Genomic DNA, 232,429 nt, shown 5'->3' with positions numbered 1-232,429 from the left:
AAACATGTTTCATTATCGAAATAATAATTACACCACGTTATTTAGCATCCATTTTTACATATATCATGACACTTTCATCAAGCCATCTTAGTTTCAACTAGAGTTATATGGAAAAGTGTAAAAATGGCCAAAAATCGCGATTTTTCCTGAGTATATATATGGAAAAAAAGCCAAAATATTTCAGATCTCCAAATTAGCTGAAACTATCATATGTCGCTAATTAAAGGGTGAAAAAAACGTAGGAATCATCAATTTTGCTCTATGCCTAACAGTTTTCAGGATATGGCTAAAAATCAATTTTAAAGAATTTTTATTCAAATTCTCATTACGTCTATATCTTTAAAACATGTTTCATTATCGAAATAATAATTACACCACGTTATTTAGCATCCATTTTTACATATATCATGACACTTTCATCAAGCCATCTTAGTTTCAACTAGAGTTATATGGAAAAGTGTAAAAATGGCCAAAAATCGCGATTTTTCCTGAGTTATATGGAAAAATGGTTTCCATATATATGGAAAAAAAGCCAAAATATTTCAGATCTCCAAATTAGCTGAAACTATCATATGTCGCTAATTGAAGGGTGAAAAAAACGTAGGAATCATCAATTTTGCTCTATGCTTAACAGTTTTCAGGATATGGCTAAAAATCAATTTTAAAGAATTTTTATTCAAATTCTCATTACGTCTATATCTTTAAAACATGTTTCATTATCGAAATAATAATTACACCACGTTATTTAGCATCCATTTTTACATATATCATGACACTTTCATCAAGCCATCTTAGTTTCAACTAGAGTTATATGGAAAAGTGTAAAAATGGCCAAAAATCGCGATTTTTCCTGAGTATATATATGGAAAAAAAGCCAAAATATTTCAGATCTCCAAATTAGCTGAAACTATCATATGTCGCTAATTAAAGGGTGAAAAAAACGTAGGAATCATCAATTTTGCTCTATGCTTAACAGTTTTCAGGATATGGCTAAAAATCAATTTTAAAGAATTTTTATTCAAATTCTCATTACGTCTATATCTTTAAAACATGTTTCATTATCGAAATAATAATTACACCACGTTATTTAGCATACATTTTTACATATATCATGACACTTTCATCAAGCCATCTTAGTTTCAACTAAAGTTATATGGAAAAGTGTAAAATTGGCCAAAAATCGCGATTTTTCCTGAGTATATATATGGAAAAAAAGCCAAAATATTTCAGATCTCCAAATTAGCTGAAACTATCATATGTCGCTAATTAAAGGGTGAAAAAAACGTAGGAATCATCAATTTTGCTCTATGCTTAACAGTTTTCAGGATATGGCTAAAAATCAATTTTAAAGAATTTTTATTCAAATTCTCATTACGTCTATATCTTTAAAACATGTTTCATTATCGAAATAATAATTACACCACGTTATTTAGCATACATTTTTACATATATCATGACACTTTCATCAAGCCATCTTAGTTTCAACTAGAGTTATATGGAAAAGTGTAAAAATGGCCAAAAATCGCGATTTTTCCTGAGTATATATATGGAAAAAAAGCCAAAATATTTCAGATCTCCAAATTAGCTGAAACTATCATATGTCGCTAATTAAAGGGTGAAAAAAACGTAGGAATCATCAATTTTGCTCTATGCTTAACAGTTTTCAGGATATGGCTAAAAATCAATTTTAAAGAATTTTTATTCAAATTCTCATTACGTCTATATCTTTAAAACATGTTTCATTATCGAAATAATAATTACACCACGTTATTTAGCATCCATTTTTACATATATCATGACACTTTCATCAAGCCATCTTAGTTTCAACTAGAGTTATATGGAAAAGTGTAAAAATGGCCAAAAATCGCGATTTTTCCTGAGTATATATATGGAAAAAAAGCCAAAATATTTCAGATCTCCAAATTAGCTGAAACTATCATATGTCGCTAATTAAAGGGTGAAAAAAACGTAGGAATCATCAATTTTGCTCTATGCTTAACAGTTTTCAGGATATGGCTAAAAATCAATTTTAAAGAATTTTTATTCAAATTCTCATTACGTCTATATCTTTAAAACATGTTTCATTATCGAAATAATAATTACACCACGTTATTTAGCATACATTTTTACATATATCATGACACTTTCATCAAGCCATCTTAGTTTCAACTAGAGTTATATGGAAAAGTGTAAAAATGGCCAAAAATCGCGATTTTTCCTGAGTATATATATGGAAAAAAAGCCAAAATATTTCAGATCTCCAAATTAGCTGAAACTATCATATGTCGCTAATTAAAGGGTGAAAAAAACGTAGGAATCATCAATTTTGCTCTATGCTTAACAGTTTTCAGGATATGGCTAAAAATCAATTTTAAAGAATTTTTATTCAAATTCTCATTACGTCCATACCTTTAAAAAATCTTTCATTATCGAAATAATAATTACACCACGTTATTTAGCATCCAATTTTACATATACCCTAGCACTTTCATTAAGCCATCTTGGCTTGAACTAGAGTTATAAGGAAAAGTCTAGAAATGGTCAAAAATCAAAAAATGCGAATTTTGTTGTGAGTATATGTATGGAAAAAAGGCGACAAAATTTCAGGCCTTAGAATGAACTTCATGGAACTTATTTGGTCAGTTAAAAAAACAACGAATCTATAATTATTGTCATAAGATCAAAAGTTTTCAGTAAATCCTTGATGGTTGATTTTCCTGGGTCAGTGTCTTGCTTCAGCTGTATTTTTTCCCTTCAAAAAGCAATATTTTATCAACACGCAAAATATCTTTTTCTCCATTTTTTTCACAATAACAAAAGTTGCTTCACTCAAAATGCTACAATTCACAAACTAATGATCCGACAGCTGTCAAATTTATACATCCATATGTTGAGGGTTAGAGCTAACTAAAAAACATATGGATAGTTTTTTCTAGCAGCATCATCTATGTGTCAGGCCGGGGACTTTTTATTTGATCTATTACATGTAGTATTAGAACTAAGGAGAAATAAAGTTATTTTTATTATTTAATTAATATATTTGTTTTTATAATAACTGAAATCTAGGTATATAACTAGGAGGACCCATCGGCCCATCTCAGTCTCTGGTGAAATAATGTTTATACATGTCACTGCTGAATTTTTTAATATATGCACCACACTACACAACACTACACAAGATCAGATGGTTTTATTCTTTTAACTCTGTGTCCTCTTCTGGTTGGATATCACCAGAACAGGACACAGTTGTAATATTTCAATATTCGTGTGAGAATGGAGTCTTTCCTCATGCCCCCTTGCAATTCTCTTGATTTCTTGACCGACTGAAGGTTTCGATGTACGTAGTCAGTCCTGTAGTACTTGGGTGCACCCACAATACTTCTCAGGACTTTGTTCTGAAAAATGTGTATTTGATTTTTGTTACTCTTTGCAGAACATCCCCATAACTGAACTCCGTATGTCCATAAAGGTTTCAGTATTTGCTTATGTAATAGCAATTTATTATGTACTGTTAATTGTGATTTTCTTTCAATTAGCCAGTACATTTTCCATTACTTCAATTCCAGTTCTTTGCTTTTCTTCTTTATATGTTCCTTCCAGCGAAGTTTTGTATCGAGATTCATTCCAAGATATTTAGAGTTGTTGCGGTATGGAAAGATAGTGTTTTTAATGTTATTGGTGCTTGCACGGTCTGTTTATAGGTGAACTGCACATGCACAGATTTACTTTCATTAATTCTTATTTTTCAAGCTTGTGTCCAATTATTTATATTGTCACTTGCCTGTTGTAATTTTCGTGAGGCTTCTTCACTATTGTTTCCGATAGCTATAATCGCAGTATCATCAGCAAATGTAGCCATCGTAATATTCTCCCTTTATGGTATATCACAAGTGTAGAGTAGATAAAGCATTTGCTACAGTACACTTCCTTGTGGTACACCTGCTTTAGCTTCTTTTATCATAGAGTTGGTCATTCTGATTGTAATGTACGACTTTAATAGTTCGGTGTGTTGTTTTGGTAGCATTTTCTGTAGTTTATGAACAAGACCTTCATGCCAAACCTTATCGAAGGCTTGTGCTACATCAAAAAATATAGCTGAGCATACTTTTTACTTTCGTAGGCTTATTCAATAACATCTGTTATTCCGGGGACCTGGTCAATTGTTGAGTGCTTGTTAGTAAACCCAAACTGGTGTGTTGGTATTAGGTTATTGGTATTAAGTGATATCAAAGTGACTTTACAAGGAAACACTGTATCGAAGGAAACAAGAACTAAGCGTAAAAGCTAAAGGGTATACACTACCTCATAGGTAGTGTGGAAAAAAGTTCGCAAAAGAGAGGAATAAGTTTTAATGATATATTATATATCACGTATCATTGTGAAGTTATTCTTTTTAGACTGCTGTGAGAGAAATATGATGAACGATAAGGTGATCAATATTTATCAAGCGGTTCAAGGCGATCCCCCGTATAGTTGAGCACTTTTCAACCCGACCTGGTACCATCCGCTACCTTTACATAGTTGCCTAATTATATAACGACAGAAGTACGAGCCGGTACAGTTAGGTCGCGTTCCAGCCAGCCGGCCCGCCATTGGTCGCCTTCACCAGGTAACCGGTCGACTTCAGTCGTCGTCGAGTCGTCACGTCAGTCGCGTCGTTACCTGCGCGGTACCCCACACCTGAGGACTGTACCCTCCCCGCAACCCGCACGCGCGCCTACCCGTCCAGCCCCCGTGTCAACCACCCCCCGCCCCGAACGACCGGACGGCGGAAGGCCGCTTCATCCACGTGCCCCCCGATCGCCGGGAGTCCCCCCAGGAGCGCCAGGACCGGCGTCGTCTCCGTCGAGGCTCCGGGTCTCACCTGGAGCGACAGGTTGTTGTTGTAGTGGTGTCTCACGTGGCAAGATGGCCGCCGTTGTTGTTGCTGCTGTCGTCGTCGCCGTCGTCGCGACCGAGATCGGCGTTCCGTGTTGTTGTTGTTAACCGTGTGTTGTTCGGGTGACCCATGAGCATCAAAGGGTTGAATATGGCGGGGCCGCAGCACGTGTGCGTGCTCTACCTGACTACAGCGGGCCTGCAGGGCCCCATGATGGGCTCGGACGAGCAGGAAATCGTGCTGCTGATATATGTGATCGTGGACGTTATCCAGAATAAGGTAAGCGGGTCCCCGTACGGCCGTGCGTTCACACCTGAGATATTCGCGTTTTGGAGGTTAGGTTACCTGAGATGCTTCTTTTTCGCTTGTAAATAACGGAAATCGCGGTTTTTGGGTGGATTTTCGCACCAATTGTATTGGAGATATCATTCTAGGCATTATAACTAATTACATATGTAATAAAACTTTGTTTTTTTTGATTATATACTTGATTATTTACTCTTAATTTAGTGTAAAGCCCAATTAGAACACGTCCTTCGCCAAAAATAATACTCTTAAAACATATAGTGATATATTTTGCTTCTATTTTACATTTATAAACGATTTCTATAAGAGCAAACTTTATATTTCACCTGTTGAATTCGATATAAATAGGTTATGTTACCTGAGATGCTTCTTTTTCGCTTGTAAATAACGGAAATCGCGGTTTTTGGGTGGATTTTCGCACCAATTTTATTGGAGATATCATTCTATTCATTATAACTAATTACATATGTACTAAAACTTTTTTTTTGTTGATCATATACCTGATTATTTACTCTTAATTTAGTGTAAAGCTCAATTAGAACATGTCCTTCGCCAAAAATAATACTCTTAAAACATATAGTGATATATATTGCATCTGTTTTACGTTTATAAACGATTTCTGTAAGAGCAAACTTTATATTTCACCTGTTGAATTCGATATAAATAGGTTATATTACCTGAGATGCTTCTTTTTCGCTTGTAAATAACGGAAATCGCGGTTTTTGGGTGGATTTTCGCACCAATTGTATTGGAGATATCATTCTAGGCATTATAACTAATTACATATGTAATAAAACTTTGTTTTTTTGATTATATACTTGATTATTTACTCTTAATTTAGTGTAAAGCCCAATTAGAACACGTCCTTCGCCAAAAATAATACTCTTAAAACATATAGTGATATATTTTGCTTCTATTTTACATTTATAAACGATTTCTATAAGAGCAAACTTTATATTTCACCTGTTGAATTCGATATAAATAGGTTATGTTACCTGAGATGCTTCTTTTTCGCTTGTAAATAACGGAAATCGCGGTTTTTGGGTGGATTTTCGCACCAATTTTATTGGAGATATCATTCTAGGCATTATAACTAATTACATATGTAATAAAACTTTGTTTTTTTGATTATATACTTGATTATTTACTCTTAATTTAGTGTAAAGCCCAGTTAGAACACGTCCTTCGCCAAAAATAATACTCTTAAAACATATAGTGATATATTTTGCATCTGGTTTACGTTTATAAACGATTTCTATAACAGCAAACTTTATTTCTCACCTGTTGAGTTCGATAAAAATAGGTTATGTTACCTGAGAACGTTATATGTTACTGCAGCGATGGATTTTCGCTTTTGAATTCTAATTTTATTTTACTTAAAATGTCAATTTACTTGAAAACACCACTTTCAAATTCAATAATTTCGTGGTAAATATTGCTTTTTCGTCATATAAACTCGACAAAGTACACTCCAAGGTATAATGGTTAATTAAAAACATTTTCCTGTCAAAAATAATGAACGTATATTTTAATGAATCTATATTTTAATCTGTCTTACGTATAATTAATACTATTATATCCAAATTTGATGATTTTCACGACTATATTAAGGGTAAACGTTATTTCTCGCCTGTTGAATTCGAGATAAATAGGTTATGTTATCTCAGTACGTTGTATCTTGATGTAGCAAGGGATTCTCGCATTTATAAGCAAATTTTCTCATTGATATTACTTAAAATGTAAATGTACGTGAAAAAGGTACTAGTAAATTCAACAATTCCATGTTAAATATTGTTTTTTCATCATATGAGCTCGTCAAAGTCCACTCCAATGTATAAAGGTCAATTAAAACAATTTTCCCTTGAAAAATAACGATGTGTGTATATATTTTAATCTATTTTACATATATTTAACATCTTTACGTCCGAGTTTGATGATTTTTACGAATATACTAACAGTAAACACTATTTGTCACCTGTTGAATTCAAAATAAATAGGTTATGTTACCTGGGGACGTTGTTTCTTGCTCTGCTAACGGGTTCTTGCTTTTATCGAATGTTTTGGAGGATTTTATTTTAAAAACCAACTAACCGTTATGTATTAATAGGAAAATACATTTTATTATATAGATATTTATTTTTTTATAATTTAAATTCGATAAAAATCATTATCTTCGCTAAATATTCATTAGAACGATTTTTATAACAAAAATATTTAGTCTTATGATATTTTCACAGAATGTACGTATAAGTAGTTAAACTTGATGATTTTTCAGTACTTTCATAACAGTTAATCACATTTTTAACTTCGTAAAATAATAATAAACAGGTTATATCAAGGGAAGTTTTTATGTCCTTACGAAGTAAATGTTTTTTTAAAAATCTATTTACAGGAAAATATCAATAAAATTCATACTATTATGTCCGAATTTGATCATTTCTGACTACCTCGATAGTAAACAAGATTTATCTCTTGTCGAGTTCAGAATAAATAGGTTTCTTACCTGAGGATACGTTTTTTCTTGTTAAACTGAAATAATTCGCATTTATTATTACCTAAATTTGCTTTTAAAGCGAAACGTCTATAGTATTTTTACCGAAAACTCCAATTTACGCATATAGATCGAAAATAAAACCAAAACTTTCGAAATAATTTCTTTGTCATAGGTTAGTTAGGATATTTCTTCAATCAAAAGTAATAATCTCCAAGAATATTGTGAGTAAATAACATTATCTTGTATGACACTGAGTATATTCAGCAATGAAATTCCTTTTTAACCTGTTGTATTTAGAATAAATAGGTTATGCGGTCTGAGATTGTCATCCCTATTTGTAAAAACCTAAAGTAATTAATAATATTACTCTGGAAACTGATTCAGATCAAAGTCTCACTAGTAAAATCCGATTTATCACGATTAAGTTCGCTTTTTCATTATTTCGACGCAATAGAAATCATTCCGATGATAAATAATGGGTTAAAAATCACCTTAAATAGAAATAATACTTTATTTTACATAAAATTATATCAACATAACAACTTTTACAACTAGTCTAACAGTAAACAACTTCTTACATCTGCTGTATTCAAAATAATTAGGTTATAACGCTTCTTTCTAAATATATTCTGCTGTTTACTATATTTTTTTGGTGTAAAATACGTTTTTTATGTAAATATTACCAACAAATATTAAAGTTAAATATTGTTATTTCTTCATTATTTTTATTTGAACGGGACGATTATCTAAATAACACATTTTGTTAAAAGCAAATCTAATTAAACGAATATTATGTCTTATTTTACCTACCATTAACAGTAGACTTCACGAGATTGGACCGTTTACAACAGTCCCAACCATTAAAAATACAGTTCCACGTAGATAGTTTCCTTACAGTACAAAATCGTTTAATTTACACTAAATATAAAATAACATTTCGAAGTGTCATCTTGATACAAAAATAAGTTTTTCTTTACTTTTATTTCGTTTAAAATAAATAGGTTATGTTAATCAATGTTGGTTTGTTCTAGTTTTATTAAGAATTTGTACAAGTTTGTATAGTAATGTCATTGAAAAACTATTTCGAATGTCAGTGTTGCTAATTTCATGTAATAAAAGTTGCATAATGTCTGTCCGAGGTTAAAATCTGACAATTTTTGTGTAATTTCAAATATTTTTAAAATAATGTCGATTTGTACAAATATACACAAATTTATCCAATAATTTCATTGAAATAACTGTTTTAACATTAATTCTATATCATAAATAATATGCAAAGGGTGTTTATTTTGTTATAAGAACTATGATAGCTTATTTTAAACAAATTGATAATGTCAAAAATTGACAGGTCTCAGTGTCACTGTGACAGATAAGTTTTTATTGAATTTTATTTAAGTATTTCATCAATGAAAAGCTATCAGTGGCTAATATTTAACGAAAAAAACTAATGTTGATAACATTATAACTTGATATATGAACGTATCGATATAAAATCGGCATTTCTATGTTTATACGCATGATTCTATTGTTTTTTTTGTTGTAACGAATCGCAGCTTTCACAAAATAGACAATTATGGAAAGTTCTGACTATCCCCAGCAGAGGGATCGACGACCTAATACAAACGACCTCATCCAAAATGTATTCGCCGAAGTTTGGGATTTTCGAGTTTAGACTTTAAGACAGTTGTGTCTCTGTTTCGGCTGGGGACCGTTAGATTCAAGTTCATATCTAGTATAACCAGTTCTAAAACGTCTATGGTTTTGCGTTTAATACTGTAAGTTTTACGGGTTGAATGTTGAATTTAGTAAAAATCCGCACGATAAAAAATTGAAAAAAATGCGCCTGTGAATGACAACTAAGATTAGCAAAATGAAATTTGTTGTAGAATGATTTCTGAATATTGTTTTTAGCTCTTATAACCAGAAAACCAACAATAAAATAGTCGTAAAACATATTTTAATCTATTTCGGATGTATTTTACGTTTATTGATGCGTTTTATTACAGTAAATATTATTTCTCACCTGTTGGATTCGTCAAAAATAGGTTATGTTACCTGAGGACGTTGTATATTGCTGTAATAACGGAATTTCGCTTGACCGATCAAATTTTCTCAATGATTTTACTTAAAATGTCACTTTACATGAAAAATGTACTAGTATATTCGATAATATCGCGTTAAATATGTTTTTTTCATCATATAAACTCGACAAAGTACACTCCAATGTATAAAGGTTAATTAGAACCATTTTTTTCAGTAAAAAATAATGAACTCTATGTATATTTTAATTAACTTAACATATAATTAACATATTTGATGAATTTTGATGATTATACTAGCGGTAAACGTTATTTTTGAGCTGTTGAATTCGAGATTAAGTAGGTTATGTCACTTGAGGGCGTTATATCTTGCTGTAGCAACGAATTTTCGCTTGACCAATCAAATTTTCTTTGTGATTTTAATTAAAATATCACTTTACATGAAAAATGTACTAGTAAATTGGATAATATCGCGTTAAATATGTTTTTTCGTCATATAAACTCGACAAAGTACACTCCAATGTATAAAGGTTCATTAGAACCATTTTTTCAGTAAAAAATAATGAACTCTATGTATATTTTAATCAATTTAACATATAATTAACATATTTGATGGATTTTCACGATCATACTAGGGGTAAACGTTATTTTTCACCTGTTGAATTGGAGATTAAGTAGGTTATGTCCCTTGAGGGCATTATATCTTGCTGTAGCAACGAATTTTCGCTTGACCAATCAAATTTTCTTTGTGATTTTAATTAAAATATAATTTTACATGAAAAATGTACTAGTAAATTGGATAATATCGCGTTTTTTTCGTCATATAAACTCGACAAAGTACACTGCAATGTATAAAGGTTAATTAGAACTATTTTTTCCGTAAAAAATAATGAACTCTATGTATAATTTAATCAATTTAACATATAATTAACATATTTGATGAATTTTCATGATTATACTAGCGGTAAACGTTATTTTTGAGCTGTTGAATTCGAGATTAAGTAGGTTATGTCACTTGAGGGCGTTATATCTTGCTGTAGCAACGAATTTTCCCTTGACCAATAAAATTTTCTCAGTGATTTTAATTAAAATGTCACTTTACATGAAAAATGTACTAGTAAATTGGATAATATCGCGTTAAATATGTTTTTTCGTCATATAAACTCGTCAAAGTACACTCCAATTTATAAAGGTTCATTAGAACCATTTTTTCCGTAAAAAATAATGAACTCTATGTATATTTTAATTAATTTAACACATAATTAACATATTTGATCAATTTTCGCGATTATACTAGCGGTGAACATTATTTTTGACCTGTCGAATTCGAGATTGAATGAGTTATGTTACTTGAGGTCATTATATCCTGCTATAGCAACGAATTTTCGCTTGACCAATCCAATTTCGTCAGTGATTTTACTTAAAATATCAATTTGCATAAAAACTATACCAGAAAAATCGACAATCTCGTGTTGAATATTGATTCTTGTCATATAAACTCGACAAAGTACACTGCAATGTATGAAGGTTAATAAGAACCATTTTTCCGTAAAAAATAATGAAGTTTATGTATATTTTAATCAATTTAACGTATAATTAATACTATTATGTCCAAACTCGATGAATTTTTACCACTGTACTAACTACTATATTGTTGAATTCGAAATAAATAGGTTATGTTATCTGAGTATGCTTCTTTTTGTACTTCTAGAGGAATATTCGCACTAATTCGAATTCGAATTTACTGGAAATATTATATTAAGTGGCGTAAATAATAAAATATGTAAACATTGTTTTTTTCTACAGATCAACTATAAAAATCACTTAGAGATCTCCTGTCAATAGCATGTCTATTGGCAGGAGATGGACAATAGACATAATATGTCTATTGGCAGTTTTTGTAAGCACTAACAATATTTCCGATCGGTTGCATTCGAAATAAATAGATTACCCTATATTTTCTAACTTTTTGATGTTATTTGCAATTTCTTCTTCTTAATTATATCCAGGCTTACTTCTCGTTTTACCGATATTTTGATATAAAGTAACTTAATTCGCCGACGTTGATTAAAACAAACGAAACTCGTATATTTTCATTTCTTTGGAATTTCGAAAAATCAACTAGCAGTTCTGATTTTAAACCCACGTCATCCATTCAGAACTCCGTGAAAAGTTCGGCTCGCTATATTCCTCAATGTCAATGGTTCGTAATTGAGCATCTCGTGACTAGAGGGCGTGTTATCAGCTCGCAACGCCTACTTGTTCATTGGCCATTCGAGATCATTAATTTTACGGCCTGGTCTCTACGGTTTTTTGTGTGTTTTTTAACAAATTATGAATGTTAGACCTCGTGGGAGTCTTGCACTGTGATTTTGGCCCAGTAAAACAGAGCGATCATAGGAATTAATCCATCGAGCTGGCTGCAAAATGACTTTTCCGGACTCTGACTGGTTGCCGGAAGTGTTTTTTTGTTCCCCACCAGTTGTCCACCTGTGGCGTAACACAGAAAAGCCCTCGAAGCTTGACCGTATTGTTAATTAAGCTTTTAAGGTGGTTCGTTCGACAGTGTGGAACAATTTACTTCAATAAAAAAATGTACAATTGTTGCAGGGTATCATGGTATGTTACTGGTGTTGTTGTATGTTGTTTGAACCGTCTTTCAGTGGTAAATATCAGAGGAAACCTCAGCATCATTGGAAATATCGCCATACTGATTTTTAGTTGTTGTTCAGTGGTGAAGACTTTGAATTAAATTATCTCCAAATACCAAATTTGGGACGTTACGTAAACATATTTAAACTGTATTTTTAATGTATTTATTACATTGTTACTAGTCGTTGCTGATTTAAATTCTTTTCAAATGTTCAAAGTTCTTGAATTAATTTAATAAGATTTAAAACTTAACCGAGGTATATATCTAGGAGGACCTATTGGCCCTATCTTAGTCTTAGAAGATCTCAGTGTAAGTAATGAGACCTATAGTGCTGCTCTCTTGCTGCTCTTACAAAGCCAATATGAACATACGTCATTAAAAAATGAGATACAGCAAGCAACAGCAATATAGAAATATTGAAAAAAGATCTAAAGGCATATGGTCTCAACACTCTTCAAAGTATCAGCAACAGGATCTCTCTGAAGAGTATATAATGTAGGAAGGTTCGTCGGGTCGGTCAGTCGGTCGAAATGTGTGGCTGCCGCTGCGATTATTTGTCATAACACTCACTACTATTTTTGGAAGGAATTTGCACGGGAACTAAAAACACTGATTGAATCAAAGTTGTTTATTTTAACTTACGATTGATACATGTGGTCGATGGAAGAATTGACGGGATATTAGGTTAAGTCGAGGAAGTACGGTAGCGCTGTGGAAGTGGTACTGTTACAGGGGGACGGTGATAAGACAAAGAGAGCGAGACGTCGTCCTGATGGTCTTTTATACCCTGGAACTGCATGGTACCAATCCACCGGCGTTGCCAACCTTTGTAGTTGTTGATGGTGAATTGGTGGTGGCCTAAAGGGTCGTGGCGGTCGCCACAATAATAAGAGGACAATAGCACGTCAGGCTCAAAAGGTGCGATATTCCCAGTCCCAGCATCAGCTTCCTGTAGAAGGATGGGATCTCCACCCACAGATCGAAACTATCTCATTAAAAAAATAAAATGAACAAACATTTTAGAAGATTGAGAGAGATTTCCATGGGGCAGAACAGACAAAGGAAAAAAAGCGAGTAAACAACTTGGTTTTAAACATCCAACAACTTACGATCACCTAAAACCAACATTACCGTAAGAATTTGCAACTATCCAACAATGAGCGACTATTAATAGACCAAAGAGTGATATATAGCGGCTAGATGAGTCAGATTAAACCACAACATCCTTGCTGTTTTAATGATCGTATATAAATTAATAAATACTGTCGCGGTTTCTCTCTTGTGTCTTGTGTATTTCCGGTTAAGGTTCGGATCTTCCGGGACGATATTTCCTGCGGTGGCGTTTAATTCGAATCGACTCACTAATGGGTAACTCAGAGGCGTCCTGATGTTTCTTGGTACGGCGTATAACGTACATAGTCTGCGGTTATTGTACAGGTTATTGATAAGCATTTAAAATGCAGTTTCAAATCTTTAGAAGTACGGAATATATCAGTTTTAGTGATATAAATAAATATAATGCGTCATTGTGAATTCAAAACCAACTTATAGGGGATATACCAGTCATTGTACTATATCACTTTATTAACACGTTCACTACCGATCTGGGATCAAGTACAAATACTCAAAATACATACCAAAATATATATAAAGCTCAAATACTTACCCGACTACGTTTTTTCTGATTACAACAATAAAATATTCCTGTTTATTTATTGTGTATTTTTGTTGTTGTTGTTGTATTTATTTGTTTATTTAAATTTTATTGCCGATGTGCGCAGAACGCGCCAGCGCGTGGCAGTTGAAAATGTACAGAATAGGAAAATACGTTGTTGATTAGAAGATATAATTTAATATACCATAACAAAATCACTACATAGTATAAAACAAAGTCGCCTTTTCTGCCCCTATATCCCTATGTGCGCTTAAATCTTTAAAACTACGCAACGGATTTTGATGCGGTTTTTTTCAATAGATAGAGTGATTCAAGAGGAAGGTTTATATGTATAATACACGCATAATATACTAAGGCAACATTGCTAATTTTAGAGGTTTCTAACGTGATGTCGTAAATTAACCTATTTTTTTAGGCTTATTTAGCAATTAGCAAAAACGCTGCCTAACCCTACGAGTTAGATCAAATTAATGTACTACAGTATTGTACACCATAAAAAGGTCTACAAAAAAGTCCGCGATGGTATATGTTTATCTTTTAGGGATAACCCACATTAACCATTTTTATTGTTTACTTTTTACGTGAGAAAATGGCTTATTTGCGAAGCTATTTTAAGCAATACGGCATTAATCCTTATCGAATTAAGTACCTTAAATACAGTGTGCAATTAATATAGATCAACATGGTTCCTTACAGCATGTAAATTAAAACAAATATTTTCGGATATATTACAAATTTAAAATTTGCGTTTAAACATGTGTAATGTAATAAAAATTGTATGAATTTAGATATTCCAAAGATAGCAGGAAATCTTCATAGTAAGTATAGGGGAAGAGGAATTGTTTTACTCCAAATTTAATGCGTGCAGGCCAAGGGCAGTAATGAATGAACCAAAAATACTGGATCGATTTTAATCATGTTTTCATTGAGTGACATAGGCATATATATTTTATGCCCGTGCAAAGTCGGAGCGGGCCGCTATGTTTTTATATACAACGTTCATATTTTTTCTGTAGTGTATTTAATTTAGTATCAGCATTGCACCCGTGCGAAGCCGGGGCGGGTCGCTAGTTTTATATATATAATGGGAATGAATCAACTACTAAAATAAGATAAAAACATATTCAGCAGAACAATGAGAAAAAAAAACTAAGTAAATGTCACTACGAACAAACAAAATATCTACACAAGTAAACTGAGAAGTCAATAGAAATAAATGAACGGTCATAAGATAATAAAAATTTTCATTAAAACTCACAAAATAAATAAAAACCATATTCAGATAAATCATAAGAGGTCACTCATGACTAATTTTTGCGCAGTCTAAACACTAGCCAGGATATCCAGGACATGCACTGCATACATAAATAGTGCCTTTTCTTTTTTTTGTAAATAACAATTTTTACATTGCTTTCTTATTATCTTTCCTGCTTTCTTCTCCTCTCGTATTTTCAAAACATGTTCGCTGATAACCGCTCTGGAAGTAGGTTTGGATAGAGGTTTTAGTAACCTTTTTATGACGGACTAACGAAAGTCGTAAATTGGAATACAATTGTCTGAATATTTCTTGTAAAGTTAGGGCACGTTTTATATCTATTTTTCTACTTTTGGACGAGAGGGCCCTGATATATCGATATTTTTACCGCCATATGCAATTCTGTAATAACAGGTCAATTGAGAAGTTCCCGGCCGGACGCACAGGTGGCGCTATTAGAATTAAGTGCATATGTTTTTAGTTAGCCCTAACTCTCGAAAGATGTGTGTATAAATTTGACAGCCGTCGGATCATTAGTTTGTGAATTATAGCAATTTGAGTGAAGCAACTTTTGTTGTTGTGAAAAAATGAACAAAAGGAATTTCGCGTGTTGATAAAATATTAGTAAATAATATTATAAGTATAGAAAAAATACTGTTGAAGCGAACACTTGGTTTGATGCCAAGTTTCCGGACACTACCCCAGGAAAATCAACCATCAAGGATTGGTATGCTAAGTAGGCGTGGTGAAATGAGTACCGAAGACGGTGAACGCAGTGGACGCCCAAAAGAAAACATTTAAAATAATCCACAAAATGTTTTTGAATAACTACATTCTAAAGATATCAACTGAACGTGTACATAATATCATTCACGAATATTTGGGTATGAGAAAGCTCTATGCAAAGCGGGTGCCGCGCGAGCTCACTTTTGACCAAAAACAACGACGGTTGTTGATGATTCGGAGCAGTGTTTGAAAATGATCAAGTGTAATAAACCCGCGTTTTGCGTTGATATGTGACAACGGATGAAACAGTCATCAGAGTGGACTGCACACGATGAACCCGCTCCAAAACGTGGGAAATCGCAACAGTCGGCTGGCAAAGTTATGGCGTCTGTATTTTGGGATGCGCATGGAATAATTTTCATTGACTACCTTGAAAAAGGAACGGCGACTATTACATAGCGTTATTGAGCGGTTTTAGGGACGAAGTCGGCGAAAAACGGCCGCATTTTAAGAAAAATAAAGTGCTGTTTATTCAAGACAATGCACCGTGTAAGAACTCCATGAATTGGGCTTCGAATTGCTTCCTCATCCACCGTATTCTCCAGATCTGGCCCCCTGCGACTATTTCCTGTTCTCAGATCTCAAAAGAATGCTCGCTGGGAAAACATTTTCGTCGAGTGAAGAGGTGATCACCGCAAATGAGGCCTATTTTGAAGCAAAGGACAAATCGTACTACAAAAATGGTATTGAAAAGCTGGAGGGTCGGTGTAATCAGTGTATCACCCTTGAAGAGAATTATGTTGAATAAAGAAAACCAAATTTTGCCAAAAAAATGTGTTTTACTATGGTAGGCCGGGGACTTTTCAATTGACCCGTTACATATGAATCAAACTGTACGGTCACACTGACAATGCTGAACTAAATACAGGGCCTAGAAAGACTACTGCACAAATAACACGCTGAAGAGTACTTGGCGTCTAATACAGAGGACTTGGCTTCACATTACGGGCTAGCGCGTTATTGGCAGCGAACGTGCTAAGCATTTAATTAACATAAATATTGTCTTTTTCGTCAGTATAACTTTGTTCAATTTAACCTTATAGGGAAAAAACTTGAAAATAGTAACTAAAAAATGCTGTGCCAGCTCATTAAGCATTAAATTTTACTAAAATGACGTATCTTTTGTGACTGCAATCTCTGTTGATTTAGATTAAATTAGGAAAAAGTGTACAAAGTAGATAACTTCAATAAAAGTGTCTAAAAATGAAGTTGACATTTCGACACTATATTACCACCTCTTTCAACGTCCAATTTTAAATATATCCTGATATGTTTAACAGAGTATTTTAGCTTAAACCAAAGATAGAAGAAAGAGTTTATTAAATGACCGAGAATCACCATTTTTTGTGAATAGAAACCGAAACATTTTCTTTAAAAAAAATATTGAGATATAGAGAGATAATAAGAGAGATCACACCATGTCAATATTGTTCAAGTCCAACATTGTAATCCTGTAATTATTGAAATTGTTTTTCAGATATTAGTGACAATTTAACCTATAGTTTTGAATAAGAGTTTAATTATATTCATAACATCTAAAATTCTGCAAATTATTCAATAATTCTATCACTACATCATTAAGAATATAGTTTTGTATAAAGACTAAAAATATTTTCAGATAATCTTAGGTTAATCCACCTTTATAAAGAAAAAGATATATAATAGGATGCTGTAAAGCACTGATGGTATATTTATAACGTCAATATTTTCTAAATAACTCGAAATTTCAAAAAAATTACTATGCCAGTTTATTAAGCGTTCAATCTGACATAAATGCTGACTTCACCACCTCATTTAGCATCGAATTTTAAATATTTCCATATAGAAATAAATTCGAAAATATCTAAAAAGCTGAAGAAATTATATTTTCACAATATTATGATGAAAAAAGTAAAAATAACTCCTTTTTATGAGAGTTATCAAAGACACAACACATCTAAATCTTCTAAAATAACAGATATTACATGAAAACAATGTTGTCACCATACAAAGCATTTAATTTCCTATAAATTCTGCTAGTTTCAGAAGTTATTTCTAAAATATAGTTAAATTATATAGTGAGTTTTAGTAAATTTTAGTTACCTGATTCAATTTTCCATGTTCTATCACTAATTAACCGATAAAAATAGCAAATAAATACATAAAAGTCAAAAGCTTTGCCTATAATCAACCATACAACTGATATTTACCCAATAAAATCGTTCATAATTCGATTTTCGCCCTTATGTCCACCGGAACAAGGAAAAATCTTGCGAAAAACGAAATAGAACGCCTCTGAGGACACTTGACGCTGCTCAGTTCCCACGCACGCTGCACCTAACAGTTCGCGCTGCAGCTACCGCGTGTCGATTGGTGGTCTAATTTTAAAACAAAACATCCGATTGGTGGAAGTTACCAATGACAATTAAGCAAAATTTAACCATGGGCATATGAGGTCGCTCGCGATTGGATCAATTTCATAAATAAAGAAAAGGAATGGTTTCCTACGGACGTAGAAAAACCTTTACAGCTTTTTTTTGTACTTTTACTTATAAAAATATATTTAAAAGTCAATAGGTTATTAAAAACTGGTTTGATGTCATTATATTTAATAAACGTCAGATGGGTTAATTTTTGAAACTCATAGAGGGCGGCAGTGACACACGTCAAACTTTTATTTTTCTATTAAAATAAAATTTTTTAAGGATTACTTTTCAGAATAGGTACCTTATCTATTAGTCACAGCAGAATTTTAAGAAATAATAAAAATCAGTTTTCCTTGTATAAAACCGTGATAACCTATCTGGATAAGGGGGAGACGGTAATTTGACAGGCTGGTTTAATTGTAAACTCATAGATGGAGGAAATGTGACACGACAAACCTTTTTTTTATAGAAATAAATAATTTTCCTTTAAATAGTCTTGTAGAATTTGTTCCTTTTCTATTATTTACAGTAAACTCTCAATAAGTCAGTTTTGATTATATACAATCGTTTTAATCTATCTCGATATGGGGAAGATGGGTATTTGACAGTCGATGAATAAACGTCAAATTGGTTTAATTGCAAATTCATAGATGGCGGTGATATGATACGTTAAACTGCATTTCCAGAATAGTCCTCTAGAGTTTGTTCCTTATTTACTGACTACGGCAACATCAAGAAATAATGAAAATAGTTTTTTATTATATAAAATCGTGATAACTCATAATTTTGTTGTGATTTTCATCAGCTTTTCGAGTGAAAGCGTAATTTTTTTTATAACTCTAAATATTCCATTTTTTATTTTCAAACTTAAATAATTTGACATTAATTGTACGTATTAGTTTGAATATAAATACCCTGAAGGTTAGGCAACGCAATATTGTTTTTCCAACGAGTATCTTGTGATGTAATCGACGTAACAGTTGACAACTGTCAATCGACTGACATTGTGTTATAGAAAATTGTTTGACAAACTACATTAAATTAATTTAAGATATTTATTATTAAATGTATCTATTACTTTATGGTATATAAAGAAAAATCAAGTTTTATCACTAAAAAGGCAGTAGCTATTCATTGCATAGACTTCAAACGTCATCTACTGTCAAGATAATGTACTCAAACAATAATGAATGACGTTTCCACGACAAACAAAGTACAATCCGAGACTTCTCGTGTTTTTCGCCGATGATATTTAGGAACTGACAGTTTATCTACCGCGATATTTCGATTTTTTTAACGCTAGAACGGCCAGCGACATGCAACTCGGCGGTTTCAAGGTTTTCGACGCATTCGAATGCACCGACAAAGGTTTTTTTCGTAAGTTTTAGAAAGTGTGGCGCGGCTCGGGCCAGTTCGGGTCCGGTCGCGGCCACTTTTCGTCGGCTTTTCCCCATAAAAATTGTCGTCGTCGTTGTCGGGACGAACCGAAAAGGCCCGAATTAGATTTCGACATTGCATCGATGGTAAAAAAGCGGTTTTTTTTTCTATAATGACGGTGTGAAGCAAAACAAGGTGAAGCCGCAGGTCGGATAGAGATAGGGAACAAAAAAAATGAAACGGGCTTAGAAAGGAGCCATGGGCGTACGGTATAATAATAAACCGCTTTAATTAATTAAAAAAAATACATGTGGTTTGTCAAATATAATTCTCTATAATACAACGTCAATCGATTCACAATGGTCAACCGTTACATAGATTACAGCGACACTACTATAGTTCATTCAATGAAACAGTGAACTCACGTCATTTGAATTGATGACGTCAAAACGTGACAATGTTGCCGTATCAAACACGAATTTTAGTTCATTTTGGATACGACATACAACAAAATTCTGAATCTGAATAAAAACCTTAAGATATAATTTATTTTAACATTATAGAACATCTAATAAATATATTATCGAATGACTTAATTAACTATAATTAATTACACAATTAACCATCAAGATAGAAATCAGAATATGAGGTAAATTACCTTCTTGAAATTGAGGAATTGAAAGACGAAAAGTTAGAAGACTATGACATAGAACCAGAAATGTTGTAGACAAAACTAATTTAATAGAATTAACTATAACTGCAACTGTAACTTTGATTCTCCAATGGTAGTAGGCATAGAAATTGACAATAACCTCAGTCCTAAAAAGCCTTCTGGAATTGATGATATTTCATCTGGGTTATTAAAAGAGCTGCCACGAAAAGCAATAATCATGTTGATATATATATATTCAATGCCTGTTTGAGACTAAAGCATGTTCCGGAATGTCTTAAGGTTGCTCGAATAATTACGCTTAAAACCGACAGAACAAGCTGGTTACAGGTCTAGTTCACGACTAATTGCCTATCAAAATTATTTGAGAAACTACTGTTACAACGTATAGAATCAGATTTAAAGTTTGGATTTCGTAAATTACCATTCGACAATCGACCAATTGCACAGAGTAACCGCGGTTGTGTTGAAAAGGCATTCGAATAAAAGAAATACTGCCCTGCAATATTCCTGGACGTATCACAAGCTTTTAACCGGGTATGGCATTTGGGATTAATATACAAAATGAGCAAATTGTTACCGCAGAATTACTGTCGACTACTGGGATCAAATATTTTTGAAAGAAAATTGACGGTCTCGCATGGAGGGGCATCCTCAACACTTTTACAGCCATTTCGGCTGGAGTGCCTTGGGACCACTTCTATATCTGCTCTATACTGCTGATATCCCAACAACAAAAGAAACAGTGCTTGGAACACTTGCCTATGACACAGTTATCATGGCAAAACATGTATATCTCTCTAATGCTACATAACAAGTACAAGTAGCGGCCAACAAGATCTATATGGATACTGGATACTGGAAAATACAGCTTAATATCTCCAAATCTGTCCATATTAATTTTGCGTTGCGATGAAATGACAAAAACCTATTTATATCACTTGACGGATGGCCGATTCCCTAAGCAGCATCAGATAAATACTTCGGAATATATCTCGATGGTAGGTTAAACTGGAAACATCATGTTAGACAAAAAGCAGAGCAGATTAGACTCAAAGTCGAGAAATTGTACTGGTTAGTCGGAAGATACTCTTAACTTGACGGAAAATTAAAGAGATTGGTTTATCAGTCAATGTTCTAGGCAAGAGTGAAGAAAAATGATCCCAGTCACGCCGGTAACCAGACTGGGTAAGACCGGATGTCTTCTGGGATGATTTCTAAAGTTGGTCACTCGCCAGTCGGTAGGCTTAATGCCGAGGACCGTGGTTCGGAGCCCACGTTAAACTTTAGGCTCAGTCCAGATAAACCCATAATTGGCAAATTCATATACTGATGTATTAATCCCGTAGTCGCCGTTCTTGTGTACTAACACAAGTACAATAGAACAGTAGTAAAAAATTGAATAGTATTAATTTTCAACATTATTTTTTTATTCAAAAATTAACTAAAATTTTTACTCTAATTAAACCCTCGATAAATATTATTTTATCGAAAAAAAAAACATGGAATTATAACCATTAAGCAAATACATAAAATGTTTGTGGTAATGACAACGGTATTGCCCAATTTTAACAACCCATAAAAAACATGTTATGGTCGTTGGTGGTGGGGGGCGAGAAAAAGAGAGAGACGGATACAACAAGGAGAGAGAGAGAGAGAGAGCACTGAAAATTTAGCAATGTTAATTCTACGGACACGTGTTTACGGTTAAATCGTACTAGTCCGTGGCTTTTTCGTTGTTCTTGCACAATATTTTGTTTTCGTAGCCACCTAGGCCTATTTTAAGGCAATATATATATAAATAAAATATTTTTAAACTAAATATTCATGACGTTTCAAAATTGTTTTACGTCTATTTTTATGTATTTTTCAAACAGGTTTAATGTGAATGTATGTGCGTAAATACTAGTTGGAAATACTGGGTTGTTAAATAAGTTTGTTGAGCATCATGAGTTTAACGCCATTTTTATAATGGATTCAATTCCTATCCAACCACACTAAATATGTTTTTTCTCAACGATTAGCCGGTCAAGAGAAGACTCCTTTCTGGTAAAGTTTTGATTGTGTAAATAAAGGACTCTACTGTGGACTTGAACTGTGAACAATGAACTACTGACAGACAATGCGATCAATATGATGCTAGAAACTCCTTGATCTATGTGACGCTCGCTGATACAGATATTGAGGCTTCTAGTATTCTTTATGATATATTTAGAATTATTACTGAACTATATTGTGAGCTTGATAATTAATGAAGAAACGACCAAGTATGTATTAACAACTGAAACAAGTGCAGAAGTACTTCTGTGATGCAAGAATAAAACTGACATCTAATGTTAAAGTAACAAGCCGAGTGACTAAATAATGCTTGTATAAGAGAGGAAATATCAATCATGGCCAAAAAGGCCACTCCTTTCGAACTGTTATCCGTATGACTCCAAAACGACGGTTGCGACACACCAAAATGTTATAATATTAATATACAATGTATTGTTATTTACAAGCAAACTACCAAAAAATCATAAAACTATATATAATACAAATAAATCTATGTAAGCATAAATTGGGTACATTTTTGTCAAGGTCGCGACTAGGACGACAGAGCCAGAACGTTACAAATCAGTCGAATGAAACAAATAGACCCAAAAATAGTAACTAAAAGTACGACTGAAATAGTCGATAGTAAATAGTGACAAAATCAGTTAATGTTTAGAATAAAAACTTTATTTAACATATCTACTACACCTATTTTATATTCTACTATATACACACAATTTAGCTTAATACCTACCTAAACCTGTCTATCTATTTACAATGTTAATTACTACCAAGTGATTTACTACCATTTTGAAGTCGATGCCGAGCCCAAACTAAAATAATAATATAATTTTGTTACATATACACAAAATTAAATTACGAACAATATAAATCAAAATTAATATAACTGTTTGGGTTCAGCACCGACTCGACCGTTGTTTGGTTTTGACGCCACCATCGATTGCCCAAGACTCGTCTCCAGGTAACACCGCTGTCATCCGTTTTATCATTTGTATTTTTATATTTTTATACTACTTCAATAAATAACGGTCACATAATGTAAACACCAATGTTTCATTTCGTTTTACCTCCATTCACCGAGCCATATAAAATTTTACCCTAAATGATAAATAGATTTGGATAGGTATTAAGCTAAATTGTGTGTATATAGTAGAATATAATATACGCGTAGTAAATAGGTTAAATAAGGTTTTTGTTTATTTTTATTTAGTTATTACAACGATTATTATGTATATATTTTATTTTAAAACGTTTTTTTTTTGTATTTTTTAATAATAAGTTTGATTATTTTTTAATTTTTGGTTCCTTATTTATTTCTTGAAGTAATAGTTATCCAACTGTTACTTTTTGTGTTTTTAGGGCATTGTTCAAGGACACTATTGCCATATTTGTATCGATTCAAACGCTTTTCGGAAGCAATGAGCTTACATTTTTATTCTGCCCTCAGTAATAGATCATCTTATACAGCAGTAGAAGTACGTACTTGTGCAAATACTTTATATATTTAACTTCGTCAGCTCTTGTAATGTACAAAAACACATCCACCAGTTGCATAAATTTGGTTTATTAATAAATTTTCCCATTTCTGCTTTCATTTATGCTCTAAGTTGCAGAAGTTTTATTTTCCTTTGGACTTGAATGTTGTTTAAAATATGCCATGAACATAAGGGCCTTTGTGGCTTGATTCCCATAACTTTTAACTAAAACATATCATTTTACTAATACCTTATACATTTATTTCGCGTTGTTTGCTGATAATATTTAGTATTAAATATTACCTTAACACATTTTTCAAAAAATTAAACTACTTCCTAACTACAACTATTGTAAACAGCTGTGAAATCTGTCAAGTTTTAATGCTGTTTAGAATAAACGCGTATGGGCAGTCCTGACCAATCAATACGCACGATGGGGTCCTTTTACTGTCCTTATTTAACTTCATTGTGAATTATAACTGTGTCCCGCCGACAGCCAGATCCTCCATTGCGAAACCGTTGCTGATAAAGACTAGATAACCGACAACTCGGAATGGGAACACCAAAGACTGACGGAAAAAGTCTCAAAGCCAAAGTACTGTTAGCAGCACGGTCGCAGGATAAACGTGCGCCCGAGACTGTAACTGTTAACCTGTCATTGGCGTGGCGAGAAATCTCCGCTCGACGTTATTATTGTCGAGTTGTCTTCATTTGACGCGATTTTTTCTCTATCTAAACGGCGCAGCGGCAATAAAACGAGACTGGAAATCAACAAGCGATTTCCTGTTAGGCTCCGAACCAGTTTTTCAGTGATGAAACCGCCGCGGTATCGGGGCCAGCGCTGGTATCCTTGGAGGACAGTCGATAAATGTTGAAATTTATACCACGAAATAACCAGCGGTGATCATAAAGAGCGTTTTTGATGATATGTGGTCAATGCCGAGTGTTTACGTGGCGATTTGGTCGCGAGTTTTATGACAATGGCCGTTAACTCTCGGGGGTTCCCAATCTTTCTACCAACTTGTTTTTCATTCATGTTAACACCAAAGAGTCCTTCCAATTTGATCTACAATCAAACAGATTGGTTTATCAGGCTATTTTTTTATTTATTAAAGCATTCTGGTAATATATATCCTGAATTATAAAGTACTTATTCCACAATAGACAATTTGGGTTTAACATCTATGCCACTTTTTATTATTATTTTCTTACTTGACTGAACTGGATCAAATCATAGTCTTTTGACTAAGCCATCATTATCTAAGACCCGGGGAAGTTCAACCATTGATGTGTCGATGGAGTTCTTCACTTTTATTCTTAACCTAGGCCACATGTATCCACCTGGGCTTATCATCAATCATTTCCAAACTGGATAGGTCGAAAATTTATATGTTCTGGTTCGTACTTGATTCTTTGTTGGTGATATCATTTACTTTTATTCATATCGATACGCTATCTTCATGTCCAGTATTGTATTTCGGCTATAACTATTTTTAATTCTTCGTTTGATTTTCATTGTTTCGATTTATGGTGTGCATATTTGCAGTCAGGGGTCTTAAGGAGCTAAATCAGGTGAATAGAGTGGACGGGAAATGATGCGAGCTAAATTATTATATAAGAAACTGGCGAAAAATCAACGCTGAACCTAAACAGGGTTGTCATTTCAGTATAAATAATGTTAGGTTAATGAGAATTACAGAATTCATAAAAAATTTTACGCTAAATCGAATGCTGTTATAATTATTTTAATAAAACATAAAGTCGTGAAAATTTGTGATTTTTGCCCATTCTCTATATTTTTGCTGCCATTGCCGTTCAAATAGTCGCAAATTAATGTAAATTGCAGGCATTATAAAGAATTTTACGCTGAATCGAACGGTAGTATAGCCATTTTGATCCAACCTATATTTTTTAAGTTATACAGTTAATAGTGTATTTTCGAAAAATCACTGAATTTCTGTTTATGTCATATATCTTAAAAACTATACATTCTAGAGTATTTTAACGCGGATTTTCGTTTCTTTCATGCCAAAATACATATATTTTGAGGGTTTCATCTTGATCCAAGATGTAAAAAATTTTGGCACATTTTCCATATAGTCGTGAAAATTTGCGATTTTTGCCCATTTTTAGTATTTTTACCGCCATTTCCGTTCAAATAGTTGCAGATTAATGAAAATGACAGGCATTATAAAGAATTTTACGCTGAATCGAATGGTAGTATAGTCATTTTGATCCAACCTTTATTTTTTAAGTTACACAGTGAAAAGTGTATTTTCGAAAAATCACTGAATTTCTGTTTGTCATGTATCTTAAAAACTATACATTCTAGAGTATTTTAACGCAGATTTTCGTTTCTTTCATGTTCAAAATACATATATTTTGAGGGTTTCATCTTGATCCAAGATGTAAAAAATTTTGGCACATTTTCCATATATATAGTCGTGAAAATTTGCGATTTTTGCCCATTTTTAGTATTTTTGCCGCCATATCCGTTCAAATAGTCGCAGATTAATGAAAATGACAGGCATTATAAAGAATTTTACGCTGAATCGAATGGTAGTATAGTCATTTTGATCCAACCTTTATTTTTTAAGTTACACAGTGAAAAGTGTATTTTCGAAAAATCACTGAATTTCAGTTTATGTCATATATCTTAAAAACTATACATTCTAGAGTATTTTAACGCGGATTTTCGTTTCATTTATGCCAAAATACATATATTTTGAGGGTCTCATCTTAATCCAAGATGTAAAAAATTTTGGCACTTTTTCCATATATATAGTCGTGAAAATTTGCGATTTTTGCCCATTTTTAGTATTTTTGCCGCCATTTCCGTTCAAATAGTCGCAGATTAATGAAAATTGCAGGGATTATAAAGAATTTTACGCTGAATCGAATGGTAGTATAGTCACTTTGATCCAACCTTTATTTTTTAAGTTATACAGTGAATAGTGTATTTTCGAAAAATCACTGAATTTCTGTTTATGTCATACATCTTGAAAACAGTACATTCTAGAGTATTTTAACGCAGATTTTCGTTTCTTTCATGCCAAAATACATATATTTTGAGGGTTTCATCTTGATCCAAGATGTAAAAAATTTTGGCACATTTTCCATATATATAGTCGTGAAAATTTGCGATTTTTGCCCATTTTTAGTATTTTTGCCGCCATTTCCGTTCAAATAGTCGCAGATTAATGAAAATGACAGGCATTATAAAGAATTTTACGCTGAATCGAATGGTAGTATAGTCATTTTGATCCAACCTTTATTTTTTAAGTTACACAGTGAAAAGTGTATTTTCGAAAAATCACTGAATTTCTGTTTATGTCATATATCTTAAAAACTATACATTCTAGAGTATTTTAACGCGGATTTTCGTTTCATTCATGCCTAAATACATATATTTTGAGGGTCTCATCTTGATCCAAGATGTAAAAAATTTTGGCACTTTTTCCATATATATAGTCGTGAAAATTTGCGATTTTTGCCCATTTTTAGTATTTTTGCCGCCATTTCCGTTCAAATAGTCGCAGATTAATGAAAATGACAGGCATTATAAAGAATTTTACGCTGAATCGAATGATAGTATACTAATTTTTATACAACCTTTATTTTTTAAGTTACACAATGAAAAGTGTATTTTCGAAAAATCACTGAATTTCAGTTTATGTCATATATCTTAAAAACTATACATTCTAGAGTATTTTAAAGCGGATTTTCGTTTCATTCATGCCAAAATACATATATTTTGAGGGTTTCATCTTGATCCAAGATGTAAAAAATTTTGCCATTTTTAGTATTTTTGCCGCCATTTCCGTTCAAATAGTCGCAGATTAATGAAAATGACAGGCATTATAAAGAATTTTACGCTGAATCGAATGGTAGTATAGTCATTTTGATCCAACCTTTATTTTTTAAGTTACACAGTGAAAAGTGTATTTTCGAAAAATCACTGAATTTCAGTTTATGTCATATATCTTAAAAACTATACATTCTAGAGTATTTTAACGCAGATTTTCGTTTCTTTCATGCCAAAATACATATATTTTGAGGGTCTCATCTTGATCCAAGATGTAAAAAATTTTGGCACTTTTTCCATATATATAGTCGTGAAAATTTGCGATTTTTGCCCATTTTTAGTATTTTTGCCGCCATTTCCGTTCAAATAGTCGCAGATTAATGAAAATTGCAGGGATTATAAAGAATTTTACGCTGAATCGAATGGTAGTATAGTCACTTTGATCCAACCTTTATTTTTTAAGTTATACAGTGAATAGTGTATTTTCGAAAAATCACTGAATTTCTGTTTATGTCATACATCTTGAAAACAATACATTCTAGAGTATTTTAACGCGGATTTTCGTTTCTTTCATGCCAAAATAAATATATTTTGACGATTTCATCTTGATCCAAGATGTAAAAAATTTTGGCACATTTTCCATATATATAGTCGTGAAAATTTGCGATTTTTGCCCATTTTTAGTATTTTTGCCGCCATTTCCGTTCAAATAGTCGCAGATTAATGAAAATGACAGGCATTATAAAGAATTTTACGTTGAATCGAATGGTAGTATAGTCATTTTGATCCAACCTTTATTTTTTAAGTTACACAGTGAAAAGTGTATTTTCGAAAAATCACTGAATTTCAGTTTATGTCATATATCTTAAAAACTATACATTCTAGAGTATTTTAACGCGGATTTTCGTTTCATTCATGCCAAAATACATATATTTTGAGGGTCTCATCTTGATCCAAGATGTAAAAAATTTTGGCACTTTTTCCATGTATATAGTCGTGAAAATTTGCGATTTTTGCCCATTTTTAGTATTTTTGCCGCCATTTCCGTTCAAATAGTCGCAGATTAATGAAAATGACAGGCATTATAAAGAATTTTACGCTGAATCGAATGGTAGTATAGTCACTTTGATCCAACCTTTATTTTTTAAGTTATACAGTGAATAGTGTATTTTCGAAAAATCACTGAATTTCTGTTTATGTCATACATCTTGAAAACAATACATTCTAGAGTATTTTAACGCGGATTTTCGTTTCTTTCATGCCAAAATACATATATTTTGAGGGTTTCATCTTGATCCAAGATGTAAAAAATTTTGGCACTTTTTCCATATATATAGTCGTGAAAATTTGCGATTTTTGTCCATTTTTAATATTTTTGCCGCCATTTCCGATCAAATAGTCGCAGATTAATGAAAATTGCAGGGATTATAAAGAATTTTACGCTGAATCGAATGGTAGTATAGTCATTTTGATCCAACCTTTATTTTTTAAGTTATACAGTGAATAGTGTATTTTCGAAAAATCACTGAATTTCTGTTTATGTCATACATCTTGAAAACAATACATTCTAGAGTATTTTAACGCGGATTTTTGTTTCTTTCATGCCAAAATACATATATTTTGAGGGTTTCATCTTGATCCAAGATGTAAAAAATTTTGGCACTTTTTCCATATATATAGTCGTGAAAATTTGCGATTTTTGCCCATTTTTAGTATTTTTGCCGCCATTTCCGTTCAAATAGTCGCAGATTAATGAAAATTGCAGGGATTATAAAGAATTTTACGCTGAATCGAATGGTAGTATAGTCATTTTGATCCAACCTTTATTTTTTAAGTTACACAGTGAATAGTGTATTTTCGAAAAATCACTGAATTTCTGTTTATGGCATATATCTTAAAAACTATACATTCTAGAGTATTTTAACGCGGATTTTCGTATCTTTCATGCCAAAATACATATATTTTGAGGGTTTCATCTTGATCCAAGATGTAAAAAATTTTGGCACTTTTTCCATATATATAGTCGTGAAAATTTGCGATTTTTGCCCATTTTTAGTATTTTTGCCGCCATTTCCGTTCAAATAGTCGCAGATTAATGAAAATTGCAGGGATTATAAAGAATTTTACGCTGAATCGAATGGTAGTATAGTCATTTTGATCCAACCTTTATTTTTTAAGTTATACAGTGAATAGTGTATTTTCGAAAAATCACTGAATTTCTGTTTATGTCATATATCTTAAAAACTATACATTCTAGAGTATTTTAACGCGGATTTTCGTTTCTTTCATGCCAAAATACATATATTTTGAGGGTTTCATCTTGATCCAAGATGTAAAAAATTTTGGCACTTTTTCCATATATATAGTCGTGAAAATTTGCGATTTTTGCCCATTTTTAGTATTTTTGCCGCCATTTCCGTTCAAATAGTCGCAGATTAATGAAAATTGCAGGGATTATAAAGAATTTTACGCTGAATCGAATGGTAGTATAGTCATTTTGATCCAACCTTTATTTTTTAAGTTATACAGTGAATAGTGTATTTTCGAAAAATCACTGAATTTCTGTTTATGTCATATATCTTAAAAACTATACATTCTAGAGTATTTTAACGCGGATTTTCGTTTCTTTCATGCCAAAATACATATATTTTGAGGGTTTCATCTTGATCCAAGATGTAAAAAATTTTGGCACTTTTTCCATATATATAGTCGTGAAAATTTGCGATTTTTGCCCATTTTTAGTATTTTTGCCGCCATTTCCGTTCAAATAGTCGCAGATTAATGAAAATTGCAGGGATTATAAAGAATTTTACGCTGAATCGAATGGTAGTATAGTTTTGATTCAACATTTATTTTTTAAGTTATACAGTGAACAGTGTATTTTCGAAAAATCACTGAATTTCTGTTTATGTCATATATCTTAAAAACTATACATTCTAGAGTATTTTAACGCGGATATTAATTGTTCCTAATAGAGCAATACATGTTCAAGTTGGCAACATAAAACAATTTTTAACCATTGACATAAAACTGGACACCAAAAGAAGTTAGATCCCAATTATATTCTACACTTGGGTTACTTCGTATTTAAAATAAATATGTTTTTTCAATAACGTAAAGTATATTTTTAAGTTATCTCGTAGACATTTGATCGCAGTTGTACATATATATAACAAACTTATCTAAGCCCGTCGATTAACTGATTTCTTGACAAATGAGAGGAGATAAGATATAAAAACATATATCTCTATTTGATTTGTTTCTCACCAAATCATAGTCCGCGTTTTCAGTTAAGAAATTATTGAGTTTTTAAGAGTTTTTTTTTGCTCTATGAATTATATACAAGGTCATTTTCGATATCCCTAATTCGAAATATGCTACTACGACGACCCTTATGATTTTCACCGTTAAAAATAACAGGTCGATTGAAAATTAGTTTTTTTATTCAACATAATTCCCTGCAAGAGTGATACACTGATTATAGCGACCCTCCAACTTTTCGATACCATTTTTGTAGTACGATTTGTCCGTTGCTTCAAAATAGACCTCTGTTTCGTCGATCACCTCTTCATTTGACGAAAATTTCTTCCCAGCGACCATTCTTTCGAGATTTGAGAACTGCGGGCCAGATCTGGAGAATACGGTGGATGAGGAAGCAATTCGAAGCCCAATTCATGGATTTGTGATGCGGGGCATTGTCTCGGTGAAGCAGCGCTTTCTTTTTCTTCAAATGCGGTCGGTTTTCGACGATTTTGTCCTTCAAACTGTCCAATAACGCTATGTAATAGTCGCTGTTGATGGTCCTTCCTTATTCAAGGTAGTTAATTAAAATTCTTCCATGCGCATCATAAAATACAGACGCCATAACCTTGCCAGCTGACTATTGCTTTCTCCCACGTCTTGGAGTGGGTTCATCATGGGTTCAATTACTATTTATCAATTTTTTTCGCAATATCAAAAGTTGCTTCTCTCAAAATGCTATATTTCACAAAGTAATGATCCGACAGCTGTCAAATTTATACACGCATCTTTTGAGAGTTAGGGCTAACTAAAAAACATATGGATTTAATTCTAGTAGCGCCATCTATGTGTCATGCCGGGAACTTTTAAATAGACCTGTTATATTGGTATTTTGCATAATTGTCGCTTTTACGTATGTAAGTTAAAAACCTTGTTAAAAAAAGATATCGATAAGACTATAAATAGTTTTTGCTTGATAATTTGTAGTTCCTAGTAGTTGCAACCATTTAAAATTGTTATATATTAGTTTCTTTCTAACAAATAAGGCATATGGCATATAACGAGTTTTTTTTTGCTGAGAACCAAATGTTACCGTATACATCTTTACGTCCATTTGGTCCAAAAAGCTACAAGTAATAGTTTGAGTTTACTGTTTTACCAGTTTGGAGGGAATCAATGAACAAAATACTATTTATATAATAAAAAACAGACACTAATAACTTTTAAACAATAAAATCCAACTTTATTCATCAATATACTACAAGGATGATGCATTATATTCAGCTCTTTATTTGAGTGAAATATCTTTCATTGGAACACTTTGTTTACATCTGTACTAACAATTAGTAGCTAGGGGGGCCAGATCTGGTCTGTACGGTGGGTGATCACAACTTTTTCTTGCATCCGATGACGTTTTTTATCGATCTCTTCTCTCAGTTAACCTATTAACACCACCTTTGGTGATTAATATATGATACTGTCTAAAACTTCCATCAAATCCCATAGTTAATCAATAAATAAAGCTGGGAACCTCTTTATTAAACAGGAAACTTAATAAATTACCTATTTTCACGGTTATTAGACACTGTCAAAGCTGTCAACCATGAATCAAGCATTGTTTGACGTTTTGGAAGCAGATCACAGTGAATATCTAAGTCATCCGATAAAACATCACACAAATCCAATCGTCTTATCGTTATCGAAGTGCGAATCATTGTTAGAACACATTTATCGTATCTGTGGCGTTATTCCAAAACCCGCGCCCCATGAAGTCATCGAAAGGGCGGCCAGAGTGGTGAAGAACGCCCTAAAATCGTTCACAAACAAAATGATATTCAGAAAACTGAAGCGAACCTTGAAATCGTTGAGGTTCGGGGATCATGGAGTGTTTCTAAAGTTGGTTGACGATCCCCTATGGAATATTTATGAAAAATCAATCTGGAACATCGATTTTCGATTCGCAGGGCAGCGTTTTCCCCCCAAAATCGTGTACAAAGTGCTGTTTAAAAGGACCACGGTTAATCTATCGGGATTATATGGACGTGAACGATGGAAACCGGTAGAAATTTATAGGTTAAGTTGTGTTACTCCAACGAGTTATGAACAGAACTGTGACTGTCACTTTTTCAGGTGCTCGGTCTGTAAACAGAGGTCGTCTCAGGCACGTGGCAAAAGAAACAGTAAAAAAGCCACTCGGTCAGGTCGTTTAAACGTATAATGATAAGTCCGCTGAGTTATCGTTATTTTTTTTATGTCTAATGGTTGAAGGTTGTCCATAGGTCAGTTGCAATATAATTAAATTGGTTAATAACATGTCGTTTTATTGTTTTTTGCCTGTTTGACATTGACGTCAAGTCGTACGCAAAACCGGCCAAAGTTGAATTTGTTCGGACGATGATGGCCGTGTTTTTTATTGCCTTTGACATGTTTTAAATGCGTCGTTACGTCGATTCGGCCAATACGTTGGTCAGGACTGTCGTAAATTTTGGCTAGATCTTATCTGTGCCGAGATAATGGTACCTTCAATGGGCGATTGCGAGAATATAACGATTTGTTTGTTAATATTTTCGTGTATGTTCGGACATAAATGGACATAATTGAGTCTTATACTCGATATATTTGAATTTGTAAATATATAATGTTGCAAACCCATTTTTTTAGGCGCCTGCATGAGTTCTGGTCATTTTTTCGCCTTAGAAATGTATTTATTGAGAAAAATTGGTAGAATATATAGTAATAGAAATATGTTCCATGATTTTTTACAATTTCTTCTCATATTTCTAAGAATTATCGACACATCCTCGCATTTCTTCAGCATTTCGAAACTATATACCAGTCAAACCAAGCTGCATCGATCTAAACAATTGTTAATTAATAGGTGCTAGGTCTGGTGAGTATAATGTGTGGCTGAGCGTGGTCATGCAAGAGCGTTGTCTTTCAAGGATGTCATTTAATTTAATCAAATAACGTCAGGAGATATCTGCAGTAACAGCGTCCTTGGGCTTGTATCAGGTGGTACTACACTACACCTGGTTGAAGCCACCATATGCACAGCAAGACTACGACTATACATATTTCCCTTCTTTGTAGATGTCCTGGACTAGTCTATAATTTCTGATGGTTGATGTCGTAGTAGTTGCAATACGTTACAGAAAACTTTTATTTTTTGTCTGACAAACGACGAAACCGCTAAAATAAAGCTTTTCGGTTTCAGTTCCCCCTCCTTTGGCTCTTCATCCACATAATCTTCTGAAAACATTTAGTCATCAACTGTTAAGCTGTCTGAAAGTTCTATGGAAGCTTCAGTTCGATTTTTATCCAATAATTCACGATCTTCGAACAACTTTAGTCCTCCAGGCCGTTTACTGTCATTGGCATCAAGATCTACACCTTTAAATAGTTTGTAGCGAACTTGAGGAATGTCGAATTTTACATAGTGGAATAACGGTCTACAAAATACCCAGAAATATAATCAATGCAGCGCCAACTAGAAGCCGATAACGAATAGCTGGCAACCCCGAGACGTTTATCTGGGATGTTATTGAAGGGTATTTCCAATCATTCAGTATTCGACCATCGTTTGGTTTAGCCGTGCCACTATCGACTGCCCAGATCTCGTTACCAGGTAACACCGCTGCCATCAGTTTTATCTATTTTGTATCTTCCACAATTTTATATTACTTCAATAAATAACGGTCGCATAATGTAAACACCGCTGTTTCATTTCGTTTTACCTCCATTCACCGAGCCATCTAATTTACCCTAAAAGTTGAAACCAAAACCGACGATTGTTAGTTATCCCCATTTTTAAGGTCGTTAAGGTATTGATAATCGGTATTTTCACCAATAGATGTTTAAAATACACGCAAGCACCTAATATTATAAATATATATAACGAAACGTTGAATGACGTAGCTATACATATAAATGATAATGTTTTGTCATTAAAAATGGACTTTATATACCCTTATTAATATTTCATGACCATTTAATATAATTTCGACCATCTAGAATAACATCTCATTATACGTAACGCAGAGAAACTGGAAATGTAACAATAATTATTAATATAATGACATCAAACATAGATGGTATTGTAGCAAATACGTTTTATTCCACTATATATATATTTGGTGTTTCTATCTTTTCATTTCACATTTATTTAGTATCTTAATTAATAGAATCTATTAGAATTCTATCTTTTTGTTTTATTGTATTGAAAATATCATCAATCCAATAACATTTCTAAATAAAAAATATGTCATACGCTTGACATTTATATTCTTAACATAATAATTCTGACATTTTATCATGAAAATCATTAGTTATTATTCAACGAAAATGTTTAAAATCTATATCAAGAAAAATATGTGGCAACTCTATATCATCTCAATTTACATATTTAGCAATATCACATTATAAACAAAAAATTCATATTACTGTAGCAAATATGTTTTATTATACTATATATCTTTGGCGTTTCTTATTTTTGGTATTTCAGTGAACAGTGAACGTTCAATAAAACAGTGAACTTACGTCACCTAAATCTATGACGTCAAAACGTTTCAATGTTGCCGCATCAGCTTGATACTACTTGATTAAAATAAATAAAACAATGTTTGCCGGTTTATAACCTGAAATTGTTATTGTTTGCAAGAATTTTACAGACGTTTGATGACCTGGAGAACAAACGTTGTAGGATAATTCGATAGACAACACCTTCGACAGCCTGATGACGTCAGTTCACTATTATTTTGAATAAACTATAGAATATCTTTCAATTAAGAAATAAGGGTTTTATGAATCAAATAAATAAAAATAAAAACGGTTTATATTAAAAATCAAGAGATGTAGGTACACGCGACGGGAAAAAAAAGACAAACGAAATCCGACATAGTCTACTTCGACTATTTTTTAGGCGCAGCGGCTGGTCTTGGTAAAGTTTGGTCGCTTTTTTTCTTCGCTAGACGTTCGTTTTGCATGCGAACTTTTAGCGGGCGAACCATAACCCAGTTTTTTCCTCGCCGTTACGTTAGATAACTAAGTAAACAGCCTTCGTGCGCCTGTGGCCATTTTATGTTGAATGATCGAAGGTTGTTGGGTTTGTTAGTCGGTTAGGTGCAGTATAATTGTTTTTATTACTATACAATTCACGTAAGACGTTGAATATACTGTCTGAAAAAAACTGTCTAAACAGGAGTCCTGTTTGATAATCTGAGAAAAACCATTACTTACCATCTAGTCAGGGTTGTACTCAGGTTTGAAAACAGGAAATAGTCGCGTGAGGCTAAATCTGGATAATATGCGGGATGGCAAAGCAGTTCTTACCTTCATAGATAGATTCTTGCTATGGTGACTCCACCGTGTACTATCTCGATGGAGTAACACGTTTTCTTCGCCAAATGCAGTTGTTTTTTTAGTTTAAATCGATATCATATCTGTCCAAAAGTTCGGAATAATATTCGCCGGGCGGAACGATATTTATAACTTGTCTTTCTTTGGTGCACGTTCACCTGGTGAAACCGACAGTTTTGATTGTTTCTTGGTCTCTGGTGTTTTGTGATGTATTCTTCGAAACTATTTAAGATTGCGGCTGAACAGTGTTAAGAACTTCTTTTAAGATGTCACGTGGTTGCGTCTGTGGTAGAGTATTGGCAATTATGTATTTTATGGATCATTTCTGGCGTGACGACCTTTTTTGGGTGACTTGCATGTTCAGCGTCACTTGTGCTGGTGCTACTGTGGTATTTATAAAGCCTTTCCATTTTTCTTTCGGCGTTTTTGTAAGAATTCGAGAGGCTGATTGCCAAACATAAATTAAATGACGCAACTTGCTCAGAATCAGTACACTATTAATAGATGATAGTTGACGGCAGCAGTGATGAGGTGATTCTTCAAGAATAAACTGAACGATTCCTTCCTTCCAGGTTATCGGCGTGCAGCAGTACCCAGTACGACCCACGGGAATGTCCGCGCAAAATGGTGTCGGAGATGCCAACGGAAACGTGATCATCGGCGAGCAATTGCTGGCCGAGTCGACATTGACGGACGACGTGGTGAGGACCAGCGGACGAAGACTAGAAGAGGCTCTCGTCGAATTCGAGAACTATTGCACCTCCCTAAGTCTCAATCCCCATAACCCATCTTTCAGGTGAGTTCAGGTGTTTGTGTCAGAGTTCACTCTTTGTATAGTCCGTGCAATGAAACAGTGAACTCACGTCATCTGAAGTGATGTGTGAAGTTTTAATCGGTTTGGCTTTCACTTCAACAAAGTTCTAATCTAAATAAAAGAATGGAACAAAAATATTATCAAATATAATTTATTTTAACATTATAGTGCATCTAATTCCAATATTATCGAAGGACTTGAAACTATAATTAATTATACAATTATAATGGTTTGTAGGTTAGGGTTGTGACTTGTTACATTTACATCGAATTTTTTTCCACACATTTTTCAATTACACAGATATCTGTGAACATAAATCTTTCGCACTCTACAATAATCCGTCCAATAAAGGATCCAATACACGGTATAGATGACGTCAAACGTATTACCAGTTTGTAAAGATGTAAAATTACTTTTATACCGGAGCTTTCTCCTTTTCATTTTATTCTAGTTAAAGAGAGATAGAAAGCTGTCTGATGCATAGGAACATTTAGGCGAATCACTCTATACAACTCGATTTCGATTGGTACTGATGGGACATGTTGCCAAATGGCTTCAAAATTCTTCAAAACATTAATATTACAATAGGAGATTATAAATCCGCAAACGTTGTAAACCGAAAGTCAAATTTGGTTCGGCCACATTGCGATGGTTGTTTTATTGGACGGACTATACGAGCCAAAGTAGTTACCGGAATAACTTGTGATTCTAAAAAATCAACTGGTTGTTGTTCTTCTAATAAATGATCTTACCTTATTCATGAAACAGTCCTAACCTCATTTTTCTTTTATAGTTTTAGTAGTTATATCGCGATTTGAATAATAGTAGAATGTTCATCGATTATGGAGACTTTGTTTAAAACCAAATTCCTCTGGAACGATGGTAAGACGTTAAAGGAACTCATCCAGAAACGTTTTACGGCTTTATCTTGTGGATATCATATTCTAGATCGTCAAATAGGTTTACCGCCCAATAACAGCTAATAGAAAATCGATCTTTCTTTTCAGGATGATGACCGACGGCCAACTTCCCATCCGACAATGTCTCCATCCGGAAGCCTGGCGAAAGCAACTCGACCTACCCAATTACTACAACGCCTTTCACGATCTTCGGAAGGAAGTGGCTGCGTTACTGGACAGGGACGAAATTCCCGGCAGCGTATCGGAGATGATAGAATGTATCCTTTTCGCCAATCATATTCTTCAAACCAAAATAAAATAGAAACAGTCTCTGGCCGACGTTGACTTTCAACCGGTGCCGTCTGACGGCCGATAACGGTACTGGCGAGCGGTCGCGACAGCTGAACGGCGTGGGACCTCGCCTAATAGCTAACAGATGGCGCGTGGAACGCGGTTTAGTACTGTTAGGTCGGTTTAATTGGTCATCTAGCCGTTTCAAACTGTTTTATAGTCAATTATACAAGTCACGAGGAAAATAATGCCTGATTTGATTTTTATAACTCCGAAAGTACTAATGATGCTTGTGTACCTTAATTTCAATCAGAAAGAGGTAATGAGCTTAGAAATATTTCTAAACTTGTTTCAACATTGTTATGTCCATTGATTTTATGGTGAAAATACCTATACAACTTTAAATATCTTGACGCAACGCTCTTAAGAACAGAACAAGTGTGCCTTCAAGTAACCACACGTCGTGTGAATACAAATCTGGGCCATTCCTAAAACGAGAATAGCTAGAACTCTTACATAAACAAGAACACTACAAGAAATTATATAATTCAATGATTTAGAACATTTTAATATCTTTATATATCATATCTACAACGTCCACAAATTCGTTAATGTTACTATTTCTATATCTTTACAACTAAACTGTATCTGAAACTATAACAAAACCAATAAAATAAATTGTAACAATATGGCGAAGGAATATTTTAAAAAATGAGTATTAAATCTTAAAATGGTACCGTTATATTTATAATTCAACTATACCTGCAAGTATCATATGTATGTGATTTTAAAAATATTAATTATGTGAAAAATGATTTTAAATTGTATTTTGTTCAAGTCGTCTTTTTTTATCACTTTTTTCAATATTCTATATATTGCTCAAAAGCTAATTCTGTCTTCTTTTTATTCATATAAATATTTTTGATTTTAAATCGTGGATTATTCTTTGAGTGACATAAAAATAATAATGTAAAATATGACAATATTGCGAAGGAATTTTTAGAGCTTCTCTATGTTATTTAAGAAATGTATGTTATCAAGTACTTACCGCCATACTTGTAACTAATGAATTATGAAAAATATACAGACTATCAAAAGAAAAAACTATATAATATAATTAATATTAATATATAAACTATCTATTAAAGAAAAAATCTTGAAAAAAATTGTTCAACAGAAGTTTTGGAAGTAGTAATAGAGTTAGAAGGGAGTGAATCTATAAAAAATCGTCTGGATGAAAAGTCCTAGAGCCACCGCCAGTTTTATACACCATATATTATTCCTCTCGATAGTAATCAGATCAGATCATTAGATATAATCAAAAGACTGCAAGAATAAGGGGCTAGAAAAGCAATATTTTAAAAATTCTTTAGATATATTTAGTAACAGAACTAATGACTGAAAAAACATTATTGCCACTAGTATTTAATCATCAACATAATAATTAACCCTTTATTTAAACCTTCTATATTTGTGAAAATGTTTCCTTAACAATAATCCTACAGTATTACAAATAAAGCCAGAATGTGATAATGAGTTTTACAAAAAAGAAGCGAAAGACATGGTGAACATTATTCAAAGACTGATAGTGGAAGGTGAGTAGTACTTTTAGGTATTTAAACGCGATTATCGGTATTGCACAACGCTCTAGTCAGCAATAATATTAACAATACGCCATATATTTTTAATATTTTTATTTTATTTCCGATAAAACAATCTTTAGTTTACTGTTGAGTAACATGTTTGTTATCAAGGTTGTACTTTTTTATGTGTTTATGTTCACCGGAAATTTTTGACGGGGATTTTGAGAAAACCACGTAGATATGACAACGTTGCCGTTACCTGGTTCATTTATAGTTAATATGTTTGTCAGTTTTCTATCAACTATTGGGTTGAACATTTTTTTTTGAAAATATGTGATTACTAATTCTATTTATGCCTGAGTGAAATATAAATTCGTTATTTGCCCTCTCGGTGTGTGTTTGCTTTAGCCGGGTTGTGTGTACAAGCCCAATGTTTGTCCACTATGTAAACTATTTAGAGTCAAATGTTGCTGTATATATCGGATTTGATAAAGCGTGGACCTTTTTATCCTAAAGTATCGTCGTTTATATCTAATTAGTTGTTCGTGGGTATCTACTAATGAACAATGAGTACAGAGATGATGTTAGGGATATTTGCGGAAGTGCGGCAACGTCTAGTTAGTCGTTTACGGGTACTCACTAGTCAATAATAAGTCGAGGAAAAATCACCGGAGGTTTTAGGGAAAATTGAGGAGGCGCGACAACGTCGCCTGAGCCGTACGACCAAACCGAGTCATATTTTTCCTGCGATTCTTGCCCGGTCTGATTTTTTAGCAAAACTCAGCAAGTTTAATGAACCAGGTACGCATTCGGTCTCCGTTTTTTATGTCTATTGTACAGTTTTCCTCGTCCGAATCGAAAAGGTGTCGCCACCTATCAAGAGCGGCGGATCGCGTTGTTTTGAGTGGCGTTTTTCCATAGTCTGAAACCCCCCCGAAAAAAAGGTAAATACCGATGTGGAACATAAACACAGTCCGGTCCGTTTGGTACCCGATAAGGTACCGTTCCGCCGATAAGACACGACATTTCTTATTTGTTTTTCTTCCATTTTTTTTCTAGGTCATAGATTCGAACTGTTGGAGAGAGTGAACCTTGTATTGGAACCGGGTATACTGTAAGTACCGTCTTTTATTTATCTAGATTCGTAATATCGGTCGTAGGTTGCTCGATTTAGTTCGATTCGATTTTTTTATGACGAAATTCTATCGCACAAGTAACAAATTCGAAGAATGCATACGTCAGTTGACGAATATCAATCGCCAACAGTGTTATTATTGGTTCAAAGTTAGATAATTTTACAAAATATACAAATACTTATACCGATTTTCCGAATATATTTTTAAATTATAATACGAACACGTTGCACCTTCGCCATTTTTCTCTTTAAACAATACAACTCAAGAAATATCCCGAATAGGGACGCACTGTTCTGGAAAAATGGTGACAAACATAGTACTTAAATAATGCTTACGTTGGTTACTGAATATCAAGCCTGATGATAGTTTTATCAACCCTGCTAAAGTTAAACCTGTTTTAAATAGAATAAATAGGGTTTAAATCGCGCTCATTTTGATACCGTAACATATATGACATCTACAATTGTTTCAGCAATTTTTTTTTTTTTAAAACATATTGACAATCCAGTAAAAGTACCTTCACTGTATTTTCTGCAACTTTAAAATTTTACAACTCCATAGTTTAGTAGCCGAAGTAGATATATTTTTCAAAATAATAATAATAGAAACAATGATTTAATAAATTTTTATTTTTATTTACTAACAGAATAGACGTTTTATCGCTAATTTTCTGCGTTTTTTTTTTGGTCATAGACTGATAGCACCTCTACTATTTTTTATATTTTTATAATTTCACCATTTATTATTACATTATTATATGTTTATGATCCACTGGATCGGACTTACCAATGATACACCCAAATAGGCGGCCGAATTATTAGTGTACTAATGGCTTTACTGTTAATTTAATTAAAATTAATTTAAAAAAAAACATAACGGTTACCGATTATTGCGAGAATATACATACGTGTCATGAGGTGATAAAACAAAATCACATTACGAAACACACACACTCGACAAGTACATAAACGTTTTGTCGAGATTTATATTTATTATTTTGGGTAACACGGTGATAACGCCTTCGCCATATCTTGTTATTTTAATTATTTTCCTGTTAAACGTTGTTAAGTGGCGTAATGATACAGTATTTTATAATATATTTATGGTTTTAATAAAAATTAAAACGAAATCCGGGTAACACTGTGTCGGTTCCGTTTTATTTTCGGAGTAATACAGTAAAAGCTCCTTCGCCATTTTTTAAATTATGTTAAAACCCTGCGAATATAAAGGATGGCTGGTAAATACGTTCGCGTATGATAATTAGGGGTCTGTGCATTATTCAACTGAATAAATCATGAACGATAAAGTATCAAAAAAGTATCTGTGGTTGATAATAGTCCTTGTGCTTTACGTCTGACTGGATAATGGTCGTTGTCGATCAATGGGGTGACGCTGGAACTGCCGCTGGAGGGACGGAGACAATTTTCGTCGTTTCGTTATCAATAAATAGTTTATTTTTAAATTCTCAAGTGTTCTTATCCCAATATCATTATAATACGACATTAATGTATATATTTCGAGTGGTTAACAAACAAAATCCAGTTCGGGTTGGTTACAGGGTGATCACACAGTGGTTCCGCCCGACTTGTTCGTCTCCGAGCGGCCGGCGCTGGTTCCTGATGATGGTCTAACGCCAAGATAACCGCGCGAATAGGTCACGCGATCAGTGGTATCGAAAAAAAAAACTCGGCGGAATTCTTCGTGGAGAATCAAAGCGGGACAATGGTAAGGCGTTATCGCCTTGTAAACAGAAGTAGAACCGTTGTTATCGGCAATATTCGAACCAAAATCCAATCGAAATAATTGACATTACTTGCCCCCACTATAAACGATAACAAGACGTGATATATCGACTACACTGAGGTTGTCTCTCTTGCTTCACCGCGGGGAAATCGAAACGGCGATAGTTGAGTTCTCTTTTTTCCCCTTATCTTCTTTCGTGTTTCTTCTACTTCAGTTCTCGATCCAGCTGTGTGCCGTTGGGTAGTGTTGAGCTCTCTCTTCATTCCCTTCGTATCGCTAGTGCCAGTACTGTAGTGCAAGATACAGTTTTCCATGGTGATATCGGTGAGTGGTCATCTTTCGTGACTGACGACGTCCTCGTCACTTAACCTGCGACCGATATAGTGATGAAAGACACCGGAGACTGTCGCGTGAAGAATCCGATGATGTAACGTAGGTTTATCATCGTAAAATGACAAACATATTGGCCAATAAGAACAAGTGCGCTTCGAACTAGACCCAACTCGCACAGAGGCAAATCTGGTTTGTACTTCAGCGTGTGATCGTTAGAAAACCGCTAGGACTGTTCGATTAATATAAACAGTACAATACCAAGAATTACAAAAAAACTCTATAATTTTCTAAAAAAATTGTGATGATATGGCGAAGGAATTATCACTAGTGTCTGTTATTATATTACTCAAGAAACTAAAAAAAAAATAAACCATAATATTATCATAAAACAAAAAAACATCACTATGTTTATACACCACGTATCCAACATATTTATAAGAATATATAATTATTATTTTTTAATATAATTTATAATATTATATAATTATTATTTTTTAAATTATTAACTGCGTATCGTTTCAAATCAAAATTTATTTTATAAAAACTTATCACGCGTCCTTTCTTGTCGCGTATTTATTTAAAAACGCGGAACATCTTTAATATAACGAGACAGTAGTGAAATTTAAAAAAATACGATGATATGGTGAAGGATTTATCACTATAGTTTTCTAGTTGTGTTACACCAAAAATAAATTATTACCAAACATATCGCCGACGGACATCTCCGAAGGAAAGAGAAACATTTCGTTTCGTCCCGGTATCAATAGACATCACCATAATAAATAAAATAATGATGGCTTCTTGGACAGATAAAGTAGAGTATTTACACTCGCTACGATAACCTAATCATTGATAATTAAGCAGAGATTAGCTGTTACGAAGATCGTGCATCAAGAGACGATATGATTTTATATAAACTTTGGAAATTCGAACGTGTACATGTTGTATATAGTGCGCCTGCGTGTCCACACGACTGACGGTTGTTTCTCTATGATTTCAGATCGAAAGACGATGAGATAGATAACAATTGCGTGGTTAGAGCTAGGGGCCTTCCCTGGCAGAGCAGTGATCAGGACATTGCCAAATTTTTTAGGGGACTAAACGTTGCCAAGTAAGTTGATTTTTCTGGTTTTTATATTCTTTTCAGGTACCAATTAGCTGTTTAGGTTCGGTAACGTCATATTTATGCCTTGGGTTGGCTGAATCCTAATATAACTTCAGTAGCACACGCTGAAACCTTTTCTTTTTCCCAGTGAGTACATTTTCGCTTGTGAGGAGACTCTGGAAGGTCTCTTTGAAGCGTCTAACACTAGTCTGATATCACTAAGGCATTTTCCTTGTTTTTTTTCTTCTTTTGAAATTTGTTCCATATTATTTTTCGTTATTTTATAGATCTGTTTTGTTATATTAATATAGTTATTGGGACTTTTTTTGGAAAACAATTATAGCGTTTTTGTTATTTAAACATTTAAACCATATATGCTTCATTATTATCGAAAATGTTTCCTCGTTTTTTTTTTGACTAGCGACCCGCCCCGGCTTCGCACGGGTGCAATGCTGATACTAAATTAAATACACTACAGAAAAAATATGAACGTTGTATATAAAAACATAGCGGCCCGCCCCGACTTTGCACGGGCATAAAATATATATGCCTATGTCACTCAATGAAAACATGATTAAAATCGATCCAGTATTTTTGGTTCATTCATTACTGCCCTTGGCCTGCACGCATTAAATTTGGAGTAAAACAATTCCTATTCCCCTATACTTACTATGAAGATTTCCTGCTATCTTTGGAATATCTAGATTCATACAATTTTTATTATATTACACATTTTTAAACGCAAATTTTAAATTTGTAATATCTCCGAAAATATTTGTTTAATTTACATGCGGAACCATATTGATCTATATTAATTGCACACTGTATTTAAGGTACTTAATTCGATAAGGATTAATGCCGTATTGCTTAAAATAGCTTCGTAAATAAGCCATTTTCTCACGTAAAAAGTAAACAATAAAAATGGTTAATGTGGGTTATCCCTAAAAGATAAACATATACCATCACGGACTTTTTTGTAGACCTTTTTATGGTGTACAATACTGTAGTATATTAATTTGATCTAACTCGTAGGGTTAGGCAGCGTTTTTGCTAATTGCTAAATAAGCCTAAAAAAATAGGTTAATTTACGACATCACGTTAGAAACCTCTAAAATTAGCAATGTTGCCTTAGTATATTATGCATGTATTATACATATAAACCTTCCTCTTGAATCACTCTATCTATTGAAAAAAACCGCATCAAAATCCGTTGCGTAGTTTTAAAGATTTAAGCGCACATAGGGATATAGGGACAGAAAAGGCGACTTTGTTTTATACTATGTAGTGATAAAACCATGGTACCATTGCTAAAAAACTTCTCTGATTTCTGATTGAACAATTGAATCAAATGACTTTTACAGGGTTCTTTTAAAATCGTCTTAATTTTTGCGACAGGCTTTTGCCAAGGTCGAAGTAAGTGACGCTCTCAGGGTTCTATGTCTGGACTATACTGTCGCAGTTTTTAACGAGACTTTGAAGAAGTTTGTGGTCGTAGTGGATGAGACGACAGCTTTTTATTATACACTTCGAGATGTTGCTCGTTTAAGCTATTGGAAGTAGCTGTTGGTGAACAATTCCTTCCAGTTTGGGACAATTTTTGACGGTTGATGATCGCTTTTTGAACCTGTTGAACGTCAATGTATCAAGTATCAATTTTTGTAGTCAGTATATATATATATATATATATATATATATATATATATATATATATATATATATATATATATATATATATATATAGTTCAGTTCAGTTCAGGGAACAGTAAGTTGCTTTGGTAACATTTTGAACAGCCTATCGTTGGTCACGTAGCGATAAGCATTAACCGTAGAACTTTGTCTTCGGTGCGTTGGATTACTAGTTGGTTTGATGTATTAGTGCAACCCCATATTCGCACCCCATAGGTCCAAATAGTCTTTAGGATTGACTGATAAACCAATCTCTTTGATTTTAGATCAAGTTGAGAGTATCTCCCGACTAATCGGTACAGTTGCTTAACTTTGAGTCTAATCTGCTCTGCTTGTTGTCTCACATGATATTTCCAGTTTAACCTATTATCGAGATATATTTCGAGGTATTTAGCTGATTCTGCTTGAGGAATCGCGCATGCATCAATGCAAAATTAACATGGATGGATTTGTAGCTATTAAGCTGTATTTTCCAGTCGCTAGTCCACTTGTAGATCTTGTTGACCGCGACTTATACTTGTTCTATAGCCTAGATACATCTTTTGCCATTATAACTATGTCGTTAGCGAATGTTCCAAGTACTGTTTCTTTTGTTGTTGGGATATCAGCAGTATAGAGCAGATATAGAAATGGTCCCAAGGCACTACCTTGTGGAACTCCAACCGAAATAGGTTTAAGTGTTTGTAGATAGTCACCAAACCTTGTTGAAGGAGGTATGCTTCTTACAAACTAGTCTGAATAAAGCGTGCAGATGTAAAAATTACATTTACGTGTGTTTGTGTTTCAGAGGAGGCGTCGCATTGTGTTTATCGAATATGGGCCGTCGTAATGGCGAGGCACTAGTACGTTTCGAATCCCAAGAGCACCGAGACATGGCCCTGCGCAGACACAAGCACCACATCGACCAGCGCTACATCGAAGTGTACCTGGGCAGCGGCAGGGACTTCCTGGCCGTGGCGGGAGGGAGCAGCGGCGAGGCGCTGACCTTCCTCAGTCGCGGCGCCGCCGTCATAGTGCGCATGCGCGGCCTCCCCTACGACTGCACCGCCCAGCAGGTGCTGGACTTCTTCGCGTCCGGCGACAACTCCTGCACGGTCCTGGACGGTTCCGAGGGAGTGCTCTTCGTCCGTAAACGCGACGGTCGCGCCACCGGCGACGCCTTCGTGCTCTTCGCCGACGAGGCCGACGCCCCCCGCGCCCTCTCCAAGCACAGGGACGTCATCGGCTCGCGATACATCGAACTGTTCCGCTCGACCACCGCGGAGGTACAGCAGGTGCTGAACCGGTCGCTGCAGGAGCCGCCCTCGACCGCCCAGGCCGCCCCACCGCCACTGCCGCCGCTGCCCGCCCCTGGCTTCCACCTGTTGCCGCAGCACGTCATCACGTCGGGCACGCGCAAGGACTGCGTCCGACTGCGGGGCCTGCCGTACGAGGCGCAGGTGGAGCACATCCTGGACTTCCTGGGGGAGCACGCGAAGAGTATCGTGTTCCAGGGAGTGCACATGGTGTACAACGCCCAGGGTCAGCCGAGCGGCGAGGCCTTCATCCAGATGGACTCGGAGGCGTCGGCCTTCGCCGCCGCGCAGCACAAGCACCACAGGTACATGGTGTTCGGCAAGAAGCAGAGGTACATCGAGGTGTTCCAGTGTTCCGGCGAGGATATGAGTCTGGTACTCACCGGAGGTAAGTGTCGAGGAACTGGTATCAGTTTTTTATTCATTTTTTTGTTCGGACGAGACCTGGTAACAGTGAAGCGTCACCACCACGAAAACCAGCGTCACCAAGACATCAACAGCTCCTTAGAGCTTTTAACACATTCTGTTGTAGTGATAGAACGTTCAGTTTAGGTTAAATCAAAATAGTTTTTTGTTTGAAAATTGTTGATGATGTTTCCGAGATATATAGGAGAATATCTCATCTCTTCACCATATCATTATTTTCGAAGATATATAGGAGAAGATTTTCTCTCTCTTTATCTATCTAGACTTGTCTGGATCTTTACCTTAGACTTTCTGTTTTTTTTTCTCATCTTATCTTAGCATATCTATCTTACCCTTTCCAACGTCTAATCCTATTTGTTTCCAACATTTTGTTTTGTAGTCATTCCACATTTCCCATCTCGTGTTTCTTTATTCCAAAAATTATTCTCTGTCATTCTGTTAATGTCCAACTTTTATTTAATTTTCTGACAGGGATTCGGACACTTCGTACCTACAAGATAATCTTTTCTCCATTTTTCTCTATCAGTATTTTCTCTCTCTCTTTTACCTGTCTGGACGTTTCTTAGTTCTTGTCATAGATTTTTTTGCTTTTTCTGATCTTATTACCGCATCTATTTCACTCTTTCAACATTTTCTTTTGTAGTGAGTGGAAGAAATCATCAATCCAAACAATTATTTACCGTCTAGCTGTTCTGTCACTCCGTTAAAACAAACACCTTATATATGTAATGCAGTTTTCAGTGAAACTAACTCGTAATTGGTGTCATATTTCACTTTTACCAGGTCTAAAAGATGTAGGAACTATTTTAATGTGTTCAAAACGGTGTTATAATAGGTTTAGCGAAAAGTGGTGCGATTTGTAGTAATCTGGGGATACATACTGTCATTTTTATCTCATTTAAATCATCATCTAGATCGGGGAAAAGCTTTTTCTTGGTGTAAACTAATTCTGAGGGATATCATCAACTTTGATAGACCGGCAATTAAATACATCCAGAGAGATCTCGGAAAGGACTGTTTTTTTCGATACAACATCACGATAAATCGCATTTCTTTTCTCGGAACCAGCACCAAGACTTACGAACAGGAAAAATAAATAGTTTTTGCATCTGATCAACGCAAAGGGGATGGCAATTTGGGAAAACCTCGGTGTAAAAAAACATAATCTAAGATAAAATACATATAGAGAGAAATATATCCAAAACTCTGTATGCACTTGGTGTATTCGAATCATTCATGACTAGGTTAAGAGATATGTGATGAACCTGGGAGTTTTGCATGCTTGATAACAATTCTCCATGAGGGATTGGTCAACGTGGAACGCGCCATCAGCGACCAGAACAGAGTTTCGTATCATTTGAAGGCGCCGCTCATCGGCATCGGCGTCAGAACGCTCGTGGCGTGTTCCTCGTTCTAATCTCCGGCGATAATTTGGTGTAGATATTCCAGATAATGGGTGGGTTTAATATTAAGGATTATGGGAAGTGCTTATTGGCTTTGTACTGTGTTAGTTTATATCTATTAGGGTCAGGAATCAATTCTTATATCGTTTTTGTGAGTGGGTATTTATTAAGAGAAAGTACCAATGTAGATTGAGTTATAATATTATTATTATTGTTTTATTTATTAATATGTTATTACTAGTTATTCTCGACTAACTTACAGTTAGACAGTGGGTTAAAATTTCCGTCTTTTTAACGCCTTCCCATACTAAAAAAACGAATTGCAATACGTCGTGCTACGGCGGTCGGCACTTGACGTTCACTCATGGTCGTAGCACGCGCGTGAAACATGCGCTCCCGACGAAAACTATGCCACACACACAGCTATCACAAACTCAAGTCACGACCTTCAAAACATACATGCGCGTCATCTACAGCGTTTGTCTCCATCATATTTGAACCACCCCCGACATATCTAGGAAGACCCATTGGTCCGTACTTACTAAATCTTAATAATAACTTCACTGTTTTCACTATTTAGCGTACTTCACTACACAAATACATAAGGTCACGCGGTTTGGTTCGGTTCGGTTTGCTCCTGACACTGCGTCGTAGTTCGGTGTCGTCTGGAGTCTTTCCTCAAGTTCTGCTGTGTATCTCCTGAATTCCTCTATGACATTCCTGTGTTATCTGGGTGCATCCACAATACTTCTCAGCACTCTGAAATACTTGTAATATGTTGATATAACTTCTAGCAGAACATCTTCAATTCCATGAGTTTCATATAAGTTTTAGTGTTTCTACAGCAACTATTTATTATGTACTGATAATTGCGATTTTCTTCCAAATAACCAATACATTTTTTGTATCTTAATTCCAGTTTTTTTTCTTTTTGATGTTTTCCTGCTAACGAAGTCTTTTGTGAAGATTATTCTCAAGATACTTAGAATTGCTACTGTATGAGATAAATAATATTATTCATATTTAATAGTATATGAACAGTTTGGTTGTTGGTGAGTTATTCTCGTGCGCTTTTATTCTCCTTGTCTGGTTCCACTTATTTATTTTATTACTTGTTGTTGCAGTTTTCTTGTTGCTTCTTCACTGTTATCTCCAATAGCAAATATCGCAGCATCTTCAGCAAATGATGTCGGTGTGTGGTATAAAGACAACCTTGATGTACACCTTCTTTGTTTCCTGTTGAGTAAGCTTCTTCTTGTTTAACTCTAAACATCCTGTCAGGGTTTAAGAGTTCAGTAATTTTTTTAAGCCAGTTTTTATCGAAGGAAGCCGAGCAAACTTTCTATTAAGTGTTTAATGGCGTTATGAAGCTATTTTCTGGGTAAATGAAACTGTGAGGAGATAATATAATAAATAAAACACTAACAATGACAGGTAAAAAGCACTCGCGCTAACTTAACCATAAAGATCATTGCTACTGATCAAATGTAACCGATAAGAATGAATTCCTGGCCCAAATAAATAAGAATATATTCGTTGGTGTTGATAAGTTGATTCTTTGAAATATTTTTTGTGGTAAATAGCCTACTAGAATCAATCAAATTGTTGGTCGATGTATTACCGTTCATCATCATCACTTTCAACAGTTACAGGTGCGTTTATTTAAGGGAAATAATTTTCTATCGCCCAAAAATCTATTGATAAAATGCCAGTAGGTTTGTCGATACGGAGAAACGTTTGTTAGTGTCGTCATACGAAGTGGTGATGATGAATGATAATTTATGTGGTGTAAAATAAGTTTCTTACGTTCAATAAAAGAAGATGGCACGGATTGAACGATGTAAAATAGTTTGTACTTAAAATATTACATCGTAAGGGCGGTTTTGGGCGCATAACTTTTATTTTAATTCTTTATTTCGAGCAAATTAGTGTGAGTGAATCAAGTTGATCACCTGACGTGTTCACCAAGGTCCTGTGTTCGAATACTCCTGTAGACTTGTGAAAGCAGTCGAAGCCTGCATAGACTGTAGCTGCCAATAAGCTTCGCTTCTGATCAATATACATTATAACGGTAATGTAGTAAATAAATTAGAGGCCAGACAGCAATAATAAAACGTGAATCGGCCATAGAGACCCAAACAAACAGTCATAAAGCTGTAAATGAATCCGTATTCTGGGTAATCTGTCTGGCATCCTGAACAAATATCCACTATTGTTGTAAGTCCGTTAAAATTAATTTATAGGCCTGATATATTTATCAATCAAGCGTCATCAAAGTGCATTGTACCAATAGGCTAGATGTCGGTAATAAAAAAACACAAAAATATAATATAAATACATTGATTTTAAAATTAAAAATAATCATCTAGCCTATACCTAACAGGTCAATTGAAAAGTCCCCAGCCCACCATACTAAAACACATTTTTTTGGCAAAATTCGTTTTTTTTTAATCCCCATAATTGCCTTCAAGGGTGATACACGACCCTCCAACTTTTCGATGCCATTTTTGTAGTGCGATTTGTCCTTTGCAATTGAAAAGTCCCCGGCCTACCATAGTAAAACACATTTTTTTGGCAAAATTTGGTTTTCTTTATTCAACATAATTCTCTTCAAGACCGATACACTGATTACACCGACCCTCCAACTTTTCAATACCATTTTTGTGGTACGATTTGTCCTTTGCTTCAAAATAGGCCTCAGTTTCGGCGATCACCTCTTCATTCGACGAAAATTTCTTCCTAGCGAGCATTCTTTTGGGATCTGAGAACAGGAACTAGTCGCTGGGGGCCAGATGTGGAGAATACGGTGGATGTATGGATTTTTGCCATCGTTTTCACTGACTTGTGACACGGTGCATTGTCTTGTTGAAGCAGCACTTTCTTTTTCTTCAAATGCGGCCGTTTTTCGGCGATTTTATTCTTCAAACGGTCCAATAACGCTATGTAATAGTCGCTGTTGAGGGTCCTTCCTTTTCAAGGTAGTCAATGAAAATTATTCCATGCGCATCTCAAAATAGAGACGCCAAAACCTTGCCAACCGTCTGTTGCGTTTTCCCACGCTTTGGAGCGGGTTCATCGTCAGTTCACTCGGATGACTGTTATACGGAATCATTTTGTGGATTTTTTAAATGTTTTCGTCGGTAACAACCTCTCTTGGGCGTCGACCGCGTTCACCGTCTTCGGTGCTCATTTCACCACGTCTAAACTTAGCATACGAATCCTTGATGGTTGATTTTGCTGGGGCAGTGTCCAGAAACTCGGCATCAAACCAAGTTTTCGCTTCAACTGTATGTTCTCTCTTAAAAAAGCAATATTTTATCGATAAGCGATATTCCTTTTTATCAATTTTTTTCACAATAACACAAGTTGCTTCACTCAAAATGCTATAATTCACAAACTAACGATCCGGCAGCTGTCAAATTTATACACGCATCTTTTGAGGGTTAGGGCTAACTAAAAAAACATATGGATTTAATTCTAGTAGCGCCATCTATGTGTCGGGCCGGGGACTTTTCAATTTACCTGTTATCTGAATGAAACTTTCAGGCAGCCAAAACAACAGCAAGACTTATTCGTGCAACAACCAACGGACAAACCGATTGATTCTAGTGGGTTCCGATACGATTTATCTAGGGGGTTATGTTTAACGAAGAGCGATACCGTAACACCGCGGGATTCGCCACAGAGCTCGAGGAATACTACGCCAATACAACGACACGCGGTTGCTCGTCGAATTGCCATCTCCGTCATAACGACAGCACGCGGCCTCCCCCCTAAACGACCCCCCTATCCTTTGCAGGTCTCCCCGCCCCACCGTCTCCAGCCAAGGCGGCCCCGCCACCGCCCGCAGCCCCGGCTCTCCTCAGCCCCGGTATGTTGCCGCTGCCCTCGACGGCAGCGGCGGCGGCAGTCGCGGCCGCGGCCGCCGCCGCCCCGCCCTCCCTCTGGGACCCGACGCTACTGCACGCGCAGCAACGCGCCCAACTGATCGCGCAGCAGAACCTGCTCGCCCGCCAGACGCAGGCCCAGGCCCACAGCGAGATGCTGCTGATGGGCCAGCTGGCCCAGCACAACCTGGCCATGTTCGGCCAGGCCGCGCCGCCACCCCTTTCCCCCGGGGGAGCCGGCGGGGCGGCCGCCAAGGCCGGCGCCGGCGGGCACCTGCTCGCGCCCCAATTGCTGTCCGCCGGACACTTCGTGATGCTGCCCCAGGCCCCCCGTCTGCCGCTGGCGATGCAGCCCCCTTCCCCCTACGCGCCGCATCTCCTGCCGGCACCACAGCTGCCACTGGTGGCGGCACCGCACGTGGCCATGAAGCGCAGCTACGGCGACGCTTTCCAGGAGCAGACGGCCTCGGCCAAACGGGCGTACGTGCCCACCACGGCGGCAGCGGGCGCCGCGGCCCCCATGTACCAACACTTTTTCCCGAATATGTAGAACGGCAATACTCTCCCCTTGTTTCCGCGTGAAATATCCGCCCTAGGTTAGAGACAAACTCGCTCGAGACAAACTCGCAACCTAATTACTTGTAAATATAAGTGCCTTAAAATGACAATAATCTTAATTCTAGTTCGTTATTCTAATTCCTTCGTCAAAGACCACTCGGTTCGTGTGACACAGACATCCGGGTGTACTTTTTTCCTTTCGCTTTTAACGCGCATTGAGCACAAACACTTCAAACTATTATCAATTGTAAAGAATTAATATCGATTATGCAAAGAAAAAAGTAGACACCCGGTGTCTACACCGCCCAGAGTCCCTAAAGACGTCTTTACACTGGCGCAACATCATGTAACTGAAAATAGTCGTCATTCAGTCCACACTGCTTATACAATTGGTATTTTTTATCACACATACTGACGATAAATATAATTTTAAATACTAAATTTAATGGTTTAACCATTTTTTAGAAAGCTCTCAGTGTTTGTGATTGCTCCAGTAATATGTAATCTGTGAAACATTTTAAACGTTTCTAATTAGATTTCCTTCTGTTAACATCAAAGTGCAGTGTTTTTTAATGTTTCGTTGCAAACTTCTTCATTGGTTTGATGTCTACGACACTTCTTAGGTCTTTTGTAGTCTTTTTTAGCTTTTAATATTTGGTAATACCATTTCAGTTTTTTCCTTTTAATATAGTCATTCCGACGGGGTAATGCATCAAGATACCTAGCGCTGTTCAACTGTCATTGCCTTTCATTCATCAATTTCAGTTTTTTCGGTTGCTTCTTCCATTTTTTATACTGTCTTGCAGTATATTGCTTAGTATAAGCTTCCTTTTCTTTAACCGTAAACGCCCTGGATGAATTGTAAGAGTTTTCAAGTTCATTGTGATGCTTTGGCAAGATTTTCTGAACGCCATACCTACATTATAAACAATATAATTTAATGTATATTGTTTGAATTATTTAATGACCAAGTCGAGATACTCATACCTGATTTTAGTAACTATAACATAGATAACAATACACAATACACGCTGCCTTGTATATAGTTTCATAGGCGTTTCTCTTAGTCACGTTGCCTCAGTGTGAACGCACGTAAAACTACCCCAAACTTTCAGTCCCGTTGGTACATTGGTAGCGAACGCCTCTATCAATCGCGTTATATTGCAGCAGCGTCTGGTCTTGGAGGGACTGTGTTTTTAGGTTAAGTGGAATAGGGAGGGGACGAGACGCCCCGGCGACACGGACAGTGATCCGAATTGTGATCGAATATACATTCCAACTTGTTATTAATTGCTTTTTATGTCAGTAACAGTTCTAATTAACGTAAACGAATACTAACGAACATTCAATGGTTTGAGGTTATGTGAGGGGTGGACTTGAGAATAGTTGGTTGAGTAGTCGAACGCCACGCGGTTCCACCTGTCGCTCACTGCGGAAGGTAAGTGCGACGGGACGACGTGCGGCGCGCGACGTACGTGGGCTATCAGATCAGACCGTAATTTATTACCCCTTGGTGTTTTCCTCTTATTTTTTGACAGTAGTTAAGCGAAAATTACACATATATAAATATATTTTTTAATACAAGACGGTTTTGTACAAAAAATACATTATTGTTATATATATATAATCAGTTGTTGCGCAAAGCAATTAATTTATATAGATATATTTTTTTTGGGATATACGACATTTAGTTTATCATAGGTTTTAGATTATGATATTTTTCCTGGATATGCGGAAAGGATTTGAGACGAACCCGGCGCCGTCGACATTCTGTTTCGACCCCCCCTCTATCGCCCGTACTATTATGATGATGATGATGATGATGATGTTGAATACTCGATGGTCGAAACGAGCGCGGAACCCCGGGTTCGTCCCAAGGCTTTTCATTAGGCGCGTCTCGCGGCCCGCCCGCCCGAGACCGCATAAGTAGTGTGTTTTTTTATTAATTAATTAATTAGTTATATATAAGCCTTTTGATTTGCTAATAATTGAATATTTCTCTTGGCTTTCGCTAGATTTTGAATGTGGGTTCTTTGGTGGATGTGGTACTAACAAAAAAAACGGATGAACAGAACGGCGCACAGTGCGAGTGGGATATCTGTCTGTCTCTTTTTTCTGTACCTAATGCATACATATATCGTTCTCTATCTCTCTCGCTCTATATTTCCTCTTCCGTGTCGTCCCGTTTCGGCCTCTCTTCTTCTTCCTTCCCCCCCGCACAACTGGAACGAGCATGGTGGATGTTCAGGGGGTGGGTGCGGACGTCCGATGCTGTTTATAGCTGGGAAGGGGTACCGGAAGCTTCCACCATCCCTCTTCACCCCCGCTCATCGTCACTTTTACTCTCGTACTAACCGCCCTCCTTCTCCCCTCTCTCACTCTCTCATCAGAGCATGCCTTTCACCGTCACCAAGGCCTCGTTCATTGTCTAGCGAATAGGTGTCACTCATCCCTGCTCACTGTATACTTCATTGACGAGTATATTTGTTCTAATTTTTTTTATTGACACTTAATAAATGTTTACGTCACTATGCTTTGGGTTTTGTTGTTTAGTATAAAAATTTTCCTACTTTGACATCGGTCCGGTAGGTGGGGACGTCCCGAGCCCAAAGAGATACGTCATGGCACTCCTCTGGATGGGGAAGAAGAGGCGTTACGGGGTTCGCGACGACCTTACCCGCCCGACGCATATGATCGTCTGTCCCAAGATGTCGCTAACCTCTTTTTTTTGGCATACGTTAAAACGCACCAGCTTAAACTCGTTTAAACTAACCGACAGGGCTGTCAGCATATGTGTAGAATTTAATGCTTAACCATAAGGTAAAATTATATTGTATGTATATCTAAAAGTTCTATAAAATAACGATGAAAATATTTGTTATAAAGTTATAAATAAATTTAGCTAATTTTTCTTCTATTCGCCATTATAAGTAAGTATTAATAATCTTGGATAGTTAATTTTGAATATCTTATTATAAATATGGAACAAAGCAGTATAGTTCTCTAAAACTGTCACTACATACAAAGAATTAAATGCTGAATAAGATGGTATCGTTACTTTTACTGTAAGTTCAATAGTTTTTAAAAAAATCTATAAAATACCTTTTTCGCTAGTTGGGTATTAAAAACAATTTTGCTTATATCTTAAAAACCATGAGTCCGACACGAAAAATAACGTTATTTTCCGTTTTCTCATCACAATATTCATAAAATACGAAAATTTCATCACATTTGGAAGCCTAAAAAATTTTGACAATTTTTCCATATATATACTCAGGAAAAATCGCGATTTTTGACCACTTTCAAACTTTTCCTTATAACTCCGGTTGAAAGTACGATACATAGTTAAAAATATCATCACTTATGTAAAATTTGATGCTTAATAAGGTGGTGACGTCATATTTTATGTAAATCTCAAAATTTTAGGAAATATGGCTTAAAATGTGTTTTTGTTAAAAAAATTTTAAATTCGATTTTTACTACTATCTCAAAAAATATTTGATATACAGCAAAATTGATAATTTCTATGTTTTTTTCATCATCATATTTAGCAGATATGAGAAATTTAGTCCATTTGGAGACCTAAAATTTTTAGTCATTTATTTCCTTAAAAAAATGTTAAAAAGTCAAGCCTAGGTAGATATTTAAAAATGATATAACAAAGAAAGCATTGACCGCAAGTTAAACTAGTTGCTTGATAAGGTACTAGTCAAATTTATTATAAATATGAAAGTTCTAGAACAAAATTACAAAAATACAGTTCAGCAATAAATAATTTTGATTACATTTATTCTCCTAAAATTCTGGAACAGTGTATTAAAAATTAGGGGTACTCTCAATATTTACTTACAATTTAATGTTCAGTAAGATGGTGGTATTGTGTTATACGTATATCTAAAAGTTTGAGCATGAGCATTTAGGTAGAATACATTGATTAATAAGATGGTTTATTTAAAAAATTGTTTACTTATCAAATAATAAATAATTTTGTTATCTTAACAAACTTATTGAAGAATAATTTAAAGTTAAATCCACCTGACGTTTTCTTGTAAACATCATCTGTCACTTGTAGACCAATGAGGACGCACAAAGAATAAACTGACAATACTGTGATGCGTTTTGATGTATGCTCAACTTTTTTAATGTCTAGCTGGCGTACTGCATGTGTTAGTTCGAATTTTTTTGGGACAGAAGGTTTATTATTACATATCTGCAACATACTCGTGTCGTTTTTTAGTATATTCTTAACATTAAGTGTTTGATGAGGTTAGTCATAGAGATAGTCACGTGGAGATGTGTCTGGACTATGTGGTACGTCCACAACTTTACTCTGATCAATCCAATATTTATGAGAGGCATTGTTTTATTATCTTGAGTTAATTAACACGGTCCAATATTATAAGATTTAAACCAACAGTTCATGAAAACAACTGAACGTCGTTATACATAGAATGATACACCAGCAACCACAACTTTGCTGGTCACATGTACTCTCAGTATAGAGATTATTCTTGACAAATATGACATTTGACGTCAAATAACTTCATAAAAAAATCAAGTAGGGTTAAATCCCATGGCCTGGGGTTATGTCGATTCTGGTCGTGCAGTAATACAAGTTAGGCAGAAAGAACCTCAACCTCCAATTTATAATTTGCACCAAAAAGTAACACCGTCGGTCTATTACCGAAAAAAATGTTCTCTCGTAGCTGTAAACCGTCATTTATTGAGTTGTCAGCACTTCGCAGTACAAATGGTGGTCCAATTCCAATCTCCACGTAAATATCGAGACTATTTTCTAACGCACTTAAAAACAGACATCTGTATTATCGACACTGTATCGAATAATCTCACACACATTCACACCAGGCATGTTGCAGGTGTCTAATAAGTATTTTCGTTGTTATTATTATTTAATTATTGATAACGGATGGAGCATGCCGCGTTGCTGGTTTTCGATCCACGGCCCACTTGACCTCTGCGCTATCGGTTACGCGACAACGAACAAAAGACGGCGCGGGATCGAAAACGGAGCGACGCCGGCGCCATCTCGCGGGTAACTAGTGGATATATTTCGGTTGGTACCCAAGGGTTACGGCGTTTGTTCTTCGTTGGTGTCTTCCGCTACAGTGGATAATGGTGTGGAATATAAATGGTGATTAGATTATACTGCTGCACTGTGGTGAGTCTTTTTTACTTACTTATTTAACAAGAAACTCTCTTCTTTACTTCCGTCCTTACACGAAACACGATCCTCAACCCGACCACCTCCCGCCCCACTCAAACACACACTGCCTCTCCACTTCCAACTTGCTATCGCTAAGGACAAGAGGCGTCGAACCTTTTTCGTTCTCGGAATATGTTCTCTTATTCTCTTGGGGATAAGTTTACGTCGAACTGTCCTTCGAGCAACAACTTTTTTTGATCCACATGTTTTTTTATCCATACGTGGTTGCCGGTTTTAAACTACATTGTAACAAGGAATAAGAAGTCATTGGTCCTTACTTAAGATCTACAGTGTTAATCGACACTATACAGCTATACAACGTTTAATTAATTAAACTATTTCAAATTGGCCAGAGTTGTCAACATTTTAGGATATAAATAGCTAGTTCGTTGTTTTCTATTAACGTCCTCGGTATTGCCGATGACCTTTGTGACTGAACCATGCTCTTCTTGGTGATTAGTTTTGGAATGATCACCAAATTATCTTTCTCTAAGTATATCTTTGGTTGAAAACAACAGACTTTGGCGAGGTTACAATTTTTGAAACTTTTTCCAGGGTTGTCAATATTTCAGGATATAAGTGGCTACTCAGATGTTCTTTGGTAACTTTCCTGATATGGCTGATGATCTTTGGGATTGGTGAATGTTATTTTTGGTGACTAGTTTTGGAATCATCACCAGAAAAGATTTATCTGGTCCTTCATAGGTATATACATTAGAAATACCGGTTTGTGATGATTATCTGTTTTTGGCGGTGAGATATTGTTGCTTAATTGACAGTTCGAAATAAGATAACGCAAAAACACTAACGTCACCCCCCCGAAAACGCTAGAGAACGAAAGGGGACCGAGTCGCGAGCGGCTTCTCGTGTCCTAATACTCCCCATCACGTCTACATGTCTTGTAATTATCATTCATGACACGCCTACGGTTTGTGGATGCGTCCGCCTCTCCGGCCACGCGGCGGGGAGGGGGAAACTGCGGCGATAGGATGAAATAACACTTACACCTAACCCGAACGCGTCAACCCGGACGGGACGTCGCGCTGATGCGTTCTTTTCCGCCGACAGGTAGTACCATGCTGCCCCCTCCGGCCAGTCTGGGCTATCCGCCCGCGGGATTCGCCCCCATGCACTTCGCTACGGCGCCCTTGCCGCCCAGACAGTACCTGCACACCCCCATCATCTACTGGCCCCTGTATCCCAGTCCGCCCGTGTCGCCGACCGGCTACTACATGCAGGGTCCCCCTGGACCGCCCCTACCGCCGCATCAGAGTCCGGGATTGCAACAACAGCCTCAGTTGGTAAGATAAACCGTGTTATGTACCTTTATTACTACACAAGCTACATGCCCCTAGAGCTTTTATAACATTAGGTGCTAACGACTGTTAAAATACTTAAACTCATTGCTAAATTTGATAATTTCCAATCCTACCAATTATAAAGAATGTGTAGTATTCTAGAAGAAAATCAAAGAACTTCAGCCAATTAAAAAGACAGCAGTACAACGATTAAGGCAATTCGAAAAGCTCAAAACTCTTCAATGCCTTCTACCATTGGAAAGAAAAAACTTGGAAGGAATAGCAATTCCAACGGTACAGATTATATGGGACAAAAAATCTAATCAAATTCAAATAAAAAACTAGGAAAATGTAACCAACTGTGAAGTTGTTCAGTGAATTTCAAACTGAATTGAACATGGAACGTAAATCGACTAAATCAGCCAGTCCGGGAACTAGAACTATCTCTGAAAACAAATAACAGATATAGCTTCCACATCGGAGATACATTTTTCTAATCAACATTAAAATACAGAGTCATGATATGTCTACTGGATACTGCATACCAGTGAACGTACCCGATGCTCTAACAGCTCTAATTCTAAAACCAAATATACAGCATTTCCAACAAGATGGAATTAAAGAAGAAGAAATACAAGTTACAATAGTTAGAACGGAAAGGAACAACGCTGAAATGAACATATGAGCTCTATATTGTGATCCAAGACACAAAATAAGACAACAATATAGAGATCCATTTTCAAAATTAGGCCCGAGTTTTATTATTGGAGGCGTCTGAATGACACCCACTTTTAGCAATCACTCACAGCAATTAATATTACAAATTGTAATTATCATTTAAGGTACGAACACACTTACTGGCCCACCGACAGTATTAAAGTTCAAGACATACTGGATTTTTACATTTCAAAAGCTATCTCATCAGCAGAAACAAAAAGGCCTAAACTTACTGACAAATTTACTAACTGGTACACTTTTAGACTTATAATGCAGGAACAAATCAGTTCAAAGGTAAGACTCGAAAGTATAAACCATTCTCAGCAGCAAACCCAAAATATAATTGAAGAAATTCTGTCAACTGCAGAGGAAACTACCCTAACATCAAGAGAGAAATCAGGATATGAGGTAAGTTACCCCCTTGAATTTAAGGAATCGATAAATGAACGACAAAAAGTTAGAAGAGTAGGGCACAGAACCAGAAATATCGTAGACAAAAGAATAATAATAGGATTCATTAATCAGACAAATCCAAAGATTAAAAATATGGATTAAGCCCGGAATACTATCAAAGACACGACAACGTTATTCTTCCTCGACCCAATGTTGACCAAAACTGGTGAAAACCTTCATATTCTTCGGACCTTGCTCCTACTGATTACTACTCGTTCCGGCATACGAGTCGTGAGCTATCTGAGCAGCGCATCGTTTCTTATGAAGTTACCAAAAAATAGATCGATTCGTGGTTAGCCTCAACAGTATATCCTCAATATTGTACCGATTTTTCTTAAGAAAGGCATTGTTAAAGAGACAGAATGATGAGTATACATGTTAGCACCTGGTATATCCTCAGTATTAAGTCACTGTCCCTAGATATAGAATATGGTACCCATAATAAAACAGTCATATAGCCCGTCCACTATATAATTGCTTACTTAACTGTTGTTATAACAATATCGTATTTTTCTCGTTGCAGATTCAGACGGAATGCCTCGGTCTGCCCACACCAATGGCCACCGCCATCCAGAACATGCCGCCAATCGACGCCAGACTCCTGGAAGCGATCCCCAGGCCCATAAGTTGTTAACTCCCCCCTTCCCCAAGCTCAGTCCCCCCACCGCGTTAGGTCTTTCTCCTGTTCGGTACGTCCGCACGCCCTGTATCTTGTTTTCGTTAAGTTTAGGCCAGTCCACGGGGGAAATACCGATCCTCCGACGCCCCTTCGTCGACTCCCCCCCACGCAAATCGACTCGCCGTCGGCACTTCCTTCGTTTACCCTCACCGTAAACAGCACCTTAGTCAATTTAATTAGTAGCAATTATCACTATGATAATAATTTTAGTTAGTTATCGACCAGCGTCGAGGAAAAAAACAACAGAATCCCAAGTCTTCCACATACGGACGAAAAATAACGGTCCCCCACGTTCAGCTGTCAATAATGGTGACAGTTACCTGACAACTCGATGAGATTCTACTTAATTCGTAGCGAAACCAAAAAAAAACGCAAAAAGACGTTCTCCTGTTTCCCAAGGCAACTGGGACTTACGCGACGATGCTTGCCTTTTCCGTGTTAGGATAACCTAGCACTTTTAGCTCAAAACTCATAAACTACTAGATTAATTAAGTAATTGTTAGTGATAACGTGCAATAAGTATAGTTCGCTAGACGTGAGAAAAGGACTAGTTCCGATTATTAAATAGATAAAGATATTTAGCGTAATTATTCCTCGTTATATAAGAGTTGAAATTATATTCCCCAGGTGGCGCGTCATCTACCCCCCCCCCCTCCAAACGCGCGCCCGCTATCTTTTACATATCGCGTCACGAGTTTTAGACATACATATATGCACTATTATATGCCGCGAAAGAAAAATCTCAATTTTAACCAAACACACTTCAATTATATCCCCCCTGTTTCCCCGCCCCCGATATCCCCCTCTTTGTTAGGTTTAGGTCTCTATTATTCCAATGACAAGTACGATTTTAAGATTCGAACGTTGATGGTTCCGACCCCCCACCTCGTCCCCCCCTATACCCCAAATCGCCGGACCAATTAAACGTTTTGATTTTGTAATAAGCCTATCGCTCGTTATGTGATCACAAATTGTAAATGAGGCTCTTAAAGAGATCCCGTCTATTTACACGTTATTATATATAAAGATATATAAATATGAATATATAAATATTATAGATACATCAGAAGAGAAGAGATATATGTATTTTTGAAATATATATATGCAGATAGCTACTTAAACAGAGTTATGGAATGTTGAGAGGTAAAAGATGAAGATTTATTATAAATCTGTCAGTTTATATATTACTGTTTTTTGTTTTTCATATTGTAGACAATAAATATCATTTGTTAATATAGTTGTGTATTTTAATGGAATCCAGTCTTTTTACAAGGTGTCTTTACAAAAAAATTTATGTTTTCTTAGCGTACTGTAATAGCCTGGCCATTGAAAATTTAGTCACTGTGCCAATTTAACCCTATACTCCGGTTTCTGTAGGGTTATATCGTATATAAAGTTTGCGCCAATAAATGAAGTTCCCTGAAACATTTGACAGAAAATATATATGCTTCCAATGATTGTAACATTGTCGATGTAATTATGTAATGCCAAAACAACATGGCTCTCCCGATTGTCAAATGACAGTTAATATTAATGAAACCCTTAGTGTTAAGTTGCTTCACAGCTTTCCAGCTTCGCTATTTGTTTTCGACTTTTACACAAAATATCTTATAAACTTGTACACAACATGGTAAGGATAACCAGTTCGAAAAGAATGCGATGATTTCAAATGCCGCTAGAAAGCTAGTAAGATTCAATCAATAATTACAAAGTTTCAAAAACAGAATACCTACAATATTAATGATCATTGAGACCTATTCCTTTTTAATAAACCGAGATATTAAAGTTACATTATTTAAATAATTTTTACTACACAACTGCCTTAATATTAACATATCTCATTTCCATATATTTGAAATATCTTCATACAGACACATTATTTTTTAAAGAATCCAGCTTCCATTATGTATAACTTAGAATATAGTTTACTGTAATAGTGGTAAATGTGTCAAGCCACGTTCTGATAAACCTGCATAGATGGCGCCGCAGGTACTATTATTAAATTTTCATTCAAAATATTGCAATGTATTCATTTTAATTATATGTTTTATCATAATAATATACTATTTTATTTCCTAAGACACATGTGAAAAATAATATCTATCTTATAGTACTTAACTACAGATAACAATAATAACAGAGTCGTCTATATTTTCATGAACCGACGGTATCTGTTGACAGATGTATCTGTACTTCATGTATCTCACATTTTCGTAAATATCGATTTTTATAGTTGTTGTATTCATATTTTAGTTGCAATAATACATATTATATTGAACCGACCCTACCACATTACTTATAAACTGTGATATTATACAATATAATAGAAAACAATTATATTATTTGAGTATAATGGGTTGCCTATGATGAACAAAAGATTCCAAAACTTTGTAATTCTCGTTAATTTTTAATTTCTAAGATATATAAATATAAACATATAATATAAACCCAAATGCACTCTAAAGGTTGTATAAAATTTATTATATAGCACCATTCTACCATTAGCACCTTGTGATTTTCATTGATCTGGTCTTATTTGAACGTTAATGGAGACAGAAAACAAACTGGAGAATGACAAAAAGAGACCCCAAAAGAGAGGAGAGAAATTTGGCTCAGATAAAAGAGAGATAGTCGTTAAGAAATTTTGTTTTGAAGGTAAACCGTTTTATTGAAGTTGAGTTATGCTAAAAGTAGTTTTATTAGTTACAGAATTGTTGGAATCTTAGTTGAAAAAAATTAGAAAAGAAAATAGCATATGATGTAGTTGTTATACGATTACTCATTGTTATAAATAGGATATACTGAAAGTGAGCCAAATCTGGAGAATATACTGGATGGGGCGGCAATGTATGATTAAATTTTGCATTTAATGATTTATGTATTGTGAATTGAGTCTCCATAGGCAGTTTAGAAAAGAGTTAAATGAAAATATAATAAAGCAAATCTAATCTACAAACGATTGTGGCTGTTTAATTAACTGTAATATTATAATACTGTAATAAATATGTACTATAGTGTTAAAATTAATTATATTTTATAACATTTTTGTTCCATTAACATAACTGTATTAAAAATTACATAGTTACATGCGGCAACATAGCGAAGTTTTGACGTCATATATTGAGATGACGAGAGTTGACTGCTATTTTGAATGGATTATATTTGTGGGGGCCACTTACTTATAAATAATGAATGACCTCCGCAAAAGGGATTAGAGCGACAGAGATAATGATACAACGTCGACGGTGTTTTGTTACCGGGACGGGGAAATTCGGATTAACAGCGCCCGGCCTCCCTAGATCTCGACGATTCCCCGATTATCACCGTACGATTGTCAGAATGAAACGTCATCGGCTGACGCGACGCGATGATTAAAAGCCGACCGGTCTTTTTAACGGTGGCTATATCTAGAAGGTCCGGGTCGTCGTTCGGTAAACCTCGGCAGTTTCCGCTTGATATTACGACGTTGCCATTTACAAGCAATCGAGAGGTAGAATTCAACGAGCCGCAACGGACATTTCGGGTTTCACCCTGGCACTGGTAGGAGCTCTGTTTTCTAAGATTAAGAATTTACTTGTTCATATTATGATTATAGTTTGATCATAGGTAGACAGTAATGCATAAATCATCAATTTGTGAATATTGTCAACAAAGCTATTACAACACTTTTTATCTGAACAGACATCCCATCTAGGTGCATATCCATTCAATTTTTTTTATTTTGCCATACCGAATTCATATGTTTTAGGTATAGTTGATACTACGAAACAGATAAATGTAACTCGATGTTCTTTATGTTAACATATCTCATCAAAATCACAGATCGTTGATCATATGGTCAATACATAGCATTAAAATTGAATAAGAAACATGGAGGTTTGGCTGGCTTGGATATTTTGAGCAAATGAGGTCAAAAAATAGAATAGAAATGAGAATTTTGACAGGGACAAGATTGAATTTTGTTCGTTTAACAATGTGATCGAAGATGCTGGGAGATCGGTTAATTCGTTCAGATTGTAAAGATAAATGGATGCTTGTAGGCTAGACCAAAGGGGGATTCCACATAAAAAATGCACCACGAACTCTACATCACACATGTATGGAAAACAGTTTATCGCTGATTTTTATAGAAGCATAATTTTTGATTTGTTATTGTAATGTTTATTACAATGTGGAAAATTGTAGGTTAATTAGCGAATTCTCCAAATATACGTACAATTTACGAGAACCGGCAACGTCGTGTGCCGGGCGTCTCGAGAATTAGACCCTTGCGCGTTTTTCGCGCCTGGATATTTTCCCGGCCGCTGACAGGCCGCCTGAGATCCATCGCGGCGTGTTTTTCCTCACCCTCCTCCACGGACGTCGTCGTCCACGTCGAAACACTTGACGGTCGGGCTCGCGTACACATGGCGACCTCTGCTCGGCAAAAACAACAACCGAAAGGTCGGCAACCGGGCCGAGCGGGCGGAAATCGCAGTCGGCGGTGTCTCGGACCTGTCAATCACCTGTCAAACGACGACGCGATGCGGGTTCCGATCCGTCGCCCCGAAAGAGAGAAAAGGAGCGTCGAGAACGCGGGTGAGGAGCGAAGGAGCGGCGAGGGGAGGGAGGGGGGCGAAGAGAAAAACAACGGCAGGGCAAGTAACTCGATAGCGTTTTCAAGCGAACGCACAAAGATTTTATTGTTTTTCCACCAAATTGTCGGGGCTGGCGGGGGATGCGTTGTTGTTCGACAGTTCGTGTGCATCCGTCTATGTACTGAAATATTATCAACTACTGGAAATCAGTGTTTTCGAAAGAATATTCTTGAAGAGTCGTATGTAAAAGGGCATTCTCAACACATAAACTTATTTCGGCTGGAGTTATCTAGGGTAGTGTTTTGGGGCCACTCCTGTATCTATTATACGCTGCTGATATCCCAACAACAGAAGAAACAGTAACATTTGCCGAGGACACAGTTATCATGGCAAAAGATGTATCTTTGCATAAGGCTGTAGAAAAAATAAAAATGGTGCTCAACAAGATCTACGAATGGACTAGAGACCGGAAAATGCAGCTTAACAGCTCCAAATCTTGTCCATGTTAATTTTGCGGCATGGCGAAATGACAAAGACTAAATTACATCACTAGACGGATGCCCGATTCCTCAAGCAGAATCGGCTAAACATCTCGGCACCCATCTCGACGATATGTTAAATTCAAACAACCGAACTGGTTAGAGTTGCACAATGCCCTCGAATTCAAATGGATATACGAAGTGATCCAAGATCTTGCCTTAAAACGTGAAAAAAATCATTAAGCACAGCAAAGTGGAAGCAATTTGAAATCATTGGAACTAGAACAATAAGAGATAGATAACTGGTATTTTCACCAAAATAATAGCCGCACTTTTCACCGCAGTTTGATGTCTGTGAGGACTTTTCAAATTTTCGAAAAATTCTTATTCCTAATATTCCCCTTTTGTCAATTTTTTTCGCGAAAATTTGAGAAATATATTGTGCCTATTAAAAATCCGTCTCGAAGTTTAGACTCATCTCTTAGTTTCCGAGATATGACGCTCTGTATAAAACAGTAAACCGATTAGTAATTAAGAAAGGTCTTCCTACTATTCCCGAGTTATCCCGTCCAGCCCTTGACACATTCTTTGGGTTTTCTACCATAGATACGATTCCAACCGATAAACTGGACGCTGTAAACCCGAATAACACCAACGACTAAATAAATAATAAAATCGTGTTCATAAAACTGAGCTATTACATGCTATTTATGTAGCGTACGCATTTTACAATAGACATTTTTTGAGAAAATTTAAAAAAGAACAATCTCTACCTGGGATCTCTGCGAGATAAGTTTAAAAAAAGAGCAAACCCCCGGGTAACTCGACACTTTTTTCACTGAATTTTGGTAAATTAGTCCCGATGAATGAACAAAAGGGGCAGCGAAACGTAAAATTGGACCTCCGGCTCCGAGGGATCGTGTGTCCCATCTAACATTCGACAGCGAAGAGAACTTGGCCCACCTGTGCCCTCCGTATAGCAAGCCCGTTGAGAGCAAACTTGACGCACACTGATATTTTTACTTGTTTTCTTTAAGAGAAAAATAAGGAAAACATTACTTACCGCTTTGATGACGCTCACTTGGTTGGCGATCATTTATAAACATAATTAAGTCGAAAGATTTCGTGTTCATTGTGTTAAACACCACTGGCTCATGTTTTTCAAATTTATCGACACTACCCGACGACAGTTCGGCGTTATACTAAGAAAAATACAGATCGCACATTTATTAAGCACTAAACTTATAATTTTCGACGTTTTATTACCGAAAATCAACCGAATTATTCAAATAGTTTAAAAACTGTTTACAAACAATTGACTTATGTCAAATGTAATGTCAAAATTATACATAATTAGAAGCAAAAAGGTCACTAGATGGCAGTGTTTGGTTTTCATTGGTTTTTTTGTCGAACATCAATCGATTAGTCGGCGGAGATGAGAATTTTTCCGACGGGGGGTCGAAGATAATCCCCGAAAACCTATCTGGGAACCCGTCTAATTAAAGAGGGACGCACCTGGACGCGTGGCGTCCGTGGGCGACGCCGATAATCACCGTCCCGACGCTCCACCCTAAATAACAAGGTCCTTTGTTACTAACTTATGGGGTGCCTCAATATAATTGTATTATTTTAATTGGTATGCGGTGGCCGGGATCGATGAACGTCTATACAGGGCGTTGAAAATGAAACGATCCCTTTATTTGCGTATTTATTATTTGACTTTGACGGAATAATCAAAATTAGTGGGAGGGGCCTGAAATAGTAACACGATATTTGGTAATTAAGTCCTAAAATTCTACGACAAAATGCGAAAACAACTAATAATTACGTGGAGAAATATTTGGACTCTATGAACGACCGACAAGTTAATAAATAAATATAGACAATATTCCAAAAAATACGAATAAAAAAACAAAATTATCCGCTCGACAACCTCCGTTGATGATCGGCTTTTCTTCGACGCATAGAGTCGGTAAAACATGACATCTACCCTGTCGGTAACTTTTTATCGGGCGTGATTTTTCCGTTTTAATTATCGGGCACGGGGGAGTCGACGCGTCACTTTACGACGTATCGGCGTTCGTAAACCGTCCCAGGCCCATAATCGTTAGCCGGACGGTTATAAAAATATCCCTGGGCCGATGAAATTTGTCAGCGAGGAGAAAAACGAAGCGGTGCTACGTCACCGCTATCGACTCATCGATCTGACAATTAATAAAGCGATCGCGTGTGTGGCCGCGGTCCGGCGGTCGACGACGAGAAAAGAAGAAACGAAAACGTCAGTTTGACAACCGTCTCATTGTAAATCGTAAAAATTCGAACGGAGCCGGCGGATTAATCGTTTTCGTGTGTCGGAAAGGACGATAATCGATGGAAATGGATACGATTCCGTGTTTTATCTGAAAAAAGGTCACAGCAGAGTTTTTTTCCAGAGCCGCCCGAGTTTTTGCACGCAATTGAAGTAAAAATGTAAGTTTTTTATCATTTATTTATATCGGGACCAAAAACATCATTATTGACTTCATTTTAATGTGTTGTATTATTATTCTCATGGTTTTCTACCTTTTTTGTACATGTTAAGTCTATTTAAAGTCAGTAATATGCAATAAGTACGGATTATTAGAACCTTGTATCACAATATTTATAGAATTTTGATGTTTACGTGGTTAATACATGTTATGGACACCTGTTGATCCGTCTGGATCAGTCTAGCACATGAAAATGGATATTCTTCCACCTTAATATAAGTTTACAAGGAAAAACAAATCAATTTAAATAGAGAACTGATATTTTTTAAGTTTGGAGGTACATATTTATAGCGGGAAAAAATAAAAAGCTATTTTATCTTGAGTTTTTTTGTTTTAGTGTATTGTGTATCGTGAGGTTTTTTTACTTGTCGCTATACAAACGTTAATGCTTATTCTATATGCTATTGGACATATGATTAACCTTTAGTTATACTACAAGAATTTGAGAAATTGGACGTATACCGGACGATATCCGATTCGTCTATGATCTCGGTAAATTCTCGGTCGTCTACTGGGCACCTGTTCACCTGTCTGGACCAATCCTGGATGCAGGGACGGTGGAAAACGTGGCTGCAGCAGTTGAGTGCGCCCACGGCGTGATCGGAGAGTTGACTGTCGCAGAGGCAGCACATTCCTTCCGTGTAGGTGTAGTGGCTGCTGTTGCAGCCTCCCCGGGAGTGGGACTGCAAGAAAGAATGATTAGATTTCGTCGGATCCGATAGCGAACGACATACGTCGCCGCAATCATCTCCGCTGTGACGTCGGTGGGAGTGATGCCGGTCCTTGGATCTGTTCCTGCGGCAGTTTTTCTTCTTCTTCTTGTGCTTTCGGCGTTTGTGGGAGCCGCTGTCGTTGGAGCCCGAACTGGAGTCCGAACCGCTGCCACTGCCGCTGCCGCTACCACTGCCACTGCCGCTTCCTGAGCCACTACCGCTGCCCGATCCGCTGCTACTGGAATCGTTGGAACCTAAGATCGAAAAAGCATTGACTGACTGTCAAAGAGGGCCAACGTAGCCTGCTGAAAGGGGTATTCTAGTCTAGGAATGTGAAAAAAATCCATTGTTTCATTATGTCGAATCTTAAGCCTTTAGGAACGTGCTCTTAAGAGGATTTTTCAATATTTAAATTATTTTCGGACGTATACTTGCTTAAGTGACGTGGAATCCAAAGACGAAACTTTAAACCCCTTTTTCGAGACGGTTGACAGTTGAAGTTGACAAATGGTCCTTCGATAAAACAGCCAATGCACATCGTAGATGACGTCGAATATACTGACAAAGGCAGTTTGTAAAAACGTAAACGTTCGTTTTAAACTCGAGCCGGATTTTTCCCCCTCATTTTACTCCGGTTAGAAAGAGATACAACGTTTTATGATGCTGCTCGATTTGTGATGGTACTGGTCGACCCTGTTGTCAAATGTCTACAAAATTCTGCAAAATATTATTGATAATAATTAGAGGTTACAGGCCGGCAAACGTTGCAAACCGAAATTCTAAGATAATGGGGCAACATTGCGACGTGCTGACGTCATACATTTTGATGACGTGCATTGGCTATTTTATTGCATAGAATATACAATCTTCTATCGTATTAAAGTAACATTAGGATTTTTATTAAATCCACTGGACTGAAAAATGGTAAAAAAAGTCTTGTTTTGTTCGAGAAGCTCTAATTTGACAAAATTAATTTAATATTTGAGAAATCCTCGTGAGGTTTAAGCTTTGATAAATATAAAAAAGTCTCCAGGCTAGAATATCTGCTTAAAATGCCAAGTCAATCAATAGAATCAGTATTTCCGTATGCAACGATGGCAGTTCACTAGATAATATGCATATTATCCTGATAACAATTCTCAACTTCCACCAAACTCCGAATAAGAACCAGCAGCATTCGCAAACATCACAAAGATATTCCGGACTGGATATTCCGGACTATAAAGGATAGGACAGATGCACCTACCAAAGGATTTTGATAATACCTTTAAGACGCTTTATAAAACAATCAATTCCCGGTATTTAGCTACGAAAAACTGTCAAAACAATGGCCAACATTTAAAAAATACTATCAGCTCTGCCCCTGAATCAAGATTTCCATTAAGAGTCTCCCTAATTTTGCAAACAACACCTAAATCTTTCGAGAAAAATTATTAACGGTCAAGTCGAAAAAAAATTAATGATCTAATAGGTCGTTATAAAAAGTGAACGTTTATTCAGAGATACCCAGGATATTTTTTTCTCGCTCCTTTGTTATTGACGGGTTTTTACCGACAATTTGCCATTGTATATTATATATTTTAGATGAATAGACCCTCATTAATATCATAAGTGGTAGGAATTGTTTGTGTTTGTATCGATAAAACGCGACGTTGCCATATCGTGCAAGATATCCCTATTTCATTATATTATATATGGTGGGTTAGATATATATTTTTTTATTAATGAATGATATCGAAATTAAATCATGCCATTTTATAAAAACTGACATACAATAGGAATGTCACAAAAATAATTGCGATAATATAAAGCGTGATATACAATTACGACAGTACGGTAAAGAATATGAAATCGTAATTTGTTTGTATTCAAATTGATAAACCGCGACGTTGTCATGTCGTGCTAAATATCCCTATTTCCTTATATTATTTATAGTGGTTTGTTTTTTTTTGTTTTTTTTCATTAGTGATATCGAAAATACACGTGTGAGTATTTTTAAATGATGCCATTTTATAAAAACTCACAGGCAATTGGTAACGCAAAAATAACCGTGATAATATAAAGTTTGTAGTGACGTCATTTTAAATCATCTGGAACTTCTACGTCACTGTGATAACTATTCAGAGCCAGTAAAGGTAGTTTCGGAGTAAGACGATGGATTTTTGACAGCCGAAGTTTGACACTGTGAAATGTCACAGTGGTTGCCGTATTGTGCACAACGTATCATTGTTTGAATCCATAATATTTGTAGTTAAGTTGATGCGACGTTGCCATGTTGTACCTAAAATCGCTGTATTACCGCGAAACGTTCTCTGCTTACCTCGTCGGCCCGCGTGCCATCCCTCCACCTCGAAATCCGACTCGCAGTCCGAATCCTCGATGCCCATTTCCACCGGACGAAGGAACGATCTGACCTGGAACAAAACTCATTAGGCGGGCCTTGAAAGACCATCCGATACGGAGGCTATTATTCAATTGCCGGGTGATTTCTCGGCTTTAACCGGCGACCTTGACTAACGGCGGAGCGTGTGTGCCCAATAGTCAAGAAGTGTCGCGAGATGGTTTGTGATTTTGCGTCGGTATGTATTGAGATCGACTGTAATTATGTTTGAAATAGATTTGATTGTGTACATTTACACATAGATATTAAAAAATATATCAGCTCTCAGTGGGAATCGATCCTAGGCAATCTATGATCGACAACGATAAACACAGCCAACTTGATTCAGTTTAAAATTAACTAGTAATAAGTAAAAATTAGATTTTTTTGTGTCAGATGTTTACTATTCGCTCTGATTTTACTTAACACTTTTGACCCGAACACTGACAGCTAACGAACGACAACTAATTAATGAAAATCCGGACATATTTTACGCGCTAACTCATCAGATGTTCAAAAGCTTTTAATCTGACATAAAATTGATTTTCTTTACAAAGCCACATAAGTTTTGAAAATACTCAAACCATTCGATAATAAGGGACTCCCAAAAGGTCAACACTCCGTTGTACGTCTCATCATCTAATAATAAAAAATGAATAAATATATGTTCGTTTTTCTATGTAAGGATCTGTTATTCAATCATCATTCCTGTTACCTCTTGAGACAAGAAAGAATACAGTCTTCAAAAAAATCAGAATCATACTTTTAGATTCTGTAAAAAGAATATATATCAAAAAAGTAGGTTACCAACTATTCAGATCCGTTCAAAACAACTATGCCCAGGAACATTTCGAAATATCTATACGACAAATATAACGGATTTATCAAAAATTCCGAGATTTTTATAAATAGAACCAAATTATTAACGAACACTAGAAATAAACAACGTAATTTCAAATAATTTCAACTTTGTTTTACGCAATTTCCTTTCTAATTGGTAGATTAGGATCGGTTTTCAAAAACTACTTATATTTCACACGATAAAAGCCGAATTACTTTATTCCGGGCGAATTTAAATATAAGTTTTAAAAAAGTTTCTAATTATTAGTGGGAATCGAACCTAGTCTATTTTAAACCAAAAATAAATCTGTATGGGGTGAATGATATTTAATTACAACATTTATATGATGATTATTAAAGCAAACAATAATGAAATTTAAAAAAAATGGGATTTTAGAACCGATATTACTTGAATAAATATAAAAAAGTTTTTGGTTTTGAGTAGGAATCGAACCCAGTCCATCCCTTGCAAACTAGAAATATCTCTATGTTGGGAGACTGATATTTATTACCAAAATTATATGATGATTATTAAGGCAAACACTAATGTACTAGAGAAAAAAAACTATTTTAAAAGGTAAATAGCTTATTACCGACCTAATTTAAACTTAAGTTTTACAAATATCAATAATTTTGTGTAAATAAATTTAAAAAAGTTTTTTGTTTTCAGTAGGGATCGAACCTAGTCCCTTTTAAGCTGAACATAGCTCAGTATTGAGTCAACGTTATTTATTTGTTGCATTTACAATGATGATTATCAAAACAAACAAGAATGGAATCGAAAAAACAGGACTACTACTTACTCTAATGCTTGGAGGCCGAAACACGACTAGACGGTGACCTTACTGACCAGAAACTAGACGCGAAACGAGCTAACCCGTTGAATAAATACCGAATCTCGCTTTTTGTTGGTCTAATCTCTCCTTGTTACTTCCGTGATTCCTCTCATCTAACCCGATGACGTAATACTAAGCTCACGTACTAAAACAGCGCATTAGTACGTGGTCATATGTTCAGATTTTGCAATATATTTCTAATATCAATAATAAAAACATTTAACCTGGCAGTAACACGATGTTACAGGTACCGCACAAGGCCAATTTGATCTATTGTTGCCATATTTTGATATACAAAAGGCTTTTCTGTATGGTGAATGTTAAATATCAATCATATTCAATACATATTTGTTTGGTTACTGTAATTTTACTATGAATTATGAATCAATATTTGAAAAAAAAATCCTCAGCGGTATTTGATCTCAGGTACTTTAGAATTGATAAATGCGAGTAAGCCAACTTGATTTGTTTATCATTATTTTCATCATGTTAATTAAGTGTGACTACATACAAAAGTGTCGTTTTAAACGTTTTTTTAGCCCCATAATTAACGACATATGGAAGTTCCAGCTCAATTAGAGATCTGAAATATTTTGGCCTTTTTTCCATATATATACTCAGGAAAAATCGCGATTTTTGGCCATTTTCAGACTTTTCCTTATAACTCTTGTTGAAACTAAGATGGCTTGATGAAAGTGTCAGGGTATATGTAAAATTGGATGCTCAATAACGTGGTGTAATTGTTATTTCGATAACAAAAGATGTTTTGAAGATAAGGGCGTAATGAGAATTTGGGTAAAAATTCTTTAAAAATGATTTTTAGCCATATCATGAAAACTGTTAAGTATAAAGCAAAAGGGATGACTTCTACGTTTTTTAGCCCCATAATTAAGGACATATGGAAGTTCCAGCTCAATTAGAGATCTGAAATATTTTGGCCTTTTTTCCATATATATACTCAGGAAAAATCGCGATTTTTGGCCCTTTTCAGACTTTTCCTTATAACTCTTGTTGAAACTAAGATGGCTTGATGAAAGTGTCATGGTATATGTAAAATTCGATGCTCAATAACGTGGTGTAATTGTTATTTCGATAACGAAAGATGTTTTGAAGATAAAGACGTAATGAGAATTTGGGTAAAAATTCTTTAAAACTGATTTTTAGCCATATCATGAAAACTGTTAAGTATAAAGCAAAAGGGATGATTTCTACGTTTTTTTAGCCCCATAATTAAGGACATATGGAAGTTCCAGCTCAATTAGAGATCTGAAATATTTTGGCCATTTTTCCATATATATACTCAGGAAAAATCGCGATTTTTGGCCATTTTCAGACTTTTCCTTATAACTCTTGTTGAAACTAAGATGGCTTGATGAAAGTGTCATGGTATATGTAAAATTCGATGCTCAATAACGTGGTGTAATTGTTATTTCGATAACGAAAGATGTTTTGAAGATAAAGACGTAATGAGAATTTGGGTAAAAATTCTTTAAAACTGATTTTTAGCCATATCATGAAAACTGTTAAGTATAAAGCAAAAGGGATGATTTCTACGTTTTTTTAGCCCCATAATTAAGGACATATGGAAGTTCCAGCTCAATTAGAGATCTGAAATATTTTGGCCATTTTTCCATATATATACTCAGGAAAAATCGCGATTTTTGGCCATTTTCAGACTTTTCCTTATAACTCTTGTTGAAACTAAGATGGCTTGATGAAAGTGTCATGGTATATGTAAAATTCGATGCTCAATAACGTGGTGTAATTGTTATTTCGATAACGAAAGATGTTTTGAAGATAAAGACGTAATGAGAATTTGGGTAAAAATTCTTTAAAACTGATTTTTAGCCATATCATGAAAACTGTTAAGTATAAAGCAAAAGGGATGATTTCTACGTTTTTTTAGCCCCATAATTAAGGACATATGGAAGTTCCAGCTCAATTAGAGATCTGAAATATTTTGGCCATTTTTCCATATATATACTCAGGAAAAATCGCGATTTTTGGCCATTTTCAGACTTTTCCTTATAACTCTTGTTGAAACTAAGATGGCTTGATGAAAGTGTCATGGTATATGTAAAATTCGATGCTCAATAACGTGGTGTAATTGTTATTTCGATAACGAAAGATGTTTTGAAGATAAAGACGTAATGAGAATTTGGGTAAAAATTCTTTAAAACTGATTTTTAGCCATATCATGAAAACTGTTAAGTATAAAGCAAAAGGGATGATTTCTACGTTTTTTTAGCCCCATAATTAAGGACATATGGAAGTTCCAGCTCAATTAGAGATCTGAAATATTTTGGCCATTTTTCCATATATATACTCAGGAAAAATCGCGATTTTTGGCCATTTTCAGACTTTTCCTTATAACTCTTGTTGAAACTAAGATGGCTTGATGAAAGTGTCATGGTATATGTAAAATTGGATGCTCAATAACGTAGTGTAATTGTTATTTCGATAACGAAAGATGTTTTGAAGATAAAGACGTAATGAGAATTTGGGTAAAAATTCTTTAAAACTGATTTTTAGCCATATCATGAAAACTGTTAAGTATAAAGCAAAAGGGATGATTTCTACGTTTTTTTAGCCCCATAATTAACGACATATGGAAGTTCCAGCTCAATTGGAGATCTGAAATATTTTGGCCTTTTTTCCATATATATACTCAGGAAAAATCGCGATTTTTGGCCATTTTCAGACTTTTCCTTATAACTCTTGTTGAAACTAAGATGGCTTGATGAAAGTGTCATGGTATATGTAAAATTGGATGCTCAATAACGTGGTGTAATTGTTATTTCGATAACGAAAGATGTTTTGAAGATAAAGACGTAATGAGAATTTGGGTAAAAATTCTTTAAAACTGATTTTTAGCCATATCATGAAAACTGTTAAGTATAAAGCAAAAGGGATGATTTCTACGTTTTTTTAGCCCCATAATTAAGGACATATGGAAGTTCCAGCTCAATTAGAGATCTGAAATATTTTGGCCATTTTTCCATATATATACTCAGGAAAAATCGCGATTTTTGGCCATTTTCAGACTTTTCCTTATAACTCTTGTTGAAACTAAGAAGGCTTGATGAAAGTGTCATGGTATATGTAAAACTGGATGCTCAATAACGTGGTGTAATTGTTATTTCGATAACGAAATATGTTTTGAAGATAAAGACGTAATGAGAATTTGGGTAAAAATTCTTTAAAACTGATTTTTAGCCATATCATGAAAACTGTTAAGTATAAAGCAAAAGGGATGATTTCTACGTTTTTTTAGCCCCATAATTAAGGACATATGGAAGTTCCAGCTCAATTAGAGATCTGAAATATTTTGGCCTTTTTTCCATATACTCAGGAAAAATCGCGATTTTTGGCCATTTTCAGACTTTTCCTTATAACTCTTGTTGAAACTAAGAAGGCTTGATGAAAGTGTCATGGTATATGTAAAACTGGATGCTCAATAACGTGGTGTAATTGTTATTTCGATAACGAAATATGTTTTGAAGATAAAGACGTAATGAGAATTTGGGTAAAAATTCTTTAAAACTGATTTTTAGCCATATCATGAAAACTGTTAAGTATAAAGCAAAAGGGATGATTTCTACGTTTTTTTAGCCCCATAATTAAGGACATATGGAAGTTCCAGCTCAATTAGAGATCTGAAATATTTTGGCCTTTTTTCCATATACTCAGGAAAAATCGCGATTTTTGGCCATTTTCAGACTTTTCCTTATAACTCTTGTTGAAAGTAAGATGACTTGATGAAAGTGTCAAGGTATATGTAAAATTGGATGCTCAATAACGTGGTGTAATTGTTATTTCGATAACGAAAGATGTTTTGAAGATAAAGACGTAATGAGAATTTGGGTAAAAATTCTTTAAAACTGATTTTTAGCCATATCATGAAAACTGTTAAGTATAAAGCAAAAAGGATGATTTCTACGTTTTTTTAGCCCCATAATTAAGGACATATGGAAGTTCCAGCTCAATTAGAGATCTGAAATATTTTGGCCATTTTTCCATATATATACTCAGGAAAAATCGCGATTTTTGGCCATTTTCAGACTTTTCCTTATAACTCTTGTTGAAACTAAGATGGCTTGATGAAAGTGTCATGGTATATGTAAAATTGGATGCTCAATAACGTGGTGTAATTGTTATTTCGATAACGAAAGATATTTTGAAGATAAAGACGTAATGAGAATTTGGGTAAAAATTCTTTAAAACTGATTTTTAGCCATATCATGAAAACTGTTAAGTATAAAGCAAAAGGGATGATTTCTACGTTTTTTTAGCCCCATAATTAAGGACATATGGAAGTTCCAGCTCAATTAGAGATCTGAAATATTTTGGCCTTTTTTCCATATATATACTCAGGAAAAATCGCGATTTTTGGCCATTTTCAGACTTTTCCTTATAACTCTTGTTGAAACTAAGATGGCTTGATGAAAGTGTCATGGTATATGTAAAATTGGATGCTCAATAACGTGGTGTAATTATTATTTCGATAACGAAAGATGTTTTGAAGATAAAGACGTAATGAGAATTTGGGTAAAAATTCTTTAAAACTGATTTTTAGCCATATCATGAAAACTGTTAAGAATAAAGCAAAAGGGATGATTTCTACGTTTTTTTTAGCCCCATAATTAACGACATATGAAAGTTCCAGCTCAATTGGAGATCTGAAATATTTTGGCCTTTTTTCCATATATATACTCAGGAAAAATCGCGATTTTTGGCCATTTTCAGACTTTTCCTTATAACTCTTGTTGAAACTAAGATGGCTTGATGAAAGTGTCATGGTATATGTAAAATTAGATGCTCAACAATGTGGTGTAATTGTTATTTCGACCATGAAAGATGTTTTGAAGGTAAGGATGTAATGAGAATTTGGGTAAAAATTCTTTAAAACTGATTTTTAGCTATATCTTGAAAACTGTTAAATATAAAGTAACGTTCTACGTTTTTTCGCCCCATAAATAACGACATAGGTTAAAATACAACGTTTAGTCTATTTGATACTTAATTGTAATGGTTTATTAAAAATATCAATATATATATACTTTGAATTTGATAGTTTTCAAGATATGTGATCGAAAAATATTCTACTAATTTTTTGAAAGCACACTTAAGGTATGTCTTAAATACTAAAGGTTATACCAAAACCAGCATACTGGCATTCGATCCAGCACAAAATTAGCTAAAAAAACCCTTGTAATTAGCTAAAAAGAGACAACAGCAAAAAAATTTAAATCTTTTTATCCACCCTAGACCCCCAAAATCAAGGGCTTTCACGCTATTCGCGGCTATTCTTAATGTAATAATGTTCTTAAATAAACATTCATCATCAACCACAACGTCGTATTATAAGTATTTTGGTGTAACACGTGTAATAAGGTTACTAAGTAGTCAGAACACACAAAAAATGATATCAGTCATAAACCACATCCTCAAATAAGACCGCGAAATAAAAAGGCAATGATTTTACTATGATAGCATAACTTAAATTATCGTTTAAGACACGTATTAGACCATTTATCAGACAAAGCCTCTTGAAAAGTTCAACCAGAAATTGATTTTCACCAATATTGCAACTACCTTATACTACCTTATACTTATACCTTATACTACCTTATACTTATACCTTATACTACCTTATACTTATACCTTATACTACCTTATACTTATACTTTATACTACCTTATACTTATACCTTATCCTACCTTATACTTATACCTTATACTACCTTATACTTATACCTTATACTACCTTATACTTATACCTTATACTACCTTATACTATTATACTGCTTTTACTCAGCAACTACCTTATCTAGCGGCTAATAAGTATAACATGCTACTTCCAGAAGTGGCCCTGGTGTTGGCAATCACTTGAAACAACGGGATTCTTGCATTCGCAAATCTTTTTGATGCCTGCACAAAAAACTAATCGCTCTTACAGACTTGTGACAGTGATCTTGGCATCGATTTATAACAAAATTCTAATCAAAATAAAATAATGAAACAAAAATAATTCATTTTAACTGTTAATTTTCAAACTATCTGACATTTGCTCACAATTCCATCATTTATCAATTTCTTCTTCAATGTGTCTCATCCAGTTCATACAAACGAAAAGTTTTTTAACCATTCCTGTTGCCAACCTGTTCCTGTTGTTATGATTGACAAAATCTAATCAATTGTAATTCCAACGCTTACCTTTTTCCATCAACTTTTGTTGTCTTAACACTATTTTTATTATCATTTTGCAATGAGTGACCATTGGGTATATTGGTTCCATCTGAAAAATCCATGTCTCATCAATCAAGTACACATATTGAAATAATAAGTCTTCCTTGATTTTATTATATGCTTTTGGAAGTTCTTCTAATATCTGGAAATTCCATTATATATGTTCGTCAGTTATGTTTACACTATTTAAATCATATTTTACCTAACAGTGTATAAAAGTACATGAGGTATAAACTCTGAAATAATTGTATTAAATTGTGTTCATGTTGAAAAAAACCACTCACATATTTCGTACATTTCGTATATAGGACGGTTTCTTTTCGGTGAGTGATATTTTTCATTTTTTGAGATATTTCAGTGACCATATCCATACTAATATTCAGTTTTTTTTACTTCTTCATTACATACGCTTAGTACAATCTTAATTTACAATTAATTTATTACTACTTTTCCTATGTACTTGGATTAATTAACAAGCAAGACGAGTGCGAGAAAATACATCAGTATGTATTCCTGAATTATAAAATCATAATTATTTATTAATTGTTAACTTATAGCTATAGTTTACACTAAATGTATACACTTTATATAAGTTCGTATGGTTTTGTTCGCTTCAATCTCCTGGCATCCTGCGCACTGTCCAGCAGTTGTATTGCTTCCACGTTAGTATGATTTAGTAATCTTCGTTCGTGTTTCAAGGCGAAATCTTGGATAACTTCGCAAAACCATTTGATTTCCAAGTCATCGTGCAGTTCTTCGTTGGTTACATAGCGATAGGTATTGGTAATCAATCGAAGGACCCTGTTTTGACAGCGTTGTATGACTAGTTGATTTGAATTTTTAGTGCAACCCCATATTTGCACCCCATAGGTCCAAATTGGCTTTATAATTGTATTATAGATCAACCTCTTTGATTTTAGATCAAGTTGAGAGTATCTTCCGACTAACCAGTATAGTTGTTTTATTTTGGTTCTAATGTGTTTTGCTTTTTGTCTAACGTGATGCTTCCAATTTAATCTACCATCAAGATGGATTCCAAGGTATTTAGCTGATTCTGCTTGAGGAATCGGGCATCCATAGAGTGATATAATTAAGTTTTTATTATTTCGTCGCAATGCAAAATTAACGTGGACAGATTTGGAGCTATTAAGTTGAATTTTCCAATCTTTCGTCCATTTGTAGATTTTGTTGACTGCCACTTGCACTTTTTCTATTGCCCTAGGCAGAGATATATCTTTTGCCATAACAATTGTGTCGTCAGCAAAGGTTCCAAGAAGTGTTTCTTTTGTTGTCGGAATGTCAGCAGTGTAGAACAGATACAGGGGAGGTCCTAAGACGCTACCTCGTGGAACTCCAGCCGAGATATTTTTAAATATCGAGAACGCCATTTCGCGTGATACTCTAAATTTTCTTCCGAATAAATATGACTCTCTCCGGTTCTCCCCGGAGGCGGTATAATGAAATTTGTCACCGGATCCGGCAGGAATTATACATTCCGGGCCAATTGGATTTCGGGATATCGAACACCGGCGACGTCAAATGAAATTTCCCGCGACGGTGAAGAGTGGGGGGCGGGTGGTGGAGGTTCGCGCAAGCCGCCAGAGCCAAACCTCCCGAAGGTGGCACTCGGAGGGGGGATCGCTGCTGGATGTCGATTTTGCGATGGTGTGATGGGTAAAAATGTTCTGGAATGCTTTATTGGAATGATGCAAGCAGAATATTCTGTTCTGTAAGTTGACAGCCCTGTACTCATCGAGTTTTCGTGACAAAAGTCTAAATCTGGAGAATTATGGTGTGCTCACGAAAGGATATAAATTTACAACGTTGCCAGTTTTCGCAAATTATACGTACATTTAAGGAATATAATATAAATAGAATAAATTATCTTGATTTCACAAGTTAAACCTAATATTTCCGTCAAGATTCAAGTTAAAAATCGTTTGGTACACATCTCATCTCCTATAATGTGAAAAAAACCTAATATGAACAACCTTTTATAAACATCTCTTATTTTAAAATAGTTTTCGAAAGAAAAAAGAGATTATAAAACAATGTGTAATTATTTATCAACACAAAACTCCCCGGCCTACCATAGTAAAACACATTTTTTTGGTAAAATTAGTTTTTTATATTCAACATAATTCCCTTCAAGGGTGATACACTGATTATAGCGACCCTCCAACTTTTCGATACCATTTTTGTAGTACGATTTGTAGACCATTCTTTTGAGATCCGAGAATAGGAAATAGTCGCTGGAGACGAGATCTGGAAATTATCTTTGTCATCGTTTTCACTGACTTGTGACACGGTGCATTGTGCATTTTTCGGCGATTTCGTCGTTCAAACAGACCACCAATAACACTATGTTATAGTCGCTGTTGATGGTCTTTCCTTTTTCAAGGTAGTCAATGAAAATTATTCCCAAAATACATACGCCACAACCTTGCCAGCCGACTGTTGCGTTTTCCCACGCTTTAGAGCGGGTTCGTCGAGTGCAGTCCACTCGGATGACTGTCGATTGGACTTCGGAGTGAAATGATGGAGCCACGTTTTATCTATTGTCAGACATGGACGCAAAAACTCGGGTTTGTCATGCTTGATCATCTTCAAGCACTGCTCCGAATCATAGAGTGTCTGCTGTTTCGTTCTATTTTCGTAATATATAATTTTAAAATTATTTTCTTTGCACTATTATGTATGTAATAAATATAATTAACTTAATAAGTCGTGGTCGTGGAATTTCGACCATTGGGCGATCACTAGCCGTTAATAAAATATTTTTAACAAAAAAATCGAACCGACTTCAAAAAATAAATAAGGAGCTCACTAAAAGGTAACAAAAATCGAGGGAGTTGTTGAGATATTACCTATTATTGCCATAAAAATAGTCAAAAGTATTTTACTATTTATCTTTTTACCCTATTACATTAACAATCTTGAAAAATACCGTACCAAGATGTTATAATATTAATATACAATATTAATTTACAAGCAAACTACTATAAATTGGGTACATTTTTGTCAGGGTCGCGGCTAGGACGACAGAGCCAGAACGTTAAACATCAGTCAAATGAAACTCGTAAAACCAAAAATAGTAACTAATTAAGTCACTGGTAAAAAGTAGTAAAATCAGTCGAACCGAAAATAGCGACAGAAACAGTCGATAGTCGTTTTCAGTCGATAGTTCCCAACGCTAATAACATAGAAAGTATAACCTTCTCCTTTTTTGAAGTCTTTTATAAATACTCATGTACACTCACTCTTAAACAGAACACCTTGATACTTATCGTCTATAATTCGAACGGATTCCCAAATATTAAATATCCGAAAACAACGTGCAAAAACATCTAGATCAGTATCTCACGCATTGACCTGTTGTTTGGCCGTCTGTCGCAGGGACTGCGACGACGACTGCCTACGAGGGTCCTCTAAAAGCTGTAAACTACCGATAAACATTGTTTCGAATCGGCCGATTCTAATCTGGTACTATTATTTCGCCGCGCCTCTAGATGGGTCCCGACGATAGACGGCCAATAGTTCCGCATGGACCCCGCTAAATGTCACCGAATAAGCTGTTGTGCTCTTTTTTTCTTTTCTATTCATTCCGTTCGATGCTCATGTCAAACGGATGGCACAATGGACACCGTATCGGCTTAATAAGAACGGTAAATCGAGTGTGAGGGCGCTTGCACAACAATGAACTGACGAAAGGGCCTCTTCAGTCGCGAAAAAGGTAGTAGAAAAATATCTATTATGTTAAAAAACTATTAGATAATATTTGCAATATATGGTATTATTCAAAGTTGTGTTTTACTGCCCCTCTAGCTTATTGGTTTATCCATATTATCAGGTCAATTGAAAAGTCCCCGGCCTACCATAGTAACACACATTTTTTGGCAAAATTACTTCTTTTTATTCAACATAATTCCCTTCAAGGGTGATTCACTGATTATAGCGACCCTCCAACATTTCGATACCATTTTTATAGTACGATTTATCCTTTGCTTCAAAATAGGCCTCAGTATCGGCGATCATCTTTTCATTCGACGAAAATTTCTTCCCAGCGAGCATTCTTTTGAGATCCGAGAATAGGAAATAGTCGCTGGAGACGAGATCTGGAGATTACGATAGATGGATGGTTCTTTGTCATCGTTTTCACTGACTTGTGACACGGTGCATTGTGCATTTTTCGGCGATTTCGTCGTTCAAACAGACCACCAATAACGCTATGTTATAGTCGCTGTTGATGGTCTTTCCTTTTTCAAGGTAGTCAATGAAAATTATTCCCAAAATACATACGCCATAACCTTGCCAGCCGACTGTAGCGTTTTCCCACGCTTTAGAGCGGGTTCATCGAGTGCAGTCCACTTGGATGACTGCCGATTGGACTTCGGAGTGAAATGATGGAGCCATGTTTAATCTGTTGTCAGACATGGACGCAAAAACTCGGGTTTGTCATGCTTGATCATCTTCAAGCACTGCTCCGAATCATCAACTCGTTGTTGTTGATATCTTTAGAGTGTCTGCTGTTTCGTTCAATTTCAATTTACGGTCATTCAAAATCTTTTTGTGGATTTTTTTAGTGTGTTCGTCGGTAACAACCTCTTTTGATCGTCCATACTGCGTTCACGGTCTTCGGTGCTTATTTCACGACTTCTAAACTTAGCATACCAATCCTTGATGGTTGATTTTCCTGGGGCAGTGTCCGGAAACTCGGCATCAAGCCAAGTTTTTGCTTTAGCTGGATTGTTCCCTTCAAAAAGTAGTATTTGATAATACGCGAAATTTCATTTTATCATTTTTTTTTTCACATTAACAAAAGTTGCTTCATTCAAAATGCTATAATTCACAAACTAATGATCCGACAGCTGGCAAATGTATACACGCATCTTTTGAGGGTTAGGCCTAACTAAACATATGTATATAAATCTAGTAGCGCCGTCTATGTGTCAGGCCGGGGACTTTCCAATGGTCCTGTTAAACACATCTTTCCATTTGCTTGAAAATCGAGTTTAAAAACGGTAATGAATTTCCAGTACACCTGATATTTGTTATAATTTGCTCGTTCTTCAACGAGTTATCAAAATGGCAAAGGCAAATCTCAACAGGGGTAGTTTCTAACATTACCTTATCTCACCAATGGTAGAATTCACGCAATTAATAATGAGATAGCCACTAAAATAACTAATTCCTGTATTCTGGGTGGTCATCAATTCGTGATTAATCGACAATCAAACCCATTTCTCGACCGTTTCCGAGAGAACCACCTGACCGTCAATCGACCCCCATTCAGGTCCGGTGGACTGTCGATCTTTCGACCGTTCCGACAAATTAAAACAAATGAACAATCCGCCGATCGGTCTGCACGAGCCCGGCCGACCGAGAGAAACCCAATTAACCCACCCGTCAACAGCCATCTCGTCACGCCAAGCCACGCGGAATAATACGGCGGGAGCCCCGCGAAGCCCTAGGCCCTCCCGAACTTCGTTTACCTGTCCAGTTGGGGGGCTTCTGGCGGATCGATGTCGGTGAGGGTAGAGGTAGAAAATCCGTATACTTCATAAATGTAGTCTTAAAATGACTGGCGATTGTTCTACTAAATGTGATCTATAGTCTTTCGAATAAAATAGCCAACGCACGTCATCAAAATCTACAATGCACACAAAAACGTTACCGCGTCAAATGTGAGTAATTTAAATTAACTCTGGCCAAAAATTCTAATGTAAATAAGATAATGAAACAAGAATAACGTTATAAAATATAATTTATAGTCTATCCAAAGTTTTTTTGTACATACGTCATCAAGATGTTTATTGTATTGCCTGACACAATTTGTAAATTCGTTTTAGAATCAGACAATATCTTGCCTTATATATATATATATATATATATATATATATATATATATATATATATATATATATATATATATATATATATATATTGATATTTTTAATAAACCATTACAATTAAGCATCAAATAGATTAAACGTTGTATTTTAACGTATGTCGTTAATTATGGGGCGAAAAAAAGTAGAACGTTGCTTTATATTTAACAGTTTTCAAGATATGGCTAAAAATCAGTTTTAAAAATTTGTTACCCAAATTCTCATTACGTCCTTATCTTCAAAACATCTTTCGTTATCGAAATAACAATTACATCACGTTGTTGAGCATCCAATTTTACATATACCGTGACACTTTCATCAAGCCATCTTAGTTTCAACTAGAGTTATATGGAAAAGTCTGAAGATGGCCAAAAATCGCGATTTTTCCTGAGTATATATATGGAAAAAAGGCCAAAATATTTCAGATCTCCAATTGAGCTGGAACTTCCATATGTCGTTAATTATGGGGCTAAAAAAACGTAAAAATCATCAATTTTTCTTTATACTTAACAGTTTTCCAGATATGGCTAAAAATCAGTTTTAAAGAAATTTTAACCAAATTTTCATTACGTCCTTATTTTCAAAACATCTTTCGTTATCGAAATAACAATTACATCACGTTGTTGAGCATCCAATTTTACATATACCGTGACACTTTCATCAAGCCATCTTACTTTCAACTATAGTTATATGGAAAAGTCTGAAATTGGCCAAAAATCGCGATTTTTCCTGAGTATATATGTATGGAAAAAAGGCCAAAATATTTCAGATCTCCAATTGAGCTGGAACTTCCATATGTCGTTAATTATGGGGCTAAAAAAACGTAGAAATCATCAATTATGCTTTATACTTAACAGTTTTCAAGATATGGCTAAAATCAGTTTTAAAGAAATTTTAACGAAATTCTCATTACGTCCTTATCTTGAAAACATCTTTCGTTATCGAAATAACAATTACACCACGTTGTTGAGCATCCAATTTTATATATACCCTGACACTTTCATCAAGCCATCTTACTTTCAACTATAGTTATATGGAAAAGTCTGAAATTGGCCAAAAATCGCGATTTTTCCTGAGTATATATGTATGGAAAAAAGGCCAAAATATTTCAGATCTCCAATTGAGCTGGAACTTCCATATGTCGTTAATTATGGGGCTAAAAAAACGTAGAAATCATCAATTTTGCTTTATACTTAACAGTTTTCCAGATATGGCTAAAAATCAGTTTTAAAGAAATTTTAACCAAATTTTCATTACGTCCTTATTTTCAAAACATCCTTCGTTATCGAAATAACAATTACACCACGTTGTTGAGCATCCAATTTTACATATACCCTGACACTTTCATCAAGCCATCTTAGTTTCATCAAGAGTTATAAGGAAAAATCTGAAAATGGCCAATCGCGATTTTTCTGAGTATATATATATATATATATATATATATCGAAAAAAGGCTAAAATATTATAAATATAAATATTTTTAATAAACCATTACAATTAAGTATCAAAATAGACTAAACCTTTAAAATCAAGTATCAAAATATACTGAATATTTAAAATTAAGTACCAATGTAAAAGTTTGTTAAAAATAATTAAATGGGTTTTTATAATGTTTATGAAATATATTTAATTTTTTTGAAAAAATATGGAAAAGTATCTGCTTCCAAAAATATCGATAAATCTGTCCAGAAAATATCGATATATATCGACATATCGATATTTTTTCGGCATCCCTAGGATAGACTATAGTAGCTATAAAAAGTATTTACTATCCACATGGCAGATTGTTGAGAGACTAACGATCACAATAATTAAAAAAAAACGCGGGTCGGCTTGGTGGCACAGTGTTAAAGGCGATGGGACGGTCCTCCTACTGTTGCGATAGCCGCGGGTTCGAATCCTGCTGGGGCATGGTCGTTAATTTATGTTTGTGATTGTTTAAAATTTGTGAATGTTCTAGGCAAGAGTGTAAAATCCGACGAGGCTGGGTAAAACCGGATGTCTTCTGGGATGATTTCTAAAGTTGGTCACTCGCCAGTCGGTAGGCTTAATGCTGAGGACCGTGGTTCGGGGCCCACGTGAAACTTTAGGCCCAGTCCAGATAAACCCATAGTTGGTAAAAGCAGACTTTATAATATATATATAAAAAATATATAGACAAAAAAATTAAGCGTTATTTTTGGCTCGTATCCCCTAGAAGCGGGAGGCAGCCGGGAAAACGAAACGCGCCACTAAATTCACCCTTATTTTGACTGGCGAGCGACAACCAGGAAGAAGGCCGCCGCCCGATGAATTTATTCCCCATAAAATTTTACGGGTTTTTTATAATTACCACGTATCCTCGCGGACGGTTTTTTCCTTCCTCCTTTTACTCGCGTCCCGCCGCGACGAAACAATATATTTTCACTTGCCACTCGCAATGATCATAACACGGTATCTAGTTACCTATGCTCGTTTTCTCGTTTTTTTTTTCTCCCTCGGCCGACACCGCCGCCGCCGCCGATCTATTTCGATAGAGTCGTAACTTCCGATTCCGAAAAAAAATGCCGCGGCGTTATTTACCTTCGTTTGTTTTTTACTACGGATCGATTATGTTTCGAAATATCTCGGGTTTTATTGGTTGGTTTTTTTCGTGGCGTTTTACGTTTGAAACTAATTTTCGATTACAACTTTTATTTGTTGATTCCGGCCAACTTCGTGTTGACTCAGGAAAAATCGCGATTTTTGGCCGTTTTCAGACTTTTCCATATAACTCTGGTTCAAACTAAGATGGCTTGATGAAAGTGTCAGGATATATGTAAAATTGGATGCTCAATAACGTGGTGTAATTGTTATTTCGATAACGAAAGATGTTTTGAAGATAAGGACGTAATGAGAATTTGGCTAAAAATTATTTAAAACTGATTTTTAACCATATCTTGAAGACTGTTAAGTATAAAGCAAAAGGGATGATTTCTACGTTTTTTTAGCCCCATAATTAACGGCATATGTAAGTTTCAGCTCAATTGGAGATCTGAAATATTTTGGCCTTTTTTCCATATATATACTCAGGAAAAATCGCGATTTTTGACCATTTTCAGACTTTTCCTTATAACTCTGGTTGAAACTAAGATGGCTTGATGAAAGTGTCAGGGTATATGTAAAATTGGATGCTCAATAACGTGATGTAATTGTTATTTCGATAACGAAAGATGTTTTGAAGATAAGGATGTAATGAGAATTTGGGTAAAAATTCTTTAAAACTGATTTTTAGCCATATCTTGAAAACTGTTAAGTATAAAGCAAAATTGATGATTTCTACGTTTTTTTAGCCCCATAATTAACGACATATGGAAGTTTCAGCTCATTTGGAGATCTGAAATATTTTGGCCTTTTTTCCATATATATACTCAGGAAAAATCGCGATTTTTGGCCATTTTCAGACTTTTCCATATAACTCTAGTTGAAACTAAGATGGCTTGATGAAAGTGTCACGGTATATGTAAAATTGGATGCTCAACAACGTGGTGTAATTGTTATTTCGATAACGAAAGATGTTTTGAAGATAAGGACGTAATGAGAATTTGGGTAAAAATTCTTTAAAACTGATTTTTAGCCATATCTTGAAAACTGTTAAGTATAAAGCAAAATTGATGATTTCTACGTTTTTTTCGCCCCATAATTAACGACATATGGAAGTTTCAGCTCATTTGGAGATCTGAAATATTTTGGCCTTTTTTCCATATATATACTCAGGAAAAATCGCGATTTTTGGCCATTTTCAGACTTTTCCTTATAACTCTTGTTCAAACTAAGATGGCTTGATGAAAGTGTCAGAGTATATGTAAAATTGGATGCTCAACAACGTGGTGTAATTGTTATTTCGATAACGAAAGATGTTTTGAAGATAAGGACGTAATGAGAATTTGGGTAAAAATTCTTTAAAACTGATTTTTAGCCATATCTTGAAAACTGTTAAGTATAAAGCAAAATTGATGATTTCTACGTTTTTTTAGCCCCATAATTAACGACATATGGAAGTTTCAGCTCAATTGGAGATCTGAAATATTTTGGCCTTTTTTCCATATATATACTCAGGAAAAATCGCGATTTTTGGCCATTTTCAGACTTTTCCTTATAACTCTTGTTCAAACTAAGATGGCTTGATGAAAGTGTCAGGGTATATGTAAAATTGGATGCTCAATAACGTGGTGTAATTGTTATTTCGATAACGAAAGATGTTTTGAAGATAAGGATGTAATGAGAATTTGGGTAAAAATTCTTTAAAACTGATTTTTAACCATATCTTGAAGACTGTTAAGTATAAAGCAAAAGGGATGATTTCTACGTTTTTTTAGCCCCATAATTAACGACATATGGAAGTTTCAGCTCAATTGGAGATCTGAAATATTTTGGCCTTTTTTCCATATATATACTCAGGAAAAATCGCGATTTTTGGCCATTTTCAGACTTTTCCTTATAACTCTAGTTGAAACTAAGATGGCTTGATGAAAGTGTCAGGATATATGTAAAATTGGATGCTCAATAACGTGGTGTAATTGTTATTTCGATAACGAAAGATGTTTTGAAGATAAGGACGTAATGAGAATTTGGGTAAAAATTCTTTAAAACTGATTTTTAACCATATCTTGAAGACTGTTAAGTATAAAGCAAAAGGGATGATTTCTACGTTTTTTTAGCCCCATAATTAACGGCATATGTAAGTTTCAGCTCAATTGGAGATCTGAAATATTTTGGCCTTTTTTCCATATATATACTCAGGAAAAATCGCGATTTTTGACCATTTTCAGACTTTTCCTTATAACTCTTGTTCAAACTAAGATGGCTTGATGAAAGTGTCAGGGTATATGTAAAATTGGATGCTCAATAACGTCGTGTAATTGTTATTTCGATAACGAAAGATGTTTTGAAGATAAGGACGTAATGAGAATTTGGGTAAAAATTATTTAAAACTGATTTTTAGCCATATCTTGAAAACTGTTAAGTATAAAGCAAAATTGATGATTTCTACCTTTTTTTAGCCCCATAATTAACGACATATGGAAGTTTCAGCTCAATTGGAGATCTGAAATATTTTGGCCTTTTTTCCATATATATACTCAGGAAAAATCGCGATTTTTGACCATTTTCAGACTTTTCCTTATAACTCTTGTTCAAACTAAGATGGCTTGATGAAAGTGTCAGGGTATATGTAAAATTGGATGCTCAATAACGTGGTGTAATTGTTATTTCGATAACGAAAGGTGTTTTGAAGATAAGGATGTAATGAGAATTTGGGTAAAAATTCTTTAAAACTGATTTTTAGCCATATCTTGAAAACTGTTAAGTATAAAGCAAAAGGGATGATTTCTACGTTTTTTAGCCCCATAATTAACGACATATGGAAGTTTCTGCTCAATTGGAGATCTGAAATATTTTGGCCTTTTTTCCATATATATACTCAGGAAAAATCGCGATTTTTGACCATTTTCAGACTTTTCCTTATAACTCTTGTTCAAACTAAGATGGCTTGATGAAAGTGTCAGGGTATATGTAAAATTGGATGCTCAATAACGTGGTGTAATTGTTATTTCGATAACGAAAGATGTTTTGAAGATAAGGACGTAATGAGAATTTGGATAAAAATTCTTTAAAACTGATTTTTAGCAATATCTTGAAAACCGTTAACTATAGAGCAAAACTGATGATTTCTACGTTTTTTTCGCCCCTTAATTAACGATATATAATAGTTTCAGCTCATTTGGAGATCTGAAATATTTTGACCTTTTTTCCATATATATACTCAGGAAAAATCGCGATTTTTGACCATTTTCAGACTTTTCCTTATAACTCTTGTTCAAACTAAGATGGCTTGATGAAAGTGTCAGGGTATATGTAAAATTGGATGCTCAATAACGTGGTGTAATTGTTATTTCGATAACGAAAGGTGTTTTGAAGATAAGGATGTAATGAGAATTTGGGTAAAAATTCTTTAAAACTGATTTTTAGCCATATCTTGAAAACTGTTAAGTATAAAGCAAAAGGGATGATTTCTACGTTTTTTAGCCCCATATTAACGACATATGGAAGTTTCTGCTCAATTGGAGATCTGAAATATTTTGGCCTTTTTTCCATATATATACTCAGGAAAAATCGCGATTTTTGACCATTTTCAGACTTTTCCTTATAACTCTTGTTCAAACTAAGATGGCTTGATGAAAGTGTCAGGGTATATGTAAAATTGGATGCTCAATAACGTGGTGTAATTGTTATTTCGATAACGAAAGATGTTTTGAAGATAAGGACGTAATGAGAATTTGGGTAAAAATTCTTTAAAACTGATTTTTAGCCATATCATGAAAACCGTTAACTATAGAGCAAAATTGATGATTTCTACGTTTTTTTCGCCCCTTAATTAACGACATATGATAGTTTCAGCTCATTTGGAGATCTGAAATATTTTGGCCTTTTTTCCATATATATACTCAGGAAAAATCGCGATTTTTGACCATTTTCAGACTTTTCCTTATAACTCTTGTTCAAACTAAGATGGCTTGATGAAAGTGTCAGGGTATATGTAAAATTGGATGCTCAATAACGTGGTGTAATTGTTATTTCGATAACGAAAGGTGTTTTGAAGATAAGGATGTAATGAGAATTTGGGTAAAAATTCTTTAAAACTGATTTTTAACCATATCTTGAAGACTGTTAAGTATAAAGCAAAAGGGATGATTTCTACGTTTTTTTAGCCTCATAATTAACGGCATATGATAGTTTCAACCCATTTGGAGATCTGAAATAATTTGGCCTTTTTTCCATATATATACTCAGGAAAAATCGCGATTTTTGACCATTTTCAGACTTTTCCTTATAACTCTTGTTCAAACTAAGATGGCTTGATGAAAGTGTCAGGGTATATGTAAAATTGGATGCTCAATAACGTGGTGTAATTGTTATTTCGATAACGAAAGGTGTTTTGAAGATAAGGATGTAATGAGAATTTGGGTAAAAATTCTTTAAAACTGATTTTTAACCATATCTTGAAGACTGTTAAGTATAAAGCAAAAGGGATGATTTCTACGTTTTTTTAGCCTCATAATTAACGGCATATGATAGTTTCAACCCATTTGGAGATCTGAAATAATTTGGCCTTTTTTCCATATATATACTCAGGAAAAATCGCGATTTTTGACCATTTTCAGACTTTTCCTTATAACTCTTGTTCAAACTAAGATGGCTTGATGAAAGTGTCAGGGTATATGTAAAATTGGATGCTCAATAACGTGGTGTAATTGTTATTTCGATAACGAAAGGTGTTTTGAAGATAAGGATGTAATGAGAATTTGGGTAAAAATTCTTTAAAACTGATTTTTAGCCATATCTTGAAAACTGTTAAGTATAAAGCAAAAGGGATGATTTCTACGTTTTTTAGCCCCATAATTAACGACATATGGAAGTTTCTGCTCAATTGGAGATCTGAAATATTTTGGCCTTTTTTCCATATATATACTCAGGAAAAATCGCGATTTTTGACCATTTTCAGACTTTTTCTTATAACTCTTGTTCAAACTAAGATGGCTTGATGAAAGTGTCAGGGTATATGTAAAATTGGATGCTCAATAACGTGGTGTAATTGTTATTTCGATAACGAAAGGTGTTTTGAAGATAAGGATGTAATGAGAATTTGGGTAAAAATTCTTTAAAACTGATTTTTAGCCATATCTTGAAAACTGTTAAGTATAGAGCAAAATTGATGATTTCTACGTTTTTTTCGCCCCTTAATTAACGACATATGATAGTTTCAGCTCATTTGGAGATCTGAAATATTTTGACCTTTTTTCCATATATATACTCAGGAAAAATCGCGATTTTTGACCATTTTCAGACTTTTCCTTATAACTCTTGTTCAAACTAAGATGGCTTGATGAAAGTGTCAGGGTATATGTAAAATTGGATGCTCAATAACGTGGTGTAATTGTTATTTCGATAACGAAAGGTGTTTTGAAGATAAGGATGTAATGAGAATTTGGGTAAAAATTCTTTAAAACTGATTTTTAGCCATATCTTGAAAACTGTTAAGTATAAAGCAAAAGGGATGATTTCTACGTTTTTTTAGCCCCATAATTAACGACATATGGAAGTTTCTGCTCAATTGGAGATCTGAAATATTTTGGCCTTTTTTCCATATATATACTCAGGAAAAATCGCGATTTTTGACCATTTTCAGACTTTTCCTTATAACTCTTGTTCAAACTAAGATGGCTTGATGAAAGTGTCAGGGTATATGTAAAATTGGATGCTCAATAACGTGGTGTAATTGTTATTTCGATAACGAAAGGTGTTTTGAAGATAAGGATGTAATGAGAATTTGGGTAAAAATTCTTTAAAACTGATTTTTAGCCATATCTTGAAAACTGTTAAGTATAAAGCAAAAGGGATGATTTCTACGTTTTTTAGCCCCATAATTAACGACATATGGAAGTTTCTGCTCAATTGGAGATCTGAAATATTTTGGCCTTTTTTCCATATATATACTCAGGAAAAATCGCGATTTTTGACCATTTTCAGACTTTTCCTTATAACTCTTGTTCAAACTAAGATGGCTTGATGAAAGTGTCAGGGTATATGTAAAATTGGATGCTCAATAACGTGGTGTAATTGTTATTTCGATAACGAAAGATGTTTTGAAGATAAGGACGTAATGAGAATTTGGGTAAAAATTCTTTAAAACTGATTTTTAGCCATATCATGAAAACCGTTAACTATAGAGCAAAATTGATGATTTCTACGTTTTTTTCGCCCCTTAATTAACGACATATGATAGTTTCAGCTCATTTGGAGATCTGAAATATTTTGGCCTTTTTTCCATATATATACTCAGGAAAAATCGCGATTTTTGACCATTTTCAGACTTTTCCTTATAACTCTTGTTCAAACTAAGATGGCTTGATGAAAGTGTCAGGGTATATGTAAAATTGGATGCTCAATAACGTGGTGTAATTGTTATTTCGATAACGAAAGGTGTTTTGAAGATAAGGATGTAATGAGAATTTGGGTAAAAATTCTTTAAAACTGATTTTTAGCCATATCTTGAAAACTGTTAAGTATAAAGCAAAAGGGATGATTTCTACGTTTTTTAGCCCCATAATTAACGACATATGGAAGTTTCTGCTCAATTGGAGATCTGAAATATTTTGGCCTTTTTTCCATATATATACTCAGGAAAAATCGCGATTTTTGACCATTTTCAGACTTTTCCTTATAACTCTTGTTCAAACTAAGATGGCTTGATGAAAGTGTCAGGGTATATGTAAAATTGGATGCTCAATAACGTGGTGTAATTGTTATTTCGATAACGAAAGATGTTTTGAAGATAAGGACGTAATGAGAATTTGGGTAAAAATTCTTTAAAACTGATTTTTAGCCATATCATGAAAACCGTTAACTATAGAGCAAAATTGATGATTTCTACGTTTTTTTCGCCCCTTAATTAACGACATATGATAGTTTCAGCTCATTTGGAGATCTGAAATATTTTGACCTTTTTTCCATATATATACTCAGGAAAAATCGCGATTTTTGACCATTTTCAGACTTTTCCTTATAACTCTTGTTCAAACTAAGATGGCTTGATGAAAGTGTCAGGGTATATGTAAAATTGGATGCTCAATAACGTGGTGTAATTGTTATTTCGATAACGAAAGGTGTTTTGAAGATAAGGATGTAATGAGAATTTGGGTAAAAATTCTTTAAAACTGATTTTTAACCATATCTTGAAGACTGTTAAGTATAAAGCAAAAGGGATGATTTCTACGTTTTTTTAGCCTCATAATTAACGGCATATGATAGTTTCAACCCATTTGGAGATCTGAAATAATTTGGCCTTTTTTCCATATATATACTCAGGAAAAATCGCGATTTTTGACCATTTTCAGACTTTTCCTTATAACTCTTGTTCAAACTAAGATGGCTTGATGAAAGTGTCAGGGTATATGTAAAATTGGATGCTCAATAACGTGGTGTAATTGTTATTTCGATAACGAAAGGTGTTTTGAAGATAAGGATGTAATGAGAATTTGGGTAAAAATTCTTTAAAACTGATTTTTAACCATATCTTGAAGACTGTTAAGTATAAAGCAAAAGGGATGATTTCTACGTTTTTTTAGCCTCATAATTAACGGCATATGATAGTTTCAACCCATTTGGAGATCTGAAATAATTTGGCCTTTTTTCCATATATATACTCAGGAAAAATCGCGATTTTTGACCATTTTCAGACTTTTCCTTATAACTCTTGTTCAAACTAAGATGGCTTGATGAAAGTGTCAGGGTATATGTAAAATTGGATGCTCAATAACGTGGTGTAATTGTTATTTCGATAACGAAAGGTGTTTTGAAGATAAGGATGTAATGAGAATTTGGGTAAAAATTCTTTAAAACTGATTTTTAGCCATATCTTGAAAACTGTTAAGTATAAAGCAAAAGGGATGATTTCTACGTTTTTTAGCCCCATAATTAACGACATATGGAAGTTTCTGCTCAATTGGAGATCTGAAATATTTTGGCCTTTTTTCCATATATATACTCAGGAAAAATCGCGATTTTTGACCATTTTCAGACTTTTCCTTATAACTCTTGTTCAAACTAAGATGGCTTGATGAAAGTGTCAGGGTATATGTAAAATTGGATGCTCAATAACGTGGTGTAATTGTTATTTCGATAACGAAAGGTGTTTTGAAGATAAGGATGTAATGAGAATTTGGGTAAAAATTCTTTAAAACTGATTTTTAGCCATATCTTGAAAACTGTTAAGTATAGAGCAAAATTGATGATTTCTACGTTTTTTTCGCCCCTTAATTAACGACATATGATAGTTTCAGCTCATTTGGAGATCTGAAATATTTTGACCTTTTTTCCATATATATACTCAGGAAAAATCGCGATTTTTGACCATTTTCAGACTTTTCCTTATAACTCTTGTTCAAACTAAGATGGCTTGATGAAAGTGTCAGGGTATATGTAAAATTGGATGCTCAATAACGTGGTGTAATTGTTATTTCGATAACGAAAGGTGTTTTGAAGATAAGGATGTAATGAGAATTTGGGTAAAAATTCTTTAAAACTGATTTTTAGCCATATCTTGAAAACTGTTAAGTATAAAGCAAAAGGGATGATTTCTACGTTTTTTTAGCCCCATAATTAACGACATATGGAAGTTTCTGCTCAATTGGAGATCTGAAATATTTTGGCCTTTTTTCCATATATATACTCAGGAAAAATCGCGATTTTTGACCATTTTCAGACTTTTCCTTATAACTCTTGTTCAAACTAAGATGGCTTGATGAAAGTGTCAGGGTATATGTAAAATTGGATGCTCAATAACGTGGTGTAATTGTTATTTCGATAACGAAAGGTGTTTTGAAGATAAGGATGTAATGAGAATTTGGGTAAAAATTCTTTAAAACTGATTTTTAGCCATATCTTGAAAACTGTTAAGTATAGAGCAAAATTGATGATTTCTACGTTTTTTTCGCCCCTTAATTAACGACATATGATAGTTTCAGCTCATTTGGAGATCTGAAATATTTTGACCTTTTTTCCATATATATACTCAGGAAAAATCGCGATTTTTGACCATTTTCAGACTTTTCTTATAACTCTTGTTCAAACTAAGATGGCTTGATGAAACTGTCAGGGTATATGTAAAATTGGATGCTCAATAACGTGGTGTAATTGTTATTTCGATAACGAAAGGTGTTTTGAAGATAAGGATGTAATGAGAATTTGGGTAAAAATTCTTTAAAACTGATTTTTAGCCATATCTTGAAAACTGTTAAGTATAAAGCAAAAGGGATGATTTCTACGTTTTTTAGCCCCATAATTAACGACATATGGAAGTTTCTGCTCAATTGGAGATCTGAAATATTTTGGCCTTTTTTCCATATATATACTCAGGAAAAATCGCGATTTTTGACCATTTTCAGACTTTTCCTTATAACTCTTGTTCAAACTAAGATGGCTTGATGAAAGTGTCAGGGTATATGTAAAATTGGATGCTCAATAACGTGGTGTAATTGTTATTTCGATAACGAAAGGTGTTTTGAAGATAAGGATGTAATGAGAATTTGGGTAAAAATTCTTTAAAACTGATTTTTAGCCATATCATGAAAACCGTTAACTATAGAGCAAAATTGATGATTTCTACGTTTTTTTCGCCCCTTAATTAACGACATATGATAGTTTCAGCTCATTTGGAGATCTGAAATATTTTGGCCTTTTTTCCATATATATACTCAGGAAAAATCGCGATTTTTGACCATTTTCAGACTTTTCCTTATAACTCTTGTTCAAACTAAGATGGCTTGATGAAAGTGTCAGGGTATATGTAAAATTGGATGCTCAATAACGTGGTGTAATTGTTATTTCGATAACGAAAGGTGTTTTGAAGATAAGGATGTAATGAGAATTTGGGTAAAAATTCTTTAAAACTGATTTTTAGCCATATCTTGAAAACTGTTAAGTATAAAGCAAAAGGGATGATTTCTACGTTTTTTTAGCCCCATAATTAACGACATATGGAAGTTTCTGCTCAATTGGAGATCTGAAATATTTTGGCCTTTTTTCCATATATATACTCAGGAAAAATCGCGATTTTTGACCATTTTCAGACTTTTCCTTATAACTCTTGTTCAAACTAAGATGGCTTGATGAAAGTGTCAGGGTATATGTAAAATTGGATGCTCAATAACGTGGTGTAATTGTTATTTCGATAACGAAAGGTGTTTTGAAGATAAGGATGTAATGAGAATTTGGGTAAAAATTCTTTAAAACTGATTTTTAGCCATATCTTGAAAACTGTTAAGTATAGAGCAAAATTGATGATTTCTACGTTTTTTTCGCCCCTTAATTAACGACATATGATAGTTTCAGCTCATTTGGAGATCTGAAATATTTTGACCTTTTTTCCATATATATACTCAGGAAAAATCGCGATTTTTGACCATTTTCAGACTTTTCTTATAACTCTTGTTCAAACTAAGATGGCTTGATGAAACTGTCAGGGTATATGTAAAATTGGATGCTCAATAACGTGGTGTAATTGTTATTTCGATAACGAAAGGTGTTTTGAAGATAAGGATGTAATGAGAATTTGGGTAAAAATTCTTTAAAACTGATTTTTAGCCATATCTTGAAAACTGTTAAGTATAAAGCAAAAGGGATGATTTCTACGTTTTTTAGCCCCATAATTAACGACATATGGAAGTTTCTGCTCAATTGGAGATCTGAAATATTTTGGCCTTTTTTCCATATATATACTCAGGAAAAATCGCGATTTTTGACCATTTTCAGACTTTTCTTATAACTCTTGTTCAAACTAAGATGGCTTGATGAAACTGTCAGGGTATATGTAAAATTGGATGCTCAATAACGTGGTGTAATTGTTATTTCGATAACGAAAGATGTTTTGAAGATAAGGATGTAATGAAAATTTGGGTAAAAATTCTTTAAAACAGATTTTTAGCCATATCTTGAAAACCGTTAACTATAGAGCAAAACTGATGATTTCTACGTTTTTTTCGCCCCTTTATTAACGACATATGATAGTTTCAACCCATTTGGAGATCTGAAATAATTTGGCCTTTTTTCCATATATATACTCAGGAAAAATCGCGATTTTTGACCATTTTCAGACTTTTCCTTATAACTCTTGTTCAAACTAAGATGACTTGACGAAAGTGTCAGGGTTTATGTAATATTGGATGCTCAATAACGTGGTGTAATTATTTTTTCGATAATGAAACATGTTTTAAAGATATGGACGTAATGAGAATTTGGGTAAAAATTCTTTAAAACTGATTTTTAGCCATATCATGAAAACCGTTAACTATAGAGCAAAATTGATGATTTCTAGGTTTTTTTAGTCCCATAATTAACTACATATGGAAGTTCCCACTCATTTGGAGATCTGAAATATTTTGGCCTTTTTTCCATATATATACTCAGGAAAAATCGCGATTTTTGGCCATTTTCTGACTTTTCCATATAACTCCAGTTGAAACTAAGATGGCTTGATGAAAGTGTCAGGGTATATGTAAAATTGGATGCTCAATAACGTGGTGTAATTGTTCTTTCGATAACGAAAGATGTTTTGAAAATAAGGACGTAATGAAAATTTGGTTAAAATTTCTTTAAAACTGATTTTTAGCCATATCTGGAAAACTGTTAAGTATAAAGCAAAATTGATGATTTTTACGTCTTTTTAGCCCCATAATTAACGACATATGGAAGTTCCAGCTCAATTGGAGATCTGAAATATTTTGGCCTTTTTTCCATATATATACTCAGGAAAAATCGCGATTTTTGGCCATTTTCTGACTTTTCCTTATAACTCTAGTTGAAACTAAGATGGCTTGATGAAAGTGTCAGGGTATATGTTGGATGTATAAATTGGATGCTCAATAACGTGGTGTAATTGTTATTTCGATAATGAAAGATGTTTTGAAGATAAGGAGATTGGGTAAAAATTATTTAAAACTGATTTTTAGTGATATCTTGAAAGCAGTTAACTATACAGCAAAATTGATAATTTCTACGTTTTTTTCGTCCCTTTATTAACAACATATGATAGTTTCAACCCATTTGGGGATCTGAATTTGTGTGGCCCTTTTTCCAAACCTCAAAACATGGACGATTTGGACGGTATAAACGCTGTGCTAGATAATCAACGGTATTTCGGCCCATTAATGGCCACATCTCATTCGGAAAAACGACAATTTTAATGGACCGGCGATGCCGTCTATTGTGCAACCGGCGTGGTGGCGCGGGGGGTAGTGCGGGGAGGGGTCCGCGCCGAAGAGGCTCCGGGAGCCACGAAAGTGAGCAACAAAAGAACGGGAGCGGTCCCCTGTCTGTGCCCCCATTGTGCCCAGGTAATGGGGTAATTCGATACCGAGGTGCATCCGCGGCCTTCAGCCGAGCTGTGCCAGCTGCTGCTGCTGCGGTCCACCATGGGAGAGGGAGGCCGACGACGACGTAGTGTATACGGGGCGGATGGCAAATATTTGCCCTGACGAGGGTGGGACAGGCTTTTTCGACGAGAGCCGAGAGCCGCAAACATCTCGTCCGTGGGCCAGCGTCGACCGACCTTTCTTCGGTCAGCTTTTGTCGATCGTATTTGACAGATATTAAAATGTACTCAATACAACATAAAAGCATATAGTTTATTCACGTACTCCCGATCGGTATAAGGACAATGAGTTGGTTTTGATATGTCTGTATGTATAAAAATGAATTTCTGTTGGTTATTTTCGTTAAAACTCGAGGATGACTGAACCGATTTAGCTAATTCCCCATTTAGCTAAAAATAATTTCGAGAAGAATAGTAAAAACATAAATTTTGTTTTCCCGTGCAATGTTCCACTCTTAATGTCATCAATACCTTCACTATCACAAGGATACGTTTGAAAGTTTATTTACTGACTAAATATTTTGATTGCTGATTGAAACAAACGGCCACCATTTCAAACTTCGACTAGAATATATACCGTATTAAACAATTTAGATAATTTCTCCGAAAGTTCCATACTGTACCACGATTTATATCTCATACAAACGTTGCTATTTTTTGATAGGTACGTCGATTCGATAGCGTGAAAATCAGCTGAGATATAATAACTTTATGTCAAACATCCCCAAGCAGAGCATGTTAAATATCTTGGTATGCATTTAGATCGACGCCTAACCTGGAAGAAGCACATACTCTCTAAACGGAAACAACTAGGACTAAAATTATATCAAATGTATTGGCTCATTGGGCGCAAATCCAAGTTGTCATTAGATAACAAGGTATTGCTGTATGAGTCTATACTCAAGCCCATTTGGACATATGGAATCCAACTATGGGGTACCGCTAGCAAATCTAATATATCCATCATTCAACGGTTCCAAAATAAGGTGTTGCGTGCCATTGTTTTGATGCTCCGTACTATATTTCAAATAAAGTGATACAACGCGATATTCCTCTAGAACCTATAACGAGTGTAATCCAACGTGTTTGTGTGAAGTACTTCGAAAGAGTGTCAGTGCATCCCAATGTACTCGCTAATCAGCTAAATATGCGACGTGATAGTGAAGTGCGTAGACTAAAACGTTTAACACCACCTGATCTGATTACTGGACATATGTAGAGTTTAGAATAAGCATTAGAATAAGACTAATTAATTAAGATAATATTTTATACAGAAGATTGCTTAATGAAGTGATTTTCTACATGCCATATAATATAAACAGAAGAAATACTTATTGCCAATAGGGCAGATTGTGGACTCACGAAGAGTAATAAAAAAAATGTCAAACATGATATAACTATGTGTTAACGCTAATTTCGTATGGTATACTAATTGCGGTCGAGTAAACATTTACCAAAAAATAGAGCCGAAATATGTAGTGACTGCTTATGGTAAACCATACTTTGTCCCAAAGAGTTGTTCTCCACTTGCATTCTGATCGTCGAAGTCAATCAAATGTGCGACGAGGTACCTCATGTACTAACTATTGATATGTCAGTATGTAACACAATAACAGCGAGTACAAAATGATAAAATTGAGTAATTCCACATATTGCACTGCCATCCGGTAGATATGATGCCAGCAAATCAGTTACAGTTGGGGAAATGACAATCGTTTGTCAATATTCTAAACCATTAAAATGCACCTAGTAAAAAGCGTCTAGTTCGAGGTGTGTGGACAGTGAAAACCGAAGGCAGAATCTCAGTTGTTCAACCGTAGATTGTTGGCAATTTAAGTTACCGAAAAAAACGGAGTATACAATAACTTTAATCTAGGTAGATATCTAGGGGGACCCATCGACCCTATCTTATTCTCTAGTGTAATAATATTTGTGTGTTAACACTGCTGCATTTCTATTAAATGTATTTCACTACACTACACTACACATGATTTGATACTTTTGAGTCTGTGTCCTGTTATAGTGGTTGAATCAACTAGTCATCCAACGCTGTCAAAACAACGTTCTTCGATTGATTACCAATGTATATCGCTACGTAACCAACGAAGAACTGCATGATGACCTGGAAATCAAATGGATTTGACAAGTTATCCAAGATTTCTCCTTGAAACACGAAAGAAGATTACTAAATCATATAAACGTACTAACGTGGAAGCAATAGAACTGCTGGACAGCGCGCATGGTGTCAGGATATTGAAGCGAACCAAAGCATACGAAGTTATACAAAGTGTATACCTTTAGTGTAAACGATAGCTATAAGTCATTATAATTTTATAATTGAGGAATACATATTAATGTATTTTCTCGCACTCGTCTTGCTTGTGAATTAATCCAAGCACAAATGAAATGTAGTAATAAATTAATTGATAATTAAGATTATACTAAGCGTATCTAATAAAGATGTTACAAAAATAGACTATAACTTTAAGGGCATATGTGATAGAAGAAAGACACCAAATTACGTAAAGTCTCTAAACCCAAAACAAAACCAAGATTGCGTAAAGGAGCCTCACAGAATTGTTCCGAACCAGCAACGAGCGTTTCGCCAACATAACGACTCATTACCAGATTACGATCTTTTTTTTTTTCTATTAACAGATTAAAATCCGTAAAGAATCCGGGTTGGCGCCCGTAGCAAAAACGTTTACCGTGTTTGCGTCTACGCAATCGGGCGCCGGATATTTCGGACTCGAAGGCCCTTTTCAGCGAATGCGACCGGGCGTAAGAAGTTGGCCCCAAATCGTTCGAGAACCATTACTTCTGTTTATATGAGCAATGTGCGCTGACTGCCCGACTCCTCTTTTGTGGCCCACCGGATTAAATCCTCTTAAATCGCTCTGGGATAACGATTCAGGTAAACTACGGGTCACCGTTAATAAATGTGCGAGATCCGGCAACGTCGCCTCCGCCAAGCATCCCCTCCAGTACCCGAACGAAATAGGTGACCGTGGCTTTTGGAAGGGCCGAGGCGCGGTGATTGGCTAACGGGCGGGGCAAGACCGTTTCTCTAGGCCCAACCCCCATATGACAATAAGAATTTGACGTGCCGTGTTGCCATTACATTCGAATTTCTTTTAATTTATCGAAAAGAAAAATTAAAAGCCAATGACAACACTTTCTTATAGTTTCTGTTTGTATAGTGATGGGTATTGATTAATATTTATTATATAAGTGAGGGCTTAGTAAAAACTTCAGGTTCTATGAACTTACCGCATTCCACAAGATTTAATTCATTGATTTTATGTTATAAATGAATTGAATTTATGTTATACTTGCTGATGTCTCTTGATTTCTTCACTGAACATTGGAAATAATTATTCCCGTAACAAGTGCATCTAAGACGATCCTTGGGTATTTGCCCTGAAAAACTTTTTATATTTTTATATTAGTTTAAGAAAAAATAAAAGCGAATTAGAACACTTTATAGTTTCTACTTATGTTAAATAGTAATGGGTGTCGATGATAATGTTTTTAAATATAAGTGAGTTAGTGAGTTCCATGAAGAATTTACGATTTTGCACGATATTAAATGGATTTATATTCTTGAATTTGTTGAATTTCATTGTTGTTATCTTACTGTACATAGTAAGGATTTTTTCGGAAATATCCAGAAATTTTATTAAAGGAAAACAGAATCCAAAGGAAGTAAGTATTTTATTCACTATATACAGGGTGCTAGAAGTGTTGTAATTATCATGAACTGCTCTTTTACAATTTGTAGCTGCTTTTGATGTCGATAATGTTGTAACTGTTAACGGCGTATAACAAATGATGATGAAATTTATTTTTATCTCGTTTTCATACAAATTATTATTAAAACAGTGATAATTGGTAATCCTACTTATGTCATGTCACATAACACAATCCAAACGTCATTTTACTGAAGTGCAGGTATTTTTTTCGTTCTCAGTTACAAAGATGTCCAAATAAAACACCGTCCTCTAACAGGTCAAAGGGTGATACATTGATTATAGCGATGCTCCAACTTTTCGATACCATTTTTGTAGTACGATTAGTTCTGCTTCAAAATAGGGGCCTCAGTTTCGGCGATCATTCGACGAGAATTTCTTCCCAGCGAGCATTCTTTTGAGATCTGGGAACAGGTAATAGTCGCTGGCGGACAGATCTGGAGAATACGGTGGATGAGGAAGCAAATCGAAGTCCAATTCATGGATTTTTGCCATCGTTTTCACTGACTTGTGACACGGTGCATTGTCTTGGTGAAGCAGCACTTTCTTTTTTTCAAATGCGGCCGTTTTTTCAGCGATTTCGCCCTTCAGACGGTCCAATAACGCTATGTAATTGTCGCTCTTAATGGTTCTTCCTTTTCAAGGTAGCTAATGAAAATTATTCCATGCGCATCCCAAAATACAGACGCCATAACCTTGCCAGCTGACTGTTGCGTTTTTCCACGCTTTGGAGCGGGTTCATCGTATGCAGTCCACTCAGATGACCGTCAATTGGACTTCGGAGTGAAACGATGGAGCCATGTTTCATCCATTGTCACATATCGACGAAAAAACTCGGGTTTATTACGCTTGATCATCTTCAAACACTGCTCCGAATCATCAACTCGTCGTTGTTTTTGGTCAAAAATGAGTTGGCGCTGCACCCACTTTACACAGAACTTTCTGATACCCAAATATTCGTGAATGATATGATGTACACATTCAGTTGGTATCTTTAGAGTGTCTCCTATTTAAAAACCTCTTTTGGGCGTCCACTGCGTTCCCCGTCTTCGGTGCTCATTTCATCAGCTCTCAACTTAGCATACCAATCCTTAATGGTTGATTTTTTTGGGGCAGTATCCGGAAACTCGGCATCAAGCTAAGTTTTTGCTTCAACTGTATTTTTTCCCTTCAAAAAACAATATTTTATCAACACGCGAAATTCCTTTTTTTTTCACACTAACAAAAGTTGCATCACTCAAAATGCTACAATTCACAAACTAATGATCCGACGGCTGTCAAATTTATACACGCATCTTTTGAGGGTTAGGGCTAACAAAAAACATATGGATTTAATTTTAGTAGCGCCATCTATGTGTCAGGCCGGGGAATCTTCAATTGACCTGGTAGGTCCTTGGTTACTTTTTCGATCGAAATCCTAGGAAAGTGTTGTCAAAAGTCACGAATTCACTTTGGAAACTCGTAGTTTATCGATATGCACGTGTGAGTTTTAGTTTCAACGTTGCATCAATTGGAAACGATGAATGGATAGGGAATGCGAAAGTCAAATAGAACTAAACCTTCATCTAAGACTGATTAAAACCTAGTATTGAGTCAAATTCAACAAATAATTCCACTACAGAGGTGATGGGAAAGACTAGTACATGTAATTTTTCTCAACAAAATCCTCAAAATTAATTCGCAGACCCTTGCAGCTCCATATACATCCCCGCGATGTCATCTTTAAATTACAGACCTGTCAGCTCGAAACCACCTGGCGTTTAGACCCCCCCCCCTTCGGTCGACGCGAAGAAAGGGCGGCTAGGGCGGTCGGAGACTACGACGGCGTCGGATCAATAACGCGTCGTCCTCCTCAAGACGCGCTTCTCCAGGTTACGACGAGGATTCGGAATTTAAGGATGCCCCGGGTCCCCCCGCCCAGGTCGCGGGGGTGCGGTGCGAGCCGCCTGGGTGAGATGTACGGCGAGTGTGTTGATTAGAATTTCTCTTTGGGTAAGCGATACGGCTTTGCGTCGAGTCAGGCGAGGTGAAGACCTCCAAAGCCGTTTTTCATGAATGAAGTCGTATAGCGCTCGCGTTCCTAACCGGGACCCGATGGACATTCGAGAAACGGAATCTATACCGACTCATCTTTTTGTACTGCTTCATCGATATTGGCTGGCGGAATAAACGGTTAACAAGAAAGCGCCACTATTTTCAACCAACGGTTTTTATATTTGAAGAACGACGTGCCGGTTAAGTTTTGTTTTTATGACAGAGAAGGAAGTAATCGAACGCATATTATGTATTTCTGATAATAACTCTGGAAATATAGACAATTATGTCCTGTTTTTTGTTGAAAAAGACTTTTCAGACTTTTCCTTATAACTCTTGTTCAAACTAAGATGGCTTAATGAAACTGTCATGGTATATGTAAAATTGGATGCTCAATAACGTGGTGTAATTATTATTTCGATAATGAAACATGTTTTAAAGATAAGGACGTAATGAGAATTTGGATAAAAATTCTTTAAAACTGATTTTTAGCCATATCATGAAAACCGTTAACTATAGAGCAAAATTGATGATTTCTACGTTTTTTTCGCCCCTTAATTAACGATATATAATAGTTTCAGCTCATTTGGAGATCTGAAATATTTTGGTCTTTTTTCCATATATATACTCAGGAAAAATCGTGATTTTTGGCCATTTTCAGACTTTTCCTTATAACTCTTGTTCAAGCTAAGATGGCTTAATGAAACTGTCATGGTATATGTAAAATTGGATGCTCAATAACGTGGTGTAATTATTATTTCGATAATGAAACACGTTTTAAAGATAAGGACGTAATGAGAATTTGAGTAAAAATTCTTTAAAACTGATTTTTAGCAATATCATGAAAACCGTTAACTATAGAGCAAAATTGATGATTTCTACGTTTTTTTCGCCTCTTAATTAACGATATATGATAGTTTCAGCTCATTTGGAATATCTGAAATATTTTGGCCTTTTTTCCATATATATACTCAGGAAAAATCGTGATTTTTGGCCATTTTCAGACTTTTCCTTATAACTCTTGTTCAAACTAAGATGGCTTAATGAAACTGTCATGGTATATGTAAAATTGGATGCTCAATAACGTGGTGTAATTATTATTTCGATAATGAAACACGTTTTAAAGATAAGGACGTAATGAGAATTTGAGTAAAAATTCTTTAAAACTGATTTTTAGCCATATCTTGAAAACCGTTAACTATAGAGCAAAACTGATGATTTCGAGGGTTTTTCCGCGCCTTACCTAACGATATATAATAGTTTCAGCTCATTTGGAGATCTGAAATATTTTGGCCTTTTTTCCATATCAAGGAAAAATCGTGATTTTTGGCCATTTTCAGACTTTTCCTTATAACTCTTGTTCAAGCTAAGATGGCTTAATGAAACTGTCATGGTATATGTAAAATTGGATGCTCAATAACGTGGTGTAATTGTTATTTCGATAACGAAAGATGTTTTGAAGATATGGACGTAATGAGAATTTGGGTAAAAATTCTTTAAAATTGATTTTTAGCCATATCTTGAAAACCGTTAACTATAGAGCAAAATTGATGATTTCTACGTTCTTTTCGCCCCTTAATTAACGACATATGATAGTTTCAGGTCATTTGGAGATCTGAAATATTTTGGCCTTTTTTCCATATGGCCATTTTCACATTTTCCATTATAACTTTAGTTCAAACGAAGATGGTGTGATATAGATGTCAGGGTATATAGAAAATTGTTATTTAAAACTAAATTTTTCGTCACATCTTGAAAATATTTAGTCCTATAGCAAAATTCATGGTTTCTAAGGGGTTTTTCTTCACCCCACAATTGATGTAATTTGAAAGTTTCAAGTCATTTGGAGATCTGACAATTTCCGTTTTTTTTCCACCCTAAAATTAATAAAACGTGAAAATTCCAACTCATTTTAAGGCAAAATTCGACGTTATCTTCCCGATACGTCTCTTTTCACGACAAATAAACGCCAAAAACCGAACGAACTATCCATCACGCGGAATCATTGTTAACAGATGGACCCACCCTCCATTCAAACGCCTGTAACGCGATACCAATTGGCAGCCGGAGTCCTTTTTTTTATCGAAAAGCCCGAATCATCCGATACTTTACTACGACCGAACGACCAATTTTTATTTTTTCGCTTTTTCCCGAAATTTGCGGCAATCTACTCGGCCGGTTTTCGTTTGGCACTTCACGGTGATGCTCGAAAGCCCCCATAGTTCAATGAAAATGCCCTATAGTTATAATTAAAAATTATAAGCACGAAAAATGTATTAAAATGATTAGTTTAAGATCCTCCGCCATTTCATCATAAAATTTGGTCTTCATAAGACAATACAACATTCATTATGAAGGTTTTTTGTTGCACTGGATATGATGAACAGTACTAATACAGATAGACGGTTATAACTAAGAGTCTCTTCCTCCAATTACTCATAAAATGTATCAACTAGTACTATATAATACATTAACAACAATGCAAGAAAGTTATTTCTTGATAATCCCAATAATCCACGATGAATGTTGCTATCGTACTGATGGATGGACCCGGAGAAATCAGTAAGTCCATCTAGACTCGACATCAAAAAATCTCAGAAATATACTTAATTTGTGTTAAAATAATATAAAAAATTAACTAAGCAAAAGACTTGCGACAAGGAAACGCCTAGATGTATTTATAATTTCTTCAAAATAAAAATAATAACAGATTGAGCAGGACAAAGCCGAAGTATATAAGTACTGGGATATTAGGGAACCTCATTCGCCATTTTTTCGTTATTATTTAACTTGAAATTGTAAACAGCCATTTTTTATAAAAATATATAGAATGAATTGTTAATTTTATTATTTTTTTTTATTACTCTTCGTGAGTCCACAATCTGCCCTATTGGCAATAAGTATTTCTTATGTCTATATTATATATACATGGCATGTAGAAAATCACTTCATTAAGCAATCTTCTGTATAAAATATTATCTTAATTAATTAGTCTTATTCTAATGCTTATTCTAAACTCTACATATGTCCAGTAATCAGATCAGGTGGTGTTAAACGTTTTAGTCTACGCACTTCACTATCACGTCGCATATTTAGCTGATTAGCGAGTACATTGGGATGCACTGACACTCTTTCGAAGTACTTCACACAAACACGTTGGATTACACTCGTTATAGGTTCTAGAGGAATATCGCGTTAATTTTATGAAATTTTGAATATTATTTGTGCGTTAACTATCAAAAATTCTATCTTGATTGAATTTATGGTAACATTTAAATTCTACAGAAGAATTAGGTATAATTTTAATTTAAACCAAGATATATTCATAAGAATATCAGGATATACGTAAAATTATATTTAATAAGTTGATATCATCAAGAAAAGATTTTTTATTTTATTATTATTTAATTATTACTTAAATCTAGGTATATAACTAGGAGGATCCATCGGCCCTATCTCATTCTCTGGTGAAATAATGTTTATACATGTCACTGCTGTATTTTTTATTATATGGACTTCACTACACAATACTACTCAAGATCAGATGGTTTGATTCTTTTGAGTCTGTGTCCTGTTATCCAAAAGCTGCAATACTTCAATATTCTCATGAGAATGGAGTGTTTCCTCATGCCCCCGTGCAATTCTCTTGATTTCTTGACTCACTGTGGGTATCTGAAGGTCTCGATGTAGGTAGTCAGCCCTGTAGTATTTGGGTGCGCCCACAATACCTCTCAGGAAATTTGTATTTTATTTATGTTACTCTTTGCAGAATAACCCCATAATTGAACTCCATATGTCCATATAGGTTTCAGAATTTGCTTATATAATAGCAATTTATTATGTACTGATAATTGTGATTTTCTTTTGCTATATTTCAATTCCAGTTCTTTTCTTTTCTTCTTTATATTCAAAAAAAAACTCTTTGTACTCAAAAAAAATGATAGAACAAAATGTTGAACAAAATATTTTATATTATAAAAAGATAATTAATTTTTACAATTATATTGGAAACAATTAGTCACCTATAAGAAACATTAGGTGTTTTTTTCTTCACTCTTATATTAATAAAATATTGAAGTTTCAGTTCATTTTAAATCTCAACTTTGATTTATATCAAAATGAGTTAATACAGATGGTACTATTAGTAGATTTTATTTAAAGCTAATTTTTCGACTAAAATACATTTTCTGGGTTGTACTTTAGACTTTTTTTTATATACTTAAATTACAAAACATGCTGATTGAAATCGCCATATATATATGTATATATATATATATATATATATATATATATATATATATATATATATATATATATATCTTAAATTAAATTTTTTGTAAAGAGGAATAATTATATTATTGGACCTTTTTGAATAATGGTTTTACACAAGTTATTAATCAATATATCTAATTGTATTACTACCTAAGTACAATGTAACTACCTAAATTCCTAAAAATTAACTCACACTGCTCTTAAATATTTCGCTCTTTCGTCTGTCGATATTCAGTTCAATAGTGCAAAATAAAAAACAGAAAACGAAAACTTGGTTAATCCCAATAGGGTATTTTTCACCACTATTTCATAGGTAGGACATAAATAACAGGCATTAGAGCTAAAAAGTATCAAGTTTCTTCAAAACCGTGAGTTTTTTCTTGTATTTACGCCCAATAATAGGAAATTCTTTTTAAAAAATCTATGATAATTCGTGATATTATTACAATACTCTTAGAACTTCAACAATCTGCCCGTGGGCAATAAGTATTATTATATGATTTCTGTGAGTGATCTGATAAGTGATCTGCTGTACAATTTTTAATCTAATCTTATTCTAGATACTGTTCTAGCTTATTTTGAAGTCTATGCTAACTTATTCTAAAGACTATTCTAACTTATTCTAGAGATTATTAAATCTCACTCTATGTGTCTATTAATCAGTTCGTATGGTAGTGTAGCGACCTTGAGGCATGTCGAATTTTACATAGTGGAGTAACGGTCTACAAAATACCCAGAAATATCATCCCAGATGTTGAACACGGGCGGGGTGCCAGCAGCGTCAACTAGACCCCGATAACGAATAGCTGGCAACCCCGAGCTGTTGGTCTGGGATGTTATTGAAGGGTATTTCCAATGATTCAGTAACGGACCATCGTTTGGTTTAGACGTGCCACCATCGACTGCCCAAGCCTCGTCACCAGGTAACACCGCTGCCAACCGTTTTATCTATTTTGTATTTTCTACATTTTTTATATTACCCAATAAATAACGGTTCGGCGAGTGCATTGGGATGCACTAATAGTCTTTCAGAGTACTTCGAATCACATTCGTTATGGGTTCTAAGGGGATATCACGCTGAATCAGTTTGTTGGAGACGTAATATGGGGCAGCGACGATGACTCGCAACGCTTTATTCTGGAACCTCTGGACGATGGCTATGTTAGATTTGCTAGTTGTACCCCGCAGTTCAGTTTTAATAAGTAAAGTTTTTGTTATTGTTTTCTAAAAAATATGTGTTCGAATTTTATATATTACTATACCAAGCCGTCATAGCTGATTTTATTTTATATTATTTAAAATCCGGTAAAACTTCAGGTACTTAACCAGTATTTCTGTGGTTAATCTTAATTGAAATATTCGCACGTTTTTTACCCAAAAATACCCTCGGAACCCTTTCTTCATTATTATTTCTCGTACCACCAAAACAACCTGAAAAAAAAACGGTCAGTTAATTCTCAACTCTTTCCGCATGAAAAGGGTTTATATCCTACAAAAATGAAGTTGAACGTTTTTATTATGCCGACCTGTCGAACTGGCGATATTGGCCACCCTTCATCAGAGGAAGGTATCAAGAAATTGTGATCGCTAGGGGTGAAAAATATCGCATTACTATTTGAATTCGAGTTTTGCCCGAATGTAGGAAATGTTTTTACCTAAATATTCTTAACATGCCACCCTTTATACGAGGATCGAGCTATAATTATTTGATATATGGAAGTTTTGTTGGCTGTGCGATAACAAATGGTTGTTTGTGAAATAGCGTAGATTTATATATGTCCTAGTCAGTTTATATTTAGAAATTCGGATAAATAATGTTTGAAGAAGTAATTAAAGGATTGAATAAGTCAGTTTCATGCGTTGGTTTTTCTCCAATGTGATGCATTTTGAAACAGTAACTGGCTTTTTCATATTTTTCTTTCCCTCGATCTTCAGTCCTATCACCTATACTGTTTTCAACAAAAAAAAATCATGATGGTTGAGAATAAAGGGGACGAAAGCTTGTTCACAACTTCTTTATATAATGTCCAAGCCTACTTTTCCTTTACCTTTAGACCTTCCTTTACCAAAATCGATTCGTCGATAAAGACTATACTCTGTAACCGTAAGTGAAATAATAATTTAAAAATAAAACTAGAGCTTGTAACCATGAAATGTTGTAGAATATTGACGAACATTAAGTAAAAATACTATCAGTATAACGCTTGGTAAGAAAATTAATAAATGCGGGTACTCTAAAGAGTAGGTAATAATAGCACTATAGACACTTGGGAACTGTAAGAATAGTATTCTTGAAATCAAGTGCTTTATGTTTGCTAATACAAATTAAAATAGTTTCGCTGGTAAACCTACCGAAACATTGTATGATGATAATTTGAAAATACAGATGCAAATGTAACAGGTCAATTGAAAAGTTCCCGGCATACCATAGTAAAACACATTTTTTTGGCGATATTAGTTTTTTTTATTCCACATAATTCCCTTCAAGGGTGATAGACTGATTATAGCGAGCCTCCAACTTTTCGATACCATCTTTGTAGTACGATTTGCCCTTTGCTTCAAAATAGGCCTCAGTTTCGGCGATCACCTCTTCATTCGACGAAAATTTCTTCCCAGCGAGCATTCTTTTGAGATCTGAGAACAGGAAATAGTCTCTGAGGGCCAGACCTGAGGAATACGGTGAATGGATGGATGTTTGCCATCGTTTTCACTGACTTGTGACATGGTGCATTGTCTTGATGAAGCAGAAGATTCTTTTTCTTCAAATGGAACCGTTTTTCGGCGATTTCGTCCTTCAAGGGATATCTTGCCGATTATATATATACATATATATATATATATATATATATATATATATATATATATATATATATATATATATATATATATATATAACAAGAAATTGTGGAACCACTAAGAGTAATAAACAAAAAGTGTCATAATCATCTAGTCTATTGTTTTCTTGTATTAAAATATATTCAAAAAACGAAATAATATTTCGAAAAATTCACACGAATTTACCCAAACAACCCTTTCCCATAAACGCAAGGGTAGAAACTCGACTCCCGAAAAAAAGGGCACAAATCAAGCGCGGTCACTTCACCCAACTCTTTATGTGGCAAAAAAGGGCGAAAACTTAAAATTTACCGAGACCAGTTTAATTGGATTGTTTCTTAAAAATGTTAAATCAACAGGCAGCCAACGTTCGCCACCTTTCCTCAGAAAAGGGAAATAAATCTTTGTTGATATGAGGGGGTACAAAATATCGTATTTCAATAATTTTCTGGTATTTTACCTTTTTGGCCGTAAATTTCTTGCACGCCATGCAGCATTCAGTCGTGTTATATGTTCATGATTTATTAAAGATTTATTATTTGTTAAAAAACTAGATTAATTAACAAATTGTCACGAACCAATAATCTTTTTATGCATATCAGTAATTATACATTTTTTACGACGTAACTGTGAAAAATATAAACTCATAGCCCTGGTATTTTTTTTTATATTTTAAAGTCTTTTAGAATTTAGCCTTGCTTTTATTGAATTAATTTTTTTTTAATATATTTTAAAGTCTCCTTTTACCAACTATCGGTTTATATGGACTAAAGTTTAACGTGGGCTCCGAACCACGATCCTCAGCATTAAGCCTACCGACTGGCGAGTGACCAACTTTAGAAACCATCCCAGAAGACATCCGGTCTTACCCGGCCTGGTTACTGGCGTGACTGGGATCATTTTCCTTGTCGGATGGGTTCCGTACTGTTTTTGCCTATCGAACACATCCCACATCATATTTTTTTTTACTCTTTGTGATTCCACAATCTGCCCTATAGGCAATAAATATTTCTTATGTCTATATTATATTTACATGACATGCAGAAAATCACTTCATTAAGCGATCTTCTGTATAAAATATTATCTTAATTAATTAGTCTTACTCTAAAGCTTATTATAAAGTTTATATATGTCCAGTAATCAGATCAGGTGGTGTTAAACGTTTTAGTCTACGCACTTCACTATCACGTCGCATATTTAGCTGATTAGCGAGTACATTGGGATGCACCGACACTCTTTCGAAGTACTTCACACAAACACGTTGAATTACACTCGTTATAGGTTCTAGAGGAATATCGCAACACTTTATTTTGGAACCGTTGAATGATGGATATATCAGATTTGCTAGCGGTACCCCATAGTTGGATTCCATATGACCAAATAGGCTTGAGTATAGACTCATACAGCAACACCTTGTTACCTAATGATAACTTGGATTTGCGCCCGATGAGCCAATACATTTGATATAATTTCAGACGAAGTTGTTTTCGTTTATAGAGTATATGCTTCTTCCAGGTTAGGCGTCCATCTAAGTACAAACCAAGATATTTAACTTGCTCTGCTTGGGGGAGTTGACGATGATTGATATTCACTGGTGGACATGTTCTTCTACGCAGGGTAAACGTTACATGGGTGGATTTTATTTCATTGACTTTAATGCGCCATGTCTTCAACCATAATTGTATTTGATCCAGGATCCCACATCGTATGGAAACTTGTTTTTTTTTATATATAGATAAATAAATTATATTTGTTACCATACATGTTGTTTTATATCCTCTTTTTCCTTTTAAAATTAAAGTAGGTTCTTCTTATTGCATTTTTATATTAGAGTAGTTTCAAGATAATTTATTCTATTCAAGATATTTATTCAATTTAGAGAATTCAAGATAATTTATTCTAATTTTATTATATTCTTCAAATGTACGTATAATTTGTACGAAATGACAACGCTGCAAATTTAAATCCTTGTGCGTATGCCACAAGACTATTCAGAATTATGCTCTTTTGTCATCCCATCGTAATTTTTTATTAACAAAAACAGCCGTGGCAAGAAAAACTGTGAATTGTATTTGATAACAGCATTTAGACTGTTCTTTGTTCATGACATTTCTGTTGTTAATTGTTATAAAGAGATTTTGCCTTTTCTCTTTTTTTATTTCTTGCTGTAACTCTAACCCTAGAAGTTCTATGTTTTTCTGTGACAAATCAAGAACTCGACATAGCTCGGAAAAGCTCAATTTGAAGTTATCCAACACTGGTGGTTTGAGTTGAGTTCTACTTCTTCCACGCTGTCTTCATTTTCTGCCTCTAACCATAAATTTGGGGTACAGTACGAAACATGTGGCCTTTGCATCTGAAACCAAGGTTGATGGATACTTTCTATGATGATTTTTAGCGAAAAACATGACGTACGTTACTCAAGGTCAGTTCTTTGTCTATGTTTTTTAACTGACATCAGCAACAGACCTCAGCAGTCCCATATAACTATCGATAATGAATCCAAAACGAATTATCTTCAGACACAAGCTCAACGAAACATGGCGTACTATAAGCAGTGCGTATCCAAAAACAATCCGCAGTATGTCAAATCATAATAAAAATAATGTTTCCCATATTCAGACAAAAATTCGACAAAAAAAATAGGCGACAATTATCGTAACCCGATATTTTTCACCCCTAGCCATCACAATTTGGTGGTTCCTTTCACCGGTGAAGGGTGGCCAATATCGCCAGTTTGACAGGTCCTCCTCGACGAAAATGTTCAACTTAATTTTTATGGGATTTAAACCCTTTTCGCAAGGAAAGAGTTAAGGAGTAACTGACCGTTTTTTTTTTGGTTATTTTATAGTATGGGAAATCAAAAAAGGTTTCTCCAGACCTACTGGGGTTGGATTATGTGAATTTCTAAGTTAAATTACACGGTTTGTAAAGGTGATAATAGTAAATTACGTGTAGGTATAGTTAGAGAAAGGTCACACCAGCTGCTTAAGTCCACTTCGAGATTTTAAAATTAAAAAGATTTTGTACTAATAATGGTATTTCGAATACTGAATCTCTGGATCGGTTTTATCCATATTTATAAACTGGGTACTGAGAAACTCACCATTTTCAGCTCTTAAAGAATTACATAGTTAAGTATAAATAATATTTTGATGTATCGTAATATATTGATGACAATATTACTTAATTAAGCAAGATTATTTTACATTCGTGAGGCACATCTTTTGTAAGTCCATTGCAGAACAGGAAGAACACCTTTGAAACCCCACATTACTGAAAAATAAATAATTAATGGCATAGCTGTTATTGTTATTGGATGTATTATGATCGTTTTTTACTTTAAGAGGCCCTTTTCCTCGTTTTCACTCCTTTTGCATCGTTCTCATCGCATGCAAGCGCCTGGAAAATGTTAATTCGTGAATTACCAGCCCCTCCGAGAGTTCTTCGGAAAAATCCATGAATTGGGCTTCAAATTGCTTCCTCATCTACCGTATCCTCCAGATCTGGCCGCCAGCAACTATTTCCTGTTCTCAGATCTCAAAAGAATGCTCGCTGGGAAGAAATTTTCATCGAATGAAGAGATGATCGCCGGAACTGAGGCCTATTTTGAAGCAAAGGACAAATCATACTACCAAAATGGTATCGAAAAGTTGGAGGGTCGTTATAATCAATGTATCACCCTTGAAGGGAATTACGTTGAATTAAAACAACTAATTTTGCCCAAAAAATGTGTTTTACTATGGTAGACCGGGGATTTTTCAATTGATCTGTTATATACGCATATATAAATGTAAAGTAACCGAACACTACACGTAGTTTTCCTGTCCTTTCTCATTCATTTCCGAAGGCGAAACACGATCAAGTCGTCTACGATTCAATTGGAATTCCGAGAGTTCTTTGGAAAAATCCATGAATTGGGCTTCAAATTGCTTCCTCATCTACCGTATCCTCCAGATCTAGCCACCAGCAACTATTTCCTGTTCTCAGATCTCAAAAGAATGCTCGCTGGGAAGAAATTTTCATCGAATGAAGAGATGATCGCCGGAACTGAGGCCTATTTTGAAGCAAAGGACAAATCGTACTACGAAAATGGTATCGAAAAGTTGGAGGGTCGCTATAATCAATGTATCACCCTTGAAGGGAATTATGTTGAATCAAAACAACTCATTTTGCCCAAAAAATGTGTTTTACTATGGTAGGCCGGGGATTTTTCAAATGATCTGTTATATACGCATATATAAATGTAAAGTAACCGAACACTACACGTAGTTTTCCTGTCCTTTCTCATTCATTTCCGAAGCCGAAACACGATCAAGTCGTCTACGTTTCAATTGGAATTAACAACTACACATCGACAGAGTGAACGAAGACAAAAAAAACAAACAGACACACAGTCTCACGCCACGCGCAAAAATAAAACGAATCTCGGTGAATGGGTGGTAACATTATATTATTGTATCACAAAATATATGCTGGCCAAACGACACCGCGCGAGTGAACGGGGCATGGACGATCGGTGGGAGGCGAGGGGACGGGACACGCGATCGCGAAGAAGGCCGCGGCAGAGTGCCGATTGTTGGTTGTTTCCACGGCAATCTAGTCGCGAGTTTTTTTGTTGCGGTTATGATTGAATATCCGTCGATGTAATTGTTTTAGTTCTCTCCATGACTGAGTTTAAAAAATGATGGGAATATTGAGAAATGTTTAGGTATAATTAGAACGTTTCCACTATATTCTAGCTTGTTTTTAAACTCAACTGTCTTCTATAATTTAAAATACAGGAAAAGCTGTTTTGAGTATTCTGTACCTGGCTTTTTTTTTAAATACATTTTAAAGTCTCCTTTTACCAACTAGGGGTTCATCTGGACTGAACCCACAATTTAACGTAGGATCCGAACCACTGTCATCGGCATTAAGCCTAGCGACTGACGAATGACCAACTTCCAGAAGACATCCGGTCTTACCCAGCCTGGTTACCGGCGTGACTGGGATCGTTTTCCTTGTCGGATTTTGCACTCTTGCTTAGGACAATCACAAACATAAATTCACGACCATACCCCAACAACATTCGAACCCGCGATTGTCGCAGCAGTAGGTGGACCGTCCTGTCGCCTTTACCCTAGCGCGATGACGTGCTATGCGTATTTTATAGGCAGTATCATTAGGTCTACATCGTTTGTAATTAATAATTAAGCATTTGTTGCGAAATAACGGAATATCTTGTTGGATTCATCGCTGGCCACTATTTTCCTGACACTACATGATCACCACCAAGATCTTAATCAAAATTACACTTGGTACTCGAACCTATATTTCATTTTTTAAACGAAACAAAACGTTTCTAATGTACCAGATCTTTCTAAATATTGGGAATAGCTTTAGAGGGATCTATCGATGATATATCTGTTATATGTATCATTTAATCACATGTTTATGCAGTATTTTACTTTATATTTCATATATTACTACAAATTGAATGGTTTCTGATATGTCAGATGTCCCTACACATTGGGATAAACTCTTTAATATACTGAATATCTATGATATATTTAATGATGTATATATTACAATTTATCATTTAATCAAAACTGCATGTGGTACTCTAATCTATGTTTCATTTTTTAAACAAAACAAAAATTTTCTGATGCATCAGCGTATTCTAAATATTGAGAATTGCTCTAGAAGTAACTATCGATGATATATTTAGTTAAATTTATCATTTAATCGCATTTTTATGTACTATTTTAATCTATATTTCATTTTTTAAACAAAAGGTTTCTGATGCATCAGCTCATTCTTTATATTGGGAATTAGTCTAAAAGCATCTATCGATGATATATTCAGAAGTATTTGTCATTTAATCACATTTTTATGCAGAATTTTAACATATACTTCATATATTAGTATAAAAAGAATGGTTTCTGTTACATATGATGTCCCTAAACATTGAGACAAACTCTTTTATATGATATATTTAGTGATATATATTATAATTTATCGTTTAATCAAAATTGCGCTTAATACTCGTATCTATATTGATTCTTTAAGCAAAAGCAAAAGTTTCTAATGCATTAACTCATTTTAAATATTGGAAACTACCCTGAAAGTATCTATCGATGATATATTTATTAGCAATTTAATCTATATTTCATATATTAGTGCAAAACGAATGGTTTCTGATATAACAGTCCCTAAATATCGGGACATACTCTTTGATAAACTGTTATCGATGATATATTTACTGAGATATATTAAGATTTATTTCAAAAGTGTTTATCATTTCCCATCTCGAAGTCTGCTATTTTGCGAGATTACAAGAAATTCTAAGACGGAAAAAGGGATAACTTCGACGATATGAAGAAGGAATAACGTTAAAACGACAAAATTCCCGGTCCGACGTATCGCTACGGTCCAAAGTCGTCCTCCTGCGAGCCGGGGACCCGAGACAAAGCGGAATTCGATTTCTGCGACGGGCAAAGTGTCCCGGGACACTCCCCCTTAATTTTTCCAGCTCGACGGTGTCGGGTTTCGCCATTTCGTCGCTCCAAAATTGAATTCCGCGGGGCCCGGAGGCGGCGGCGGCGGCTGTGGCGTCGGCGACGGCTGAGGGGGCGGCAGCGCGTAACGGGAAGAGGGGGGCGTCGTGCCGAGGGCCGTACGGGTCAATAACGGGTCTCCGGGGAGATCGAACAGGCGTCTATAGCGAACATATGCCTGCTGCGATGGCCTTTTCTCGTTTTGAACTATCGTACAGGGCTGGATTCGATCATATTTTGTTACAAAAGCTTTGTTTATTTGTTAATATAAAGAAATTACTCTATATAACATCGATATCGGCAATATATTTTTTAAAATCTATTACAAACCATAAATTAATGAAATTTATTTGCTATATTACACCACATTACACATATTATAATAAATAAAATACGCTCTGACATATTAACCGATTCTAAGCCACGAAAAGCTGTCCAATAACTATCTATCGATGATATATTTAGTGATATTTATTATAACTCGTTATTTGAATACTGCATAAACTTTATTCTGTATGATTATGTAGAAAATAGCTCTGGTACATCAGCAGTTAATATAAATTGGTTAAAATGTCCATTGAGCATTTACCGATGATATACTATGATATAGTTTAAATGTAGTAGTTTAAATTATATTTCAATATTAGTAAATAATATTTTATACATGATTTTATACAGACGTCGTTAAATATTGGCAACCTCTTTAATGAACACTTGATATATTTGCTGATACGTATCATAATGTATCATTTAATCAATCTTGCATCCAGTATTATAATGTATATATCATATTTTAAACAAAAAAAAAGTTTTAGTATATCAACTCATTCTATATATTGGGAACAGCTTTAAAAGTATCTATCGATGATATATTTAGTTATAAATATTATTTAATCACATATGTATGCATCATTTTAATCTATATTTTATACATTCGTATAAAGCCAATACTTTCTGGTGTATCAGATGCCCTTAAACATAGAGAAACTCTTTGATAAATACCTATCGATGATATATTTTGTGATATATATCATAATTTATCATTTAATCAAAATTGTGTGCAATATTGGAATATATATTTCATTTTACTACAACACAAAAATGTCCTAATGCATGAGCTCATCTTCAGTATTGGAAACTACCCTAAAAGCACCTATTGACGATATATTTAGTTATATTTATCATTTAATCGTATTTTTATGTAGTATTTTAATTCATATTTCATATGTTAGCATAACACTTATGCTTTCTGATGTATCAGATGTCCTTAAACATACGGAAACTCTTTGATAAATACCTATCGATGATATATTTTGTGATATATATCATAATTTATCATTTAATCAAAATTGTGTGTAATATTGGAATATATATTTCATTTTACTACAACACAAAAATGTCCCGATGCATCAGCTCGCCTTAAATGTTGGAAACTGCCCTAAAAGCATGTATCGATGATATATTTAGTTATATTTATCATTTAATCGTATTTTTATGTAGTATTTTAATTCATATTTCATATGTTAGCATAACACTTATGCTTTCTGATGTATCAGATGTCCTTAAACATACGGAAACTCTTTGATAAATACCTATCGATGATATATTTTGTGATATATATCATAATTTATCATTTAATCAAAATTGTGTGTAATATTGGAATATATATTTCATTTTACTACAACACAAAAATGTCCCGATGCATCAGCTCGCCTTAAATGTTGGAAACTGCCCTAAAAGCATGTATCGATGATATATTTAGTTATATTTATCATTTAATCGTATTTTTATGTAGTATTTTAATTCATATTTCATATGTTAGCATAACACTTATGCTTTCTGATGTATCAGATGTCCTTAAACATACGGAAACTCTTTGATAAATACCTATCGATGATACATTTTGTTATACATATCATAATTTATCATTTAATCAAAATTGTGTGTAATATTGGAATATATATTTCATTTTACTACAACACAAAAATGTCCCGATGCATCAGCTCGCCTTAAATGTTGGAAACTGCCCTAAAAGCAAGTATCGATGATATATTTAGTTATATTTATCATTTAATCGTATTTTTATGTAGTATTTTAATTCATATTTCATATGTTAGCATAACACTTATGCTTTCTGATGTATCAGATGTCCTTAAACATACGGAAACTGTTTGATAACTACCTATCGATGATATATTTTGTGATATATATCATAATTTATCATTTAATCAAAATTGTGTGTAATATTGGAATATATATTTCATTTCACTACAACACAAAAATGTCCCGATGCATCAGCTCGCTTAAATGTTGGAAACTGCCCTAAAAGTATGTATCGATGATATATTTAGTTACATTTATAATTTAATCACATTTGTATGCAGAATTTTAATCTATATTTCATATATTAATATAACACTAATGCTTTCTGATGTATCAGATGTCCTTAAACATGCGGAAACTCTTTGATAAATACCTATCGATGATATAGTTTGTGATATATATCATAATTTATCATTTAATCAAAATTGTGTGCAATATTGGAATATATATTTCATTTTACTACAACACAAAAATGTCCCGATGTATCAGCTCGCCTTAAATGTTGGAAACTGCCCTAAAAGCATGTAACGATGATATATTTAGTTACATTTATAATTTAATCATATTTGTATGCAGAATTTTAATCTATATTTCGTATATTAATATAACACTAATGCTTTCTGATGTATCATATATCCTTAAACATAGGGACACTCTTTGATTAATATCTATCGATGATATATTTTGTGATATATACTATAATTTATCGTTTAATAAAAATGGTATGCAATATTCAAATATATATTTCATTTTTGAAAAGAAAACAAAAATGTCGTAATGCATGAGCTCATCTTAAGTATTGGAAACTACCCTAAAAGCACCTATCGATGATATATTTAGTTATATTTATCATTTAATCGTATTTTTATGTAGTATTTTAATATATATTTCATATGTTAGCACAACACTTATGCTTTCTGATGTATCATATGTCCTTAAACATAGGGACACTCTTTGATTAATCTCTATCGATGATATATTTTGTGATATATATGTCATAATTTATCATTTAATCATAATTCTGTGTAATATTCGAATCGATGTTTCAGTTTTTTAAACAAAACAACAATTTCCTGATGCATCAACTTATCTGAAATATTGGAAATTGCTTTAGAAGCATCTATCGATGATATATTTAGTGATATTAATCTTTAAATCACATTTGTATGCACTATTTTAATCTATATATCGTATATTGGTATAAAACTATTGTTGAAATTTCATTAATTAATATAAAAGTAATGATTTCGCATATATCAGATGTCTCTACATAATGGGAAACTGTATAATAAACGTCTATCGATGATATATTTAATGATATATAATGTAATTTATCATTTAATTAAAATTTTTTAAAACAAATAATAGTTTTCTGTTGCAACAACTCATCTTAAATATTAGGAACTACACTAGAAACACCTATGAATGATATATTAAATTAAATTATTTAACTTTTTCATAAGTTTTTCATACCAAATAATAATTATACTGCTATGATATTGTTTATTATGTTTAAAATAAACTCTATTTAAAATCAAACAACACGAACACTGGCAAATTACAACAATCCTCCCATTTCTCTGATTCCAACCCGACCAGATCCGTTCAGCGACCGAAAATAATAAAGATGTTCGACGCGATCACCCGCCACCCGCTACTGGATGGGGTCCTGTGTCGAAGAGCGTCGATAGAGTCCCCGGGGAGGGGGCGGATCCCATCAATCATCTAAATGAAGTGCCGCAGCACTAACTACGTCACCAGGGGGGCTATAATAGCCCGTTACGGTCCTGATTAGTTGTTATGAGCAATTTCGGGCCCGTTGAGAGTGTGTGCGTGTGCCCGCCGTTCGAAAACGGCACGATTTACACGATCACCCCGTGGAATCCACCGCTCGCTACGCAGGGCGAGATGACAATCGTTCTGCGGGAAATGAAATTACTTGGGAGGGATATCCGATTGTGTTAATCAATTGTGGACCGAATATTATCAAAATCGGCCATATTAAGAGCGGAAAATCTCGACAATACTCGATTTTTGTCAAAATATAAAGGCTGATAATTAATTTTGAGGTTTTTGTGTTCTGGGCTTGATCTTCGTTATACATCGGGTCATTCTAAATATCGGAAACTGTCTTAGAAATATCTATCGATGATATTTTTAGTTATATTTATCATTTATTCGAATTTTTATGCAGTGTTATAATCTATATTTCATATATTAGTACAAAAAGAATGAGGAAACATAATCAGAAAAAAAATGAGAATAGAGAAACTCTATCTATAAAAAATCTATAAACTGCTATCGATGATATATTTAGTTATATGAAACATTTAATTCTATTTTAGGCATTGTTTTAAACTATGTTTAATATGTTAGTGTAAAACGAATAGTTTCTGATATATCAGATGTCACCAAACATTGGGAGAAACTCTATATTTAGTTATATTTATCATTTAATCGCATTTGTATGTAGTATTTTAATCTATATTTGATGTATTAGTAGAAAACGAATAGTCTCTGATATATCACATGCCCCTAAAATTGGGACAAATTCGTTAATAAACGAGTATCTATGATATATTTAGTGATATATATTATAATGTATAATTTAATCAAAACTGCATATGGTACTCGTATCTATCGATGATATATTTAGTTATATTTATCATTTATTCGAATTTTTATGTAGTATTATAATCTATATTTCATATATTAGTACAAGAACAGTGAGGAAACATAATCAGAAAAAAAGGGAATAGAGAAACTCTATCTATAAAAAATCTATAAACTGCTATCGATGATATATTTAGTTATATGAAATATTTAATCCCATTTTAGGCATTATTTCAAACTATGTTTAATATATTAGTGCAAAACGAATAGTCTCTGATATATCAGATGGCCCTAAAATTGCGACAAATTCGTTAATAAACGAGTATCTATGATATATTTAGTGATATATATTATAATGTATAATTTAATCAAAACTGCATATGGTACTCGTATCTATCGATGATATATTTAGTTATATTTATCATTTATTCGAATTTTTATGTAGTATTATAATCTATATTTCATATATTAGTACAAGAATAGTGAGGAAAGATAATCAGAAAAAAAGGGGAATAGAGAAACTCTATCTATAAAAAATCTATAAACTGCTATCGATGATATATTTAGTTATATGAAATATTTAATCCTATTTTAGGCATTATTTCAAACTATGTTTAATATATTAGTGCAAAACGAATAGTCTCTGATATATCAGATGGCTCTAAAATTGCGACAAATTCGTTAATAAACGAGTATCTATGATATATTTAGTGATATATATTATAATGTATAATTTAATCAAAACTGCATATGGTACTCGTATCTATCGATGATATATTTAGTTATATTTATCATTTATTCGAATTTTTATGTAGTATTATAATCTATATTTCATATATTAGTACAAGAATAGTGAGGAAACATAATCAGAAAAAAAAGGGAATAGAGAAACTCTATCTATAAAAAATCTATAAACTGCTATCGATGATATATTTAGTTATATGAAATATTTAATCCTATTTTAGGCATTATTTCAAACTATGTTTAATATATTAGTGCAAAACGAATAGTCTCTGATATATCAGATGCCCCTAAAATTGGGACAAATTCATTAATAAACGAGTATCGATGATATATTTAGTGATACAAATACTTAATCTTCCATAGTGTCTTGTAGAGCTTTTGCGTGCTCCATTATCATTCCTTTCAAAAATGTTAATTAATATTATTAATTAAAAGTTAATTTATATTATTTTTCTACCGTAATATAAATCAAAAAACTAGATTTCTGTCGAGTTTTCTATGAAATATAGACGATAACAACACCATAAATAAATAAAACATTGAAATCGTGCTGGCATCCGCCATTTTAAGGTGTCGGAACCGTATTTTTTCCTGCGGTCCGCTGTTTTTTCCGCTCCAAAGGGAACTTTTTCGCCACAACGGCAGAAAATCAATTCCCACGGCTACGCGGACCGGCATTTCGTCGAGTCGCAAACCACAAATTGCGCCATTTTCCCGCGACGCCCCCCTGTCGCCCGCGGGGGGGAGCTCGGGAGTAGGGAGTAACCCGACACCGGCCGATTTTTCCTCTAGTAGGCCTGCGGTTCGAAAGGCTTCATCGGTTTTCGAGGCTTCGTAATGGGTTTCTTTTTTCCTGCTTCTTTTTTCCTACCTCCGGACTCGGTACACCCCCCGCCTCCCGGTGCCCTAAGGAAGGAGACAGGTTCGTCCATCGATCGATGGACGAACCTAGGAGACGGTTGGGCGGAGATATTTTGCGACACAGCTCGAGTTTTTCGTCCTGTGACCGTTCAGCCGTTGGTTTTAGGCGGAAATGTCTTTAATGAAAATTGTAGACAATTTAATTCGGCTTAAAATAGCCTTATATGAAATTTTTGTGCGACTAAAAACGACAAAGATATCAAATAAAATGTTGTAACAGTCTAGTAAATAAACGTTACTTAGTAAGTTATTTGTTTTTATCTTTATTTGCTACATATACATTTAGAATTTAGTAATTTGCTTGTAAATAACAATATACTGTATATTAATATAGAGCAGCATTTGGAACGATACTTTTCAAGATTGTTAATGTAATAGGGTAAAGAAATTAAAATTGGGAATGATAAATAGTAAAATATTTTGACTATTTTTATGACAATAATACGTACTCTCGATTTTTGTTAAAAAATGTTTCTGTTCAATAATAAATAATGCATTTACTTTATTTAAAAAAGCTCTAGTAGTTATTGTGCGATCATTTTTAATTATGCCATGAATTAGCTTTTTTCTATGATTAGGTATATGTTTAATTTTTATTTAGTATTTGTGGTTATTGTACATCTTTGATTTTTAGTTTTTTTTATATTTTAACATTTATTTATTTATATATTAACATATTAAAATACGATAAAGCATTTGTAGGGTATTATTCCATTTAAAAAGAAACTATTTAGATTAACTGCTCCAAGAAATTGTCTCCATTCTTGCCTGTCTCACAATTTATACAAGAAGGGATTCTTACATCTTCGTCTGACATTACGAATTGAACAAAACATTGAAATCTAGGTATGTAACTAGGAGGACCCATCGGCCCTAACTCAGTCTCTGGTGAAATAATGTTTATGCATGTCACTGCTGTATTTTTTATTATATTCACCTCACTACACAACACTACACAAGATCAGATGGTTTGATTCTTTTCTGTGTCCTGTTCTCGTGGTATCCACAAGCTGCAATATTTCAATATTCTCATGAGAATGGGGTTTTTCCTCATGCCCTCTTGCAATTCTCTTGATTTCTTGACTGACTGTGGGTATCTGAAGGTCTCGATGTAGGTGATCAGTCCTATAGTATTTGGATGCGCCCACAATACCTCTCAGGACTTTGTCGTGAAAAATATTCAGTTGATAAAACATTGGTTCCAGTACACTTCCTTGTGGCACACCTGCTTTAGCTTCTTTTATTGTAGAGTAAGCTTCTTCTTGTTTGACTCTCAACATTGTGATTGTAATGTACGATTTTAATAGTTCGGTATGTTGTTTTGGTAATATTTTCTGTAGTTTATGAACAAGGCCTTTATGTCAAAGCTTATCGAAGGCTTGTACTACATCTAAGTATATAGCTGAGCATACTTTTTTACTTTCGTAGGCTTTTTCAATAACATCTGTTGTTATGTGGACCTGGTCAATTGTATATTCAGGAGTTCCGCAAGGCAGTGTACTGGGTCCAGTACTGTATCTTCTGTATACGGCTGATCTGCCCACCACAAAAATAACTACTGTGGCAACATATGCAGACGATATAGCAATCTTAGCATCCCATGAAGATCCAGTCACAGCATCAACAAACTTACAAACCCACCTGGAGCAAATACAATTATGGTTGAAGACATGGCGCATTAAAGCCAATGAAAATCAAAATCCACGCATATAACGTTTACCCTGCGTAGTAGAACATGTCCACCAGTAAATATCAACCATCGTCAACTCCCCCAAGCAGAGCATGTTAAATATCTTGGTATGCATTTAGATCGACGCCTAACCTGGAAGAAGCACATACTCTCTAAACGGAAACAACTAGGACTAAAATTATATCAAATGTATTGGCTCATTGGGCGCAAATCCAAGTTATCATTAGATAACAAGGTATTGCTGTATGAGTCTATACTCAAGCCCATTTGGACATATGGAATTCAACTATGGGGTACCGCTAGCAAATCTAATATATCCATCATTCAACGGTTCCAAAATAAGGTGTTGCGTGCCATTGTTGATGCTCCGTACTATATTTCAAATAAAGTGATACAACGCGATATTCCTCTAGAACCTATAACGAGTGTAATTCAACGTGTTTGTGTGAAGTACTTCGAAAGAGTGTCAGTGCATCCCAATGTATTCGCTAACCAGCTAAATATGCGACGTGATAGTGAAGTGCGTAGACTAAAACGTCTAACACCACCTGATCTGATTACTGGACATATGTAGAGTTTAGAATAAGCATTAGAATAAGACTAATTAATTAAGATAATATTTTATACAGAAGATTGCTTAATGAAGTGATTTTCTACATGCCATATAATATAAACAGAAGAAATACTTATTGCCAATAGGGCAGATTGTAGACTCACGAAGAGTAATAAAAAAAATATTATAGCAGATAAAAAAACATTTTAACTTGGGTGTCAACAGAAATATTATGTTAACTCGTGAATTCAAGGTAATTCATTCTATTTATCTTATACTCTTCAAATATACGGATAAGTTTCAACAAATGGCAACGTCGCAAACTCAAATCCCCGTGCGCGTGTGGCGATTGTCCGGAACTAGACTCTTGTGATTTTGTTACTCTATCCCTTAGCCTGAACCGCACCTGGACGCGCCCGAAGACGCCAGCGGCCGCGGAAAACCCCGAGAAAATCTTCCCTCCGCGGACCGGAAGGACCGTGACATAACCTCAACGCAATAAATCGGCGGCGCATTCCGGGGATACTTTCGCGCAGCCAATTAAGGCCTAATTTACAGGCCGCCGCGAGATGTAACGCGAGACCGAAGCATATTTCAGGCAGCCTCTTAATTTGAGACCCATCTAAAATAGACGTCGGAGGAAAAAACGACGGTAAAATTCCTATTTAAAATGCGGGGACTACCTAAGGATGAAATATCGTCCCCGTTTTTTCCTCTCCTTATTATGATTGTTCGTTGGCGTCTCGTGGTATCGTCCCGAAAATCCGTGGTGCCTTGGAACCGTCAGCGATTATTATTTTAAGCCCGCTCGATTTTTTGTCGGGTCGGGTTTGACGTTAATGTGTCACTGTCACTGGCTCAAGTCAAATTTTTTAATGTCACCGAAGAATATTATTACAATTGAGACTTATCATATAGTTTTGATAATAAACACAGAACAAAATAAACCACGGCAATTGTTTAGTTTAACTTAGACCGATGTCACTGTCAATGTTTGACTTTGACGTCACTATTACGATTCTATACTACGATATAACAATTGGCGGAAAAGCTATCAAAGTAGGATAATGGATATTTAATACACAATTTGACTCATTCATGTAAATTTTATAGTTAATTTGCATATGATAACATAATAACATGTTTGTTGAACTCTGTTTTCATTTCCGCGTTTAATTTTATATTTAAACCAATAAAAGTTGTATGAACATTACAGGGGTACCAAAACTTTTACCGATACTCCCGGAGTAATAGAAATTGTAAACGAACACGGAGATTTCCCAACTATTTCCATACATACCGACTCCACTCGGAAGCAACGACATACATCGGCCCCATAATACTTCCCGAAAAACTTAACGGCAACGAAAAGAACAAATCAGACAAAAAACTATATACCAAAGCGAAGAACAAAAACCCCGTTCCTTTCCAATGCCGAACTGCACTGCGCCCCACCAACCGCACAGATCGCGCGGGCCACGCCCACCCGGCCGCCGATACCGGTCGGACGAGGCGCGCGATTGGCCGGGAGAGGGTCGTTTTAATTCACGGGTCGACCGCGAGAGGGGTTAGGGGTTTCGGCTCCCCGCCGAACGGCTTTCGGGCCTGCAGTCGAAGTTTGTCCGTTGTGGTGTTGTTTTGCCGCTCAGGTTACAGCCGACGCTATATCGATTGGGTTCGACCGATTGCAATCGAGAATAAGACAAAACGCAATAATAACAACAACCGAAGTGACCGACTGCACCGGTGTTTTCTTTACTTTTTGACAGTGACGGTTCTCGCTTGTGATTACAGTGCTCGTCTCTCCCATCGAATTTCGGAGTCTACAAATGTAGTGGGATACGCCGTCCAGACACAAACCGTTGGTTACCTGAAGACATGGTGACGTTAATGCCTTGCAATTACTTGAACTCGCAAACTTCCCGCTGCACAATGATCGATAAAATGTGCGAACCCAAGGTACGTCCGTCTTGACAATTAGTTGTCAAATTTTGATGTTTTGCATCTTATTATGTATTGAAAATCGTGAGTTTAGAATTAATTTAGTTGTAGATCATGTTCGATATTAAGTAAAAGGTAGCGCCAGTAGTTGAAACAGGTAGTACCGGAACGGATTAATAATATATTCGACTAATAATCTCCTATTATGTCGGTTTTCAACGCGAAACCATTAATTTATCATCGTCCACGGCCTACTTGAATTGAAAGTAGTTAATTTTCCAAACATTGATTTTTTCGGTGATGTTTCCAGAGGGCTTTGTTGATATAACATTGTAAGCTAATAAAATATTCCCATTTATAGAAAAATAATGAGATATTTACTGTCGTTTGTGCCTTTTATGGCGTTTTATACTCATTATCGTATTGATTAACACCATCTACTCAACGGCGAACGATGTTTAAACGATAAATAATCCGACCGAACGCTGCGGATTAATAAAATATGCAAAAATCTCGCGACCACGGAGAATAAAGGGAAGATTAACTCTCGGTCGCGCTTTTTATAGTGTTGTTTTGTAACGAATCGTCGGTCACTAGCCGCTGTCCCTCGGAGGTAGATAAATCGTCGAGATGTATCTTTCGACTGGGTGAATGATTTATGTCGCCAGTTGTCTTGGTGACTTATTTTCTCCTCGCCGGAGGAGATGTGACGGCCGATTTGAACATCCTAACGGTGTTGATGCAGAAAGTAGGAAGAAATACCTCGGCACGGTGGTCGCGGTTCTTTTGCCGGACGTATCAAGCGCTGTTGACCAGTGTCGGTTGGTTTATATCTTATTTTCTGGTGTTCTAAACACAGTTTTCGTTAAAAATTGTTCAGTATACCTCCTACCCGTCGCTTAATGGACAGAAAACGTTGTTGAGGTTCACTCACCCGTTTGTATTTAAAAATTCAGCCTTTTCGCTATTTAATATTTGCATTATTCATTTGTTTTGACAACCTGTTTCAATGCTACATACGCCTGTCTTTCATTTTGTTATCTCTGATGCTTTTTAAACCCCAACGGAACTTATTTGAGAAATAATAAGTCTCAACAATCTGTGGGTATTTGAGATTTTTTATTTTTTCGTAAATTATGCCAACAGCATCATCATAATTTAATAGTTTCATAATATGTGAATAATTTTGTATTACTTTTAATTACTAAATACGAAAAACACTCTTGATTTGACGAATTAGATAGAACTATTAGAAGATCTGTCTGATTCAGTTCAGTATTATCAATAATTTCTATTTTTGCTAATGTCAACACGGCTTTGAATGAATTATTTTATTTTTTCCTTTACTAATATTGTCATTAAAGTATATGTTTCTCCCATAAATTAGATCAACAAGGAACATCTATTCGTTTTATTGTCTAATGCTATGTTAATCACGCTTTGTTATCTCTAATTATTTAGGACGGAAACATCATTAATTTAACAAACCTTTATCAATATTTGACATTTTAGACATGTCCATCTGTTTGAATTTCAGTTGTTATTGTCTATTTCTAATTCTACTAATACTCATTTTAGTTTTATCAAGATTTTCTTCTTTTTTTACAATTTTTCTAATGGTAACACGTTACTGATTCTTATGTATTTACCTATTCTACTCAAGATTAGCGGCAAACCGTGTTGTTCCTAACAGTTTTGCAACTCTACTTATTTTCTGTTTTATTATCTCTAATAATATCTTTAAATCTGTATAAAAAATAATACATTATAATGGTCTGCTGCTAGTTTGGGGCTTGGACAAGTCATTTCAGTTTTTTTTATATAAATCTAAAGTAGGTTTCCATTATGTTGTTTTGTTAGTATTACATTTAATATATATCGTTTTTTCGTAAGTTACGTGAACGAACGACAATTATTCGTTCGTATTTCCTTGTTGTCTGTAATAATATTGGGCAGAACCGTTATTCTCGGTCTATTTTTTAATTAATCATAGTTTTCAGACATTTCAAATGGTTTTTCTTGTCGTTTTTTGCTTATTATATCCAATATATCGAAAGCATTTTTTTAAATTTATTACACTATTACCAGTCGTCACCGACTAACCTACAATTTGTTTTTATAATAACTTAAACCTAGATATACTATGTGCATTATACTGTACCAATCAACAAAATACATACATAACAAAAAACCAATACATTTTCCTATATTTTAACTCCAGCTCTTTCCGTTTCTTTTCTACATGTGCCTTCCAACGAAGTTTTGCACCAGTGTTCATTCATTTATTGTTATTGGTGCTTGTGCAGTGTGATATATACGTATATGCACAGATATATTTTCGTTCGCGAAGGAAAACGAAAGGGTATTGATTGATTTTCTTGTTTCAGGTGAAGAGGGCCCGAACAGAAACGTCAGACGCTTCGGAGAGAGACAGGTTAGTCCAGTTCGTCATTTACCACTTGGTGCTTCTTTAACTCGCCGATACTTGTGAAAATACGCGCCAGGGCACCGGGCATCGTTTCCTCCGCCTCGCGGCAACAATGTTGGGCGGTTTTCAGTTGGAAAATCGTCATAGTTGACAGGGCAATTAATAACAGGAAAGACCGGCGTATTGTTTTGGGTTCGGGCCTTGGCGAATGGCCCGATCATCACGTACGGTCAATTTGTGTGGTCTACATTTCGTACCTTAGCCGGCACAAAGGACAAAATGGGCGCGAGTGTCGGGAGAATAGGGGGAACGCGAGCTACGGCGAGTACGGAACGTGATTTCCACAATCCAATGGGGTCGTATGGCGATTAGATCTTTTTTAACGCGCACTTAATTCGTTGAATTTAAAGCATATAATCCGTACGCCTCTCTGAGGTCGTTACTGTAAATTATTTTTAATTTTATTTTAATATTTTCTCTTTTTTTATGGCATCAGATCGATAAATTAGCCTACAATCTCGCGTAATTTTTACGTATGAGTTAGTATTTGCATTATTATCTCAAATTTGTTCTTATAACATTCTCTTATTATCTTTAATTTTTCGCGTTTCCCATCCAAAAAAGGATTTTGGGATATGAAGGTCCTTGTGTGAGAGAAAAGTAAATGTGAAGTGATTAAATATGCGTCTGTAACTTTGGTTTCAATCAATATATGTAAAATTGTGTCTGTAATAGTGTAGTGTATTTATTTTGTCGATATATAAAGTCGTTTTACACATATAGACAAAATTATATTTTAGCTACGGAGACTTTTAAACTGATTTTTAGCTGTATCTTGAAAAACGTTAATTACTACGTTTTTGTCGCCCTTCTTTTATATATATACTCAGAAAAAATCGCGATTTTTGGTCATTTTCAGACTTTTCCATATAACTCTAGTTGAAACTAAGATGGCTCGATGAAAGTGTCATGGTATATGTAAAATTGGATGCTCAACAACGTGGTGTAATTGTTATTTCGATAACGAAAGATGTTTTGAAGATAAAGACGTAATGAGAATTTGGGTAAAAATTCTTTAAAACTGATTTTTAGCCATATCTTGAAAACCGTTAACTATAGAGCAAAATTGATGATTTCTACGTTTTTTTCGCCCCATAATTAACGACATATGGAAGTTTCAGCTCAATTGGAGATCTGAAATATTGTGGCCTTTTTTCCATATATATACTCAGGAAAAATCGCGATTTTTGGCCATTTTCAGACTTTTCCTTATAACTCTTGTTGAAACTAAGATGGCTTGATGAAAGTGTCATGGTATATGTAAAATTGGATGCTCAATAACGTGGTGTAATTGTTATTTCGATAACGAAAGATGTTTTGAAGATAAGGACGTAATGAGAATTTGGGTAAAAATTCTTTAAAACTGATTTTTAGCCATATCTTGAAAACCGTTAACTATAGAGCAAAATTGATGATTTCTACGTTTTTTTCGCCCCATAATTAACGACATATGGAAGTTTCAGCTCATTTGGAGATCTGAAATATTTTGGCCTTTTTTCGCGATCGCGATTTTTGGTCATTTTCAGACTTTTCCAGATAACTCTAGTTGAAACTAAGATGGCTCGATGAAAGTGTCACAGTATATGTAAAATTGGATGCTCAACAACGTGGTGTAATTGTTATTTCGATAACGAAAGATGTTTTGAAGATAAGGACGTAATGAGAATTTGGGTAAAAATTCTTTAAAACTGATTTTTAGCCATATCATGAAAACCGTTAACTATAGAGCAAAATTGATGATTTCTACGTTTTTTTCGCCCCTTAATTAACGACATATAATAGTTTCAGCTCATTTAGAGATCTGAATTATTTTGGCCTTTTTTCCATATATATACTCAGGAAAAATCGCGATTTTTGGCAATTTTTACACTTTTCCTTATAACTCTTGTTGAAACTAAGATGGCTTGATGAAAGTGTCAAGGTATATGTAAAATTGGATGCTCAATAACGTGGTGTAATTGTTATTTCGATAACGAAAGATGTTTTAAAGATATAGGCGTGATGAGAATTTGGGTAAAAATTCTTTAAAACTGATTTTTAGCCATATCTTGAAAACCGTTAACTATAGAGCAAAATTGATGATTTCTACGTTTTTTTTCGCCCCATAATTAACGACATATGGAAGTTTCAGCTCATTTGGAGATCTGAAATATTTTGGCCTTTTTTCCATATATATACTCGGGAAAAATCGCGATTTTTGGCCATTTTCAGACTTTTCCTTATAACTCTAGTTGAAACTAAGATGGCTTGATGAAAGTGTCAGAGTATATGTAAAATTGGATGTTCAACAACGTGGTGTAATTGTAATTTCGATAACGAAAGATGTTTTGAAGATAAGGACGTAATGAGAATTTGGGTAAAAATTCTTTAAAACTGATTTTTAGCCATATCTTGAAAACCGTTAACTATAGAGCAAAATTGATGATTTCTACGTTTTTTTAGCCCCATAATTAACGACATATGGAAGTTTCAGCTCATTTGGAGATCTGAAATATTTTGGCCTTTTTTCCATATATATATACTCAGGAAAAATCGCGATTTTTGGTCATTTTCAGACTTTTCCATATAACTCTTGTTGAAACTAAGATGGCTTGATGAAAGTGTCATGGTATATGTAAAATTGGATGCTCAATAACGTGGTGTAATTGTTATTTCGATAACGAAAGATGTTTTGAAGATAAGGACGTAATGAGAATTTGGGTAAAAATTCTTTAAAACTGATTTTTAGCCATATCTTGAAAACCGTTAACTATAGAGCAAAATTGATGATATCTACGTTTTTTTCGCCCCATAATTAACGACATATGGAAGTTTCAGCTCATTTGGAGATCTGAAATATTTTGGCCTTTTTTTCCATATACTCAGGAAAAATCGCGATTTTTGGCCATTTTCAGACTGTTCCATGTAACTCTAGTTGAAACTAAGATGGCTCGATTAAAGTGTCACAGTATATGTAAAATTGGATGCTCAACAACGTGGCGTAATTGTTATTTCGATAACGAAAGATGTTTTGAAGATAAGGACGTAATGAGAATTTGGGTAAAAATTCTTTAAAACTGATTTTTAGCCATATCATGAAAACCGTTAACTATAGAGCAAAATTGATGATTTCTACGTTTTTTTCGCCTCTTAATTAACGATATATGATAGTTTCAGCTCATTTGGAGATCTGAAATATTTTGGCCTTTTTTCCATATATATACTCAGGAAAAATCGCGATTTTTGGCCATTTTTACACTTTTCCTTATAACTCTTGTTGAAAGTAAGATGGCTTGATGAAAGTGTCAAGGTATATGTAAAATTGGATGCTCAATAACGTGGTGTAATTATTATTTCGATAATGAAACATGTTTTAAAGATATGGACGTAATGAGAATTTGGGTAAAAATTCTTTAAAACTGATTTTTAGCCATATCTTGAAAACCGTTAACTATAGAGCAAAATTGATGATTTCTACGTTTTTTTCGCCCCATAATTAACGACATATGGAAGTTTCAGCTCAATTGGAGATCTGAGATATTGTGGCCTTTTTTCCATATATATACTCGGGAAAAATCGCGATTTTTGGTCATTTTCAGACTTTTCCTTATAACTCTAGTTGAAACTAAGGTGGCTTGATGAAAGTGTCAGAGTATATGTAAAATTGGATGGTCAACAACGTGGTGTAATTGTTATTTCGATAACGAAAGATGTTTTGAAGATAAGGACGTAATGAGAATTTGGGTAAAAATTCTTTAAAACTGATTTTTAGCCATATCTTGAAACCTGTTAAGTATAAAGCAAAATTGATGATTTCTACGTTTTTTTCGCCCCATAATTAACGACATATGGAAGTTTCAGCTCATTTGGAGATCTGAAGTATTTTGGAATTTTTTCCATATATCAGAAAATATCGCGATTTTAGACCATTTTTTGATTTTATGAAAACATTAGTGTATGCAAAATTTGATGCTAAATATGGTGGTGTAATTATTTTTTCGGTATTGAAAGATCAGAAGATTATTGGTATTTAAAGATATAGAGGTAATGAAAATTGGGGTTAAATTTCTTAAAAACTGATTTGCAAACTTGATGATTCTATTTGGTTTTGATTGATTTCTCATTTGGTGATCTGACTTTTCTCACCTTTTTTCCATATCCATTCACAGGAAAATGGCGATTTTAGACCCTTTTCAGACCTTTCCTTATAATTTCGGTTCACACCACTGAGGGGCTTCATGCTATATGTAAAATTGTATGCTTAAAAACGACTCATAATTAACGACAATATGGAAGTTTAGGCTCATTTGGTGATCTGATACTGTTTTGCCTTTTTTGCTCGTGAAAAAATCACGATTTTTGTCAGTTTTTGGCCATTTGCATGTAAATTTGGTTTAAACAGAAGTAGATTGATAAAAGTATCAATATTTTTTAAGACGGATCTATAGCGGGTTTGTTTTTTCGATATTTGAATAAGGAGCAAGCTTCCTCGTGTTTGACTCTAAACATTCGGACTGTAATGTACGATTTCAATAGCTCACTATATTGTTTCGGTAACATTTTCTGTAGTTTATCAACAAGGCCGTCATGCCATACCTTATCGAAGGCGGCTGGAGCTATATCTACGAATATAACTGAACATACCTTTTAACCTTCATAGACAAAAGCTTGTTCTTGATATATTTGTTTTAAATATATTGCATATAATATATACTTCGTTATCTCTAACCCATTATTTTTTTCGTAGAAACTGAACAGAAGTGAAGATAGATTCATTATTGTGAATTTCTTGATATATTTTTTCTTTCGATATAATAACATGTCTTTAGCGTCGTTATAAGAGTTTTAATTAGCACTCTTTGCTATATTTAATGATTAACATCAACCGTTAACCGTGCATAAGATGTCCTGACTGCCTGTTGATTCGATGGTATTTAAATAGTCGTGTGTGTGTGTTTCTACTGGTCCCGAACACGACCCAGAGCCGTCCCGAGATGAAAAACGACAACAATCGCCCACATCTGCGGGCATTTATTCCAAAACTGTCACCGGCTAATACCCAGAACGTCAAATTACGCCGAGCCATATGCGGTCTCGGAGGAATTTTCGGTTTTAACAGTTCCCGAGGGTCAATATCTGGTCGATGGTCGGCCCGAGAGAGACGGACCTGCGTCGTATCAAGCTCGTTATCTTAATTATATTGGAGGAGACGTTGGATAGCGGCCGACCAGGAGTGGTCGTCGTTGTTTTTCCTCGACTCCTTCAAGGCCCGGGCTTCTAACGGTGAAACGGTCTTGGTAACGTCAACAGAGCCGTGACAGGGGTGTTGCCTCTCTGTAAAATATCGAGGGATTTGCTAGAAGACCCTCTTAAATCAAAACGGCTCGAACCAGCCCGTCGTTAATAGTATCAAGATGTGTTTCGTGATTTTATGGTGATATTAATATCCCCAGTGATGAAGATAAAGATGCTTCGTTGATACGGACAAACAAATATACAAGATTAGTGTTCAAAGTGTGACCAGATCTTGATATAATGAATTTTAATCAAAGATACATTGTTGGAAATCTCGGAACATATGTTAAATTAAAAGCACGACGGGATGATTCAATATTAGTTGGATATTCGAACGAGTTTTAGAGTAGTGTTGGTTGTAGTTTTTTTCTTTCACTTTCACACCTAGTTAAAACTAAGATGTAATGGCGAAAATTGCCCGATAACTGTAAATTAAAATGATTAATAAGGTTCAGAATGTTATCAAAATTACAATCAGAGCATCTTACTGTTAGCCCTTGTTACCCCAACCCCTGTTCCTAAGTCTAAATCAAACCAAGATGCAACTCACACAGTATACATACGATTAAAGTTATTTTAAGTTTCATTTCATTTCGCCTGTAACTATGTTTTAAATCAATATATAATGATGAAATTGTAAGAGTGTATGAAAAATTGGATGCTCAATAATGCGGTGTAATTATTTTGTCGATGTATAAGAACGTTTTAAAGATATAGTCAAAATTAAACTTGGAACAAAATTATTTAAAACTTATTTTCAGCCGTATCTTAAAAACAATTTGTGATATAGCAAAATTGATGGGTTCTACGCTTTTTTCATCCCTAATTTGGTGTAATATGAAAATTTTAGCTTATTTGGAGATCTGAAATAGTTTGGCCTTTTTTCCATATGTATACTCAGGAAAAATCGCGATTTTTGGCCATTTTCAGACTTTTCCTTATAACTCTAGTTCAAACTAAGATGGCTTGATGAAGATGTCGGGGTATATGTAGAATTAGATGCTCAATAACGTGGTGTAATTATATTTTCGATAATTAAAGATGTTTTAAAGATATAGGCGTGATGAGAATTTGGATAAAAATTCTTTAAAACTGATTTTTAGCCATATCTTGAAAACCGTTCACTATAGAGCCAAAATGATGATTTCTACGTTATTTCAGCCCCTTAATTAATGACATATGATAGTTTCAGCTCATTTGGAGATCTGAAATATTTTGGCCTTTTTTCCATATATATACTCAGGAAAAATCGCGATTTTTGGCCATTTTCAGACTTTTCCTTATAACTCTTGTTCAAACTAAGAGGGGTTGATTAACATATCAGGGTATATGTAGAATTGAATGCTCAATAACGTGGTGTAATTATATTTTCGATAATTAAAGATGTTTTAAAGATATAGGCGTGATGAGAATTTGGATAAAAATTATTTAAAACTGATTTTTAGCCATATCTTGAAAACCTTTAACTATAGAACAAAATTAATGATTTCTACGTTATTTTAGCCCCTTAATTAACGACATATGGAAGTTTCAACTCATTTGGAGATCTGAAATATTTTGGCCTTTTTTCCATATATATACTCAGGAAAAATCGCGATTTTTGGCCATTTTCAGACTTTTCCTTATAACTCAAGTTCAAACTAAGATGGCTTGGTGAAGATGTCGGGGTATGTGTAGAATTGGATGCTCAATAACGTGGTGTAATTATATTTTCGATAATTAAAGATGTTTTAAAGATATAGGCGTGATGAGAATTTGGATAAAAATTATTTAAAACTGATTTTTAGCCATATCTTGAAAACCGTTCACTATAGAGCCAAAATGATGATTTCTACGTTATTTCAGCCCCTTAATTAATGACATATGATAGTTTCAGCTCATTTGGAGATCTGAAATATTTTGGCCTTTTTTCCATATATATACTCAGGAAAAATCGCGATTTTTGGCCATTTTCAGACTGTTCCATATAACTCTAGTTGAAACTAAGATGGCTTGATGAAAGTGTCATGGTATATGTAAAATTGGATGCTCAATAACGTGGTGTAATTATATTTTCGATAATTAAAGATGCTTTAAAGATATAGGCGTGATGGGAATTTGGATAAAAATTCTTTAAAACTGATTTTTAGCCATATCTTGAAAACCGTTCACTATAGAGCCAAAATGATGATTTCTACGTTATTTCAGCCCCTTAATTAATGACATATGATAGTTTCAGCTCATTTGGAGATCTGAAATATTTTGGCCTTTTTTCCATATATATACTCAGGAAAAATCGCGATTTTTGGCCATTTTCAGACTGTTCCATATAACTCTAGTTGGAACTAAGATGGCTTGATGAAAGTGTCATGGTATATGTAAAATTGGATGCTCAATAACGTGGTGTAATTATATTTTCGATAATTAAAGATGTTTTAAAGATATAGGCGTGATGAGAATTTGGATAAAAATTCTTTAAAACTGATTTTCAGCCATATCTTGAAAATCTTTAACTATAGAACAAAATTAATGATTTCTACGTTATTTTAGCCCCTTAATTAACGACATATGGAAGTTTCAACTCATTTGGAGATCTGAAATATTTTGGCCTTTTTTCCATATATATACTCAGGAAAAATCGCGATTTTTGGCCATTTTCAGACTTTTCCTTATAACTCAAGTTCAAACTAAGATGGCTTGGTGAAGATGTCGGGGTATGTGTAGAATTGGATGCTCAATAACGTGGTGTAATTATATTTTCGACTATTAAAGATGTTTTAAAGATATAGGCGAGATGAGAATTTGGATAAAAATTATTTAAAACTGATTTTTAGCCATATCTTGAAAACCGTTCACTATAGAGCCAAAATGATGATTTCTACGTTATTTTAGCCCCTTAATTAATGACATATGATAATTTCAACTCATTTGGAGATCTGAAATATTTTGGCCTTTTTTCCATATATATACTCAGGAAAAATCGCGATTTTTGGCCATTTTCAGACTGTTCCATATAACTCTAGTTGAAACTAAGATGGCTTGATGAAAGTGTCATGGTATATGTAAAATTGGATGCTCAATAACGTGGTGTAATTATATTTTCGATAATTAAAGATGCTTTAAAGATATAGGCGTGATGGGAATTTGGATAAAAATTCTTTAAAACTGATTTTTAGCCATATCTTGAAAACCGTTCACTATAGAACCAAAATGATGATTTCTACGTTATTTTAGCCCCTTAATTAAGGACATATGATAGTTTCAACTCATTTGGAGATCTGAAATATTTTGGCCTTTTTTCCATACTCAGGAAAAATCGCGATTTTTGGCCATTTTCAGACTTTTCCTTTTAACTCTAGTTCAAACTAAGATGGCTTGGTGAAGATGTCGGGGTATGTGTAGAATTGGATGCTCAATAACGTGGTGTAATTATATTTTCGACTATTAAAGATGTTTTAAAGATATAGGCGAGATGAGAATTTGGATAAAAATTATTTAAAACTGATTTTTAGCCATATCTTGAAAACCGTTCACTATAGAGCCAAAATGATGATTTCTACGTTATTTTAGCCCCTTAATTGACGACATATGATAGTTTCAACTCATTTGGAGATCTGAAATATTTTGGCCTTTTTTCCATATATATACTCAGGAAAAATCGCGATTTTTGGCCATTTTCAGACTGTTCCATATAACTCTAGTTGAAACTAAGATGACTTGATGAAAGTGTCATGGTATGTGTAAAATTGGATGCTCAATAACGTGGTGTAATTATATTTTCGATAATTAAAGATGTTTTAAAGATATAGGCGTGATGAGAATTTGGATAAAAATTATTTAAAACTGATTTTTAGCCATATCTTGAAAACCGTTCACTATAGAGCCAAAATGATGATTTCTACGTTATTTTAGCCCCTTAATTAAGGACATATGATAGTTTCAACTCATTTGGAGATCTGAAATATTTTGGCCTTTTTTCCATATATATACTCAGGAAAAATCGCGATTTTTGGCCATTTTCAGACTGTTCCATATAACTCTAGTTGAAACTAAGATGGCTTGATGAAAGTGTCATGGTATATGTAAAATTGGATGCTCAATAACGTGGTGTAATTATATTTTCGATAATTAAAGATGCTTTAAAGATATAGGCGTGATGGGAATTTGGATAAAAATTCTTTAAAACTGATTTTTAGCCATATCTTGAAAACCGTTCACTATAGAACCAAAATGATGATTTCTACGTTATTTCAGCCCCTTAATTAATGACATATGATAGTTTCAGCTCATTTGGAGATCTGAAATATTTTGGCCTTTTTTCCATACTCAGGAAAAATCGCGATTTTTGGCCATTTTCAGACTTTTCCTTTTAACTCTAGTTCAAACTAAGATGGCTTGGTGAAGATGTCGGGGTATGTGTAGAATTGGATGCTCAATAACGTGGTGTAATTATATTTTCGATAATTAAAGATGTTTTAAAGATATAGGCGTGATGAGAATTTGGATAAAAATTATTTAAAACTGATTTTTAGCCATATCTTGAAAACCGTTCACTATAGAGCCAAAATGATGATTTCTACGTTATTTTAGCCCCTTAATTGACGACATATGATAGTTTCAACTCATTTGGAGATCTGAAATATTTTGGCCTTTTTTCCATATATATACTCAGGAAAAATCGCGATTTTTGGCCATTTTCAGACTGTTCCATATAACTCTAGTTGAAACTAAGATGACTTGATGAAAGTGTCATGGTATGTGTAAAATTGAATGCTCAATAACGTGGTGTAATTATATTTTCGATAATTAAAGATGTTTTAAAGATATAGGCGTGATGAGAATTTGGATAAAAATTATTTAAAACTGATTTTTAGCCATATCTTGAAAACCGTTCACTATAGAGCCAAAATGATGATTTCTACGTTATTTCAGCCCCTTAATTAATGACATATGATAGTTTCAGCTCATTTGGAGATCTGAAATATTTTGGCCTTTTTTCCATATATATACTCAGGAAAAATCGCGATTTTTGGCCATTTTCAGACTTTTCCTTTTAACTCTAGTTCTAACTAAGATGGCTTGATGAAGATGTCAGGGTATATGTAGAATTGGATGCTCAATAACGTGGTGTAATTGATATTTCGATAACGAAAGATGTTTTGAAGATAAGGACGTAATGAGAAATTGGGTAAAAATTCTTTAAAACTGATTTTTAGCCATATCTTGAAAACCGTTCACTAGAGAACCAAAATGATGATTTCTACGTTATTTTAGCCCCTTAATTAAGGACATATGATAGTTTCAACTCATTTGGAGATCTGAAATATTTTGGCCTTTTGTCCATATATATACTCATGAAAAATCGCGATTTTTGGCCATTTTCAGACTTTTCCTTTTAACTCTAGTTCAAACTAAGATGGCTTGATGAAGATGTCAGGGTATATGTAGAATTGGATGCTCAATAACGTGGTGTAATTAGTATTTCGATAATGAAATATGTTAAGATATGGACCTAATGAGAATTTGGGTAAAAATTCTTTAAAACTGATTTTTAGCCATATCTTGAAAACCGTTCACTATAGAGCCAAAATGATGATTTCTACGTTATTTTAGCCCCCTAATTAACGGCATTATGATAGTTTCAAATCATTTGGATATCTGATTTTTTTTCTCAGAAAAAATCTCGATTTTTTATAATGATCGTGCTTTTTCTTCTAATTTAGTTTAATTAAAGATAAATTGATGAACATTTGGAGATATAAAACAGGTATTTTATTAATATTTGCAAAAATATGAGCTTAATTGAGATTAGTTTGTTATATATACATAAAATTGATAGAATTTTTCGTATTTCTAGTTATGTAATTGACAAGATGGCACCCATTTCAACTAATTTGAAAATCTATAAAATTTTAAAAGTTTTATACAGTGTTTTTGAATTACATTTCTTTTTAAATCCGACTGGGGATAAGATATCAATAAAAAATACGACAATATATGTAAAATTACCTGCTATGGTAGTATGGTTAATTTGCAGCAAATCGTTATAGTTCAAGGGACGAACTTCAACATTTGCTTTATATATAAGCCTTTAATGAAGATATCAATAAAAATGTGTAAAACTATCTGGTTAGCCCTTAATTTAGAGAAGATCTTGACCTGCGTTTTTTATCCAACCTTAACAAATTTATTTTATAGAATTATCTGGTATAATTTGCTGTATTTACACTGTGCTATGTTATGAAACACATAAAAAGAAACTTTGTTTTCTAGTCTTTCACCGTGGCACCACCTCCCATGGCCCAAAAACGGTACGGTACTTCACTGTGTAAACGGTGTCGAGTGTTTGAACTGAAAAAGTGAAAAAATGTGGAAGTCCCTCCGAGTGTTTGGATAGACAGGAGGCGCCTTGTTTGACTTGGACCCAAAACAGGGCGAAAATTCGGTCTATTTTAACAAGATCGCTCGAGTGGCCGCTCCACGAATGCGGAGTAGGTACTTCGGTACCGCGGCGCGTTGTTTGCTCGACACACGCACCGGGCACCCGAAACTGAAAAGCAGAGGAAACATCGGCCGTCGTCTCTTTAGGTTTCGGGTCTTGTTTGCCCTCGCCATTTCCAAAATCCTGACGAACAACGCAAATATCATCGAAACTGGTTCGTTTCGATTGTTTTCCCGACCTACAGCAAATGTCGGTAGTCAAAAACAGTATTATCGACACCATAATAATGCTGTAAGACTATTTAGAATGATATCAAAGAAGAAAATTGATAAAATTAAATCATGAAAATCTTTCTCGGTACCTATATCACTAATTAATAGAGATATTACTGCTCTTCCTGGTTTTTCTGACTTACGGCAATTCGCACCCGCCAAAGCCAGTATTATTAATACAGTATTAATGATCTAAGACCTTTAGAATGATATCTAAGAAGAATATTGATAATATTAAGTTTTGAGAATCTTTCTCGGTATCTATATCACTAATTAATAGAGATGTTATTGCTCTTCCTTGTTTTTCCGACTTACAGCAATTCCCAGCCGTCAAAGACTGTATTATTAATACCATAATAATGACTATTTACAATAATATTTAATATTTTTATTGTTGTACTTAATATTTTATTTATTTGTTTCCATCCTTTGAAGTTCTAGTCATTTTCAGAAATACTAGTCAAGTTAATAACCAAACTGTTTATTTCCAACTAGCGACCCGCCCCGGCTTCGCACGGGTGCAATGCTGATACTAAATTAAATACACTACAGAAAAAATATGAACGTTGTATATAAAAACATAGCGGCCCGCTCCGACTTTGCACGGGCATAAAATATATATGCCTATGTCACTCAATGAAAACATGATTAAAATCGATCCAGTATTTTTGGTTCATTCATTACTGCCCTTGGCCTGCACGCATTAAATTTGGAGTAAAACAATTCCTCTTCCCCTATACTTACTATGAAGATTTCCTGCTATCTTTGGAATATCTAAATTCATACAATTTTTATTACATTACACATTTTTAAACGCAAATTTTAAATTTGTAATATCTCCGAAAATATTTGTTTAATTTACATGCTGTAAGGAACCATATTGATCTATATTAATTGCACACTGTATTTAAGGTACTTAATTCGATAAGGATTAATGCCGTATTGCTTAAAATAGCTTCGTAAATAAGCCATTTTCTCACGTAAAAAGTAAACAATAAAAATGGTTAATGTGGGTTATCCCTAAAAGATAAACATATACCATCGCGGACTTTTTTGTAGACCTTTTTATGGTGTACAATACTGTAGTACATTAATTTGATCTAACTCGTAGGGTTAGGCAGCGTTTTTGCTAATTGCTAAATAAGCCTAAAAAAATAGGTTAATTTACGACATCACGTTAGAAACCTCTAAAATTAGCAATGTTGCCTTAGTATATTATGCATGTATTATACATATAAACCTTCCTCTTGAATCACTCTATCTATTGAAAAAAACCGCATCAAAATCCGTTGCGTAGTTTTAAAGATTTAAGCGCCCATAGGGATATAGGGACAGAAAAGGCGACTTTGTTTTATACTATGTAGTGATGTATTAAAAAATTGTTCAAGGTTCTACCATTTGTCTATTTCTTCTTCAATCTGTCTGTTGGAGCTCATACAAAGCGAAGTTATTTTTGACAATGCCTCTTTCCATGAATCCAGACAGTTCTGGTTTGAATATCCTCCTCGACTTGATCTATATTGTATCGATATCTATTGTAGTAATTCTTTGCAATACCCCTTATCAACTCAATTGGATTAAAAATGCAGTGATAGGGAGGAAGACATAGTACTCTGTGGCCATAACATTCAGTAATCTGATCTAGTATGTATCTTTTCTCAAGCTTAATTCTAAATTACATAAATTGCAATTAAGTATTTCATTTATAACCGAGTAATAATTTGAAATAATTCATTCTTTAACATGATTTCTTCGAAACTTATTTTACGTAATTTAAGCCATTGCTTAATTGCAGCCTTTGTTGATATACTTGTTGGGATTTTCTTCACCAGTGTACTATATATATATATATATATATGGTAGATATATGGTGTATTGTACATAACTGATGGTCCCTCCAAGTTCTTTAAAAGCTGATTTTCAAACTACTTGGACTTAGAGACACACTAATTCTGCACCAGAAATAAAACCACTCCTGCTTCTAGCATGAAGAACTATATGAACTATATAAAAGACCTAATTGATAATTATTCCAATGTTTACCTTTTTCCATTAACCTTTGTTGTCTTTACACTATATTTACTATCATCTTACCATGAGCAACCCAATGTACCATTCTGGAATATTCATGACTCTTTTAAAAATATAAATTGATATAATTCTTCCTTGATTTTAGTATGTTTTTAAAAATTGTATTCTTTTAAAAACAATCTCTGGAAGTTCCATTAAAACCCTTCGTGGGTTATCTTTACACCACTTAAATCCTAGATTATCCAACAATATATGAACGGATGTTCTACCTACACCTCTCAAATAGCTGTACTTCTTATGGATGTTTGTGGATACTTTCCAGACTAACAATTTTCTCCGAAATAATTTCATTAAATTATGTTTCGATTGAAGAAACTACTTACTGTTTTATACATTTCGTATATTTGATCTCTGAAACACCAAGATTGATCTTGATTCATCACCTGTTTCGCGTAAACACGGTCTCTTTTTGTCGAATTTAAGGTTATATTGTTTTTTATTTTTTGAGATATTTTAGTGACCCTGTATTGGAAAAAATAATTTCATTAAAAACCGCGGCGATTTCAAAATTATTAAAACAACGTTTGTCGGCTTATAACCTGTAATTATAATATTTTGAAGAATTTTCAAAAGTTTGGCAATTGGACAACTTTTACAGGCTCATTCCGTTACATGTTCGAACTTTTCTAAAATAATTCTGTCTCTTTCTAAATAGAATAAAATGACAAGGATAATATTGTCTGACTATAAAACGAATTTACAACACTCGTGCCACTGGTATTTTGAATTGACTATATGTAAAATTACATGTGCAATAACAGGTTTATCTTTTCGATATTCAAAGAGGCTTTAAAGATACAGACATAATGAAGCTTTGACCGTGAATTCGTTGAAATCCATGAATTCGTTCAATTCGTTTTTCATCCATTGGATGGATTGATACAGACATAATGAAATTTTGACTAAAAATTCTTTAAAACTTTCAGTCATATTTCAAAAGCGGCCATATAGCAAAAGTTTCAACTGATATTCTTCATCTTCATATGATTACTTTAGAGTGTAAGATATGTATGATTCGTTGCTTTATGTAAGTAATTATATTTCGGTTATTTTATTTATCCTCCCTCTTATTTGGTATAATTAATAACATGTTGACTCTTATCTCTTCTCAGTTTATACGTGAAAATCGGGAACAATTAACATTAAGTCAGATACTATCTCACCGGATCAGAGACCACTTTTACTAGGGCAGCAGGTATTTTGTCGTAGATCTGTTCAGAGTTGTTTTAACTGTAAAAACAGCCACTTTCGGACAAGGGTCCCCGATGGTATGCGATAAAATACTGCGCCGGGTTTGACACGTTTAAGATACCCATTAAATCACGTGAAACTGTTTTTGTTTTGAACACATCTGTGACGGGTCCGAAGGACATTTCCGAAATTATCTTTCAGGGCCTGATCTTCGTATATATTGCGCCTATTAACTAACGTTAAGAAGAGAAATTGTTTTATTCGCAACATTTAAATGTTGTGGTTTAAACGAAAGACAGTTTTTAAAGACGTATAAACGAAATACTTTGAAAAACATTTTTTTTAATTAACTATATCCTACATTAGATATTATTATTACCACTGTTCTGTTATACTTGCACTAATACACTAGCAAGGCGAGTACGGGATTAATACATCACTACATAGTATAAAACAAAGTCGCCTTTTCTGTCCCTATATCCCTATGTGCGCTTAAATCTTTAAAACTACGCAACGGATTTTGATGCGGTTTTTTTCAATAGATAGAGTGATTCAAGAGGAAGGTTCATATGTATAATACATGCATAATATACTAAGGCAACATTGCTAATTTTAGAGGTTTCTAACGTGATGTCGTAAATTAACCTATTTTTTTAGGCTTATTTAGCAATTAGCAAAAACGCTGCCTAACCCTACGAGTTAGATCAAATTAATGTACTACAGTATTGTACACCATAAAAAGGTCTACAAAAAAGTCCGCGATGGTATATGTTTATCTTTTAGGGATAACCCACATTAACCATTTTTATTGTTTACTTTTTACGTGAGAAAATGGCTTATTTACGAAGCTATTTTAAGCAATACGGCATTAATCCTTATCGAATTAAGTACCTTAAATACAGTGTGCAATTAATATAGATCAATATGGTTCCTTACAGCATGTAAATTAAACAAATATTTTCGGAGATATTACAAATTTAAAATTTGCGTTTAAAAATGTGTAATGTAATAAAAATTGTATGAATTTAGATATTCCAAAGATAGCAGGAAATCTTCATAGTAAGTATAGGGGAAGAGGAATTGTTTTACTCCAAATTTAATGCGTGAAGGCCAAGGGCAGTAATGAATGAGCCAAAAATACTGGATCGATTTTAATCATGTTTTCATTGGGTGACATAGGCATATATATTTTATGCCCGTGCAAAGTCGGAGCGGGCCGCTATGTTTTTATATACAACGTTCATATTTTTTCTGTAGTGTATTTAATTTAGTATCAGCATTGCACCCGTGCGAAGCCGGGGCGGGTCGCTAGTTAGTATATATTTGGCAAATTAAAATAAAATTAATCTATTTAAGCTAAAGTGAAGAATACACTTATATATTAAACAAGTTCGCGTGGTTTGCTTCGCTTCAATCTTCTGATTTCATGCGTGTTAGCCAGTAGCTGTATTGCGTTCACGTTGTTGTGATTTAGCAACCTTATTTCAAGTTTTAAGGCGAAATATTGGATCACTTCGTATATCGATTTGATTTCGAGGTCACCGTGTAAGCTCTTCGTTGTCTGCGTAATCACGCAGCCATAAGATTTGGTAATTAACCAAAGAAATTTGTTTTGGAAGCATTGGTTTACTAGTCGATATGATGTCTTAGTGCAACACTATATTTGTACCCCATAAGTCCACATTGGATTAATAAATCTCTTTGATTTGGAGTTTGATTTGCTCCACTGTTTATGTAACGTGCTGTAAAATATATAATAATAGTAAAATGAAACCGAAAGGGACGATATGCCCATCGGGTGTTAAGATTCTTTTGAATTTAGGAACTTTATTTCGTCTCCACATCGTCTATATTTCAAGTTATTCTTTTATTTTGATAAAATGTATTAAGCTAAATGTATTGTAATCGATATGGTGCGCCAGAGCAGTGCTGCAAGCACTGTATATGAATCATCTTGGATAATTTGAAAATATGGTCTTATTCTTTATCAAACTATCTTTTTCTCGGATATATAGCTCCACAGCAATAATATAAGTATAAGGGTCTATAGAAAGCTTTAGATTTTGAATGCTATGTTCATATTTACAACTTTATAGAAACACTGAATTCTTTTTTTTTTTTTTATTACTCTTCGTGAGTCCACAATCTGCCCTATTGGCAATAAGTATTTCTTTTGTTTATATTATATATACATGGCATGTAGAAAATCACTTCATTAAGCAATCTTCTGTATAAAATATTATCTTAATTAATTAGTCTTATTCTAATGCTTATTCTAAACTCTACATATGTCCAGTAATCAGATCAGGTGGTGTTAAACGTTTTAGTCTACGCACTTCACTATCACGTCGCATATTTAGCTGATTAGCGAGTACATTGGGATGCACTGACACTCTTTCGAAGTACTTCGCACAAACACGTTGGATTACACTCGTTATAGGTTCTAGAGGAATATCGCGTTGTATCACTTTATTTGAAATATAGTACGGAGCATCAACAATGGCACGCAACACCTTATTTTGGAACCGTTGAATGATGGATATATTAGATTTGCTAGCGGTACCCCATAGTTGAATTCCATATGTCCAAATGGGCTTGAGTATAGACTCATACAGCAATACCTTGTTATCTAATGATAACTTGGATTTGCGCCCAATGAGCCAATACATTTGATATAATTTTAGTCCTAGTTGTTTCGGTTTAGAGAGTATGTACTTCTTCCAGGTTAGGCGTCGATCTAAATGCATACCAAGATATTTAACTTGCTCGGCTTGGGGGAGTTGACGATGATTTATATTCATTGGTGGACATGTTCTTCTACGCAGGGTAAACGTTATATGCGTGGATTTTGATTCATTGGCTTTAATGCGCCATGTCTTCAACCATAATTGTATTTGCTCCAGGTGGGTTTGTAGGTTTATTGACACAGAATTCTAATTTCTATTTAGCCTAGGGCGAACCAATTTTTGATCAGAATGTTATTTTGATGATTAGACTCTTGTTGCGTCTTTATATTTATAAGACTTATTATTATTATTGTTATTCGTGAAGTTGGATGCAGCTTTACAATATTTCTCGGTTGGGAGGGAAGTTTTGATATTCTTGGTATGTTTAGGTATAAGGTTTGAGATATTTGTATAAAGAAGTTAGGTTACGTTAATGGTAAGAAGAGCGCCAACAATGAAGTAAAATGTATTAGGTCTTTAAATTAATTTTAGACGATTTTGGTTTAATCTGACGCCTTAGCTTTTTGCCATCTTTCGGATCGTTTAAGGATTTTATCTCGAAAGAACAATGTATCATGGGATTATCCAAGAATCTAGCCATTTTTTTAGTTTTTAGCCTTAGCTTTTTGCCATCTTTTGGATCGTTTAAGGATTTTAACTCGAAAGAACAATGTATCATGGGATTGTCCAAGAATCTAGCCATTTTTTGTGGAATCTATATATATATATATATATATATATATATATATATATATATATATATATATATATATAGGGTGAACCAATTTTTGATCAGAATGTTATTTTGGTCTTTAGCCTCTTGTTGCATCTTTATATTTATAAGACTTATTATTATTATTATTATTATTATTGTTATTTGTGAAGTTGGATGCAGCTTTACAATATTTCTCGGTTGGAAAAGAAGTTTTGATAATCTTGGTATGTTTAGGTATAAGGTTGAGATATTTGTAAGAAGTTAGGTTACGTTAATGGTAAGAAGAGCGCCAACAATGAAGTAAAATGTATTAGGTCTTTAAATTAATTTTAGACGATTTTGGTTTAATCTGACGCCTTAGCTTTTTGCCATCTTTCGGATCGTTTAAGGATTTTAGCTCGAAAGAACAATGTATCATGGGATTGTCCAAGAATCTAGCTATTTTTTTGTGGAATCCTTGTCCACATTTTTTTTCAGGTGTCCAGAACGCTCTTCATCGGTGTCAAAATCGCCCCTTTTAAAACGTCGCAATCAGTATTCGCACATTGAAATCGATGGAGCGTGATTGCCATGAGCTCCACACAGTATTCGGCGACATTTTCAACGCATTGAAAAAATGTTTTCTTGGAGAGTGAGGCTTCCACATGAAGTTGGTTACAAATGCACCCGAATCGATTCAGTACACAGTAACATCATGTTGTAAATGCTTTAAAATTAATTTATAGGGTTATATAACAAGAAATTACAACATAAGAATACATAATAGAGTTGATGATTCGTTAGGAAAGGTATTTCATACGTTTAGAACCAGAAGTAGCGACTTAAAAACCCCAAAGACTCTCGATTTCTACCGTTTATTCGATGGGATCCAACCTCGGATATAAATAATCGAGGACCAGAGAAAAGATTGATTGAAAAGACGCGAGAGACGATCTATTATCGACTCGGCCTATTGCTCAACCAAAAAAATGGACGAGCGGTTTTTTGGGCGAAGTCTCCGCTCTCTCCCGGAACCCCCCCGTCGCCGCCGCCCACCGGCGATATTCCCCATCAATCGGATGAGCGTTGTGGGAAAAGGGCCCGGCAATTAATAATAAATTAAAGTGACTGGCCGAGAGACTCGGGCCCGGCGTGGATATTGGATGGCGCGCGTTTCCATGACAACTCCCCATTAGTTACCTTAACGTACGGTCCGGGCCCGGTTATAAATTGCCCGCTACACCGTCGTAGAGATGGACGCGCCCGATACGGACCCGGCCTGTGGCGGAAGGCGCGAGCGCCGGCCGGTCTACGGCCGCGCGGTTCCGTAGTAGGCCAGCGTCGCGCGAAATTCCGAATATCGAGCCGTCGTAGCGATCGCGCGCTTTGGTGCCCTATGGATCTATGGGATCGGGTTCGAATCGAATTGTCTTTAGGTGACAAATTGGGCTTGTCTCGTTGTAAAAGAGCGTTTATGTTAGGTTATGGTAGTCATTTTTTCTATAAAAAATAAAAATTTTGGACTTTTCCAAACTTGGTGATCCCCTTGGTTAGTGTCTTAAAACCACTCCGGTATTTGCTACAACAAAAAACAGTACTTGGGACCTTTAACGACGACATAATTATCATTGCAAAAATATATGTCTGCGTAAGGCTGTAGAAAAAGTACCAGTGTCAGTAAACATCTACAAATGGATTAGAATATACAGCTTAATAGCTTAAAATCTGTCCAGGTCTTAAACCAGGATCAGCTAGTAACTCGACACACATCTCGATGGTAGGTTAAATTGGAAACATCATGTTAGACAAAAAGCAGATATCAGACTCAAAATCAAACAACTGTACTGGTTAGTCGGAAGATGCTCTCAATTTGGACCAAAATCTAAGAAACTGGTCTATCAAGTCAAATCCTAAAGCCAATTTGGACCTATGGGGTTGCACTAAAACGAACTAATCCAAGATTTCGCCTTAAAACGTTCAATAAGGTTACCGAATCACAGAAATTTAAATGCGGTCAAACGTTGTAATGCAAGAGAATGACTTGTCACTTCTAATTATTTTTTGCAATATGTCGTTCAATCAACGACGAGTTGATTATTCGGAGCAGTGTTTGAAGACGATCAAGCGTAATAAACCCGAGTTTTTGCGTCGATATGTGACAATGGCTGAAGCATGGATCCATCGTTTCACTCACAAGTCCACTCGACAGTCATCCGAGTGGACCGCACACGATGAACCCGCCCCAAAGCGTGGGAAAACGCAACAGTCGTTTGGCAAGGTTATGGCGTTTCATCCACCGTATTCTCCAGATTTGGCCCCCAGCGGCTATTTTCTCTTCTCAGATCTCAAAAGAATGCTCGCTGGGAAGAAATTTTCGTCAAATGAAGAGGTGATCGCCGAAACTGAATCGGCCTAGTTTGAAGCAAATGACAAATCGTACTACAAAAATGGTATCGAAAAGTTGGAGGGTCGCTATAATCAGTGTATCACCCTTCATACTTTATACGTGGACCGTCGATCATTCCGCCTCATCCCTGCCCGAAGAGGAATTCCGTCGATTCCTCCGTAACGTGACGATTAAGAAGATGGGAAAATTATACCACCCAGGCGATAAGAATTCGGCCTCCGAGTCAGCGGGACGTCGCCGCGACAAAATTACAAACGTAAAAATTAATTTCCGATCCTTATCGAGCCGGAGGCCGAGCCTGATGCTGGTGGACGTTGGGATTTTTATTACCTTATCGGTACGTGTAGTACGTCGATGGGTATCGTTTGATTTTTCGTCATCTACGGGTTAGGACATCGATTCCTCCCGGGCTGGCAAATGTGGGTCTCCGTTGGTTTTTATGGAAACCGAGGCTTCATATTTATCCAGTAGTGCTTTTTCAACGTTTTTCGTTTGAGTACCTGATTTATATATATGTCTGTCGCACATATTTGTTAAGAAATTATGATTATTATGAAACAATATCTGTAAATGTTTAATTTGATCATATTTTGGTTAATTGTGTGGCTCAACTTTTAAAGATAGTTACATAAACGAGGCGTGTCTCTTTCAAATTAAGTGGTAATCAAGCTTACCAGGCAACCATGGTCCAAAACCCTCTTTGTTTAGATTTAACAAAGCTAATTTACAGGCCTAATACATTTTTGTTGTTATCTGGCGACCTTTTCTTACTTCTGAACACTTTATATTTGATTTATAGTGTTCAGGTGTGAACAAAACAAAACTATGTTTATGTTAAGTGAGTGTTTCACCTTTTAAGACAACAATTAGAAGTATTACACAAACAAGATGTGCCGACATCGGTCAAATTAAGTGGTAACCAGAAAGAACGGACATACGTTATTTAAATTTGTGACATCAAAACGTCGCAATGTTGCCGCATCAACTCTGAGTTTTAGTTCAGTTTGACTATTGATACAACAAAATTTTAATCTAAATAAAATAATTGAACAAAAATGTTATCAAATATAATTTATTTTAACATTATAGTACATCTAAAAACTACAGTTAATTATACAGCCACAATAGTTTATAGGTTAGAGTTATAACCTGTTGCTTTCAAGAATTTTGAATACGTCTGACATCCGGACGACCTTGACAGGTTCATTCGTTTACGTTTTCTAATCAGACAGCGTTGTGTCTCCTTTTAAGTAAAGTAAAATGAGAAGGAAAATATTGTCTGATTCTGAAATGAATTTACAAATTGCGGTAGGTAATACATTAAACATCTTGATGACGTATGTACAAAAAATGACTTAGAATAGACTATACATCAGTAAGTACTTTCCTAAATTGTCATATACCCCATGCAAGTGCGTGTGGTTAGGTTCGCTTCAATCTTCTGATTTCCTGCGTGTTGTCCTGTAGCCGTATTTCTATATTATTTCGGGTTCGGGATATTTGGATTTGTAGGCGAGAGACAGCCTGGGTTACGATTGAGATTATGCCAAGATCCGAAGGCAGAACCTCACATTGAGCATGTTCGCGGATCTTTTCACGAATCCCATTCGCCCGATTCGAGATGAGTGTTCGCGTCCCTCACAAACCATGGAGTACCGAGTAACGCGCGGACTTTTTTTGAATTGCAACACTTGGAATAGTGCAAGTTGTCTATGGCAGACGTACTTGTACCACACCTGTACTCCACAAAGGCAGACTGATCAAACCACCGAGTCATACACGCCATGGGTCTTTGGTATAAATGTATATGATCAAAATCACCACTCGGCTCATTCGGGAATCAAAATCAGCGGCGTGACGATCCGGACTTGTACGGTGGAGAGAGAAACAGAGAGAGAGAGACGCGGCTAGATCGGAAAAGAAGATATATACAGGGTGTCCAATAAAATTTTATCGATCATTCAATCTGGTATGGAGTCCCATTTTTTCGCCGTCCGTAATGTCAGTCTTGCTGGTCTCTCTGGTAAACAAATGGTCGGCGATACCATCGGCCCCCCGAGAACACCCAGGGCGCGACAGGTGTGATACTGCTCGCTTATTTTGTTTTACGATCGACTGACGAGTGAAGACGACGACGGCGCGGAGGAAGAGAGAGAGGGAGCGAGATAATGAACCGGGGAGAGAGAGAGAGCGAGCGAAACGCACCGTCCCGACTGAATTTTTTATAAATTCCACTGTTTTACGACGTACATAAATTCGTCCATCTTATTCGACCAATTAAAAGGGTCTTTATAAGCGCCATCGTAATATATAGATCATTATCCGGCCTCGACCACAATCAGTGGATGTTTACCTGGTCTAAACACCATGGCTATTGTTGTTTCTGGTGATGTATAGACGACAAACGACGTTCGTCAGTCAAAATCGCCGTCAGGTGGAGTTATAATAGGGTTGGTGCGACATGTCATCATGCGACATGACAAAGTATTTTTAACCGACTTCAAAAAAGGAGGAGGTTCTGTGTTAGACTATATATTTTTTTTTATGTATGTTCACCGATTTCTCCGTCTATTATTGTATGATTTTCACAATTATTTCTTCATTCGAAATAGTGCACTTCCGAGGTTGACACCACCAAATCAGGATCTGACGGCGGAATCCGGTAAAATCGATGGAATTCAACGGAAACAAAGGGAAAATTTCAAAGGAATGTACTAAATTTTCACATATTGTTTATAATGAGTTATTTGTGTATAATGTTATTGCTGAAGCAGTTCAGTTTGTTTCATATGAGAAGTCCTAGAAATATTGCAGGCAACTGTTTATATGATGTAATGGTTAGAGCATTCAGCTCTTACGCGGAGGTTGCTGGTACGATTCCCGACAGGGGCAACAACTTCTTGTTGTTCTAGTTTGGTTAGAACATTTGTCATGTAGGAATGTTCGTCCGGTCGGTCGGAATTTATGGAATTCGCACGGAAACTGAAAACACTGATGAATATGGACTTATTTATTTCTGTAGATATCAGGTTAGGTAAAGGAAGTACGGTAGCGGTGAGGAAGTGATACTTTTACAAGGGTGTAAAGAAAAGAAAAGAGCACGAGACGTCGTCCGTAATGGTTTTTTATAGCCGGGAACCGCATGGTACCAATCCACCAGCGTCGCCAACATTAGACTTTTATATAGGTGAATGCGTTGTGGCCTAAAGGGTTGTGACGGTCGCTACAATCAAATCACGTAGGTTAGGTATCGGACCCCATGGCCTGAAGCGTTCCTTATTTTCAATTATTGTTTCTTTATTGTTATTTTTCCTCATACGACCTGCACTCGACAATTTTAATATTTCGATATTCAGCAGAGCCAATAATCACCATTTGATGCGTTGATGCTGAGCAAATTTGGGTTATTTGCCTTTATAAATTTCTATTCATATGAGATCTGAGAACAGGAAATAGTCACTGGGGGTCAAGTCTGGAGAATACGGTAGATGAGGAAGCAATTCGAAGCCCAATTCATGGATTTTTGACACGGTGCATTGTCTTGGTGAAGTGGCACTTTCTTTTCTTTCAAATGCGGCCATTTTTCGGCGATTCTGTCCTTTAAACGGCCCAATAACGCTATGTAGTAGTAGCTGTTGATGATCCTTCCTTTTTCAAGGTAGTCGATGAAAATTATTCCATGCGCATCCCAAAATAGAGACGCCATAATCTTGCCAGCCGACTGTTGTGTTTTCCCACGCTTTGGAGCGGGTTCATTGTATGCAGTCTATTTGGATGACTGTGGATTGGATTTCGGAGTGAAATGATGGAGCCATGTTTCATTCATTGTCACATATCGACGCAAAAACTCGGATTTATTATGCTTGATTATCTTCTAACACTGCTCCGAATCAACTTGTTGTTTTTGGTCAAAAGTGAGCTCGCGCGGCACCCACTTTGCACAGAGCTTTCTCATACCGAAATATTCGTGAATGATATGATATACACGTTCACTTGATATCATTAGAGTCTCTGCTATTTCATTCAATTTCAATTTACGGTCATTCAAAATCATTTTATGGATTTTTTAGATGTTTTCGTCGGTAACAACCCCTTTTGGGCGTCCACTGCGTTTAAACTTAGCATACCAATCCTTGATGGTTGATTTTCCTGGGGCAGTATCCGAAAATTCGGCATCAAGCCAATTTTTTGCTTCAACTGTATTTTTCCCTTCAAAAAGCATCATTTTATCAACACGCGAAATTCCTTTTTATCCATTTTTTTCACAATAACAAAAGTTGCTTCACTCAAAATGCTATAGTTCACAAACCAATGATCCGACAGCTGTCAAATTTCTACACGCATCTTTTGAAGGTTAGGGCTAACTAAAAAACATATGAATTTAATTATAGTAGCGCCATCTATGTGTCAGTCTGGCGATTTTTCAATTGACGTGTTAATCCGCATAAAATCGAAGCGCGTTGGAAAGTTCGGATGTATATAAACGATGGTTGGGAAACGTTAAGTAACATCAATATTCCGTAACGCTTCTGATTGCTGTTTGATTCAAGATTACAATTTTTATCCGTACTCTCAAATCTTAGTAATCGCACTTGTAATTTTAAAATATTAATCAATATTTCTGTAATTCTTTATGCCCCTCGTGCTTTATGCGTGTGAACATTGCTACGTTTTGAATGTTGATAATAAATCTCGAAGCCGGCTTTGTTTTCGTTTTGTTTTTAATTTTTTCGTTTTATTTTCGTGTAAACGTAAACAGACCAAGGTGATGCGATGGAGAAAAGGGTTAAAATCTCGAGTGTTTTGTTTATGTAAATGTCCAACAATAAAAGAACGGTCCACAATTACGATAACAGCATTAAAAAAGATTGAAATGGGGGAACATGTGTTGACGAATGTCGGAATCGTTTGTATGGTCGCAGGACCAGTGGCGTACGTTTGTCCGGAAACTTGTTTTTTTCTTTCATGTTCTGTATCTTTTGTTTCTTTTTTGTTAATTTGCTTCTCAAGCGTTTGAAAAATATATTTTTTTGCGTTTTTTTTTAAATATATAGTTTAGAATCCTCAAGACTAATCTATGTGATATAGTTAACATGGTAAAGGTATGCTTGCCCTGATTTCTCTAAAACTAAAGTTGGTCCATTGTGTTTCTTCGGATAACTCAGAAATCATACCCTTTGACCATGTTTTACCCATACCATCAATATCTTCTTTAATTACCCTTACCCCGTATTCCTCTATCTCTTTCTCTATTGTTTTTAACGCAATATTTAAAGGTCACTATGGTAAGATCACATATTTAAAGATGATAATATATTAAACAAGATGACACATAGTGAAACTGAATGTCAATAACAAAGCTTTGCATAAACATTATTACAAAAATCCAACTTTTAGCTCATGTCCTAGTCCTACATTTTATATTATAGATTCTTTCACAATTTCTTCCTCTTACAATTTATTAATAAAAAACAAATTGCTAATAAGTTAAAGAGAATTAAAAAAAGTTACGCCACTGGTTACGGGAAAATGTGGCCGCTTGAAGAAAACCGCCGAGGAAAAGGAAAAACGAATCGCATGTCAGGCTGTTTGCAAGCCGTCTGTAAAATTGAAAGTGTCTGCCTATCGCGCTGGCTTGGATTGATATAAAGTGGCCAGTGTGCATACGTACGACGGCTTCACCACCAGTTCAGGCTTCGGTTTTGATTTTTTGCCGGTTATATAAAACGGTTCACTTTGATCAATGTTTTTACTAATTTTATCGTTCACATTCGTTGTGAGACACCAACCTACGAAATCAAACCAAACTAATCGCATTTCTGGATCAATGAAAAGTGGTGGATTACTTTTCACACTCTTTATTTTACCAAATCACCCCTAAGCTGATGTTTTTCTTTCACGTAACATGTAAAAAAACTGTTTGGGTTTCAAAAAACTCTGTGTGCAATGGACCGCAAATTGCTAACATTTGCAGCTTTTAAGAAATGATTAAAATGTTTGATTGTGTGTATCCTTTTGTCGATTGGGTTTACCATACTGATCCTGAACCAAGACACACTGGTTTGTTGGTACGTAGTTTGTGTTTGTTTGTGTAGACTTGTTGGTAGAGCAAAAGCTTGCTATATACAAACAGGGCATAATATCTAATAATCAGTACATTTATGGCTTCCCCAAGTTTAACTTTAAAGGTCATAACAAGATATTTAGCTGTATTTCCATGTTACTACTTACTGATTTATATATATTGAATTGTGCTTGATTCTTTTGTTGGTGAAATCATTTTCCTGTCCAGTATTGTTTTTCTGTAATAGTAGTTTGTAACTTTTCTGATGATTAGGCTGTTAGAATGTAGACTAGTCAAAGTGTAGAGCAGATCGAGGACTGGACCCAATACACTTCCACAATACAATGTGTCACAATCTGCTTGTATTTTCGTCAAGTCAGGATAAGCATCTTCTTGCTTACGTCTGAGGTCTCGATCAGTTACGTATGACTCTAAAATGTTTGCGTACTGATCAGAGAAAAGCATTTTAATCTTATGCTTTGATCCCTCATGCCAAACTTTATCGAAAGCTTGAACAACATCTAAAAATATGGCAGAAAGAACTTTATTTTCTCTTAGACTTCTCTCTTCTTTTATTTAGAACAAGACTAAGAAATCGTGAAAAACACAATCACTTAAATTTGTTTGCAATATTTTTTCTCCCGATCAAAAATAGCATAGCCGTTCGCCATTCTCGCACGTCCAAAATCGGGCTAATATGGCGGACACGTTTCTATCGATCGAATAAACCCGGTACGGATCTGCATCCGGCTTCGAAATAACGAAAATACGTTCATTCAGTGCGCGTTCCTGTTGGATTTGGCAGCTGCAGGATGAATGGACCGCGCTGTTTGTTGTTCCGACATCGGATTTGTCTTATTTCGTTGCCGAACTATGTGTTAAAACGCGTCCAGAATAAATCGCGGATATTTGCTCGAATGTCATTGGTCAATCGTCAGTTTCGTTGTTGTTATCGATGGTATTCGTCGGGTGGATGATATCTAGTTTTTTATCGTTTAAGTAGATTTTGTGTGAGCCCCTATCTCCTATTGGATAGGTATATCGAAAATTGTTGAATGTACAAAAACAAAAACGATTCTATAGAGGTTACTACCAAATTTAAAAAATACCCACGCTTTCGTTTTTTAATTTCACTTATATCTGATAACTAAGAAAATCGACGAAGTTAAAATTATTGCTGTTACATATCATTCAAGTGCCTATCAACGTCAGTATGTTTCCTCTTCTTATTACGTCTGCAAACTCACAATGGCTGATAACGTATGCATGATCAGAAATATATAGTCTATTAAAAGTTATTTTGTACATATGTCAACTAAACTTGTGACGTCAAAACGTCGCAATGTTGCCGCATCAGCTCTGAGTTTTAGTTCAGCTTGGCTTTGACATACAACAAAATTCTAATCTAAATTAAATAATCGAACAAAAATGTTATCAAATATGATTTATTTTAACATTATAGTGCATCGAAAAACTACAGTTAATTATACAGCCACAATAGTTTAGAGTTATAACCTCTTGGAGGAAATATAAGGAGCATAAGGAACATGCGGTCGAGCGTTTTCATGACAAGAGTCTAATTCTGGAGAATCACGAAATGTACACAAAGATTTAAATTTGCAACGTTGCCAATTCCAGAAAATTACACGTAAATTTGAAGATTTTAATAAAAATAGGATGAATTATCCTGATTTCACAAGTTAACCCAATAAGTTGACAGTTAGTCTATCGAATATTCCCTACAGAGCCTAGGTACACAAAATTGAACGATCTCTGCACTTCGAATTTAAGACTCTTCATCGTGAAATCGATAATTAACACTCTACAAGCCTTCTTGTCGGTCCCGGCACCTGTTTTACGTCGGATTCGGATCCTACCAAAGAACAACCACCCCAAAGGCGAACATTAAGCCCAAAATACGAATGACCATTGTACCCCGGACATAATCCGACCTATTTCCTTCTTCGGATTTCCGGCGGGTGATAGAACGGTTCGCACGCCCCCCTCTACGCCCCGCCGCCCCATCTCGATGACAATGCCGAGCCCCCGCTGTGTGTTCCGATCCCATTATGTCACCGGGTCCATTGTCCGGGCGAGTTTCTCGCCGCTGTCGTCGTTGTTGCTGTTCGGGTACCGCTCGAGTGGGTTCGAGAGGGTGACCTCTCTAACGACCGGCCGATTTAGTGCCACTTGACGAGAAAGGGATTGTTCACGCCCGAGGTAGTTTCGCACGTATCTGTGGGTGTCTGTGTGTTTGGGATACACGTGCTAAAGATTTGACACGGTTGATAGTCACCCTGTCTGCACTGGCTATGTTTTTTTCTTGCTGTTGCGAGGGATAACGTGTTAGTTTGACTCGTATTTTTTATTATTAGGTATTGCAAAGAAACATTATTTCATTTTTTTCCTCTTGTCGCCTGTGACACTGTGCTAATCATTTTTTAAGAATATTTTGATAATATTCCAATGAATTCAAATAAATAACTCATCTTTAGTGACATGTAACATGTTATCATCGACCACCTTAAAATATTTTTCTTACTATATTATAGACTGATCAATTCTAGTGTTTAATACAACTCTATTGTTAGAATTATGGGTCGCTAACACTAAACTTTTTTTAAATTTACCATTAACTGTGTTCTTTGAGTGAGACTTTGTCATTATAATATAGAATTGTTTAATCATTATTTATTTTGGAAAAATGATATTCTTATACTATAGAGCGTTGAATTTTGAATAAATCAGTACGTAAAATATGTTCTAGTAGTTCAATTGTTACCATAGACTGTGTTCTTTGGGTGAAACTTTGTCATTATATTATAGAATTGTGAACTGTAGCACTTTAATGATTATATGCATTTTACTGGTTAGGCTTCCTTGAAGAAGATTTTTATATTATAGAGGATTTTTAAATTATATTTTTTTATTATTATATGAAACACGAAAGAAGATTACTAAATCATACTAACGTGGAAGCAATACAACTGTTGGACAGCGCGCAGGATGTCAGGAGATTGAAACGAACAAAACCATACGAACTTATAGTGTGTATTTAGTGTAAACTATAGCTATAAGTTAATAATTAATAAATAATTATAATTTTATAATTGAGGAATACATACTGATGTATTTTCTCGCACTCGTCTTGCTTGTTAATTAATCCAAGTACATAGGAAAAGTAGTAATAAATTAATTGTAAATTAAGATTGTACTAAGCGTATCTAATAAAGATGTTATAAAAAAAATATTATAGAGGGTTGAATTCTGTATACATTTTATATGATATATATAAATGTTCTATATAGGATCTATATAAATTCTATATATATGTAGTTATTGTTGTATAGTAGTAGAAAACAAATGCTATTACTACAGTTTTAGGATAGGGCAAAAGTCCCCCTACCACTTCGATTGCCCGCCATCTTGGTTATGCTCAGTTTTGCTTTAACCATTGTGTTGTGTAGATGTCCAACTTTTATTATGGATTCGTTCGTTCCATTATTGCCACTCAACGGAAATTGCGTCAATGGTAACTGGATTTTCGCCCCACCCTATGGTTCAGCTTTGAAATTTGGGATGCAGCAAACATGTCAGCGAATTCACTGACACAAGTCATCGAAAATGATACGATATGATGATTTCTATAGATAGAATCAACCAGGTGTTGGGGGTTTGGTTCAATCGCTTTTTTCTTGATTGCTAAGAGTCCGAAGACAGGGAAAAAAACGACAGCTACACTTTGTCGATCTTTAACGACTTCCTACGTCGTCAAACCGGCCCGCATCGCTTTGAGGAAGAACGGCAGCTGATTTACGACTGATTCGTTTTCACGCTAGATAAATGTTTATCGTCGGCAATAAGGAAAAAGAACAGGAGACAATGGACGATCGGGCGAGATGACGCGTTTACGAGCGGCCGCCGCTCTTTTGAAATCGGACACCGCGGGCCCCGGACTCTTTCTTTTCGCGGTTTCGCGATTTTTACGGCCGCGACGACGACATAGTAGGCCCCTCTATTTTTGACCGTTCTGGACGGTGTTGGTGCTAAAGCATCGTTGGTTCTTGACATTAAAACAGTAGAAACTATATTTTTTAATCTTTTACCACGCCACTAGCCATGTTGGGAGGTATCAATGATCGTTGACAGAGGTAATTCTCCATAGAAAAGGAAAAAGCATCATCCAAGGCAAGCCTGGATTTCGAGAGCAAACATTCGTCAATATATCAAGCTGCGAGGCTAACAGGAGAAGTAAACCGCGTTTTTTTTTTCACGACAAGAACCTCAGGGGACGGTGTTCTTGAATTTATTTTAAGGAAAAAAGAGGCGACTGGTTCAACAACGATAGAAAGCTACACTGAACGTTTTTGTCTATTATAAAGCAGCTAAAAAAACCTCGTTCTAGATGTCTCCCTCGTTGCACCATTTCATTACCTCCTTCTAGCCCAAACAATACAAAAATAATATTATAACTTTGTGGCAAATATACAAGTAGTTAAAATAACCTTGTAAATAGATAAATAGGTTTAGATAGGTATCAAGCTAAATTGTGTGTATATAGTAGAATTTCAAATACGTGTAGTAGACAGGTTAAATAAGGTTTTTGTTTAATTTTATTGAGTTATTATAACGATTATTTTATTTTAAAACGTTTTTCTTTGTGTTAAAAATCTTAAGTTTAATTATTTTTTGCTTTTTAGTGAGTTCCTTTTTTTCTGAAGTCGGTTCAATGTTTCGCAAACACCTTGCTATTCCAGCTGTCTTAAATTATGTTAAACCTCCACGTCGGAAGACGTGTTTTGACCAAACAGAAACGTCCCCTCCCTTCCTGGCAATCAACGCTGACGCGAACCAAATAAACATCGATGTCGGTTGTTTATAATTAGACGAAATATTGTTCGGAAGCGACGACGTTGCATAAACCAATAAGACGGAACCACCCCTCCCGCCCCGGCGCCCGCCTTCGTCGAGCAGCTCGTTTATTTATTCTTTTCCCAGTACATTTATGCCAACTTTGATTTCTTTAGGAGGCTCGCACACACGTACAATGATCGTCGTTGTTCCCTGGTCTGTTTATTGTTCGAATGTCACAACTGTTCACCAATCAGACCAATAAAAATCGAATTATTTACGAACCGAGACGGATTGACGTGAGTTAAAACAACAGTATCACATTATGAGGGTGGGACTTCGTATGTGTTATGTGTGAAACAACGTAAAAGTGTGAATAAATAAGTAATTGTTCAAGATATTGTGCCGAAAGTTCCATAGATTTTTTTTCTTCGTTTATATATCAATAGCGTTGGGAATTATCGACTAAAAACAGTCGAAACTGTCGATAGTCAAAAACAAATGCACGGTTCGACGGTTTTTTTTTTAATTCGTGATGTCAGACGAAGATGTAGGGATCCTTTCTTGTAGAAATTGTGAGAGGAAAGAGACTGCTTGGGGCAGTTAATTTTATATGTGGTTATATTTTCGAACGGTAGTATAAGTGAGACGGAAATGTACATATTCCTTCACGTACTTTCAGTCTTTACTATTGTCTGTCGTTAGTCAATACATTTCTTCGTCAGTTTTCAATTTTATTTATATTGTTTCGTTTTCTGCTTCTGAAGAAAGTTTTCTGGTTTGGTTGTGACTTTACATATTGTCTTGATTGATGCCAACGTTGACTTTCCTTTTGATTTTGTTACCTTCTATCCCTTCTTCAATGGATAATATTTGAGTTCTTCCAATCATCTCACTTTTCTCTACTTTTTCTCGTAGGTATTCGAATTATTATGTTATTTGTAATTTCTCTGTGATCACTTTTGAATATATGTCCTATAGGTTTCATAAGTCATCCTTGTTTTTTAGGTGTGTGTCTTCATTGATGATTTTGGCTGCAGGAATTGAACGTCACACCTTAATCAACATACCTATGTTTTGATGAATAAATCAACTATTTTAGAAATTTCTCATTTATTTCAGTATAAAGTTGTTCTAATGCTGACAATATTGAACGATTATCATCGCGTCCCACTGGCGTGTACCCCCAGGAAGCCGGGCCGCGGCTCCTGGCGGTCTCGGCACACGGGTGGGCACCGAAGTTCTTGCGGGAGGTCCATCGCGTCGTGTGACGGAACAGGCGAGAGAATCGAATGTGGACCGCGACTTTGACTCGCCCGACTGACCAGACGGGCCGCGGTCGTACCGTTTCCACCACGTCGATTCACGACACGCCGAAGTGGTACCGGGACGGGGTTGTCGATCTCCGTGTCGATAAAACGAACAAGAGACGATTTTTTCGGGTACTTTTTTTTTTGTTTTGGATTGCTGAATTGTCGTCTTCATTTGCTCCGTCATATTCTGTTAATGTTCATCGCTCTCTTTGTTCTTTTACGTCTTTCACGTTCTTACACGGTCCTTTGCCAAAACGTGGTACCATAGACTAGTTTTCAAGCCGTTATAATTTGTTATCTCAAGATATTGCCCTTGATTCATGAATACCTCCCAGACTAAAACGATGGCAGAAATCCATGAATTGGGCTTCGAATTATTTCCTTATCCACCGTATTCTCCAGATCTGTCCCCCAGCGACGATTTCCTGTTCTCAGATCTCAAAAGAATGCTCGCTGGGAAGAAGTTTTCGGCGAATGAAGAGGTGATCGCCGAAACTGAGGCCCATAAGCTGCAGGGTCGCTATAATCAGTGTAATCATATATCAACCTTCAAGGGAATTATGTTGAATACAAAACAACTAATTTCGCCAAAAAATGTGTTTTACTATGGTAGGTCGGGGACTTTTCAATTGACATGTTATAGATATTTACTGTTTTAACTACCTTTAATCTTGTCTGAAGTGTATTATAAACGTAATGTCGAGGTAAATAACACTGTTGATAAAACTTGACGTTCGGCCTTATTTGTTTTGTTTATTTTTAATTTATCTAAGCAGGTATCAGAGACAGCGGACATCTAGAGCTAGTAAAAACCGACGATTATGCTATTACTGGCTTACTTCTTAGAATTTTTACCTGTATTCGTTAATTTTTTTGCTAAATATTATACTGATACTATTTTTACTTAATGTTCAATATTCTACCAGATTTTATTGCAAGCGTAACTGGAAGACTCACTTCAAATCTATAAAAGATTGTTTTTATAAATCCAAGTACGATATTTTTTCAAATCTTAGCAATTAAAACATCAATCATCCCATTTTTCATTTTAAGAATTTCAATTAATTTGATATCTGGTGATATCTGAACGGCTAAGACAAATTGTTCTTGCTTAAGTACCGGTAGTAATTGACGAGGATCTGGAGGCATAGCATATCATTGTTTTACAGGTAATTGTAAAGTTTATTAAGATTTTTCTGTAAATTTTATTGTATTTTATCGGTATGCAAATAATAAATACATTAATTGTGCATCAAGAGTTACAATGACTGTTTTAATTTCTCATTTGTTGGTGAGTTTGTTTGTCAGTCAAAGTTAATAATTAGAATATATATTTTTGCATGTATTTTAATACACAGCCATTTGTTACTGTTATTAATGTTATATATCCAATATATTTCTGGTCCGCAAATCCAAGTTATCATTAGATAACAGGTATTGCTGTATGAGTCTATACTCAAACCTATTTGGTCATATAGAATCAAACTATGGGGTACCGCTAGCAAATCTAATATATCCATCATTCAACGGTTCCAAAATAAGGTGTTGCGTGCCATTGTTAATGCTCCGTACTATATTTCATACAAAGTGATACAAGGCGATATTTCTCTAGAACCTATAGCGAGTGTAATTCAACGTGTTTGTGTGAAATACTTCGAAAGAGCGCCTCCCAATATACTCGCTAATCAGCTAAATATGCGACGTGATAGTGAAGTGGCGTAGACTAAAACGTTTAACACCACCTGATCTGATTACTGGACATATGTAGACTTTAGAATAAGCATTAGAATAAGACTAATTAATTAAGATAAATATTTCTGGTCTTATATTAAAAATATTGTCAAAACAAGCTTTAGTAATATTAATATATCATTTGTAAGTTAATGTTTTTAATCTATTACGAGAGAAACATCATGATCTTTATAAATTGTGGTCGAAATTCGAACACAGGGCAATTACTATATATATAATATTCTTGAGGAACCTTGCGGTTGCATCTAATAAACCTATTGACTATTTTTTCGTTCTAACTTAGTTTTAAGGGTCCATTTTACGAGCTCAGACGTGGACTTAATTGGCCGGCGACCGTCAGTCCAGCGAGAGCGAGGTCCCCGGGTCCTTCATTAACCCCGTGACCTTGGGGCAGTTTGTCCCGGCCCTGTTCCACATGGCACGGCTCGTAAAATGACAAAAATCCGAGCGGTCCGAACAAAGCGAGAAAATACCGGGAACCGTGTATGCCCCGGCCACGTTGCCGTTTCCCCGAATACACCATCGAGGACGCGAGCGACGACGGGACGGTGGTAACAACAGGTCCGTGTGGGAACGACACCTTCCGTGTGTCGGGCAGTGCCCACTTGATGTAGGAGGGTGCTCTTTTTAGAGTCTTCGTCAAATTTGAAGCTATATCTTTGGTAAAACTGATTTAAAGCCTTGATAGTAGCTAAATGACTAGAATATGTTATAATTCTTATTAATATAAATTAACTAAGAAGCTATTAGAATTTTGTTTTTAGAGGAGAGATAATTCCCAACTATTTTAATACCATTTAAAGTTGTTAAAACCGATCTGAAACCTCAGAGAGGTAGTATTTTTTATTCATGTTACGTTTTCCAATGCATAACATACAGTATTCTAACAGATACTTACTTGAATGAATATATATTCATAAACTAAAAAGATCTCTGGTTCTAGTCATAATGAAATAATTCCTTAAATTAATCCAAAATAAAAATATCTAATGCATCATAATTAGCCGCTTATCTTCCAGATAGAGATATTCCCTTATTATTAATTCTGTTTGGAACTTAAAAGTCCCTTTAACATTCGAATGCAACGTTCCAAAGGATGAAAACAAACTACAGTACAACTAACCCTATATGCGTTCGGTCTGGTACGTCCCTCTCTTGATAGCTCGATGGTCGTCAGCGAGGGCGCGACTCCGTAAAAAGCCCGACAACTTGACAAGACCTTAACGGGTGACGTATGTCGTTCTCTCACGACTGTGTAGGGGGGAGGTGGTCATTTAGGCCAGAGACGTATTCGCCAAACGCCTTCTCGCCGTGATTGATTTGTTTGTTATCGGTTTTTATAACACCAACCGGCGTGATTGAGATAATTATTCGACGTCAGATTTCAGACTCTTACCTGAGAGAGGGCTGAGGTTGAATAATAATCCGATGACATTAGTCAAATAGCCGTTACATACAAGTTATTAATTAAATGTCGAGAAAAGTCAATATTTATGTCTACACTAACTTTATACATTTTTCTAAGAGTTGTATGCTTTTCCTTTTGTTTGTCTGATGTGTTATCTCAATTAAATTCCCATTTTCAGGTGATTTTGATAAAGTACCGATTAGTTAGAGGGTTCCAGAGGTGTAACAAAAGAGTTTCTTTTTAAATTAATTAATTAATTAAATTATTTTTAAATTATTCAGAATAAAAGTTTACCAAGTCTTTTTAGTGAGTCATCGTCGAAAACATTTAATCATTGCTATAAACATATTTTTCAATGTTGTGTCAGTCAGTCATCTCAATAACTATTCACTATACCAAAGCAGGGGAGTGTCTGCACAATATCTCCTTTGGAAATTTGTAATAAAATCAGCTTTAAACATTTTATTCGTCAATAAATGTCTTATCTTCTGCGTCGAATGAGTCACAATCTAATCACATAAGCCAATCTTTCAAACCTGCAATATATCCCAAAAGGTACAAGAAAGGATTACAAAAACAACGTCTGAAGACTCTTGCTACTTGCTCTTGCAAAAAAAACTTCTTTTTGTTACTTTGACGAGCAAAATGATAGATTATTGCAACAATATCGATACTACAAACTACTTACAATTATATATACAACAAAACTGTTAATTTATTATTTTGACGGGTAAAAAAGGTATCGGTGTGTAAAAATGTCGATTTTTTTAAAGTAATATCATATCAACTCTAGATTAAAATATTAATATTTTTAAGATTTATTATTTTGACGGCCAAAAACATTTAATTAATTTGTCACTGTCGATTTGTTGATATTCCCATAAACTCTTGTTACTTTGTCAAGATAGCAAGCAAATAATAAATATATCCTAATCTTTAAGGATATATCCGCATTGTATTTAGTTGTTACTTGAAAGGGCAGGGAAAGGTCGTCGATTTGTAGAATAAATGGGATTTTTCAAAATATATCGATACTTTGAGAGCAAAATAGCATATTATAGAAGCAATATCGATAGTAGACATTATTTATAATTATATATAGTACTACCGAATTGTTTAAAGGTATTAAAAGGTCATTGGTGTGTAAGAATATCGATTTTTTGAAATTATATCAATACTTGAATAAAATTATAGATATTTTTAGGTTAATTATTTTAACGAGCAAAAACAATAATTATTTTGTCACTAAGGATTTGCTGATATTCTGGGAAAATATAGATATTTTTCGTATTTGTTACTTTTAGAGTAAAATAACATATTATTGAAACAATGTCGATAGTACAAATTATTTATAATTATATATAGTACTACCAAATTGTCACACTATTATTTTGACGACTAAGAAAGGTCATTGGTGTGTAAGAATATCGATTTTTTGAAATTGTATCAATACTTGAATAAAATTATCGATATTTTTTAGGTTAATTATTTTAACGAGCAAAAAAATAATTATTTTGTCACTAAGGATTTGCTGATATTCTGGGAAAATATAGATATTTTTCGTATTTGTTACTTTTAGAGTAAAATAACATATTATTGAAACAATGTCGATAGTACAAATTATTTATAATTATATATAATACTACAAAATTGTCACACTATTATTTTGACGGTCATTAGTGTGTAAGTATACGGATTTTTTGAAATTATACCAATACTTAATCAATATACTTGTCGATCTGAGAGTAAAATTATCATATGATGGTTATATCGGATTTGGTAATGCTAATCCTCAAGTTAGATTCTGTTTCGGTTTAGGTATCGTAATCTGTTGGAAGATAAATGTTTCTCCGCCGGTACTGAAGAACAACTGTCATTCTTCATCATCATTTACTTATTTAATCCATTCTTTGAATATAAATGTCGGATTATCTTAGGTTAGCATTTCTTCTTCCGCAGTCGCGACTACGCCACTGCTTGTCATGTCGAAAAAAAAACTCGACAAATAATTAGATCCATTTGCACTGGTCTGAAGACATAATGTCTTTTTTATGGAGCACCGAGCTGTGGCGACACTTGTTACCAGTTCTAGTGAGTGATCTAAAAATAGACTAGAAAAAAAACCGAGAAATAAAAAGTCCTAGACGAGAGGGAAAGAGGTTTTAGGTGATAATAATGTCCATTATTCCGAGTAGCATGTGTTATTTTTTCGTTTTCATGTCGGGCTCGGTGCGCGAGTGAAGAAGTAATCCATAATTTTAATGTTAAACAACCTGATCGTTACCAATCGAATTCCACAGATGTCGGTCGTCTTGATTTATCGCATTGACAGGTCTCCGGTGTACTTTGTCTTCCTATATCGGCGACGGAACCCGGGAGAGGATAGGATATGTCAGAACCGACAGTAGGCGTTCGTCTATCGGCGTTCGAGGAAATCGAACTGATGCATGGGAAAAGAACAAGTGTCGTCTTGGTAGGCGCAAAAAGCGTCCCAAAAACATTTGGCCGTCAGATGTTGGGCAAAACGATGCCGCGTTGCCGGATCTCCACCGGTTCGATCTGGAATCCCTGAAACATTTTTGTTTCGAGGGGTTTTTTAATAAAATAAAGTGTTCTCATATAGATTTTCCATGGGTAGAGTCAGTTTAAGCATTTTCATCGTGGATTTCGCAAAAGTGACCGAAATTTCTCAGTATTTCAGTCGTTTAACTCCCATAAAGGTATTTCGTGTTGAAGTTCGATGACTTTGATACGATAACCATTTCCCATGACGATTTAGTCTGTTGTAGTTAGTTTATGATTGCCGCAAGCTTCGCACAGAATTCGATGACCCTTCAGCCGCCCATTTTTTCATTCAACGCTCTCCGAAAATGCTTTAGTCACACTTCGGCAAGATGATACATACCGAGGCTTCAACATGGCGCGTTTGGCGAGTGCATTGGGATGCACTAATAGTCTTTAGAGTACTTCGCACTAACACTCGGAATCACTCGTTATGGGTTTGTTGGGCACGTAATATGGGGCATTGACGATGGCTCGCAACACTTTATTCTGGAACCTCTCGAGGATATCTATGTTTTTAGATTTGCTAGTAGTACCCCACAGTTCGGTCATAGGACCAAATGAGCCTAAGTATTGACTTGTTCAGCAAAACCTTGTTATCCAATAACCGAATATATTGGGTCAGTGTATTCGTCACCTTGTTTGGCAATAAAATGTCTGTCTATGAGGTATGATTTCAGCAGTTAAAAGTGCGTATGGGGCAAAAGCTTTTTCAGTTTAACAGGCAGTCCAGTGTGCCACACCTTGTCGAAGGCCTGAGAAATATCGAAAAACTAGTGCTATTTAAACTATTTTTATTTGTCTCGCTAATTTATATTTTGGATATTCGACGAATTCTCAGTCACAACACGTAGTTTCAGTCCTCGTTCTCGGGAAATTATCGTAAACTCGGCAACGTTGCCGCACCGGTTATAGGAAGTCGATTATGAGCCTCCAGACTTGACAGATATATCGCCTCGAAACTTTTCACTTAATTAAACGCTCCCTCGCTCAGTGGCGTGCCCCGATATTCCCGCGGGATGAGAATCTCCAGGCGCTCCCGTCGTTCTTGGGCGATAACTATTAGGAAAATTGCGCTAACCGAAATGAGATCGACTCGCCGAGAGGTTAAGGAAGGAAGAATTAGAAGTGTATCTCCCATGTGTTACCAGTGAACAAGTTTAGCGTTCATTCGCCACCATAGGACGCGACTGACAATATTACTAGCGGGAAAAAAAACGTATACTTTTAAATATACAAAGTTTAATAAACTAGTGAATATATGAACATTTTATATTATGTTAAACGTAACTCGACCAAATACAGAGTACAATACATTTGTTTGTTGAAGACTATTTATTTTGAAATGTCTTTTTAAATCTTTTTTTTTGCCAAATATTTAGTCTAATTATATAATTGTACGTCATCCATATAAGCTGTGTTATATTTAGATGTTGCAATAAAAAATGTTTCATTTTTGGCATTTGCTATTCTGTTCACATTTCTCATCAACCAAAACAAACGACACCTAACTATTATCTCTCCAATCACGTCTCGTTGAGAATGCTCAATACGGTTGATCGTTGTGACGCTGACGCAAAGGCTACGGTGTCGCCACAGTGCTTAACACTCTCATCTGCAGAAAAAGTAAATTGTCTCCGATGATTAAAGTTTTGCTTTACAAGCTGGTTATCAGACTGAAGTGACATGAGAAAATAATTTGAACTTTAGTTTCAAATGAGAATTTAGGTTAATTTGTGAATTCCAGAATATATATTATACACTTCAAGTATACGAATAATCTATTTTGTATTATGGGACATGAAAAATGTAAAAATGTGAAAGTTTCCGCGGATATATTAAATTAATTTATGAATTCAAGATAATTTATTCTGTTTATATTATATTCTTCAAATGTACGTATAATTTTCAACAACCGGCAACGTTGCAAATTCAAATCCTTGTGCGCATGCGGGGATTCTCCGGAACTAGACTCCTGTAATCAGGACCCGTTTTATTGTTACAGATTGACCGAAGGTGGCGCCATCTCGCCGCAGAGCGGCCATACGTCCAGTTCGTGCGGGTCGCCGCCCACCGCGGCCCACGTGAACGGCGGCGGGGGTAGTGCCGCCCCCAACGATTCGCTGTCCGCGGGCCCTGCCTGTTTGGCGAACTTCGCTGCGGCAGCGGCGGCAGGATGGCCGTTATTGGACGCTCAAGGTAACTTTCCCTTCGATCGATACCGTTTTCTCGGGCCTCGGGAAACGTTCGTCGATGTTGTCTTGATGTTTCTGGAAGGTGACAATAGAGTAACAATCCGTAGGAATTATGTTAAAATCGATGATATGATTATTATGTATTATGGCAATCTAATAATTTAACACTAATAATCTGTTTGTTTTTATCCTAATTCGCTACGGTTTAAAATTACTTATTCTACGATAAACACTTTGGGCTTACTATCACTTTATATTACTATTTTTAACTTCATGTCCTTAATAACGTAATCCACAGTTCCTACCCTCAGGTCCTTATGCAAATCGTTACGAATGTACTATAGAGCATCAGAAATGACACTGCTGAATATTATTAACTTTATTTTCTTCTAGTGATTTTTCTATGACTTTGGTGATTCTGTGAACCCGATCAATCATCGAATATTTTTTCCTGAAACCAAATTGATGGTCCGGAGTAAGATACTTTTCCTCAACGATTGCTTATAGTGTGAATGAAGCATTTATTAGATTGATGATCCTGATTGGTACATTTCTTGGAAGTTCCTTTAATATTTTCCTGGTTGTTAGTTCAAAACCATCATTTTAATATTGATAATTTATTTTTTTGTTGGATAAAATTATTCGTATTTTCTCGAGCCAAAAACTGTGATCGATAGGAAACTTAAATGAACCTTTTCGAAACGTTCAAGACAACTGTTGCTTTTTTAATCCGTACTGTTTTTATTCTTTCTCGAGGCAATATAACGTTAATGTTCGGCCTCCTTCTAGGTGTAAAAAGTGAGATGAAATCGCCCGGATTGACGGATACGGACGTCGCGGCGGCCCTGACGGCCGCCCATCAGGACTCCGTAACCCCTTTCTACGGGGCGTCACCCGCTGATATCGGCACGGCCGTCTACGACAAAGACTATCCTCAAGCTTACGCCCAAGCTCATCAGTATTACAACAGGTAAATTCTACGAACACATCTAGTAAGCTTTGAGATTGATTTTATAAGTTAGACAGTAAAAAGTTAGATTTATTAGAACGTTTTCGATACTTGATCAAGCCTCATGTGTTATTTTCGATTTTGTAGGAAGAACTGTAAGAACATAACCTAATTTTTTGTATTGTTGTCGAATATACAGGGTCTCTCAAAAGAAAGCTTATATTCGTTTGGAGAGATGTTTTTGTTAATGTTTTTTTCAAGTTTACATAACGGTTAAGAATTGCTTCACATAATAAGTTAGAGTATAATTTACAACAATATTTTACAGAATTTTCATAAAAAAAATCGAAAATATATCAAAAAACCCTTAAAATAAATATAAGGTAAAATATATAATGATTTTTCAGTATGCATCAAGCCTACAGCTCATCGGGTACAGCTGCCGCCACCTACATGAGCCCCTCATCGACCAGTCCCTTCTACAGCACCTCTTCGTATCCCTACTCGCCGTTGGGACCCTCGCGTGCCTCCTGCAAGGGCTCCGGTTACATAGCAGCCCCTTACGGGTCTCCTGCGAGCGCCTTTGGTGCTGCCAGCGCCCAGGCAGGACAGTATTCACCGTACGGCACCTACGGGACTCCCACAGGTGGCGCTAGCGGTTTCGCGCAGAGTTTCACTCAGGTACTGTCACTATGCGAAGTTTCGAGGGGTGTTCTTCGACTGTTCTTGTTTCTGATGCTTCCAGGGCGTGGAATATGGACCGTACAGTTCCTCGTATGTAGACTCACAAGCTAGTCAATATGCCGGGACGTATTATGCAGCTCAATCCTATTCCCCTTATGTCAGTTCGCCGAGTTCAAGCGGTAGTATAGGCACGTCAACGTATCAGTTAGCAGCGACCTCTTTGTCAGGTGAGTTAGACTTTTTATTCCTCCTATTCCGGGCATAATCATGTTTGTATAATCATCAAATAGTTGTATAAATTATTTAAGAAATGTGTCACAATAGGAAGAAAGCAATCTACCTACTAAGAAAAAGAAGAAACGATATTATTTAGATTAGATAAACTTTTTTTAGTTTAGATCCGAAAGAGAAATGTTTAAATTTGTTAAGTTACTTTTTTCCCTGATTATTACAATTTATTATAAAATACTGAACATTTTACTATTTATAGAAATCTGGCAACGTTGTCCTTGTAGTGTTCAGATTAATCTATATTTCATGACTCAATAATCCATACAATCGGAGTCTTTTTTACCGAGGCTTATTTGAATTATTTTAAAACATGTAAAAGAACTAATGTAGACATAAGAAAAAGAAGATATAACGTATATTACACGTAAGTCCGATTATGAATGTCATAAAATTATTACGGTCCTTATAATCAATATGGTATATCTATTATTACGACTTATTGATTCAAAATGTATATAAAACACTTCAACATAAGTTTAAACTATAATGTTCTTTAATTCTATAATATTAAAAGTTATAAGCTTTTTTCGATTGAATTCCTCAAGAGTGCCATTGATGTGATGGGAAGGATTTACTTTAAATGTTATTTAGATCTCGGGATTCCATCAATATTACGCCTTTTTCAGGTGTGGCATTCATTATTTTAATTATTTCTGAAAATACCACTCTTTTATTACTTTATAACAACTCATTTACTACTCTGGCAACACTGTCCGTCCATACTTCATGGAATGCCATCAATTTGAGGCGGGATGTAGTTCATTTTATTGATATTGGCATAAAATATACGCAAAATACTATAGAAACTACGTCAAATAATCTAACAATCGTATTTGTTAACGACGTAAAATATGAAGCTACTTGAATTCCTGATTTTTTATGTGACATTAACGTGATGCTAAGGTCGATTTTCGCGTTAAATAACAAAAAAAAAGTTGCGACAGTTTCGAAGACTATATAATATCTTTTTCCTTAAAAATTATAAATAAATAACTGATCATATTATCACATAATTAATTTCTCAGTAATCGCTAACACTCTGTACAACCCCTCGAACAAGACGCTGATTTTGTTCATAAACATTTCGGATTGGCACGGATATGCCGACCGCAGCAAAACAGTAATTCGATACATTTAATCTCGATGGTTTACGATTTCGTATGGGTCTGCACAAAACTTCTACATTATAAACACGTACGCGCGTTTTAACAAGGCTTTTGATAGGCTTTTCTGCCATCGTAAGGATTTTTTAATTTCATTTTGTTTTCTTCTTTTTAATTCGGTGGCGCATTCATGCCCGGATTGAAAGAAGAATTTGACAACTTAGAATCTCTCGCAACCTCACTTTTTTAGCCTGTTTGTGTTTATTATGTTGTGATTTGAGAAATGCTATGTCCTTACAGCGACACGAGCGGCTCCGAATCGGACAGCGACCGAAACGGTGAACTAAATCCTACGCTCTAGTACGAATCATTATTTTTTCTTTGCAGAAAGTCCCGTGAATGGGTTGGGGTTAGCTGACGGCTCGACCTCGCCCCTAAAGGCGGACAATGCGCGAAGATCCAGGGAGTCCTCGAGCAGTTTGGGCAGCGAAACGCGGTCGAGAGGTCGCGGACGTCGAACGAACACGGTTTCGCCCGCCACCCCCGAATCCACCACGAACAGGGTGTTTATTTGGGATCTGGACGAGACCATTATCATTTTTCACAGTTTATTGACTGGCAGTTACGCGACAAAATATCATAAGGTGAGAAAATCGAGAAATTTTGCTTGTGGGTGTCCTTATTTTTCAAGTGGTGTTTTTCAGGATGCTCAAAATGTTGTACAATTGGGTTTTAAAATGGAAGAGATGGTGTTTAACTTAGCGGATACACATTTTTTCTTCAATGACATCGAGGTAAGTGTTCTGTGCGAGGTATTTTGAGGGTTTAGGTTATAATATGATGTGGTTTTAGGAGTGCGACCAAGTTCATATTGATGACGTGTCTTCGGACGATAACGGACAAGACTTGAGCAATTATAACTTCAGCACGGACGGTTTCCATGCAGCTTCGGCTGCGGGGAGTGGTAATTTATGTCTGGCGGCTGGTGTGAGAGGCGGAGTGGACTGGACCCGAAAGTTAGCCTTCCGATATAGGAAAATTAAGGATACCTATAATAATTACAGAAACAGGTAGGTCTAAATATTTAATAGTGAGAAACAGTTAATTACTGAACGTTTGATAGTCGATTTGATTGTTAGTTACATAAAGTATGTTGTTTTTTTTAGTGTCGGTGGTTTACTTGGTTCAAACAAACGTGAACAGTGGTTGCAATTAAGACAGGAGATTGAGGCTGTAACAGACAACTGGCTGACCCTGGCAAATAAATGCCTTACACTTATAAATTCCCGGAGTAACTGCGTGAATGTCTTGGTCACGACCACTCAACTTATTCCGGCTCTTGCCAAAGTACTCCTGTTTGGTTTGGGCAATGTTTTCCCTATTGACAACATATACTCCGCCACCAAAATAGGTTCGTATGAACGAATTTTCGACTGGATTCATTTACTAACAGTGTTTGTGTGTTTCAGGAAAGGGTAGTTGTTTTGAGAGAATAGTCACAAGATTCGGTAAAAAATGCACCTATGTAGTGATAGGTGACGGGCAAGACGAGGAAGCCGCGGCGAAGACTCTGAACTTCCCCTTTTGGCGGATAACCAGTCACAGTGAAATCGCGGCCCTGTACAACGCCCTGGATATGGACTTTTTATGATGTGTTCCTTCGTATTGGTTACGTCCCAGTGTAAAAATGTGTACAATTTTCTGTATAGAATTATCTACCTGTTAAGTCACAGTGAACGAAGATATTTCGAATGTTACGTCGATAATTTTGTGTATAAAAAGTGTCAAGGTCTTTTCGGTGAAAAGAATCGTCAGTGTACCCCACCAAAGGTACCGCGGGAAAACTGTAACTTTTGTGTAATATATACATAGAGAGAGTTTTACTTGTGCCAACAAAAATTGTATATTTTTTATTTATGTCCTTTTGAGATGCACACAGCTTCATCCACACAAGCAGCTTTTGAACGAACTTAGTTGGGACATTATGACACACACTCCCTCTTCCCATACACACCACTCGATAAAATATAAGAAAAATGGCAATGTACCAAAACAATAATTTTTTTTATTGTAATTATATTTTAATTTTTCTATGAACGAAAAGGATGTTTTATTATTAAAAATAAAAATGTATATTAAACTTAACAATAAAATTATTGTATATAATAGTACCTCAGGTTTTTTTTTCCAATGTCCTATTGATATTAATCAAATATCTTAGATTTAAGAGCTCTAGGTTTTTCTAAAATTAAGAACTAAACAAGTATTAGGCAAATACGAAAACTGATTATTTTAACATTACGAGTTTTATTCAAATCTTTTAATAATTCATCAGGAAATTAAGACAAAGCAACTGGCAACATCTTGTATACTTCAATAATAAGCACAATATAACAAAACCACTATTGTAAGGATATTTTAGATTTTCTATGAATAAAACATGTTTCATTGTTTAAAAACAATATATATTAATCTTATATTAAAATTATTGTATATAACAGTACTTCACTTATAACATTCTATTAAAGCCTCTGCACAAAATGATTAGTTAAAATTAGAAAAATTTGACCCCCTGATCCTCATCGGACAATATTAATTCGCATTTTCGATCTTTCTCCAAGACCTGCAGAGCTTTGATGAGAACCTCCTGAGGGATAGTGTAGAATTCTTCAGTCTGTACGTCCTCTCCTTGAGACAGCTCGTATAAAGTAAGAACCGAGTTATTAAAGCCCCGTGATGAGATATAGCCATATATCATACTAGCCCATTCATCCAGTGTGTGCCAATAAATCTCCCATCTATGCTTTGCCTAAAATTCCTCCTAGTTTTATATAATTGAACAAAAAATATTTCCCTTACCTTATCAACAGGGGCAGCATGACCAGTCTTTTGGAGCTCGGACAAAATAGAAATAATAACGCTTTCTTCCAGTTTTCGGTTGATATTACTGTTGTTAAAAAGAGGTATGTGGCTAGATTCCCTTACATCAACAAGATAAAGCCTGCCTTTCCTACAGTATTCTAAAATTAAGCTTTTCCAGGCCTGAACTTGCTTCGCTCTAGTTTCAGGATTGGGTTGAAGCGTGAAAAACGGTGGGAAATTATACTGCCAAGGCCAATCAATCTCTACATCACCCATTATTCTTGAAGAAATATTATTAATTTAACCTAAAAAAAATCGTTGCTGTCACTGTGATGAATTGTCAACAAACCAAAGTCGTCATTTTATATGCAATCATGGAAGAAAGGTTTGATAACTGCATTCTCCGGATATCGATGACGCCCAAAATTAATGTACGGGGTATTAATGATAAACCTGCCTAATAATGTTACTATCACTGTCGACCAATTCAAATTGAATTGCAGAAAATAGTTTTGATAATACAAACTATATGAATTTATGTAAAGACCTTAACGTCAATCCTTTTCAAAAAACAGGATTTTCAAATAACAAAAAGGATTATATTGGTATTGTTCAACATTTATTTCTGAAATTAATACTCATATAACATTGTAGGTGCGTTGAACTGCCCCCAGGGTCCGTCACAAATAAATAAACATTTAACAAAATAAAAAGTTATTTATTATAACCTGGCAACTATGGTATTATGGTGATATATGTAACGTTGTCCATATACACATACCTCACCATGGAAATATTGTTTAGCGCTAAGAATTGGTCTATTTCTTCCATTCATTCTTTTCATAATCCCATTTCGAGGAAATACCTTCGATAGGGTTAACTTGCAGGTCTAGCATACGCGCCAATTGGGCTTCTCTGTTCTCCTTCTTGAATGAGTCAGGTAATGGTGAATATACTGAAAAAGAAGCCAGCATGAAACTGTCTGATTCAATTCAGAAGGTAGTGTTTTACCGAAAGCCTTCAAGCCAAAGTAAGACCAAAATCCTAGGGAAAGGATGAGTAACCCGGTACCTACAATGTATTTCCATTCACCGGTTGGTGCTTGGAATTCGGCGAAGGTTTGTCTGAAGGAAGCCCGGTACAGAGCTTTCTTCTCTTCGACAGAGAGTTTTGACCAGTCGCCCTTTTCCTTTTCACGCAAGGCCTAAAACAACAAGACAGTGAAGGAACTGAAGTTTGTAATATAGCAGCACTCACCAAAATGTCGGCGTTAGGTTCCTTCCATCTGATAGCGGGGAATGGGAAGTCATTGCGGTCGACGTAGGATGGTTCGCCGTTGAAACCGAAACCTACGATTTCTCTTTTGCCGATCAGTCTTCTGGCAAAAGAACCTGCCACGTTAGCGCTCATAGACGCGCTCTGTACTGTTTGTTTTGCAGCGACATTCCTGAGGAGTTGACGAGCGCTAAGTGCTAACAAAGTGTTAGCCATGATGACAAACCTGCAGATAAAATTACGATTATAGTGCCAAAACAAGGTTAGGTATAGGGTTATATAACACTCTCTGTAAGAGAAGACAATACATTAATATTGAAATGCGTTATATTAAAATACAATTATTATATAAGGCGAACTTCAATCACATCAATATCCCGTACTTTAAATGTTAGATAACACAATTTTGTGAAATAACACTTTTAAGTCAAAAATTCATTAAACGCCTTTTAATTGCTATAAAAAAGGAGCTTGAAAAAAACAATAAATAAAAGCAGAGCCAAGAGCAATTTTAATCACCTGACACAAAACTTTAACAGATATCCCTGCAGAAAAATCAACCTACCTCTGAAACACTCAAAATGGCGACTTTCTAAGGATAGGCAACGTTGCCGGTGTTTACTAAATATATATGAAATTAGAAACATGCCGTTTGAATGAAATGAATTTCCAATATTTAATTCCGCTTTGTCTCAGTATTATCTAGTTCCTAAAAATTAAATTGGAACTAAAGAAATAAATTAACAACGTGGCAACAATGGTGAGACCTACAATAATGCCGAGCATAATCGAGAAATTGTTTTGAATAAGGATTTACAACTGTATTAATTGAGAGTTTTGCAACGGGCAATATCATTTATATATTACTAATGATTGTTATGAGAATGTATTACGATTTTGATCAATCATTTTAATCTTGTTAACATGACATACACGTTTTTATTGTTTTTTTTGAATAATATTTGTTTTCGACCAGAGAAAATTTTAGAGACTGTATTATTTAAGGATTTTGTGTTAAAATGTATGTATATAATGTTATAAATATAATAATTTTCTTTTAAAAATAAAATACGTCGTTGCTTCATACACGAATGTAAGTTATAATTGACATAATGAATCCTAGTCAAAATATCTTTGTTTTTATAATCGATATATTATATATATCGCTATAATCGATAAAAATCGATTATATGACTCATCATCCAACATTAGCCAATAGTTTTGATGTTACTGTAAATGGTTTGTTTAATTTTTGTTCTGCATTTATTTACTTTATTTGTAATTTAACATTGTGATGTCAAATTTAAACAAGATCAATTTTTGCGAATTGATAATCTATATTTGTTTCTATTAACTGAATGACGTTGATGGCCTTGGTTTTTTTTTGACGTTTTAAGAGGTTGTGTTTTATGTTGTGTCTATCTTTACAAGTTATTTTCGGTATTAGTTCCTATGATTAACGATTTTTTATGTCTGAATCCTAAATTCCGCTGTTATATTTAGTTGATGCAATAAAGGTAATTCGAGCAAGATTATTTTAACGTTCTATGGCTGGGGGTTTGTGGTGCAAGATTATTTATGGATGTGTCTCCTTATCAAGGAACTTGACAAATACAGAATTGTAATTATTTATTTTATCAGCATAATCGCTCAAGAATAGCTCGTTGAATACTTAATTGAACGATAGCCTTTAAGTAAGCGAGGGCCACGGCGATTTTTTTGTAACAACGACGTTGAAAACGACCAAAAAACCCCAAGTAACATTTTTGTGGTCGCAAATTTCGAACGGTTTCCGTCCGCATCTCGCTGGCCGCTTAATCTGCATTAAATCAGTGTAAAAATTGTGAAAATTTACGTTGCACAAGCCGATCCGAATAAAAAAGAGAGTGAAGCCAGTTATTTTTAGACCAGAAAAGTGTTTCTTGTTATTTTCCGTGCGGCTCTCAAGGTGACGGCAGTTTTTCCAAACATTTTCAAGCTCTCCACCTGCATTTTCACCGAGATTTGTTTATTTTTATTTTTTCAGATGGCTGCCACTGTCAACGATCTCTGGGTGTCTTGGTTTAGTTGTTGTGTGGCGCAGCCTCAGAAGAGAAGGCGGAGAATCGACAGGTTAGTGTACAGTGCTACGAGTTATTTCGTTGTATTTGACCGTGTCCCCTCGCAGGTCGATGATTGGAAACCCAACAAATTTCGTACACACAGGCCATATAGGCAGCCACGACATGGAGATGCCTGGTGATCAAGTGACTGCTTTACAGAACCAGATGAGGAGTAAAGGGGGTTACGATCCAACGATCAAAGTGAGTGCTCTTGAATCAGCCAGCTGATATGACCTCACTGATAATCTCGCGTCGTTTTCAGGAATCCCAATGGTGCCAATAATATCGATATACACAATCTATTAGAACAGTTGAAGATAGACAAAAATGTGTAACGATTACGAAGGAGGGTGGCCCCACAGCACAAACACAGTCGTAGTTTGTATTTTCCTCTCATTCGTTCCGCACAACGGTATTACGTATATATATATATCAAAGAAAGTTAATCGTAAGTCTTTATTGTAACTAGTTTTGGTCATGCGTATTTTCCAGTCCTTTTAATCATAGTTAGCGGTGGCCGATTGTGTTTCTTTATTATTATTATTATTATATTAACAGCATTCATTGACGAGATAAGAAGACTGTTTGTTATTCGGCGAGTTAAGAGTATGCATGACAAAAACTGCTCCGTATTCTTGTATATACCTATGTTATTCATTATTATACAGATTCCTATTGTCCTATTACTCATTAATTTGTAAATAGCGTTAGGTTTCTCTTAGTCCCTGTATGTGCTTTAAGTTTTTTTTTATTTTCAGAACCTACTTGAGTTTTATAGAATGATTCGGTTTTCGTATAGTTGTTATTATTATTATTAATCGCAGAGGATTATTAATCGGCAAGGACAGTAATAGTTTGTAAGATATTTTGTTTTGGATGAATCACTGTGGGTAGCTAGTGATTGATGGGGCAGGGAGAGAGGAGGATAGGAGGATGACAAAAAAAACACGAACAATATCACGTCAGTTATTTATATTAACCTGTTGCTATTCGAATACCAAAAAAATTATTACTAATGTTTATTTATTTTGTAAAGTATGAAATACGTACGATTAGTTCTAATGATTAAGGTGCATGTCATGTGCTTCCAGTTTCTTTTTTATATTTTTTAATGGTTTTGTTGAATATTTCTTATTAATATTATTATTATTTTATATCTTGAACTATTCCAAAAATGATCCCCTTGTAGCGGTAGGGCGGAGACGCGCACATATATATATTTTTGCACTCTTTCATATATAAATAGAGCACGTGCAGCCTTCAGTCATTCGTCCTATGACGTTCGCCTAGTGCTGGGCTACGATCGGAAATCATCGGCTTTCGATGGGCGTGGTGTAATTTTTACCCTTGTTTTTCGTGTAGTGTCAGGTGATTTAAACAATAAAAGAGGCAGTGTTTGATACATTTTCCTATATTCACAAAACGTTTTCATAAAATATTCCCTATTTAAAGGAAACACTACCTTTATACATATCATCTTTTTGTACGAATTTTAAAATAGAGTAATACTGCTTGCTATAAAAAAAACGGAATCATTTAAACCAAATCAAGTGACACTACCGTAGCGAATGGCCCCGTCCACCGAGGGCCTATGATTGCCGAGCAGCGCCAGTCGTGGGGCGAATCCCTCGGTGGCTGTCAGAAACTAGGAAAATTGTTAAACCTGTGTAGAGAATTAGTTTTTTACGGCTGCTGTACTTCAGCGCGGTGTCCGAAGGAAGCGCGGCACCGTCTAGAACAATATTACTATATGTTATTATCCCGACTCAGGTTCATTGGCGTGTCATTTTTACGAGTGACTTCAGCGACTCTGCTGATCTGTAGTAGCAAAACTGTTTTTATACCCTACAAATTGTACTTAGAAGTAAAAGAATTATACAAACCAGAACGTTGATTTGCATTGTAGCACCTCCCTCCTTCCCGCGTCTTATCCCTTTAGATCATTTTCGAATTATAACGCGAAATATACATTCCCCAACGTATATTATAATCTTTTTTCGTTTTATTGATATTATTTTATTATTATTCTAGCGAAATTCTGGACTGATAACATCTACCATGGTTATCTTGATTTAAAATAATTTGGTTTCTTGACTAATCGGCTTAATCTAATTTTTTATATTTTGTAATTCGTAAGATATTTAGAATTCAACACAGCTTCCAGAAGTCCGAAATGTCATCGACCTGTTTTCTAGTTATCGGGAGGTAAAATGTTCAGGACTTCTGATCTAAGAGACCCAGTGACGCAAAAAAAGCTTTCAACTTTTTCTTTCAAATATGTGACGCAAGTTTCCGATTTTTTCAACTAGCTAGGTATTTTTTAAAAATAAAAAAAACACTGATATACCTATAATAGAAAATACCTATTTTATATTTACTTATAAATAAAAACAGAATTTACATCTTAAATTAGGGTCAGTCTTTTTCACCTCTACTACTGAAATTCTCCGTGGTTTTATTCGATGGTGCTCGCGTGCGTCTTCAGGTGCCTTATCAAGTGCGCTTTTTGCGAAAACCTCTTGTTGCAGTATTCGCAGAGAAAGGCTTTCTCGCCCGTATGCACCAGCATGTGCTGTTGGAGCTGACCCTTGGTGGAAAACGTCTTTCCACAATACTCGCAGTGAAAATTCTTCTCGCCAGTGTGGATCTTGATGTGGGTATTCAGATTGCTCGAACTAGCAAACCTGAGACGACAGTAATCAACGATTACAAAAATTGCCTACCAATCTAACCAAATAAGATCGATGGATTTAGATTTTTTTCATATTTAGGACGTAATTGATGAAATAAAACTATACAATACAACAACCGACAAGCAAAATACTAGCGTTTTGTGGTTCGGTTATCTAATTTTCAAGTTCCTCTAAGAAAAACTAACAATGGAACAGGGATATATCAAGGCAAACAACTGTAATCTTCCTTCATAACGTTCACAAATAAAACTATTCGAAATATTTCTTAATCAACAAGCAAAATAATTGATTCTGATGCTTTGGCTCGTGATGTTTATGGTTTAATTACTTAGAAGTTAAATTTGAGGATAGAGAAAAGCCTCTTCCTAAAAATCCTTATTCCTTAGGAAACTCCAAAGAATATAGAACTGTATTTTTTCAAATTGATCATCATGCCTATATTATATGCTAAAAAACTAAATTCCTCCTACCTTTTTAAACAATACGTACATCCATATGGCCTTTCTGAAGTATGTATGGCAATAGTGTGTTTCGTCAATTGCTGGGCGGTACCAAAAGCCTTATTGCAAGAGGGGCAAACATGATTTTTCTCACCAGTGTGAATCCTCATGTGGGTATGCAAATGACCACCATTAACAAATCTAAACACAAAACGTTCATTGCATTAACCACCTTCACAGCACTCAATGATAAAACCTACTTTTTAGGGCATAGATGACAAACGTAAGGCCTCTCGCCAGTATGAATCCGAATATGATGCACTAAACTAGGTTTTGCCTTAAATATCTTTCCACAAGTATCACACTGATGCACTTTCACTGCTTTCCTACCCTTCACCTCTGTACCACTATCTGCTGATTCAGACAATGCAATACCATCTTGCTCTTGTTTGTTATTAAAATCAATGTTTGAAACATCACTTTCCCCAATATCATTTTCCTGATTTGCGGCAGTCTGGATGGGTTTCTCCTGTGGAGGAAGAAAATTCTTCGTGTTTCGGTTTGACACAGTTTTCACATGTGTTCAGTCCTTACCTCTTCTCTGATAGGAACAATTTGTATATTTGTCTCTTCCACTGGTATACAAGCCTGCTTGTTTTCAGCTTGACTGCCCTCATTTACGCCATTCACTGACTGATAATCAACATTTTTTTTTATTTCAATGAAACCCGAAAAGTCCGGTGCATTCGGTAGATTGTAATTCTCGAAGCACTGCCTCAATTTCGTATCAGACACTTCACATTGCTTTTTAAACTGATATGCTATATTAAGCCGTGACATGCAGCGTTGACAAATATAAGGTGGCAACCCATCGCCTTCGTGCACCTAAAATATCGCTAGATATTAAATCCACAAACTGGAACACTGTACTTACTTGTACAGAAGCGCAAGCCATTATTAATATTGAAAAATGGGGAGGTTTGATGGGATCAAATATTGGAGTTAATTTGTTACTTTTTTCTAAACAAATCCTACATATATTGTTGATGTTCATTGTTAAATAATAATCTTTTAACCCGATATTTTGCATTGTTTTGTTTTGAAACTGAGTAAGTCAGTTTTAATGTCACACTAATTCTTCTTTTCTTCTTCTTTAATATATATAATAGGAATTACGGTATGATAGGCTAATTCTTCTTCTAGTTTTAATAAGTTTTGTTTGTTTTGTTTTAATAATGGAAACAATTATATTTCCAGTATTTGTTACGATTTTTCGAAATATTGAAATATGACAATTGTGCCCGACACACACACTAATATTTATGATATTTTTTTTATTTTTGTAAAGCTCAATAATTATTAAGAAGAAAATGACAAATTTAATAGTAAGGTTATGTAAAGGAAAGTTTGTAAATAATTTAGATAATGGGAAGGAATTAATTTTAATTCCCATTAATTAATTACAATTAATGAATACCAATTAATTTTAACCATGTCGGACGCCTGGGAAGATATCCAAAAAGTACAAAGAAAACGAAATACGTTCCGTGAACGTCTGGAGAAGCGTAAAAAAGAAAGAGAAGATATTTTGGGTTCCAGCCTAGTGACCTCTCGCACACTAAAGTCCGATTCGTTTAGCTCGAACAAAGATGACGTGAAACCGAAAGGTGAGAAAACCAACGAAGCGGAGGATTTGGTTAAAATCGACCCAGAGTTGGAACAAAGGCTACTAAAGGAACTGGCCGAAGTGACTTTACCTTTACCTGCTTCTTCGACGGACTTGGCCCTTCGCGTTAGGGCAAATTCGAGCACAGAAGCTCTACATAAACAAGTTTGCAATTTGTTGCAAAAATTTTCAATGCAGAAACTGATTATCGTGAAGGATTCTGTTAAAGATGGTGTATTAGCTTTGGATGTTACTTCCGTGGAAGTGACGAAAGTCAATGCTATGATAGCAGAGTTTTTCGACGAGTCCAAAGCGGCATCATCTAAAGACTCGTTTAAAAGGAAAAGAAAAGAAGCAGCTGTAAATAGTGATGAGCCTGAAGAAGATAAAAGAAAGAAAGAAAAAAAGGAACCCAACACTGATATTTTAGTAAATACCAAGACTATTTACTTTTTTTTTGAGACTTTTATAATATATTTTTAGTCATTGCTTTCTATGCCATCAACTAAAGAAAAGGAAACAAAAAAGATTGGTGAAGAAATAATGGACCTTCTGAGCAAACCAACTGCGAAAGAGAGGTCTTTAACAGAAAGGTTTAAATCACAAGGTAAGGTAATATAATTTTAGTATTTGAGAATATAGAAGTATGTATTTTATAGCATTTTACCTATATTGATCAATGGTTTTAGGTGGGAAATTATTGATGGAATTTTGTCCGCATGGTACAAAATTGGATTGTGAGAAAAATGGCATCACCGATTGTAAAAAGTTGCACTTTAAGAAAATTATACAAAAACACACTGATGAGTCTTTAGGTTGGTGTAATTTTCGATTCAACGATACTTTGAAGGTACATAGAGGCATTTTTAGGTGATTGCTCCTTTCTAAACACATGTTTTCATATGGATACCTGTAAATATGTTCACTATGAAGTAGACAGAGCAGGACAAAATACTGATAACCAAATAGCTCTTCCCAATAAGCCCATAGTAGGACGGGTGGAAAGTACCACTTTGTACCCTCCACAGTGGGTTCAGTGTGATTTGAGATATCTGGACATGACTGTACTAGGTTAAACTCCAATATTATGTAGTTTTCTCCTCAACCAAACGCTTAAATCCACAGGCAAATTTGCTGTTATAATGGCAGATCCTCCATGGGATATTCACATGGAACTACCATATGGAACAATGTCAGACGATGAAATGAGACAGCTGGGCATACCCCAGCTCCAAGACGAAGGTCTAATCTTCCTGTGGGTAACTGGAAGAGCAATGGAACTGGGGAGGGAGTGCTTGAATCTCTGGGGATATGAGAGAGTTGACGAGATCATATGGGTAAAAACAAATCAATTGCAAAGGATCATACGTACAGGCAGGACTGGTCACTGGTTAAACCATGGTAAAGAACATTGTCTGGTCGGTATGAAAGGTAATCCCATCGACTTGAACAGGGGTCTTGACTCCGACGTCATTGTAGCAGAAGTTAGAGCCACAAGTCACAAACCTGACGAGATTTATGGGATGATTGAAAGGTAATATATAATGAACATATTAAAACTTATTATTAACTGTTAAAAATGCTCCCAGATTATCACCAGGCACCAGAAAAATCGAACTGTTTGGTAGGCCGCACAATATTCAGCCCAATTGGATAACACTTGGGAACCAAGTGGATGGAATCAGATTAATTGATCCCGAACTTATTGAGAATTTCAAAAAACGTTATCCCACCGGCAACTGCATGGCACCGCCCCCTGAAAATACCCATTAAGGTCGATACCATTGTGATAATAAAATCTTTTATGCATTTTCTTTTCTTTAATTCTCCTTTGTCACAATATTGGGTATATAGATGCAGTAAGCGTTATCTCGCCAGATTACTTAATCGAATATAATACTTTACAAAGAGCTAAGGACACTGCAACAAAAAAATTAATGAATTGTTGAATATGTATGTTGTTACTTGTTAATAAACAAATAATATTGACCTTGTCAATGATTTGTTGACGTTGCCGGTTCTATGTATATATTTTTTAAAAAGTTTCTCGTTTGACACTCACATTACGTTCCGTTGCAAATTATTATAGGCTCATTTATTAAAATAATGTCATGTTTATTTTTGTATGTAATTAATTTGATGGTTTTTACCTAAATAAATATGCACTAGAAGGAGCGGCAACCTCGCTATCCACTACATGTATTGTTTTTCAATTTCGGCACGAATCGATACGAATTCGTCCGATTCTCGCCTTTTTATCCCCCTGACATACGGCGTTTTTTTCAGTATCCCAATGACAATCAGCTGTTTACGATGACAGTTTGACAATCAAAATGGCGATATAAGTAAATCGAGACAAAGAACTGCGGGAGATTGCGAGCGTTTTTCAGGAGTTTGTCGCAGTGATTCGTCGTGGAAATATCGAAAAACGGGCGTCGACCGTTCCCCGGAGAAGATGTTGACGCTGGAGGTTGTGCCCGAACGTTCCTTAGGATGCGAACAATGGGAATTTGTTCTAGGTGGGTACTGCAAGCTGATTTGTTGTGGTTTTTTGGCACTGTCAAAGTGCGTTTTATTTATATTTATCGTTGTTGACGGAAATATCGTTCGTTAACGGGTCGGTACGGTAGTTTTTTCCGCTGTTTTTTCTCTGGAAAAGTGAAATAACTCTATTGACCTTTGATAACGGCGCAGTACACTGACAGATATAAAAGCAGAAAGGAAAAAGGGGAGATCTTCGCCTCGATCTGCCCGTTGTGTCTGTCTCTATTTTTAGACTCGACCGTAACATATTTAACCCCCCGTTTTTTATTATCAAAGAGTTTTTTCACCTTTCCAACGACAAACAGTGCGAAAATCTGACAGTGACATTGAAGCAGGAGTGATTGTTGTGAAACGACACTCTGACGCATTGAGTAGGACAAGGATTTACTTGTAGCAACCTGTTGTGCGATAGTTTTTGCTCGTTTCACGTTGTTATTGTTGCAGGGATGCATTTCTCGCAAGCCGTCGCCATCATACAGGCGCAAATTGGTATTATCAAAGGTGTACAAGTACTTTATAACGATGCCGTAAGTATTTCTGTTGCGATACATTAAACGAACCAACGAAAATATCGTTCCGCTCCCTATCTATTGTTTTTAAATCGTTTTTATCGTCGAGCTAATTTGTTCGGAACGTTCATTAATTATTGTCGTAATGTCGTCCGTAATTTTGTTTCGTCTCGATCCGATCCCGTTTCGACGGCGCGTAAATTAATGATGACATCTGCTTGATTTCCAGAAACCCTTAGAGATAGACTTAGTTATTAATTTACCCCAGGACGGGATCAGGTTGTTTTTCGATCCCGTGTCACAACGCCTGAAGATCATCCTGGTCTATAATATGAAACTGGTCAAGTTGAAGTACTGGTAAGTGGAATTTGTACGTTCGTTTGACTAAATACCGAGCCGATTGTTTAAGTTTTTATATTTTGGCTGTGGTTGTAGATTTTTATTAGGGTTTTTCGATGACATGTATTACCTTGACAGACCATCGCGGCATCGATGGGAATAAGTAGCAATTGGACAGAGCAAGTTCCAATCGATTTTGACAAGTGAGAAACAAAGAGTATTTCTACTTTTCTTTGATGCATCATTAAGTTTAAACGCATCAGTTGTAGTGGGCTTATCTGACATCGAATTCCGATACTTGACATTGTTGTTATTGATCAATTGTTATTATTGTCAATGTTGTTATAAGTTCTTCCTTTTATTTTTCATCAATCCGAGGGCTTTTTGTGATAAGATAATACTTGAACCGTTTGACTCTAATTATTCATTATTGAACTTCTGAAGCTGTCGTTTTTGCTAGGCAAATCAAAATAACCACTTTTTCTCACACGTTTTCTGAGTCAAAACAAGTTATTGAATGAAACAACCTATTAATATATATATACTTTGAAGTGACCTGTCTATCCCGTTTTTATTTCACTTTCTGACACACTTTTCCCGCAAGTCATGGCTTTTATAATTATAGAGGTACAACCACCACCAATATATTAAAAAGTCTATGTTGCGCAATGTTGCCGGATCGCATCTATTGTTTTTATATATTGGGAATCCGGGATTTAAAAAAATATTATTATGACTTCTAACCCTACAGTGTTCCTCCATAGACCGTGACCATTGTTGGGTGTGGGCAACAATTGTAATTACTTTTCTCTCTGATGTTTTATTTTTCTTACTTCATTCTTATCATGCATTAATTTTATCTTATTTCTGCGTTAATACTCATACGGTTTTTTTAATATTCCCCTTCCTTCTATTCTTAATTTTTATTTGGCCTGTTTTGTTCCCTCTGTATATGTACATGTTTTCTTATACAATAACCTGTTTCCGTAAAATACTTTGCCCTATAATTTTATCTTTTATCTCTAGTTAAGCATAATTCCTTCCTCATTCTCGGTTTTTGCCCTTTTGTTATTAATTATTAGCAACACTTGGTATGCAACATTATTAATATAATTAATATTAAAACCATAAGAGCAACTTAAGGTAATCGATTGTTGGAGGAAACAATAGAATGTCATACTACATACGCCGTGAAGTGATTTCTAAATCTTGGTGGAGAAAACAGAACGAATAAACCCGAAACTTCACGACTCGGCTATCCGAGCATTGTGATTGGCTCGGTATTTGGTTGGGTCGACGTAGGCGGACGCGGACGGGGCGTGACCTAATACGTTCGTCTTTTTTCCAGCGGGCTGATCTTCAACTCGCCCGAACTGCTGCCCTCTATCGAGCAGATCGAGCACTCGTTCGGCGCCACCCATCCGGGCGAGTACGATTCCGAGAAACAGGTGTTCACTCTGAATTTCCGCGGCCTCAGTTTCTACTTCCCGGTCGAGTCGAAGTACCAGAAGGGCAGTACCCATAATCTGGCATCGTTACAGTTTCCTCCGGGCAACAGTCCGGTAAGTATCAGATGTTATAATTTTTAGAGACATCTTTTTGTCTATACCATACATATTGTTTAAGAATTGTTTTGTGTGGTCTTGGCAGAGATGGCGCCAAGAACGCCATATCGCTACGTTTCATTGCTTAGCATTACAGATACCTGCAAAGAAAATATTTTATTAGGAATTTCATCGGTTGTGGGTTAATGTAATCAAAATTGTTTATAGTGCCTTTTCTCCTTTTTATATTTCTTTAGTGTTATCCATTTAAATAAGGTGTATTAAAGTTTCTTTTGGTTTCCTCATGCAATGTCTGTGTCCGTTAATATTTTACTTACTTGTTCAACACAATGTTTGGTACCCTCATAGTGAAAGTAAACTATAGTCTATTAATATCAGGTAAAAACAACGCTAAGCCACCCACACATCCTTCTAGATAACTTGGATACTTTTGAGACTGAATATATATAGGCACAGAGGAAAGTGGCGACATAAACAAAGCAATCAAACGTCTCGATATTGTGATCTCAGCGCCAGCATTGGTGGTACCGCGCAAAACAATTCTACACATAGCGTACCCTTCTAGATGTCTTCAGAAAAAAATTCTGTTTACTTTTTCACGCTGTCCCAGATGGTGTCGAGACTGGCGATTTACTCAGGGTCAAGCGTGGACCAGGCCGCCGCCCCGGAATTGCCGCTGACCTGCTACCACGGCCAGCTCTACCTGCAAAAGGCCGAGGTGCTGCGGGGCGAGGGCTACACCAAGGGCCTGAAGCTGCACCTGCTGGCCGGTACAAACAATCGGATCATCGATTCGACCATACTGCACGTGGAGAGGAAGGTGCTGCTGGGCCAGTCCGCGCAGGACGTGTCATCAGCGCTCGGGGCCCCCTCCAAGGTGTTCTACAAGAGCGAAGACAAGATGCGGATACACGCGCCCAACGCTCACAGGAGGGTGACCACGAACCGTAGCGATTATTTCTTCAATTATTTCACGTTGGGATTGGTGAGTACCACTCGAGCACCCGTAACTATTTTTTGAATACCTCTTCATCCTAGTGAACTTTTGATATGTTACTTACGTTTACTCAATATAAAATTTCAAAATCTATTTTCCTCAAAAAAAACAATTGGGAAATCCTGACATGCGCACAAGGATTTCAATTTGCAACGTTGCCAGTTGTTGAAAATTATACGTATATTTGAAGAGTAAATAAAACAATATGTAAGTATTTATCAATATAAACACTAAATTAACAGAACAGTTCTTAATAACACAACAGTTTTTCTTAGCTGTTGTGAGTTCAACAGATACCAAATTAATTGATTATGAATCTGAAAAATCTGTTTGCGAAAATCTAAATATACCCTGTATACAGAGGGCAGCTTATTTTTGTTATTTCGGAATTTTGTAAATCTATATTAGGGCGAAATTTTCGTATGTACCTCCCGATAAAATGGAGACATTAATTGTTTGCCCCTACAAATAATGTATAATGTAACTTTATATGATCATACTTTTCTTAATCGTTACATATATACAACAGAAACGGCGAATAGTACTACAATCGATTCTTGTTGTCGCAGGACGTGCTCTTCGACGCCCGCTCTCACTTGGCGAAGAAGTTCGTGCTGCACACAAACTACCCGGGCCATTACAACTTCAACATGTACATGCGGAGCGAATTCGAGCTGCCTCTCGGCGGCGCCACGGTGACGGCCTATTCCAACTGGTCGGAGGTGTGCAAGAAGCTGACGCCCAGCGAGAGGCCGGTGGTGCTGAACAGGGCCAGTTCCACCAACACGACCAATCCCTTCGGCAGCACGCTCTGCTACGGCTATCAGGACATCATCTTCGAGGTAAGTGCCCATGTCCGGTTTTAAAATCGGGCCCTCGTCGAACCTCTCGTTGTTCCAGGTGATGCCCAACCACTACATCGCCTCGCTGAGCATCTACGGCGACGGGAGGCCCAGCCATCACCAGCTCTCCAGGCAGGCGTGACAGAGGCTCTCTGCCACCTACCTTATTCTAACAAATAGGTACTGGCAACCCAAAGACGAACTAGCCTACTAGATCGATTCAGTTCAGTGACCGGAATAGGAAAAAGACACTCACCAATCCCCCCCCCCCCTTAAAAAAAAAACAAGGAACACACAGAGATACACACACAGCCTCATTTGTTTGTTAGGAAAGGTGCTACTACGCTGATGATAAGTGTAAAGGGAGTTCCCTTTCTCTTTTTTATACTCATACGTATATATATGTATATGTATAACGGTAATCTGCGACGGAACGGTGGATTCCCGACGGATTACCACGGAGCAAATATAAAAACACCATAAAAATGCATAAAAATCATCCAAGAAAAAGTCTTAAAAAAATTACGCTTACTTGATTTCATTTTGTGCGGGTTTATGTATCCCAACTATTTATACATAACTTGTATATAACATATAAATATATATAGGACTGGTTCAGGTGGAGAGGGACATCCAGGAGGGGAAACGGTAACGACTAAAACCTCTCTGTCGCGCCAGTTTATATGAACTGTGTTCATTTATTGTGTGTTTACGGTTAAATATATATATTTTTAGAGGGTTCGTCCGGGTAGGCCGTGTCCAAGGCCCGCGCGACGTTTCCCGCTACTCTAGTATAACAATTACGAGTATGGGCGCTTTCACATCTGCTTGCACCGTATTTTGTTTTTATCATTACTATTGTTCCATATAGAAGACTTTCATTCTACTAATTCAATTAGTGTTAGGATATCATATTTAAAGCTAGACATTTTCCTCCTTTAGCGTTAAAAATATCTCTGTACGCAATAAAAATCGACGCCGACGCGAGTGGACCGATTGCTGCCTGGCGACATATCGGCGAGTATGAAAGGGTTCCATTTGTTCAGGTGGGATTACACGTCCACCGATATCGTTGTCGTGTCGGTGCCGGCCGGTGTGAAAACGCCCTATGTGTGCTTAGTTTTAAATCAATTGGGGCGATGATTTTTCACTTACGGAGCCTGCTCTGTTCTAGAAAGGAATCGCCGAGACATTCCCACCCGCTGACGTCAAGTGAGGGGCGGGAATAACCTGTATTTATGATTATGATAATAAGGTTTCATAAACCTCCAAAGTTATAAGTCATATTTCTTTTTTGTAGCATAAAATTAACTTATTCTAACACAGTAATAATAATAATAATTATTATAATACCAACCTGTTAATTCTTACCGTGTATTGTTGTCATCGGTGGCTCACGAGGGTTTTGTTTTGTGAAAGAAAAAATCACTTTAGAGTAATTAACTTTTATATGACAATTTTGATTTTAGTCTTAAAAAAAGTCCCCCCCAAAAAAAACTTAATAACCATCCCCTTAATAGGGGAAAAAATTTAAAAAATCGTTTTAGGTTTAATTATGCCGCGCAGTGCGCCCTCTTTCGAGGGATTTTTTGCATTCACACCACCACTTTGCGTTGTTCTACTGTTAACGTTTCGTTTTATGTGTCAAAGGAAAAAAAACCGTTCCGTTATTATTTTTGTTTTCTTTTGTACGACGATGAAGTTTTTGTTTTTCAAAGTTTAGTCTATAATGAAATTGTGGTTACATTTTTTTCTCGCGAGTTTATAGAAAGAAATCAAAGTTTTCTCGGTGATATTTTTGTTAGATCTCATACTCATCTAAGTTTGTACATAGAATCGTGCATTCAGAAAAGATAAATTGAAATAAATACATTTTTTAAACAAGCACACGACTTTGTTTTATTGCCTTTTAATACTAGTTTTGGTCTAGTTCAAGAAATTCCAGTGAAAAAGATTGATAATAATTGTGATTACGCTATTTTTTTGGGAGTTTATAGATATGTTTGCTAGATCTCATACTCATACGACTTTGTACATGGAATGGTGCGTTCGAAAATATCAAATGAAATAAAAACATTTTCTAGAACAAATATGTCTTTGTTTTATTACCTTTTAATGTCAACAATAACGCCATATTTATGAATAACATGTAGAAAAATATATATACACCATATAAACTATATTTTTTAACGAAAATATTGCACTCATCTCATACATTCGTCGTTCATTTGTTATAATCCTCCGTTAACGTTATTTTCGTCCTCGAAAAACTTGTCCAGTTCTTTCTGGTCGAAATCCAACTCGATTTCTTCCAGAATGGCCCCGTTTTGTTGTTTGGGTAAATTAACCTCTACACAATTATACCTTAATGATTTTAGTTACAGTGTTTGTGTGTTTACTTACTTGGTATTGTTCCCAGATGTTTGTAAGTCTCTAGATCGCTTCTGAAGGCTTCCTGGAAGACTTTCTGTCGTTCCTCCAACTGAGACTTTTTCTTAATATCATGATCTTTCAGTTTTTGTTGATAGTTGTCCTCCAGAGACTGCTGGAGATATTTCAGTGATTCTAATTGAAGAAAAACAGTAAAGTAAACTATACTACACTAAAATGCACACAAAAAAAACATACCAGCTTTCCTCTGCCTGTAACAATCGAGATGATGCAGGTGTTTCTTTTTTATGTTCCTAAATTCGGCCTCGTTGATGACATCCTCGAGTTCCAAAAGTTTCTGCTCTATTACCTCACAGGAACTATAGAGCTGTTTGATCTGAGTAAGGCACTGGGAAATGTTCCTCGTCAAGCTCGAATTAGTCAGGATGTGGTTGATCTGGACTACGTTCTCCAGATCGCCATCCACCCGGCTCGTAATCGATTTGATCTTCTCGGCGACCGTTACTGCGCTTCTGGCATTATCCTCGTTCAGACGGTGCAATTCGCACCAACAGTCCTGATAGTGTTGCAAAATACCGCTTCCCGCTCTGCAATTGGTTTGATTAGTGCCCTTGCCGATACCCTCATCGGGACTAAATAAACCCACATTTTTGGTGACGGTCAGCAACTTATCCTTCAGACTTGTTAGCATCCTAACATTTTCGAAATATTATAAAGACAATCCGAAACGTAATCAAAATAAAAATCAGGTGACGGTGACAGTTGGCGTTGAGAATGAGTGCTGTTATCGAAATATATCGATTAGGATAAAATAAAAATCGAATTGAAATATTTAACTCCATTGTAATTATGAAAATTAAATAGAATTACCACAAAAAAACCAAAAGCGATATACACAAATTACTTTTTAAAATGTCTTGAAGATATTTTATAAAATGAAAGGTAATTCATAATTGTTTTGTATTATTTCATATTTCATTCATACGCCTGCATATGTTGTATAGTATTAATAGCTTCATATTTTTGGCTAATTGCCACTAAAACATAACTATTAATAATAATTAACCAAAAAAATTAAATAACGTTATATTGTGCTGTTATATAATAAAACTGTTAAAGAAAAAAAGAATGTTTGCTTTATTTTATGAAACGTTTATAACTAATTTTAAGCTAGGACAAAATAATATGAAATGTGATATACAATAAATAAAGACGAAAACACTATAAACATTCACAGTTAAGCAGGCTATGTTTGTTATGACAATTAACAAGTAAAATATAATTTGTATCTATAAAACTTAGATTAATACTGGTAGTTTGTCTTGATATAATAGTTATATTTTCATGACAATGGATTATATTTGTGTCAGAAATATTTTCGTTATTTGCAATCTAATCATTCGATTATTTTGAACACATCGATTATTGATAAAACTCGATTATGATGCCCAGTACTAGTGACAACTTGGCTATGGACGTTAGATCTGGACAGTAGAAAAATCTAAGCTGTAGTAGTGGTGGGATTTAAAACAAAAAACAAAGTTTAATGCCTTGTTCATTAAATGTTATGAAAAAATGCGAATTCTTCAATCAGTAAACGTATTTTAATAAGGAATAATTGACAAATACAGATTCAAATCACCTTGGATTTTAGTTCTATGTTTTTCATTCGGGTTACAAGAAGGCGCCACCCCCCGAAGAACATCTCATCGTTTCTCGGGGGGCGAAGCCAGTTTTCCGACGAGACGTCGTACTGTTCGGCGGCCTGTCTCTCCAGGTCCGAGAGCATGTTATCGCTGGACGCGCTGTACTGCTCCAGCGCCTGCAGTTCCAGGTCGTCGGAAACGCTATCGGCGACGGGAACGAAGGGTTCCGGATCGTCTAGGACGGCGTGAACCGTTTTGACGGCGATATTGTCGAAATCGCAGGGCGTCGCATCTTCCTTGGGCTTGATGGGTTGCCTGTATTGGGGACCGTGCGGAGCCGGTGTATTCCTGGTTGCCAATAGCCCGACCGAGGTTTTCATCGATTGCTGTAGGAACCAGTTCGATGGGGGGATGACCACGGGGGGCCGGTGGGGGAACAACATGGGTCGTCCGTATCCCATGAAGGGTACCGGCGGGTACGGAGCGGGATTCTGGAGCACCAGTTGGGGAAAATAGGCGGTATGGCGGATGTTGAGCATCCCGGTCGCGGGCAGGAACAGGGGACGCGAGAAAAGGCCGCTGCCGGCGGTCGAGGGAAGACACTGGTAGCCTCCGAGCAGGGGGCCGGGGGAGGCGTTGAGCCTCTGGTGGAAGTGAGAGCTGCAGGACGTCGGGAACTTATAGCAGCTCTCCGGGGATTTGCGTTGATTCTCCAAACAGGGGGCGGGAGATCTGGTGCCCGTGTCTGTTCCCGCGTCGCTGGTATGAGACAAATCCCATGCCCGAACCGTCGGGAACTGGACGCTAGTGTTCCTGCGAGTGTTGGTGCTCGTACCCTGCAGCACGGCCGAGTACAGCCTCTTGTTCGTGGACATATCGACGGCGTCGGCTTTGGTGGACTCCAGCCACGAATTCTGGTGCTGGAATATCCAGTTGTTTTGGTCCTTGAAGCTTTGAGATAGTCCCTGTTGATTTAACAAAGAACGGTCTTCATACTTTGCCTTATTTATATAGTCGGTAGATCAAGTATGTCTAGCGAGTACCCTGGGAGTAGCGGAAATTATCATTAGAGGGCTGTCAAAACCGTCGAATTAATGGTAACAGTTGAGTTACACTGGCAACACTGGTATGTCACATTTTCCCCATTAGATAGTCGCTAAGTGTTGTTAGGCGCTATCTGACGTTTCCAATTAGAAGTTTCATAAACATAACCTTCGTCAGAATGTTTTATCATTTATTGTACCACTGTATGGGTCTTTCATGACGAGTCAAAGTTGATGTCAAAGTGTCCATAAAGTACTTCGAAGTTTCTTTTTTTGAAATGACGGGACATTTGGCAACCGTGTCACTAAAGCACCGTAGGGCAATGCATTCTGAATGGTACACAACCATTCCCCAAAACGACAATGCAAACTTTTATACATTGGATGAAATAAATACCTATTCGACTGCCCAAAAGGAAGGATTGATGCCCCTACCTACCGTACAGCCTTAATTTAGCACCAAATAACTTTTTTTGCATATGAAGGAGTAGTTGATGCAACAGTTAAGCTATTTAAAATATAATAGCGACACTCGTACATGCAAGTACCTAACAAAACATCAACATGGCGATTGAAAATTATTAGCGCTGGGAACTATCGACTGAAGACGGTCGAAACAATCGATAGTTTCAAAACAGCCGAAACAGTCTATAGTCAAAAAGTAATTAGCGACTGAAAACAGAAATTACTATTTAGAGTCAAATGCACGGTTTGACTGTATTTTTATCGTGATGTCAGACGAAGATGTATGAATCCTTTCCTGTATAAATTGTCAGAGAGGAAAGAACGGAGATAATTGCTTGGGGCAGTTAATTTTACATGTGGTTATATTTTCTAAAGGTAGTATAAGCGAGACGAAGATGTATACATTCCTTCACGAACTAACTTTAAAAAAGAAAAGGAAAAAGATAATTACTGAATACTATTATAATAATAATACATAACATGCAATTTATATTTTAATGTTAAACGAAGTAAAATTATTTTTATATTTGAATGTTCCGTGGATCTGTAAAAAGGAATGGAATTTTTCTATGGAATGGAACAATACTCCACAAATGTTTTATTGAATTTTAATGTGTTAATTGTTATTTTTAAATAATATACTATAATAAACATAGACAGTACAATAGAACTTAAACAAAACCTAAAAACTAAAGATGTACAATAACCATAAATACTAAATAAAAATTAAACTTACACCTAATCGTAGAAAAAAAAGTAATCCATGAGTAATTAAAAATGATCTGAATGAAATTATATAAATGCTTTATTTAGTATTGAACTGAAATATTTTTAACAAAAATCGAGGGAGGGATCGAAATATTACCTACTAGCGACCCGCCCCGGCTTCGCACGGGTGCAATGCTGATACTAAATTAAATACACTACAGAAAAAATATGAACGTTGTATATAAAAACATAGCGGCCCGCTCCGACTGCACGGGCATAAAATATATATGCCTATGTCACTCAATGAAAACATGATTAAAATCGATCCAGTATTTTTGGTTCATTCATTACTACCCTTGGCCTGCACGCATTAAATTTGGAGTAAAACAATTCCTCTTCCCCTATACTTACTATGAAGATTTCCTGCTATCTTTGGAATATCTAAATTCATACAATTTTTATTACATTACACATTTTTAATCGCAAATTTTAAATTTGTAATATCTCCGAAAATATTTGTTTAATTTACATGCTGTAAGGAACTATATTGATCTATATTAATTGCACACTGTATTTAAGGTACTTAATTCGATAAGGATTAATGCCGTATTGCTTAAAATAGCTTCGTAAATAAGCCATTTTCTCACGTAAAAAGTAAACAATAAAAATGGTTAATGTGGGTTATCCCTAAAAGATAAACATATACCATCGCGGACTTTTTTGTAGACCTTTTTATGGTGTACAATACTGTAGTACATTAATTTGATCTAACTCGTAGGGTTAGGCAGCGTTTTTGCTAATTGCTAAATAAGCCTAAAAAAATAGATTAATTTACGACATCACGTTAGAAACCTCTAAAATTAACAATGTTGCCTTAGTATATTATGCATGTATTATACATATAAACCTTCCTCTTGAATCACTCTATCTATTGAAAAAAACCGCATCAAATTCCGTTGCGTAGTTTTAAAGATTTAAGCGCACATAGGGATATAGGGACAGAAAAGGCGACTTTGTTTTATACTATGTAGTGATTATTGCCATAAAAACAGTCAAAAGTATTTTACCCTATTACATTAACAATCTTGAAAAATATCGTACCAAAATGCAATAATATTAATATACAATATTTATAAACTACCAAAAAATTAATAAAGCTATATAAATTACATATAAATCTATGCAAGCTTAAAATGGGTATATTTTTGTCATGGTCGCAGCTCGGACGACAGAGCCAGAACGTTAAAAATCAGTCGAATGAAACTAATAGAACCAAAAATAGTAATTAAAAGTACACGACTGAAACAGTCGATAGTAAATAGTAACAAAATCAGTAGGACCCAAAATAGCGACTGAAACAGTCGATAGTAAAAAGTCGTCACAAATAGTCAATTACTAAACAGTCGACGGTCATTTCAGTCGATAGTTCCCAACATTAAAAAGTACGTTATGCAAAAATAGGTCTTTAGTAGATCACGGATGAAATCCTGAATGATAAAACAAGATAATTCCTCAAGAAAATGATATCTACTCACCTTGAGCTGCGTAAACGACCAGTCGCTATCCTGGGTGGTCTCCACACATCCGTAGGTGTCGATCTGCGTCAGTGTTGAGCTGAACATCTGCTCCACGGGCGACTTGAATACGTTCAGGGTCTTGGTGTGGGTGCAGGGGTGCCAGCCGAAATAGGGAAAGAACTGCACGTCCCACAGCTTCCTCAGGGACTTGGAAGCTGTCGAAATATGGCGCCGATGAGAACGCTCGATCGACGAACACGACAGACTTACTGATCTTGAACTTCATGGCCATCTCCTCGAAGGTGTGTGCCTTGAAGAGGGGCGACTCGTAGGACAGCTCGCAGCACGCGTTTGCGCAGGGCAGGTCCTGGTGGTTCTCGACGCAGTCCTTCGCCTCTTGGCTCGAGTTTCCTAAACGTGCAATTTTGAAAATGTTTACAAGACACAGAAATGCTACTTCTTTCAAGTTGCAATGGAAGTGGAAAATTGTAAACGTGGTAGGTTGATCACAATTTGTTATATAGTCCGTCCATTAAATCAGCAAATACACGTGATCAACATTTATGACGTCAGCACGTCGTAATGTTTCCGCATCACATATAACTTTTGCTTTACAACATTCGCCTGTTTATAACCTTTAATTGCCATCACTAATATTTTGAGGAATTTTGTAGACATTTGGCAACATGGCCCACCCATGCAAACTCAAATCGAATTTTATATACTGATTCGGTTTATATACACTTTCGAGCGGATTCATCGTGTGCAGTCCACTCGGATGACCGTCGATTGGACTTCGGAGTAAAATGATGGAGCCATATTTCATCCATTGTAACATACTGACACAAAAAGTCGGGTTTATTACGCTTGATCATCTTTAAACACTGCTCCGAATCATCAACTCGTCGTTGTTTTTGGTCAAAAGTGAGCTCGGGCGGCACCAACTTTGCACAGAGCCTTCTCATACCCAAATATTCGTGAATGGCATGATGTAAACGTTCAGTTGATATCTCTAGAGTGTCTACTATTTCATTCAATTTCAATTTACGGTCATTCAAAATCATTTTGTGGATTTCTTAAAAGTTTTCGTCGGTAACAACCTCTATTGGGCGTCCACTGCGTTCACCGTCTTCGGAGCTCATTCCATCACGTCTAAACTTAGCATACCAATCCTTGATGGTTGATTTTCCTGGGACAGTATCCGAAAACTCGGCATCAAGCCAAGTTTTTGCTTCAACTGTATTTTTTCCCTTCAAAAAGCAATATTTTATAAACACGTGAAATTTCTTTTTATCTATTTTTTGTTACAATAACAAAAGTTTCTTCACTCAAAATGCTATAATTCACAAACTAATTATCCGACAGCTGTCAAATTTATACACGCATCCTTTGAGGGATAGAGCTAATTAAAAAACATATGGATTTAATTCTAGTAACGCCATCTATGTGTCAGGCCGGGGACTTTTCTATTGACCTTATTTAACAAAAACTATTAGAGTTCACGGTATCAGGAATATACATCCGAAAGCGCTCATCACAAGTTACTTTTTTCATCTCATTGGCCTTTAGGAAATTGTGAGGAAGATGGACATGAAGGTCCTTTGGATCATTTATATTCTATACTAACGGGGAATGAATTATCAGGAGTTGAGAAATTCATTCCAGATGTTCATATACGAACAAACGAGGCAAGGCAACATCCGGAAAAGTATACTTTCAGTAGGTCTTTGAGATATATCTTTTATTTTATCCCGAGATATTGCCACGTCGATAATATAGCGTATTTTTTTGTCAAATATCTTAACATAATGATGTTTTATATAGAACAATATTAAAATAATAGGTGTAAGTATAAGAAAACAAAAAGGCAGAACCGCAGAGAAAGTTTCTTTGTTTATTATATACTACACAGCCATTCTGTAGTTGTATTTAAATCTTTATTATAGGTACCTGTAAGAAAAACATTTATATATATAGAATATATATAAATATATATATATATATATATATATATATATATATGTATATATATATATACGTCGATAAAAATATCAACATTTATGCAAAATTAGACAGCGAATAAGGTGGTACGAATAGTTTTGTTGTAAAATAGAAAGATTCTGAAAATACGACGAAAGTGTATTTCTGAGCTAAAATCGCTTAAATCCATTTTTAGTACATAACTCAAAAACTGTTTGCTCTATATCAAAGATAAAGCTATTAGAGCATTTTTTACCGTAATATTAATAAAATATAACATTTTCAATTTATTTGGTGACCTAGTGTTTTCCCTTTTTTTTTCCATATATGTACTCAGGAAAAATTGCGATTTTTGTCCATTTTCAAACTTTTTATTGCAACTTTAATTTGAATCAAAGACATGATCAAAATCACGACTGTCAAAGGCTGACATAAAGCGTTTTTCCATTATTTCCATTTATTCAGGAAAAATTGCGATTTTTGTCAATTTTTCAAACTTTTTATAGTAATTCGGATAGGTCGGTGAAAATATCAAGACTTATGTAAAAATGGACGACGAATAAAGTGATATAGGCAGTTTTGTTAAAAACCGAAAGATTCTGAAAATACGACGAAAGTGTATTTCTGAGCTAAAATCGCTTAAATCCATATTTTGTATATATCTATCTTGCAGGAAAAATAATATTATTACACCATTTTTCACCGTAATATTCGTAAAATATAACATTTTTAATTCATGTCCTGACATAAAATGTTTTTCCATTATTTCCATTTACTCAGGAAAAATTGTGATTTTTGTCAATTTTTCAAACTTTTTACAGTAATTCGGATAGGAGTCAAGATAGGTCGATGAAAATATCAAGACTTATGTAAAAATGGACGACGAATAAAGTGATATAGGCAGTATTGATAAAACCGAAAGATTCTGAAAATACGACGAAAGTGTATTTCTGAGCTAAAATCGCTTAAATCCATATTTTGTATATATCTCAAAAACGGTTCGCTCTACATGAAAAATAATATTATTACACCATTTTTCACCGTAATATTCGTAAAACATAACATTTTTAATTCATGTGCTGACATAAAACGTTTTTCCATTATTTCCATTTACTCAGGAAAAATTGCGATTTTTGTCCATTTTTCAAACTTTTTATAGTAATTCGGATAGGAGTCAAGATAGGTCGATGAAAATATCAAGACTTATGTAAAAATGGACGGTGAATAAAGTGATATAGGCAGTATTGATATAACCGAAAGATTCTGAAAATACGACGAAAGTGTATTTCTGAGCTAAAATCGCTTAAATCCATATTTTGTATATATCTCAAAAACGGTTCGCTCTACATGAAAAATAATATTATTACACCATTTTTCACCGTAATATTCGTAAAACATAACATTTTTAATTCATGTGCTGACATAAAACGTTTTTCCATTATTTCCATTTATTCAGGAAAAATTGCGATTTTTGTCCATTTTTCAAACTTTTTATAGTAATTCGGATAGGAGTCAAGATAGGTCGATGAAAATATCAAGACTTATGTAAAAATGGACGGCGAATAAAATGATATAGGCAGTATTGATAAAACTGAAAGATTCTGAAAATACGACGAAAGTGTATTTCTGAGCTAAAATCGCTTAAATCCATATTTCGTATATATCTCAAAAACGGTTCGCTCTACATGAAAAATAATATTATTACACCACTTTTCACCGTAATATTCGTAAAATATAACATTTTCAATTCATGTGCTGACATAAAACGTTTTTACATTATTTCCATTTACTCAGGAAAAATTGAGATTTTTGTCCATTTTTCAAACTTTTTACAGTAATTCGGATAGGAGGCAAGATAGATCGATGAAAATATCAAGACTTATGTAAAAATGGACGGCGAATAAAGTGATATAGGCAGTTTTGTTAAAAACCGAAAGATTCTGAAAATACGACGAAAGTGTATTTCTGAGTTAAAATCGCTTAAATCCATATTTTGTATATTTCTCAAAAACGGTTCGCTCTACATGAAAAATAATATTATTACACCATTTTCACCGTAATATTCGTAAAATATAACATTTTTAATTCATGTGCTGACATAAAACGTTTTTCCATTATTTCCATTTACTCAGGAAAAATTGCGATTTTTGTCCATTTTTCAAACTTTTTACAGTAATTCGGATAGGAGTCAAGATAGGTCGATGAAAATATCAAGACTTATGTAAAAATGGACGGCGAATAAAGTGATATAGGCAGTTTTGTTAAAAACCGAAAGATTCTGAAAATACGACGAAAGTGTATTTCTGAGTTAAAATCGCTTAAATCCATATTTTGTATATTTCTCAAAAACGGTTCGCTCTACATGAAAAATAATATTATTACACCATTTTCACCGTAATATTCGTAAAATATAACATTTTTAATTCATGTGCTGACATAAAACGTTTTTCCATTATTTCCATTTACTCAGGAAAAATTGCGATTTTTGTCCATTTTTCAAACTTTTTACAGTAATTCGGATAGGAGGCAAGATAGGTCGATGAAAATATCAAGACTTATGTAAAAATGGACGACGAATAAGGTGATACAGGCAGTTTTGTTAAAAACCGAAAGATTCCGAAAATACGACGAAAGTGTATTTCTGAGCTACAATAGCTTAAATACATATTTTGTATATATATTAAAAACCGTTGACTCTACATGAGAAATAATTTATAAGCCATTAAATAATTTTTAAAAGGTATTTCTTTATGAATCGGATAACGGAAAAAAAACGCTGTCAAATATCGTTTCGCGTGTATATCTAATATAGGAAGCTGCACCTACGGTAAGTCAAGAAACCCAGCAGCAGATCGTCGATCTCCCTCAGCATCCACGGCTCCTTGACGGCCTCGCCCGCGAAGCTGCCGTACAGCCGCTGAAAGCGGACGGTGGCCGGCGCGTACGACAACTCCCTGGCCTCGTCGTACTCGAAGTTGGCGTAGAGAGCCAGCCGGCTCTCCGGAATCGAATCGCGTACCGTCCGGGGACTGAGCCTCACCCACCTGGTGGCCTGTACCTGAGCCTGTCTCTCTCTGAGGTACAGCGCCTGCAACAACAACAAAAGAAAACAAACTTGCAGGATAGTCCGGTCCGAATTGTTACATCCCGCGACGAAACCTTAGCACACTACAGTAGGTGTTGTGATAAAATAACAGGTCTATTGAAAAGTCCCCGGCCTACTATAGTAAAACACTTTTTTGTGGCAAAATTAGTTTCTTTTATTCAACATAATTGCCTTCAAGGGTGATACACTGATTATAGCGACTCTCCAACTTCTCGATACCATTTTTGTAGTACGATCTGTCCTTTGCTTCAAGATAGGCCTCAGTTCCGTAGTTCACCTCTTCATTCGACGAACATTTCTTCCCAGCGAGCATTCTTTTGAGATCTGAGAACAGAAAATAGCCGCTGGGGGGAAGATCTGGAGAATACGGTGAATGAGGAAGCAATCCGAAGCCCAATTCATGGATTTTTGCCATCGTTTTGTGACACGGTGCCTGGTCTTGGTGAAGCAGCACTTTCTTTTTCTTCAAATGCGGCCGTTATTCGACGATTTCGTCCTTTAAACGGCCCAATAACGCTATGTAATAGCCGCTGTTAATGGTACTTCCTTTTTCAAGATAGTCAATGAAAATTATTCCATGCGCATCCCAAAATACAGACACCATAAACTTGCCAGCCGACTATTGCGTTTTCCCACGCTTTGGAGCGGGTTCATCGTGTGCAGTCCACTCAGATGATTGTCGATTGGACCTCGGAGTGAAATGATGGAGCCATGTTTTATCCATTGTCACATATCGACGCAAAAACTCGGGTTTATTACGCTAGATCATCTTCAAACAATGGTCCGAATCATCAACTCGTTGTTTTTTGGTCAAAAGTGAGCTCACACGACATCCACTTTGCACAAAACTTTCTCATACCCAAATATTCGTGAATGATATGACGTACATGTTCAGTTGATATCTTTAGAGTGTCTGCTGATTCATTCAGTTTCAATTTACGGTCATTCAAAATCATTTCGTTGATTTTTTTAATGTTTTCGTCGGTAACAACCTCTTTGGGGCGTTCACTGCGCTCACCGTCTTCGGTGCTTATTTCACCACGTCTAAACTTAGCATACCAAGCTTTGATGGTTGATTTTCCTGCGGCAGTGTCCGGAAACTCGGCATCAAGCCAAGTTTTTGCTTCAACTATATTTTTTCCCTTCAAAAAGCAACATTTTATCAACACGCGAAATTCCTTTTTATCCATTTTTTTCACAATAACAAAAGTTGCTTCACTCAAAAGGCTATAATTCACAAACTAATTATCCGACAGCTGTCAAATTTATACACGCATCTTTTGAGGGTTATGGCTAACTAAAAAACATATGGATTTAATTCTAGTAGCGCCCTCTATGTGTCAGGCCGGGGACTTTTCAATTGACCTGTTCAATTAATTTGCTCCCTTCTTTACGTAAATTATTGCACAAAGACGAGATTCCTTATTTAAATGAATAATATAAAAATATATACAATGAAAGATGTGATGATTAGTGATTAATGATTAGTATATTCAAAATAACAGTTTTTTTTTCAGAAAAAAAAAACGGTATACTTGGTAAATACAACATTTTGTGACATTTGGTCCACGAAGTATAACAGTGAGTTACTACAAGGACACAATATACTGGATGCTAAGCTCAAATGGAAACAGCATGTGAAAAATAATCGATCCGAACTTTGTATGAGGCTCAAAAAGTATGATGGTAATTCGGACCACCATCTAATCTGTCCTAACAAGACATCCAATGTCAATATACTGCAGCGACCGCTACAACCCTTTAGGCCACCACTATTACATCTACATTAAGTACAAAAGTTGGCAACGCTGGTGGATTGGAAAGTAGTTTTAATTTAATTTGGGAAAAACATACTGATGTTTTAATCCCGTACTAGCCTTGCTCGTGAATTAATGCAAGTACAACAGAAAAGTAGCAATAAATAAATTTGTAAGGGTTGTACTAAGCGTATATAATATAAGACGCAGTAAAAAAATTATTATCCTCAAAACGACCGGACTATAGAGTGGCAACGATGCTCAAAGGCTTACCATATTCGCCTTCTGATATGCGTCCTCTTCGCTAGACGACCAGGTCGGGTCCGCATTGCAAGCGACCGTTTGAAAAGCCTCCCGGAATCTCAGATCGTCACTCATACGAATACGCCTCTTGTGACAGCTGACACAACGAGATAACGAGAGCTCGTACGCCATTTTTATCCACCTGTCGCCCAGGAACCTTGTTGTGACTGGTTCTTCACCTGTGCACTGTACACACTGGTTTAAACTTTTCGTCTCACAATAAACTGATAAACGGTTATTTATCAAGGACATTTTTTCCTGATTTTCACAAAGAGACAGCTCTGCACCAAGAGACCATTTGGGAAGAAGAACGAAAATCCTTGTCAAATAGCTATAGAATACATCACTACATAGTATAAAACAAAGTCGCCTTTTCTGTCCCTATATCCCTATGCGCGCTTAAATCTTTAAAACTACGCAACGGATTTTGATGCGGTTTTTTTCAATAGATAGAGTGATTCAAGAGGAAGGTTTATATGTATAATACATGCATAATATACTAAGGCAACATTGCTAATTTTAGAGGTTTCTAACGTGATGTCGTAAATTAACCTATTTTTTTAGGCTTATTTAGCAATTAGCAAAAACGCTGCCTAACCCTACGAGTTAGATCAAATTAATGTACTACAGTATTGTACACCATAAAAAGGTCTACAAAAAAGTCCGCGATGGTATATGTTTATCTTTTAGGGATAACCCACATTAACCATTTTTATTGTTTACTTTTTACGTGAGAAAATGGCTTATTTACGAAGCTATTTTAAGCAATACGGCATTAATCCTTATCGAATTAAGTACCTTAAATACAGTGTGCAATTAATATAGATCAATATGGTTCCTTACAGCATGTAAATTAAACAAATATTTTCGGAGATATTACAAATTTAAAATTTGGGGAAGAGGAATTGTTTTACTCGAAATTTAATGTGTGCAGGCCAAGGGCAGTAATGAATGAACCAAAAATACTGGATCGATTTTAATCATGTTTTCATTGAGTGACATAATCCTTAAATTATGGAAAATCAAGGATAATGGATTTATGGTTGCAACTATAAATATAAATTTTAACTATTTTATAAGCCAGAAACTAACGCCAAAGTGGCCATGTTACTGGTGTATAGTTATGATCGATGGATTACTTGGAAGTATATATGAACGTCTTTTGGTGGCAGCGTATCTACCGTGTGGCTTTTAACTTTTTCCCTTGTACGCATCGCACGTTCATCATAGCTGGAGCTGGAGAAATGAGTGAGAAATTCAGTTTTAAAAAAATTCCTGTTAGTAACATATTTTAAAAATTACTAGCGACCCGCCCCGGCTTCGCACGGGTGCAATGCTGATACTAAATTAAATACACTACAGAAAAAATATGAACGTTGTATATAAAAACATAGCGGCCCGCTCCGACTTTGCACGGGCATAAAATATATATGCCTATGTCCTTTAATTGAAGATTGTGAAGTGGCAATCCTGGCAAATCCAGCGAGTTTAAAAATTCCGGTGGATAGTTGACTACATCATCTTGATTAGTAGCCGAATCAACTGATTTATATATCCTCAATTCGCCTGTAATTTGTTCTTGAATTTTGAAATTTAATTCATTTACATCTATGTTTTTTTGCAGCCATCATATGAGCGGTGTGTTTCCTTTATACGTTGTAATTGATCATTCCGACGATGTAAAACAATATCACGGGATTCCAAGTTTTCTCCAACTACAACGATAGCAACTTCATCAATAGTTGGTGCATTAAATGATTATATTGTTTAAAACTGGACAAAACGTCTTGTATGTTGACCTGCAGGTGTTTTATCAGCTCTGATTACAATTTTGTGATTATCGGATGGCATCAGATCCAGGGCAGTTTTAAACAATATAATCAATAGATTGTGTTGATGAAATAAAGTTTGTAATTGTTCTACAATAGACCTGTTTACTAAATTGTTATGTGCACAACGCAGATCAATTTCTTGTGGTGAATTGCCCATAAAATAAATTTGTAGGAATTTGTTGTCGCTATCTGACACTGGTAACAGTGAACCTGCTCTGTGATATATATTTGCCCTTGTATCTGTAAATAAAAAAAAATATTATGGTGTGGTATAAATTAATGGATTGTCAGTGATCAAACTTAAATAATATTTGATCTTAAAAAGTATATATTTAGTTTTAACTAATATCTATCAAATATAAAATATAATAAAAGTGTCACTGAAACTGAATCACCATATAATATGATGACTAAGTGATATATTTCGTAATGATTAAGAACTTGAAGATTAGTAACACATCTTAACTTTGGTGACAGAAAATTTTGTTCGCTAAAATAATTATGAGTAACTGCTATAATACATACCTTGAAAGTTGGCATAAAATTTTCCCGAACTGCATTTGTTGCCCCAAATGAAGTCATTTGAAAGCAATTGTTATATTGTTGGATATGTGTCAAAAAGTGTATAGAATCTGTTCCTATTCCTGAAACCAATGAGTACAATGGTTCTGGTGGTGGATCCAATGGTATGAATTTCACTTTACCATTTGCGCAACACAATCCATTGGCTTCGTTTTTGTATTTTAATGCCTTACAGTGTGAGCAAACCAAGTTCATAGAACCAATAACAACACATTGGCAGTTACTGTAGTCAATTGACACATCGTAACTGAAAGCAGCTCGATTCAAACTTGCGCGATTATTAGTTGAATGTCGCGCTCGCGCTTCACGCGTTTGTGATATCCGAATTCTTTCACGTTCATTTCCGTCGTCAGGTTCTTGTGCAGTACGATTAGATCGGTAATTAGCTTGGTTTATAGCATTTCTGGTTCTTCTACCTAAATTGCTTCGTCTTATAGGAGGCATATCAAATATAAATTATTTTTTCACTAATCACGAACTAAACAAACACTAACTAACTAAACACTCTGCACAAAACACTATATACGAATTTGTTTCGTGTATCAGTTGACAAAAGCAAACTCAGTAGATTAGGTAACAGACAACTTTTTTTTTTAAATTTGATATGACTTGAAGTCAAATCCTTTTAAGCCGTACGAATTGTTTTATTTATTTAAAATTTGGATATTAAAAATAATAAAACACTGTTGGTAACGCGATTTTTGTTTGACTGATGTAATGACGTGGAAACTGATGCATTTTATCTCGCGTGCCGAAACTAATACAAAAGAAACGCGAGTTTCGGAACGCGACATTAAACTCCTCCAACTATGTATTCTGTGCTCCAACGCACACACGCACATTGTTTTGATAGATATGATCTTTGACGTTAGGAACACACCTACATTGCTTAGACAACAGTGAGTGCTTGTAATTTAATATGAACTTTATACCATAGCAATAAAGCTCAAATTGACTACGTTTTAGTTACAAATCATTTGTATGGGAAAAAGAAAAGGGCTATTTTTAGGGTTTTTTCAGCAGTAATTCTAATTTTTCTCGCCGTAAAAACCATCCTTGAACTTCAACGGACATTTTAAAAAAGATTTGGCCAAATTGGTCCAGGCGTTGTTGAGTTATGCGCTTACCAACACATTTTGCGATTCATTTTTATATATAAAAGGGCTATTTTTAGGGTCTTTCCAGCAATAATTCTAATTTTTCTCGCCGTAAAAACCATCCTTGAACTTCAACGAACATTTTAAAAAAAGATTTGGCCAAATTGGTCCAGGCGTTGTTGAGTTATGCGCTTACCAACACATTTTGCGATTCATTTTTATATATAAAAGGGCTATTTTTAGGGTCTTTCCAGCAATAATTCTAATTTTTCTCGCCGTAAAAACCATCCTTGAACTTCAACGAACATTTTAAAGAAAGATTTGGCCAAATTGGTCCAGGCGTTGTTGAGTTATGCGCTTACCAACACATTTTGCGATTCATTTTTATATTATAGATTACGACGTGGGCTTTAAAGTACGATCATCCATTCGTTTTAGGCTAGTAAATGTACAATATGTTAATCGAAAGCTCGAGATAGTCAATTCATTAATGGGGTTTGTGGATCAAGAATAGTAGCGATAATATTTGAAGGTTTTTAAGAAAATTTTACTGCTTTCATATATAGTGGTGGCTTTTTCGTTTGGTTTTAACTATATTGGCTGTTTTTATGGTAATGTTTATTTATATGTATATTTATTTAACACCATATTGTTTCTAAATTATTTTTATTATTTCATATTATTCAATAATTTTTTAAATAAAATGTGTTATTTACCTGCTTAATATATTCGACATTAAATCTAATAATCACGATAAAAAATAAGTAAATAAAACTGTATATGCGCACACGCCAAATCCGGAGATGTTGCGGAGTAACGTATCCTCTCATCTGGCAAATACAGTCCCCGAGAGAAACATCAACAATATTGCCATTCATGGTAATTATTTCTGTTAGGTATAGGTATGTAGGTATTAAAAACATAAACGAGCCAAAATTAAGAGATCTAAAATATCGAACCACCAGATGTTATTCTAAACACCATAGGTATTCGGAACGATTTATAATTTCCTTGAATGAAACTACTAAAACTCACTTTTACAAATATTTATTTGTGGGTAATTTAAATACTGCCCAACCCTAACGTCTACAATACATATGCTGACGAGAAAAGTAATATTTTCAACATTCTTTGACTAGCCCCTGTCAAACGTATAATAAACCTATAATGTATACTGGGTAGAAAATAATATTGTCAACATATACCAACAAAAATATCCTTCAAAATCCTATTTGAATCTATTTTCGATCGCGTTTATTCTCTTCGCTACGACCGGCAGGTTTCTCTCGACCAACTTGAAAGCTCGGCGTGCATAAAAAGCAGAGTAGGCGAGCGACAGCGACAACGCATTCAAAACAAAAGAAAATCGCCTGCCGTCGTCGTCTCTCTTTCATCGGCGACGCGGCCGACCGCTCCCATTAAAAGCACGCGAGTCGCTCCGTTAGCCAACGATACGTCAACGTCAGCACAACGATAATTTCCAGCAATTTCCTTTCCTGTCTCCCCGCGCGCGTCCCCCGCCCACAACCGAGCCTCGCTAGGCGACCGTATCGACCGACCTGAGACGTAACCTTCAAACGACCTCTGCCGATGCCTCGGAATACTTGCCGAGCGGCCTGTACACGCGCTCTCTCATTTTCATCGGGCCGCGAGTGTACGTGTGCGGTCGTGAGACCGTGCCGTCTCTCTCTCGCGCGCGTCCCGTGCGCCTCTGCCCCTCTCTCTCACAAAGAGGCGCGGTGGAATGCGATCGAAGCTGTTCGGTCGGGGTACGGACGTGGCACGTGAGAGAGAGAGAGCGAGATAGAGAGAATTGCGGCGCGCTGTTATCTGCCCGGCGGGCGGAAGGTAGTTTCGAGCTCGTCGAGTGCTGAGCAGGGGCCCCGTCGGGGGGCAACAGAGTTTTTTATCGATTTGGTTCCGCAGGCGGCCTTGGACGAGTTCATTCCGCGATAATTGAATAAATATATGCGGTGCGGGAGAGGACGGCAGAGAGTTAGAGAGAGAGAGAGAGAGATAGGGAGGGAGGAGGCGATAAAAAAACAATGGATTCGATTGCTGAGTGACGTGTAATTGTATGCGGACGATCTCTGTTTTTTTGTATGTTTGAAGAAGTTATTCGATGATAGTAGGCCATGGATGTTTTTATTTATACGTTTCTAATTCAATTGGATTTATCGACGATTTTAAATCATCAGTTTTGTAATAATCAATTTATTAAGAGAGTACGTCTTGAACTAATTGTGAGAGGTTCACATTAGTTCGATTGCTGAGTGAATAATAATTACAAACGAATGTTTTCAGTCATCTTACATGTTTCCAGTTCAACCGTATTTATTAACGAATTTAAATAGTCATTTTTAAGATATTCAAAATGATTAGTTACAAAATATTCACAATTAATTCTATTGCTGAGTGAATGATAATTACATAAGAATGTTTTCATCCGTCCTACATGTTTCCAATTCAACCGGATTTATTAACGATTTTAAATACCCATTTTTGTAATAATCAATTGATTTTGAGAATAGAAAATACTAAGATAGGAATTCAGAGTGTGAGAATCACAATTAGTTCGTTTACCGAGCGAATAATAATTACGTAGTGATGATTTATGTTCTCTTATATGTTTCTAATTCAATCCAAATTATTACTGATTTTAAATACTCCTTCCTATAATAATTATTTAGTTACGAAAGTGGGAAATACTAGGCATTGTATTAATTGAAAGAAATTCATATCTAGGTCGTGTAACTGTATAAGAACGATTTGTCTTTCTCTGTTTTTCATGGTTGGACCATAGTAGGTCATGGATGTCACTGGTCATTTTACCACTCTGTGTACCAGGTCAATTGAAAAGTCCCCTGCTTGACACATAGATGGCGCTACAAGAAATAAATCCATATGTTTTTAGTTAGCCCTAACCCTTAAAACATGCGTGTATAAATTTGACAGCTGTCGGATCATTACTTTGTGAATTGTAGCATTTTGAGTGAAGCAACTTTTGTTATTGTGAAAAAAATGGATAAAAAGGAATTTCGGGTGTTGATAAATATTGCTTTTTGTAGGGAAAAATACAGTTGAAGCAAAATTGTTCCTTGAAGTTCTTTCATTGATTAATCCCTTGAAGGGAATTATGTTGAATAAAAAAAACTAATTTTGCTAAAAAAATGTGTTTTACTATGATAGACCGGGGACTTGACCATTGTTACATCCAAACGTCAAGTCAGCATAAACTAGCACCGTGAACCAGAAACATTTTATTTTAAACTAAAAATCAATTTAATTTGCATCAAACATATTGCTGACGAGACATCTCTGACTCTCGGTGGTGTAACAGTACGGAAAAAACGCATCAACCATTCCGTAATATCCTCGGTCTCTCTCAAACGACCCGAACAGAGTCGTAAATTACTGATGCAACATTCCGCTGCAAAGGCCATCGAAATACCTCGCCCGCCCGACAGCACCTCTATCCCCCGCCGCCTCCTCCACGACCGCTTTCAAGTTAATAAACCGTGACCCGCCGCCCCGCCCCGCAAACCTCTCTCGTTCATCTCTCAATTATTGCTAATGCTGTCGGGCTGTGCGCGCCTAGTCTCTGTCGCAACGGAGTGAGAGCGCGCGACGGGCGACGGCGCGAGAGAGAGCGAGAGACGGGATCGGGTCGAACAAAGGCCCGCTGCGATGTAACGAGCGACGGCGGCTTGGCGTTTCCTCTCCTCTGTCGGACGAGTCGATTCGGTCGCTGTCGAGGGTAGGTCGGTAGCATGTCGACGGGCTTGGACGATTTTTCCTGGGGAATTGAAGCTTTCGGGAGTTAGGGTCCTGGACGACGTCGGCTCATTCCTCGGAAATACCTTCTCGTATCTTTTTCTCAGTGCCACAGCATCGAAGTATACTCGAATTTAAGCCAAAATGCTGGACCAAACAAACATTCGTTAGGAAATGTGAAGATAAATTTGGTTTTTACAGCACCTGAAATAGTCTATTGTTAACTGTTTTTATCAGGGAAAAATATATGCTGTTAGTTGTTGAAATGGCAGGTTATTTCACACCGCTATATTCATCTGTTCTTGTTAATTATTGCTGAATTTGCGTATTATTTTACATACAATATATTAATAAACTCACATGATATCTACCGAGTGTTAAAATAATATGGCCAAAAATTACAATAGATCAAAGATTAAAAATATATACAGTTATTATTTAAAAGGTAGATTATTAACGTTCTCTTCGGCAGATTAACGTGAGCTGGTTACTTGGAAATGTCAGCAGGCTCTATTCATCTGTTCATTCATTCATTGCTATTTTTGTCTGAATTAGATTCTTATTTTTCATACCCTATGTCTAAATAAACTCACATGATATATATTGAGTACTAAAATAATATGGCCAAAAAGTACAGTAGAGCACGAGTTAAAAATATATAGACTATTCAAAATTATTTTGTATATACGTCATCTAAATCTGTGACGTCAAAACGTCGCAATGTTGCCACATCAACTCTGAGTTTTAGTCTATTTGCCTTTGACCTATAACAAAATTCTAATCTAAATAAAATAATGAAACAAAAATGTTATCAAATATAATTTATTTTAACATTATAATACACCTAAAAATTACAGTTAATTATACAACCACAATAGTTTATAGGTTAGAGTTATAACCTCTTGTTACTATTGTTTTTGACTATTGTTTGACAATTGGAAGACTTTGATAGGATGATTCGGTTACATGTTCGAACTTATCAGACAGAATTCTGTCTCTTATTAACTAGAATAAAATGAGAAGGAAAATATTGTTTGATTCTAAAACGAATTTACAAATTGCAACAGGAAATACATTAAACATCTTGATCTTGAATATACTATATACTGTAAACTATTAAAGAGTCGTCTTAATTTCATACAATATATTAATAAACTCCTATATAGAAAGGATCTAAGTAGTAATACAATAGTGTTACGAAACCAAGTTGGGTTTAGCTCGATCTGCCGAAGACAGTGCGTTGTGCTTTTAACATTACAAATAATATATCAATATCTTACAATATTTAATTATATTTTACATAATAATGACCGCCGAAAATAATTTGGTATGTTACAGTGTCAGTTTTATATCAATATCTTTGTTTCACTAAACATTATAACAAACATCGACAAGAACACGGAACCAAACCCATGGCCCAATCTATATATTCACGTTTTTTTATTTCTAATCATTCCTTATGCCTTATTTATTTATTTCGTTTAATTTTCTCTATTTATATTGGTTTTTCTTCCATAATTACATATTTTTTTGTTATTATATTTTCTTGGTTGTTATATCCTGAATTTTTTGTCTGGTAATTTTGCAGGGATATGCCGTGCCACGCTATTTATTAATACTTCGTGAGCTTCACTCCGTTCCCTTACTTTTCTGCTCGTAAAAATAACTACTATTGTTGTAAGTTGTTGAATCATATTTAAAATAAAATGTTAACATGTACCTCTTGCGGATATTGTATAAGTGCTTATGGATGGTCTGGACATGTCTGATGACTTGAACAGCTCTCTGGTATGCTAATCTGATGAATGTCATGAATAAGCTCTTATCGTAATTGTAAGAGCGTATCCACCATAAAAGCTCCTTCGCCATATTAAGATATATTGTCTAATCTCGATTAATAATATTATTTAATAAATGAGAGAGATCGCTCTCCATAAAAGAGATTAGCATTGAGATCGATTAGCTCGTGAAGTCCAGAATTTCCGAACTCTGAATTTTTTCATTATAATTTGTATAGTGATGGATTTGCATACCACTAAATCCCCGCTTCTTGGTATTTATATCAAACAAAATCATTTTCAAGTGTTTCGGTTAGTCAGGTAGTCGGGCATGAATAAATCTCGACATGACAAGCTTAGTTGCTGAGTCACTAAAATAGCTGTACTATAATATATAGTTAACTAGCGACCCGCCCCGGCTTCGCACGGGTGCAATGCTGATGCTAAATTAAATACACTACAGAAAAAATATGAACGTTGTATATAAAAACATAGCGGCCCGCTCCGACTTTGCACGGGCATAAAATATATATGCCTATGTCACTCAATGAAAACATGATTAAAATCGATCCAGTATTTTTGGTTCATTCATTACTGCCCTTGGCCTGCACGCATTAAATTTGGAGTAAAACAATTCCTCTTCCCCTATACTTACTATGAAGATTTCCTGCTATCTTTGGAATATCTAAATTCATACAATTTTTATTACATTACACGTTTTTAAACGCAAATTTTAAATTTGTAATATCTCCGAAAATATTTGTTTAATTTACATGCTGTAAGGAATCATATTGATCTATATTAATTGCACACTGTATTTAAGGTACTTAATTCGATAAGGATTAATGCCGTATTGCTTAAAATAGCTTCGTAAATAAGCCATTTTCTCACGTAAAAAGTAAACAATAAAAATGGTTAATGTGGGTTATCCCTAAAAGATAAACATATACCATCGCGGACTTTTTTGTAGACCTTTTTATGGTGTACAATACTGTAGTACATTAATTTGATTTAACTCGTAGGGTTAGGCAGCGTTTTTGCTAATTGCTAAATAAGCCTAAAAAAATAGGTTAATTTACGATATCACGTTAGAAACCTCTAAAATTAGCAATGTTGCCTTAGTATATTATGCATGTATTATACATATAAACCTTCCTCTTGAATCGCTCTATCTATTGAAAAAACCGCATCAAAATCCGTTGCGTAGTTTTAAAGATTTAAGCGCACATAGGGATATAGGGACAGAAAAGGCGACTATGTTTTATACTATGTAGTGATACACAGCAAAACATATTTCTAAAGTAAAATATCATATAAGAATAAATGCTTAATATGGTAAAATAAATTTAATACGATTTAACTGATATAACAAAATTATAAATAAACTACACTTATAATAGCACAGTATAATAGCATTTCAAATATATTTGCAAAATGTAGTTATAATGATAGGTGCCATGAAATTCCTGTCGTATTGTTTTTACGATTTAATATCGACATTATTATTATGGCGCATTCGCCATAAAAGTTCCTTCACCATATTATGTAATATCGTTTATTGCCTAGTGATGCTGGATTATTAATTTATTATGGATAAAACTGAATAAGGGATTATCGCTGTATCGTTTTATCAGATGATAACGGTCCGTTGCAATTCAGGAATTATTTTAGAATCTATTTATTTGTATTTCTGAGTCATTTTAAAGTGGTTTATACTAGTTCAAGGTGTCAAGGGTATTGGGATTTAAGATATAATCATTAAGGTTAAGTGATGATGTAAGGAACCTGTACAAACAACTCGTGGAACATGTAGTATTCGCTTTAGGTCGACTAAAATGTCGGGATCTGATGGTGAAATCCTGGGAAATCCAAATGTCCAAGGCACGTAGAATATGACCTCGAATAGTTCCTAATTTTCAATCATTTCTTTATTCCTATTTCTCCCCATAGGGGCTGCACCCTTAGCTTTGATCTACCCATTGCAATAGTTAACAAAAATGGGGTAATTTATTGAGTAAATATCTAACACTAAAAAGAAAACAATAATATATTAAAAAAATTGAACCGACTTCAAAGAATAAATAAGAAGCTCACTAAAAAGTAGATAATAATAAAACTTAGAATTTCAACAAAAAAAAAACGTTTTAAAATACAATATGCCAAGCCCAAACAATATAAAAATAATAATATAATTGTGTGTCATACTTGTACATACGAAATTAAATTACGAACAAAACAAATCTAATTTGTCGCTCGTACCGGCTTCGTACCGTGATCAGTTGGTAGTAGTTAAAATAATATTGTAAATAGATAAATAGGTTTAGGTAGGTATTAAGCTAAATTATGTCTATATAGTAGAATATAAAATATGTGTAGTAGATAGGTCAAATAAGGTTCTTTAAAATTTTTATTTAGTTATTACAACGGTTATAATGTACATATTTTATTTTAAAAGGTTTTTTTGCTGTTAAAAATCTATGTTTAATTATTTTTTGCTTTTTACTGAGTTCCTTATTTATTTTTTGAAGTCGGTTCAATTTTTTCTCATCTAACACATGCATATTCGGTAAAAAGGAAATCAAATCAAAGAAAAAGCAGATTTATTGCAAGTAGCCGCCATCAATAGTTTGAAAAGTCAAAATAGATACATTTTTACATATTATGAATAATATTTACGATTATAATTATGTTTAGATAATATACGCAGCTGTTTGCAGTAATTTAAATAATCACAAGAACAACTTTGACTTTCATGAGACCGATACATATAATTAGCGACTCTATTTTACGCGCTTTGTGCGAAAATAACGACTACCATTATAATAACAATAATTTTTAATACTAATTAATAGCCTTTGACGTTCTATGCTGATTAAATTGCTCATATTTTCGATATCAATTAATTTTCAACCGTAATTAACTCATTTTCCATTATGAATAGTTTATTCGACTAGCCGGTAACCGAGCCGTGGTCGCCCTTCAACTTGCTATCGTAGATATGTTTGCCTTATTATATTTTCATATAGGTATACCCATATTTTTCATATCTAAAGGAACATTATTTATACTCAGAAACGTTACAAATAATTCTGAAATAATTAAAATTAATTACTGCTATTTCTGATTAAATGATGGCAGTTCAAAGAAAATATATAGAATATATAAAGAAAGAATAATATAAGATTATATATTTTTTTATAATAATTTTGTTTTAGTTTTTTATTTACTTTTAGTTTTCAAGTTGTACAATGGAAAGAGAACTTTTGGAAAAAAGTGTATCTCTGTTTAAGTCGTATATCTTAAATAATGTGAACTCTAAAGTAATTTAACATGGATTATTGTTTCTTTCGTCCCAAAATACATATATTTTGAAGGTTTTATTCTTCTCCCAGAGATACACATTTTTGTTACTTTTTCCATATATAATTTACATAATATACAATTTTTGACTATATTCATATTTTTTGTTGCCATTTCCGTTCAAATAATTGTTTGTTAATGAAAGCTACAGATATTATGAAGGATTTTAAGCTGAATCGAATGGTAGTATAAGGATTTTTCTTTAGCTTTTAGTTTTCAAGTTATATAATGAAAAGTGTGTTTTCAAAAAATTAGTAACTCTTGGTTTATGTCATATATCTTTAAAACAATAAACTCTAGAGTAATTTAACACCGATTTTCGTTTCTATCGCTCTAAAATACTTATGTTTTGAGGGTTTCATCTTCATCCGAAAGTTGAAAAATTTTAGCACATTTTCCATACATATAGTCATGTAAATTTGCGTTTTTTGGCCATATTCATATTTTTTTAAATAATTTTCCTTGAAAGAATCGTAGGTTAATGAAAATTACAGGTATTATATAGAATTTTACGCTGAATCGAATGGTACTATAAGGACTTTTCTATAGTTTTTAGTTTTCAAGTTATATAATGACAAATGTATTTTCCAAAAATTAGTAACAATTGGTTTATGTCACATATCTTTAAAACAATAAACTCTAGAGTAATTTAACATCGATTTTCGTTTCTATCGCTCTAAAATACTTATGTTTTGAGGGTTTCATCTTCATCCGAAAGTTGAAAAATTTTAGCACATTTTCCATACATATAGTCATGAAAATTTGCGATTTTTGGTCATTTTCATATTTTTTTAAATAATTTTCCTTGAAATAATCGTAGGTTAATGAAAATTACAGGTATTATATAGAATTTTACGCTGAATCGAATAGTACTATAAGGATTTTTCTATAGTTTTTAGTTTTCAAGTTATATAATGACAAATGTATTTTCCAAAAATTATTAACAATTGGTTTATGTCATATATCTTTAGAACAATAAACTCTAGAGTAATTTAACATCGATTTTCGTTTCTATCGCTCTAAAATACTTATGTTTTGAAGGTTTCATCTTCATCCGAGAGTTGAAAAATTTTAGCACATTTTCCATACATATAGTCATGAAAATTTGCGATTTTTGGCCATTTTCATATTTTCTGTCACAATTTTCCTTGAAATAATCGTAGGGTAATGAAAATTACAGGTGTTATATAGAATTTTACGCTGAATCGAATGGTACTATAAGGATTTTTCTATAGTTTTTAGTTTTCAAGTTATATAATGACAAATGTATTTTCCAAAAATTATTAACAATTGGTTTATGTCATATATCTTTAAAACAATAAACTCTAGAGTAATTTAACATCGATTTTCGTTTCTATCGCTCTAAAATACGTATATTTTGAGGGTATCATCTTTATCCGAGAGTTAAAAATTTTTTGCACTTTTTCCATACATATAGTCGTGAAAATTTGCGATTTTTGGCCATTTTCATATTTTTTTAAATAATTTTACTTGAAATAATCGTAGGTTAATGAAAATTACAGGTATTATATAGAATTTTACGCTGAATCGAATGGTACTATAAGGATTTTTCTATAGTTTTTAGTTTTCAAGTTATATAATGACAAATGTATTTTCCAAAAATTATTAACAATTGGTTTATGTCATATATCTTTAGAACAATAAACTCTAGAGTAATTTAACATCGATTTTCGTTTCTATCGCTCTAAAATACGTATATTTTGAGGGTATCATCTTTATCCGAGAGTTAAAAATTTTTTGCACTTTTTCCATACATATAGTCGTGAAAATTTGCGATTTTTTGCCATTTTCATATTTTCTGTTACAATTTTCCTTGAAATAATCGTAGGTTAATGAAAATTACAGATATTATAAAGAATTTTACGCTGGATCTAATGGTACTATAAGGATTTTTCTATAGTTTTTAGTTTTCAAGTTATATAATGACAAATGTATTTTCCAAAAATTATTAACAATTGGTTTATGTCATATATCTTTAAAACAATAAACTCTAGAGTAATTTAACATCGATTTTCGTTTCTATCGCTCTAAAATACGTATATTTTGAGGGTATCATCTTTATCCGAGAGTTAAAAATTTTTTGCACTTTTTCCATACATATAGTCGTGAAAATTTGCGATTTTTGGCCATTTTCATATTTTTTTAAATAATTTTACTTGAAATAATCGTAGGTTAATGAAAATTACAGGTATTATATAGAATTTTACGCTGAATCGAATGGTACTATAAGGATTTTTCTATAGTTTTTAGTTTTCAAGTTATATAATGACAAATGTATTTTCCAAAAATTATTAACAATTGGTTTATGTCATATATCTTTAAAACAATAAACTCTAGAGTAATTTAACATCGATTTTCGTTTCTATCGCTCTAAAATACGTATATTTTGAGGGTATCATCTTTATCCGAGAGTTAAAAATTTTTTGCACTTTTTCCATACATATAGTCGTGAAAATTTGCGATTTTTGGCCATTTTCATATTTTTTTAAATAATTTTACTTGAAATAATCGTAGGTTAATGAAAATTACAGGTATTATATAGAATTTTACGCTGAATCGAATGGTACTATAAGGATTTTTCTATAGTTTTTAGTTTTCAAGTTATATAATGACAAATGTATTTTCCAAAAATTATTAACAATTGGTTTATGTCATATATCTTTAAAACAATAAACTCTAGAGTAATTTAACATCGATTTTCATTTCTATCGCTCTAAAATACTTATGTTTTGAAGGCTTCATCTTCATCCGAGAGTTGAAAAATTTTAGCACATTTTCCATACATATAGTCATAAAAATTTGCGATTTTTGGCCATTTTCATATTCTCTGTCACAATTTTCCTTGAAATAATCGTAGGGTAATAAAAATTACAGGTGTTATATAGAATTTTACGCTGAATCGAATGGTATTATAAGAATTTTTCTATAGCGTTTGGTTTTCAAGTTATATAATGAAAAGTGTGTTTTCAAAAAATTAGTAACTCTTGGTTCATGTCATATATCTTTAAAACAATAAACTCTAGATCAATTTAACATCGATTTTCGTTTCTATCACTCCAAAATACTTATGTTGTGAGGGTCTTATCCTTTTTCCAAGAGATACAAATTTTTGCCACTTCTTCCATACATATTGGTCACCATATATTAGAAACCACTATATCTAGACGCTTCACTCAAGGTACGACGTCTTGTTTTTCTCGATACAGTACACAAACGTATAACCAACAGTTTTTTCCTACACCTACACCATAAAACATAACCAAACTATAACGATCATAGAGACTGGGAGGTTTATCCGCCATATAGATCAATTCTTCTTTTCTTCATAGAAAAGATAATATACAGGCCGGTTCTCCCAGTTTTTGGTATCTTCCTAACAAGTGAGATGCTACTCAGACAGATAACGACCCATATGTCTGAACAAGTAATAATCAAAAGGTACAAAAGTGGAAAATATGACGGGTAAGGTTGCAGTTCCCATATTAATGCTTCCAAGTATGTTTTCACCGCTTTTGCAATATGTGGTCGAGCGATGTCATGCTGAAGAATAGCATTATTGAGTTTTTGCTTGTACTCCATCCTTTTTTATCGAGTAATACCTTCACCAATCTCGTCTTCAATTCTTTTCAAGTACTTTAAGTATTCACGTGTTGAAATTTATTGAGCATCGTTACCATAAACTTCATACAGCATTCGATAAAGTGCGATCTACTAGACCTTTTCAAGCACTGTAAAAATGTTTTGGTCGCACTTCTACTGATACTCACTCTGTACTCGCTGTACACACTGAAAAGTGAAGCTTCGACGTGAATATGATCACATGATTATTGTAAAATATTTAATTAATTTAAAGGCCTGATAATTAAAAAATAAATCCTGCTATGGCGGAAGATATGTCAGTTACGAAACGAAGACAAAAACACACAAATTTTCTAAAACTAATGAAGGTGCACGTGCAATGGGGCCCCAAGGGATGAGAAACACGCGAGATACTCTGCTACCAGAATTAGCAGGGCCTGCTAGAATAAAGCCAACTGGAATAATGGAAGTGGAATGCGTATCAAGGGAAAAAGCTAAAGGCAAACACGCTAGATACCCCGCCATTATAGGCATTAGCAACAACACTGAAGGCATATCTCGCAAGAGTGCCGTTTATTTACGCTCCGAAATCCCTTAGGCATTAGTAACTTTTATTTAATACTAGCGACCCGCATCGGCTTCGCACGGGTGCAATGCTGATACTAAATTAAATACACTACAGAAAAAATATGAACGTTGTATATAAAAACATAGCGGCCCGCTCCGACTTTGCACGGGCATAAAATATATATGCCTATGTCACTCAATGAAAACATGATTAAAATCGATCCAGTATTTTTGGTTCATTCATTACTGCCCTTGGCCTGCACGCATTAAATTTGGAGTAAAACAATTCCTCTTCCCCTATACTTACTATGAAGATTTCCTGCTATCTTTGGAATATCTAAATTCATACAATTTTTATTACATTACACATTTTTAAACGCAAATTTTAAATTTGTAATATCTCCGAAATTATTTGTTTAATTTACATGCTGTAAGGAACCATAATGATCTATATTAATTGCACACTGTATTTAAGATACTTAATTCGATAAGGATTAATGCCGTATCGCTTAAAATAGCTTCGTAAATAAGCCATTCTCTCACGTAAAAAGTAAACAATAAAAATGGTTAATGTGGGTTATCCCTAAAAGATAAACATATACCATCGCGGACTTTTTTGTAGACCTTTTTATGGTGTACAATACTGTAGTACATTAATTTGATTTAACTCGTAGGGTTAGGCAGCGTTTTTGCTAATTGCTAAATAAGCCTAAAAAAATAGGTTAATTTACGATATCACGTTAGAAACCTCTAAAATTAGCAATGTTGCCTTAGTATATTATGCATGTATTATACATATAAACCTTCCTCTTGAATCGCTCTATCTATTGAAAAAACCGCATCAAAATCCGTTGCGTAGTTTTAAAGATTTAAGCGCACATAGGGATATAGGGACAGAAAAGGCGACTTTGTTTTATACTATGTAGTGAAGTAGGTTTAGACAGTATAAACAACTTTAAAATAAAGAAGCATATAATTAAAAGTAACATCCTGTTAGACAAAAATCAAAGATCAGAACAACTGTACTGGTTAGTCTGAAGATATTCTAAACTTGGCCTAAAATTACAGGGATTGGACCTATGGCGTGCAAACATGAGATTGTAGTAAAACATCAAACCAATTAGTAGTCCAACTAGCATTCAGAAGGAAGTTCTACGATTAATTACCGATGATTATCGCTAGGTAACCAATGAAGACAATTGAATTGAAGCAAACCAAGGTATAGTCTATTTAAAAAGTGTCATAAATACGTTTAATGTATATCATTCACAATTTGTGAATATGTTTTAGAATAAAGTCATATTTTCCTTCTCATTTTATTCTAGTTAGAACAAGATTTTGCTGTATAAGTTAATATTTAGGCCCATTTGGAACTATGGTATTGAACTGTGCGGAACTACTAGCAAATCTAACATAGATATCCTCCAGAGGTTCCAAAATGAAGTGTTGGGAGTCACCATATTACGTGTCCAATAAACTAATTCAACGCGATATCCCCATAAAACCCATAACGAGTGTGATTCGGTGTATTGCATCCCAATACACTCGCCAAACGTTAAGGCATGTCGAATTTTACATAGTGGAATAACGGTCTACAAAATACCCAGAAATATAATCCCAGATGTTGAACACGGGCGGGGTACCAGCAGCGCCAACTAGAACCCGATAACGAATAGCTGGCGGCAACCCCGAGACGTTTATCTGGGATGTTACTGAAGGGTATTTCCAATCATTCAGACCCGACCATTGTTTGGTTTAGACGTGCCACCATCGACTGCCCAAGCCTCGTCATCAGGTAACACCGCTGCCATCCGTTTTATCTGTTTTGTATTTTCCACATTTTTGTATTACTTCAATAAATAACGGTCACGTAATGTAAACACCACTGTTTCATTGCGTTTTACCTCCATTCACCGAGCCACATCATTTACCATAAACATATAATAATACTTATTACCTACGGTCAGATTGTTGACGTTCTACGAGATTAATAAAAAAAAGATTCTAGTTAAAAGAGCGGCCAAACGTTGTTTTAACTCTTTGCCTGTTTTCAAATATCCGCTTATTATTATCCTGATTGAAAATGCGGAAGCCAGCCAGAACAGAATGCGTCTCTAGTCACTGCGTCCAGTTCCTGCTCGAGATCGAGATAACTGAGTGCATCTTTTGTCCGTAAAGCATTTTCACCGTCAAATATATCAGCTTGATGTTAGCTCTATAGAGATCAAATATATGAAATGTATAAAGACGGGGTGTAGTATTTTCAAAATAAACATGATTTAATACAATTATTTCAGTGGAAACTATTAGTATCCATAGGAAGCTTGAAGATATGTAGCTCTTTGAGGAATATTCTACATCATACCCTTCATACACTCTTGGGTAATATATGTTAGGATTTAAATGGCATAACTATAACTGTAGAAAACTGTATTGTAGGAAGATTTATGTGTATAGATATGTGTGTAATTGTTCAGAATATACATGAGCATTTGGTTAATATGTGTGACGATAGAAATAATACTAACTCTTTTGCATATAAGGCAAATGCATTAGAGAGAATGCAGTGATTAAATGTAGTTTTATCAAGAAAGATAATATACAGGTAGTAACAGAATAAACTAGGGAGAAAAACAGTGATATCAAAATTACTTTACAAGGAAACACTGTACCCAACAAAACAAGAACTTAACGTAACAGGTAAATATGCTCTCTAATGAAAGTAAAATACAATACTTGGATATACAGTTGTTAATAGAAGCCTCCGGGGAATACCACTACATGAAAAAAGACACGCGCCTAGAACTCTAACAACTCACAGGTGGTGTGAGTTAATTGTAGTCCCTCGATAATATATACATTAGATTTACTGTAAAGTTAAATTAAATTATACTTGATAACAGTATTTTCGTTTAAATATTTTATTTATATTAGAATTTTGTTGTATGTTAAAACCAAAACGGACTAAAACTCAGAGTTGACGCGGCGACATTGCAACGTTTGGACGTCATAAATTCAGATGACGTGAGTGTAGTGTTTTATTGAACGGAAATGGTTTTTACGACCTTTACCAGAAAGGTAGCGATAAAATGATCTGGTCTGCGGGTATACCTGTCTTTATGGCTTCATAGATAGAATCTAAATGTCAAATTTTGTCAGGGGGTTTTGTTGTATGAATATTTGTCTAGGAACCCGTTCTTTACTCGGAGCTATGTTATTCTGCTCAGGAAATCTGTTTAGAGCGAACATAATTGCTCTTTCAGCAATCTGAAAGACTTTGAAGCAGTCTGAATCATCACGGTAACAGTTCAATTGAAAAGTCCGAGGCCTGACACATAGATGGCGCTACTAAAATTAAATCCATATGTTTTTAGTTAGCCCTAACCCTCAACAGATGCGTGTATAAATTTGACAGCTGTCGGATCATTAGTTTGTGAATTATGGCATTTTGACTGAAACAACTTTTTGTTATTGTGAAAAAAATTGATAAAAAGGAATTTCGCGTGCTGATAAAATATTACTTTTTGAAGGGAGAAAATACAGTTGAAGCAAAAAATTGGCTTGATGCCGAGTTTCCGGACACTGCCCCAGGAAAATCAACCATCAAGGATTGGTATGCTAAGTTTAGACGTGGTGAAATGAGCACCGAAGACGGTGAACGCAGTCGACGCCCAAAAGAGGTTGTTACCGACGAAACCATTAAAAAAACTCACAAAATGATTTTGAATGACCGTAAACTGAAATTGAATGAAATAGTAATTTCTATTTTCAGTCAAAACCGTGTATAAATGCTGCTGTATAAATCGTGAGAGAGGAAAGGACGGAGATAATTGCTTGGGGCAGTTAATTTTATATGTGATTATATTTTCCAACGATAGTATATGCGAGACGGAGATGTATAAATTCCTTCACGGACTAACTTTAAAAAAGAAAAGGAAAAAAATAATTACTGAATACTATTATAATAATAATACATAACATGCAATTTATAATTTTAAACGAAGTAAAATTACTTATATTTCAATGTTCTATGGATCTGTAAAAAGAAATGGAATTTTTCTATGGAATGGAATAATACTCCACAATTGTTTTATTGTATTTTAATGTGTTAATTGCTATTTTTGGATAATATACTATAATAAATATATACAATAGAACTTAAACAAAACCTAAAAACTAAAAATGTACAATAACCATAAATACTATATAAAAATTAAACATATACCTAATCATAACTAATCCATGGCATAATTAAAAATTATCTGAATGAAATGATATTAATTCTTTATTTATTATTGGACGGAAATATTTTTTAACAAAAATCGAGAGAGTAATCCAAATATTACCTATTATTGCCATAAAAACTCAAAAGTATTTTAGTATTTATCATTAACAATTTTAATCTTTTTACCCTATTACATTAACAATCTTGAAAAATATCGATCCAAAATGCTGTTATATTAATATTCAACATATTGTTATTTACAAGTAAACTATCAAAAAAATTATAAAACTATATATTACATATAAATCTATGTAAGCATAAATTGGGTACATTTTTGTCAAGGTCGCGGCTAGAACGACAGAGCCAGAGCGTTAAAAATAAGTCGAATGAAACAAGTAGTACCAAAAATAGTACCGAAAAGTACGACTGAAACAGTCGATAGTAAACAGTAACAAAATCAGTGAGAACGAAAATAGCGACAGAAAACAGTGGACTGAAACAGTCAGAGGTAAAAAGTAGTAAAATCAGTCGAACCAAAAATAGCGACTGAAACAGTCGATAGTAAAAAGTAGTCAATTAGTAAACAGTCGATAGTTTCCAACACTAGTTTTGTCCAAAGGACAAACAGTTTTTTTTGGGATTGCATCCCTGTATTGCCTGAGGGATGAGCAAGATGTATAGGTGAATATGTTACTT

General features: G+C 35.0%; 13 protein-coding genes across 19 annotated transcripts; 7 read left to right on the top strand and 6 right to left on the bottom strand.

Annotated features, from left to right (window-relative positions):
* The first annotated feature begins 4,531 nt into the window (after positions 1-4,531).
* fus (epithelial splicing regulatory protein fusilli) lies at positions 4,532-63,239 on the top strand. 2 transcript variants are annotated; one of them, XM_076412935.1, is made up of 10 exons: positions 4,625-5,158; positions 37,045-37,268; positions 38,294-38,463; positions 39,982-40,071; positions 41,119-41,173; positions 44,272-44,382; positions 46,850-47,745; positions 52,986-53,057; positions 59,924-60,156; positions 61,847-63,239. In XM_076412935.1, exons 1-10 carry the CDS (start codon positions 5,009-5,011, stop codon positions 61,955-61,957), a joined length of 2,112 nt encoding a protein of 703 aa, XP_076269050.1. In that variant the 5' UTR covers positions 4,625-5,008; the 3' UTR covers positions 61,958-63,239. The 2 variants fall into 2 exon arrangements, with proteins under 2 accessions (XP_076269051.1, XP_076269050.1); XM_076412936.1 differs by lacking the exon at positions 52,986-53,057 and having other exon boundaries at positions 4,532-5,158.
* On the top strand, positions 32,590-33,418 carry LOC143201748 (uncharacterized). Its single transcript, XM_076412996.1, has 2 exons — positions 32,590-33,195; positions 33,248-33,418. The coding sequence occupies exons 1-2, from the start codon at positions 32,721-32,723 to the stop codon at positions 33,325-33,327; spliced, it is 555 nt and encodes a 184-aa protein (XP_076269111.1). The 5' UTR covers positions 32,590-32,720; the 3' UTR covers positions 33,328-33,418.
* On the top strand, positions 53,060-56,162 carry LOC143201045 (protein commissureless 3). Its single transcript, XM_076411890.1, has one exon. It carries the CDS (start codon positions 53,060-53,062, stop codon positions 53,621-53,623), a length of 564 nt encoding a protein of 187 aa, XP_076268005.1. The 3' UTR covers positions 53,624-56,162.
* A 6,069-nt stretch (positions 63,240-69,308) lies between the features above and the next one.
* eya (eya transcriptional coactivator and phosphatase 2) lies at positions 69,309-180,339 on the top strand. 2 transcript variants are annotated; one of them, XM_076412939.1, is made up of 11 exons: positions 69,309-69,527; positions 133,820-133,866; positions 174,952-175,145; positions 175,931-176,111; positions 176,498-176,771; positions 176,836-177,001; positions 178,556-178,812; positions 178,873-178,962; positions 179,021-179,238; positions 179,335-179,579; positions 179,638-180,339. In XM_076412939.1, the coding sequence occupies exons 4-11, from the start codon at positions 175,945-175,947 to the stop codon at positions 179,817-179,819; spliced, it is 1,599 nt and encodes a 532-aa protein (XP_076269054.1). In that variant the 5' UTR covers positions 69,309-69,527; positions 133,820-133,866; positions 174,952-175,145; positions 175,931-175,944; the 3' UTR covers positions 179,820-180,339. The 2 variants fall into 2 exon arrangements, with proteins under 2 accessions (XP_076269054.1, XP_076269052.1); XM_076412937.1 differs by lacking the exon at positions 69,309-69,527 and adding an exon at positions 131,099-131,450.
* On the bottom strand, positions 69,898-74,460 carry LOC143201747 (uncharacterized). Its single transcript, XM_076412995.1, has 4 exons — positions 74,323-74,460; positions 72,620-72,713; positions 70,321-70,553; positions 69,898-70,269 (listed from the first exon to the last, which is right to left on the bottom strand). The coding sequence occupies exons 2-4, from the start codon at positions 72,684-72,686 to the stop codon at positions 70,003-70,005; spliced, it is 567 nt and encodes a 188-aa protein (XP_076269110.1). The 5' UTR covers positions 72,687-72,713; positions 74,323-74,460; the 3' UTR covers positions 69,898-70,002.
* A 272-nt stretch (positions 180,340-180,611) lies between the features above and the next one.
* On the bottom strand, positions 180,612-181,368 carry Vps25 (Vacuolar protein sorting 25). Its single transcript, XM_076412998.1, has 2 exons — positions 181,028-181,368; positions 180,612-180,977 (listed from the first exon to the last, which is right to left on the bottom strand). Exons 1-2 carry the CDS (start codon positions 181,304-181,306, stop codon positions 180,723-180,725), a joined length of 534 nt encoding a protein of 177 aa, XP_076269113.1. The 5' UTR covers positions 181,307-181,368; the 3' UTR covers positions 180,612-180,722.
* Positions 181,369-181,627: 259 nt separating this feature from the next.
* On the bottom strand, positions 181,628-183,009 carry Cox4 (cytochrome c oxidase subunit IV). Of its 3 annotated transcripts, none has more exons than XM_076412992.1 (4): positions 182,871-183,009; positions 182,288-182,531; positions 182,042-182,234; positions 181,628-181,985 (listed from the first exon to the last, which is right to left on the bottom strand). In XM_076412992.1, the coding sequence occupies exons 2-4, from the start codon at positions 182,519-182,521 to the stop codon at positions 181,849-181,851; spliced, it is 564 nt and encodes a 187-aa protein (XP_076269107.1). In that variant the 5' UTR covers positions 182,522-182,531; positions 182,871-183,009; the 3' UTR covers positions 181,628-181,848. The 3 variants fall into 3 exon arrangements, with proteins under 3 accessions (XP_076269107.1, XP_076269106.1, XP_076269108.1); XM_076412991.1 differs by having other exon boundaries at positions 182,825-182,915; XM_076412993.1 differs by lacking the exon at positions 182,871-183,009 and adding an exon at positions 182,689-182,814.
* A 671-nt stretch (positions 183,010-183,680) lies between these two features.
* Spec2 (CDC42 small effector protein Spec2) lies at positions 183,681-186,295 on the top strand. Of its 3 annotated transcripts, none has more exons than XM_076413017.1 (4): positions 183,681-183,822; positions 184,332-184,417; positions 184,473-184,608; positions 184,670-186,295. In XM_076413017.1, the coding sequence occupies exons 2-4, from the start codon at positions 184,332-184,334 to the stop codon at positions 184,688-184,690; spliced, it is 243 nt and encodes an 80-aa protein (XP_076269132.1). In that variant the 5' UTR covers positions 183,681-183,822; the 3' UTR covers positions 184,691-186,295. The 3 variants fall into 3 exon arrangements, with proteins under 3 accessions (XP_076269132.1, XP_076269130.1, XP_076269133.1); XM_076413015.1 differs by having other exon boundaries at positions 183,692-183,926; XM_076413018.1 differs by lacking the exon at positions 183,681-183,822 and adding an exon at positions 183,921-184,253.
* A 456-nt stretch (positions 186,296-186,751) lies between these two features.
* On the bottom strand, positions 186,752-188,721 carry LOC143201732 (uncharacterized). Its single transcript, XM_076412969.1, has 5 exons — positions 188,475-188,721; positions 188,135-188,425; positions 187,801-188,069; positions 187,571-187,741; positions 186,752-187,091 (listed from the first exon to the last, which is right to left on the bottom strand). The coding sequence occupies exons 1-5, from the start codon at positions 188,628-188,630 to the stop codon at positions 186,863-186,865; spliced, it is 1,116 nt and encodes a 371-aa protein (XP_076269084.1). The 5' UTR covers positions 188,631-188,721; the 3' UTR covers positions 186,752-186,862.
* Positions 188,722-188,925: 204 nt separating this feature from the next.
* Mettl3 (Methyltransferase like 3) lies at positions 188,926-191,015 on the top strand. Its single transcript, XM_076412948.1, has 6 exons — positions 188,926-189,635; positions 189,690-189,813; positions 189,896-190,021; positions 190,077-190,277; positions 190,332-190,740; positions 190,796-191,015. The coding sequence occupies exons 1-6, from the start codon at positions 189,033-189,035 to the stop codon at positions 190,977-190,979; spliced, it is 1,647 nt and encodes a 548-aa protein (XP_076269063.1). The 5' UTR covers positions 188,926-189,032; the 3' UTR covers positions 190,980-191,015.
* Positions 191,016-191,488: 473 nt separating this feature from the next.
* Positions 191,489-197,889, top strand: LOC143201722 (PHAF1 protein CG7083). The gene is made up of 7 exons (XM_076412957.1): positions 191,489-191,725; positions 192,195-192,277; positions 192,489-192,616; positions 193,947-194,160; positions 194,774-195,148; positions 195,730-196,002; positions 196,061-197,889. The coding sequence occupies exons 1-7, from the start codon at positions 191,662-191,664 to the stop codon at positions 196,142-196,144; spliced, it is 1,221 nt and encodes a 406-aa protein (XP_076269072.1). The 5' UTR covers positions 191,489-191,661; the 3' UTR covers positions 196,145-197,889.
* Positions 197,890-198,078: 189 nt separating this feature from the next.
* Dysb (dystrobrevin binding protein dysbindin) lies at positions 198,079-199,143 on the bottom strand. Its single transcript, XM_076412989.1, has 3 exons — positions 198,631-199,143; positions 198,406-198,567; positions 198,079-198,352 (listed from the first exon to the last, which is right to left on the bottom strand). Exons 1-3 carry the CDS (start codon positions 199,082-199,084, stop codon positions 198,234-198,236), a joined length of 735 nt encoding a protein of 244 aa, XP_076269104.1. The 5' UTR covers positions 199,085-199,143; the 3' UTR covers positions 198,079-198,233.
* Positions 199,144-199,975: 832 nt separating this feature from the next.
* On the bottom strand, positions 199,976-211,214 carry LOC143201720 (uncharacterized). Its single transcript, XM_076412954.1, has 5 exons — positions 210,889-211,214; positions 208,579-208,840; positions 204,043-204,183; positions 203,791-203,987; positions 199,976-201,004 (listed from the first exon to the last, which is right to left on the bottom strand). The coding sequence occupies exons 1-5, from the start codon at positions 211,168-211,170 to the stop codon at positions 200,027-200,029; spliced, it is 1,860 nt and encodes a 619-aa protein (XP_076269069.1). The 5' UTR covers positions 211,171-211,214; the 3' UTR covers positions 199,976-200,026.
* Between the last annotated feature and the right edge of the window lie 21,215 nt (positions 211,215-232,429).

The sequence above is a fragment of the Rhynchophorus ferrugineus genome, unplaced genomic scaffold (genome assembly GCF_030347505.1).
Source record: "Rhynchophorus ferrugineus isolate W39M unplaced genomic scaffold, kcgeb_rfMv2 rfM8, whole genome shotgun sequence".
NCBI classification, from domain to species: domain Eukaryota; kingdom Metazoa; phylum Arthropoda; class Insecta; order Coleoptera; family Curculionidae; genus Rhynchophorus; species Rhynchophorus ferrugineus.
This window is presented reverse-complemented; position numbering and strand designations above follow the sequence as displayed.

Bases quoted from the DNA above. Each gene is read 5' to 3' on its own strand.
- Cox4 (XM_076412992.1), bottom strand. From the start codon at position 182,521: ATGGCTAACACTTTGTTAGCACTTAGCGCTCGTCAACTCCTCAGGAAT. The intron at 182,235-182,287 runs GTGAGTGCTGCT...TTGTTGTTTTAG, and splicing joins AACCTAACGCCGACATTTTG to GCCTTGCGTGAAAAGGAAAA. The intron at 181,986-182,041 runs GTAAAACACTAC...CTTCTTTTTCAG, and splicing joins CTTTGGCTTGAAGGCTTTCG to TATATTCACCATTACCTGAC.
- LOC143201722 (XM_076412957.1), top strand. From the start codon at position 191,662: ATGTTGACGCTGGAGGTTGTGCCCGAACGTTCCTTAGGATGCGAACAA. The intron at 195,149-195,729 runs GTGAGTACCACT...TTGTTGTCGCAG, and splicing joins ATTATTTCACGTTGGGATTG to GACGTGCTCTTCGACGCCCG. The intron at 196,003-196,060 runs GTAAGTGCCCAT...TCGTTGTTCCAG, and splicing joins ATCAGGACATCATCTTCGAG to GTGATGCCCAACCACTACAT.
- Dysb (XM_076412989.1), bottom strand. From the start codon at position 199,084: ATGCTAACAAGTCTGAAGGATAAGTTGCTGACCGTCACCAAAAATGTG. The intron at 198,568-198,630 runs GTATGTTTTTTT...TTCTTCAATTAG, and splicing joins TTACAGGCAGAGGAAAGCTG to AATCACTGAAATATCTCCAG. The intron at 198,353-198,405 runs GTAAGTAAACAC...ATAATTGTGTAG, and splicing joins ACATCTGGGAACAATACCAA to AGGTTAATTTACCCAAACAA.
- LOC143201720 (XM_076412954.1), bottom strand. From the start codon at position 211,170: ATGTCCTTGATAAATAACCGTTTATCAGTTTATTGTGAGACGAAAAGT. The intron at 208,841-210,888 runs GTAAGCCTTTGA...TTGTTGTTGCAG, and splicing joins CATATCAGAAGGCGAATATG to GCGCTGTACCTCAGAGAGAG. The intron at 203,988-204,042 runs GTAAGTCTGTCG...ATATTTCGACAG, and splicing joins GGCCATGAAGTTCAAGATCA to CTTCCAAGTCCCTGAGGAAG.
- LOC143201732 (XM_076412969.1), bottom strand. From the start codon at position 188,630: ATGCAAAATATCGGGTTAAAAGATTATTATTTAACAATGAACATCAAC. The intron at 188,426-188,474 runs GTAAGTACAGTG...GCGATATTTTAG, and splicing joins TGGCTTGCGCTTCTGTACAA to GTGCACGAAGGCGATGGGTT. The intron at 187,742-187,800 runs GTAGGTTTTATC...TTTTGTGTTTAG, and splicing joins TGTCATCTATGCCCTAAAAA to ATTTGTTAATGGTGGTCATT.
- Mettl3 (XM_076412948.1), top strand. From the start codon at position 189,033: ATGTCGGACGCCTGGGAAGATATCCAAAAAGTACAAAGAAAACGAAAT. The intron at 190,022-190,076 runs GTTGGTGTAATT...AGGCATTTTTAG, and splicing joins ACACACTGATGAGTCTTTAG to GTGATTGCTCCTTTCTAAAC. The intron at 190,741-190,795 runs GTAATATATAAT...AAATGCTCCCAG, and splicing joins ATTTATGGGATGATTGAAAG to ATTATCACCAGGCACCAGAA.
- fus (XM_076412935.1), top strand. From the start codon at position 5,009: ATGAGCATCAAAGGGTTGAATATGGCGGGGCCGCAGCACGTGTGCGTG. The intron at 41,174-44,271 runs GTAAGTACCGTC...CTATGATTTCAG, and splicing joins GTATTGGAACCGGGTATACT to ATCGAAAGACGATGAGATAG. The intron at 44,383-46,849 runs GTAAGTTGATTT...TTTGTGTTTCAG, and splicing joins AGGGGACTAAACGTTGCCAA to AGGAGGCGTCGCATTGTGTT.
- LOC143201045 (XM_076411890.1), top strand. From the start codon at position 53,060: ATGTTGCCGCTGCCCTCGACGGCAGCGGCGGCGGCAGTCGCGGCCGCG.
- LOC143201748 (XM_076412996.1), top strand. From the start codon at position 32,721: ATGAATCAAGCATTGTTTGACGTTTTGGAAGCAGATCACAGTGAATAT. The intron at 33,196-33,247 runs GTTGTGTTACTC...TCACTTTTTCAG, and splicing joins GGTAGAAATTTATAGGTTAA to GTGCTCGGTCTGTAAACAGA.
- LOC143201747 (XM_076412995.1), bottom strand. From the start codon at position 72,686: ATGGGCATCGAGGATTCGGACTGCGAGTCGGATTTCGAGGTGGAGGGA. The intron at 70,554-72,619 runs GTAAGCAGAGAA...TTTCGATCTTAG, and splicing joins ATGGCACGCGGGCCGACGAG to GTTCCAACGATTCCAGTAGC. The intron at 70,270-70,320 runs GTATGTCGTTCG...TCTTTCTTGCAG, and splicing joins GCGGAGATGATTGCGGCGAC to TCCCACTCCCGGGGAGGCTG.
- eya (XM_076412937.1), top strand. From the start codon at position 131,370: ATGGTGACGTTAATGCCTTGCAATTACTTGAACTCGCAAACTTCCCGC. The intron at 131,451-133,819 runs GTACGTCCGTCT...TTCTTGTTTCAG, and splicing joins ATAAAATGTGCGAACCCAAG to GTGAAGAGGGCCCGAACAGA. The intron at 177,002-178,555 runs GTGAGTTAGACT...TTTTCTTTGCAG, and splicing joins AGCAGCGACCTCTTTGTCAG to AAAGTCCCGTGAATGGGTTG.
- Vps25 (XM_076412998.1), bottom strand. From the start codon at position 181,306: ATGGGTGATGTAGAGATTGATTGGCCTTGGCAGTATAATTTCCCACCG. The intron at 180,978-181,027 runs GTAAGGGAAATA...GAGGAATTTTAG, and splicing joins ATGCTGCCCCTGTTGATAAG to GCAAAGCATAGATGGGAGAT.
- Spec2 (XM_076413015.1), top strand. From the start codon at position 183,888: ATGTGTCTCCTTATCAAGGAACTTGACAAATACAGAATT. The intron at 184,418-184,472 runs GTTAGTGTACAG...GTCCCCTCGCAG, and splicing joins AGAAGGCGGAGAATCGACAG to GTCGATGATTGGAAACCCAA. The intron at 184,609-184,669 runs GTGAGTGCTCTT...CGTCGTTTTCAG, and splicing joins GTTACGATCCAACGATCAAA to GAATCCCAATGGTGCCAATA.